We start from the raw sequence: 251317 nt of genomic DNA on the forward strand, positions 1-251317 counted from the left end.
CTATTCATTCCCCTACGAGTAGGGGGGATAAGTCATGCTCCTAGGAAGCACAAAAACTGTGTTGCTTTTCTTTGGAGTAGGTCTCAGATCATTTTGAAGTCTCTTAGTTTAATATCAATGTTCTTTGGGTAGTTGACTGCTGAGAGCCAGTCTCTCAACTAGTATAAATTAGCTTACACCAGCCTAGCATCTATGTAACCAGCTGGCAATACCACCTCTGCAAAGCTGATTATACAGAAGGATTTGGGACAGACAGGCAAATTGGAAGCCACAGAAAAGATCCAAAAACCTCTAGAAGATGTGACATTCCTATTATTGCTAACTATGCTGTATCAGCTCCTTGATCACAAGGAAGCCAAAGCCATAAATGTGAAGTTAAACACATCTCTCTCTCCATAGGCTCCAGTTACTTGCTTACTTAAATTGCTTGTGTAGTTAAATGAGAAATATTGTATAGTGTACTGGTCCTAGGGAGATACACTCTAGCACTGACAGGGAATGAGTTCATACATCATAATATTGAATTAGATGAATTTTTTTGCTTAGATGCCTCAGTATTTTGTCCAGGATGTGCAGAAAATCTTACAAAAATATATTGATAGGAATTTCAAACTAATATGTCAGATATGGAATACTCCTAATTAAATGAGAAATGCAAAAGTTCTGGAGAACAGAAGACAATGGGAAAGAATTATAAATGGCTTGAGGACACTCTGGCAAGAGATGCATAAAAGTGTTTGTTGTGGTTCAACCCAGCAGGCAGCTAAGTACCACACAGCCCTAGTGGAATGAGGGAGAGAACTGGAAAGAAAGTAGAATTTGTGGGCTGAGGTAAAACTATTTACTAAGATAAAAGAGACAAAAGACAATAGAAACAAAAATGTGATTGTATGTATGTATATCTGTACATACAATTACCTACCATCCTCCAACTGACAACCAACTAACAATACCACTGTTCACCAATTGCTAGCAAAGCAGTATCTCTCCGTGCACCAACCAACACCCTTCTAATCCCTCAGCAGAAACCAGCCTCCATGCTTCTCCCCACAGATTCATAGCGTATGATGTCATGTGGAATGCAGTAGCCTCTTGTCTAGTTCAGTCCTGCTGCCCAGTCTCTACCCCACTCCTGTCACTGTGCCATCTTGGCAACACCTCTTCTTCACCCACTGGCCCACTCTGACCTGGAGTGCGAATCCATTATTCAGCAGCACAAACATCAGCCTGCTGTTAACACTGTCTCAGCTGAAACCAGAACAGCATTGTAGTTGGAAATGCTGATATCCGAAAGTTTGAACATTTCTCAAGGAGGAAAATAAGGGAGTGGATCATTTACAGCTACTGATGACTGTAACTAACTATCCGGTGAAGGAGAGTTGTATCTTCATCCACTTAAAGGCTACAGAGTTCAGAAGGACTGTACAGTCCACCTGTATTAATTAGCACCTTCTTCACAAATCCTAGCAGGAGTGTGCACTTTGATCCATCTCAAAAGACCTGAGGTCCTAGCAATCATTAAGGACGAAGACAGGCATACAGCTACAGCAAGAAGTGGGTAACAAGCTCCAGATAACTAGTGAGGTGGTGTATGGTGATCAGAAAATGAAGACCTCTCCTGAAACTTGCTCTGTGAACACAAGCTAGGCACCCAGCTGAAACTACCGATTGTGACTGGTCACATCATTTAACGGTTTTATTCTCATTACTGAAAACCATAACTGGCAAAATATTAGGACTCATTGTACTGCTGTTTTGTAAAAAAACAGCTGAACTAATATGCTGTTCTATGTGTCCTCTAAGCATTTTTGTTCAGGTAAAGTGTCTCAGAGAATCTCTTCTCTACTGCAGTGTTTTTCTTTTCCTTCCCAGTGCTCCTGAGTGCATAAAAACCCAGCAAATTATACATATAAGGATTCAGGTAAATCCTTTTCTTGGGTACTTTCCTGGATAATTATTGATGAATCTTGGCAGTCTGGAGGTAGTGTATCTAAAAAAAAATAAAAAAGAACGAAAGCTTATCACAAGGTGCCTTCTATTTCTTTTACATATGGAAAAAAATATTTATATTTTATTTTGCTTAAATTCAGAAATAGCAAAGAGGAAAAAAGAAAAAAAAAAGCAAGCCTTTCTATCATCCACTCAAAAAGTTTTACCACAGTCCTGTCTTCTCTTATTTTCACACAGTTTATCAGTAATATTTGTTATTGAATGACAAATACTAATTTGCTTTTCAAAAGCCTCATATTAGTTGGTATACATTACTTAAGTCTTGGTAATATTACAGACTGTTGGCGCCACAGCTGGCTGTGCTATTGCTAGCAGTTATGGATTATACTGTCTTTATCTCCTGACCAGATATTAATATAGCTTCCTCAGTAACCCACAAGTGATTAATGAGATGAGAAGATAAAATACTCCACCTGCTGCAGCAGCCATGAAAACTGAATTAATGAGTTGGGAAAAAAAGAAGGAAAAGGAGTTTCAAGACTTCAGTGTACTGTACAAACCACATCAGCCACTTATTTGCCTCAGCTCCTAATGATGCTGTTTGTGAATGAGTTCGTGCTCTCTGAATTAGACTACTGACAGTCAACCCAGGGAAAATAATGTATTACTACTATAATTACTCTATACCATCAAAAAAAAAAAAAAAAAAATCCTCATCTGTTTTTCAGACTGCTATCTTAGGAAAAACCCCATATACTCATTGTGTATGTTTTTTTACTCAAGCATAGAAAATTAGCTATAAAAATACACAGTGGAATAAATTCACTGATGATCCAAAGAATGTGCACTGGACATACCTGTTATGTATTCTTTCTGGCATTTTATTTGTGATATGAAGAGTGGATATTTATTACAGTAAGAAGTGATATTATTGTGGTAACCCTGCATTTGAGTTCAAACCGTGTGATTTTATCTATCAAAACAAGAAAAAAGAAGTCAAATATATTATTAAACTTTACATTTATTTTCAACTATCTGCAAAACTGTCATTTGACAACTTAATATCAGATCCATTAATCTACCTTGTTATGTTACACTTATGCAAGCTTTAGCAATTTAATTCTAAACAAAATCCACAAGAGTTTTATCAACAAACAAGCAACCTTGTGCCCTATTTAAATAGGTAAGCCCTTCAGCAAGCTCTGCAGCTCTTCTGGTCCAAAAGGAAATCCAGACATAGAAGATACTGACTGAAAAAATAGTCGCCAGTCCTGTTGCTTATAAAAGACTTGTCTCAGCAGCCAGGTAGAAATATATAGAAGTTCACATTTTAAAAGCTCTAATTTAAAAACTGGTTTATCAACTTCAACTTCAATCTGCAGTTTCGAAGACATCATTTGCAGCTGATTTTTTAAACCAACACTTGCGGGTTTCAGTGAACAGTCAGGAACTGACATCTGCAAGTGAGTGTTCTCGCACTAAGCTACTGACTGCCAGCAGTCTTTCCACTTTCATTTCCATGGAAACTGGGCAAGGAAAGTTTGTAAAAGTTTACGTTTTTTAAATTTTTATTATATTCACCCCACCACTCCATTCACAAAGATGAAAATAAGGTGAGTTCAATATCCAGGTGAGTTCAAATCTCACTGATGTTTTCAGCAAGGGGGATCTGATGCTGCCACAATTTCTAAAGTTCGTTGACTGGACATCCTTGTAGTAATGCTGTTACCCTTTGTGCTTTTGTTATGTTGTAAGTCTCAAAAGATTTGATGTTTCAGTAGCAGTTTTACACCCTAGAGGATTACTAAACAGAGAAATAATAGAAAGAAATGTATTACTTGTGTAGAGATTCCTATCTGTTCTCTAGACTCCAACTGATGTGCAGCCTACAAATCTGTACATACAGAGATGGTCATTTTTCAGTTCACAGCTTTCTGTTATCAAAATGAGAGCCTGCATTTACACAGGCTCTGAATCTCTTCTTCTGGTTTAAAGCAGAAGTAAAACCACCGAAGACAGAGGTTCTAATCCTGATTTCATTTCTTTTATGTTCAGATTATACAATCAGGCACCTTCAGTGTGCTAAATTAACACATCTTGGATTTACCTTAAAATTAAATCCTGTCCAATTCCATTTAACAAATGCAAATGTCAGTAACTACTTCAGAAACCGTTGTAATGTAATATTTGCTGGTCTCTGCAATAGAGAAGCTGTCCAAGCACAACATTATTACAAGTTCTAAAAATCTTTTTATTATAAACAAATGAATCTCTCTAAATCTACTGAGTCTTGTAAAACAGTGAACAGTGTTCACAATGTTAGAAAAAAAAAATTAAAAAATCAATGTTATCTATTTTCTCTAACAGTCTTTCTAGCAAGCTGGATCTCATTAGTCTACTGATATTAGCAATCTAAGATAGTCAGGGATTCTAGAAATGCCTGGATTAATCAAGTGTCAGTGAATATGTTAAGAGGAATACTGAATAAGGAAACTAAAAACCTAGAGTGTTCCAATGGATGATAACAAAAAGTGCAGAAATTATTCGATATTATTGCTGAATAATTAAAATAATCAGAAATGTATTCAGGGAAAAAAATGCCAAAAGTTGTATTATGAATAATTCATAATGAATAATTCATCCATGCCTGCACTATATAGAAATGTTCTTGCTATTCTCCACATACATTTATACCATTTCTTTAAAGCTTCTTTGCCAGTGGCTTCAGGCAGTGTTAGGCTGCTGAATAAATACAGGACCACAGTAACATGCCCATGTAAACCAGAGGACTGAGTTAACAATGTTTACTTGTGACAACCCAATTCACACTCTCAGTGTTTTAGTTCAATCTGATCAGAGGTACAGAAAAGTAATCAAATGTACACCATTTTCAATAGTTGTTTTTGGAGTTTCTAGAGACAAGTCCCAGCCACAACAGGTCACAAGATTCATTACAACATGTCCTCCTTTTCCCCATCTTTGTCTGTCAGGGCACTTATTTCCCTCCCTGGGAGTCAGATCTCTCCCTCTATTAGGTTGAATTGAAGTTGTCAATGCTGTACACCTCACTCCCTGTGACTCCATAAACTGTCTCTGAATGTTCACAGGCCAGAAGTTGAGAAACGTGTTGCATGTAGACATTGCAATGTTTTTTGTTCACTTCTAAGGCCCTGTACATTGTGAATCAATCATTTACTGGTACCTTAAACAGTGGAAGTCATCCACTAACTGCATCCTTTAAGAAACAAACAAATAACAATGCTCTAGAGTTGACTTACTGTTGTTGTTTCAGCTTTCATAGCTTCCGTTATAGGACAGCTGCAACTTGAATGTCCCCTTGTAACATACATGCAGCTTTAATGCTCTTTGAAATTTATTTACTTCAGCCCCATAGCTTCCACTATCCCTCCCATGAGGCTGACTAGATACAATAGGGTAAAATATCATAAGCCTTTTGCTTACAAGCAAACAGATAATTCTGATCGTGTTGTGCGTATACGAAATATTTCCTATATGCAGATCAGAAAATTACAGAAGCCCACAGATATTTTCCTTCTACACTGATCACAGAATTGTAGGGATTAGAAGGGTCTACTAGAGATTGTCAAGTCCCCAAATGATGTTGATGTTTCAATCTGATAATTCAGTCATTTTGATAGTTATATTTTAAGAAGCAGAAAGACTGTCCATTTCTAATACTTTTTCCAAAACTGTAACCTGCAATGTTGATATTCTGTCAGAGTTCCCTTTTATGTAATTTTATAAGTTTATTGTGATAGAATTCAAAAGGCTGCGCCTGAAAACTTCTATAACATATGGCATATATTTAACATGTCTTGTGAATTAAAAATAACAGCCTACCATCTGCCTTTGTGAGCACATTTTATCTAAATCTAAATGAAAAGCTCAAAGATGTGAATTTTGTCAATTAAAATATGAAACACTTAGGTTCATGACAGGGGAAAAGTGCTCAGGATTACCTTACTTGAACTTGGCTCACTAAGAGCTTAGAAACTGTATTTGGCTAGTCACTAGATAGAGGAACAAAATGTTGTATCGATCCACAAGAACATGTAATGTTTTGAGAAAATATAAGACTCACAAGTCAACTGTTGATTGATCAGATATGAACATGTGATAATATTAATTTTCATTTATTTTAGGTATTTAAATGAACATTTCTGTAAAATGTCATTAAATATTTTCAGTAGCTATTAGCTGATAGTTTTATCTTACTCAAGCACTGCAGTATAACAATACCTTCTCCCAGGCTTCTCTGCTTGAACTGATAGCTACCAATAATTTTCACTGTCTATTGAAGATAGAGCAACTGATAACTGATCATTATTAATTTATTGATAATTGAACGAACCAATCATCAAATTGTCTATCCTTAGAGGTTGCTTTAAATTTAGCTTCATTCTTTTGCCATCCATGGAAACAGTTTTGTTTTGTTTTGTTTTGTTTTGTTTTAAATGAGGTAAATCTCTAAATGAAAATCCATTTTAAAATAGGAATTCAAAGTGTTTCATTTTGTAAATGTCAAAATGAAATGGAGAATTTAAAAAAAAATCTCTCTCTCCATCAGTCTTGCATGTTAGAGGTTGAGGGGGGACTAAAATTACTCACTAACTTCTCAAAAGGTATAATACTATCCTGGCTGACGCTGTCTGACTATGATGTTCTGTATTCTCATGATCTTCTGACTTAATTATTGAAGCTTATTATTGCAGCTTTTTATCTGGAGTACTTTCAGTTGTTATATCAGGACTTGTCAAGAGAGAACAGTGCAGGAGTTTTGTCACCATCACCTGTTTCTTGTTCATTCTAGAATATGACTGAAAATCTGCTTCTTGGTGAAAAAAATCTTCCATAATATTTTATCATCTTAAAAAAAAAGAAAACAAAAAAGTTAATATATAGGCCTCACAACATGCATAACATTCATTTCCACTTGAACAGTGCAATGTGAATAGGAGCAAAATCTCATGATTCTTATAAGTTGAATTGTGGATGTGCTTTCTGTTAAACATCAATCTTCAGAGAATTCAAAGAATGTAATGAAATGAGACTGAAATAAAGTAAATAAAGTATGTAGAAGCAAGACTTTAGTTTTTGTTACACAGAAAAATTTGAGTTATCCCTTCGAGCAGCACCAAGGAAGTAATAAGTTGCAACCAATATATGATCAAGTGACCTGCATTTTATAAAAGTCAAATTAGATTTCATTTAGATTTAAGTGGGGAAATACTGATGGAGATGTTATGAATTCTTTTTACTAAAGAAAAAGACTCACAATCTTGTTTTCTGCAATATGTAAAACCACACACAACTGCAAATGGGAATGATTAGGGAAAAACATAACTTATTTACAAGAAATGAGTTTGTTTTATTTTTATGGAGGTGCACTGGCATGATAAATTTTCCAACAACAAAAAAACCTTTGAACCACTTGGCACAAGACAGGGAGAAGCTATTCTAAAAAAAAGAAGTAACTCAAAATTCTCTCTCAGCATAGAGGAAAAGAAATAGAGGTATGTTTAACTAGGAAAATCTTATATCAGGCATGGCAGAATATTTTTCTGTTTCACACTCATGTAGCTTCCAGAGCTGTGACTCCTTCTTTACATATTCTTTTAGAATACATTTGGATACATACATTGGATCAAATGCATTAAATTTTCCCAGCCCACCAAGTACAGAGCACCCATGACCTCTCAGATACTGTGAATTAGGATGGCCGCAAATATTTAACACTCTCTAGGACATTTTGAACTTTTTAGAGTTTTATGGCTCCTTTGGCCTAGACTTTCCCATTTAACATTATCTTATTTTAGAGTCACAAAATCATCAGGGTTGGAAGAGACTCTGGAGATCATCTATCCCAACCCCCTGCTAAAGTAGTTCCCTACAGTTAGGTTGCAGAGGAAAGTGTCCAGGGAACTACTGAATATCTCCAGAGGAGATTTAACAGCCTCTCAGCAGCTTGTTCCAGTACTCTATCACTCTCAGAGTAAGGAAGTCTTCGTTATGTTCAGATGGAAATTCCTGTGTTCCAGTTTTCGCATGTTGACCCTTGACCTGTTGCTGGGCACCACTGAAAAGAGCCCTTCCACACTCACGGTTTAGATATTAACATCCCCTCTCAGTCTTCTCTAGGTTGAACAATTCCTGATCTCACAGCATTTCTTCACAAGAGTATTAACTCCAGGCTCCTATTCATCTTTGTTGACCTCTGTGGAATCTTTCCTGGATTTCCTTTGCTAACTAATTACATAAACAGGAAAGGACCTGGATCTAGTGTAGCTTTGTATGACTTACTTTGCAACAGTGAAAACAGCAGTTTGAGTCAGGATGGTTTTGTGGTTAAAGCACAGCAATAGGAGTCAGAAAACACAGCCTCCCTTCCTTCAACTGTTGCAAATATCCATTGTTATCACAATGTCTGGATTCTACATGCTCAGATTCAGTATTGATTCATACAGGAAATGGGAATCCTCTGTGATCCTCATAAAAGTCCTTTTAAAAAGGGCTCTGGAAAGAGCAAAATCAATCGTGATGGCACATATATACTTGATTCTTAGAATTTAGATAAAGGACATGAACATAGCCCAGCAAAACATTAATTGAATCTAAAGGCACTGGAGTTAGTATAGAAATTGCATGCTCCTGAGGAATACATGCTTCTGACATTGCTTTTGTAAGCACAAGGCACAGCAAAAGGCAGTGCAAGGTAAAGAGAGGGAAGAGAGAAAAAGAAAGGTGAAAAAGGAAAGAGGGAAAAAAGTGGAAAAAGGGGAAAAAGGAAAAGGCAAGGCAAGGAAAATAAAGGAAAAAGAAAGGAAGGCAAGAGAAGGTGAGGGAAGGCAAGGGAAGGCGAGAAAAGGGGAGGGCAGAGGAGGGAGGCTGTAAACTAGGTATTTTACTTGGAAGTTTTTTTATTCCTTTCTGTATTTCTTCTCATTTCCAGGAGAACTGGATACATATATATTTTTTCTTTCAGGCTTCGTTAGAGGGGTTTGGTGATTCCTTCAGTAGCACATTTTGCAACTTAGCAACATGTTGGACTGGACAGATATATTTAAAAGACTAAGTCAGTTGGAACAGTTCTCCCCACTGTGAGGTCCTTGAACAAGACAGAGGTGGTAACAAGATCTGTAGTAACATTATTGACCTGTATACAGTAAGAAAATTAATTGTGTGCAGCAATAGGTCCTCATCAACAGAAACTGAGAGCAGAACATTTTCTCAGTTAAACCCAAAGGAAAATACAGATATTGCAATATTAGTTTAGGAATGGAGTGAGGAGAAGAATGTCAAAGTTATCATATGTTTGTGTTCTACTTTTTTTCACAGAATCATAGAATCATCTGTGTTGGAAGGGACTGCTGTAGATCACATAGTCCAGTACCCCTGCTAAAATAGGTTCCCTAGAGTAGGTTAAACAGGAAAGCTTCCAGGTGGTTTCAGAATGTTGCCAGAGAAGAAAACTCCACAGTCTTTCTGAGCAGATTGTTTCAGTGTTTTGTTACCCACAAAATAAAGAAATTATTTTTCATATTCAGATGGAACTTCCTAGGTTTCTATCCACGTCTGTTGCCCCTTGACCTGTCTCTGGGCACCACTGAAAAGAGCCTGGCCTCATCCACTTGACACGCATCCATCAGATATCACAGAATGGTTTAAGTAGGAAGGGACCTTTAAGATCATCTATTTCCAACTCCCAGCTATAGGCAGGGACACCTGCCACTGGATCAGACTGCTCAAAGCCCCATCCAGCCTGGCCTTGAATGCTTCCAAGAAGGGTGCATCCACAACCTTGCTAAGCAACTTGTCCCAGTGTCTCACCACCCTCACAGTAAAGAAGTTTCTTCCTAGTATCTAGTCTAAATCTACCCTCTTTCAGTTTAAAACCATTTCCTCTTACCCTGTCACTATATGTCTTTCTAAAAAGATCCTTCCCAGCTTTTCTGTAGGCCCCCTTCAGGTACTGGAAGGCTGCTATGAGGTCTCTCAGCCTGTCCTTGTAGGGCAGGTGCTCCAGCCCTATGATCATCTTCACAGTCCTCCTTTGGACCCTCTCCAACAGCTCAATGTCCTTCATGTGTGGAGGGCCTCAGAACTAAATGCAGTACTCCAGATAGTGTTACGTGAGAGCAGAGTAGAAGGGCAGAATAAATTCTCTCAATCTGCTGGTCACAGTTCTCTTGATGCAACCCAGGATACAATTGGCCTTCTGGGCTGCAAGTGCATATTGCCAGCTCATGCTGAATCTCTCATCAATCAGCACTCCCAAATCCTTCTCCTCAGGGCTGCTCTCAAGATATTCTTGGTTCAACCTATGCTTGGAACTGCTCTGATCCAGGTGCAGGACGTTGCACTTAGACTTGTTGAACTTCATGAAGTTGGTGTAGGCTCATCTCTCAATCCTGTTCAGCTCTTGCTGTATGGAATCCCTTCCCTTTAGACTACCTCTAGGAGATCCCTATCTTCCTTGAACTGAGGAGTTCAGAACTGGACACAGTACTTTAGAAGTCATGTTATTAGAACAGAGTAGAAGGGGATGATCACCTCCCTCAACCTACTAGCCACTCTCTTTTTAATACACCCCAATACAGTTTGACAAGTGATATCCCCCTGGAGTCAGTACTGGGACCAATATTCTTAAACATCTTTATCAGTGACATTGGCATTGGGGTTGAATGTACCCTCAGTCAGAATGCTGATGACATCAAGCTGTGGAATGCGGTTAATGTATCCGAGAAATAGAATCATAGGACAGTAGAATCACAGTATCATAGAATCACAGAATCATAGAGTCATAGAATCATACAATGGGCTGGGTTGAAAAGGACCACAATGACCATCAAGTTTCAGTTCCCCCTGCTATGTGCTGGGTCACCAACCACTAGATAGGCTTCAACAATGGGCCCCGGCAAACTTCAAGAGGTTCCATAGATCTGAGAGCAAGGTTGAGTCCAGGTAACATCAACTTCTACAATTAATACAAGTTGGAGGATGAAAGGACCTGGGGATACTGGTGGATGGCAAGCAAGACATGAGCCAGCAATGTGCCATAGCAGCCCAGAAGTCCAACCATATACTCGGTTGCATCTAAAGAAGCATGGCCAGCAGGGCAAGGAAGATGATCCTGCCCCTCTACTCTGCACTGGTGGGGCATCACCTAAAGTACTGTGTCCGGATGTGGAGCCCTCAGGAGAGACATGGACCTGTTAGAGTGCATCCAGAGGTGGGCCACAAAAATGATCCAAGGAGTGGAACACCTCCCCTGTGGGAACAGGCTGAGAGAGCTGGAGCTATTCAGCCTGGAGAAGAGAAGGCTCCGTGGTGACCTGATAGTGGCCTTTCAATATCAAAAGGGGAGCTACAGGAACAAAGGGACAGATTCTTTAGTAGGGCTTATAGTGATAGGACACGGGGAAATGGTTTCAAATTAAAAAAGAGAGATATAGACTGTACATAAGGAAGAAGTTTTTTACAATGAGGTGGTGATTCACTATAACAGGTTGCCCAGAGGTGTAGTGAATAACCCATCCCTGGAGGCATTCAAGGGCTAGACAAGCCTCTGAGCAAACTGAGCAAACTAAGCTGCAAATGCAACTGTTTTTTGCGGGGGAGTAGGACTATCTGATCTTCCCTTCCAACTCGGATGATGCTATGATTCTACGATTGGCCTCCTTGGCCACAGTGGCATCCTGCTGGTTCATGAATCCTTTCCAATTCAAAGTGCTCCATGAGTCTATGGTTCTTTGATTGCTTTTACTACCAGTAATTTTCATCTTCTTGATTGGAGCAAAATCTTATAAAAGATAATATACAGTGTTTATTACATTGTCCAGAGTTCACCAATAAAAATGCTACTGAAATGCTAATTCATCTGCATATGAGAAATACAAGATTACTTCTGTTTCTCTAAGATCTTAAAGCCAGAAGATCTAATGCTTTAATACACACAGATCTGTGTAGAATTAATGATCTCTCTCTACTTCTTCCTATCTTCAGTCTACTCTTCTTTAAAGAATGGTTTGAATTTTTCTGAGTAAGAGTGTACATTTCATATAACAACAAAAAAACATTATTTGAATTTCTGTTGCAGCTACCTTCTGAAAATTGTGATGCTGGCATTCAGTGATGTAGTGACTAAGTATTCAGTTGAAGAGTGTAAGTTCTTCTCCTGGAAACAGCATAGTGTGGAGATGAATGGAGGCAGAAGAAGGATGGCCTTTTTCCACTTTGGCTTTTCCAAACACAAGTCATCAATTTGACTGCTACTACTATCCCTGGGATAAGACTGGTGACCAGATGTGCCAGACTATAGTGGTTTCACACTAATAACTAACTCAGCATCTCTACTAAGCTGCTCCCTCATTCCCAGTCCTCAAAAGAACAGGTAGAGAAATTATGGTGAAAAAGTTTTATGCATTGAGATAGGGAGCACTTTATTAAAGTAAGAGAAAAATAAAAGCTAAGGATATGCAGAAGCAAAAGAAGAAAACACTTATTCTCTACCTTTTATTAGCAAGAGACACAGGATTTTCACATAAATAGTTAAAAATGCTGGTACCTGCTTATCTCTTCTGTAAATGTTGAGGATGGATATCTGTGAGGTCAGCATGAGAAGCAGCCAAAGGTGGGAGAGTCTTGCAGCAACAGCACAGTTGTCTTTTCAGTTAACAGTGTGGGAATAAGCACAGAACATTTCAGCACAAAGTCCTGAAGGCCACTGTGCCCAGGGTGAGACCTTTTGCTTTATTACACATGAAATTAATATTAAAGTTTACATCCCTCTATATTCTAATGAGCTCTAAGAAGAACATGCTAAACATATATGACAATACTACCCAACTCTTCATCTAAGTCATGTTAAATATCACTCCAGGGAGAGAAATAGATAAAGTTTAGGGAACAAGGGAAAGTATCTTGGTGGGGGAATAGAGCAGAGAAGAGTAAAGCAAACAAGAAGGAAAAGAGACAGGGAAAGGTAGTAAAGAAGAGTGAAGAGAGACAGGAGATATGAGGCTGCACTCCTCTTCTTTCATCAGTATATATGTGCCTTCTTAAAAAGTACTGTGCCTCACCTCTTGGTGAAAGATACCTGGGATAGCATGTATTTTGCTAGCACTATTATCATAGATGAGTACTACTGCGGCTAGTGCATTTACCAACAAATCCCAATCCCAAACCTGTTATGTCTGTCACTTCAGTAAATCATCTTTCTTTTAAAATGTTTGTGAATCTTTCCAGTGAATGCCCTGGGGAAACTCTGGCAGGCAGGCATTTGTGAATCTGTCCAGTGAAACTCCTCAGGGGCTCTGGCAGGCAAAGTCAGAACTATGTTCTTAACGTGACAGATGTTCTACCACATCTGGGGAAGCAGTACCTCAATACACACAGCAATTGCTAAGAAAGACAGATATTTTCATAACAAGAGTTCTCATCCCTCTCTTTCCCCTCCCTCAACTTTTATTGCTGATCATGATGTCATAATCACGGAATACACCTTTGGACCATGCAGTTCAGCTGCCTTAGCTGTATCCACTCTCCACCTCTTTCCCACATCCAGTCTATGGCCTTTAATGGGGTGTTGGGCAGATTCTTGATGCTGTCCCAGGTCTACTCAGATATAGACAAAACATGCATAAGCAGCCATCTCCACTCTCATTCTGTTTCCCTGATAGTTCAGGGGCAGCAGCCTTTGCTTTCCGTGTAACAAAAGTGTATCCAGTCTTGTGTCATCCCCTTTCTTTTGGAGTGAAAGGATTCAGTCTTATCTCCAGAACTGACTAAACCTGACCTCACCATGACTCTTAATCATGAAATACTGACTGAAGTCATTAAAATAAAACTGATTATTTTTGAAATATTATAGTATTGTAAAGAACTATGGAAATATATTCATTTTTATTCTCACTGTGGTGTCATTTTTCTGGAAACCAGTGTTCCCAGTGAAACATTTCACTTTGAAAAATAAATAATTTTTATATTTTTAGGAGAAAACACTGTCAAAAAAAGTCATCAGATTCTACTTATACATAAAAAACCTTTCAGTTAAATAAGGAAATGAACCAGCTAAGTTTAACCTCAGCATATATAAAAGCTGCAAGTTTCCAAAGTGAAAGAAGATTTCTATTAAACATTAGCCTTTTATTATTATTTTGTCTAAGTGGGCTTAGTTTCTGCCACTGCTAATTTTTACTAGCTGTGATGTCTCTACTACTTACGTTTTACTTTTGGTGGGAAACGACAGCAACTCTTTCCATCTTAATTCTATTTACCTTTATGTTGTTAATGAGAGCACTGCTATCTACCCTTGGAGAATGGATCTTCATCTGTGTTTTGAAAAAGAGATCTGCTTTTCATAGTCATAAGTGACCTCTAATTCTTCTGGTAACCTGTATAGGAGACAGAGGACTCCTGGATCCATGTTCCTTCTGGTGTGCTTGATAAGACACACAGTATAGTGCCAGTTGTCCCACCTCTCAGCTTTGCAGTGCTAGCAACCCTGCAATAGTTTGCATTGTAAGGTATGTTCTGCCTGAGGCAAACTTCTGTAACCACACAGAAAACCTAAGGGTAGTTGGATATGACAGCTTGGCAATTCCAAACTGAGAAAAGGAAAGGTTTTAGCTAAAGAGAACTGGCGAGCCAGCACTCTGGTCTCTACTGAAGAGAAGGAAACTCTTTACTGGAAGCCTGGTTTGTTTTTAGATGCAGAGAAGGACTAAAGAAGTTGAACAGTGTGACAGGGATGCAGGCAGGGTTTGGCAGGTAGAACAGCAAAGCTTTCATTTCATCTTTGAATATGCCTTCTGGGATCCTAGCATGTTAGTGAAGTGAACCAAGGCTGCCAGGGACTGCTGACAAAGCAGGGTTTCCAAAAGTGCAGATCCCCATGCAGCAGTACAAGTGCCTGTGCCACAGGCCCTGAGCCACCACTGCCAAGCCATTGATAATCCAGCCTCCAAACAAAGGCAATGAAGAGGCCAGAAATACACAGCTTTAAAACCATGGGCTAAAAGCTGTTGCCAGCACTCCAAGAATTACAATAATAAAACATCTGGAGCTCAAGCCTCGAGACAAACTGCATAAAAAAAGGGGGAGGAAACAAAATAATTCCAACAGTGTGGTAAATCTACACTGGGAGACAAAGATATCAAAAGATGCCAGAACTTCTACAGAGATAGATTAGCTGAAACCACTCTTTCACCTTCCTTTTGATGTCATGTGTCACTGGTTCTAAGGCATGCCTTGGCCTTCTTGTGCCTGTTTTCAGTAGCTTACCTTGGGGAAAGAGGGATTTTTCTTTTTTGGTCTGTGAATGATGATATTGAAAAGGGTCTTCTGAGCAGATTTATACTGTTCTAAAGCCTGTAGCCATTTTGAAACGAATACCTCATGATTAAGAGATCAGTTGCTAGAAACAGAGACAAATGTTGTTGGTGTTTGATTGAATAAATTGTTCTCTCTCTTCAAAGCGAAATTTCCAATAACACACAAATCCAAGTTTATCTTCCCCTAAGGTTTACAGTTTTACATCACTATTAGATTGTATTGTTACCTGCATTTATTTCTCAAAAAAGATCTTTCCAATAAATTGTTTTTTTTTCCTTTGCATCAAATAAAAAGTATATTTTGATCATGAAGGGGATCTCTATGTCTTTGCTATATAATTCAACATACTTCAGCTCTCATTCTTCCCATGGGATTCTATTTCTGCCTCTTCTTTCCTGTGAGTCACTTTGTGCATCTGAGTTTCTACAACAGCAAACTTGGACTACGTTAAGACACAAGGAGAAAAACTGAAGGGAAGAACCAATTTGTTTAATGCAGGAAGTAAATTAGAAAAGCTAAAGCCCAAATGGAATTGAATCTGACCAGGAATGTCAAAGACAACAAGAAGGTTTCCTGCAAGTACACTGATAGCAAAAGTAAGATTTGGAAATATGTGAGCCTGCCGCTGAAGGAATTGTGAAGCTTGGTTACACAGGACAGTGAAAAGGTTGAGGTGCCAAATGCCTTCTTTGCCTCAGTTTTTACTAGCAAGACTGGAATCTCAGACCCCAGAGACCAGAAGCTAAGCCTTGAGCAAGAGAGATGTACTCTCGATGGAAGAGGATCAGATTAGAGAATACCTAACAAACTGAGCGTACTTAAGCCTATGGTCTCAAACATGATGCACTATAAGTGCTGAGGGAGCTGGCAGATGTGATTGTGAGGCTGCTGTCAAAAATCTTTGAATGATCATGGTGACCATGGTAAAATTCCATGGTACTGGAAGGGAGTATGCAGTGAGGACTGAGCCAGGCTCCTTCATATACACAGTGACAGGACAAAAGGCAATGGCTACAAACCACAATACAAGAGCTTCTGACTAAACATCAATCATCAATTCTGTATTGTAGGGGTGACAGAGTATTGGCAAAAATTACCAGAAATATATACTCTCCTTGGAGATCTTCAAAAATTGCCCAAGCATGATCCTGAGCAACCTGCTCTGGTTTTCCTTCTTTAACAATGGGGTTGGACCTGATGGCCTCCAGAGGTCCTTTCCCACCTAAACTATTCTAGGATTACGTTGTTTTGACATTATGAGACCTTGAGATTTTTTATTAAGTACTGTACTATAGAAACTCCTTGTTTTTGTTTCTGTGTTGCAGTGTGCAAGACATATTGGGATTTGCCCTGGGCACTGAAAATTTCTTGACTTGTTACTCAAATACATGTCTGCCATTCAAAGTAAAAGAAATTACTCTTGTCAGCCAGGAGACATGTAAGTTCATTTAACAACAACAACAACAATTTAGCATGTTTATGATGGAGAAAGGAAAGAAATTTTGTTCTTAGATCTCTTCAACTATTCTTGATTAATTAAGTATAAAGTATGCCTCCTTTTTGGAGTACTAAAAACAATTTTTGGTGTTGATGTAACCTACGGCAAGAAATTGTGCAGTAGCTATGTAATGAGAGAAGGCATCAATTCCTGCTTAAGTCACTGTTTTTCTGTACAGGTGACTGTGCACTGCATTTATTTTTTTTCCTTTCCTGTCATTATTGTCTTCAGCTCTTTGTTCTTTTGTGTCTTCCAGCAAGGACCAGAAGATGACCTTTCAGTGTTATCTGCTACATGGAAAATAGAAGGGGAAGTCACATTTATAGCATGTCTGATTTAGTGGAAAATGGATTAAAACAAATATATAATGCAAGACTTTGGAAAGCTACATAGTATAATGTGCATTGCAGAGCAAATTAATAGCATAGAGCTGTTGCAAAAACTATTTTATTTATTTAAAATTCAGCAAGATAATACTGTTCCTTTTAGTTCATCTGCTGATGGAAAGGTTTTAAAGAAATGTCTGCCATGGGTTTTTCTAATTTGACTCAGTAGCATCAGTAAAATAGTATTATGCTCTGTGATTGATATCTTTCTTCAAGTGCCAAAAGAAATGTATAATTGATAGGACAGGCAAATACAGTACATTTCAGCCAAGTCAAAATGGAAGATGGATTTATTACATAACACAGAAACAAAATCAGTTGTTGATGGTCAGATAAGATTCATACAGGACACCTGAGACCTTTGAATTTGTTTTTTCTGCACTGGAGATATGCTGTGTAGATGAAGCAGTAGGTTATGACCTACAAGTGGTTTAAAGAGAGAAAGGAAAGAGGTCATTTTGGGGTTAGCCAAAGTATTTCCCTGGTGTAAGACAGTGAAATACTAACTAAACTAAATAATACTAAAACTTAACTAAAATTAATTAAAAATAAAGTTGAAGGTTGGCTTCCTTGAAACAAACATATAAGCAAATGTGATGCATTGGTATAGGATAAAAACAAAAAAATAGTAAGAGAGAACTTGGCAGGAGGGCTTCTGGCTTTGTACTCACTTTTACCTGATTAGTTCTTGAGGCTAAATATAAAATGGGAATGAAATACACACTGTTTAAACAAGTCAAGCAGCTGCAATGTTCTTTGTATGTCTTGTTGCCAGATAGTTCATCAAAAAGCACTGGATTTGACTTAAAAGAGAGCCATTTGATCCAAACTTGATAACTTCAGTCAGTTGCACAAAGAACCTGTAAAACTGGGGGATGATAGATCCATGGAAAAGCTTGCAATAAAATCTATGAGAGGAATTATACGTAGCCTTAAGAAATTTTTATAAGTCCATCTTTTTAAAGATGAAATTTGCATATATGTATATACTGTATAATCTTCCATTAATCGTAAAAAATGCTGTGCAGGCAAATACAGACTTCCACCTTTGCTCACATGCCAGTGCTTGGTACAGAAAGCTCCAGACAGGAAAGATATCATACTCAGGTGACACTAGAGGGGAAGTTCAGAAATGAAAATATATTTAACTTAAAAAGAATTTCGACAGAATGCTTAATTTAGTTGCTCAGTGTCACAGCATATGAATGGGATTTATATTCTATCAAACTCTGTTTTGTATATCTTTCCTACAGAGAACAAGCAAGCTGATTTCCATTGCACCAGTCAGTATAAATACAGATTGTCAGAAATGTGGGCAAGAAGATCACTTCTCAAGCAGTATATGACATTAATATTTTTCATAGCAATTCCCTAAGCATATTCATTCTAATTCCTTTTTTGTATGTATAAGACCTTAAAAGTGAACTCCTGTTTTGTCTTTTTGCCATGTTTTTCTCTCACTGTATACCATGAGCCATTGATACACTGCCACGGAGTCCACATGGGTCTGGGAAAGGACCAAAGATATCAAACAGGCAAGACAGATTAACCAGGAAGTAAAGAACTTTTAACAAAGAATATTTCTGATTATTCTCCCAGATCTTGTTCAGTGCAGCTGTACAGAGTCCCAGCCCATTAAAAATATTTATTTTCATTATGTATTAAAAGTTACGACTTTTATATGAAGATGAGAGAAATGTCTTGTCCCTTAGACGAATAGTTCCCATCACACACATTCCATTTCAGGGGAGATAGCCTCCAAAGTTCCTCTCATAGTCTGTTAGTCTAAAACTGAGTCAGGATTTGCTCGGTTTGAATCACATCTTTCTTGTGAATTTTAAACTGAAAAAAAAAAAAAAAAAAAGAAAAGAAAGAACTTTCAGATGTTGTGCTCAGACCCAATTCTTTATGTTTTCATTCAGCTTTGGCTGAGAGCAATGCTATTTAAGGGGGAAACACATTTAAGCCTTCAGCATTTTCCATTTGCAAGGCAGTGTACTCCAATTAAGAATTATTCTGACTTTCCTTCTTTTACAAAATTGGAAAGATCAGTCACAGTACAGCAGATAAGGCTGCAGCATTAGGCAATGTAAACTTGGTCTGAGAGGATTCCCTCCGTGGCTTTGGTATCTAATTCCCATGGGAGAAGAATTCACAAGTTATATTTTCGGGTTCTTTTACTTGTACTGCAGTAGAGCTTTGCTGCTTGTGTCCCACTGCTGTTATGGATAGTTGCATACTCTGTTCTTCCTTAGTGTTTTGATTTTGAAAGCATGAATTTATCTTTTACTCATCTTAAAGCGAAAGCTGCATTAGTAAGTATAAAGATACATTTTTATTACCAGATCCATGATTTCTTTGTTAATGACAGTAAATAAGCAAGAAAATTCTTTATTTGCTTATGATTGAAAGCACCCTGGCAGATCTGTATCTCAATAATAAAGAAGCTGGAGGATTTAATTGCCCAGGCTAATCAATGTGTCCTACTCAATATTCTGAAAAGGCAAAAAGGTTGCTGTAATAATCCAGAGTGCCTTGCTTGTTGAGGAAAATTTACCAATGAAAGTAATAGACACTCTGAGAGTCTCGCATTTTCATTCAGATCCAGTTCTGGTCCAACTTGAAAGAATACTTAGAGCAAATACTGATCTTGCAAGAAATGCAGTGTGTGGTCAGGTAATGAATCTCATTTCCTTTATTTTTAACTGTGTCACAGTTTTGTGTTTTTTAGTTTTCAGTATTCCACATCATAGCGTCATGTAGTGCACTGAGAGTTAAAGTGTTAATGCTCCAGTTCCAGGTACCTATCCCTGTACATTACAGAAGTCATGGGATCTGGCCCTTCCAGGTGGGGCGGTCTCTTACTGCCTTGCAGTGGGTGCTGGAGGGTGCTTTCCCAGGCATTCCAAGATTTTCAAGTTTGACTCCATCTCAGGAATTCTCTCTCTCTCCTATCTTATCTGATTTATTAGTCTCAATTTCCAAATTAGATTGTATTATATTGTCTTGTTATCTTGCATTCCGATATCATAGTTAGTAAAATAAGTTTTCCTCCATAGGTCGTAGCCGCTGTTTTTTTTTCCTTCCTAGATCCCATCTCCCATCTCCCTATCCCTTTTCCCTTTCCCTTCCCATTTCATGGGAATGGGGAGGGGCAGGGGCCTACTCCCTGTCACAGGCATAGATTGATCTAGTTAACTCCATGACAAACTGAAATTATTTTCACAAGATAATACATCTAATTTAGGGCTCTTCTGCATTTCTTTTGGAAATTATAGTACTTTGCTTTTTTTCGTCAAAAATTAGCAGTTTCACATGTAGCCTTGTCTCATGCAATCTTCCTGAAAATCTCTTTGATATCTTGTTAGACTAATAAAGGCAAAAGGAAAATGCCAATACTAACAGTGTTCAAAACATTGAAACATTTTTTAATTTTTAAGAGTAATTTTTGATGTTGTGAGAAAGGTTTTTGGTTGCTCTGAAAGAAATGCCTTTTATTTATTTCCATGGAAATTACAACAAATACAAAGAGCACAGTAACACTGTTTGATAAATTCACAGCTACAACACACCCCTTTTTAACATAACCACCACGAGCTATGCATTTTTGCCAGCAGTGAACAAGAGTCTCCATACTGTACTTCTACAAGTCTGCACCAGTGGAGATGAACTACTGCTGAAAAGCATCACTGACCATCTTACTGTGCTCACATCCACAGTTTGGTTTCCTTAAGTATTCAGTTAGCATTGATGAATATCAATAGGTGCAACTTTTTTTCACATGGAAGAGTTTAACGGCACACCTTTGATTCAGGAGCACTTCCACATCAGACTGTGCTGCCACCTGTTGCATGCCTACAAAATGTAATGGAATTTTGTCAGGAAGGTTCAGCCTCTACTTCCATTCCATGACTGTCTCTGACACTGTGGTTAGGAGATATTACTTTTAGAGCAGCCCTCCTAATTCCAATTGAGAAGGATAATACCTTTGTAATACCACCACATGATTTACTGGGGTAAATATATGACCTCTAGTAAGCTGTAGTACACCTTTGAAAAGGCACTTATTTTTCCGATTATATGTTTGCACATGGATCTGGCCGTATAGTTTTTTAAAGCAGAAGTTTGCTCTGTTTTGTTTTCTTATCACTAATTTAAGGCTTTTCTAAATTGTAGCAATTTTAGCACCGCCTTTCCAAACATTTACATTTATGTATAACTGGAAATGCAGAACAGAAATCCAAAAGATTGCAGGGCAAAACGAATTCTACAGAGACTTAAGTTCTCTTCCTTATCAAGGAATTCACTCTTCTGAACTGAAAATCATAGAATCATAGGATGGGTTAGATTGGAAAGGACCTTTAAGATCATCTAGTTCCTAACCACCTGCTATAGGTAGGGCACCTACCACTAAACCAAGTAAGTCAAAGCCCCACCCAGCCTGATCTTGAATGCTTCCACAGAGGGGGCATTCATAACCTCACTGGGCAACCTGTTCCAATATCTCACCACCCCCACAGTAAAGAATTTCTTTCTAATATCTAATCTGAATCCACCCACTTTCAGTTTAGAACTCCCTCATTGCTACATGCCCTTCTAAAAAGGCTTTCAGTGCTAGATTTGATGGGGCTTTGGGCAATCTGACCTAGTAGGTGACAGCCTTGCCCGTGGCAGAGAGTTGGAACTGCATGATCATTAAGATCCCTTCCGACCCAACTAATTCTGTGATTCTATTATTCCATGATTAAGTGACAACAACAGAATATAAATAGGGCATATTTTGTGTACAAAACTGTAGAAAAATCCTTATTTTGTTTTAAGAGAAACACAAAGAAGAGGAGCTCCTCCTGTTCATTTTGATACTGGGGCCATTGGGAGGGTCACATTGTCAAGTTTGCCCTTGGATTCTGAGAAATCTAAGAAAGCTCAGAAAATTGAGCCATTACACATCACTTGTGCTGTTTTTCTGCTAGATCTGGTGACGTACATCATTAGTACAAAAAAGAGATCTTTATTGAAGTCAAGAGCCACAGGCTGTGGTGCTTACAGGAAACAGGGATGGTAAATCAAGTACATTTGTGTTTCTCACAGTGCCAACATTTTAAGACACAGACAAGAAACCTACCAGCAAGAGAAAGAGATCCTTTAGCTCTGGATCTTGCAGTTCTTGAACATTTCCTTCACATAGAATGCCAAAATGCTGTCAAACAACAGCTGGTGAACCTTTGGAATCTTTTGTTTCTTGTTGTGGCTAAAGATCTTCCTCATGTGTACACGTTGTACGTGTTTCCTAGACTTCACTGAAAAGCATTCAAAGCCTACTTTTGCTGCTGAGATGGCAGCATCTGATTCTCTTGCCTTTTTTGTTGCATAAGAAATCTTCCATATCAAAATGAACAGTGGTCCATCTCGCTTACAGTCATAGCAAATTTTCTATTGCTTGGAAGCAAGGCCATGTATGTATGTCAGCAACCTATTTTGTCAGTAAGAATCATACTGGCTACTGTCAAACTCTCCAGAAAATGGCAGTCTTAGTGTTCTGTAACAGAATATTATCTACAAGAGACAAGAAAAATACAAAGCTTTGGCTAAAGTACTTTGTATTACTTACAAAGTGGAAAAACAACCTTTTTCTATCACCCACCCCAAATATGTAATTATGCAACATGTATGATAATGAGAAGGAAAATTAATTGTCTTAGATATTGAATATATCTGATTACTAGGAAATTCAAATAATTTATAAAACTTAAACAGGACACTTTTACTACTTAGACTAAACCATGTAAAGCGATTTTGTATTAGGGCAATAAAAATTAAAATTCAATGTTAAAATAGAAATTTGAATAACAATGTGAGGAAATTATTTATTATTATAAATGTGATCACATAGGTGACCTGAAAGAACTGGTAAGAAGTAAGCAAAAGTTATAACTTTTACTTGTGTAAAGAAAGGGCCCTTCCAAAAGACAAAGAGATATTAATCTTCATAGATGTTTTCAGTCAGGATTGCAACCTAGCTGTTATGTAATTGACTTAGTTTCAGATGTCCCAGCCACAATGGGCACATCAGAAAAGCCATTTATAGGATTTTCATCTCCACCTGTGAAAGTTCAGGAATTTTTAACTGATGGTTTCAATTCCATTTTGAAAAGTTTTCTCAAATGATCCAGATTTTGTCTTATATTATGCTGTTTGGACTGAGCTTTTCTTTTTAATTGGATTCAAGTTATAAAGGCAACAAACCTGGCAAATACTATTGTAAATATTTTAAGAGGATCTAGGGATTTTTTTTTTGTCTTATTTGTTTCTCTTCTTCTTGTACAAGTTGTTAAGTAAATATTTAGCCATGGGTCAAATACTTGAGAAAGCAGTCATCACAATAAATCCGAGTCTGTTAGAAACTTCTCAGATTTATAGCAACCAAAGCAGAACAAATTCAGAGTAGTTTTCTGAGTTTTGACACTTAAACATGGTTCATTTTCTGATCTTCCTATGTATATCCAGGAAAAGGAAACACTTCTCCTATACCAAATTAACCAAAAAAGTGAGCTGATAACTGCTTGAAAATCTTGTTACTTCAACAGAAATGCACACATACACAAACACACATACATGTGCAAAAGGAAAAAAAAAGAAAAAAAATTGCATAAATACTGGCATTCAATTTGATGATGTTACAGTGTGTTCCCACTTTCTAATATCCTCCTTTGGACTGGCTGTTACACACAAGGCCTTGCTCAGGAAGACAGTGTTCTTGAGAGGATGCCAGGTAAACAAAGATGAAATGTTGCATGGAAAATCTTGCAGAAGGTGCATGTGAAATATTGAAGTGAGGGAGTTGGGCTATAGAAGAAAAAAAAAAAAAAAAAAAAAAAAAAAACTTGAGAAAAACATTACTGAAGAAAGTTTTTTCATTAATTATTAGGAAAGGGGTGTTGCATACATATCAGGGTGGGATTATGGATAGCTCAGAGGATAGAAATTGAATGGGAAAATCGGAGATAATTTCTCTTGTTTCCAAATAGATTTAGACCCACTGAAGAGAGCAGGTCCAATGGGCTGCGATGAGGAAATTTTGTTTTTTCAGGACAAAGAAATCAAAGGAGCTAGATAGAAACACAGCTAAGCAATAATAACAAAAGAACAAAATTTTATTCATGAACATAGTGAGAAAAAGCTGTAATGCAACAAATTTTAAAGGGATTTTCTATCCTGGTGGCACATAGTGAATTTTGCTTATAACCTCACCAAAATAAGGTCACAGCTTTTGTTTTAATGGTATGTAATGTTTTAGTATATACCAAATATCCAATCAGTGCACCAGGATTAAATCACAACGAGACTATACTATTGACTGAAGAGTGTGGACCCAACAAAAAGAGGAAAAAAAAAAAAAGACAAACTGTTGATGTTAATGCATGCATTTTGTGGGAACTGCAAGGATTTATTTGTGAGAATTATACTATCACACCCCAAGACATTTGTCTTGACACTGAAAAACATATCTGTCATTTTGACAGATGAAAGACCTGAAATTGTACTTGTGAATATCGGAAAAGGGTAAGTTTGTATGAGTTCTTTTTGTGGTCTTACAGTTGTAGATAACATTGCTGTAGATACAAGTAAAAATTTGTGTTTGTGACTTTACTAAAACCATAAGAAGTGATTTTACAGTTGCAACTTACCAGTTGTAACCAGTTACATCATATCAGTTGTTACAATCTAATTATATATTGAGTCTAGATTTATTACCTACTGACACCGGATTGAATCTTAACATTAGTAAAGAATCTACTACACAATAATTTATGCCAGCTGCTTAGAATACATCCAAAACAATGAGCACAAGCCTCTAGTCACTATTTCTCATGATACAGTAGAGATACGACATGTCCTGGAAAGAGGAAAGTATGGAAAGCAATGCTGGTAGAAAACTCTTCTGGGGTGGTTTCTAACAACAATGGGAGATTTAATTCCATGTTTCACCTGGCTGTGCCTCTGGTAACTCTAATATAAATGTGTTTGTTTCTTCCAATATTGTTATAATAATATCATTTGTGTGCAAAATTTTGGTACATGCCTAAAATAAATAATCCAACTCCAACCATTCAAAACATTTAAATTAGTACAAAATTAATAGCAATTTTTTATGACTAAGCTGTTTGCTTGTTGTGGATAGCAGTATTTCACTTGCTACAAATCTTTAAGCCATAAAGCATGATAGTAATCATCAATATACTTACTATTCGTGTCACAAAGGCAAGAAAATATTAGTATTATCGCTTTGTGAAAGTTAAAGTGAATTGACTATAGTTCCGATGTAGAGTTTGACAAGGTGCTCCCCTTGTCCCCACCAAATTGCTCCTTTGGCCTAGCCATTCTGCACAAAGCCTGACTAAGTTAGACACTGAGCACAGTAGTTATAACACCATCTCACTGAAACCACAAATTTGCCTCAAACTGGCAGGCTGACAGGTAGCAAACACTTGGTTCAGTAGCCAAGAGCCAGTTGAGCTTGCACCAAATACTATAAGTCAATTGTCTTACCCTACAAATAGTGTGCAATCCAAGAGTCCCTTGAGCTCTCCTGCACAACAGCCAGTCAGCCAGCTGCATGACAGAATCTCCTCTCTAGCAGGGACTACCTTTCAAAGTTGCACCTGCTACAGAGGTCCCTTACACTTTGATGTCGAGTGACTCCTTGCTGACCCAAATTCTCAGCAAGTGGCAAATAGTTTGTTAAGCTTTTTTAGCTTTGAAAATATAAATATTATTTTTATTGTGTATATGTAGGTGTTCTATATGTAGGTAGTCCCTTAGACAAAAACCATTGACAAATATGGGACTAGGAGTGGATTCGGTTGCACCTTGTCTCCTTAACTCTGTGTTTTAAGGACATTAGAAAGCAAGGAGCTCTGCTCTGAACTTTATGACTCAATAAAAGGACGTCCTCTATGTTTAGACATAAACCATTGAACAAGCTGCAACTACAACTGGATTCAGCCACAACTAAACTCTTCTGATGAGGCATTTAGACAGCAATGGAGTTCACTCTGAACCTTGTGACTCACTGGAAGGGCATCCTGGGTGGGTGTGTTTACTCTATGCAAATGATCAAGTGTACCTTGCCATCTCAAATCCAGTTAAATTACCATCTTATTAACAATTTAGCATTGTTAAATCACTGTATTATATCAATGAATATACTCCTGCTTCTCTTTCATAAGTGAACTGTAGTTTCCATCCACAAAAGATTACACTGAGATAATATACTGAATAGGTATGTCAACATGTGCATTCCTCACTAGATTAGAGTACAAGACATAATTTTTCAGCACTATCTTGTAACACTGATCTCTTTCTTTAACTGATATGATTATTTGGGAACAAATTCTGAATTTCTTTCCCTGGCACTCATTGTGATGAAACAGAGGTAGTGTGTAGCAGAAAAACAACAACAACAACAACAAAACAAGCTGTATTGCTGAGCTTTGGTTATTGAGTAGGGCATCTCCACACTGATTTAGATCCACTGGCCTGAATTTTTGTTTATCTGTATCAGAAACCTTTTTTCACATTAAGTAAATAATCATTTGACAACAGCACTTTACTACTTTTTATTCAAATATTTTCTCAGAACATAAGACAGTGAAAGAGAGCAGAAGAAATATAAGATGTGCAAATGTATTTAATAAAATTAATGTTTTAAAGTGAAAAATAGGAAAATAACATGACCAGATGATAAAGTGATTAATTAACTCAATCACAGGGGTTAGAAGGGACCTCTGGTGATCATCTTTTCCAACTCCCCTGTTAGACCAGGTTCCCTATAGTAGGTTGTAAAGGAAAACATCTATGCAGATTTTGAATATCTCCAAAGAAGGAGTCCCAACCACTTCTGGGCCTTTGTTACCCTCTTAATACTTTACCCTTGAAGGAAATAATTTTTTTCTCATGTTCAGATGAAACTTCCTGTGTTCTAGTTCATGGCCACTGTCCTTTGTCCTTTGTGTGAAAAGAGCCTGGCCTTATTCACTTGTTGCCCATCCTTAAAATATTTATAAGCAGTAATAAAAGCATCTCTCAGACTTCTCTAGGTTGTACACTCCCAGGTCTCACAGCCTTTTCTCATAAAATGTTTTATTAGTTCATTCACCAAGTAAGTGAGGAAGCCTAGTCTATCTAGACTTTTGTAAAGCATTTCATACTGTCTCCCACAGTGTTCTCCTGGAGAAGCTGGCAGCTCATGGCTTAGACAAGTGTACTCTCCACTGGGTTAAAAACTGGCTGGGTGGCCAGACCCTGAGATTGGTGGTAAATGGAATTAAACGAGTCATGAGTAGGTATTCCAGATGTCAGTACTGAGAACAGTTCTGTTTAATGTCTTTATTGACGACTTGGATGAGAGTTCTGCATGGACCCTCAAAAAGTCTGCAGATGACACCAAGTTTGTGGAAAGCGTTCATATGCCTGAGAGTAGAAAGGCTCTACAGAGGAATATGGATAGGCTGAATCGATGGGCTGAGGCCAGTTATATGAGGTTCAACAGGATCATGTGTCATGTCTGCCACTTTAGTCACAACAACCAATTGTCACAGGCTTGGGGCAGAGTGGCTGGAAAGATTTTTGACAGAAAACAGTCTAAGGGTGCAAGTCAACAGCTGAATGAATACATGCCTGCATTGAGCCTAGGTGGCCAAGAGGGCCAGTAACATCCTGGCTTGTATAAAAAAGTGTTGTCAGCAGGACAAGGGAAGTGATTGTCTCTCTGTACACAGCACTGGTCAGGCCACCCTCAAGTACTGTGCTCAGTTTTGGGCACCTTACTACAAGAAAAATGCTGAAGGACTTGAGCATGTCCAAAGATGGGCAGTGAAGCTTGTGAAGAGTCTGGAGCACAATGAGAAATGTCTGAAGGAATTGGGATTGTATTGTCTGGAGAAGAGGAGGATCAGGGGAGATCTCATTGCTCTCTACAAACTCCTGAAAGGAGATTGTGCCAAGGTGGAGATCAGCCTCTTCTCCCAGGTAACTCGCAGTAGAATGAGAAGTGGTGGTTGAACCAAGAGAGGTTGAGGTCAGATATTTGGAAAAGTTTCTTCTCAGAAAGATTGGTGAAGTATTGAAACTAGCTGCCCAGGGAAGTGTTGAAGTCACTGGTCCTGGAGATGTCTAAGCAGTGTGGAGATGTGGCACTGAGGCACATGGTTTAGTGGACATGGGGATGATGAGCATTAAGTGACCTGAGCTATGTGTCCAAGTGAAGAGTTTTCACAGATTAAGACAAGGAGAAAAATGTTTCACCTCTTGCCATATGTTGGAAGATCTTCAGTAGCATACTTAGACAACGAGGGGTTACTTTTTCCTTGAAAAGCTGCAGAGATCACACTTTCATTCTATAGCAACAGTAGAAATGTCCCTTTTATAGGATGAAACTTAGATCTTTTTCTTTAATTCTGGTTGATCCTTAACAAATAAAAAATTTCCTCCATACTTTTAAGAACATGAATCTGTGAGAAATACTAGGATTGTCTTGTCTGGATACAGAAGATTATAAACAAGCAAACAGGTATTTAAAAACTCAATAGTTTTTCAGAACAGGATTCCTTCATTTCTATTACTTCTGTGCATCAGTAGAATCATAGAATCACCGCAGAATCATTTGAGAGTCACAGTTAAAGGTCATCTAGTCTAACTCCCCTGCAGTGATCAGGGACATATGCAGCTAGATCAGGGTTGATCAGAGCTCCATCCAGCCTGACCTTGAATGACTCCAAAGATATGGCATCCTTCGTATGCGAATTGTTTCAATGCTTTAGTTCCATTACTGTAAAAAAACTTTTTTCTTATAACCAATCAAAAGCTCCATGTCTCCTTGTTTTGTCACAACAGATCCTACTAACGATTCTGTCCACTTCTTAATACCTTGCTTTTAGATACTGAAAAGTGGATATCAAGTCTCCCTGGAGCCTTCTCTTCTCCAGGCTGAACAGCCTCAGCTCTCTCAGTCTCTTCTCATAAGGGATGTGTTTCATCCCTTTGAATCATTTTTGTGACCCTCCTTTTGATGCAATCTTACTTGTCCAGGTCTCTCCTGTACTGACAACTCCACATCTGGACATAGTATTGAAAGTGAGCTCTCACCAGAGCAGAATTAGAGGGGCACTCTTTCTTGTATTTAGAGATTTTCTCTAAATATTTATGGACCTAACATTTATTTTCATATGTAACCAGAAATGTATCCCAAGAATCAGTGCACTTTTTTTTTTTTTTTTTTTGGCATAGCACTGCTAAGGGGAAATATAATCCAAATTATTTCAGAAAGTCTAATTCATAAGGCTGATCTTTTACCTGGTGTTTTATTATGCCTACTTCAGTAGTCCTAATTTACTGGCAGGATGCATGCCATCTTTAAATTTTTATGAAGTAGTACTGGCCTTTATGCCGTGTTGGGTCAACATGGTGATTCTGTGATTCCATTCCCGCAATTTTTTGTCCACTGACTAACTTCAGTTAAACTAGACAGAGCTGTAGAAGTCTGAAATGTACTGCACCTTTTGTGTGTGCATGTGAGCACATAGGGAATCGGTGGTTAGTAGAACAGGTATTAACCCCTGCTTGAAGAAATGTTGCATTTTGATGGAATTCTAGAAAGGGCTGAGGCACTGTGCTAAAAGGTGATTGAAGGGAACACGACGTTTATGTGAAAACTGGCTCACGTATATAGGAGTATTTCCACTTCTGATGCTGATTATAAACAAGGCTATTATAAACTACATCCCACTATTAAAAGTCATTTTCATATCATGTTATATTCTTAAGCACATACAGTTTATATTAAGGAACACAAGTTTAAGCGATAACAAAAATTAAAATGAAATATCTTGAATTTATCATTCCTGAGTTGAAGTGAATGAAGAAAGACTGACAGTAAAACCAGGATGTTGTGGCACCAATGCAAAAAGCTCATATTTATAGCTGATTGGGAGTACCTTGTTTTGCTACTCTTTTTTTTAATTTACTGTACTTCTGACATGTATGGCTGTATCTTAAAATTTCACAGTGTCTGCAGGCCCAAGTACATATCTTTTTATGTAGGTATAAATGTCTGAAGATCATATTTGAAGCATATCTATATTAGCCCTTCTCTTCTGAAGGTACTATGATTGCCCATTTTTATCTCTGAAGGATCTGTATTCTTTTTCCCTTCCTTCAAAAAAGGAAATGACATTATATTTGTAATATCATTAGAAAACCCAGTGCCTAAATGCAAGAGAATTTATAGTCAAGGATATGAGAGTGCAGTTTCTGACATAATAAATAAAGCTGTTTCTTTTATCATATCCAAAGGCATGTGTGTATATTCAATATAAGTAGCTTAATGCTCCAATACATATTTCTTAATTTTAAAGTTCTGTTTTGGTTATCTTGAAGAAGAATGTGTTTCTTGCTTGAAGAAAACTATTTTATGGGTATCATAACAATTAACATCCTTATCAATTGGCAATAAAACTCATTGCTAATGTACTTATTATTGCTGTTCCGTGAGAGTAATGGCACATTCCTGACGTAGTAAAAAAACTATTGAGCACAAGTTTTTAAAATTATATCTGTGTGATTGCACTTAATATTGACCAATATGTGATGTTTATATGACTGATTTCATCTTCATAATCCAGTTCCAGAAGGAATTTATGGAAAGCTTCTAGTTTATTAAATTGTTCTTGAAAATCCAGTATATGTGAGATTTATGAGAACCTTAAAAATGCAGATACAAAGTGGTCACTTCCAGAGGGAGATTGTGCCAAGACAATTCAGTAATACCTTGCTGCAGTTGTTGGCATAACCTAGATTTTCTTGCTGAGAACTGCTATTAATATAGACAACTGCAGAAATTCTTAGTAAAGAAAATAAAACAAGCTTCAAGTGTTGTATTTTTTATTTATTTATTTGGAATGATCTTTTCCAATTGCGGGTTTCTCTATCAAGAGCAATATTCTTTAAACTGTTTGAATTTGGACATCTTAATTTGAAATCATCTATGAATTAGTAAGATATTGTTAAATGAGAACAAGAAACTCCCAGCAATTAAAAACAGTGAAGCTTTGTGAAATAATGTGCCATGAATGGGAATGTGCAATAAAACACATAAAACAGAAGAACAAAATTTATTAGTAGTCTAGAATGAGAAGATAACTGGCAGTAGACCTATACTCCAAAAAGGATTAATAAAATTTCCAAGAAAATGAGAACTAATATAGAAAGTCAAGATCTTGTTGTAAATGTACAACAGCACTAGAGTATTTTCTGGTGGGGATGATGATATGACAATGTTCATATAAATCAATATATGAACATACTATTTCATAAACATAAATATTTCTTGGAAAGCCTATTTATCTTTTATAAAAAATATTGGTAGACAGTAGACAGCAGCTACAAGTTCTTGAGAAAGCTGTATTGTTAGATTTACAGGAAGACAGTTTGACAGGCAGACAAAAAATGGTATTAATTACATTAAAAAGCAGGCTTGAAATAAGTTGTGAATTTGAAATAGCACTTGAAGTACTAAACTTCAAGGCTACGTTTAGTCTCCTGAATTGAACTTTCATGGAAAAAAAAATTGTCTCCACTCTAAAATCATAAATCCTCCAATAATGAGTTGTCCTCCACAGAATAACTTTTTCAGATACCTTATATACAATCATAAGAATTTTCTGTGAACATTCAGAAGTCTTGAAACGTCCTTACTCATTCTTCAATATGAGAAAGAAATGAAGAAAAACATACTCAAGAAGGTAAAGAAAACACTTTCAAAGTTGACTAATAGCTGTAATAGCTATTTTATTATTCAGACTGAGTTATAGAGGATGAAGGAATTTTATGGTTGAATATAAGCAACCATAGAAGAAAATACACCAAAAGGTTTCTCAACATATCTGTGCAGCAGATAAAATAATAAAAGAGATAATAAAAGATCTAAGAATTGTAGGATGAAGGACATCGCAAATATTGCTGTCACAGTGCTATGACTTTGATTGGTAAACATTAGGGCTTTAATTCCTCTAAGTTTCACTGTGGTCACAAACATTTCTTAATTTAGATTTGAAATACAACTTGTGTCTGAAACTCAAGCAACTAAGTCAGCAGTGTAGTTTATAAGATTCAAAGAGCAGAATTAACATTCCTGAAAACCCTTCACAAACCCAGGTGCTTTCAAGGCTTTGCCACACAGTCTCTTAAGAAAGAATGAATATGGTAGATGTTTTTTGCTCTGTGAGACTAGAGGTCACCTTGAAAATACAGACGACATTCATATTATTTGTATACTCTTTGTCTGTAATAGCATAAAGTGAGATGTGTTAACTAAAACCATGCCTGAAATTGGACAATTTCATCCTAAAGTTGGTTAGGATTGAGAAATGGAGGCAGTTTCTTGACTTGTTCCAGTTAGAAACATGAAAAATCTGTTATAACTACAGTATGTAGGTTTACAGGATGCTGGCAGAAATGTGATGGATTTCACATCTGTCCTGACAGAAAATCTGTGCTATCTTCTCTTCCATCTTTTGTATTTCAACCACTGGCAAGTCCTCATTGCTACTTATCAAATCAAGTGACGATCAGCTGCATGTAAATCCTATCTGTGAATGTTTGTCTTCATTTGTTTCAGTATGAATATTTTATTCTATATTCTATTACAGTATGAAATAGAACACACAAAGAATTGCAATTTTTAAAAGTAGATTGAGTAAATGAAAACTATATAAAAATAAGTATCTTTTTGTAATTGGTAATTGTCATGGTTTTATTTCTAGATCTGTGTTTGTGACGGGGAGACAGCAGGCCCACAAGCCCATCTGCCCAAAAAGGGGGAAAAGGGAGAAAGGGAATAAAATGGAAAAAACAAAAACAAAAAATAGCGGCAACATTCTGAGGAGGAAAACAAATTAAGTTTACTAATTAAAATAGCAAAAATACATGTTAATTGTAATTGAAGTTAATAAATCAAATAAATTAGAGCATTTTCTAAAAACTGAGGCTCTTAATCTGATCTGCTAGGGAGTTAAGAGAGAGACTCATGACTCCCAGTCATTTTTTTCTTACCTCTCCCCAGAAAATGAAAATGAAAAAGCAAAGCCTTCTGGTTCATTCTTTTTTTCTGGAGCTGGAGATGCAGCATGAATTCTTTAACTCCCAGTGTACTGCATGATGTTAAATGTGGAATACAAATAATAAATCATGACAATTATGATGATATTTGCTTTGATTTACAGCACAACAGTTGTACTATGGAAATTCAGTTAGCATCCAGTGCAGTTGGACTACTGTACTTCATGTTGAACTTATAGTTCTCTTATTTGAAGGTGTGTTGAGTAAGAATATTTAAAGATTAAAAAAATGGAATATGATGATTGATAGCTGAAGTGAATCAATTTCTCTGAAACTTGAGAAGGTACACTTGCTGACTTGAACAAATTTTGGTCTATTTGCCACAGTATTTCTAAACCTTAGTTTCTATGTAGTTTCAGTTGGAAATAAATCTATCTGTTGCAGCAAGAAATTAAAACTTCGTATTTCCTTAGCATGTATTGTACTTTTGTCCAATATGTGCTTCTATTTAATATGTCATCACAGACTAATGCAAAATATCATCTTTTGCACTGTATTATAGTTCACCATCAATAAGTCTTGTTCTTTAATATGTTGTGTATATTCAATTACCAACTAATGCATTTCCTTTGTGATTTGAGAATATTGCTTTGTTGAGATCTTTGGTGAGAGGACTGAGTTCAATCCCAGTTCTGCAAAGATTACTTAGCTATAAAATTTGTACCCCTGTCTAAGCCTCCACCCTAAGTGCACTCAGTTCAGCTTCTCATCATCAGAATATTATTACAAGTACCTTGTGTATAATAAAGTTTGTACAGCAGTCTAAGTAACTTTTTTTTTTTTAAACTCTAATATCTGATTCACTTACTGCACATGAGGACCTGAACTTTTACCTTAAATGAAAATATTTCTGTGACTTTGAAGCAAGATGGTTCTCAGAAAGATGTGTTCCTAGAATGGGTCTTTTTTTTGTAGACAGATCCCAAAATTTTCTAGAATTCAAAATTGGTGTGGTAATAACTATGCATATCCTTAATTCCACTGTACCACTCAGTCTTTCAGCACAGGTTTGCCAAGTCAAGAGCTTGTGTGACCACAACTTATTCTTACCAGAGAAATTTTATGACAACAATTTTATTTATTTTTACCAGCACTAGTGCTATAATAATTATATTTAGTTTTCTCACTCAGTGAAGGGATTTGGTTGCTTTTTCATTTCTCACAAAATCAGCCTGTGTAGTCTGTTGTTAAACAAGAAACAATCTAGGAAATATATACGTACAAAAAAAAAAAAGCAATGATTTTTTACACATAACTGCACAAACACATATGTTATAGCATTTTTTGGTTCCAGAAATTGTTTGATACAGAAAAAATAGGTTGCTTTTTCTAAACTATTAATTTAACACTGAAAAGAGGATTTGTACAAACATTGCAAAAATATTATCAACAGAGAACTGGAAATGTAATATGCATTTTACAAAATACAGATAAAAATGAACAGATGAAGTTCTTGACTCGATGTGATATATGTGATACGTGTTCCTACAATTGACATTTTCTTAAGACTGGGGAGACCCAAAAGATTACTAAATACAATGATGAGTTATTCAGGATGCTGTTTACTGCCATAGACTCAAAAATTCTCTTCTTCTGAAAAGATACTAAATACTGGATGTTGATAATTTATCAAATTTTTAGTGCTCCTAACATGTATGCAGACAAAAACTCCATTACAGCTTTGTCTCTGCTATAGTTATATTTGTTTCCTACTGAACAGTGCATGATAGAAAGAAATATTCCTTTTTCAGATGATATTCAGCCATATTTCAGTAGAAGTAGGAGGTAAAGCAGTTCTTTCTGTTTCCATCATTTAGGAATAATGTTCATGCACACTTAGCTCACTGCAGTTAATAATACAAACTTCTCAATCCATTAGATAATAGCTGTCAAAATAAGAGTGTTTCAAGAGGAAATCTTGATTGTTACTAAATCATCAGTTAACAAACTCTCAAAGTTTGTAATTTGGACTTCTTATTGAGGAAAGTAAGAAGGCCAAAGTGTAATGAACAATTTCAGGATTTTGTGAGTATATTAGATATTAAAAAAATATTTCAGTCCATAGTTTCTATTACTACTACTAATAACAGCTAATAACAATAACTTGAAGTTAGGGTAGGAAGTGAAAGCATACTTTTATAGCGTATGAGAAAGACGTAAACTCCTTTCAGAGAGATGTCATAATACTAAGATCAGAATTGCAACCCATATGCAGAGATCAGTAAGAAGTTTCCACATCTCTTCTTTTGTAAGGTCATACCATTTCTTGGCTGTTTTTTCCTGATTTTTTCACTTGTCTACTGAATCTATAGCAGGAAATGGTAAAAGGTAGAGAGAAGAGAGTTATCTGTCATTGCATCTTCTTATGCCTCTGGCTAAAGCTCTGATCTGTCTGTATTCACACATTATTAATGAATCTATTCCTATAGCACCCAAAATGGGTTAGATATTATATAAGTTTAAGAGAAGGGTAGTGTTCACATTTCAACTATTCAAAAAAATAATTACTGTCTTATTTGTGCTACAATAATCACTAAATGTCAACTCCAGTGACCAAGCAACATTTTCATCCATATACATAGAAATCTTTAGATGTGCCTTTAGGTATTTTGCTGGAAAATTTCCTTCTGTAATGTAGAAATGCTGATAAAGTTAATGTTTTTGAAAAAAATAAAAATAAAAAAATTCAAAAGGAAATCAAAAAGATCACTTCTGTTTTTCTTGTAAACTATAGAAACTACTCTATTTTTGCAAGCGTATGCTCCCCAGGGCAGTATGGAATGAATTGTTAAGAAGGAAATATTCTTCATTAAATAAGATAATAATTAATGAGCAATTTAAATATACATATATATGTGTGTATATGTATATAATATGTATATACATACAACGAATCTCTGAATTAAAAACATCCCTTCCCTCTTAAGAAATACAAAATGAAACAAAAACACTTGAACACTGAGAAGATGGCTTATTTCTTTCACCATTAGGTGCTAATTTTTCTTCCTATTTTTAAAGGGTTCTGTTTTCAAACCTATAATTAGTCACGTAAGATCTCAAATCAATGACTTAAATCCATTAATTTGCACTTACAATCAATTTTAAATGAAATGTTCTCTATATCAAATCACAGGATAAGCATATTTCCAATCATCTTTTCACATTCTTTTCTAAATAATACCACCCCAAAATCTAATTCTTAATCCTTATTTGATTACAGCTTTCACTTGGATCTGAATTCATTTTTCTCAGAGGTGGGCTTTTTTTTCCTTTTCCTTTTGCATTTTGGGGCAGTAGATAAAGTAGATCTGAAATGAAACTTACATTCCTTGCTGATAACTGGTCTTGCATGGTTTTAAAAAATCATGGCAGTCAATTAATGTCCAAGGTGAGCAGAAAATGTTACGCACATTTTTAAGAAGGGTGGAAATGTTGACTCAGGGAACTGCTAACCTGTCAGCTTCAACTGTGTGTCAGGGAGTATCATGGAACACATCTTCCTGGAAGCTAAAGCATGTGGATGTGGTAAGGCACAGTCTTGCCTGACCAACCTAATGATCTTCCACGATGGTGTAACTACAGCAATGGGCAAGAGGAAAGCCACTAGTGTCATCTGTTTGGATTTCAGTCATGCCTTCAATGTGGTCCCCCAAATTCCTTCAGCAATATTTTCTTGCAGCCCCAGAAGCCAAGCATATCCTGAGCTGCATCTAAAGAAGCAGATTGAGGGAAGTGATCCCGCCCCTCTATGCTGGTGAGACCTCACCTGGAGTATTGCATCCAGATGTGGAGCTCTCTGTACAGGAGAGACACTGACCTACTGGGGCCTGTTCAGAAGAGGGCCACAAAAGTTATCTAAAGTATGGAACACCTTCCCTATGAGAACAGTCTGAGAGAGCTGGGGCTGTTCAGCTTGGAGAAGGACCCAGGGAGACCTGATATCCACCTTTCAGTATCTAAAGTGGAGCTGCAAGAAAGAAGGGAACAAACTCTTTAGTAGTATCTGTTCTTATAAGACAAGGGGAAATGATTTCAAACTGAAATGGGAGTTTTAGACTGACATAATAAAAAAGATTTTTACAGTAAGGATAGTGAACTGGAACAAGTTGCCCAGAGTTGTGGTGGATGCTCCAACCTGGAGACATTCAAGATGAGGCTGAATCAGGCTTTGTGCAAACTCATTAAGATGTAACTGTCCCTGTTCATTACAGGAAAGTTGGACTAGATGATCTTTAAAGATGATCTTCCAACACAGACTATGATTTTATGTGTAATTTCACCACATATATTTGCTGTGATTACTTGGATATCTACAAACCAGGGAACAATAGAACAGTGAGCCCCTACTCTGTACTTGGAAATCATAGAGAAGACCCTCTTGAAAACTGCATTTAAGCATATGCAAGATGAAGAGGTGATCTGAAACAGCCAGCATGGCTTCATCAAGAGCAATTCATAGAATCATGCAATCATAGAATCATTAAGGTTAGAAAGACTATGAAGGTCACCAAATCCAGCAAAAAACTCATCGCTGTCATACCAGCAAGCCACACCACTCAATACAATTCTACCCTTTTCTTGAAAACCTGTAGGAACAGTGACTCCACCACTTCCCTGGGCAGCCTTTTCCAATGCTTGACCACTCTTTCTGAGAAGAAGTTTTCCAAATATTCAACCTGAACCTCCTCTGGCACAACTGAAAACCATTACCTCTCATTCTGTCATTATTTAGCTTGAAAAACCGTCCAACATCCACCTAACCTCAGGCAGCTGTATAGAGCTGTAAGGTCTCTCCTGAGCCTCCTCCAATCCTGACTGAAAAATCCCTGTTCCCTCAACCACCCTTTATAAGATTTGTACTTCAGACCTTTCACAAGCTTCATTGCCTGTCTTTGGACATGCTCCAGAGCCTTGATGTCTCTTTTACAATGAGGGGCCCAAAACTAAAAACACCACTTGAGGTACAAACTCGTCAGGAATGAGTAGAGAGTGACAATCACCTCCCTAGTGCTGCTGGCTACACTATCTCTGGTATTTGATGATGACACTGACGATGTTGGCCACTTGTGCATACTGCTTGCTTGTATTCAGATAGATTTTCACTAACAGCTCCAGACCCTTGTTCTCTGTACATCTTTTCAACCACACTGCCCCAAGCCTGTAGCATTGCATGGAATTTCGTGATCGAAATGCAGGACTTGGCACTTGGTATTTTTATGGCTTATACGGTTCGTTCCAGCCTATCAGTCCAACCCCTTCCTCTGTGGAGCCTTCCTACCTTCAGGAAGATTGAAACTTCTTCCAAGATTGTTGTCATGTGCAAACTTACTAAGAATGTACTCAATTCCCTCATCCAGGTTGTCAATAAGGAAACTGAACAGAGCCAGTTATGTCTGACAAAACTGGCCTTTTATAATGGAGAAGCAGCATCAGTGAATAAAAGAAGAGCAACTAAAGTAATCTACCTGGACTTCTGCAAGTCCTTCGACATGGTTCCACACCGTATTCTCATCTCTAAGATGGAGAGGTATGGATTTGAGGGGTGGACTGTTCAATGAATAAAGAATTGACCACCAAAGGGTTGTGGCCAATGGCTTTGTGTCCAAATTATGGCTAGTGATGAGCGCTATCCCCCATAGCTCTTTTTAATATCTTTATCAACAACAAAATAGACTTGGGATCAAGTGTACCCTCAACGAGTTTACTTAAAACACTCAGCTGAGTGGTTCAGTTGGTATAACTGAAGGGTTGCCATCCAAAGGGACCTGGACTTAAGTGGGCCTACATTAATCTTATGAGGTTCAACAGTGTCAAGTACAAGGTGTCGCACCTGGGTTGGGGCAATCCCAGATATGTGTACTGTCAGGGAGAAGAACTCATTGAGAGCAGCCCTGTGGAGAAAGGCTCGGGGGTTCTGCTGAACAAAACACTTGACATGAGCCAGAAGAATTACCTTGCAGCCCAAAAGGCTAACTGTAACCCAGGCTTGATCAAAAGAGATGTGGCTGCCTGTGTGAGGGACTTGTTTGTTACTTTCCACTCTGCACTCTCCTGTCTCCACCTGTCTACGTCTATGTCATCCATGTCTATGGTGCCCAGTGTAAGAATGATATGAATCTGTTGGAGTGGGTCCAGAGAAGGGGCACAAAGAAGGTCAAAGGTATGGACCACTCCTCACACAAAGAGAAGCTGAGAGAGTGGGGCTTTTTCAGTCCGAAGAATACAGGGTTTCAGGAGGACCTCATTTCAGCCTTACAGACCGTTAAGGGAAGTTGTAAACAGGTGGAAGACTGACTTTTTACACTGTCTAATAGTGATAGGATACTAGTCTATATAGGGGGAATGATTTAAAACTAAAAGAGGGGAGATTTAGATTAGATAATTAAGAGGAAATTCAGAGGGTGGTGAGGCAGTGGAAGAGGTTACTGAGAAAAGTTTACATTCATTCATATTCACACACACATTTATATACACGTGTGAAATTAAGGTTAACTAATTTTTGGTAAGATTTATTGGATGAAATACTAAAGATTATTTAAACAATATTTTCTGGTTATTATGTAAGAATGTTGGTGTAAATACACTGTCTACATTAAAGCTAATAGACAACATGTGAGAAGCTGGCCCATAGACCTTCCATAGAAGTTACCAGATATGACCTGTTCTTCTAACAGATATTAAATGGACTCATGAGCAGTGCCTTAAATAAATACGTTATCTCTATTTGTTGAATACTCTGTGCCACTTAGGGGGAAAAAAAATGCAGTTTTATTTCAAAAACAGAAATGACTGTGTTTCTTTGTCTTAAAATTAAATAGCCAGACTTTTAAGACTGAATACTGTAAATGAGGCTCTAATAGCCCTTTCTTAGCTTCTAGAAAGTGGTTATTTTTCTTTAGGAATATTCTGAGAGAATTTTATGAATTCACAGACCATATGAGCATATACAATAGTAAAGTATTTCCTTCAGATTTAAACAACACAACAGAGATAGTAGCTCTCCAAGATGTTTCTGTAGTGTTTTCCAAACACATAAGTATTTTATTTTTAAAGAGAAACCTGTGAAGAGAATCTGTTTAAGTACATTGCCCACCAAGAATGGAAAACCTGGGAGGTAAAAATGCTCATTTTTTTGTGAAGGAGATGCATGGTGTGATCTCACTGATGTACAATTATTAGTTCCCTCATAATTCAATAATTGTCTTCTGTTTTATCTATAAGAGTGAAATTTATTATTCTATACAAATAGGAAAGGAAATCAGATCTTTGGAAAGTAGGAAGCCTAGTAAAAGCCTAGAGATAGGTGCCTGAAGAGCTGGAACAACTACTAGATACAAAGAGGAGAAAGAACCTGGAATAGTTCATTTACCAGCTTTAGAAGCATCCTAATGAAAAATACGATACTTGAACAAATATCACCAGGAGGTCTGACTATTTACAAATCTCTGGCTGTATCAGGGAGGACCATCCTTACATCCAGAATAGAAGTGATAGAAAAGAAAGGAATTCCATCTTGAAAACCATATCATCTGAAATTAGTTTAAATTTTTTTGATTGAGAAAATCAGAGGCTGTGGTAGGAAAACTTGAATGGATATCCCGTATTAATCTGAGGTACATGACTTGTGGTCAACAAGCGCTTGAAACACACCTCTTCATTCCACAGTCTGTTGCAGATTCATGAAGAATAATTAAGCACTCATTTGAATTTACTCCTTTTACCTATCTTCAGCTAGACTAGCTCTGGTTACCAGTGTGCCCCACACTAGTAGCAGGAGAAGATGCAGTGTGGAACGATCTTTCCACTCAACTATTAACTTTTTCTCAGGAAATGCCTGGAAAACCAAGGGAGAAGTATTTCCACTTTAGAGGAGCTGTGATCCACCTGTGAGCATCCTCTACTATAGAAGAGCTATCATGTGACTAAATATTATACCTAATTCCATATTGGGCATCTGGAAAGTGATCTAGATGCAGTGGACTAAGGGTCTGAGATACTGGAGGTGAATGTTTTAAATGCAACACCAGAATATAAGAGAAGAAGCAGTGATAAATACAGGAATCTAGCAAAATGAAAAAGTAGGAGGATTAGCAAGCACCACTTCATTTCCCCAGATAGTCTCCTATTTGCACATTTGAGTTCCATATTTTAATTTGATTTCTTGCACTACCATAAAAATCCTACCACTTTCATTCACAGAATTTGAAATTTAGATTAAGCCATTATCTAAATAGTCCTAGGTCAAGGAAATGTAGATATAGGAATGAAAATCCTGGTATTAGCCTAAATAATCAGTATTGTCTTTAAGTATCTGCTTAAATCAGATTTTTTGTTTAATTTCATCATGAATTCATACAGTCAATGATTCTATACGCTTTTGGAACTGAAATATAAAAAGCTCTGATTAACTAACTCCTCCAAAACCAAAACAGCACAGAAATATGCTCTAGCCAGTCAAGACTGTGTCTCTGATTATTTAATTGTGATGAATAATGAGAAGGAGACTGTTTGGGTATTCTTTCTTTCTACATTTAGCAGAATGTTATTTTTTCCCCCGAGCCTTTGAAAGAGCTTAAGCTTTAAATCACAATTTTTCTCTGATGAAAAGACTTTATGCCTCCCTCACTGACCTCTGTATTCACTATACAATACATTTATACTTGCTTAGGACCTTTTATTCAGAATGAACAAAGTAAAAGGGTATCTAACTCTTAATTGACTTAGGTGTGATATTTCCAGCCCATTCATCATTCAAGTGGAGAAAGAGGCATTGTTTGGAATGAAAGATACTTATTATAATCCCGCACTTAAGTATTGCTCACTTCTATGGATGTGTTCTCTTTTCTCTCCTCTCAACTTTGCACATCTTTTTCATTTTACCATTCATTCTCTTTTTTGGTAACTCTTCTTAGCATGGTGTCTCTTCAATTTATATGTAATTTATTTTAATGTGCTGAAAACACATGCTGCAGTAGAATACTAGTGCAGTACAGTACAATATGGATTGTTCAAGTGCAGTTTACTTGTATATAGCATATGAGATATTTTCTCAGAGAGGTGTTATACGAGCACCTACAATAGGAAAAAAAAAAAAAAAAAAGGTGGCACTAGAAGCTATTTTCCTTATGGTGTACATTGCAATTAATATCATCAAAGTCATTGGAGTTATTTCAGATTTACTCAGGCCTGTATGAGAACTGAATGTGCCAAGACTTTAATTTAATTAAGATCTTGCATATAATAACAAGAAAGTCTTCATTTCCTTTCTTCTATATTTCAGTCTACTCTGTGTCACAGAGAGCAATAAATCTAATACACTTTGTATGGAATACACAAGACCCAGATGAAAACCAGGAAGAAGCAGACATCACTCTGTCAAACTCAAGTGAACCTGGAGCCTGGGTTTGAAGAGTAGCTTATACAGGTGGAAAGAAAAAAAAACAAAAAAAAAAAGGATCACAATGGATTCAGAATAATAACACAACTCCATTTTGACTCATTCTTCACTTGCTAACTACATTTATAAGTTATGTATACCAACTCAATCCTGCAACGTTACGCAAATATAACTCACTAGAAAATTAGTGGTAGTGATTTTGACAGCGCTCTTACTGATGTGGGAACTTACTCAAGTAAAGTGAAGTTACTCAAGTCCATTCCTAAGTTTGTTGACAGCAACTGAAGCAATAATTTGAATAAGTAATATTTTAATTTTTAGGCGATGAAGTTAATTTTGCTTTATTACTATCTTCTTACAGAATTACAGAATTCCTCCCAAGTTGGAATGGACCCTCAAGGTCAATGAGCCCAACTCCTGCCTCTACAGGATCCTCACAGGATCACACAAAAAGTCAGAACATGCTTCTGAGAGAGTTATCCAAAGACTTCTTGAACTCCAGCAGGCTTGGTGCCTTGAACACTGCCCTGAGGCACCCAAAAACCGTATGTGTTGTACTTGCTGAATAATGTTGCTGTGGATCATATCTTGTTTTTCATATCTTTTATCACAAACTCATTGTAATTACGTGAAAAGAAAATAAGATCTGAAAGGATCTTTGCAAGTTGCTCAGGAACAATAAACAAAAATTATTCTTAACCTAGCATTTTGAAAATCAAAACCTGTGGAAACATAATAAGGTATGTAGAAGAGGCTACTAGTGGCTATTAGGGAATGAAATATGGAAAAGCCCTTAAAATAGTACTTTTCTTATACATAAATTAGCAAATATAACTAACTAACTACTTTTTCTTGAATTAAAAAAAAAAAAAGAAAGGTTATATTGTGAGAGCACTTCTATGTTCATCTCAAAAAAATAAAAAAAGAGGTCACTAATTTGAGTGGTTTTTATAAATATGTCACTTTTGCCTAATGACTAGGCAACTTTTTGCCTGATAACTAAGAATGCTTTATTTTTAAATGATTACCTAAAGTAGTTGTAAAATATAAGCCTGGAGTTTACTAAAAGATTGAGATGCTATTTTTCAGCTGTCAAGGAAAGTAAATAACCCTCAAAATAATGTTCAAAATCGGCAGCCAATTCAGTTGTTTTATTTTGATATGACATATCTAAAGTAATGTTAAGTGTATCTTATACATCATGTTTGTCTGGAAAGAGAAATCATGCTGCCCAGTGTCTTTGAAATAGCAAAATACAATGCGTTGTTCCATGATGAGAAAGCACAAGTGAAATCGACAAACAAAGGTGAAAATAAAATAATGAGGGGTTTTTGTTTATCAATTAAGAATTTCAGGGGTCAAAATTAAACTTACATTCAAAGTATTCATGAATATGCACTGAAATTTCATTCAGAGGAGGAAAATTGTGAGGCAAAAACCTAGAACTCACAACACTATGAATTCTACTAATACCTTTGACTGGTAAAAAAATTTCACTACGTGAGTGAAATCTTGTTTTTGTATATAAAGCTTCCATTAACTTTCACGGTGAAATATGGTAAATGTTGCTGTCCAAGTACAGGCGCATTTTTTGAGCTAGGGCATGGTGAAGAGGTAGCTGTTGCTAATAAACTGTGTTAATAATAACATCCATGGGATGTAGGGAAAATATTGTAATCATAAATATTGTACTTTCCACAAAAGTTTTATTCAGAGAAAAAGAAACAAAGTCTTTTAATCTGTTATATGATAAAATCGTGTCTGTTTATCCGTATGTCCATGTAATATGCATGCCAAAGAGCACTTAGTTATTTTCTTCACAATGTATCTTTTGTGCACAATCTATAATTTCTATTTGTGTATTTGATGTATTTCAACACAAAAATCTTGGAAAAAAAAAGGGAAAATCCATTAGAAGGGACTGTGTAAAAGCAAGGAAATAGTGTTGTGTGTTTTCATGGCATAGGAAAAAGTAAGAAAAATTAAAGGCTGAGACATGAAAGTTTGACTCTTCCTAATGCTAATGTAAATGTCAATATTGGAGACCATCTCATAAGACAGTCTTAAAAAAAATCATGGCTGGTAAGCAGATTAATCATTTTTTTAACTAGCAAATATATACAAAAAACCTTGGTCAATTGCATGGTTCATTGGAATTTATAGCATGATAGTAATTAAATTAATCATAAATAACTGTGAATATTAAATTGGTGTCTCTGAGGCCTTACTTAGTATAAAGTGTGTAATAATTCCATCTTAAAATGGAACTATTCAGACATAGCAATCTTAAAGCACATTTTTTTTGTGTAGTTACCTTTAACAATACTAAATACCATAAATGTTATATGAGTACTTATCAATGATTAAATGAACATTGTAGTGTCATAGTGCCTGGTTTTTTTTATTAAGGCTGAAACTTAGATGGCATTTAAATGATTGGTACATTTTCTAATGCAAATAGCAGAAATTGATCTGTGCTCATTAGTGTTAGCTGTTGAGATGCTGAAAAATTAGCAGATAATATTCCATCATAATCATGTGCATTGAAGTTGTAGTATCTTAAGGAAAGAAATAAGAAGCCTGGTCTTCATTGGGGTCAAAGAATCATAGAATATCACAAGCTGGAAGGGACACCTAGGGATCATCAAGTCCAGCTTGATTGCTGACAGCAGCCCCCCAACAGGAAACCCACTCCTGTTGCAGGCATGGGTGTCCAAATAAGCTTTTTTTCCCCAGTAGCGCTACTGCATTTTCAAAGCATCAATATTTGTATATATGAATGGGAACCTGTCATATTCATGATCCTAAGTAAAAAGTAATCAAGCAAAATCATTATAATAAGAAAAATTTTCTCATGAGAAAGAATTTATACAAGAAAAAGGTAGTAATAAACAGTAATTGGCTGAAAGAATAAGTTGTGTGGAATGCCAGTATAGCTTGCAAGTTAGAGAGAAGATAGGCTTCTTCAGAATCATCTTCCAGACTGTGTTGGCAACTGGAGCTCTTGAAGCAGGCTCATGCTGCCTTATTCCTTGTCTGCAGGAGAACACAGATACATGATGGTACAGCTGTGCGAAAAAGAAGGTTTAGTGCAGGGTTGCAGGTCTCACACCCAATAAGAGTTGGTGGAAAATTGCTGTGGCTGTGTCAGAGAATGATGCTTTTTCCTGCAAAGGCTTGTGATGCTAGGAATGTCCAGGCATCCCATGGGGCATTCAGTAGTACCCCATGCAGTGCTATTTTCTGTAGTTAATCTTTGTGCATCTTTCTCTTCTCTCATGCAAAAGCACATACTAAATTCAGATGCCATGCTGGCTAACATCTTTTCAGTCTTTTGAGAAAAATATATGCTTTAAAGCTCTGTCAGCTTTTTCCCTTTCTTTTTAGTTCTCCATCTTAGCTGAGACTTTTGATTTGCAATCTTGTGGGTTAATAGGCCCGGTTTAGGGTAACATGTTCACTCATATTTTGCATTTAGTTTAATTTGAAACAAAACTATTATCCCAGTATTGATATGCCTATCTTATTTAGATTTTTCATTCATGGAGAATGACAAGATGGATTATATTTATTGCTGTGTGCAGCTACTTGTCATCATTATTATTGCTTTCTTAAAATCTCTCTTTTTCAGCTATAATTACTTGCTTTAAGCATTTGCACAGATATATTTTTCATAAGAAATAATAGAATCATTGTGTCAATTTACAATAGTCATCATTGAAAAAATACACCAAAGTGCTGAAATAATTGCTTTTAAAGTATCTTTCTTGATCCTTTCCTGTTTTCATTTCCCTGTGAATTCCTGTAGCTGTGGCTATCCTGAAGGCAAGGATCTGCTGCTTTTACTGAAGAAGTGGCTGTTATTTTCTGAGTTGTTGTTTCCGTAAGAGACCAACTCACCAACGCTATGGTTTGTTAGTTACTTATAATATCTAGCTCTTCCAAACCAGACTCAGACTTATCCAATACAGGCCTTCCCTGCAAGCTGAGTTCAGCTTTTGAAGAGTAAACAAACATTTCATTAAAATAGTCTCACTAAAGACAAGCGGAGAGATCTGAACTGAACTGTCACCTTGTATTAGTCACACCCATAAATTCTGCCATGTTCTCACTTCACATTCTGCCAGTGCTCACTTGCTGTATCCCAGAGAATTTGGACAGGGCAGTTCTTCAGGTTTCACTCTCTTTGTCTGGGGAGTTTTGTCTGGGGAAAGGTTGTCTCCCTTGGAATGTTCAGTGTGTGTTTATGTGAGTACTGTTGCAAGTACTTTATATAAATATATTCTGACTATGAAAAATATAATTGCTATTAAGCCAAAGCATATAAATATTTTTGTTAGCAAGACTACTTTTTTTCTATCTATCTATGTAGTTTCATGCCTGAGACTCAGCATTTCTTCTCTTGACAGTTTCCTGGTCTTTTGGATTCTCTTTTTCCCAGTAGAAGTGACAGTGAGTTCAGTCCTCACATTTACTCTGACAACCTGACAACTGATATCACCAGGCCACAGCTAGGAGTGGTTTATTACTTTTAGTAGGATTTATTTAATTCAACCTCGCAGCCTAAGGGAGTGGGGGAAGAGATTTAACTCAAAATTAATTTATTCCAGGAGTCGTTTTAGTTCAAGAAAAAGGGACAGAAGGAATATGGAGAGGGAACAACAAAGCAATGGCTGGAAAAGCATTTGTAATGTGAATGTGATTACTGAATGTAATAAATCATGGAACTGGGCTTGATAAAGCATGTACAAAGTAAAGAAAAATGAATAAGTAGTAACAGAATTTGTAACATATATGATGGAATAAGAAATCTCTAAGCTTTTAATGCAGTATTTCCTGGATGTTTTTTTTTTTTCAAATATGGCTTTGAAAAAGAAAATTTAAGCCAATGCCTTGATGAATAATTCTTAATGTTGTCTTTCCAACATCAGTAAAAATCCAATAGAAACAACTTTCAATTAAATAAATTAAAATATTTTTAAAAATATTAAATAAATATTAAATAAATATTTTAAAAAATACTTTGCTTTCCACAACTCAAATACTGAACTATTTTTTAAATAAGTGAGGGGAAAAAACTAGTGATGTTTTGAAAAAACAACCCTTAGGAGCAAAGAAGAATTATGCTGAGTTTTTCATGGATTCATTCTATAAGCCATTGTTAAAGATTGTGTAAACGATGAAACTGAGAGGTGCTTTCTGTGGTCAAGTATTCCAAATTCAGAAACACTTCCCAGCCCCGTCCTCCTGTCTGATGAGGAATTTTCCTTTCTAAACTGGGACACTTAAAAGAAATCATTTTTTCCACACAAGTCCCTGAATCCCAAATGAAGAAGTTCTTTCAGTGAAATTTTTTCACTACTCTTGGTAAAACTAATGGTAACTGTAAAGTATAGAATTATCAAGACTTTTGACCTCTTTCTGCCACCTGTAACTTTCTGACCATGTGATAGGAGACTATTTTTCGACAAGTGATTATCTGCAAAGATAAACTCATCAGCTCATTTAAAGCCAATGTCATGTATTTCTGAGAAGCACTAATAGACTAACACTTGGAAAAACACAGTTGGGGTTGTGGGGGTGAAGGAACATTGTTAGCAATCATAAAATTTTAAGGAAAGATATTTAAACCAGTTCTTAAGTATCTATGTTGGGGTAGCAATGATAACGTAACTACTTAGGATTTGGCCATGTACTTTCATTTCCTTGAACATAGTAAAATCAGTCAAGGGATTGAGATGCTTGACTCAGTATAGTTACTTTATTTTGAAACTTAGTTCTTGTACTTCTCCTGTTTAAATTCAAACAATCCAATTATTATTAAAAAAAAAAACAAAAAAAAAAAACCTTTAACAGTGACTAATAAATACTTCAACCTAAGTCCATTGCTCAGAAAAGAAGAGAGGCGTCACTCTAGAAATGAACACCTGGAGAAGAGGAAGCCTATGTGCAGCAGTGCATCACCTATGATATCGTTGCACAAAGTCAAAACATTTTAACAACAGTTAGATCTGGAGGCTGCAAGAAACCTGAATAAATCAGGATTCTGTCAGAATTCCACTGGGTCTTCACAGAAGTGTTGTCAAGAAATGCAGATTTAGACCCTAAAAATATCCTGAATCTCAGAATATACATATCAAAGAGATATCAGTGATACTGATCCAGAAACCAGCCATTCAGATCTAATAACCTGTACATTAATGTACATTTTGTGCTTTATGTTAGATCTGGAGGGCTCTCTTCAAAACCATGCTCTGACGTAGAAAGTCAAAACAAATCGTCCTCAAGCTTTCTATGCAACCTATGTGTAAAGACAAAGAAACCAGCTCATCTTTAAAATGAAAATAGAAAGTACGACCCATATGCCATATACATTTAAACAAAATAAATCAGCACTTTTAGGGGTTAGCATTCAGGCTTGAAAGTGTAATTCCTACCCTGTTTCCTTCTCTGTTTGCTGTAGCATTATTAGTTTTATTGAAGATATAGAATGTGACTTATCTAGTAAAAAAATAATTTTGGTAGAGGTTAAATGGGTAACTATTGGTTGGTGTAGATCAGTTTAGCTCAAAAGTCTCCATCTACTTTAGCCCAAAATGAGGTACATTAAAGACCACTTGCTCTGCTGTACATAGATTACATTTAATGTAGACATTTTTTAATTTAGTGTATGGGATTTTCTCTGAGCTTGGAAGAAGATTCATGTGGTTATGGTATGCATGTCTGTAAACAACAATAAATTTAAATCCTCTGCTTGTATCAGTCTGGCTTGACAAATAATACTCTGAAGTAATAAAGGATAAAGGATAAATCAATAAATGGGAAAAGGAGAGTGTATGGTCCAAGTGAGGAAAATGTCTACAGCACAAGTTTACGTATTTTTTTGCATATGGAAAGAAGAAAAGGCTTCTTGAATATTCCAGTCACTTATATTTTAACTGAAAATGATATCTGTTTAAAAGCCAAATCAACTCATCACAGCAAAGAAATCCATGTATGTAAGACATAGCTCCAGATCTCAGAGGAGAGCTTGGAATTTTTCATTTATGTAAAATTGACGGGAGATAGTGACATGCCCCACAAAGAGAAAAGAACTTTGAAGCCTATTAAAACTGCGTGCTCCGTGTGTTTTGGAGGGGGGTAAAATTAAAGCACTACTTAAATATTTTCTTGCATTTCTCACAAATGCCTGACAATTTTTTACCACAAAAGTTTATGTTTATAGTGAGTTCCTTAATGAATAATTTTTAATACTACTCTCTAATGCCATATGTACACACATTAATTACTGGATAATTAATTTAAATGCCATAGCCAAAGCTGGGGAACCCTATCTCATAAACCCTACTGACAATTGTGAAAAATCTATTATTTCTGCCAAAATGCTTTGTGCTGATTCACTGTACCCATATCTGTTTCTTTGAAATTTGGAGAAAAACTCCATTAGTTTCAGAGTTGGGTGCACTGAGGTGGAAAAAGGTCCAGGATATGAGAAATATAGGAAAAAAAAAGAAATCCAGAAGTGAAAGAAGGAAGGAAGAAATCTAGTCTGAAAATCTAAAAAATCTGAATCAGAATTTTAAGTATCATCCAGAAATTAATTTATTGCACTGGAATTCAAGAAAACTGAGAAAAAAACTTTGTCTATGACTCACTGTCACCTTGGATGGTCTTCAGTGTGTCACTTAGACCAGCATCAAGAATCACGTAAAGACTCCACAACTACAATGAGGATCTCAGGTGCTTAATTAAAGCTTATGTTTTAGAACATATGACTCATTTGTAGAAGTTTCTGAGATATTAAAGAACATCCATAATATTCCTTTGTCTTCTTCTCTGCTTTCTTAAATATTTATTTTACATTTCCTTCTCAAAACAGACATCAGAGATTATTTTGAATAGCAGAAATACTGAGCTTACTGGTTTTCATGAATTTTTCAGTGTTAGCTGATGTAAATGTAGTCCTTATTCTCAGTTGTTCTCTGTCTTTACCATAGCTTCCTTGTTTGTAGTGATGTTCTGTGGAGAGGCATGCTGACAATCATATAGTGCCACAGGATTTCAGTGGGAGCTCTAAGTGCTCTACTTTTATAGAAATCCAGTCATATGCTCTGCAGTATCCCATAAATCAGAGTGTAACTTTCTGTGAGACACCTTGAAAATCACATCTCCTGGGAACTTGGAAGGTAATGGAGGTAAGAAAGGGGGTTCACTTGTCTGTTAGAGTAATAGACCCACTGAAATTTCCACAGGTTAAAGAATATGTTTGGATGGTAAGCGTTCAGAAACAAGTCAGTACTGTTAGCTCAGGAGTTATAAAAAGCTTTGCTTGAAAGTAAGAAGAACATTGTTAATATACAAATCCAAGTGCAAAGTGCAGTACTTGGGTCAGGACAATCTCAAATATGAGTAGAGACTGGAAAAAGAACTAGTTGAGAGCACTCCTGCCAAGAAAGACTTGAAAGTCCTGGTGGATGAAAATCTGGACATGATCTAGCACGTAGAGAGAAAGGATTGTCTTCTCTACTGGCCCCATCTGGAGTACTGTGTCCAGGGCCTCCAGCAGAGGAAGGATGCAGAGCTCTTGCAATGGGTCTAGAGGAGAGCCACTAAGATGATCAGAATGCTCGAGCACCTCTCCTATGAAGAATGCTTGTTTAATTTGAAGAAGGCTCTAAAGAGATATCATTGCTACCTACTAGTACTTACAGAAAGCTGGAAAGAGCTATCAAGAGGAAATCTGACTTTTTTTTTCTGTCTGAGATTGATAGAACAAGGGGGAATGGTTTCAAGCTGAAAGAAGGGAGATTTAGGTTAATTGTTAGAAACAAATTCTTTACTCAAACAGAGTACTGGAATAGACTGTTCATGAGAGATGTGGACACTCACCTCTGAAGGCACTGAAGGTCAGACTGGGACTTTCCATGAAATGGGCTAGTGGAAGGTGCCCCTGCCCATGCCAGGGAGGTTGAAACTGATTAAGCATTGATCACCTTCCAACTCAAGCCATTCTTTGATGAAGAACTACTTCTACATTTTAATTTCTAATACGTGAGTTTCCACACCGGACATCACCAGTAAGCGAAAGAAAAGCAGGGAGGAATTCTGCTGAGAAAATCATTGGGGATCTGTGGTGTTTGGAAAGTCATTCTTATAGAAAAAGCCTGAATGGATCTATGATATAAAACTAACAATATTAGTGGGTATTCAGAGTCTCACAGGGCTGTGTATGATGTATGTTGCAGAAAGTGAATGGGTCATTATTGCATTGCACTTTGTATTATTTTTAGAGCTCTGAATATATGAATCAGACTCCCCTGAATTACTGATTTTTACAAATAAGATTTAGAATTTTAAAATTAATTTTATTAAAATTTTCTACCACAGTTAGCAATTAAAGATTTAAATTAAAATCTTAAGCCTGATCCATGATAGAAATGACCCCCATGTGTCTTGTTCCCAGTTCCTAAAATCAGTGTGTACTAACATAGTCTCCTAAAATAGAAGGAAGAAGTTAAGTATTCTCTGAGGAGGGAGCAAATGTGAAGTCTAATAAAGACTGATAAAGACCTAAACCATATCCCAAGGAGATGCGAGACATTTTGTCTACTAAGCTGTGCTAAACATTTAATCTGTAAGGTACAGACTTTGATTTCTATGAGGTTTCTAACATCACCAACTAATATGGATTCCCATGAAGATGGTATAAACTTATCTTTTCCAATTGCAAAGAGTTCTACTGTAGTGCAGGGTCATTCAGACTTTCCAAATATATTATCTGTAAAATTTTACATTGAAAAACAAGTATTTTGTTCTCAGAAGTATGTGAACCATTAGCTGAGATTTTTAAAGCACATTCAATCTGGCCATAACAGCAGACTATAAAATTTCCATCTAAAAGTCTTAAGCTTGAGACAGTTTAATACAACTGGAAATTGCATGTCTAGGTAGAAAACATGATGAGGCTAGTTCCTGAAGCATGGAGGTACAACCATTTCTATAATTTCTTTACCATGTTTTTCAATATTTGAGTTCCAGTGAGGACCTCAGCACCTCACAGACTTTGTGGTAGCTTTGTCCTTGATATCTACATGGAACAAACAGGTTAGATCTGTGTACATGATTTTTACTGTCTCTCTTGTGAAGTGATTGTTCCTTTATGAACAGTGAAGAAGATGCTTATTAAGGAATAAACAAGACAACCTTTTGTTTACCCTGTTCACAGAAGGGCCTTTTCCAGATCCCACCAAAGCCTTCTCTGGGGTTTGGAATACTCTGTGAGATGGCTGAATCCCTTCCTGCTAAGATCACAGGCTCTGCTTTGTGACTATTTTGTTTTGGTGATTCCTGGCAGAACCTTGGAAAGCAGTGAATTTAGTAAGCTGTTTGTAAGGCATGATTAAAACTCTGTTGTCTTAGATGATTTACTGACAGTCATTGCTGTCCTGAAAGAGTAAAGAACACAGGTCTCAGATTAAATAATCAAGTTTTATATGGAAGAATATAATGATCCTGAGGTATCCTTTGTCTGAACTTCAGAATAGAACTGGAGATATTTAAAAAGTAAGGGCAGAGAAGTGCAAAGAAATGTTTGTGTTAAAAGGTTTACGGCTTTCACAACATTTTTTAATAGCAAACCTTCATAGTGCTGCCAACAACTTCCACTGTAATTTTCCCATTCAGATGCAAAAATAATGCTTTTATTTGGTCATAACTGTAATTTCTCTTTAGCATTGCTCCTCAAGGACCACAGGAATTTATTTTCAGTGATTTTGGAACAAAGGGCTTAATGAAAGTAAGAAAAATGAAAGAAAAAGAAAAATGAAAAAAAAAATTAAAATGTTGAAAATTCCATAAAATTCTGACTGAATCATCTTTTCCTAACTCTAAAATTTCTTTGCACTTTAAAGAAGTAAAAGATTGCTCTTTTATTAAATTTATCACTGGGCAACTGATGAATGGAAATAACAAGCAAATCAAAGTTAATTAAGTGACCAATCAGATATGAGATATTAAATTTTTTTCCCTATTCACATTCACCATTTTTTCCATTTTTCTCTTGAGTGAAAGAATGAACTGTGGAAAGGAAAAGAAAGCATGGAGAATGAAAACAAAGACAGAAATGGATAATGCTTGAAATGTTTGTTGTGTTTTTCACTTCATCTAGTAGTATTCCTGGATATACAGCTATGAAAATGAATAGGGAAAAGAAGGACATTTTGCCATTCTCCACTGGGTCTTATTCCCCCAGCCTTCTTCTTCTGAGAGGTTAGATCACACCAAAGAAGGTCCCGAGCATTCAGATGGAGTGCTTCACAGGTGCCTCACTCCAGAGCCAGCTCTGCTCCCAAGAAGAGCTCCTCTTCTTGTCTCCTCTTTTCCACTGCTGCTGTTTTTGTAAGGCTAGTTGATAGTCAGTTTACCTGATCCGTCTCACTGTGCAGATGCATCAAAATGACATGCAAGCAAAGGAAGGGGGCAGAAATGCTCCTTTTAGTAGTGACCCAGATTTCTCCATATTACAATGCCTCCTTGCCCACTGCCTTGTGAGCCAGGAGTGCAGATTTGATGCCTTCATGTTTTTCCTTTCCCCCGCCCCCCCCATCTAGTAAACTTGTAAATTACTTAAATGCTATAATATCATTCACAGCTGGAAATGATGAAGGAAGTTAAAAGATAACCTGAGAGATAGCGGCAGGGAGAAAAGTTATTTTAAAGCTCAAAACCGGGAGTGGTTTTCAGATCGCTCTTAATTGGATCAACTATGTTACCTTCAAGAGTTACTATGTTACCTTCATTCTCTCAGCAGCAGGAATTTTACAGCAGATATTTCAAAATGCCATTTAAATAAATGCTCTATGCTACGTCACACCTTTAAATACGCACCCCACAATGAACAAAGAGCTTTTAAACATTACGTAAGGCTATATTTTTTTTCATTAAATGTTGTTTTTAGGGTCTGATGTGTTTGAGCAAATTTCTTTCAAAGAAAATTGTAAATATGAACTCATAATACTGCAGCTTTAGTTTTACTGTGAGTGAGTGTAATAAGATGCACTCCTTTTTGTATTTAAAGTAGACTGTTAAACAAAACATGCAATAATATTGCTAATTAAGATGAATCTTTCTGTCTGTACACTTTTGGTGTTTATCTTTTTTCACATCTTTTTTCTCCTCCTCATTGACATTCTAGACAAAAGCAAATATTCTTTACCTAAGTCTGTGTCCAAGTGTGGGCAATAATCTAACCTTTTCAAGAGGATAATGATAGTCTTATTCACCAAACAAATTCTCCCTAAAGATTACAAAGGTAAACATTAGCACTGAAATCGATTCTGGTAACCTGTACCATCAAAGGCACCTTGTTATTTTTATAAAAAAAAAAAAAAAAAAAAAAAAAAAAAAGTAAAGCATTGTATCTGGCTATCTACACCTGCATCTTACTAACAAGTTTGAAACTTTTAAATTTCTCTTCCATGTGACATATTACGAAATATATATTCTTTTATCTACAGATTAGAATATGTGGATCTATAAGGATCTCTTCATAGTCATTTATTACTAGTCTGAAGTCATGTAAAAATAATGTGAATCGTTTCTAATGTCAAATTGGCAATATCACTCTGCACAGCCTCATTTCCACTATCTTCTTCTCCAATGTCAGCGACATGGGCACTACCTGCAAAAACATGGAATAAAATGTGTGTGTGTCCTTGGAGTAGACCTTCCTACTCTATTTTTTTACTTCTTTCACTTAACAGATGCAAGATCTGTGGGGAAAAAAAAAAAAAAAAAAAAAAAAAGTTTAGATTCATTGTTATCCTGCAATCCTCATCCTAATAATAACAACAATAACAACACATAATAAACTTGTTTACTTTGAAATAAAATAGGAAAAAAAAATCAAGTGGTATAAGGAATTCACTTGAGGCTAACTTTGTTAGTTATGCCAAAGCTAAGCAAGCTCTTTCAGTTACTGTTCCATTGCATTGCTTGTGAGCCTGCACAGTGAACTGGATCAGGGAACCAATCTGGCTGGAAAATAACCATTTAAATCAATACTCCAAATCGTACTGTCTGCCAGAGAGCAGAGGTGATTCAGAGTTTTCCAACTTTCAGAAGAGTGTCCTAACCTATATAGTTACACTAATTCCATGGTTGGAAAAAAAAGAAAACAACAAGAACAAACAAAAAAATTCAGAGACTGTAATTTAATAGCATGAAACAGAACTGAAACAATCAATAAAGCCCCAAAATGTATGTGTGTGCTCACTAGATGTTAAATCTGAGTTACACAACTTATCTAGGCAATCCACAGAATCAAGAGAGGAGACAACTGTAAGTATGAAAATATTTTATTGAAAAATAATGTGAAATTTCTTCTGTTATTCTTGTGTGATTCAAGAGCAGTCTGTGCCTTTATACATACCATACACGAATATTCTGTTGTAGATTAAGGCTCTGTGCCTACTACAGTAGTCTGTGAATAAATCATGTAGATAGACTTTCACAACCTCCCTCTTAAGTATGAGAGAAATCTATTTCTGCAATCTTGTGGTGTAGGTGTGATAAAGCATTTGACCTTTTGTGGGTTTTTTTTTGGTAAAATAATTTCTATATCTTCCTTCTCGTGTAATGTAGACATTTTTCTGAAAATCACATAAATATACTTTAAGTGCTAATAGTTTGTATGATGCTTTACATAAACTACCCTGAATCAATTTTCTCCAGATCTTTTACATATTTCAGATGCTAAAAATATCCTCTCAACCTTGAATGCAAAGCTGTCAGGTTAGATATATTAAGCACTGCTGATTAAAAAAAGTGTTCTGAGTTTGTTTGAAAAGGAACATTGAGACTCATTGTGAGTCAATTTTGGCTCTTTTAAGAATGAAGAGGTAGGTGATGTTAAAAAAAAAAAAAAAAAAAGGAAGATCTTTTTTCAAATGAAAATAAGTGAATGAATGATTTTTACACGCAGTGTAAATCACAGAAGTGTTGCTAACAGTCACAGTCACATTTCACTGTCATGTTCGCATATTGGAGTCACTTGAATTTTTAGTGCTTTAACAGAAAACCACTTCTCATCTTGTAATGAGGCTCATTTCTCATTTCCTTCTTGAGAGTTTAATTCCTGCAACGTAGAAGAAGAATGTGCACTTGTTTAGCAAGTACAAATAACAACAAGGACCTTGCAGCTTCTAGCTCATAGTCACACTGCAATTTGAATAACGTGTGAAGAACATGGCAACATCTCCTTCACCTAATTCAGAAGGAGTGGGGTGCTGTGATGAACGAGAGGTCAGTAGAGATGGGTTTGGTGCAGAAAGCTTAGAACTCTCTTCTCTGGGACAGGGTAGCCCTCCCCCATTATTCGCAATTGCTCTGCAACTACTGAAAAGGTGAAATAGTAGGTAGAAAGAAAACAGCAATAATTCCTATAAAAGATAAACATGAAGCAATTGTTTAAGCAAGGATGCTTGAAATTTAGATATTGATGGTTTCTGCAGTTTTTTTAATACGTTATGGCATCAGCTTGTTCACTAAAACAGGAAAATGTGTTATTCCATTGGGAAATCATATCCCAGTGTAAGCTTTTATTTTTATTATTTTTAATCTCTCCCAGGAGAAAAGCAAATGCTTTACCTTTTAATAAAGGGGTTACAAACAAAAATATCACAAATGGTTTTCAGGAACTTCAATGTTTTCTTTAAACTGTTGGTTTGAAAAATATCTATAGCAATGGAATGCTAAAAAACATTGAAATGAAGGGTGGAGATGATCTTCACTGAAGAGTATTTTCCACTGGGAACTCCACTGGCATTCAGTTGTCTCATTTAATTATCACTTTCCTGATTCAACCATTATTCATGAGCTTCCTTGTGTTCTTAAAAAGCTCTGAGCTGTGCTTGCCAATGTTATGGCACATTATGAAGCACAGTTATGCAGCAAGAGGGAGGGGGTGATAATGCATTGGTCTATACTGCTGGCATGTTTTCTGTTTGAACTGCTCGTCTGCCAGCAGAATGCAGAGCTCTTTATTCAAAACCTACTGCTGTTTTTTAAGCATTGTGCTGGTATTATGACCCTTTGCATTGCTTAGGTAAAATACGGCAGGTTGGATTTGTGCAATACAGAAGCAGTGTGAATCATTTGCGTGAAGTTTACACTAGTTTCCATTTGACTGCATTTCCCTTTTGTAACAGTGTTAAAAGAAATGCGCAGAGAGAAAAGTTCCTAGCAGATGCAGGCAGAATACACCCGGTTAGGTTTCAGATGAATTTTAATTGGCATCAGTTTTATCCATCCATAAAGCAGAAGTATACTCGCTCTTTCTTAATGCCCTCCCTGCCAAATTTAAATGTTTAGATTTTTATCTGAATTATACATTTCTAATTTATAAAGTTTGAATTTCTGCTAAAAATATATGCGTCCAAGGTAGTCAGGATAACGAAAAGGACAGAAAAGCTAAATTAAAAATAGCTGCTCTCCTAAAAGTGCCTCAAATCATGTCATAGTGAATTTAAAGCAGGGGGAGGGAGGGTAGTCAGAATTGTATAACTTCTGTTCTAAACCACTGAATTTAGTTTATAATGGTAATAATCCCAAGGAAATCGGTCATTAATGAAGTTAACAGACAGTTTGCTAGAGTGTTATCTGCCCTTGGCTTTACCTTAGGCCATTAAGTCAAAACTCATCACTTGTTAATAAAGATGGATTATATTTTTTTCCAAAATTATGGCTTAAATACAGAACTGGCACTTTCTAAGCACATTTATAAAGCTCAGAGCACAGTTAGGTGGAATATTTATTTATTGAGAGAAACACTGCTGGTTTTTATTTTTATTTTTTTATTTTCACATGCAGAAAGCAAAAACAGGAATAAAGCCCAGTGGGATTCTCAATTCTTAACTGTCTTGCATCACATATATGTGAGAGCAAAAGCTGATTTTCCCAAATTTATGCTGGGGTGAATGAAATAAAGACCAACACTTTCTCCGCAGCCTTGTTGAAACATTTATTATCTCAAGTTCCTCTTGCAAGCATATAGATTCTTTTGCTTTAAATGAAACTATGAGGCAGTTTGAAATGAGATGCAGCTCCAATAAATTCAGTAGAGTTGCCTTTAACTCAGTTTGAATTTGGCAGCAAATTATGCACTAACTGAATATTTACAAAATTCTGAAGTCTTCACTTAGTCAAACCTTTCATTAATTTCAGTGGGAACAGGAATATTATGTGAGTGGGAGGTTGCTTGAATAAGCATTATTTTCATATATAAATCCATTAACACTAGTATGAGCTATGAATGAATAAAACAGGCCAGCATCTATTCAGAATTACATCAGTGTAACTAAGAACAGAACTTGGCTCAGTATGCTTGGCTGAGGCTGCAGTTGCTAAGACTAGTCTATGAATTGAAAAAGCTGCTGCAACCATCATGTGCCAACTGAACCAGTCTGGAGCTGTTGCACCTTCTTTGCTCCAAGGACTCATGGACAAAGTTCCCTCCACAAACCTCTGTCCCTCTGAATGTGAACCATCAAGACTAATGCCCATGTTGTGCTGACTGTACCTCGTTCTTTAGAGCAGGATATACAGCAAGTTACTCTAAGAAAACAACACAACACTGAAAAGGGTAAGTTTTAAAGACAGAACCCCCGTAGACAGACATGGCAATAGTTTGAAGATGGCAGTTTATATTTTTAGCACTATGAACAAAAGTTGTTAGGACATCTTTAGAAGAGGACAAAGTAAGCAATTCATTAGTGACAAATCTCAGATTAATCTTGGACTTTTAGCTTGAAAAATTATGCTTTAACTCAAATTCCTGTGGAAAACCTGTAGAATTTCTATAACAATTGTTTCTTGCTTTTTACTTTATCTGTACAGTTTTCTATGGATTTTTGCATCATACGTAGTGGAATTTGAGTCCATTCTTTTGTCCTTAATTTTATAAACGGAAAGTTTTGATAATTTCTTGCACTGCATTTTTGCTAGATGTTAACTAGTCAAATGGGGCTGATGCAGATCTTTTTAAATTGCATTATTTTGATTAATACTTTCTGTTAATGTTTAAGTCAGTACTGTTGCAACATTAGGAACAAGGGAGATTTTCTATTTTTTTTTTTCTTTTTTTAACTAAAAAATCATATCCAAAATGACTTGCTACGGTACACAGCTGTTGTTTCCAGTATTCTTTTTTTATAATTTAGGACATGCAGTTGAATATAGCCAGTATATGACCTTGTCTAAATTCAGTTTTGATACGTAGAAGATCTTATCAAGTACATCAACCCGTCACTTTTTCTGTTCTCTACTTTTCCTTGATTGTTCTTCTGAGACAATATGATGTATGGTTGGTGCCTTGTAGATTCATTTGAGCAACAATTTGACAAGTTGAAGTACAATATTAAAACAAGGTTTTACTTCTAGGTTTTATTTAGCAGTCATTCTGCTGGACTGCTCTTGCAGTGAACAGGATTTCCTTCCTAAGCCATTATATTGTAATGATTATTTCTTAGTTTCATCAAAAAATATTTATTTACCTCAGGCCTTAATTGAAAGTTATATCTGTATCAGAGGAAAATCTGGAATTATATTTGAATATGCCCTCAGACTGCAATAAGGTAGAAATAATGATAGTTTTTTTCTCATACCAGTGGTTCACATCTTCCTCTGCTAAGCACCAGTACAACCTTATTATATACCTCACTTGACTGTTTTGTTAGTGCCTGTAATTAGTAGCTTGACCACATAGTACCAATAGTTTTTCCTGCACTCCATCTCATCAAATAACCACTATTTTTCACAGATATCCTCAATGACATCAGAATCTGACCCTTCAAACACAGCATACTACTTTAAAATGACATTTTTACAACACATTTACAGAAAATGGAGAACTGGAACAGGCTGCCCAGGGAGGTCGTGGAGTCTCCTTCTCTGGAGATGTTCAAGACCTGCCTGGATACCTACCTGTGTGACCTGCTGTAGGGAACCTGCTTTGGCAGGGGGTTGGACTCGATGATCTGTGGAGGTCCCTTCCAACCCCTACAATTCTGTGATTCTGTGATTCTGTGAAAACTTCACTTCTAAAATGCAAAATATCAAAACACTAACTGCACACTCAGAAAATTATATTTTTCTTATGATACAGAACTAACAAAAGTATGTAACAAAGCTGTATATTTCAACTGTATGAAGTGTGAGATTTTTTAAAAATGTCATATAGACAAGAAAATAGAAAATATTGAAATATGTAATTAATTGAATACACTTTTCATTGGAAGCAAGTTTTTTTAGGGCCATCTTTGCAATAGAAATGAATTTCAAGTACCAAACAAGCCTCTGAGAAATCTTTATGCCCTCCTTTTTACCCTTTCTGTAAAAAGTTCCATCGTGCCAGAAGAATCTAGATGTCATTCCAGAGCTTTAAGCAGTCTCCCAGATACCTGGGAACCCAACTGTAAAGGGAAGTAAAGAGTCCTTTAGCCTGAAAAAAAACTCTACAGGAAACCACTGGAAGATCTCCTGTTAGTTCTGTTGCTAAGGATATGTGACAGCTTTCTGAGCTTGCTGGAATTTCCTAATCATCAGTGGTTTCACATCCGACTGTAATTCATGGCTTAGTGTACTCACAGGAAGTAAATTTTTTTCTGGAAAAATTGGATGGATTATAATGCACAAAAAGACATGATTTAAAGCATTTTTACTTGATGTTTCTCAGATATGATTGGTTTTGACCATCTCATTTCTTTCTAACCAAGTTGGTGGCCAAAATACAGGACAGGTAGAGCTGAGCTTTGCATGACTGTTGTGACATTTTTATACTTCTTTAGTGGTTTATAGAAATTATGTGTAGAGCTAGGGGAAAATAAAATTGATCCTTGTGGAATTTTATAATTTGAGTGTCAACTGACAGAAGTGTAGTTTTGCAGGCAAGGAACTTGTGATCAATAGTTCTAAAAAATTTTGAAAAATGAGAGTGGATTTAGTGCAATAAGAGTGCAATGTCCAGTAGTAAAATCAAATTTAACATAGTTTATTTATTTTGAGAACTTTTGAACTTTTTCAGAATGAAAGTGAATCCTGGCCTTTGGCTTCCTCTTGGACAGATATATTGAGGAGTGAAAGGTTTGGTTCAGAAGGAGCTCTTCTAGATGTGTCACATGCAGACTGGCTGCCAGAGGGGGAAACATATGCAGGATGGTTAGTTGGTTGGTATAGAGTTGATTTGATTATTGTATATTTAACAAAGAAAACTGGTTTATTTTTTATTTAAATTTTATTCCAATTTCAAATACATAGTTTGTTGGATAAAAGAAGCAAGTTTTATTAGAAATAGTAGCATTTGTGCTATTTTTTAAATTAGTTTTTGAGAAAAAAAAAGAAAAAAAGTGAATCTGTTGCAACTTTGAAAGCTGCCAAGGAACATTTTATGTTATACTTTTGAATGCCTACAATTTTTTTTCTGTTATTTTGAAATGATTTGGTAGTGTGTGATATTATTTTATTTCTTGATATTCTACTCTTTTTTTGTGTGTTATCCTACCAATGAAAAAGAAAAACTGAGTATAGCAGTCCAAAAATTTCTAGTCACACCAGGCATGTGAAGACAATCAACTTTGCCCCATCTGAAAACAGGACAACAACATGTAAGCATTACTTGATCTTACTAATATGATACCAAAATTTTAAAAGATAGTATTCTTTTTCTCCTAAAGATAAAGCTTTTGAAAATTATGTTTACACATACAAACTTGCACAATCATAACCTGAACATTCTAGCAATCTTTAAGGAATACAGAAACTATTACACTGAATCACGAAATAGGCAAAGCCAATGTTTATTCTCCAACAGTTTTAATCATCTTGCATTCCACGTACAAATAAATCTAACCTTCAACCATTTATAGACTTCTTCATGTGCAAAAGCATAAGTTTTAAGATATTTTCCAAAACTTGTTAACCTATCAGCTTAAAAAAAAATCATTAGTACTTCAGATTTTAAGGTCTTCGAGTCTGATCAGCTTTTTATTGTAGAAACAGGTTCCAAAATCTGAGTGATAGATGCCAGTAGAATAGACAGAAAGCAATTGGTTTAATTATTGTTTTGATTAAGTTTTTTCTACCTCTTCATTCTTTGTCTAGTTCCTTTGCTTTTTGAGGGAAAGGTGAAAATAAAATTTTCAGTGCCAAGCTCTTCTATCACTAACTCTTCCCTTTTATATGGAAACAATGGTAGCTTTGTCAGTCTGTTGACATAATGGCTCTCCCAGATCACTAATTTCCATCTTCTTCCTTTGAAAATCTATTTGCAAAAGACTTCTTTTGAACTAACTCATTTTGTCACTGTACCAGTGCAGATTTGAAAGTTTTCTGCAGCTTGCCACAAAACAAAGACTGATTTCTTTTTACTCTTTTCTTACTGGCCAACACCTTCAAAATCTCTAGCAGAATTGTCACAGCTCAAGAGAAAAAGTTCCTATTAACATTTGCAAATTCCTCTGCAATACACTTCTACAGGAACCACAATTTCCTCTGTTTGGAATAATCACAGTAGTTGTAGGGTGCTGAACATACTTATTGAAAAATAACATTGCAGAAAACAACATGTAGTGTTACAGTACATCAGGTAGGGTTTCTGGAGATCATACAGTGCCTGTAGGGTTCTTGTTCTTCCGTAAAAGTATGTTGTTCTTTAATCTGTGTTTTCTGTTTTTTCTTTTCCTATTCTCCTTTGTGTGCTTGTATCTATCGGTATTTATCTTCCTGTTTACCCTCTAATCTCTTGTTCTTGTAAGACAGTCATTTTACCATAAAAGCTTAAGAATTACACATAATATAGAATAATATAATTTTCTGTCCCACTTTAAAGCAATTTTCTATTTAATTTTATGTGACTAAGATGGCAGTGTTTACAAATCACAAACTTTTGGAAAGGTAAAAGGAGTATGAATACTATATTCATTTCATTTTGTTGAGGTAACAACACAGAGATCTTTGTGTATTTCTGTTTCCATACAGATCTCTAATTTTAGTGTACGATCACTCATTTATGAATATGGGACTTTAGCCTATCTTTCCTTTCTTAGTTTTACTGTATGAAAATTGAGTCCTTTTAGTCTGTGTCACTGCTGTTACTTGATGAGCATTATTTAAATGTTTCTGACTGATTCCATATCTTGTCTGTTAATTCAAATAACTATTGTGTTTCCATAGCCTTCATCATTGGGTTTAATACCTCTTCGGACTGTTGTTCCTTGTCCAGCCATCAAGAAACTTAATGTGTTTTTTATGCATGAGCCACTTCACTGACACACAAACCAGATGGGTCTGAGGGCCTGGGATCTTGTTCCTTGTGACTGACATTCACAGCAAAGAGAGATACTCACATTTTTCTGTGCTCTATTAGGAGCAGTCATCTGGAAGCAGTTTGTTTCATTTGAGATTCTTGTAATAATTATATATGTGAGGAGTCTGACTCTTGATTTGTATATTTATAAATAGTGGTCTTCCTTCAGAAATATCTTTTCTATTTCATGTTCAATGAATATTTAATGTATGGAGAAATTATGCATCTTAAAACTGGCCACATTTCTCCTGGGAAAGTTTAGAGGGAGTGAAGTGTTATCACCAGATAATAGAATTAAAAACCATTAAAATAATATGTGTATGTTACAGTACAGTGCAAGTCTAACCCAGCTAGCTGCTTTAGCCAAGTGCCTCCACTGTGTTAGATACATTTGCCTGAGAGGTGTTATGCAAAATGTTATGTTGCAGCCATCTTATAATAGCTGCATGTAGTGCAGGACAGGGTGCTAAACTTGCCCATGCAGCAAAATAAACTTCTTACACAAAGTTAGCTCTCTGCTGTCACAGCTTGACTGTTACCAGTACCCAAAATAATTCATTTAAAGCTAGCTCTGGCATCTTTACGCCACTGTGTCCTAGTGGGCTTTTAAAAAATTTTCCTATTCTCAGGATTTAAGGGTAAAATACCAGCAGAGAATAGTTGCAGTGTGTCAGGTAAAACTTGCCATCCTGGAAACCAGAGATTTAAAGGGGTTTTAGATTCTTGCTCTGTCTTTCACTTATACATCCACAAACTAGTTATGCTGGAGATACTAATATAATACTCACTGGGCTATATAATACTAAAAATACTTTGTGTGATCTTCTTCTCTGCTGGAAAGATATATGATGACATTAACAAGGCATAGTACACATCCCAAGAATTTGACTTTACATCAGAAATTATTATTTTCAAATATCTCATGAGAATTTTCTTTGCACATTATCCACAAATACGAATGGCTCAGTAATTTTATATCTGTATATCTAGGAAAGATATCCTGGACTTAGCAGTAGTTACATCTTATTGCAGTGAATATTTTAAAAAAATGTTAATGAAATTAGGCATTTTTTATTAGTTAATTTACATCTTTTGTAAAGATATTTATACATCATACTTAACTTACATACAAAATTTATAGATAAAATAAAAGGCTCATTCAAAACAATGCCATTTTTTCTTTTAGATCCATCAGTACAGGATAACATCAAAATAAGCATCCTGACACCTATTTGAATTCAGAAAAACATATAATCAGGTTTAATCTGAAGTGTTTGCATTAATACACTGTCAGATCAAGACTTGCTAAATCTGCCTGCCTTGTACAAAGGGTTGAACTGAGGACACTTTTCAATCTCCTGGAACCAGCCTATGAACTGGAAAGAAAAATTAACTGCACAAATTAAAGTGGTGTTAATAGCTTTATAAGAGAACTTTTTTAATAAAAGGAGAGCATGGATATTCACTTTTGCTTTCAGAGACTGTTTTTGTTATCTGACGTAACTATCTTGTTTGCCTTGTGGTGGCCTGTAAATGGATCATGCCAAAAATAGGGGTAAGCAATCTGTAGGCTCTTTTATTCTCTTTAAATATCTGCTTTAACATTTAAAAAAAAAAAAAAAATCTGTTTTTTTAGCACGTGTTTTTTCAAAAGCCTGCATCTATTCTCATCTGCTTCAAAAACTAGGCCAACACTGGGCACTTTGAACCTCTCTGGCCTTACTGTTTTGACAATGAGCATATTTTCACCTATCTGAAAATCAGTGTACGTTAGGATATGAATTTTCTGATTGTTCTGATGATCATGCTGAAAGTAATTTTAGTTTCATCATAAAAATAGAAGTTTACCCTCTGTAGATCTTTAAACCTATGCAAGATCTTTTCTAAATATTTATGTTTTGTAATCATATAATTTTTTTGCATCCACGATTCAAGTTTCAGTCATAATTGGCATGGCAGTGCAAAAAAAGTGCTACACTTTCCCTTAATTCAACCTGCTTTAAAAGAGAAGTTACAAAGAAGCATGCAGGGTTTGAGCCTTCTTAGAATAAAAATTCATTTTAGTACAATTAGGAAAATAGCTGGGTCATCAAAATGGGTGGAACTAAAATGATGGTTTTCTATACAGACATTAGCTACCAACATGAAAAAAAAAAAAAAAACAATATTTTAAAATTCATTTTTTACCTTCAATTTTGAAGTATAAAAAAAAAGCATCAATAGCAAAACTGGGATTTAACCAGAAAAATGAATTAATTTAATGATTAACAAAAAATCTGTATTCTGCCTTTCCAGTGAAAAAAACATTAAAAATAATGTATACTAAAAAAAAGTCCTCAGATTGCTTCCATGATGCAAAAAGTATGTTTAGCTGAGAGATCAGCAAGCATTTAAAGTGGAAATTCTTTGGATGCAATAGATCCTTACTTTTTAATTTACTGTCTGACATTAATCCATATTGAAAAATCACGTTGTTGCCAACCTGTAGTGCCTGGTCCCCCAGAGGCTCCCAGGAGGAAGGTCAGAAGTACTCATCAGTATGTTGGTCTTCTGCCTCCTGCTTCTTTGCTAGTGTGTTTTATTTTGCATTTTTATATTCCTTCCAGCTCTTGTCCCTCTTTCTTCTTTCCTCAAACCCATTCTTGCCCTTGAATTGCCTCAGAATAACTGGGGAACTACCATTTTAAGGATTCAAGCTTAGTGCAACTGGCCAGCAGCAGCACTTTAGAGACTGTTCAGTTACTAGCCATTTTAGCTAAACATCATAAAAACAAAATAGAACATTTTCCCACCTGCTATCCACCCTTGCTCACAGGTGTATTTGACTGAGACATTCCATATAATGGTCCAGTGACTGACACTGCATCTAAAGCTGGTGTAAGTCACTGTGTAACTTCAGCCATTGGGCCAGGGGAGAATATAAGGAAAGAAACGAGTCTTCCATAACTGTACACATTTTAAAATAAAAATCAGATGTTATATGCCACAAAGTATTTACAAGAGTTGACATTCTATCTGTATGGGTAGGGATTGTTTTTCATCTAACAATAATGAGGAAAGAAATGAAGTATGTTTTGTGTCCTTTTTTTCCATTTTGATTTAAAAAAAAAAAAAAAAAAAGCATAATATGGTATGACCTGAACCTCTAAAACTAAACTGGCATAATTAAAAATTTTCGTGTTGCTGAATAATGTTTCTGAATGTGTCAGAATTTTTTTAGGGCTTCTTTTAAAACCACTTTTCTAATTCAGAAAGAAAAAATGCAGTATTTGAATTAAGTAATATTCTGCAGAAAATTTGAAATGTCATAGTGGTTATGAGGACATAAACTCAATGTAGAGTTTGTGCATACTTTCTCTGTCTTTTCCTTTTCTTCAGATTGCAGGCATAATGAAATGGGAAAGAATTTAGAAAGTGAATTAAAAGTGAAGAATCTACGAGAGATGTTCAGATTTGCAAGTCTCAATAATTCCATTCTATTCAACAATTTCTAGTCATAAAATGTAAAATTAGAAACCATGTCTCATGACTTACATACAGTTAGGAATGTCTGGCACTGAAATTATATCTGCTGGAAACAGATGAGACCAGGAAAACTCTGACCAATCTCACTCTGATCACAACTAAGAAACTAGTTATGGCTACAGGGTGGATCTGTCTTTTTTTCATACCAACAGAAATTGGCCACAGATATTCAAGGGAATGGATTTGAACATTGTTTTGACTATTTTGCATTCAGTAAATTTTAGGGAAGAAGCTAAATTAGGCATAGGTTGATACAACTCTAATGAATATGTTGCAAATTGTTAAAATGATAAAACTATGCAGCCATAAATATTGTCTCCAAACAGCCAAGGGAAAGGTGCTAATGCAAGCCAATGTTCTGAAAGGCAATGTTTTAGTAGTTAGTTTCCAGAGGAAGTATGACAGCAATTACATCTTTTTCTACAAAGTAATTGATAACATTTTGAATAAAACAACTTATTTATTATATTTTAACTCTTTATGTCTTGCTTTTCCTAAGCTTCTTCTGTGAAGCACTCATGAAATGAGAACTCCTTTGAGTAGTTCTTTGAAACCGAGGACAACTACCATCTCACAAGAGCAGTGAGCTGTGAGTACCACTCGGTTTATTTTAAACTGCTGGATATAAGAGGTAAGTTTTGAAAAGTACTACAAATTCCCTGCATGAGTTCAGGTTTTGATGCTTTCCTGTATTGTGCCTACCTGCTTGGATACACAATGATTTCAGTAGACCTACATTTTACAGAGCAGTATTCATAACTCACTGGTGCTCACTGATGTCCACGTATGTTTGCTGTATGTATAATTTTATTGCCACCACTAATGTTTGGCAAACAGTATCTCAAGTATTGAGTAAATTGCAAGTGCAAGAACTTGCTCCAGCTGCTGTAGAAGTTAGCTCAGGCACTGACATGTCTGAGCTCAGACATAGACGCTGCTGGATCAGGACAGAGGAACAAACTAAAAGTTTAACTTCTGAAAAAAAAAAAAAAAATCATAAAAATTGCTACTCCATATAGTAGAGGGAAAAGTAAGTGAAATTTAGGGCTGAAATAATCTGAGTTTTGTAGGCTTAAAAAAATATAGATAGGTAAACTAAGGTAAATGAAAATAAAATCAAAACAAAATAAAATAGAGGAGTTTGGGTTTGTCTTGTTTTTCCTCCTTCCTAAAAGCACCCTGTAAATTCCAAATCAGTGCGTATCGGTACTGGCTGCAGCAGCAGAAGGTACTTGAACATGCTGCTTAATAAGCAGACAGCTTGTTTTTTACCTGTCAAAGTTTTCACTGGTGTTAAGATGAAGCTCTACAATAATTAAAAGTCATACTGGCATAGACAATAAAAACAAGACTCAGAATACAAAAGAATAGTCATTGCCTCCTCTTCAAATTCACCTAGACTTTGTTGAGGCTGCTGCATGGGCATCCAGGAGAAATAAAAGTGTCTTGGTTGCAGCATACCAAGCGAGAAGCACGTGGAATATCTCTCGTTCACGGCTGTTTTACTAAACCCTCAGGTACAAGGCAGGAGCTAATTAAAACTTCGCCCAAACTCCGAATTAGATATTAGCTAAATTATACTCAATAGAAAGATTATATATATATTTATATCCCGTGCTTTCTAAACTGCTTTGTAAACTGAAGTACAAGTGTTGTTTTACTGCAATTATCTCAGAAAGTTTTGCTCACCACGGACAGTTTGAGGAGAAGACTGATGAGAAAATCCACTGAAGAGCCTTTCAGTCAGACCCATCTGCAGCCACTCTCGTCTGTCAGGGTCTCCATTACAAAGAAAATACACCAAGTTCCTGTTCTTGTGAAGGGAAAGGATAAAAAACATCTTACAGGTATTGGAAGGTCTGCTGATACAAGCAAATATAAGCAGTTTGTAAGAGTTTGTGAATAAGTTTCTAATTCAATGCCCCAGATGAATGCTAACAAGCAGCTATGAATTGCAGTACATAAATTGCATAAATAAATACAATCAGGTGGTCAAGAATATGAAAAGTATACAATATTTGAGGAAACTTGTGTGCTGGGTTTCTATGATTTTTTAGTGACTCCACCTTCTGCACATTAAATCCAGCTGTAACAAAATTTAACAAGATCAGTTAGATTTGAACAGTTTCAACACTGGCAGAGTTTTCTTCACATTCAGCTTCCTTTCAAACAGGTGTTTGGAGTGAGGCTCCCTGCAAATCAGTCACTTGCTCCCAGGACTGAAGCTTTCCTAGCTTGTACCCACTGAAAGCATCAGAGTGCCACTTTTCTATGCTAATATGTACCTTTCTTTTCAGTGCAAATGTGATGCATTGACTAGCTCTGCTGATTCTCTGATAGAATTTCATCTCATCATTCATGTAGGAAAGAATAAATCCATTTTGTCATTTTCACATTTAACTGAACAGAAACTCTTTTTAAGTGCATCCCATTTTGAATTACGGGGCTTATATGAATAATTTTGCATGGACATACTGGAGTTAAATCTGTTTTGTATTTTTGTTGTTGTTTTTGCTTCTTTTTTTTTTTTTTTTTTTTTTTTTTTTTTTTTTTTTTTCCTCTTTCATTTTATGATTACACTTAGAAAAGGCAATCCGTGGCGTTGGGGACTTGTTTCTAAAACGACCCACTGAGATGACCTGTGCTTGTATTCCATGATTTACCACACAGAAAATAAAAAAAATAAAAATAAAAATAAAAATAAAAATAAAAATAAAAATAAAATAAAGCATTGGGAAGAACCTGTAGTCAATTTTCTCATGGGCAAAACATGAGTTAACTCAGAAGGGGTGATACAACTCAGGAGAAATTTTAATGTCCGCGGAACAGTTCCACTCCTGGCCTCTGTCTATCTGTCCTACAGTGGGAAAGCAAGCTGGTTTGGGCATCCAGACTCGCTCATTCATGAGCATATAACTCATCACCAAACTTTCTCTCTCCTGCCGGGAAAGGGGTAGCAGTTTCCAAGTGCCAATCTCACCGAGGAGAGCGCTTCCCATCCCAAAGCAGCCCCGCCGCTCCACCCTCTCAGCATACAGTAACATTAAGGCACGAGAGGACGTCCTGCGCGGTTACCTCTCTCCGCAGCTCCGGCGGACAACACTCATCTCTGCGCCGCCGCACGCAGCCCCGAGCTGCCGGACAGCACCCGCCGGCAGCAGCAGAAGTTGCCGGGCGCGGGGCGGCGCGGCGCGGAGCCCCCCGCGTGGCCGGGGCCGGGCCGGGGCTGGAGGCGGCGGCGCGGTGCCGCCCGCGGGCGCGGTGCCGGGCGGGCGGCGATTGGCGGCGGCGCTGACAGCGGGCGGGGCCGTGCCGGCGGCGCCGCCCGCCCCCGCTATAAGCCGCTCGGCCGCGTCGTCCCTGGGTCTTTCTCCCGCTCTGCGCTGAGTCCCTGTCGCTGCGCGGTGGAAATCCGCACCGGGGAGCTGCTGAGGGGCGCGGGTGTCATGTGAAAGCGCACATGCTCCGCCAGCCCTGCAGCCCTCCTCGCTTTTCTTCCTCTTCTTTTTCCTGTCTGTCTGTGTTTGTGTGTTTTCCTTTATTTTTAACGTAACTCAGTTCCTTTCCCCCTCCCCTGCCTGTCGCCAGCCAGCCGCGGCCCCGCCGACCCCCGCAGAGCTCCGCGGCGGTCGGGCGGGCGAGGAGCGCGCCCGGCAGCGGGCAGCCCGCGGAGCCGCGCCCCGCGGAGCCGCCTGGGAGGGATGGTTTTCGCGACAGAGCAGAGCCGCGGCGGCTGCCGCCTCCGCGGGTGCTGAGACGGGATTTTCGTGGTGCAGTTCCCGGGCTCCCAGCTTCATGACTGCGCGGAGCGGGGAGTCGCCAACACCATGCGAGGTAAGCGGCCGGCGGAGGGGGAGCGGGTCTGTGCTGGAAGGGGCCGGGGAAGAGGCTCTGTGAGAGGAGGAGGCCCGGGGCAGAAAGTTGGTGGGTCGCTCACCCCCATCGGCGTGGCTGCCGGGGGTGCGCTGGTCGCAGCCGCGGTGTTAGCCCCAAGTTCTCTTCGCGGACACCGCGCGAGAAGAAGCGCGGCGCCGCCCTGGACCGCGGAGGACAGGGAAGAAGGGAAGTGATAGGCGATGTCTGTGCCTCGAAGCCCCCTCTCTCGCCCAAACCGTCCCCGTGATGCCGGCGGGCTCGTTCTCCCGCCGCAGAGTCCGCACCGCTGGGCCCGCCTGCCCGTGGTCTCATTTCGCTGCTCTCAAGGGGAGCTGATCCCCCTCCTCTTCCAAAAAAGTTGTTCTGCGGACTTTTCGTGGCTTTTCGCGGCTCCCCAGGCGGTACCTCTTCGGGGACTGCTGATGGGACGGGGTGGAAGCGCCTCCCGGGATCTCCTCACCATGTCCGCATCTCTCCTCCGTCCCTCCCCGGAGGGCAGCCAGGACCTCGTCCTCTGCACGGGGCAGCGAGAAGCATCCCCACAGCTTGGGTCATACAGGCAAGGGGAGCTCCAGCAGAAGGGCCGCTGGAGTCGGGGGGGCTGCGTGCTGAGTCTCCCACTGCGATTCTTCCGTAGGAGCGTTGTTGTTCCCTCGTGTCTCGGGGACAGGCCCTTCGCGGCCTTTTTTCATGGATCAGACGAGCAGAGGTTGGGATAAGCAGCCCCGCGTACCCGCGGTAGTTGTGCACCTCCTCCGCCTCTGTCCTGCCCAGACGCTCGCCTCGCCCCACGGGCGTTAATGAAGTGAAAAGTGAAAAGGCTTCCTCTGCGTTTGGGACGGACGAGGACCGCTCGCGAGGAGCGGAATGCACTCGCGAGTGACAGCCCCGTAGCATGCGCGTTTCCCGGATCTCCGGTCTGTGTAATGAATGAGGGCGAAAACGCTAGGAGGAACTTTTAGCTAGGATTTCCTCGTACAGGCTATCTCTCCTTCAGAGCTAACAACCACGCGTGTCTGATTTTCCTTTATAGAAACTGTAACTTTGACGTTAGCTCAGGGAAACAAAAATGCTTCTTCTCCCTCTTTCATAAGAAAACAGAGTGTGCACTATGAAGTATCTAGCAAGAACTTGCTAAACAGTATTTCTTTCATGAGAGCACCAGGAAACTAAGAGGGAAAAACACTCAAACCTGTATGCTGAATCCCCCTCTCTCCTCCCCCCCCCAACCCTTGCAGCTTTTTTTTCTTTTTCTTGAATGGAGTAACTCCAGTGCAAGCAGACCCGGTCCGTAGGTCGAGGGTTACTTTCGAAACGTGCTCATCAGTTCTCGGGAGCGGCCTCGCTTCCAGTGCTGCTTCGGCCTCCACCCCGCAGTGCTGTGAGCCGAGCTGTGTCCTCGCTCCTCTGACGCTTTCTTTTGCAAGCAGCAAGGATCGGGACCGCAGCACACCTGGAGGCACCTCCGCGCAGGGCTGTGCTGCGCTGTCCGCAGCGGTCCGTGAAGGAGGGCGATGCTGTAGCTCGAAGCTACGTGCTGTATAGTGTGTTTGCTTGTGCGTTTTGCTTATGCTTGGGAATTCACGGGTGGGGAGAGAAAAATGTATTGTGATGTAGGACAGAGAGAGCAAGCAGTCAACTTTCAGCCTGGTGTAGAAGTCGCTGTTGTGAAACACCTTTTTGATCACGTCTTGAACTGATTACTTCAGCAGTTCTTGCATCAAGATGAGAGCAGTGTTTTACACCCCATCAAATGGACGACAACACTGTATTCTAATAGAATATCTGTTCATCTCATTTGTGGCTTGCCTAATAAATGAATAAATACCACAATTAATAGATTCTGAGCTTCTGTGAATTAACGCTTTTTAGACAGCTATAAACATTCATGCTAAGGGTTTAATGAGTTTAGCTGTTAGATTCACTGTTGGGTTTGGAGAAAGAAGTCTTCTTCTATGTGCGAGCTTTTTTCCCAGGCTTTCCTGGTCAGGCTGAAGCTCCCAGCCCTAGATGCTGGGGGTGTGCAGACATTGCTGTAGTTGCTTACCTGCTCCCCATCAGAGATGGAGGCCGAAGAGCTGCCCGAAAAGATCCACCCTGTGCTACCTGCTGTCTGCTGCATCCCAGGAACTGGGCAGGGGCTGGTGCCATCCCATCCCCTGATAGCACTGCTAATGCAGACACTGCGTTGATTGGGTCATGCCTTATTCAGAATGATGACTCTCTCTCTGCTAACTCTGGCTTAAATTCTTCCAAGGAAGCACGGCCGTGCTGATTTACAGCTAAACAAGTGTCCAGTGCAGGAGGCTGAGCGCTCGATCTGTTGGTGTTGTTGTGATCAGGGCAGGACCATGTGCCTCCCTCTGAACAAGGAATGGAGATGTAGGAAGTTGGTGGCATTCCCTCTATAAAATGTAGATTATAGATAAAAAAAGAGCACTGTTCACAATGGCTTCCCATCTTTCCCACGCCCCTCAAAATATTGTGGGGGGGGGGGGGGGGGGGGGGGTAAAGACTGCAGAAAATCCATGAAAAACATCTTTTTAGTAACAGTCAGTTATTCAATGTTCTGAAATAAACTTGCTGCCTAACTAAAAAGAGAAAAAATGTTTACAGGTTTTATCTTTTAGTCTAATTTTGGTTAAACTTATTTGCATAGTTAAAGCTAGTAAAGTTAGGGAACAATTTACATAATGCAGCTGAGATGCAAACATATAGTTAAAAAGTTGCTAAAAATTATGTCAAATTGCCTAATCTGGGCACTTGTTACCTGTATGCACCCAAAAGCATTATGTGATCACAATTATTTGATCTGTGAAGGTGACATAAAGCAGTTGCATGGAATAGCACTTTTATTGAAGTGGTATTCAAGCTTTCAATTCAGAATCTTGCAAAAGTGTTTTATATTTTAAAGCGGGACTCAAAACCCTCAAAAGAAAATGTTTCGAGAAGTTTTTCTGTGTAGCTTGCTCATATTGGTGTTAGGACTAAGCAGTGATACAGATTACATAATGTTATAGAGTTACTCTGTTTTCCTGACATCCTTGGGTTATTTATAAGCAACTAGGAAAACATGAATCAAACAAAACCTATTTGAGGTACTGTTTAGAGAGGTTATTAAGTAATATGTACTGATAGAATGTATAACTGAGAAATATGCAAGTTCTCCTTAATTTAATAGAGTAGTGCAGGAAATCTTGATATAATCACTAAGGCAAATGAAATCTCTTTCAGAAGGTATTCCAGGCATAAGAAATCCAACTGAATTTGAAATACTTGGCACTGTTATTCTGAAAAAGATGCTAATGAATTTAGAAGGATGCATCGACTATTTAAAACAAATGTGGTAAAATGAAAACAATGCTGATTTCTGATGGACCCTTAGTACCCCACAACACCAAATCCTATTTGTCATCACAGCATGGTGCACCCGACTGATACTTACCTGAATAACATTATTTGACTTCGCTGAGACTCCTTGAAATGTGATGGAAAAGAAGTTTCTGGTGTTAGACCTTTGCAGGTCAATTTTTAATAAGTGTTAGTAAATGCTTATATTACAAGTCAAAATAACAAGTCAGTTATAGGCTGCTACTGCGTTACATGGTAAGAAATACAAACATGTATTTTTCATATAGAGGCACAGATCTGTGTTTGGAATAAATAAGTCTGAAGCATGACAGTCTATTTATACTTCTGTAATATTTGATGTTGAATTACTCTACCTTTATGTTCCAAAAGGGTGTCGTACATTTGTATTTCTTTGTTCATATTTCACTGTTGTATCATGCTAGTGTTTGGTGGGGGAAAGAGAGCATATTGAAGCTTCTTTATTTACAACCATGTATATGTTTCATTATCTTTGGAATTTTTACTTAAAAAAAAAAAAAAGATTTTCTTATGCAAAAATGAGCTTTGATTAGTAGAAATCTGGTGACCTGAAGTATGGTGATAAATTTTAAAACTATAAAGGTATGGTATGCGATAGTTGGAAATAACTTCTCTTTTGTGATACAGAAAATGTTTGACATGCACTATTGGCCTCTAACAAATAAATGCAGTGATCAACAATAACTTGGTATAATTTACCCCTTTAACAATGCAGTTATGTTTACATTAAGAGATTAATTAATTTGTCTTTTGTGACTTAAGATACAGCAATACAGAGAAAAATATATCCCTGTATATCCCCAGAAACAAAAAATAGGTATGTTTCGAGTGAATCGGGTGTCAGAATTTTTGATTAAAATGCAATATATAGTGAAATGCCTTCAGGGTGTTATCATGGATACTGCAATATGTGTATTAAGAAATGTGTGGATGAACTATAACTTCAACAGCGCTGTGTGTTATTAAGCAGTTTGAGGAAGTAGGATCCACAGTGGTATGGACACTGGTCGCCTGACGCAGGAAAACAAAATCAAAGGAGTGAGTGATTCCCAAGCTATCCAGGAAATTGTTTTCCTTCCTCTCCAATAATGTGACAAATTCACAGACAAGGTCTGTGCTATGAAATTGAAGAATGCGTGCTTTGTAGCTGAAGACAAAAGAAGCACACAGGAGTAAATATTGATTGAACTAATCATCAGATGAATAGGAATGAGCTTTACCAGTGCACCATTATAATGGGGTATGTTAACTAGCCCTTTCGTAGTCCATATGCTGCCCTTTCAACCCACGACCCTGTCTATTGGGCACTTAATGAGGGAAGCCACAGGTGTTATAACGACATTTATGGTAAATCAGGCTAAATAGTATAGTTGTGTAAATAACTGTATGTAGATTAAAAAATAAAAATATGTGAAAGTATTCAAGCACTATGCAGAATCAGGAGATAATACTCCATTAGTACTATGCATTGTTTTACACTTTGAGTCCTAAATCTTTTCACATTGAGCTTAGTAATGAACCTGTTAAATTAACTTCAACCGGAGTATAAATTTTATAGAGACTAATACATTTGAATTTAAAATCAGTTTCTTTAAAGAGTAATTTTAACAGCTTTGAGCATTCAGCACAGTTGGGGCTTTCCATAATGACTTTCATAGACAAACTATAGATGTCAAAATGTTGTTCCTTGTGCTTCATGTTTATAAAGTTCAGTGCTGTTTTTCCTTCAGATTATGTTTGCAGTCTGGGCAAAGTCTGTAGAGCAGCTTTGAGAATAAGCCATCATGCAGTATCACTGAGGATGGGAGACAGAAGGTTCATTTTTGTATTGTGCCATTTTCCTGTTTGTTTCTAATATTCCTTTCATAAGTATATTCAAAACTATGTTTATACTCAGGATTGAGAATAAACACAGCTATGATCATGGCCTGATTATCATTTAACTGAGGAATGCTCACTCATTTGAGTGGTCCTGTGGATGGGAACTACAGCCTTCTGTATTTCTGCTCTCTCTGTGTATGCCGGAGCTGTAATTTTTAAAGAAATACTCATGCTTAACTTTGCCAGACACATTTTGCTGGAAATTTATGCAAACAGAATGACAGCTGTTTCTGTCTCTGATACAAGTATATAAGCTAATTCAGTTTGACATAAATGTGGTTATTATGATGTTAATGATGAATTATTTTGATGAATTGGCAATTACAATGCATCTATAGAATTTTTAAGAAAGATCAACGCCTTTACTACGCACAAAAAAGCAGTACATTTTAAAAATCATATGTTTATCTGGAATTTAATCATATACATTTAAAACTAAAACCCACATACTCATTAAAAAGTAAACATCAAGTAATTGTGGTTGCTTGACAGACAAACTCCTTTTGAAAGAATTTTTCTGCTATCATGGCCCTTGCTTATGCAAGTAGTTCAGTAAGACTTGATGGGATCCAATCATATAAATAGGGCAAGCTAAATATGAGGCTGTTTGTTCTGTGTCCCTTTGAAACCCATTGTTTTGTAATTGTTAAAAATAAATAAATAAATCATTAGAAAGGTTTAGTAATTGTTTCCCTGGAATTTCCATAAAATGAACTTCTGCTCTTAACTGCCTTGATCTCCTTGGTGCTCAGATTTAGCCGTTGGCTCGGCTAGAAATCCTTGTTTGCTGGAAAGAGATGTCAGTAAATATGCTACTTGTTCTCTAAGCTAATGCTGAGGTATAAAAAACTATTTGAAAACATCATTTTCTAATCAATTGCCAATAAATCACTTTAATTGCGGTGTTTATTCTGAATACAGCACTGCTGCTGGCTTAAAAAAAAAAAAAAAAAAAAAAAAAAAGCTTAACTGTATAAGAAAATACATACATTCATAATATAGTTAGGCATGAATATGCTATGTGAGATAACAAACATTTTACCATGCCTAGAAAAAGCACTCTGGTATAAGATTAGTTTTTAAGATTATTACAAAGTAAGTCTTTCATGCATATTCTCCTTATAGAAGAGGTAGTATTCCAATTAATTCATTCTGCTTAGTTTTACATGATCACTTGGAAGGTTTCCTGAACAAAACAGGAAAATCTTCACACCAAAATTACTCTTCAAGATTTTTGTCTCTGCTTTGTTAATCCAAGAGTGACTTTCTCAAGATAACACTTCCAAACAAGATGTACTTTATCATTGCATTTAATTTTTACACCCTTTAAAGCAATCCTTTAGATTGTCTTTACTTTTTTACAAATAATATGCTTTATGAGGTTTTTTTTCAGTGTAGATGTTCATGTAGTGGAAGAAAAATTTGATCAAATACGACGAAGTTGTTAAATTGCAGTTCAATGTGCTGTCAAAATAATGAGCTGTCAAGAAGATAGCATACTGTGTTTTGGAGCAGGATAGTTTTGGTCTTAGTTCTTAGTTCTTAGGTCTTAGAATTATTGTTCTCCTAAAATAAATTTAAAGCATAAAAAGTGAAGCCAAGGCTGTTTATAAATACTTAAAACTTAAATTACTATTTAAGGTAAAGGAGGTAAAGTACAATAGGCTTCACCCAATTGGGTATTTAAGGGGAGGGTAGATATTTAGTGTACGTTACACACTGAAGAATGACTGGAAACTACAGACTGAGCCCTTGAGTCAGTGGCATGTTCCTGTTAGCTGCCTGAGTGAAAAGTATGGAACAGATCATTTTCTGAAAGATTTATTGACAAGTAATCTTTCCCAGAGAAGGTCATCAATATATTAATAGATGAACTTAATAGATGAACTGTATATTAAAAAAAAAAACAAAAACAAAAAAAACAAAAAAAAACACAACCAAAAACAAACAAACAAACAAAAAAAACCAGAAGTGTTTGGTGGATATGTTTTTTAAAGAAATTTGTCTGCATTGATTTGTCTGTGTTGTCTTCTCTTTCCTTGTTGACAAATATACTGTTTTACTAGGTAATAAACTGCTTCTTGTGAACTTCTTAATTTAAGAGGCTGCCAGAGGTGTCTTTGGAAAACTGCTTTTTGCCATGCTGCTAACAGCTCTTTCCTTCATCACTTTTGTACTTCAACAGTGCAGCACTGATTTTACTTCTGAAAGCATGATGGAAAAATGAAAGCAAATGTTATATTTCAGATCCCAACTGAGTAGTGAAATGTGCTTTATTGTTTCTTTTCATATTTGTCTGTCTGGAAGAAGAATGAAGCAGCAAAGTGGCTATTAAAATGCACTGCTTACTTCAACATGCATTGTTTGGCGGATTTTCTCAATATTTGCACAAAGATCTAGAGTCAGTATATAATTGGGATTAACTGAAAGAAAGGAGAGACCATGCACAGAAATCGAGTTCAGATATTTATATAGGGTGGAAACACAGAAATGAACAAATGTAGCACAGTCTAGTGGTACAGAGAAGCAATGGCAATAGAGAAGTGAATTAATAAGGCACAGCGCCATTCAGTCATCAAACCTTTGTGAAGAGAAGAAACTTTTATTTTGGAGAAGGTTCCAATGATGATCAAGCAGAGTTTATTTAAGTTTGTTCAGATATTTATACTCAATCTGTCATTTTATTTTTATGTATTTGTAAAAAAAATTTGCAAGAGCATGTTCTTAGCAATCTGACAGCAAACTCCCTTACCCCTCTTATGACACAACCCTTCACTTTATATCAGTACATGTAGCGATGTGTTACAAGAAAGATCAGCTTAGCTGCTCTTCTAATCCTTATTAATCTTTATATTATTATCTTAATAATCTTTATTATATGTATCAACTATAATTGTGGGAAGTTTGCTTTTGAAATTAATTTTATTACATATTGAAAAATTCAAAAGCAGCAGCATTTTTTTTGTTAATTTCATTCAAATGTCTATGTATTCTAAATAACTGAAGACTGCAGCTAGAGTTGTAAGATAGTACCAGCTAAATCCACATACAGAACAGACTTCATTTATTTTATTGGATGCACTCTATTGAAGAGTCATGTTTGTTAATATACACTTCCTAAACATAGCTGATTTTGGAAAATTCTGATCCCATTAATCTGTCAAATGATTAAGCAGGAAGATTAAAACAATGTCAATACATATCAAGAATTGTTCATTAACACCCATTCAAAGTAATTCAAGCTGTGAATTGTTCAATAGCTTAGAGAATGTTAACATCTCTCTGCACTAGTATATGTTTATGAAATTAAATTCTTTATTGTTGTGGATTGAAAATGAAGTCTTTATCAGTGTTTCTGCAGCTGCTGCAATATCAAAGATGAAATGTCAAAAGTAACTGGAAGCTACTATCCGTAAGTTAATTCATAATTAATAAAAAATCTTCTGTAAGACTTCGTGTGGTATATCTACTGAAACATTTTTAAAAGCAGCAATTATCACAAAGATTTCTTCAGAAATTTTTCATATATGTGTTTCAAGGAAATATGCTTTGTGGTGTATACATACATCAGAAGAGTGCAGTCTCTCTGCAGAGTTGAGTTGCAGTTGATCCAAGCTGTGTCTTTAATTTTGAATCGGAATTCCCTATAGACTCAGCTTAAGCATTTTTCTCTAAAACTAATGGTCTAATGTGTTTTATTGGTTATTTACAGTCTAATGACTTAGGGATAGAGCTAAACAATATCACCTTGAGTTCAGAGGATAAGAGGGAAGAGAACTTACACCGTCTTATTTCATGACTCTTTGCAGAAGTTCCTTTCTCTGTTCATTATTTGATTTGAGCTTGCCAAAATTCCGATATTTAATTTTGTGAAAAATCAAATGTTTTTTGTTTTATTATTTATTTATTTATTTATTTTTAAATGAGCATCTGAACCAAGATGTGTTCTAAATCAGCAACTGCTACAATCTCTAGTGTTCCTGTCCTTCACAGCACTCCCACTAAACAAAGCCTTTTGCAGCGTGACATTTTCTGGCTTCAGCAGAATACAGGGGAGAAATACTATGTCAGTTACATTGTAAAACTGAAGGAGAAAAGTTTATGATTTCAAGAGGAAATTTAAACAAGTGCAAGACAAGATGAGAAGGAAAAAGAGAAGAAAAAAAAGACACTTCTAAATTATGCTGTTTCAAAAGAAGGAGAGTGACCTGGAATAAAAATTTTGAAATGTAAAGGAAAAGCATATGAAAAGGAAGGATAAGGAGGGGTTGGTTTGACTTGTCTTGATTTGTGGGGACCTAGGGGCAGTGAGAACAGTCCTATACTTCGAAGTACTGGTCTCTTCAATCTGTACTTGTTGGAGGCTGAGTTAACTACAGTGGGCATAGTTTTAGAGGTAAACAGAGAAGTGGGACTAATAGGAAAAAATGAGTGAAATAACAAAAACTGGAATACACAATATGAATGCATTCCTTGTAACAATCACTTGCTGTTGCATTTATATTTGTTGTAGTAGGGCTTCAATCTATTTGGCATTCAGATAAATGCTAACATTAGAAATCCGCTCCCATTCATTTCACTATGTATATCCAGAGCTCCGATACTCAAAAGTGTTAGAAGTTGGAACATCACATACGCAGTTATGTAAGCTGTCTATAAGAGCTTGGCATTCACTGTGTTTCAGCCAAGTTAGTCATTTGCAAAATTAAAATGTCATTTACAAAATACATCCAAAACTGATCTTTTAAAACTCTGGATCAAAGCAAATGTGTTGGTTTGTTGGTTTTGTGAGGGTTTTTTTTCCCAAGCTTTCAGATATATTTTTCTGTCTCTTATTCTTACTCTACTTTTTCATCTATGATAGTTAAAGAGCAGTACACACAGAGAGCAGCTTGACACTAAGTTTCTTTCATGTGTTGAAAAATGTAGATTTAGTTGATTAGTTCATTAGATCATGATATATCCATGTATTACAGAACATTTTGTCCCTTTCACTCTATTATTATTTTTTTTCCCCTCAAACAAAGGTTTATTTTTGTTTGGGATATGCTGTAGGAAAGAAATAAAGAACCTGTTAAAACTCAGCTTGGGTACATCTCCATCATGTATCTCTATTGCATTTGTGTGCTTGTAGCCTTGGAGATAGAAGAGGTGCTTGAGAGATGAATCTCTATGTCCTTGTGTAGTCTGGTAGCCAGCATCTGCTTTTTCTCTTGAATGGTAAAAGAATTTGCTTGTAGCTTTGCGTTTTGTGTGGTTTTTTTGGAGTTCTTGTGTGTTTGTTGGGGTTTTTTTTTGTTTGTTTGTTTGGGTTTTTCTTGTTTTTATTGGTTGCTGTTTTTTTTGTTTGTTTGTTTGTTTGTTTGTTTTTGAGAAAATATTCCACTACAACTACTTCATATAGTAGGCTTTTTGAGACAATGTAAACACATAATGCTGAAGAAATAATGCCTTGCCTAGTAACAGCAAAACATTTTTAAATTCTATTTAAACAGAAACAATTCCTTTAAATTCGTTCTCCGTAAAGAGAAACAAAGAATGCTGCTATGATACTCTCCATTTTCCCAAGACCAGGATGACTTTTAAGTATCTGCCCCTGATTCTCTTTCCCTTCTGTAACAACCCTGCAGAGTTCATTGCAGAAGGAAATAATCACAGAATTCTCTATGACCAAAACGAAAAGGAAATCTGAATTTTCAGAAAACTACTCTGGTAGCGTAGGTGTTTCATTTACATGAATTCTCTGCTTTCCCACCTCCCCCCTGTAGTTTTCTCTAAGTCCTAAGCATAAAATAGGCAGAGAGCCAAGCTGTCATCCGTTTACATCTATTGCATCTATTCTCAGGATCAGCTGAGCTAAAGGAGGTTATGTGTCTCAGAAAAGTCTTTATGCTCTTATTGAAATGTTTGGAATGCATCAGATTTTGACCCAGTGTTGACCTACATTATCTTTTGGGCAGAAATGAGCAACAGGATGAAATCATTTCAAAAGAGAAAATGCTATTAAATGCATATTGCAATTTTTCATAATGTATCAAAAAAAAAAGCTTCTATTTTACTATTAAGATTAATATAAATTCTTTAGAAATTACTTTTCTTTTAAGTAATGAGGTTATTTCTGTGAAAATACTGACCACTATCTATTTATTTTATTGTATGGACTACTAAACCATCATTAACTTTTTACTTTATTCTAGGAAGATGAGTGGAAAAGTTTTATGCTTTAGATGTGTATATAGATTGATTTCATATTTTATGAGGGAATGTGTGGCATTTTGATATGTTTATGCATAAGATAGTTCAAAAACTCCTTAACAAAAATAATGTTGAAGAATTAAAGAATAAATTCAAATATATTCTTATATATAAAATAAATATTATTTCACCATTTTGTGAATTTCAAAAACACATCAATTTTCACCTGATGTATTCACATATAAGCATACAAATTTACTGTGAATATCTGTGTATTTTTATAGTCTACAGTGAGGAGGAAAGACAGAAAATAAAATATCATTTTTCAGTATTGTCTGTTCTAAGGGACATTTAAATGTGTGATTATGGGTTTTGATTTTCACTGGAGTTGCACTTTTAGGTTTTTAAGTTATATGTGCAGTATTAATATCAATCCTCAACTCCACTGAGTTATTTGCTGCTTTAGTATGTTTCAAATTCTTGTAGTTTTGGTGCTTCACTTCAGGAGCTGCTTGTATCATAAATATTGTTTTAGTGGCAGACTAAATAGAAAATGGCCATTGAATGGGTATAAAGGACAGAACAGATCCTTCTATACTGTGCTGCTTAGAAAGGCAGGTTGAAGACGAGCTTGTATCTGTCCACACAAGAGTTACCTATCATTATGCTTATGAATGAATGGTTTTTGTAGTGATATTTATTAGCTCTGTGTACAAGACAGCCAATATAGGGTGTAATTTTGTGTCATTTGTTTTCTTCCCTACATGACTATTTCTACCTATTTGAAGGTAATAGTTCCCTTTCTGTTGTGGAGACAGTCAGAATCTTTAAAGTAAATAACTTTACTTTTTACAATGAAGTGCAATGGAATTTTGTCAAATCAGTTAAATTGAAGCTTTGGCAAGATTTTTCTATGGCAAGGAGTGCTAGCTATGCCTTCATATGTAATGTATTCTTCACTAGCAAAGGTTTCCAGGAAGATATCTCTTCCATTCCATACGTTGCAAAGATTTAAAACTGTTCTAGAAAGGGTTTTTTTCATTTGAATAGCTGTATGGATGAGGTTACTGATACAACAAAAGTCTTTGTCAGGTTGATCTCGTTAAGTGCAGATGAGATCCCAGGAGCCAAACTGGCCACAGCACTGAGGCAGTTTCTCTCCCATGTCATTTCACTATTATGCCTCTATAATGACCTTGAAAGACCCTTTTCCTGTGGCCGTTATAACCTTGGCCTTGCCACTGACAGTGTCAACAGGGGTGCCAATTAGCACTATGCGGTGGGTTTTGTATTCCTGTTTTATGAACAAAGTCCATTGAGGCCTGTATTGAGACCACCAGCTTATTTCAAGCAGGCCACCAAGTGCCTTGGCATTTTTATTTTGTTCTGCCACTAACCGACCTGGTGTTGAACCTACATCTGTAATCTGTTTGTAGGCTCTGTATCTATCATTAATTCTAAATCATTTCACTTGATAAAAGAAGATGTTTGTTTCTGAAGTACAGTATGTTAACATATATTATATGTAGCAGATACAAAAAATAGTTCAAGTTGCTTCTTGAAAATAGAGTTTTAGTTTGCTTTTACAAACTTCAGAGTTTTTATCAGAACTCTTAAGAATTAGCTGGACACAGAAAGAGAACACAGCAGGAATGAAAGAAGCATTACAATTTTGTATCACGTAAAGAGAATCCCATGTGTTACAATAAACCTTGCAATCTAATATACAAACATGAGGCTCTCTGTGTTATGGGTTTCTCATAAGCTATCATGGTTTATTTTCTAGTTACTGGGGCATTTCCATCAAAAATATTTAAACCTATTCAGACATATTCCAGACTTTTAAGGTTTCAGTGATAGAAAATTGAGCTGAAAAATACAGTTGTGCATAAGCATTGCAGGAAGCCTAGGATTAAATCAGTCGTTCCAAAACACGATTCTGTATTTTTTCTGTCAGCAATAAAGTTAGTTCAAAGGAATCCTTTTTAGATTTATGGCAGCAAGGTTTGTTTTCTCAATGTCCAATCAGAATTATGGCCATAAATCTCCATTTAATCGGTAATAGCAAATTTGAAATAATATATTTGTGCCTATATATTAGGCTTTGCAACTGAATACAGCATTCCTGTTTTTATACTTTCACAGTACATTTAATATTTTAAATCTTTAAAATATATATATTTTGTTAATAGCTGAGCAGAAAATAAATTATACAAATTATTTTGTTGCGGGTATTTTTCATTTGTTTCTTTCCCTATCCTTTAAATTTGTGTTCTCCAATAATGAGACATTATAATTTTGTCTATACCTTTTAATCCTGTGATGTTAAAGTTAAGTAAATGTTAGAATTTTGTTATAAATTACAGTAGACTGGAAATCACGAGGAGAGCAGAATTGGCTTGTTATTAATTCATAATAAGTCTGCAGATTGGACTGTGCACGTATACTCTGAAAACAGCTGTCCTGAAACTGAAAAAAAGTTATTTATTTTATATACATGTATCTCTGCTGTAGCAAGAATCATGAGGGCTGCTCTGAAAGTAACATCGCTTATTTTATTATATTTGCCCACAGTATCTGAGATCAATGCTGGTAGCATGGTAGTAGAGATTGGTCTCCTCTGCCAGTATTCCACTACATCTTGTTGCCATGTGACAGATGGCAGCAGAGGGGCAGTCTGACAAAATTGCATCTGACATGGAAATGCATATTGAAGCAAAAGTGCAGAATTCTCCACAAAAAAATAAAATAAAATAAAATAAAATAAAGTAAAATAAAATGAGACAAAATAAAATAAAAAATGGCACCAATTGACACTCACCATTGCTTGCTGAAAAGCACTGTGGGGCAGTGGGTGGTGTGTTGCAGTAGTGGCAACAGCAACAGTGTGTCACCTCCACTGGTGTGGATTTTTTTTATGGGCATGGCATGCAAGCTCTGTTCATTGCTGAGAAAAATGCATAGTAAATGATGGTGACTATTGAAAAATAGTGTTCTGTAGCTGATATTTTTTTTTTCTGTAAAATAGTGTTATTGTGCTCTTTGTACCCATTGTAGTTTCCATGGAAAAAAATAGCAGGCATTACTTTTGGAGCTACCTACGTAAATGTTGGAACAGCTTAGTGCGTTATGCCAGAAAAGGTTTTTATCCCAATTGAATAAATTCGACTGTCTACACAGAGAATGAGAAGGTCATGTGGAGGAAAGACAAATGCGTGAGTGTGAGGGACTTCATGAAGGGAGGGGGTGAAAATATCTGTGTTAGAGATGAGAGAACTGTAGGATGGAGACACTTTAGTCTCTCCTCTAGGTACATCTCCCTTCTGAGTATATTTACTTCCATTATGATGGACTAGAACGTATCGTTGTTTAGTGGTGCAGTGCCTCTGAGACCTAATTTAGCTTTTGTAGGAAATTCAAAAAGAGACAGAGTGAACAAGAGAGACCAGAACAAAGATATGAGTTTGCGTTGCGTTGTGAATATTGATACTTATGTTGCTTCTGTAAATCCTTTAAAAGTTCTCTTAGAAAATGCTGACTTAGTTTTTCTGCTAGAGGAGGACTGAACTTTAGGAATGAACATTTTTTCATTATTCAGCTTTGATAATGAAGGAATGGTAAAAATGTGTGTTCTTGGGCAGTAGGGTTTTGTTACTTTTAAATAACAGCTAGAAAGCCATTGAGTCAAGCAGAAATGCATCAAAATTTAATTTAAATTTGCTTTTGAAAATGCATCTTTTGATAGAGTCACACTGAAGCATATATTGGATCATATTTGGAGAATATTATAAAAACATTCTCAGAAGTCTCAAAACTTAATGTATGACATTTGTTATTTCTTCATTTGAATGAATTTACTTCCTTTGAGGATTCTGAATGGCTTTGCTTTCTTCTAGCATGTAATTTTGTAAAGGTCATCTTTATCTCCATGAATTTGGAGCCACCATGATGAGTTTGGATGTATTTTCCCTATAATTTACAAGGCTATCTTTTCATCAGGAATGGAGTGGTGTCATGTGCTCACATAACTCCACGAATGTTAGACAGTAGGAACAATTTCTGTGGAGTCTTGACATCAAAGCCCTATTTTACCACACTGCAGATGTGCTTTTTAAGTATTACTTTGTACAAAGTGAAATAAATTCAGATGTTGGCAAGAAGATTTGATGTTAAATCATTAAATTAAGTACCTTAGTTTTGTAAAAGCACTTTGAGTACGTTGAGGATGCAGGAACTCAAAAAAAGCCTCAAAATGGAAACTTTTTGAGGAATGTCTCTTGGTATGTTGAGCTTTTGTTGGAGAAATGGAAGCAGAAATAGCAGAACTTGAGATGCCATCCTTTATTAAATTTTAAGTTAATTTTTTTAGCACCGTTTAGAGCACAGATTGAAGAACCTTTTTTGTAGTCATGTGGCTGTTTTTCCTCAACAAAATATTGGCATGTCATTTTTGCCCACTGAGTTTTTTTAAACATTTATTTCTTGTTTTAAAGTATTTTTCTTGTTTTAGCCCTCAACATTTTATTAACATACACCAAAAGTGGTGCAGAACTTGCTGCTCAGAATTATACTGAATTTAAGTTTCACAGTTGCTGCATTTTCAACTAGTTTCTAATAATAAAGAGGACTGATCTGGTCTTTAGGCTTTATATGGAAAAACACTGCTTAAAGAAGTACTAAGAAAATATAGAGATCAGTACATACTACGGAGTTTTCCACAGCAACCCAGAGAATTGTGTTGCAAGTTTTATTCTGGTATCTGCTCCAGGCACGCAAATCTCTAGTTTCACTTGTCTAAGTGTTACTTCAGAGAATAGTTTTTATTAAGAATTTTGTTTCCTTATTAAGGTGTCTAGGGACTTTTTCACCAAGGTCTATCCTAATACATAACATGTTCCTATGCTTTAGAAAGAAAGAGGCTCATGTTTCCCTTTTTAGATAATCATTTGATTCTTGGACTGTGTCCAATTGTTCATGCCCTCCTAAATAATTCCTGAAGTCTGTTCCACTCTTCCAGTATTTCCAGTTGTCAGAGATGGTCTCTAACGCACAATGAAGCTGGATACTTAATTCATGAGCTCTCAGATCGTCTCTGGCAAAATCCTGATGCCTTCATACAAAAAACTAGTGCTCCATACAGTGCTCCGTGATCTACTTCATAGTGTACCTTCCATGTTGCTTCTGGTCCATATTCATCTCCTGGTGGTTCTTCATCATTTCCTTGGTTGTTCCATGCAGACTTCACAGCAGTTACTGAAGGTCAGTATAGTTTAGTAGCACAGAAGGAGCTTTGCACAGAGGAATATAGACAGGAAGATAAAATATTTGTTAATGTATTCATATAGAAGAGAATGAAAAATTGAAGAGGCTTCTCTGCAGGACACTGAGTCAAGAGACAGAAATTACAGGATACTGTATGCTCTTAACACTCAAGAAGAACTAGCAAAGCTTATTATTGACAAAGACTAGGTACTTTTTTATCCTCATTCGGACAGTAGATAAAGTACAACTCCCTTCTCCTCAAGAAAGCTATACAAGCCATTACTTCTCCTTAATCTTTTCTGATCCTTCCTTCCTTCCTTCCTTCCTTCCTTCCTTCCTTCCTTCCTTCCTTCCTTCCTTCCTTCCTTCCTTCCTTCCTTCCTTCCTTCCTTCCTTCCTTCCTTCCTTCCTTCCTTCCTTCCTTCCTTCCTTCCTTCCTTCCTTCCTTCCTTCCTTCCTTCCTTCCTTCCTTCCTTCCTTCCTTCCTTCCTTCCTTCCTTCCTACCTTCCTTCCTTCCTTCCTTCCTACCTTCCTTCCTTCCTTCCTTCCTTCCTTCCTTCCTTCCTCCCTCCCTCCCTCCCTTCCTCCCTCCCTCCCTCCCTCCCTCCCTCCCTCCCTCCCTCCCTCCCTCCCTCCCTCCCTCCCTCCCTTCCATTTTTCAAAAGCTGTCTAAAACAATGAACAAGGAATCTTTTTTTGGCACACTGTGTAATGACACGAAATTCAGCACTTGTTTAGAAAGCAATCTGAAACTACCAAAATAAAAATAATGGATAGTATAAAAATAAACATCTTCTTCTGTAGCCTTCTACAAGAAGACTTAAATTAACCATATCTTTGTGTCCACTTAACCTTCAGAAAAAAACACTGACAATCATTGAAGATGGATATGCTGCTGTTTTAAATATTAGGGTTTCCTTTCCAGACTGTGAACTTGGATAAAAAAAAGCACTGGATAGTGCCCCAAAATAATGCTTTTCATCTCACATAAACTGTTAGGACTTTGTGACTGTTGCAGTGCTCTGAGCCTGCAGGTATAGCTTGCCTCTAGACTAGGTGTGCTAGGGTAATGTTTATTGAAGGCTATATTGCCATGATTTAAAGAATAACTCTTTCTGGATTAAAAGCATGATGAATTGCAAACTGATTCCAGGAAAGCTGTGGCAGAGATGAATGTGCCTCTGGGGATCACTATGTCTCTGGAGTGCTGTCTCCAGTAAGCATTCCTAAGGTTGCTCCTTGACAGTCTCAGGTAAGATGAATATAAGATGCTTTCAGGTATACCCCAAAGTAAAGATAATATGGATGCTAAGGAATTTTTGTCTCATAGGATAGTGTAGAAATATTATTTTTTGCATCATACTGGCATCTTATATTCGTTAAGTCTACAAACTGAATGGGTCTCGGTAAGAATAGTCACAGATGACTCAGAGTATATCCTATGGTTGACACACATGTTCTGACAAACTAGAGGCAACTAGAGAATAGCAGAAGTGCTGTGTGTCAGAATTGTACTAACAGATACAGATGCTAGTCTTGTGTTGACCTTTCTGAAGCTGGTAATGTTGGTTCTGAGTCTTGTTTTTGTGTGAGCAGAAGATCAATCAAGCATTTCTCAAGTTAAAACAGTAAAACTCATACATAAAAATTAGAATTCATACAAAAGGGAACCACACTGGCAAATGTATTCTATTATATGTTGAACGTCTTCACTATCTGTAACAATTCCCTGAATGTTTTTCATGATTTCAAATTCAAGTTTTTACTCTGGTAACAATCAACTACCATCTCGTGATGTTGCTGTGACAGTTATTCAAACTGGAAAAGGTCAAAACAATATATGTTTCTACTGTTAGTATTTTATATATTTTTACGTATTTTATATGTTCTGGCATCCATCTACTTGTACCAGTATTTTTCCACTGTTTTCCCTTCATTTGACTTTTCTACATTCTTCACTGTTTTCAGTTATTTTTTATTGTTTATTGTCCAAATGTTACATCCTTTCACTGAGCTTGAATCAATAGTACTAACAACTAAAAATAAAAATTTTACTTAGTCATAATTTTTAAGGGTTAAGTGATCTCCTCTAAGCCATTGAATCTCCAGAAGTTATGGACGCAATTTCAGCTTTCTAATAAAATGAAGTTGTCTCTTCTTGATACTTTCCCTTATGAGAGTGTGCAGAATTATTTAGTATTTGTTCTGGGCAATTCATTACCTCTTTTATAAGACAACAGAGTTCATGGTATATCTATGAAAGTTAAAGATATTGTAGAAATTATTGACTTCTCTGTAATGTCTTCACTGATTTTGCAGATAATTTTGTGTCGGTGAAATTACCCTAGCATTTTTCTGATGCTATAAAAACTTAGATCATCACACACCAAATCCTTTCAAATGCAGTTTAATCCCCATGATAGGTGTTTAACTCAAAAATTGTGACTTTCAAAGCTACTCCTTATCTTCAGAACACTTAATCTTCATAAAATGATTTTATTTTTACATTAAAGTTCTTCAGGAATTAGAAGGTCCTATTTTCTTTTTCCCTTTTTTGTATATCCATACTTTCTTATATTGTGAAGGGTGCTTTTCTGCCCATGTTCTTCTGAGGATCAAGTCCATAAACACACATAAGGATATACCTAGCAGAGCAAGTTGTGCAAAAAACAAAAAACAAAACAAAACAAACAACAACAACAAAAAAAACAAATGGAGAATAAGATGATGAAAGCTTTTTTTTTTTTTTGCTTTTTTTTTTTTTAAATTTCTAGGACCCAGGTAGGAGTATTTCATAGCATCACAGAATCATATAATGGCCTGGATTGAAAAGGACCACAATGATCATCTAGTTTCAACCTCCCTGCCAACTGTAGGGTTGCCAACCACCAGACCAGGCTGTCCAGAGCCACATCCAGCCTGGCCTTGAATGCCTCCAGGGATGGGGTATCTACAACCTCCTTGGGCAACCTGTTCCAGTGTGTCAGTGACCTTTCGTGTGTGAAAAACTTCCTCCTAATATCTAACCTAAACCTCCTCTGTCTCACTTTAAAACCATTTCCCCTTGTCCTATCACTGTCCACTCTTGTAAACAGCCATTCCCCCTCCTGTTTATGTGCTCCATTCAGGTATTGGAAGGTCACAATGAAGTCTCCCCAAAGCCTTCTCTTCTCCAAGCTAAACAAGTGCAGACTTTTGTAACTGTGGTCATGCCCCAGCTCAGAGAAATGCCCTACACTGCTGCTGGCAATTTTTATTAAGAAGAGATGTTCCTCCTAGTACTACTGATTTACTGTTTCAGAAACAGTGCGAGCATTATTCATTAGACATATAGAGCAGGACTGACTGTCAAAATTTCCTACTCTGACCTCACGTTTTTCTTCTGAATTTGAAATTGAAAAAAAAAATACTGTTTAATCAGAAATTAGAGCAGAAGCTGCTTCCCCAAAGAATTGTTGACAGTGCTAAAGGGAACACGCTCACTCTCATTTTCCATTTATCAGGATATTCCCCTTACTTCCCTCTGTTTCTAAAGAATGTCCAATATTCAACATCATGAGGGAAGACTTACCACTCCTCATCTAATCTCTGAAAATGAATAATGTGATATCTTTACACCTCTGCATATGAAGACCTTAGTTACTGTACCACTAAGCAATAAAAGCAACTGCTTTGATTTTCAACATGTATTAATTATCACCATTTTGTTGAAAATGCTAAAGCTGTGATAATTTACTCTAGCTTGTCATTTGTATGAATGTATGAGGTGTATCAATGTCTTTAAAAATCATAACTGGAAGCACATTAGGAGATCATTGTCAAAATAAGAAGTCATCATTCACTTTTAATGAAATGATGTTGCTGCCTTTTAAATTAACAATATCTTTTGCCAAATAGTAGTAAACAAGGATTCTGAAGGTTTATTGAAGTCCTGATAAATGTAGCTGTATAAGGATGGTCTGTTTCATTAGGAGTGTTTTTTCCACACTCTGTAATCAAGTAACATATCTTGGCTCCAAGTTATATATTGACTATATGTCCACACTGATGACGAGTTCACAGAGTCAGACTTTTTAAAGGTGGTGAGATAAGCAGGGTGGACCAGCAACAGTCTTAGCACTGGATAGTGCTGTCTTCAGAGTGTCACTGCTACCAGCAGCAGACACAGCTGTGGGTGGCGGTTCGGCTGGAAGAGCAGCAGTATCTCAATCATTTATTGTTCATTTATTAAAATCATTTTAGCATCAGAATATTGTTGAATATAATTGCCAGTCACGTTAACGCACACAAATTTATGGACCACCCTGCACAGCAGATTGTTCTTCAAACAGTCCCCTTGTTTCCACTGGGGATAGAACAGAGTGAGAATTACTGATCTGAGGATGATTTTTAACTCAGGGTATTTGTTATATCTCTCTCTCAACTCCATCCACTTGCACAATAAGAATATTTGTCAGAAATTCAGTGTGGGGGTTGCTTGGAGTTCTCCTAAGCTATTAAATATCCAATTGAATAATTTATTCTTTTGTACAAGCCAAACTTGATCCTCCTGGCTGGAGAAGTAAAATCACTCAATCTTTTTCCACTCACTATTTGTAAGACAAAGACAGGATCTCCAAAGATACAATGATCATTTGAGCTGGTGTAGCTGACTTCAACACAGATAACTGAAGGTGTTTTTTAACAACAGAAAAAAATCCATTTCATTAAAAAATAAAGCCTGGGTTTCTTAAGCATTCACTTATCTTTTTTTTTTTTTTTTTTAATGCTCAGAAGAATACATGCAGAAATGCAGTAAAGTATGGTTCAGTGTAGAATTAGTGTGCATGTATTTTTTATTTTTTCTGCTTTAGTCCTTAATATGTCTCTTTTGCTTGTACCATATTATCATATTGTCTTAGCATGCCTTAATATTTGAGATCCTTTTTCTTTGGCATTCTTCTTGTCTTTTCCACTGTTACTTGATTTTTCTCAAGCTGATTCTGATGTTATACTTTTTTGATGTTTGAAGTAAACTTGAACCAAACCAGTTCTGCTCTGCCAGTGAAACTTCTGTCATATTAGGCATCTTTGCATGTAGAACATGGCCCATATTAATCATGTCTATACTATTACTCAGGGGCTGGTCAAGAGCAAGGTTGCTTTTCATGACTTAACTACTGTTGCTTAGATTATGTACAGCTATCATAGCATTGAGGCAACATACACAAATTGGGCCTTGTATTTTGAGTTGAACTCAAACCTGAAAGGAGGTCTACAGCACTTTTCCACCTATGCAGAGCTCTCCTTGTCAGTGCACCTGAAACTCATAACTATTCTCTAATTTCTTCTCTAATTTCTCTTTCCTCAACAATACAATATACTAAGAACCTTACTCTGTATAACTCTTTAATAACGTGTCCTGTTAACCTTATACTGTTTCCTTTGATCTTTTCTGTAGATTCGCAACCGTGACTATATTTTATCTTCTCTTATTTCAGAAGTGTTTTTATGAAGGACATGTTGGAAACTTCATCCAAATTGTCTTTCTTTTCAGATATGTGTTTAACAAACTTCCTGTATGTTAGCAACATTTACTAATCAAATCACAAGGGATTTCATATTCTCCATCCCTAGAATGGCTCTGCTTTCTGTTAACTTTCAACAGAAAGACCTCTTGAAGAGGTCTGCCTAAACAAATCAAAACAGGGTCAAAGAAAAAAAGTAAAAATACACATTACCCAACTGGATCACAGATGTATAAAACATTTCCCAATTTCTAATGTCATTACATGAAATAATAACATCATGGTGTCTCTGGTAATGTGAAACGTTTGGATAATGACAGGTTTCTGTTCAATTGTCCTTATACTAGCTCCCAAGTACACAAAGCATAAATTTTCTACAGGATTCTGGTAGTTTATCCATCTTCTACTGCCTCTTCATCTTTGCTTTCATTTCTAAATTTTACATTGCCGTTCTGACATCAGTTTAGTTTCCTTCATTCACTTACATTCCTAAATAAACTGCTCTAAGCCATGATAAAGCTATCTCTTCCTACTTCTTTTCTCCACTACAAAAAATTGAATTCCCAGTACTTTTCAATGAATGTGGTCCTCTGTAATATTTTTTGTCATATATTATTTAATATTATTTGATCAAATTATGCTCACTTTTCGAATCAGCTCCTGACACATGATGACAGCTAATGAGTAATAATTCTGAAGTGATCAGGTAACTGGGGTCAAGCTATAAAATGTGAGTCTTCTTCTCACACATTATGAGGAGTAGTATGGCTCACACATTTTTTTGAATCATTAACTCTTCTCCAAAATTCTATTGCAAAACGGTTGGACAGTATGTTCAGATGAGGCACCAGAGTTGGCTTTCTCAACCTCTCTTCCCTGTTATATTTCATCTTTACGAAACTTTATTTCTGCAGTGTAGCACTTACTGTGTTCTACTGGGTCAACAATTGCTACACCCCTGGTACACTTAACAAAATTCTTGTAGGCTCTGTATGTTGTTAATGTCCAAGGCAGAGCATTTTTTTAAGTTCAAGATAGCAATTTTAGGGTATTCAATGGATGAAATTGAATACAGCCACCATTTTTTACCCTACTCCATATTATATGCTATAAAGAGAAGAGGAAAAAGAGAGAGGATAAAAACACCATGCTAAAATTAGCATGGTGGCAATCAGAATTTGCCAGGTGATAAGGCTTTTGGTAAAAACAACAAGCACAAAATACAACGACAACAACAACAAAAAACAATAAAATCATATCCTGTCTCATTGTCTTTACTTGCATAATACTTAACATATTGCATTAAATAAACTGTCTGGACTTTTCTGAGAACTACATCTATAAATACTTGACTCTTAAGATGTAAAAGGACTTCATGTTGGCATATTTCTCTGTATTTTTGTCACATTTGTTCTCTCTGCCTTCAGTAAGGCTCTGGGAAAGACCTATTGCAGGCCATTAGTATTTTAAAGGAGAAATGTGTATGAAGGGTGCTAAAATATTTGGATTTTAACATAATAAATACAATAAATATATAATTATATTATATTAATTAATAGTAATTAATTAATTAATATTAATAAAAACATTATGTTGATTATTTAAGCTTATTTTCATATTAAACTTAGCATACATAATTGCATTAATATTGTAAAGCTAAAAATAAAGTGTTCCATTACACAGACATTCAATCTGTCTATGCTATGCCATAGCTTTTCTTAAGTATTTGTATGTATTTAAGTTATTCTCATAATTTCAGTGGCTTTGAAGTATTTGCCCAGACAGAGAAGCATCTTCACTGTGGTGAATTATACCATCTCAAATAAATAAAGAAACAAAATAAATAAAGTTAAGTGGGCCTCTTTTATGTTTCCTACCATACCTCTTGATATTTGATGTAAGAAAAATGATTTATATAATTTGAGGCTAGAAGCTGATGATTATATTTTTTGCCTTTTTTATCAGAGTTTCATTTGCAGTGATTTTGCTGCTTTGTCCAGAATATGGAAATAAAAGGATATTATAGAATTAATTGACTCTAAAACTTACCTAAACTTGGTTTGTTGTTTTTTGGTTGTTTTTTTTTTTGGAAGCAAATCTTTTAACTTTTCAGCTGATGCTTTTCTTCATAGCATAAGAACGCTGAACATTTTCATTTACTTCTGTAACTGGAATACTAGAGATCATACATTGATGTTTCTTAAATTACAAAATTTGTTAGAAAATTCAAAGTACAATTTTCAAAGCTCTGCTTTGCGAGTTTAGATTCTATCAGAGTTTACTTGAGTCCAAATAGTTGACTAATTTTACAATTTTAACTATGCACATCATAACTATGTGTGCTAAATAATCAAGACATTTATTTTTGTAAATTAAGGAGAAACCTAAGACATGCATAAGGTGGGGATTTTTTTTTTTAATATTGTGTATAATCTTTAAATGAAGAGAATGATGAGCTCAGCTTAACATAATTACAGAATGCATATCATGTTTATCACAAAGTTGGAAAAAATACTGATGGAAATAAGGAATATTTCTGCATTAGTTTCTAGTAATATTATATATTTTAATATATTGTATATATATTTATATATTTATTATTTTATATATATATTAATATTAATATTATATATTATAAACTGAGAGTTTAACAATACAGAAAGCAGACATAAACTAGATGGCATACTGATTTTTTTTAATAAGCTAAGGAGTTTGCTTACAACTTAAAACTTGAGGCTGCAAATAGTAATGGGTCTGAAATTCTTTTAAGAAAACTAGCAGAAAAGAGAACAGCCATCTGCCTTAGTTTGCAATTCTGTGATGCGAGATTTTTTTTCTTCTGATATTAGGAACATGGAGTGGGAAGGTTTTGCTGTTTCTAGATGGATGGTAATTAAATCTACTGAATGCAGGCAAGCTACTCTTTTTCAAGCATATTCTTCGTATGTGTTCTCAAGTGTAAAAAATCATGCTGCTGTTTTCTTCAATTATTAACATTTAGTTGTTGAATTTGACCCCTAAATAAGCTTGAGTACCTATACTGTCCATAAACAATTTGTTGGAAAAATGTGTTGTGTAAAATTCTAAGTATAATCATTCTTTTTGAAAAATATGATGTGAAATATTTTGTATTTTGTAACAAACAAAGGCTATTCTAATAATTATCATTCCAGTGTAAGGACTCAGAAATTCAAGATTCTTTAACATTCTGAAATATTTATTTAATGTATTTTTTTTTTAAATTTAAATTTGTTTACCAAAATATTTACAGCAGGTTTGAAATATACAGAAATAAATTGAAGTTAAATGCATCTCTTCTCTTCTTAAATATATTTTCTAAAAATATTTTTATATATCCACATGGCATAAAAAACTTCTTATCAGCACACTGACAAATAATTTATCTATCTATCTATCTATATACACAAACACCTGTAGATATATATATACACCAATCGACATCTGTATATTGCTCTTCTGTACGAAGTGATGTATTGAGAATGCAGTCATGGGATATGAAAGTTGTTTCTGTGCCCTGCCACTGTGGTACTTGATGTACCGCGGTGATACTTGTGGTACTTGCTCAGAGCTTCTGAGGGGGTCAGCGAGCATCTTTCAGTATTATCTGATGATTTTATAAATTTAGCTTTGGCATAATAACCTCTTGAATAAGTGAATAGTTGTTTCCTTAATTTCTTAATTATGTCTTGAGACACTATCAGATCTTTTCTGGCACCGAAAATGGTAAGCAATACAAGTGACAGGATGAGGGAAATATTTTTAAACTGTAAGACAGTAGATTTAGACAGGGTATTATAAAGAAATTCTTCTCTGTGAGAGTGGTGAGACCTGTAACAGGTTGCCCAGAGATGTTGGGAGCCCTGTCCTTGGAGACATTCAAGACCAGGATGGACAGTGCTCTGAGCAACCTAATCTACCTGTTTGTGTCCCTGTTCATTGCAGAGGAGTTGGACTAGATGACCATTAAAGGTCCTTTCCAGATCAGAAGATTCTATGATTCTATAATTATAACTATGTTGACTATGTATTTGAATTAGTCATACATTCTCATTGCAGTAAGGCCTTTCTTTAAAAAACAAAAGCAAAAAAACAAAAACAAGAAAAAAACAAAAAAATTACACTGCTAGCTTGCTAGCCCCTCAGAAATGTGACAAACTTCTTTTGGAGAAATGTGTGTGCGTATTGTTACTGCCAGTTTTTAATTCATTTCTGACACTTGTATATTCCTGAGAGCATTTTTCTGGTAACTTTATTATATGAATGAGATTATCATTAAAAATTGAACAAATATTGTTTGACTTCCCTTTGAATAAAAGAACAGCTCTTTTGAAACACTTACTGAACTTTACTCCAGGCATTGCAGTTCGTATAACTGGAAATCTGGCAGTTATGAATAAATAAATACTTTTTAAATTATTATTATTTTATTACACGCTGGGGCAAATGAAAAAGCAAAAGGGCCCACTTCTTGCATCCATTTCTGGCCCCATTACCCCAGGTCCCCACCTTACTTACCTATAATAAGAAGCTAGGTTCAAAGTCTGTGCAAAAATGTTTCCATTGTGTAGCTTATTTATATGACTAGAGGCTTTTAATTTACATTGAACCAGCTGCCTAAGATTCCATCAAAAGTGACATTTACATCCCATGCCTACTGCTGGTCTTGGCTGGGTGGGATAAAGGACTTGAATCTTGTGGATCCCCAAATGCCATGTAGAGGAGGAATGAAAACTGAATGAGAAATAAAGCAACATAATGAAATACTGGACCACTAGAGGTCTTAGAGGAAGTTTGCTGGTCATGTGCAGTCACTGATGCAAATCCACGTGTAAGTAAAGTTCCTGTTCTACATGGAACTTATCTCATATATCTTCTGAACACAGGGGAAATTATCAGTGGGATATCAGCTCTCCATGTTGACATTTTTCTTCCCCAACCGAAATCTTATGGATTGCACTCAGCTGCTGAGCAGCTGATGTCAGATGAATTTTAAGAAGAATCTAAATGAAAAAGAGAAACAAAACCTCCAGTGACTTTGCTGACATGTGTTTAAATATCGTTTCCTATTTACGTATTCCACATGGAATGTGTCCTTGGTCTCCAACCTTTCATTAAGGAAAGGAGCTATAAGCTCGTACACTGGGTGTACGCCTATCGTTTCTCAGCTGCTCCTGTTTTCAGAAAAGTACTGTTCTTCAGGTTACTGAGATTACTCTTATCCTATAGCATCTAATGTAATTCAGTAGCTGAACTTGTTTTGGCAAACAAACAAGCAATTTGGTTTTCTCTGGATCTGATTGCACATTGTATTTTGTCCTTCAAAAGTATTCTCAATGAATTCAGTAATCTAGTATAGAATAGAAAATTTACTGTATGTGTAGACCATGTGCAGCGCATATTAAACATTCATAATAAAGTTTATATTCTTGCCCTAATGTTCAGGGATTTTCATATGTAACGCTAGGATGGAAAGTTACAATATCAACGTAAAAAACCTACTTGAAAATTCAAAACATGCCCATTTTCCAAAGTGAATATGATGATATTAAATATTTGTAATTCTGAATATAATGATTTACCTATGCCAATACATTAGCACTGAAAATGCTCAAAACATTTCCAATTTATCATTAAATAAATTAACTGTTTTGTTTTTAAAAAAATATTATTTCATATAACAAAATCTTCCCCATCCTTACTGCAGGGGAAAATATGGAATATTTAAAATGATGCTGTGTAATAATCTCTGACATTATTAATCAGTGAGACTACACTTATTTTGTCATTCTAGTGTGTATTTCATAACTGAATCTGCACTAAAAATGTTGTTCTTGGCATTTAATTCTATAGTAAATTCTTGTGATTTGGCATTTCCATACAAGTAGAACTCAAGTGCAAAGGGTTCAAGATCATATTGAAGTTGGGAGAAGAAGCTGAAAGAAGTATTTTGACAGCTTGACAGTATTTTGACGTCAAGATGCTCTAGGAGGAGTAGAACTGAGAACAGCAAGTGAAGAATTAATGGCAAACTATATGATAAGTACAGTTTGAAAGATGGAAACTGCTGAAAGAAAAAGATCACAGAACAGCAACAAAATAAATGCTTGAGGGAAAGCAGGAAGATTAAGAAATCCTTCTGAAAATATGTGCTGCTCATTGTTATTCATTAAAGTGAGATTATATGACAGAATTACATGATTCTATAATCTGCTCTTAAATACGAACTAGATTCTCATGTTTGCTATAATATTTCATTGATATAAAAATATTTCAGTGAGAAATTAGTAATTATTACTAATTCATGGAAGTAAAGTAAACTGAGATCCAGCAAATTTCTATTTTGCAATCTAACCCAGGAGTTTTTTTTGTGAGATCTATGCTTGTATTACAGGCCTGTACCAAAAGTTTATGCAACTTTTCAGGATGCATTTAAAGTGAACTCTTTGTGGAAATGTTTTCACAGAGCCTTTCTATCAGGACAGCACTTCCAACAATAACAAAAGAGCCTGACTACAGAGGAGCACTGCATAACATGATAAAAGACAAGATGGCTTATTCACACCAATGATTCATCAATAGCACCTATATTTGGTGGCATGGAAAAGGAAAAGGGAGGGATTATATTTATTTGATATTCAAAGCTGAATAAGGTTTTTCTAGCATCAAAAGAAAAATCACAAAACTCCATAAAGATTGTGTTGACTGTGCTGATGGTAAAACCAAATAAAGACTGCCTCTGATTAGCAGATTGCCAGGACACACCTGTTTCCAAATAAGAGTGGCTTACTCTTTTTCTAGAATAATACTGAGATATTTCTAAACTGTTGCACAGACCCTAAATTTCAAATGCACAGCTAACATGTTAAGGCACTTGTGGTTTTGTGTATCTGACACCTTTACATAGAAGAAGATAGATGAGGTACAGAGTTTCAGTGTCTGGGCATATAAATTGATGTTTGAGCTCTCCTCCATCATGCACAAACACATATACACCTTGCAGCTGCAGAACAGAAAACAACATTTGCTTCTATATCAGACTACCAAATGGCAAAGCAATACAGTAACTCATAGGAACTTACAGTAGTAATTATTTTCAGGTCTATTTTAAAAGGTAAACTTTTTTTTTTTTTTTTTTACGCTCTTGTTTTGTTGTTACGCTCTTCGTTTTTGGGGGGTAGGGCTGGGATGTAAACGGTGCTTTAGCCAGATACTGAGGGAGTCCTTGGAAAAATCTATGGGAAGGAGTTTTAGCACATTATTCTCCAGATCTCTTACAATCTTCTATAAACTAAGGGAATTTTCCAGTTCTTAATTGGTAGAGGAATGTGTCAGAATAAAAGTTTTGGCTGAGACGCTACTCACATTATTGTTGTAAATAATTGGATTGTTTCAGCTAGCACATAAGCTATTGTGAATGTGATATGGCTGTTACTAGCTAACACTGAAACATGTATTATAGAATGACAGGCAGGTAGTAAATCAGCGACCAGAAAAAAGAGATTAAAATAAATTTTATTGTATTGTCCAGTGGGAAAAGCATGGCATAAGTCAAAAGAACAAATTTTGCCAATAGGTTTGCAATTACTTCACTCATCTTCAGTAAGCATAAGTGATTCTTTGGTTTTTAAGAAAGAAATGCAGTCAGCTTGCTCATACTGTATAAGGCCCTATTCCTAATTGCCAACAAGAATTGGGATCCGTGGTTCAATGGCATCACAACTTGCTCATCTGCATATGTCTCTGCCTAGAAAGGTTTTAGTTTTTCTCTTACAAATAATATGGTATGAGTGATTACAAGAGTATAGTGCAATTTTTATTTTTTTTTTTTTTACAGTAAGCCTGGTAGTAAACAAGACTTTTCTATATCAAGTAATATATATCTTAAGTTAAGAAAAAAAAAAAAAAAAAAGAAGACAAAATTTAGTCAGATAAGTTTTACATGAATAAATATTAATTAAAAGGATAGTACAGTGTTTCAGCAAAATGTTTATTTTGTATGACATTAGAAACTTTGTAGTGGTGAAATGAGTGGAACTAAAGCTCTCTCATAATAGGCCATGAAGACTCTAAGATTCAACCATTTAAAGAGCAAAACCTTAACATGAATTAGATCAGACATGATGCTGAACCCTCTGCAGGGTGCTGCTACACACAATGGCTATATTGTGAGAAGACTGACTCATAAAGAGTGTCTTACATAAAGCATATTATATAAAGTAGCTCTTCACCCGCTGGCATACATTCAGGACTCCAGAAAGTTCTGAAAATCTCCCAAAGTTTGAATGTGTCACCATGTTCAAGTCTGCCTGTGCATATAAGATGCCACCACTATTACATTTTATAAATATGTACCTAGTGATCCAATGTTCAAGCACAGTTGTGGGGGAACTCAATAAGGAAAGACAAGTTGTGCCTTTGGGAAAATTTGGCAAATGCTTATTTTTTCCTGAAAATGTTACTGCAATTTTAGTGTAAGCACTGAGAAAACAAGAATTAATCCTGTTCATGAAAGATCTCATACAGTGAACTGCCTGAAACTGATTGAGCATATTTCTCTCTATTCTAGTATGAAATAGTTTATTATTCTGTATATTATGATTAATACTTATTATATTTAAATATTGTCAATATGCTGAAATGTACAATTAGGATTATATTTTAACCTAGAAGCAAGTCTTGTTCAGCTCTGGTTTGCTTTATACCTCTCAGTATCTATTAATCACAAGGTGACATTCCTAAGTGGTAAACCTGATGATACGTATTAATATTTATGGTTTTGCTTTACTGTACTCTTCTATTTTGCTATACTGGGAAAGAGCAGTGCTGTCTATCAGTATGAGCTAGCACCTCTTTAAAGCTGTAAACTGACAAGCAGCACGCTGGCATTTTTACTAATTATTTTACCAAGCCGCTGATGACTAATCAAACTTAACTGCCAGGCAGCCTCTCCAGTAGTTGGCACTACTTGTTTTCCTACCTGTTCTGTGGTTTTATCTCTTTCCTTTCTCAGAAACATCTGCTGAATATAACATTCTCCTTGAATGCAGATTGATTCAGGAAAATCTTAAAGGAAAAGCAAAGTATCCAAACAGCCAGCCCAAAATCTTCAAGGTTCCCAACATTCCTTTGTCGAAGGCAAGCTAACATATTCAGTGGAAAATACTGAGTTTTTCAGAAATCAGGCCAAGCATCTATGTATACAGTACTTAAAATGTAACAGTATTATTTGATATAATGTCTACATCAAATAGTATTTTGCTTTCATTTCTGTCCCAGTGTTTTAAAAATAAATCTCTTCAGACATTTTGACATACAGGCCTTAATATTTTTAGTAAATCTTATATTTGGGGAAATAGTCTGATTATCTGTGGCTGTTATAAACATGACCCATTAAAATGACTTTTCACATTAAAACCTAGGAGACTATCTGACCTTTAAAAGCAGCATTTTTTTTTCAACATTATGAGCTCTCTCACTGCCCTCGTATACACAATCCTTGAGGCTCAATCTATGAGTCATAAACACGGATAGAGCCACTTGTGTGGAATACTGCTACTGAAAATATTCTACCTTGAGAACACTGGCTTACCTTATGTTTGGGTTCACGAGTTCAGAGATTTTTGGCAACTCTTAAATTTCTTTAAAGCCAATGATTACATGCAGAAATGTCTGTGATCTTCTTTAGATGAATTGACATATTGCCTCTCCAGCTGATAATAAACTGATCTGGAGTGCTGAAGCCAGATTCCAAGAAGAGTTTTCTGTCAAACTTTCATTTCTATAAGCAGCTCTCCAGATCTTTAGTCTAATCTTTAAAGTATACATATATCAACTTAATACAGTATGTAATAGGACACCTACTGGTATTCTTTTGTGCAAATGGTGAATAGTGAATTATGAATATTCTTCATTACTAATATCACTGTCACATTATGGATGAAATCAACTATCAGATACCAGAAAAGCATATTTGAAATCATCTGTAGTTAGTTTTTTGCATATGTGCATGAGCAAGGGCTGCTCCAAAAGTAATGCCTCCTATTAATTATGTTGACCTACAGTGTCAGAGGTGGATGTTGGTGGTATGGCAGTAGGTGCTAAACCTTCCCACCAATACTCCCTTACAGACAAATGACAGCAGAGGGGTAGTCTGACATGGAAGTGCATATGAAGCAAAAGTGCGTAATTGTGTTCTTCCATGTGGAAAAAATGGCACCAACTGATTTTCATCAATGCTTGCTGAAGGTTGATGGAGACCAAACAGTGGATGTTGGCGCAGTGAAGCAGTGTGCGGTGCATTTTAGCAGTGACAACAGCAACAGCAGGTAACCTCCACTGGTTCAGATTTTTATGAGTGTGACATGCAGGCTTTTCTTCACTGCCAGTGAAAATGCATAGCTAACAATGGTGCTTATGTTGAAAAGTAGTGTTCTATAGCTTTGAATTTCCTCTATCAAACAATGTTATTGTGCTCTAAGTATCTGTTGTAGCTTCCATGGAAATAAATAGGAGATATTGCCTTCACAGTGATCTATATACATATATGTATGTCTTTATGTAATCATGCATTTGTACGTGTGTGTGCACATACACATACACACATACAGATACACTTGTATGCATAGCCACATCTTCTGAAATCATGTTTTGGCCATGTTCCACCACTTTTTTGCTATCTGTTTTAAATATTCATTATGGATTCATTCCAGAATATTGGAACCAGAATTGTCAAAGATTTTAATAATCAAAAATACTAACAACATGATCATGACGTTCCTTGCTATGTTCTATAAGCATATAAGCATAAGCATTTCAGGATTTGTGAAAATCATCGTTTTCCCTATGAGTGTTCATATATATGTTTACATGTTTTTGCTGGACCTATCAGCCTTTTGGCCCAAGAGGCTCTATTTAATAGTGATACTGCATGTCAGCTGAAAAATCTTAGAAAAGTAATTTCTCTGACAGCTGTTTTACATGCAAAATACAGTGTTTTATTCTACAGAAATGAAAAGTAAGGAAAATACTGCAAGAACACCAACTAGGTAACTCCGCCTTCTTTGATACAGTCAACTCTATCTTTTTGATGTACTCATTTCCAGCCACCTTGATTCCTCATCATGCTAGTGAATACACGAAAGGTTACATCTGCACCATGTATGAGTTTTGCCCTCTATGAATCCAGCCATTTTAGCTTTCACAAAGAACAAGCCTGTCTAAAACCTGAGTGGATTTTTAAAGTGTTTACTAAGCTTTACAATCCAGCATAACAGGCACGATTAAATAGACACCAATGACAAACAGTTCTGTAACAAAAAGCACAACACATAACAATAACTGTTCTGCAAGATTACTATTTGTTGCTGCTGCTTTAAGGGGAAGTGAGAATGTGTGCCATATTTTCTTCCAGAATTTGTTGGAGTACCTGAAGAGTTCCCTTTAATGTGTAACTTTTTCATTGCCAATTTATTATAAAACAATGCTACTTTTACATCCAGTGGAACTCTAAATAAAATGACTTTTGCAAACAACATGTTGTTCGTAACAGGATTGTGCTTGAGATATGAAGGCTCTGCTGAAGAAGCAGCTTGTTATTTCATTCTGTGGCAACCGATAGTTGCATTACACCATAATAATGAGTGACTGGTTTGTTTTATTGCCTCCCATTTAGTGAGACCAGACAAACCACAAAGAAAATTAATGACCAGCTAAGTTTACTGTGATGGCAACAAGGTCTCTCTCCTGTAGACTAGGCAGGAAAGTTTGAGCATAGAAAAGCATCCAGAGTATGCTGAATGATAGCTCCTACAGCTATAACACAGTTCTTGGTGTGGATGATATGGTAAGTATCTGTAAGTCAAAGTCAAATTTTGAAAAAGAGTTAACAAATCCTGATACTTTTCTCATTGCCAGCTACTGCATAACAGCAGTTAGCTTAATCTATAGATGTAAACTAATGGAACCACTACTGCTATTACTATTGTTGAGCAGAGTCTTCTGTCCATCAGCAGTAAAGTAGTCTTTAAGCATTATAATTAAATACACTTGATACACTTGATATTATCTCCCTAATTACTACTTTAGTTTAAAAAATAACTGAGAATATAAATCATCACTGCAATCAGCAGCCACGTTAGTACAAAGCTTTCACGGCTCTTGTGCAGGCAGGCATGAATAGGATTGTCTAAAACTCCTAGAGAGAGGACAGACCCTAACCTGTTTGGGCCAGCATTCTTGTGCCGCTTGTGCAGACATAAAAGCTGTAGCTTCTATGATAAGCAGTGACGGGCTGAAAAAAACTTCTGTAAATCTTGTGTACTTGACACCTCACTTTACCTATTTTATACTACTGCTGCTCTCTCAAAATCTAATTGTTAGATGTTTGTCACTTGTGATGTGCTTTTTTTCTGCTAAACTAGTTAAGCTTACTTTTCAGCTTTTAGTTCTAATCTGCCTGTGGTTAAGAGTTCTGACAAAGCATGGTGTGTGAGGGAGAGTGGGACACAGTCTCAGGATTGGTCGCAAAAGAGAGTAGAGGAAGGCAGTGCAGGAAGGAATAGAGCGTAAGCTAGGCAGACAGGCTGGTAGGCACAGTTTATCTTCATGCTCTTTATCCTTTCTTCCATTCCCACATGCTCTCATTGTTGAGTTGGAGTGGATGTTGCAAGTGGCTTTCCGTATGGTGTTACCTCTGTTTCCAATAGAAAAACAGTCATGACCTCTCAGATGGGAGGACAGACTTGCAGAGATAAGGGCACTGCTCCTGGTGGATTTTATCAGCTCTTGCGTGGAGTGGCAGGTATTTGACCAGAGATGATGATTTGCTTCCATTCCATCTCTATCTGAGCTTCAAACTGGGAGAAGCATAACTCCTGTCAGCCCACTGAATTATGTTGGTACATAGCAATCCTACCAGTAAGAAAGCCAGCATGTCATCAAAAAAAATCTGCTGGTATGACTGTGCATTAAAATAACTTGAAGACAGTGACAATTTTGCCTGAGAAATAGACCGCTCAGAGCCTACTTTATTTACAACAAGGGCTCTCCAGTTTTTAAGCAAAAGTAAAATAATTTTTTTTTAAAAAAAAAAAAAAGCAGACCATTTTAAGATACTTTGAATACTGCCTAGGGACTCTCCTTCCTCCTGCAAGCAGAAACTCTCTTTAGGCACTGTGCTACTGTTCTGTGTTTTTTTGATAGTGACACGTTTACTAGATAAAATACTATGTAAAATATCTTTATTATTAGAGCCATAGGAGAAGCAGGTGCCTGTTGCTGCATTGTTCTGTTCTGTACTGCATTCTGAGTGCACTGCAGTGACTGAGGGAAGGTTATGAAATAACTCCAGGACCACTGTAGGTGGCCTGTAAGACAGAATCACAGCACTGCAGTGGTTATAAGATTATTTTTTTCTCCACAGTTATTGCATCCCAAAGTAGTTGTGTCAGGATATCACTACTTCTTTTTCTAATTATTTTTTTGTAAGTACAAAACTAGGCTCAGAATTTGATTTGGCAGCTGCTGAGCCACTGTAATATAACAGCAGACAAATTCAGGCAAAGAACAGATCTATCACCGTATCTGACTGATCTCTCTTCTTATGCATAGTGACAAATTCTCACCCCTCCATATAGATCAGCAGGCTTTGCAGCCACTCAGTCACGCATAAGTTGTGACAACACATCACAAGATTGGCAATTTGGAACTCCAGAGTACAAGGAAAAACATGCAGCTATTTTACATGAAAGTAGGAACCTTTCCCATTCTGATACTTTTTATCCTTCCATCCCTCATGTCCCTTTACAAAAAAACACAATGTTCTTTTCTCCATCTTCCAGCACATAGAAAAGCATACAAAGAAAGGAAGTAATGAAAACAAACATTTCAATATGAATTTTCTGTACAATTTATTGCTTGAATATATTTTCATTCTCTCAGATCAGGAATACTTAAGAAAGAAACTCCCGCCTGGCATGCTACATTTAAAATGTAAAGCTGAAAAGTCTAATCATAAGATAAAAAATTGAGCATATTGTAAAAGTATGTATATATACACATATATTAAGTATATATGTATGTTGTTAAAGAGGTGTTCCTGAAAAAAATATTAAAGATACTCAAAGTACCAGCTGTCTTTGGTGTCAGTGAAAAATAGAAGTATATGACTTGTTTTTGGAGTCTGGTGATATTGATACAGGATATTTTAAAAGTAGGTTTACCCATTTCATTACTTCTCTATAGGATTTGAATTGCTACAGTAGTTTCATGTCAGGCATGTCAGAAAACACATTCCATGGATCCCATTTAAAAATACTGAAATTACTTAGAAATACCATATTTCAAAAATGAGCTGAAGAACGTGAACATTTGTATGTTGAATGATGCCATTAGTAACCACAAATATAGGAAATTGAACTGAAATATAAAACTACAGTTGAAATTAATAAGCAGAAGGGTTAACTGGATTGATTGTCAGGCATTTCTATTATTAATAAAAAATCAGGGACACAATGGAATGTTCTTATTCTCCTTAACAGTGCTGATAACATTGAATAACAGTCGTATCAGCTTTACAGATTCATGTGAAAATGTTAACTAAAAAATGGAGTTTCAAATTCAGAATGCAGAAATAAGACTTGCAGAAAGACAAATTAGTAAATTCGGCTTTTAAAGCATATTTTGTGTGAGACTTGATGTTGTGGGTTCTATTGCATGACATCAGTCTACTAAGGATCTGCCCATTAAAGCATGAGATTTTCTATCAAGTAGGTACTATTCCTGACACTACTTTTAATATGATTATTCTCAAACTTTTTTGTTCATTATAATCAATATATAGTGACTATCCAGTTTTTTTAATCCTTTGCTATTCAACCCATACACTAAACTTTTAATTGAGAACTCATTTTAAGATTATATGAATGAAGCCAAAGTAATAGCTTTGCTGGAGCAGATGCAGGATGCTGAGTGTGGACTCTGAGACCACCCACTAACCTCTAGACCACAGTCTGGAAGCTAATGTTTAATGGGCATATCTGATGGCTTTTAGAGAAAAAAAATGCATATTATTAGCTGGGCTTAGCTTGTTCCCTAGAGTTTTATCCATATTCTGAAATCCACAGTTTCATTGTTGGTGGAGATCACAAACTTGGACATGAAATGGAACGGTCTGCTCAAGGGACAGTCACTTGTTTCTGAAGTGCCAGCATGCAGGAATTCAGAAAACATCATTCCACTGCAGCAGTCTATGCAATAAGAATGACTAATAAAAGGATGTATGGTGAGTTTGGTGACCTTGGTTACTGAGACTGCTGAGAAAGCCTGACAGTCCTTTAGATTAGAAAATTCAGGTGTCAGAATAATCGAAGCTTTGAAACCGTCAATATTTTAATTATGCAGGTTGTATTGTTCTGAATTACTGGTTTCCTGTGCCTGGGCTGTCATTGGTTATAATGATAGTCTGGACTACCATTGTAAAAAGGAGAACATTTACTTGAAGCGGCTTATTTTCTTTTATAAAAGGCAAAGCCTTAAAGCTTTCATTTTTTAATGAGCATAACAGATAGGAATACACAGGTCAGCAAGGTACTTTGGTATATCTATAAATTATAGAATCATCATAGAAGCACAGAAGGGCTTGGGTTGGAAGGCACCTTAAAGATCACATGCAGTTTCAACCCCTTGTTGTCAGCAGAGTTGCCACGCACTAGATCAGGCTGCACAGGGCCTCATCCCACTTGTCCTCCAGCACCTCCAGGGGTGGGGAATCCAGTGCTTCAACGTATTCCTCACTACTCTTTGTGTAAAGAATCTACATCTTTTTAATTTAATCTACATCCCAATTCTTTTCTTTAAAAACCATTTTCACATATCCTATCACTATCAAACCATGTCTAATATTGATCTCACTTTTGCACTCTTTGAGTACCGGAAGGCTCTAAATGTTCTAAATGTTACGTATGTCAGTAGTTTTTAGAATGCATTTGCCATGCAAGGGAGCTGATAAGGGATAACTAAAGACAGTAAAATTTAGGCACTGGAGTTTCCAAAACCCTCTGGGTTCTGCCTTTCCTCCTTAAAAGTTTTAGTTTATACTTTCAACACTTTATCTTCCTTTTAATTGGCTAGATGTTGGTCAATTATTTTCTATTGGGCTTAGAGAACTTCAGGCACATCTATTTCATTCAGTGATGAAAGCAGCAGTTCAAAGTAAATAAACAAATTCCAGCCTTGAGGGGAATAATAAAAAATGCAAATATTTACAGATTAATGCATCCTCTTCTCTTCATGATGATGACCTGCTTTGAGCGGGTGAAGAAATGAGTGCAGAGTAAAGGAAAGGTATTAGAGTTTAAATGCTTTTAGATAAGGTAAATAAATCACTTGTTGTGGAAAAGGGAGCTGGGAGCATCCATTGTTTGTCAGAGCTTACAGAAAATATATTGGGCAGCATGAGAGAGAAAGGGAGGATTATACAGCCACATATATTTTTCACTTCAAACTTAACATACTTCTCATATAATTCAGAAGGAAGACATTTTCTAGAAACAGTTGAATAAGTAGCATTTCTTGATAGCAAAAATCTGTCAAAGGAAGTATTATTTCCAAGACCACGATGCTAATAATATTTGTAATATTAAGATGCTTATCTGACTTCAATTTCCAATCTGATTTCAGTTCTCCAGCTATGTGACACAGAGAGAGAAAGCTAGTCCTTTGGATGTTCTCAATACTAAAACAAGTCACTTTGTTAGATATTTCTCTCTTGACCAGAAATTTGAACGTTCTTTATACACAAAGCTGGTAATATCTAAAAAAAAAAAGTTTAATATCTATTGAAAAAAGGCTTTATTACAAGAGATTAAAATCTCTCCAGTTGATATTTTAAAGTAGATGGATTTCTTTTTTTTTTTTTTTTTTTTTTTTCTTGTGGTTCTCATGAAGTAAAAAGAGTCAATATCGATCTAACAGGACAAAATATAAAATTCTCAAAAGAAAAAAAAAAGCAGTAAAGTAACAATAAGTTTCATTAAGTGACAAATCCTTGTATAAACTAAGTATCCCAGAAGAGTTAAAGGCAAAGAAGCATAGGGGACCTTGAGGCTGCAGAAGAAATGAGGACCTTCACTTTAATCCTACCTGTTAATTCAGAAAGCAGCCTTATCCAAGATGTTAAAACTTACCTTGTCATCACTTGGCCTGCTCAGTAGCATGCAAAAATGAATGATTTGCAAAAATAGGTGTGAATTAAGACTATGTAGTTTGATAGAGAAAATAGTCATGTGCCTCACTGTGAAAACTATCCAATATAAATGTGGTGCAACAAAAATAACATTTAAAATCACAAATCTTACTCAAAAGTACATGCTGTTCTATTAAATCTTGACTCAAAGGAAAATACACAATGCATTTTCTATCTCCAAACTTTTTCTTACAGAAGATGAAAGTAGTGCATCAAATTACATTCTGTTTTCAACAGGCAAGAAGATATTCAAGCTCAGGTGGCTGGAACCTCTTTATAAATAGAAAAAGAGGAAAATGTGGCCACTTCTCTTTTAATTGCTAAAGGAGATTTGAAGTTATTTTATGTTTATGTTTCTACAATGTCACACTTTGTGGTTTTTGCTTCACTTATTGCTGTTGGCTTTTTCTTTTTGTTTTGTTATTTTGTTTGTTGTGGGACTGTTTTGGTTTTTGTTAACTTTTCTGTTGACTGCACGTGCATCTTTTCTCTACCGTACTGAAATCACTATCCTGGTGCTCTCGTTTGCACCAAAGCCCACACAGAAAGCAAGAAAAAGAATTCCTCCAGTACTTTTGAGATTTGTGTTGCTGATGGGTAGTTTAGCATGTGCTCTATATGTAATTCACAGCCACCCAGCCAGTGTGAAGGGAATAGTAACAGTTCTTCCCGGTGCCCATTGGCAGCTGTGCCAAAGGCATCAGGATAAAACAGTGAATGCTCAAGTTCACAGCAATGCTCTGGTCAGTGTCTAACGATCTAAAACAGGAGCAAGAGCTCTGCAACTATCCAAAGACATGCTTTCCAAAGAGATGCCTAAGCAAAATCTGAGCCTTGGACAGTGTGAAATTTTGGGGAAAGAGACAGTATTTCTGTTGCCTGTGATGTATAAACCATTGTGCAAATCTGTGAGAACACTCTCCGAGAAAGATATTCACTACCCTTTATCATTGAAGATAGACAATCAAACAGTCATTGGATATGTGCTAGACACAAAGTAAATTGATTGGTTTATAAAAGGCTTCTTTTTCCATGCAGTGTGCAACATCTATTGTGTTTGTTCCCTTGCTGAAGTATCCATTTCTTGGTAAGCCTTTTCAGAGAACAGAAAACTTTACTTAGGAGAATAGCTTCAGTTCTCTTTCATTTGACTAAGTCATTGAATAATTGGTAATATATATACTTAAGGATAAAAAGAAATCAAGTCAATAGAATACTTAGGAATTACGTGTGTTTTGTACTTTGTCAAAAAAACATTGCTTTGAAAAAATATCTAGAAGAAGAAAAAGAAGAAAAGCCAATTGTCTACATTCTGCTTTTGATTTTAAAGTAAATCCACCAGAATCATAAATTGAAATGGATTTGAAAAATGATGTAACTGAATGCAAGATTTATGTATTGTTTCTAAAAACATGAAATAGGAAACTGAACCTTATCCCAAATATCTTTTCCTAAATTAAGGAAATTAATTTATACTTGCATAAGGTAAGAGTGAATCAAATCTTCCATCTTTATTCTCCTGACATAATTTACTTGCTAAATTAAGTTTTGATGAGCTTTAATGAGATAGGATCTCTCTTTAGCAACTCTGTCCTGCAGATAGGTAATAATCTGGGGAAAAGTTAGGGGGACTGAGACCTTTGGGAACTGTATAGATCCAAAATGCTTGCCAAGAAAAAACAATAAAATACAGGTAGTTGTGTTCAACCAATGAAGTGTTCTGCAGATACTCTTAAGTACATTATATTATGCCAGGAGCAGGAATATGCCTGTAGATACAAACTGGCTTTTTTAGATAAAATGAGAGATCTGCTTAAACCTCTATTAAGATAGTAAAAGTCAACCATTTTGTGTCCAGAAGTATCATCTGTAGCTCGTATTTGTGCTTTACAAAAGATTGTAAAAAATAAAAAAAAGTCATCTTCTGGCATTAACTAATTGCTGCCGGAGTCAGGAAAGCATTGTTCAGTTCCCTGTTCAAGCAGCAGGTTGGACTAGATGACTTCAGTACTCTTTGAATTATTCTGTGATTTTGTGATTGTTCAGCTCTACAGGTAAGCAAGGGTTGAGATCTGTGAAATTCTGTAGACTTTCACATTCTTGGAGTATCTTCTCTAAAACTGTTTGATATATTCTTCTTTGCTAAGTGTAATGCAGCATAATTGCTGCTTGCATAACATATTTTTTAGACAATTCCTTGTAATATAACTTGTAAATGTAGCTTCAAAAAGTGAAGCATTTTTGGTAGACACCCATAATGCAGTTTTATAGAAAGAGGCTTGGATGTGATAGGAAAAAAAAATAGTAACGTATTGTAAAAAGGTGTACTTGTCATTTGCAAGTAAATGATTGCCACTTTCAAGATTTACTCTTTGCACCAATCAATATGCTTGTAATGAGGACAGCCCCAGCATGTAGATGTGCATGAAGAGCTCATGTATTGTAGTAGCTGGATAATGGAGAGAATAGCATGCATAATATTCAAAACAAAATCTGTGTTTAGGATATGAAACCATATGCAGGGTATTTTACTCTGCAATTTGGATTGATGTTTGTCTTTAACATAAATGATTTTAAAACAAACTAACATTTAATTTGCAGGCTGGAAATCAACTATAAATCCTAAACAGTTTAAGCTAAATCTTTTGCTAATCTATGAAAAATATGGTCATACATTAATTAAGTGTGAACAAAAACATCTCAAAAGTTACCATTTCGACTGTATGGAATTTGCCAGTATCAGTTTTGCACTAGAATTCATGCATGTGATCTACATCCATTCAACCCCTGTAAAAGTGATATTTCATTTGAAGATAGCTCTTCATTCTTTTAAGTATAATCCATTCAATCTTTATATCATCCTCACTGCTCCTCTCTGTACCATGAGATGAGTATAGGCTCAGGTTTAGGCTTAGCTGCTGTTGGCTTTTGCTTGTTTTCTCATGTCCTGTATCATATAAAATAGTTTACTTCTCTGAACATTCAGAACAATTGGGAAAGCTTCACACAGGTGGCAAAATTTCATGTCCTCCCTGTCTAGCTCTCCATAGTAAATGCTGTTTAAATGTCTTTAAGAAGTAAAGGTAAGGCCATTATTCCTTTCACAGAATCATTATCTGATTGAAACTTGAAGTCTCTTTTTTTGTTGAAGAATGGATTACTTGCAGATAGTTCCAGAAGAAACATTAGGTGGCTGAAACACTAACCTGGCTGCTATGATGATCCAAAAGCACTTTTAGAAGCCCACACAGATTGAGTGACGTATTCTTCCTTTTCCCCGAGACAGTTTGTGTTAAATGGTGTTACACAAAATCTTTTTGTAGTCTCTCGTTCCTACTATTGTTAAAGTGAATAAATGCCATATGATTGCCCCAGGGAGCAAATAAATGGAAAAAAACCCTGAATCTGGGAATATTATTTATTATGTAGGACCACAACAAAACCAGGTTGAACCTTACTTTCTTTCCCATTTCCCTTCGACTGCTTGATTTCCTGATGTGCTGAAGATATAACATGGTTCTGCCTCTTATGTAAGTCTGAAATCGGAGCTAGCATGTGGTTTCTTTCAGCCCGTCAAACATGCAGAATGCTATATTCTGTTCAACAAGGCTGCTCAATACAGCATATGACTGTAAATCTTCTTTTTACGTACACTACAGTGGAGACCTTTGTCCCTAGTGATTTTCCAAGTTTTATTCATTTGTGAAGGGACTGGTGTTCAAGAGCTGTTTCAGGAGGGGCTGAGAGGGTCCAAAAAATAAAAATTTAAAATTAAAAAAAAAAAAAAAAGATGGAGTTCTTTGGAAAAAAAAAAAGCATAAAGAAACTGAAATTGGACAATGTTTAGATTTTACTTTTGTGTATTTATATATATATATATTCAATATTTAATTAATATTAATATATACTAATATATATTCAGTTTTATTTGGCTTGGAGAAGAGAATGCTCCGGGACACCTCACTGTGGTCTTCCAGTACTTGAAAGGATCTTACAGGCAGGAGGGGAACCAACTTTATATATGATCTAATAGTTTTAGAACAAGGAGGAATGGCTTTAAACTAAAAGAGGAAAGATACAGGTCAGAAGTTAGGAATAAATTTTTTGCTCAGAGGGGTAATGAGGCACTGGCACAGGCTGTCCAGAGAAGCTACAAATGTTTCATCTCTGAAGGTGTTAAAGGCCAAGTTGAATGGGGCCCCAGGCAGCCTGATCTGGTGGGTGGGGGTGGGGTGTGATCCACAACAGGGGGGTGGAACTGGGTGATCCTTAAGGCCCCTTCAACCTAAATGATTCTATCATTCTGTGATTCTATGAAATGTAAATCTGAAAGACCCTGAAGACAAGAAAACAATATTTTTTCTACTATGTATTGTCTTTAAGCTCCCAAAAGTTTTTACTCTTTATACTACTGTATAATCAAGCTAAGGCTTGGACTCATTTTTAGAAGTAGCTGTGAGCAAGAGCTAATAATGCTTCGTTTAGCTGCTTCTGAATGTAGATTTGACATGGCAGTTTGTATATGTCAGAAAGAAAGAAGGAATTAGCATCTGTAAGACCACCAGAAGTTTTCGTAGGAGACATACATCAAGCCAACACTGCTGAGCACACAGTTTAGACACTTCTTAAAAGTATATATTTAAGCCTTAAAGTCCTGTCAGTTACTGTATTTGTATTGCCAAGACTTAACTAGACTCCACAAAAATCATGTATTGTATTGCTATTAAGTGTCAGCTATCTTCTGCTTATATGTCATTTCAACCTAGATTTCAGAATAAAGCATTTTTGGAGATTTAAACCATGGTATTAACCCATTATACGCTGAATTTCTGAGCCATTAAGAAGCTTCACATAAATTAGTTTGAACAAATTGTGCCCAATGATTATCATTGTTAACACTGTCTCTGCAGAGCGATGACTAAACTGGCCAGTGTAATATTTTTCCCTTCTTACAGCTGGTATCACAACAAATTGTAACACCCTGGCAAGAAGTTGCTGATTTGGTATTGATCCGTAACAACCAACAACATGCACAGGCCAGTCTATTGTTCTGCAAACAGCTAGAATAAATACGCTGCTCAGAAAAGATCACATTTAAACTCAAATAGCTTCAATATGAATTTAAATAAGAATTTGCTTGGAAAAAAGATCTTCTTTTGCATAGTGTGAAGAAGTGCCTTGGGATGATTCACAATCTAGCACTATCTGAGATGGCATAAGATCTATGGGAGGCCCACTATCATCCTGAACAAGATGCTCCAGTAAGCAAAAAATGCAAATGTATGTGATGAAAAAAAAAACAGTGAATGAATAAAGAAATAGAAAGGTTTCTCTAGGTTGCATTAATTATCCCACAAGGACACAAAGGAGAAGGATGTATGTGTACTTTCTGTGTAGTTATATATATGTATATGAAATTCAAAGATCTGTGTTTTTCTGATTGGCTGTTCTTTTGTTTTTGGTAGGTTTTTTTATATTACACATAAATATGGTGGGAAAACTGTACTCAGTGGGTGAGAAACTGTGAAAATAGAGAAACAAATTACATGATAGTTGAATTCAATGTTGTTCTATCTATATTGAGAATAAAATATGATCTATTTTATAAATTCCTGAGAGAAGTTTTCACAGGCCTAAACAAAATTGTACATTAGAATACAGCATTTGGAAGATGTGAAAATTCTTATCACATTTTGGGGTTCATTTATTCATACAATCATCTGAAGTGAAATTTCAGACATTCATTTTATTGTAGTTAGTGGGTAAAAATGCTCAGCTCTCTTCTGTCTGTCCATCTTACTGATGTTGGCTTCACAAAAGATGTGAATTACACTCTTACTGGGATGATTGTAGTAAAATTCCCACCATAAATGTGTGAACTGTGTTGCGTACTAGACATTCATGTTACTTTTTGTGGAGGCTAAGGTCAATTTTAAGTTAGTTTAGACTTAAAAATGCATTTACAAATAAATGCCATAGAAGTTTGATGGTCAGCTGTCAGCACTCTCTTAATGTTTCTGTGTTTCTGGCCAGACAGTGTTGCCATAAAGCAGCAGAAATGATGTAACACTGGCAGAAAGCACCACAAAATATTAGATGTTTGCATTGAAATATTACATATAATGTTGTCAAAGAGGCACAGTAGAGAAAAAAAGTAACACAGTTTTAATAGTTTATAATTTTAAACAAAATCTTGTAAGTAACATCAGTGTAATACTATGAAAAAAACTTGCATGTCCAGTTTCAGTTTTTTTAACAGTGACTGAAATTTCTTGCCAGACTTTTTACTTCCTAGGGTATATTACTGTATCAAGGCTGGAAAGAAGAAGTAGATGCCTTTACTTGTGCATGTGTGTACATACGTTAAGGCAGAACAACCCAAGTTATCTGTTTACATGAGGTGTTATCATAATGTTATAAGAAGCATGAGAGTTAGCAGGATTGTTCATATATGTTGGTATGCATAAAAAACTTTCATATAAAATATACTGTAATTTATATGCATGCAGCTTATGAAATAAGATGAAACAGAAAAATAAAAAAAAGATTAATAATACTAGTAGAGTGCTTGAATTTACCTTTCAGCCACTACCTTTTTTCCAAATCCTCTAAAATCTTTAAAAGAGTCCTTGATTATTTGAAATTATTAAATATTTTGTAGGTTCATTAGTTCCATTATAAATATTATGATGTAATGTGTAATGTGTAATCAAATAGAATATAATTAGAATCAAAATGTATAACTTCAGAAATGTTTAGAGCCCTGCAAAAGTCACTGGATTTAATTGAAACAGTTAGAAGGTTAGGAATGATATTTTAAATGACTACTGAGATAGAGAGAGGATTTGAGCTACATTTACACATTTTTATATTTAGCTGAACTGTTCAACTGTAAATGTTTTTGATCAAGGAGAAAAAAAATTATGGGAATGGAAAAGTAAAGAGAGGCAAAAATGCAAGAAAATTTGGAAGCTCTGTCTGCAGATTATTGAAGTTCTTGGTCTTAGATTGCTTAGTGGATTTCATAGGGGTAAAAAGAGTAAAAAATATTTTTTTCAAAGCTGAAAACAAACTTCATCTCATACGTGGTATTTTGAGTCACTATTTTGAACTAAATCAGAATATTTGACAGACATTAGCTTGAAAGCTAATGCTAAAGCTGAGTTATAAATCTCAAATCAGTCTTGATTGCAGGAATGCAGAAATTGATATTACTTCTTGATGAAAGAATAAAAGAAGTTGAGAGGAAATTTTCATTCATTCACTTTCATCATTTTCATTCAGCAAGTTTCTAAACTTTGATTAAGTTCATCCACAGACTTTTAACAATTCAAGAACAATTTTGATAATTTATAGAATGCATAATTTAAAAAGGTACCTTGGACACCAGCCCACAGAACTGTAGTGGAAAGGCTTATGCTTTTGTTTATGTTAAGATGTTTATAGTTGCTGAATGCTGCGAAATCTTCCTTCCCACGTAATGTGATATGAATTATATGCTTTTTTTCTTTTTTTTTTTTCTGGATCAGGTCAGTTCAGCAGGAACTGGCATATGAAATAACCTGAAAGCTAAGGGGGACTGCAAACCATTGAATCATTGGTATTTCTTGTAGAATAGGACCATAATTTGTATTACTGATATATAATTTATATATAATTTATATAGATATATAAATATATAATATATATATTATATAGTATTTAATTTGTATAAAGCAAGGTTTGTAAGCAAAACTGTCTGGTAGGTCTGCTATAGAGGATACTTTATTATGTGCCTGCTATTATAAAGCTTTTAGAAGATTTTGAGCAACTGGTATTTGTTTTGGCTAGTCTAATTTCTGTAACCAGTCTCTACATGGTAAATTAGAAACCAACATAAATATTTCAGTAGCAAAACATGCTAACCTTTTTTCATATATGCCAATAGCCTCCTTTGTCCTCCCTTCTCTATGCACAGAAACATTTATCAAAATTCAGCCTGCAGTTATGATGCTGAATATGTATGACATGGTTGAATACAAAACTGAATACAATTCAGCACTGGACAGCACTTTTGGAAAGATGAGTGAATCAGGTTAAAACTGCTTCATTTCTATGTTTGTCTGCAGCATGTATTTACATTAATTTTCCAAAAATGAAAGTCGATGTGGTGACGATGATGATAAAATTTCCTGTTTCACCTAGTGACACAGGAAAGGGACAGCATGGATGGAGCTATAAACAGAACTATCACTTCTTCTAATTGGTTCTTCTAGAACTAATTAGAACATAACAGATTTCTTCTCATAATAAGACCTGTTATTAAAACCTGTAGTTTTTAATCTTCTGTTCATGACCAAAAAAAACCAACCAAACAAACAAACAAAAGAAGTAAGTTAACAGTGTTCTGACATTTAACATACTGGGACTTTTAAAATACAAAATAGAAATAACTGTCTCTCATCAAGAAAAATAAATATATTGTAACTATTTCTAAGTCTTCTATGTTCTGGAATTCATGCTGTAAATTCAAATGATGAAATTAATTTGCCTCAACGTTGTATATTCATAACTGAAGGAAAAAAAAAAATCTTGTAGGGTTATGTCCTGTTTGAGCATGCAAGAAGTACCTACAATATACTGAACTCTGCAAAGATGCTTTACACTGAATGTTTGAATGGTAGATGGTCAGAATTTAGAAAAATTGTCCTTGCACAGCACTACACTTTGGAAGAGGTATTGTATTAATTAATAATCTACCCTATGAATGCAACTAATAGATGTTTGTAAAAGGTGATTAGATACTCTCATACATGTGTTGGTTTAATAGTGTGATCATAAAGTTGTAAACTCTCTCCAGAAAGCAGCAGCTTGTTTTTGAAACATAAAGAATGAAGTTCATAAGTAACTGATTTAATAGATGCACAGCATTTTGGTAACAACGTCTTCACCAGTGATAAATTACAATTTAATCTTGTAATTCTCAAATTTGACACACCGTAAAGGTAAACTTGGACAGGCTCTCATCTATGGTAAATTACTAGTTCCAACAAAGTCAGAGTAATTACCTGAATTTACAGTAGCTATGAAACTAGGATCTGAAGCTTTACTTGGCATGAATTTCACAGATCAGGTGCCTGTGTTCAGATACACAGGTAGTGAAGGACCTCATTCTCAGAAGCAAGTATACAGAGGTACTGTGTAGGGAATATTTACTACATGTACAACACATATTTCTAAAGACATACTGCTACTTTATTCTTAATACTTACTGCACATACTGAAATCACTTGCAGCTGGACAGCATAACATGCACACATATATATAAATATATAACATATTTATACACACACACACATATATGTATATGTATATACACCTAACCATAAATGAATATATCTGAATTCTCTTACATATAACTCTATGCTTCTTAAATTGCCATAGTCTTTTACTATTACAGTGCAAGTACAGTAAGTATTAAAGGGTTTCTAAAAGAAATTTTCCTGTTGTTTTCTGCCAATGGTGCACTTGTCACTTGAAATTTATTCATTAGTCCAAAAAAAAAAAATGTCACTGAGGTTATGTAGGTAACCAGGTCTTGTAACTGCTGCTTTTGTGGAACTGATCTTCATCCTCAGAGATAATGTCTAATTTTCTGCTTTTATTAATTTGTCCAATATTCAGATAGATTTAGCCTATTCTTAATGATTTATGCAGTTTTGATCAGATATGTAAATTACTGTAAAGAGTTTTAAGCGTTTACATTGAAAACAAGTGAATTGATTTCCTCTGATGGAACGAGAGATTGGCTCCTGCATGCTTCTGTGTAAAATAACACATTTATGCTACTGAAGGAAATAATAGCACATTAGCACCCCCAGACATTTATCAAGCTTCTTATTAATAATAGATGGCCTTTCCTTCCATGGCTTTATCTATCTGCAATAGTAACTGGGGAAAACAACTTGTCAGGTTTTAACTTGGAATCAGGCGGGTTCATAAATGAAATATAAACTGTGGTGGGAGCAGCACAGTAATGGCAAGCTTTAGTCTTATGGCAGCCAATTACCTTTGCTTTATTACAGTTACTACTGTTAATTTCTCTGAAGGAGAAATGCCTGAATTCCCAACTTTACAGATGTATAAGCATCGTGCAACAATACTTGCGAGTGTTTTGATGATTTCTGGGTGCTATACTCTCAAGAAAAAACGCATCCTACAACTTCAGATGTGAAAACCAAGTTAAAAACAAACAAACAAACAAACACTATTTTCCACCAGGAAAAGTCATTCACCCATGAGAGAATGTTTAAAATAGTAGTAATAATAAAGCTTTTACATATGGAAAGACAGAAATTTTAGAAAATTCAGTAATGAACTCGTCCCACTGAACTAACATGCAAAAAAATATATGATATTCAACTTAACTTCCTGCACATTACTTTTATAATTTCAAGGACAGTGTACATAACAATAACTATGACTAACATGTGTTAGACATCATATGACTAACAATAGGCATAGTTCCATACAGCTTGTGTGACAAATCAGTCGTTACCTTAAAATAGATGCATTCTAATCTGTTTAATAGGACACTGTAACTGTTCCTGATCTGCAAAAAAATAATTTTGCCTGAGCTTTATCACTATTAATTTATAAGTAGAGACTGATTTTTCTCTCTCGTAAATTGAAATATAAGAGGGAATAATTTCCCTTGCTTTCATGGAATATTACTAGAGAGGTATGGGGTGATATATTATTTTATCATCATGTTACAATTAAAGAAGGAACATTTGAATGACCCACCCTCTTCTTAAGGACTTTAGTGCATATTAATTAATTACAGGATTAACAGAAATGCTTCTGCCTGAAGAAATCAGAGACATTTCTGAAATAACTGTGATGCATTATTAATTAAGGAGCTGGATGTTCCTGGGCTTGTCTCCAAACTCTGAGAGTGCCCAAGGAAAAAGGTCTAGCTCTGCTGCTGGAATTACCCACCACAGCTGAGTTGTGGTAACTAGAAGAGCCCCTTAACATTTGTAGCAGGAAATAGGGCAAGTAGAAGACTGAAATTTGTGTCCTCCACAGTATATGTATCCAATTTGTGATGTGTAATTTGTGATGCTCGGGTACTACTCTGTTTTTAGAAACTGAGCTAACCAACCTTGAACCATAGGAACCAAAACTTGTTTCTTTCAATGGAAAAACTTATTTATGGAAGAAAATTTTTTATTATGTGATATTATTTAAAGCCTAGACAGAAACAAACAAAAAACAAAACAAAACAAACAAACAAACAAACAAACAAACAAACAAACAAAAAGCGTTAAGGACACAGGGTTAGAAAAAAAGATACTGAGTATTTGTCTTTTCCTTAGGTTTCACTAATTTACTGCAGCTGTTTTTTCAGTTTCATCAAGTTGTAAAATCATAGCTTAGACATGACTGTGCCATTGTGAAATGAAAATGTACATCAGAGTACCAACATGCTTTTTGTTGCTTTCCCTTTGGTTGTTTTTGTTTAAATCTGAAGATGATCAGTATTGAAAATCAGAACTACTCACGAAAGCAGATAGGCCACGTTAGGAGGTAAGAATATTTGGATCAAAAATAAAAGTACTGAGGAGAGAAAGAACAAATTTTTTTTTTTCCCACTACAAACACAGCCTTTTCTAGATGGAAAAAAACAACGATGTGGACTGTTCAAGTTTCTATTGCAAAAAGTATTTCAGTGTTTTTTCAGGGCAGAACCCCCAGAAGACACAACAGGAGGGTAATAAGAAAGATCATCAACGTTACAAGAAGGCATAGGTGAAATCTTTAACTTTCAGAAATGACAGGGAGTTAAATACATCTCAAATCAGAATCAGGTGCTCATATATCTGATTTATCTAGTCTCACGCAATGCTGAAGATGAGATGTCTCTGATGTACTTTTTGTAACATGCCTGTAGTGGACCCTTGAATTTCCTATTTCAGAATGACAAAACCTGTAAAATACCCAAATTTTTCACATGACAATAAAATGCTTTCCCACTGTATCTGAAACAACTTCAGCAGTCCTTTGCAGGATGGTCAGTGAGTTGCAACAGATGAAGCCAGGTAACTGGTTGTGCACGGTTCAGATTGTACTCTTCTGTGGTTTAAGCTGTCAGTTCAGTTGACAGTTTCAAGCTTTGTACATGTTTTTCCTTTTCTGTTCCCCTCTTTAGAACAGATACGTTTATAGTATGCTTTGCCAAATCTGGAGAGATGGAGCCATATGTTTCTATTTACGTTTTTGGGAATTTTTCAATCTGAGCAGGCATTCCTCTAATTCAATCTGTCATTCCAGGCTATTTTCACTGTAACCATCCCTCAAACCTCACAGCTTTTAGCTGTGTGAAAGGCTTTCTGTACTGGACAGAAATTTCCTAACTGTATTGTGAACAGCTGAAAACATAAACAGTTCCACAGATATCTTTTGCTATAAAGTTCTCTATGACAATGCCAGGATTATTTAATTGCAAAATTTGAAGAAGAATAGCCACAGCAATTAAAAATATGCAACTTGTGAAACCATATAAAGCTTCCTTTTGCAGTCTCATTGATATTTCTGCACTACTATATAAGTAACTTTAGATGAAAGTGTTTTCCATGCTGCTATCTGCTCCTTAGTTTTGGATAGAACACATCTTCAGTTACTCCACTGAGTACTATACACTGCACTCTTTCACAAATTTTAACACATCCACCAATATTGTTCCATTAATTAAAATTGCATAAGGTTTTATAGTATTTGTATTTGCTCATATAATACTCACGTAACAGCAATTATATGAGAAATATCCCTTGCAGTTTTAAGAGGAGTAGTTTTATTGTAATTGTGACTTTGTCTTGAGTTGCTGTCACGCATGCTGAAATATCAGAGTCTTATTTGGACAGTGAGTACAATGGCTGTGAAAATGTTTTATGTGCTTTACTTACAAGTTTTCAGCTGTTCTGGTGCTCTGACCATGTAACACAAAATCTTTTCAGGTAAGGCAAGGTAGATAGATTAAATAGTTCCATTAGGGTCTTTTCATTATCTTCATTTTTCTGAGAGTAGTGAAAACTTAGCACACTATTCATCCCCTTTCTGGCTCTTTACAGAATATCTATGTATTTATTGTCAGAAAGAACAAAAGAAAAATAATTTATTCTCCCTCACACTTGTTTGGAAGCCTTTTCTAATGGAAAAATCCAGCCTGTGTGCACTTTTCAGATGTAAATGTAGTAAAAACAGGTAGATTGCTCTGAAAGTGAAGCCTCCTATTTATTTCTCTGGAAATACAACAGATGAAAAGAGCAAAATAATACTGACAGTAAAATCACAGCTACAAAACACAATTTTTCACCATAAGCACTACCACTAGCTATGCATTTTCTCCGGTGAGGAAGAATAGCATGAAGGCCATGCTCATAAAAATCTGAGCCAGTGGAGGTTGCCCACTGTTGCTCTTGTCATTGCTGAAATGCACCACCCACCACCTCATTGTGTTCGCATCCACTGGTCTCAGATTGCCCCTCTGCTGAGGTCTGTCACCTGGCACCAAAATGTAAGGAAGAATTGGTGGGAAGGTTCAAAATTTAGATTTAGTTTAACTTTCCTTTTTCAAAGGAAATTTTAAAAATTGTGGAAATATCAGAAATCACCAGACCAAAATAAGGATAGAAAGCAGCCTTGTTTTCAAACATTACTTTCTCAGTCTTAGCCTTGTTCTTTCTATCATTTAGAAGCCAAGAGATTCTGGCATGCAGCAATTGGGTAGCATTGTCTGATGATAGTGCAAGTAGCACAGGTCTTTGATAACCGAAAGTGCACTGTGGAAGTTCATATTCTTGCTGGTAATTAGCCATATTTACATAAGCATAAAAATGGACTTCTTTTTATACTTCAGTTGGTTGTTGTTAACTGTAATGGCACAAAGTTGCAGAGTTTAGAAATAGATACTAGACAACTGAGACATAGTCTGGTATGTTTCTTTTACATATGGACTAGAATTTTTTACAGAATAGTCTAGACAGTGGCAGAATGCAGTGAGGCAACAGCCCACACATAACTTTCGAACCAAATGCTTAAGAAGGTTTCTGAGCTCTTCTCCCACCCAGTGATTTTGATAAGGAACAGGCTAACATATTCAGAGGAATTTTAGGTCCCTCTGAGTATGGATTATAGAGAAAAGTCTACATATGAGCAGTTCCATTATTCTGAACTTTGATAGTTGGGACACACCTTTGTGGACTAAGGATGGATTACGAAGAACAGAGAAAGAGCTGGCCATTGCTCTCTGAAAGTCAGTCTTGGAGAAGAGGCAGCAGTTTGTCAGGAAAACTCCAGAAGAGAAGAATGCTATCATAGGCATAGGGTAAGGATCAACAGATTTCATGAATGGAAGAGGGAAATGTGTAAAAACAATTAGAAGTGTGGTATTGCCCAGTATTTGATGTCAGTAGTTTGGCAAGGAAGAAATCCAGAATCTGCTCATTTAAAACAAGTCATCAGATTTCTCACTGTTCCACTCAAAGCTTATGGAAAGGGAAAGATTTGAAGACCATCAGAGCACAGATCTTAGGCTGATGAAAAAGTTTAGAAAATTGATAGGATAAAATACTTCTGCAGTAAGTGGAATACATAATAATATTTTGGCATCAACAAATGAAAAAGAAACTTTGGCTAACCCATTGCTTTTGAGCTGCAACAACTCTATGCAAAATGTACAGATCTCTCAAGGGCAGTTTTTCTTTATTTTTCTGCAATGTGAGTACGTTTATGCTCTATGCTCTAGGTGTTTTTAGGCAGAGACATCTTTTCAGTGGTATATGCTTTGATTATCAGAATGATCCTCAGTAGCTTGCAGTGCTGTGCTTATGCCCAAAGTTTTTGAATATGTGAGGCTGCCATTTGCCAATAGTTAAGCAGTCAAAGTGATACGGTGTGTGACACCAACAAACAGTGTAATTTTATGCATGAAACTCAAAAAATACCATGCCTGTGGTGTACGATCAGCCTGTTGTCCTTTTTAAATGCACATAGGATATGTCCATACTGCATATGACAGGGCAGGGTTAGAGCTCCCTGAGAGCTCAACTAAAGACTAGGTAGACACTTGTGTACAGAGGGAGATACATCATTCCCATTTTTCCTCCACATCTTCACAGAAAAATCTCCATAGCCCCAGAAAATATACCCTTAAATGCTTCACTGACATCACTTTAGATTTATTAAATTGTTAAGTATAATTTTGAACACAGGAGAATAAACAAGTTGTTATGAGTGAAAAACTGAGTTAATCTGCAGTTTAAAGTTTTCTGTAATTTGTCTCAGGCTTTTCATATTCAGTGTAAGAGAAAGTAAACGGTACATTACTAGCAGAGATATACAATAATGAACTGAAAAGAAATTTTTTTTCTAGTGGAATTCAAGCATAATTTTTTGTCATTGATGTTGTTTATTATTTCGATTAACAACCATGGCACAATTATTAGGGATGTAATGACTTTAAAAAAATGCTTGGCTTCATTCATCTGGAGAAGGCTTTGGTTCTACTATAGGAAGTGACTGAAATGTATTTTGTGATCTTAGTTGTGGAAAATTGCAAGAAAGATCAACAGAAAGTAGTCACTGTGTAACTATAGATCAGCTTTCTGTATTTTCATAGTTTTTTCTGTTTTTCTTTTTTCTTTTCCTTTTTCTTTCCTTCTTCTTCCTCTCTTTTTCTATTTCCTCTTTTCTTTTCTTTTCTTTTCTTTTCTTTTCTTTTCTTTTCTTTTCTTTTCTTTTCTTTTCTTTTCTTTTCTTTTCTTTTCTTTTCTTTTCTTTTCTTTTCTTTTCTTTTCTTTTCTTTTCTTTTCTTTTCTTTTCTTCTTTTCTTTTCTTTTCTTTTCTTTTCTTTTCTTTTCTTTTCTTTTCTTTTCTTTTCTTTTCTTTTCTTTTCTTTTCTTTTCTTTTCTTTTTTTCTTTTCTTTTCTTTTCTTTTCTTTTTTTCTTTTCTTTTCTTTTCTTTTCTTTTCTTTTCTTTTCTTTTCTTTTCTTTTCTTTTCTTTTCTTTTCTTTTCTTTTCTTTTCTTTTCTTTTCTTTTCTTTTCTTTTCTTTTCTTTTCTTTTCTTTTCTTTTCTTTTCTTTTCTTTTCTTTTCCTTTTTTCTGTTCTTTTTTTCTGTTCTTTTTTTCTGTTCTTTTTCCCCTCTCTTTAACTTCCAGGCATTTTAAAACACATTCTCATTATTGACTGATATCAATAAGGACCACCCCGGCAGGGTTGTGCGCCCCTGCTATCCAGTGTTTATGTCAGTTTCTTTTCATCTAGGAGACAGAAATTACAGCACACTACTGCCAACATAGAATAGAGCAGCCCCTCCATCATTTTTTGGGGTGTAGATTTGTGTCTGTGTGTACCTTTCTGTCTATGTGTGAAGCACTAAAATAAAAAGGAGAAGATAGAGTATCATGAACCCTAGAGTAGAGCTTCCACCTCAGGAGAGAGAAGCACAACTTTATTTAAGTAAACAAATATTAAAAATAAAGAGTGTGTCTCTTCATCTTGATGATGGGCCAAAGAATAAAATCATCTTAGATCTTTAAGTTGTTCTTTATAGTTGTGAATGGCACCTTCTGTTTTTGAATATTTTTCTCCTGGTTTCACTAATGCTAAAATTCTAAACAATAAATGTTCCTGGATGTCTTTGCAGTAGTAGTAGTAGTAGTAGTAGTAATGGTAGTAAGTAAGGTTAGAAAATTTAAAACAAATTTTTGCTGTTCATAATTTTTTATTTGTTCAAACATCCAAACTAAAAAAATCTATCCTGACAGCAAGCTCAGTATATGAAACCCCATAATTCTCAGCCACATACTTTCAATTCATCTTTTACTTTCTCAATTTCATTCTGTTTATTTGAAAGGAGATCTATATTTAGCATATTTGTTCTTTCAAATCTCTATTGGTCTACAGGGCTTTGTGTTTTGAAGAGGATAACTGAGATCAGAATCCTCCCCAAAAAATAAAACAGCCAACAGCAGCATTTATGCATGTCATTTGAACTAATGAATTTCTCCATTAATCTTATATTTTAGATGGCAGCTTTGGCGCTTTTATTTATTTTGCTTAGCAACTGAAATGCAGAGTTCCTGTGAGCCTGATCTGACAACCTTCACCACAAAGGCAGAGCTCCTGTTGTTAGACAACTGGACTTAATGATCACAGCAAGCAGGATTGAAATTTTATTGGTGAGCTTCTGCGTGACTGTGACAGTGTTGACACTAAATCAAATTCAATTAGCAAGGGCTTGCTAATGAGTTATACTGCTTTGCAAAGTAGAAAGGACAAAGCATTTTGCAATCTCTAGCCTGCAGACTAGTTACTCTCTGTGTTAACAGAGCAATAGCTTAAGGAACCACTGCAGGATTTTCTCCTTAGATTAACGTTAAAGAATGCTTTGCTAATGAATCCCTGAACAAATGCGTTGTGTGTTACTGGAGAGGGGGGTAGCGGGAAAGAAAACACAAGTGGCTTTTTTGTCCTCGAGTGCTCTTGAAGTGATTTGTAAGACCAGTGCATAGCACGGAGAGCAGGGGAAGCCGCGTCAGCAGAAAGCAACCTGACCGACATGGGCACTGCGGCAGAAGCACATCCAGCCACCACAGGCAGCGCTCCCACAGGCAGCTCCATGGAGAAGGTGGCCTTCACCAGAAGGGCTCGGCAATTGCCCCGTGTGGCTGAGGTCTCACCCTGACCATCAGGGCAGTCAGATGAGCCTTCAAAGGGCATGGCAGCTTTTCTGATGCTAGCATTCCCGTGGGTAGTGGAAGTTGCATGCAGCCACCTTGCTGTCCTTGTGTGTTTCCCACTTCTTGTTCAGCAAAAGGGCCTGTCTGTGTGGGCAAGGCATTTGCTGTGTTAAGACATGTTGAAATCTATTTCATAATGTGTGAGATGGCTCCCTGTTTAAATTATAGAGTAGCAGTAAAAATAATAGTTTCCTCTTTAAGACAACTGACAAGTCCAGCACTGAATTCTAAGCAAGTTATATGTGTGTCATTCAAACTGAATTGTCTCCTTTATAGTCTTCTATGAATGTGTCAATATTAGCTTACTGTGATGTTTCAATTAAACTTTTTGAAATATTTGAATTGATACTGGATGTGACATCTCCTTAAGTTTGCACATACACTCTTAGCTTTAATGTGTATGTATAAAATCAATGTCACATACTGATGTCATATGATTTCATAATTTGGGCTGATATTTTTCTCCAAAACTGCTTATCTCCCTCTGTATAAATGTTCCTGAAAATTTTAACATTTCATCTACATCCAGAACAAAGGTTTGATGACAGGACTTCATGTTGTCCAAACTGAAAGTATCATCAAAATGAAGCTATGTATTACTGTGTCACTAATTTCTTCAAATTAGCTCTGGAAAACTTTTGAGCATACATGCATATTCTTATCATGTTAAAATATATATATATATATGAGAGAGAAACTATGCATAACACATTGCACCGACAGCAATTTTATGGTAGCTGCAGTGAAATCAGAACAGAGCTGGTTTTTGTCCAAAATTTGTGAACGAGACTGAAGAAGCTGTTACATAACAGCTCAGCCCTTACCATAGTCTGTCTAATGGTTTTGATCCACTGATTTATTATTTCACCTCCACTGATGTTTTTTTATGAGTCAAAGCTGTTCAATAAATTCATGAATCCATGCTGCAGTTCACTGTGTTCTAGTTTTGCACTGCGTGGACCATGAGTTACACCTAGTCATCAGAATCGTCAGGCACGTTGATATAGATGTAAAGACAAGAGTGAGGAAATGTAATACCGATAGCACCAGACTTTGGAGCAAACACTGGTTGTTCGATAGAGGCAGACAGATTCTCAGACCTACATATCCTTCCATTACCATGGAGATTCACCTCAGGGAAAATACATTTCACACATGATCTGGAGAGACACTGCAGCGCTTTGGAGCTATATTTCAAGTAACTGCTATTTATACTGGACATCTGACAGGCTTGTAGTAAGCAGGATATTCCCCATTAAATTATCTGAGTCAAGGACCAGAGCTGGATCTGGAAACCTGTGGTCCTATGAGCCTTCCTGAAATCATTTGCTTCAAATTGTGTTCTTCAGAGATGGGGCAAGTTCACAGATTCTATATGCTTCTTTCGGTAAAGTCTTCCCATTCTTCAGCTGCTGCTCTTTAAAGTTGGCATCTGTATATCTGGGTAAAATAATGTAAAAATAAATATATTAATATTTATGATGTATTTGAATATCAGTGAACATCATAAAAAAAGCCTTCTTAGAAAATTAGGAATTCTGTTTCTAGAGCAGTGTTGTGCATTGTGTACTGTAAATAAGACCCCAGGCCAAACATTGAACAACTAGAAGAGAACAAGTTATTGACTGTTGCTTTTTCAATGAATACCATCTACCCTACTGGTAAATGAGGTAGAGTTCTAGGGAAAAATCAACCCTGAATCTAATAATTAAGGTTTGTATTGTACTGCTTACACACTAGATAGAAGAATTAATTTAGGTATTCCTTAACCTTGAATCTGTTTCCTTAATGAGATTCTGCTAACTTAGATAGTGAGTTATGCATGCTTTGTAGCATGAAGGACAACACTGACCATAAGATGGCTCCGTGCGGTCTAAGCATTCAATCAGAAACAGCATGAAAATACAGTATTGGTTCACCAGTGAATCAGATTATGTTTTACATTTTCCCTTGCAGAAGACCAACGTAAAAGGAGGCTGGAGCTCCAAAGCTTTTATTTCAACTCTGCTATTAAACTGGCAATTGCCTTTGGGCAAATTATTTAATCAGCCTCTGATCTTGGTTATGCTGGTGAGCCTGAAGTAATTCAATCAAAAACAAAGAAATTGAACTGAATTTACATGACCACAACAGATCAAACTCTGTCTTTAGAAGTTCAGTGTAAGATCTGGAGGAGGGTATAATTGTTATTTATTGCTTTATTTCAAACATGAAATTTTTACATAAGTTTTAACCATTATCTATTCTGCAAGTTTCCTATCCCTTCTACATGATGGCAAAACAAATATTTTTGGAAGATAGGAGATTATTTTTTTTCCTATTGTGACAATATTTCAAATATCTTGTCTACCACTGGGAATATTATTTTGGGCAGGTACATGAAATTGATGTACCAGAAACAATTAAATTGTAGCATCTGATCAGTCTAGAGCATGATTCATTGGAACCTAAAAACTGTAAATTATTTCTGTATAGTGATTAGCTCATGATTCACCTTTAGCTGGTGGAAAATCATGAGTAGCATGGAAGTTACGTTTTACTAATGCTTTGCATACTGTGACACATAAAGATTTCAATATAAGAAAAGCTTCAGAGTTTTCCTGAAGGAAGAAATCATATCTTGTTGATAATTAATGCATAAAATGAGAGTTCCAGAGCCAGGAACCGAACCCTTGTTTTTGTTCCTATTTTCCACCTCTAATTACATCACTGCCTCTTGAAGATAAAAAGTCCACAGAATAGTATTAATTGGACTATAAATTATGAGCCTGCTTTCACAGAACCACATAACCACAAGGGTTGAAAGGGACCTCAAGAGGTCATCAAGACCAACCTCCCTGCTAAAACAATAAGTCTCACAGGTAATAATGAGACAATAAGTCTCATAGGTAAGCATCTAGCCATGCCTTGAATATCTCCACAGAAGGAGGCTCCACAACCTCACTGGGCAACCTGTTCCAGTGCTCTGTCATCCTTACCATTAAGAAGTTCTTCTGCATGCTATTATGGAACTTCCTACGTATGAGTTTTAGGTCATTACTACTTGTCCTTTTGCTACACCCCACCAAGAAGAGCCTGCATTTGCCTCCCAGCTCCCTTCAGATATTTATAATCATTTATCTGATCTCTCTCAATATTCTTTTTCCAAGGTGGAACATACCCAGGTTACGTAGCCTTTTCTCATACTGGAAATGCAGCAGGCCCTTTATGATCTGGGCTCCATCAGGAGAGGGGTGGCCAGCAGGGACAGGGACGTGATTGTCCCTCTCTACACGGCTCTTGTAAGGCCCCATCTGGAGTACTGTGTCCAGGTGTGGAGCCCTCAGTACAAGAAGGACGTAGAGATTTTGGAGAGGGTCCAGAGGAGGGCGACTAAGATGATCAAGGGGCTGGAGCACCTCCCCTATGGGGACAGGCTGAGGGAGTTGGGCTTGTTCAGCCTGGAGAAGAGAAGGCTGCGGGGTGACCTCATTGCAGCCTATCAATACCTGAAGGGAACCTACACCCAGGAGGGGAGTAGACTCTTCAAAAGGGCTGACAACAGCAGGACTAGGGGAAATGGTTTTAAGTTGAAGGAGGGAAGATTTAGGTTAGATGTTAGGGGGAAGTTCTTTACTAGGAGAGTGGTTAGGCCCTGGAACGGGCTGCCCAGGGAGGTTGTGGATGCCCCGTCCTTGGACGTGTTTAAGGCCAGGCTGGACGGGGTCCTGGGCAACCTGATCTGAATGTGTATGTTTGGTGGCCCTGCTAGGCAGGGGGGTTGGAACTACATGATCCTTGGGGTCCCTTCCAACCCGGGTGATTCTGTGATTCTGTGATTCTGTGATTCTGTGATCTTTTTGGATCTCCCCTGGATTTCTAAGAGATCCCTGTCTTTTTTGAACTGAGAAGTCCATAAGTGGACATAGTAGTCTAAATATGGCCTTACTTGGGTAGAGGGGGAGGATCACCTCCTGCTGGATATGCTCTTTTCAATTTATTCCAAGATATCACTGGCCTTCTTGACTACAGGGGCACACAGCTAGCACATGGCCAATCTTTTTTCCACCAGGACCCCAGGTCCTTTTCCAATGGAGAAGTTCATCTCCAGCGGGTCATCCCCTAACCTATAGTGATGCACATGCAAGACTCTTGCTCTTGTTAAACCTCATCAGGTTCCTCCTTGCCAAACTCTCCAGTCTTGTGTTTCTTGTTTGTTGTTGTTCCAAGTGTGTAAGCCACTCCTAGCTTTGTATCATCAGCAAACTTGCTAAGAGTGGACTCTTTCCCTTCATCCACGTTATTGATAAAGATATTGAATATTCATATTCAGCACTCACTCTTGGGGAACACCTTTAGTTGCTCTTCACAGCTGATGACAGCCCTCTGATCTCTGCCAGTCAGTCAGTTATCAAGGCAATTAATTGTCCACTCATCTATCTTCCACTTTCTTAGCTTTGTAATGAGGATATTGTGGGAGACAGTATCAAATGCCTTGCTGAAGTCAAGGTTCACAACATCCACTGCTCTCCCCCATCTACCCAGACAATGATGATATCATGGAAAGCTACCAGGTTGGTCAAACATTATTTCCTCTGGGTGAATCTGTGTTGACTACTCCTGATAACCTCCTTCTCTTCCAATTTCTTGGAGAGGGTGTCCAATATAAGTTGTTCCACCACCCTTCCAGGGATACAGGTGAGGCTGACTGGCCTGTAGCCCAGATCCTCCTTCTTGCCCTTTTTGAAGATTCGTGTGACTTTGGCTATCCTCCAGTCTTCAGGCACCTCTCCTATTTTCCGAGACCTTCCAAAGATGATAGAGAGAAGAAGTTTAGCAATCACCTCTGCCAGTTCTCTCAGCACCTGTTGTTGCATGGTGGATATATGTGAAGTTCACTATCCTTTGTAGAACAACTTAATTATAGTATAAAGACATGAGGTTTGAATAAAGTTGTCAATGAGAGAAAAGACATTGATGCAATGGGAAGCAGACCAATGATTCCTTGTTGATTGATCTTATTCATGGAATCATAGAATCATAGAATGACTTAGGTTGGAAGGAACCTTAAAGATCTTCCAGTTCCAACCTTCCTGCTATGGGCAAAGTTGCCAATCACCAGATCAGGATGCTCAGTGCTCCAGAGGGAATAGCCCTGCATTCCTTCAAGGATGGGGTATGGACAGCCTCTCTAGGAAGTCTGATCTATTGTCTCACACTCTATACTGGAGCCATTTATAGAGATGAGATGCTTGCTTGGGAGGGTGTCCAGTACAAGTTGTTCTGTCACCTTTCCAGGGATACAGGTGAGGCTGACTGGCCTGTAGTTTCCTAGATCCTCCTTCTTACCCTTTTTGAAGACTAGTGTGACCTTGGCTATCTCAGGGTAAAATCCTCTCAGTCTGAAGGATTAACTAGCTGCATTTATCCCGATCCTGGGAAGACAGCAGTGTGAGCACCATTAAAAAAAACACTTTTATGTTCCTCATCCAAGACTAAAATGGGTATATGCTCTAGCTGGATGACTAGACAGAAACTTCTTCCTTCTCTGCCTTCATTCATAAGATGTTGGTAATAAGTAGACAGCTGCTGTGAAACAAATTCAAGGTAATAGATTCGCTTAGAATGAGATAGAAGTGCAAAAGTATCTGGAAGAGTGTAATATTCTGTTTAAGAGAAAATGCTTTTGAAATGTGTCTTTATCATGACTAGTCTCTGAGGGATGTCATTGATTCAGCCTTAGTTATAGGCCAAAATGGAATTTTAAATTGCTGACTCCACTGCTAAATATTTTAGAAACTTAATCTGTTCATGTTAGCTACGTTACCTATTCCTCTAAGAAGAGAACACTGTGTTTCCACATGTTTCTATAAGATCAATAAAGTCTTTGATATAAGAACACCATGAAAAGTAAGCTGTGGTGGCATTTTAAATTTATTGGTCAATAAATTTATTTTATCATCACTGCTGATGACAGCTACTCTAACTTTACTTTAAATCATTGCCTCCTTTTAAGCCTACAACAAAGTAAAGGGATGCTTTCCACACCACACTTAGGTCTGGGTACCAGCAGGGCACAGGTTCTGGAAGGAAACTGAAGTAGGAATCCCTCTCAGTGCAATTAAAACTGAAGCAATGAAGTGAGTTGTAGAAAAATAAGGTAGGTAAACAAAATTCAGCCACATTTTTTTAGAGGACAGATACAAGAGCAGATCTTCTGGGCTTGTTAGTGCATGGTGATTGTGTGGACTTGTGCAGTGGGTCATATTAGATCCTATTTCTAATTTATTAGCCTCTGCCATGTGCTTCAAAAGACAACAGGTATCTAGTGTTGGAATGATAGAGAAATTATAGATGCCTTCTCCTCTACTTTTTTTTTTTTATATATATCTAGATATTTTTCTGATATTGGGAATAATAAAATGACTACAGTGACTCTTGGATTTTGAAAGTGTAATACATCAGATTACTGAAAACTCTGAAAAACATTAAAAAGCAATTACAAAGCCACCCAAAAGAGTTTTCAGGCACTACTAGAGCTAGTAATAAAACCAGTGTCCTTTTCTGCCTGTATGTATCTAAAAAAGGTGTTCAGGCAAACCAGCCTTACTCAGTTTTACCAGACTTTTTTTTTTTTTTTTAATTCAGGCAGTTGTTCCTTTAGTTGGAAAAAAAATACAAATAAAAATAAAATAAAAATAAAAAATAAAAAGTAATAAAAAAATTAAGCAGCATCTTGAGGTGCATGGAGAGGGAATCTAAAATTTGGGGAAGCAGAATATGATTAAATCTGGAATGGCAGCTTGACCCCATTTGTCTACTAGAGTAGGCATGACTGAATCCACCCTCTAATAAGTGTTCAGTGATGTTTCTCCAGGAGTTATTAAAATTTATCACCAATAAAATATTAATTGTGCAAATACTATGAAAACTTCAGGTTGCCTTCATCTTAGAAATAAGGCAGTATGTCTCTGTGTATTTATTCTACAGAATAGCAGTAATCCCTGGGTGTTTTGAATCGTTCATAAATTTATCTGTGTTGAGATAATAAAGATATGGCCACATCTCAAAAGTGAGAGGTACGGATTTCTTTTCTTTCTGAAATATAGGCTTTTGAATGTTTTCACTGTAAGAAATTAGTGAGTAGTGCTGTAACATAATATGGAACTGTTTCAGCTCCAGATTTTTTTATTTTATTTTGCTTTACATGTTCCAATATCACGAAGAAATTGAATTATGTTAGATCATTGTCATACTTTTTTTTTTTTTTTTTTTTTTTTTCTGTTTTCTTTGGATGGCTTTTGTTTAGCTCTTTAAATATAGGTCAGACCACATGGAATTTAATTTATTAAAGTGTTAACTAAGATGGACCACTAGGACAGTTCTGAAGAAAGTAGGTTCATTATTTAGGAATTTTATTTTGTTTTTACCGCCTGATAGTAGCTTAGAAAATTTTTAAGATAAATAGATGATACTTTATGTTGTTTGTGAAATCATCCTTTAGAAAGAGAAGTATCTACCGAAGTGTAGGACTTGATGGTCTTGAAGGTCTTTTCCAATTCCAGTAATTCTGTAATTCTATGATTCTATAAGTGGCCAAAGGTTGGGATGGTATCAAGCAGATAAAAATGCTTTTGTATACTGCTATACTTTTATTTGATCTAATTGAAACAAGTCTCCTTTTCATGAGATTTCAATGGTATGACTTCTCATACTGATCTCAAATCAGGACTTAGTCAGTGTACAGCTAATGACTCTATAGCAGTCTACCTAATTTATAAGAATGAATTGGACCTGCTGTGTAATTTTAATCTATATATCTATTCTTCATGCTCAGTGGCATAAATCGAAACTATGCTAATGAATTTTATCAGATCTTAATATGTAGTCACAGTGATTTTCAGACAATTTGGTTTGTATTTAAACCTTCATATTTGAATATATATACTTGTAAGCCAGAGCCTGTGAATACAAGCAGAAATCAAACACACAGGCTTCTTTTTCCATTGTTGATAACCAATGTATCTGACCAGTATATCAGTGAGTAAGTAGCTGCCATTGCTATACATGTCAGACTTCTACAACTTTATAATTACGTTTACTGTTTTTCAATACACCTCTTTGTTCACAGTACACCTAGTTGGTTACAAAAAATAAAGGTCTGTTCGGGAGGTCTGTTCTGATCATAAACCTATGGCATATGGAAAAAAATTATCTATCTAGAGTACAGGATGTATAGAAGAGACTTTTCTGACTGCTGCTGCTGAATTTCACAAGAACTCCTCATTTTATTTCTCAAATGCAAAGCATTTTGGTAATGTGCAGTGGCAAAATAATGGTGATTTTTCAACTGAAGAAATAAATATTCTTCATTGGTTTCATTTTGTTGCTCATTCATGCAGCATGAGCAGAACTACTTTCTAAGTTCCAGCCACATTTCACCAATCTAAGTGAAGGCAGCATGCCACATTAAACAATCAATTATTATACTTTCAATTCAGAGCAGAACAAGAATTCTATTGCTATCAGGATAAATTAGAGCAATATAATGTCGGGCTGATTCAGGGAACTAGAGGATAGATATTTGATCTCTATATGTTGCCTACATAAAAATAATGAATTTCATGTTGGTGGTGGTGGGATAGCTAAGAGATTGTAAGGGAGGACTTCACTGCAGCTTTAAAAGCTCCTGTTTTAAAGCAAGAGTAAGAGATAGAGAAAAAAGAAACCAGTAGGTCTCCGTGACTGAAGGATTTTTTGAGTTTACAAATCTAGCAGTGGCAAATAAGCTCTCTCCTTTAACCAAGTGAATTTAGAATGATGATTCTAAGAAAAGTGCATTTGAAGTGTCACAATGCCATTTTTAAGGAGCTTCTGCAGAAGCAAGCTAAACTTCAGCAAAGTTTTATATATTAACACTGGCAAGAGTAGCCATTGCTACTAAGATTTGTGGTATACAGAAGATTAAGGATGGCAGGAGTTACCCTGAAGGAAGGGAAAGAATGCTGAAGAGTGTCTATAGATTATTTCTTATTACAATTCATGGCACACAAGGCAGCTGTAGCTTTGCACAGAACAATAAATTCTCCATCATATATGCATCTGTCTTGAAATAGATGGACAATACACAATAACAATGGCCATATTTTGATTTCAAAGTGATATGCGTGTGTTGTGAGATCTGCACCAGTCAGCTGAAATACTTTAATAAAGTAATTCAATTATTTCACCAAACTTCAGTTCTCTTAAGTTGATCCACTTAAAAACACTGATGAAAGGTATGAGAAATTTGTAGACATTTATATTTACATTATCATAGCTGATTCTCCCTTACTGCCACACATGAAGGCAGTAATCATTCATGGTATTGAGCAAACACAAACTTTGTGGTTGCTAAGCAGAAATTCTCTGACACAAAGTTTAAAAACAGTTTCAGATTCACACTGTAGTTATAAAGAAAATATTTACATCCTGTGAAGCAGCAGTGATTATTTTCACTGTACAAAAACATACTTAAAATATATTAGAATTCCATTTATCCATGAATGAATAACATAACTGAGAGCTGAGTTCATATCAGAAAAACACTGTAGGCAAGTCTGTCATGTGAGAGCAAAGGAAAATGCTTTATTTGTGAGGCAGGAGAAAAATAGGCTGAAATTTAAAAAGAAAAAAAGTATCTTGTTGAGCAAGTTACAATCTCTAGAAAGAATATATATGTTTTGGGCTTTCTTAAGTACCCCAAAAGTAAATGAGGTGCAGTGATAAATTTTGATGCTTATACAACATTTTGTACTCTTTACCAGAAAAAAAAAAAAAAAAAGAAAAAAAAGATATCTTAGTTATTGAATAGTAGAACAGGATTGAAATTAGTTTTGCTGATATTTTATTACACTCAGCAAAACCAAAATTAATTATCCTCTTCTCCTAAGGAGGAGTCAGAAGAAATCTCATGTTCCCCGCATTTCCTACTTTCAGGGATGTGAGCAGAAAAGAATTTGCTTATTATTATTACCCTCAGAAAACTGTCTTCATATTATTTAATCAATTAGTCAACAGCCTTTTGTGCAGTATTTGTATATAGATATGTGTGTGCTTGTACAATTACATACTTAAAGATACATTTTTCTCATCTTTTTTTTAAATACAACCTGCTTTCAGTTAATTACCTGTAAACCACTCTGTTTGCTTTTGCAGTATGTTCGTACATGATCCAGACAAAGAACAGAATGCATTAAGTGAATTTCATTTGACCCTCTGATATTTCATTGCCTAACAGCGAAGCATTAGATATTTCACTTAGCTGTGGTTCTCTGCCCATTGCTTGTATACATATGTATTTGGGAGCAGTGGGGATTGTCGTCAAGAAAGATCAGGTAAATGCTAAGGACAAGCAGTGTATAAAGCATCATCCTGCTCTCAGCTTCTTTTCTGTTCCTTCTACCAATCTGAAAGCCAGAAATTGAATAATGGATCTGGAATTAACCAGATCAGTCCTCTATATTCCTGTATTATTTGACTTCTTTGTGTGAGGTGTGTGACTTGGGGGATAGGTATGAAGGTACTTTCTCAAGAAGTTCCTCATGGAATTAGGTGTTACTATTATTCTTGCCTAGTACTTATAGTTGCTAAAACATTGTGGAAAATGGCATCTTTGTGTGGTCAGGAAAGATCTTATAAAGGTCGCTTTGAGAGTGAGTGCAGCAGCAGGATATAGTATACACTGTAGATGTTTGAACATCAGTCAACAACAGAGACCACTTGAACAATTCAGTCTTGTATTATTTAAATCTGCCCGACTACCTGGCTGATCAAGAATTTATTCACAGTAGTTATCATTTCTTTCACATTTGCTTTATTTCTTTCCCTGGACTTCTGGCACTTCTAAGAAAATTTTAAAATGCGTAAGATTATTCAGCCAAGCTCACTTATATATTTGACTTCCATCACCACTTTCATTTTGCACTGGGGGAAGCAATCATGGAAAACAGACATGCTTCCAAGTCAAACTGTTGTCAGTGAATAAGATTTTCCTTGTTATTTTTCTTTAAAGATATCCATGCATTTTTAATGTTAAGCAATAAAATACCCCCAGAATGTTGCTGTTGCTCTGAAACAATTCTTTTAAGCCTATGTCCCTTGGGAATAGTGTATGTAGATGTAAGTTTAACTGCTTTTCTCGGCTGCTGAACCTCCGTAATTAAACTCATATAAACTTTTGTCTTAGTTATGTCATTTATCTGCCGTAGTGATCCATTCCCATTATACGAAATACATATTCTAATATAATGTTTCAGTACTTACATTGAAATGCACATTTTTATCTGCTTGAAATATGTTTTCTCCAGCTTCTTGAGAAAGTATCTGTGATGCATTTTTGTTGTTAATGTAATTCTTAGTGGAAATAGGTATATTTGTTCCGACATGGCATCTGAATAGCAACTTGAAGATTCTGTAAAGGACCATTTTTCACAAAGCTCATTTGGACTAAATACGTCAATTGGTATAAATATGTATAGTTTATATCAAACTGAAACTGTTTGAGACTTTTCTCAAAATTTATTTTTTTGAGCCTTTCTTTTTCATCAGAAGAAAGATTCTGCTACAGTGCTATATCTTCACTGGACTGAAATTTCACACACTACAGATATAACTTTTTTTAAAATGTTAGGATAATATTAATTTATTTATGTTCAAATTAAAGGTCATGGTTTCTTTTCTCTTAGATTTCTCTTTTACTATGTTTATTCCCCACTGTGATTTTTGCAGCACTTCTTCATCTATCAGGTTATGCTTCAAAACTTGCATAACTCTTGAGCTCCTTTTCATGAGAGTATTTCAGTATGAAATACAAAAGTAATTCAAAACAAGATACGATAAAAGTTACACAAAACTAATTAACAATTCAGTTCTTCATACAGAATTGCAAAGGAATTTAAAATTGAAAGTTCACTGCTGAGAATCGCATACATTCAACATACCGTTTTAGGATTCCTTGTAAAAGACAGACGAAAAGTTTGTGTAGAGTGTATATGTATCTTCTGCTGTTTGGCTGCTACAAATTTTCAACATTTTAAATAGAGAGACTAGATAGTACTGCAGATGCTCTCCTTGATATTATTCCAGCTATACAGAAAATGAAAAGACTAAATTTACTCACTTCAGTCTATTTGTAATAACACCATATTAACATGCTGTTTCCTATGTAGGGGTCATTATTAACAGAAACCAGACAGTTCTTCTCTGCCCTATAAGATTATTTCATTCAGTGCTGATTTTAATTACTGTTTTTCCCTGTTTGCTCTTGCAGATCAATCACTGTATTTCACTTTGGGCCAAGCTCTTCCAAGGAGTATTTTGGAATCTGTCCAATTGCAGTTCCGTATAAATATGCACTATAAGAATCTTTATTGTAGGCATTGGAGGAGGGAAGAATGTATTTTGGTGTTTTTTTGTTTTGTTTTTGTTTGTGAGGGTTTTTTTCCATAATACTGCCATTATTGCTTTTTGCTGTTCTTGAGTAAAAAGAAAAGGTAAGGAAAGAGGACAACTTTTTGAGTGAGGATGGAAGACAAAATAACTGTATCCACTTACCAATGGTCAGATTTCCCTGGTACTTTTATTCAATCTCATTGGCTCATTACTTCACATGCATTCTCTTGAGCATAATTGCTTCAATCAAGTTTAGGCATTAGTCACTAACTCTGTTAGAAAATATTTTATTTCTAAATTATTGTATTTATTGAGATTTAAAACACTGTAGTATTGTAGGCAAGAACTTGTACACAGTTGACATTTCAGAAAACATTTGTGTTGTATGAAAATGCAGAGTGATTTCATGTCAACTCTCTTTTTAATGGTTACTATATACACAGAACTCTAAAACTTTCTCTTGCTAGCTTAGTGTACCATCAACATTAGTTACACAATCCTGTCTCAGATAAATAGATTTGTTCAAGGTCAGTTTTCCATACTTTCATGTATTTATTCTGTTATGTTCAATTTTCTGTACTGTTCCAAAATTGGCTAGATCCTTGTTAACTTTAGGCACGCAACCCCCATGAAAAACTGTTCATTTACACTTCATCTAAATATTCTTGTTGAACTCCATTTGATTCCTGATTCCAGTTACCAGTAGTATTTTCTTTTGCCTTATTGTTCTTGACATAGAAGTCTCAAATTGTTTAAGCACTTAAATGGAACTGATCCCTCTGTTCTTTTTATTCACTGCTCACTGCCCTGCTTTGTTGTGATATATATATATTATAAAAAATAGTGAATTTTCTGAGACATAATGATCTGTTTGCATGTAATGCTTATGTTTATCACCTGGTAGCAAGCTGTTTGATAAGTCTGCTTCTGGTAAGGAATTGTCCAAATGCACTAATTATATATTTCAAAATCATCACAAAGACCACTCTTACTATTTTTTTTTCCTGGTAGATCTATCTGTAAGAATACAGCTATGGTTGGAGGTATCCTCCTTCAGTTCTTGGCTCAGGAAAGCAGCCCTTAAGCTGTCAACCTGTATCATTTCAATTCATTCCATCGTACTGGACTGATAAAGTGTCAGTCAGCATAGTGGATAGATACGCTAAATAGAAACAAGTTATACCAGTATGATATTGCAAGTTTAAAACAATGTAAACAACTGTGTTCCCACATCATATACGATATATGCTTCACCTCCATTTGTCTTTTTTCATGCATTCTCTGATCACAAACTGCTATGTGTGTTAAGCTTGATGTTTATCTAATTGAGAATTTTATACATAGGATTTCTGAAGCAACGTGAGGTGTGCCCCTTGATGCAGATTTAAAGTGAAATAGAAATGGAAATTTCTTGTGTGCCAAGCTAGCAAGGCATAATGTGTTCAATTTGCATAAGTTACCCAAATTATACATGAGCTGAATTAGCTCTTAAATGCTATCCATATTGCATCTATCATTGATAACAAACTACTCATAGATGTGAATGTAAGTCATCCACTCATTTATCAGTCCAGACTACTTTGTCACAAACTAGGAACACCAAATTTTGTATTCGTGTCTCCAGGTTGGTTGAAAAATGCATACAATCATATGTAAGCAGGCAGCTTCTTATTAGCAATGCATTTGAAGAAATAGACAACGTTATATCTTTGAAGCACACAAAGACAGATATAAGTTTTTGAGAAATTATTAAGCAAATAGAAGAACTGGAATTCATATGCATTGGCATATTAGCTGAGTGATAATAGTAAGAAATTTAAAATAGACCTCCTCTTCTGTCCTCATATTCTGCGGTAGCTTTAGGATCTGAAATTCCAGAAACAGGAGAAGAAATAGTAGTGGAAAACTATCCTGTCACAAGGACTATTCAGCCTTGCAAATCATTTATACCTGATCAGCTAATATCAGCTTTCAATTGTATTGACCAAAGTGATACTGTGTGGACTGTAACAGGGTTGTACTACTCAAGTGCAGCCTCAGGCTGAAATCAAATGCGTGGTTCCGGATCTTAAGCAGATCTTCCCTAAGCAAAAGGGAAAAAAAAAAAAAAAAAAAAAAAAAAAAAACCAATGGAAATAGTTACAGCCACTTGTGATCAAAATAACCACCAATGCTTTACAGTCATTTCAATCAAAACAGTGAGAGAGACATTTAATCTAATTAAAAAAAAAAAAAGGGAAAAAAAGACAGTTGCTATTTGCTACTTCAGAATATTTTATCTAGATCTCTGTGTAGTTGTCTTAAACGAGACTCATTTGTTCTGAGTTTTCCTTTCTCTGCTTCTAATAAATTCTTCACTCAATTTTTTTCCTTAAAATTTCATTAAATTGGAAGCTTTCTAACTCTATTATTCTAACTCTATGGTGTATTCAAATTTTATAATAACTTCAGTCAAAAAGGAATATTATACTTAATGGGATTTAATTCTTTATATTGTTGCTAGATTTGTAAGAATCAGATCAGCTAAGAGAGTGATATGTGCTCTGTTCATTCTGGTGCATCATCATGTGCATCATCAGGCTGATTGTTATGTATCAGATAAACTAGCCACTCAGAATTTTCACTTTCTGTGTCATAGAAGGCAAATGAGAAGACATAGAAAATGAAGGTTATTATTCCAGAAAATATGTATTTTCTGGAAAAGTTACAGAACAAGAAAGAAATATTTAGATTGTCCGATCTCAGGCCAAATTCTCAGAAACTGCAATTAGGAAAAAAAAAAGAAAAAGAAAAAAAAAAAAGTAATAAAAAGTAAATGAATAAGTAAAAATAAAACCTTATTAAAAATTTACTTTTCGGATGCAGTTTATTTTGCATTTTTTCAGATACCCTCATCAATGAATATATGAAATACCATGGGTAAATATTCCCATCATCACAGGACAAATTTTGCTATATTCATCTATTTGAGACATGGCTTCAAACATTACAGGATTTCCAATATTTTGCATTTCCCCTTACATTTCACAAATCTCTTCTATGAAGTTATTCTCTGAAAAAAAAAACAAGTAGAAATTGCAGCAATTGGGGTTAGCTTTTTGTGAGCACCTGTACAACTAACCTGCCACAGTTTTGCAGCAAAAAATAGTATTATTATTCTGCACATCTTACAGACTGATCTAGTCATGGACACCTGGCCAGCAAACAAGGAATACAGCTCACAAGAGCTATAGCAGCTGATAAGCTTACCTGTAAACCAAGAAGCTCAAAGATGCCTAATTTAATGGGGTGGATGTTAAAGTTGAACCCAGGGTTTCATCTGGAATGGAAATGTAATCCAAGGGGAATAAGTAGAAATATGTGTTTTAATAAGACATGTTATTGGGAGATATCTGGGGTGAAGTGCTGTGTAACAGCGCTGTACCAAAATCCTCTCTCTCTACCAACTGCCCTCTTTCTACTCTTTAGGTATTTTATTCCTTTTGTCTTTTTTTCTGAATTCAATATCAAGAAGAACTCAAAATCTCTTCAGATCTCCTAACTTCCTGCTTAATGACGATAGGGGCAATTTGGAGCCTTACAGTTGTTTATTTGCTTGAATCTCTGACAGAACTTGTTCTTTATTGATTTGAAATAGTTAAAATAAACAGTACTTATTTAAGGAAAAAAAAAAAAAAGAAAAAGTCTTTTTCTAAACATCAAAAACTAAGTACTACTGAAAGGAATCTGAATTCAGATGGCAAATTTTTATCTTTTTAAGATAGAGAGAGGAGATAGGAGCAGCTACACATTTTGTATAGATTGGCCTATATGGAAAATGGGATGGTGCCAACAACATTTTGAAAGAACAAGGAAATATCAACTGCTGAAAAAAGAATCTGGGCATTTGGTCAGATTATGAACAACTTAACAATTCCAATTACCCAGACATCAGAACCATGTCTGTGAAGAAACATATTTCATCAACAGACTTCAGCAGAGAAAGGCCATCTCTTGAAATAATCATTTTCAAGTATGAGGAGAGTTAGGAAAAAAATTGTTAAAAGAACTTAGGATGTAGAATTCACTGCTGTTATTCAAAATTTAATTATTTATACACCTTATCCAACTATATTGTTCAGGGCTTCTGATGTTGACAAAGACTATTCTGTTACAAAAATATTTTTTCAACAATAAAAGCTATAAATATACCATATTTAATAGACATCTCATTGATATATATATATTGCAATTAGCATGGACATATAATGCCTTTAGGTAGTTTAGGCAAAATTAAGGCAAATTTTAAAAATAAATAAATAAATAAAAATAAAAAATAAAATTAAAAATAAAAATAAATATAAAAATAAAATAAAAATAAAATAAAAATAAAAATAAAAATAACAATAAAGAATGATACTATACAAAGGATATTCTGTAAAATTAATATGATTATACTTTATCTGACCGTATGTACATTCAACTAATTATGTAAAATTACTTTTTAAAAATGTCTTAGATTCGTATGACAGATCATCTACTGGATGAGTATTAAACCTTATGATTTAATTTCTTTGTTTTCTTTTGATCTGTTTTGTTTTGTTTTTGTGAGTGTTTGAGTGATTTCATTTGGGGAAAAGTATTTCTCACTCACTAGAGATGTTCTCCACATAGCAAACATGTTATAAATTACTTAATATTTCTCACTGTTTTTAACACCTGGGAGAACTGAGTCATAGCAAGGCATTTTCACCTATTTATGAGTCAGGATATTCTTGAATATGTCTGTAACTACCATTTAAATACAATGTAACAGTAGTTCTGTATTAGAGAAAATTTATAGTCGGTTGATTGATTCACAGTTTTTAAGTTTCAGGAAAGAAAAACCTTTATCTAATATATTAACTTTGTAAAAGATATCCTTTATAGTACTTCAGGAAACAAAAACGTAATTAGAAATCACAGTATGATTGTTACTACAAAATCCCCAATTGACTTTTTGTATAAATCTGACGCTTCCTTACAGGTGAAAGGTGAAAATTTTCTTTCACAAGACTTGACGTTTCTGTCATTATTACTCTGTTTGTGTCTTGTTGCTCAGTTTACATATGAGTTTCACCAATAGTTTTTAACTCAAAACAAATGATGCTCAGAGACCACAGGAATTCTCTTATAGTAGGTTGTGTCGTGAGCTTCTCCAATACATTTTGACTACTCAAGTACAACAAGGTCATGCTAATGGCCTTGCAATTCTGACTTCTTCTGATCTGCTATTGTTTTTCTTCTGACTGGTATGCATGCTTTGCAGAGGATTGTTTCTGAGATACTTCCACATTGCAAAAACTAAAAACTGCAGTTACTTGCAAAAAAAAAAAAAACCAAAAAAAAAAACCAAAAAAAAACCAACAAAAAAAAAACACAACAATTTCTATCATTGGGAATTTAAACAAAGAGTGTTAAAGTTTTTGCAGAAAAAAATCCACATGCAACATTACATATTTGCAGTGAATGACCGGTGCATAGGGCAGTTGAGGAAGTATGAGTCATTTGTGCAGTGGTGAATAGGCAGTAGAAATACATGCCAGCTGCAGCAGACAATCACTTTCAAAATTCCATGTTATGTTGAGACAGAGATGGGCACACTGTAACAGAGATGAACACACTGTGAGTGTCCCATTTTATTTGTTTATTTATTTATTTTCCGGCTGCAGGAAAGAAAGAAGGATTTGAAAGAAAGAATTCATACATTCAGTTTCTGTTGGACAGAAAGCATGGGAAGTACGTTTTTATGTATGTCAGTTTTAAATCTGTAAGAACACTGAGAAAAGGAGATAATAAATAGAATGTCAGTGTACAATAAGGAGTTAAAGCATTGGGAGTCTAGCAGAATGGCATCATAAGCTGGCTGTCGGAAAAGGAGACTGAGCAGCAAGCAACAGTACTGAATTCATTTATTATGAAACCAGTAAAGGATAGGAGAAGGAAAAGGAAAAAAGAAGAACTCTAACCCAAACGTTGTCCTCTAACCACCTGTAGGCATAATGACAGAAGAAAAGTTTCAAATTCTCCGTAGCACTACACAGGAAAAACATGCAATCTATACCTTTTTGGAGGAAGCCAAGCTGTCAAAGCTTGTAATCTATTGAGATACTCAGTATCACACAGATATTTAATTGTGTGCACCCTGCTAGGATTAACAATGGAGGTCTATAATAAAAGAAAATCATGATTGTAATAGCTGTTCTGAATTCCAAGCTAGTATTTCCTTCTTCATCTGCTCAGTGTCTGTGATCCTATCAAAAATACAGCTAGGTGCTTCACTTACGCAAAGGATTCTGAGACAACATCTTCACATATCACTGAAACTTCCTCAAGTGACTGTACCAGTTTGGACCAGGCTCATTATCTACTGTTTTCTATGTAGGATGGACAAAAAATGATTGCTGATGATGCAAATATTGCATGTGGGACATATAAAGGTAAATTTTAGTGAAAGCATAATACTCAAGGTTAAGCTAATAAGTAACATTTCCTTGGAAATTTACATTGCAATATGACCTTCTTTCTTAGAAAATTTAGTCAGCAACTAGCACTGAGTTCTGGCTTCCTGTCTGTCCTTGCTCTGTTTTCTAGATGCCTTCTCTGACACTGCATATGTTACATGAAATCCTGCTAAATTGATCTATGTGGTATATGACAAGTGGTGATACAAGCACAAGACACAGGAAACCAAAGTTCTGGATCAATGCAAACCTGAGACATGAGCTCTCTAAAGCTCCCTTCTGTTTGCTTTCAGTGATTTACTTCTGTTTCAGTCATTGAATATTATCTCACTGAGGTTATAAAATTACTTGAGATTTCAGTCTTAAGTTTAGGACAATTTTTAATGTATATCCTGTTTTGTTTTGTTTTACTGAGATAATAGATATTCTTTTTGCAGAGATGATCATTTTGGAAGTTATCCAGTGAGGATTTGTATTCTCATAGCTAGTTACTGACATTTGACAAAAGATAGATAAAATTTTAGACAGTCAGTGGCTACTAGTGTTAGCAGCAGCATTTGAGATACCCCTAAGCAAAGAGCCTGCTGTTACACGTAATGTCCCTAACTTTGTATTGGGAAAAGAGTGCATGAGTCACTGGAAGTAAGAAGATTCATATTTTCTCCTAGACATGTCTTCTCTTTGCATGCTGTTTAAAGACTGAACTATATAAAACAGGATTGACATTATGTAATTACTTGCCTCTTACACTGTGCTAACTCAATTTGCCTTTCATTCCCAGGTATTTAAAAGACCATTATTTTCCCATCAGACTTTACTGTCTGCCAGTTAAAGCTTTAGATCGATGATGTGGAGAGGGAACTTTGTTATAAAAGGTTTCAGGTAGACATATTGAAAACATCTGTTTTGAATTGCTTTTCTTTCCTCTTTTTCTCTCTTCGTTCCTACATTGTTTAGCAGATATGACAGTGTCCCTGACATTTTTAATAAAGTTGCTATTTTTGTTTTTTCTTTTAGTATTGTTTTGCAAAGCAAAACATTTGTGTCTGAATGCCAGATTTGCTTAATAGTAATTGCTAAGAAAGTAAGAGGAAAGGCTTCTAACACTGCAGGACTTTACATTTCTTTTGCCTTTTTTGATCTAAGAGCTCAAAACACACTGAATAGGAGGATGCTAACATGGGCTGCACCTAAGATAGGTATCTGTAGCACATTGTTTTCCCTTTAGCTAGATAATTCTTGGTGGGACTCAGCTTTTTTGAGTCACACGATGAGAAGTCATTGGTGTCCAAGGGAACATGAGGTAGGGCTGGTTAATAATCAAGTGGATAGCCATCTGAGTTGAAAATTCTGGTGCTATCCATAGCTATTCACTGTCATCTTAAGTAATAAACGCCATGTTAGTAAGGTCTCTCTCTTGTACAATAATTTGAATTCGGGTCATTTTCTTTCTGTCTGTGTAGTTATGGAAAAGGCTGCTCTTTTGAGGTGCAGAAAATCACAGTAATTGCATTATACATGAGAACTATGCAAAGGGGCAGATGATGGAAAGTCATACAATTTCCCCCCACAGAAAAAGCATTTGTAGAGAAAAGAAAAATGGATAAAAAGATCATTTTAAGCAGACTTGAGTATACCACCCAATTAAAACATTTTTAATAGCAATGCCATTTTTGACAGCTATAATATGATTACAGTTCAGTATTTAAGAATATGACAGTATCTTCATACTTGACTTTAATAAGTAAAATTGTTCTGCTGTACCTTTCTTTTAGCTTTTTCAAGCAAATTCATTTAAATTTTTCAATCACAGACTCTAGAACAGAAACTCATCTGCCCTCAGACAAGCAGACTTGTCTGGTTTAGACAAGCATCAGATTTAATATTACAGGAAACACATATTTGATTATGATTTTTCAGCCAAATTCTTAGATTTCATCAGGTACCGTATCTCTATAGGAGACAGCAAATTTGCTTCTAATCATTTTATTGTTTTCAATAATATTTCTTTCTTTCTTTGTCTTCAGGAGAAGCATACCCAGCCCTAGGGTCACAGCGTTACGATAGCTAAAAAAATTCCAGCAAGAGACCACTCTTCTACTGGTGATCTCTTTCTCCTTACTCTTCTTTCTTTTGGATTGGCTATACAAAAGGATTCTAAGATGTACTATTTCGTTGGTGTGTCATAAGCTATTTTTGTGATTCATTTGGTATTGCTGTTTCCTTTTATCCTGTAGATGGTGATAGGCTCTGTCAGTTGCTCAAATAGGTGAGGAGCTCTGACTAAGGGTTCTTACTGTGTCTTAAGAACATGCCTGATGCATCAGTTCTAATATGCCATGCATATTTCCCCAATTAAAAAAAATGTCCCCAAAATTCTGTTTGGTAAAGACATTTTACATTTCTCGGTCTTTACTGCTGTTTGAGGCTTAAAAGCTATTGTACCCTTCCTCAAGTGGCACATTTCTGTTGTGGTTGCCATTCACAGATACTAACCATGATGTGTGTATAAACAGATAAACAAGCTGATTCTGTTTCCCTTGTAGTCTTAACAACAAACATTGAACAGTTATGCTGAGAAAGCAATATTCTATTTAGTCCTATTGAAGTTGCAGCTATGTTCTCTATTTTATCAGGAAAAAATATGACATACTTCAGGCAGAGTTTTTCTTAAAAAACATTCAAGAAGTCGCTTGCAACTTGTATCAAATTATTATGCCAGAATAATTCATTCAGTCTTTTACCTTCATTCTGATACCATTCTGTTGATTAATTTTGTTGATTACTCAAAAATTTTCTGTGTGGCTAATCCACAAACACATGGATCCAATAGTAAATCACTGAACTGTCATATTCTGCAGAGGAGCTTTGGCACTTTATACAGGTTTACTGACTTCACCTCAAATTAAAATGCTCTTAGAAGACATGTGCCAAAGCAACAAAATTGTAGGAGTTTCTTCAGTTTCTCTTCATTCCATTTCATGACGTCCTGGAGGACTTCCAAGATTGGTGCCACTACCTTTACCATGTGTTTGGAGATCCTACAGAATACAGCGGTTTAAATAGCAGCATAGTACTGGCTGGTGCATCCTCATCCTCCGTTACATTTTTATTGCCTGCAGCACACATGACACTTAGTTAGTAATTTTTTGTTATTCTTTTTTAAATTGTTGACCTGTGCATCTATTATTCACACGCCACACTTGCTAGCAGAATCCTGTGCTATGGTTTAGTGGAGTGACTTAAAAGCACTCACTCTTTCTGTCAAAAGTACAATCCTCATCTTCAGGAGTGCAAAGGAAAAGTGCTGACAAAGGTATTAAAGCAAAGTTCTGGGCTTGTTGTTTTAGAAAGGTTTGATGTTGTATTGTGTATTATTAATGAGCATGAGATTTGAGATTAGAAACCCAGCAGTGAAGCTTTCTTTGTGGCTGACCTTGTAACATGGCAGGCAATGTTCCCATTTGTAGAAGCTTATCTGAGTTTAATGTAAAGCATAAAATCCCCCTTCTCCCCCCAGCTGGATGTAACACAAATTCATGAAAAGTTCAAGATCCCTACTGAAACAATTCCACTGTGCTTGTCATCTTGCTCCACTGTTTCCACTATTTGGACTAGGCAGACTAAAGGGGCGTGATAAAAGTGCTCTTCAAAGGCAGCATTGCTGGCAACAAAATACCAAAGATACAATGCAGTCATATCTGAGACATTTTATTGTTTCCTTACATTAAAGTAGGTTTACAAAGACCACAGACTGAACAGTGCAACGTTACACAGGCTTCACTAATTTTTTGAAGGTGTGTCACTGGTGGAGAAATATTCTGGTCTTGTTAGAATTCCAACTAGACATTATAGAGTCTAATCCACAGAGCAAATTGTATACTGCATTGTATGGTGTAGTCAGAGTGCTTTATGAGGATAAAATCAAGAGGTTCATACTTTGTTTGAAGTATTGAAGACTAAGGCTTGTAGTGTTTATTACAAACTTTAAAATATTTCAGTTAATACTTTACATAATTACAAAACTTGTTTAAATCATTATGGTTTGGTTTTTATTTTCAAGACCAGTTCAGCAAGCACAGGAAAATGTCTGGTTGCTTCTTCTGCTGGTTTATAAAGAACTGAAGTAATTTGCTCAGGAATGAAAAAAATTCAACCTTGGATGATTTATCTTTGCTTTTCTTGAGAGTCACAGGCATGTTTAAGCTACAGCTCTCATTAACATTTCAGACAGTATGATCTTTGAACAAAACGACGATTCTCTTGCTCCAGAAAGTTCATTTGTATATTTGTTTATTTTCCTTGTAGAGGCACAAAGATTCAGGTGAGTGAATGAGGCTTGTTTAGAGGATGCATGAGGAGACAATCTTCAATTCTTATCAAGCTGTTGAGCCTCAAAAGTAAAGCCGTGCTAAAAGATAAAATGTTTTGTTTTTTTTTTTTTTGCCTCTCTCCATCCCACATTTTGCACAGTAGTTCGACTGATGTGTTTCTTTTGATGCCACTGTGCATGGCCAGTGAGAGTGCACCAGAGTAAGTTTTTTCCCTTGATCCAAACAGAACTCTTCCGTTAACAATAACCACAAGCCCTCAGGATGCTTAAAAATTGAGATCAGACAAAAATATCAATCTAGGGGACGAAGAGATGCATTTAGACAGCTGACAGGATTATTAGAGTAACTATGGCTGTAAAAGAGAGACGATAACATACATAATTAAATATAAAATTATGCAGTATTGCAATAGGTGCAAGTGTTGCACGATTTTCGTACAGCTATCGTAAAAAATTATTTCTGTAATTGGCCAAAACGTGGGATGTATAGTTATTTACCATATGCAGATAGATAAATCTATTTTTTGATAGCTGGACTAGAAAATCCGTACTCACACTATCAAGAAAAAGCTGAATAATTTAGATCAGCATGATTAAATGTCAAAGATTTCCTACTTTTCAGAAAGTGACAAACAAGAGAATACCTATTGGTAGTTCTGATCATAGTAAAACTAACAATACATTGGTGAATCATTTAGGAGTGGGACATAACCTATTGTCTGAATCTATCCAGTGCTTCAAGTCTGTGGCAACCTGTGGATGCAAAGCGCTAGGTCCTTGTCCAGAAGTGCTGCAATTCATTACATGTTAAATGTAGAGTGGAAGAAAATGCTTTACCCAATATGAACTTTGGTGTTTTTTTCTGATGATCTTCAGTCATAGTAGAAGTATGTCTAATTGCTGTGCTTTTACAAAAGAAAGCTGCATTACTACAAAAATTTTAAGCATACATTGCAACAGAATAGCTCTTTTGACTTTTGAGAGTAAGCATGGATCTTGCTTCAGACCTCATCTGAAGGCAATTTAGTCACTCATTGGTAAGCCATTGGTACCAAATCAACTATATTTTGGAAGTTATTTTGATTGCATAGTTCTGAATATAGCATTACAAAGGATCTCAAGGAGTACTGCTGACGGCTTTGATTTCAAAAGAGCTCATTAAGTACATCTTTATGGTACTGATAGTTACAGCCCCACTGGAAATAGTACCACTATGAAAATAGACTTGTAGAAATAATCAATAGTTCCGCAGGTATAATAACTGACCCATATTTTCAGACAATAGTTGGTGGCAAACAATTCACTCCAATGCTAAAATCCAATAGGGAGAGATTGACATGAGATGTAATGTGAGGTTTGAAATCATGAACACCTGGGACTGTTGGTTTGCAAAATCAATAGCTTCCAATAATGATTATTTGATACTCTTACCAGGTAGTTTTGTGAACATCCAAATTGTAAAAGCCTAATATATCTGACTTAATTCTGGGATGTAGCCCTTATTTTCTCTTTATGTGTTCCGAAGAGATGTAGTATTCATTTTACAAAACAGACTTTTTATCAAGAGGAGCATATCACTTCTAGGAAAGTGGAATGAGAAGTGGTGAGACAAAAATTCACTCAGAACAAGTCTCCCATACACTGCAAGTTTTCACACTGCAGTTTAATAATAGACCAGCTGAAAGTCTGAGGTCAGCAATTTCCACTTGGTTCAGAGATACTATTTCCTACATGTCCATGATTTTCTTCAAGTTTTGTATGGATAACCATGTAGTTCTCAGTTCTTAAAACTAATCCAGTGTGTTTCAGAGCTGTTAGAGGTCATTTCAAAAGAGGAAGTCTGTCACTCTAATATTATAAGGTTCTCCAAAGATCCTTCTTTTCTGCACATAAAGGTATAGCCTCTCTTATCATTTCAGAAGTCCTTGAACTTAAAAAGCACTGCATAGTGCACTAATTGACCTTTTCTGGCATGCTCTCTTTTATTCTCTTCACCCATTCTGATGGGGGAACTCTTCACCAGGTCTCTGAAAACAAAACAGAACAAAAAGGAAGAACCAACAGAATAACCTGCTACCTATTCTTTTGCTATGATTCCCCTATATATACAGCAGACCTGATTAAAGCCCCTAGAATCTATATACAATTGTATTGATTTTCTTTAAACCAGGAGGTAGCATCACCATTTTTGTATCGTTAGCTTGCAAGTGGAATAGAACTTGATTCACCTTGTTGAAATGTCCCCAGGGCTGTGGAGACTTAGATTTACAGATCACAAAACTTCAGGATGCAGTAAAGTTATTCTTTCTGTTCTGTATCCACAAGGGAGGAAGGCCAACCTCCAAAAGGACATTTGCAAGGTGGATCAGAGCTTGCATGGCTGAAGAATATACAAAGAAAGAGAGCAAGTGGCATGCTCATCTGATCACATTCCCCAAGGACAATACCTACTTCCTACAATAAAAGAGCAAACGCTTCATCTTTGAAATTGTGCAGGGCCACAAACCAGAAGCAGCTGCTTAGTTTCTTCCAACTTTGGAAGTTAAGACCTGGGGGCTGAATCCTACACAGCCTTCAAGAGGAGAACAGTGCAGTCTATGGCCTCTTTAATAACACTGTCTTCATTCATTTTTTTAACTACAATGTAATGAAGGAATAAATGAGAAAGAGGACCTGACCTGCAGTTAATATAATTTGACTGATTTCTCTGACTTCAGCAGCTCTGCACCAGTTCACACCAAATGAGGTTCTGATCTCATCCAAGCTTGTACATATATATACACTCATGTTTGTCATTCCCTTTGCTCCCCAGAAGCTGGATGCTTCTGTGATTTATTATTATTATTGATAATAATAATAATAATAAAATTTTAAAAAAAAATCTGGAGCAAGAGAAAAATATTTCTGTCTGTGAAGGCATCTTGTGCCTGCTTTTAGCAAGAGTAAAGTGGCCAGGTAGAAGTGAATCCCACTGTACCTGCTTGATAATCCCCATGTTTATTAGTCCCTAAAATGATGGCCAGATTACCCTTGATCTAGCCAAACCATTTTGACCAGGGTTATTACATAGAGCAGATTTTATGTACAGCAGCTGGAGGACTCCATGAACCATCAACATGACTGGGATGGTTCCAGAAAATGGTGTCCTCAAGTGTTCACAGTCCTAAGAAAAACCTGCAATATCTAATAAGTTTCCTTTTTCTGTTTAAATACCTTCATTGTTCAGTAGTATTGTGTTTGTTTCTTTATTTGTTTTTTTACTCTAGTACAATAGTCAGTGTCTGCAACAACTTCTGTAGTTAATTTTCTTTCTAAATCACTTAATCCTGTGATTGTGTGTTACAAGATGCTTGAAACTGCTAAGCAAATTGGATTCATGAAAGAATTAACTGCTAGGATGTTAAGGAATAAGACTGTATTTCATAACATTAATTAGTCTCACATTCTTGCCTTTCTTTATCTTAAAAATATCTCTCCCAAACAATTTAAAAAAAAAAAAAAAGGCAAGTAAGTATGTGTTAGCCTTTTATTCAAATTCTCTCTTAGTTCAGGCCAAGCTCATAAGAAAACTTTCTGGTCAAAATGCAGCTAGAAATGCGTGGAAATCAGAGCTTGCAGGACTCTACCCTATAAATGAGTGGAGTTATCATTCTATATTTGTACAGTTCTTGTAGTTGTATTTCAGAATCACTTTTTCAGATGATAGTCAGTGGAATATATTTCTACCAGTGCAAAGTATTTCAAAGTACGTTTTGTCATTGTATTTTTTGTAAGAGTTTAAATATTGCCATTTTTCTTCTGGAACCAACAACTTCTGAGTCCAAATTCTGGCTTCATAAATACTGATGGAGGCAGAGCACCCCCTGAAAGACAAACAAGACTGCAATTTACTTTTAGGCTGGTACTCAAGTGATAATTCTCAGCTTGAAAAGCAATGTATCTGGAGTTGTTTCTCAGCACTGATTTGATGTTAATTCCTCCATCAGAAAGGTTTGTAATATTTGGCAGGACTCGATTTTTTTGACTCAGGCAGAACTAATTTTCAGTTACACAAATTAGAGAAAGGGATAGAAAGAAAAAAAGAATAAAGCCCCCCCCAAAAAACCTTAAATGTTGTTCATTTCTTTTGGCCATTTCTTTGATCCATGTTTTTTATCTGTAAGTGGTGTGTCTAATAGGGAACTGTAATATATTATGGAACAGTGAGACATAGAAATCTTGTTAGGCAATCACTGCTTGAGCAGAAAGAGATGCTGTTGCAACAGGAGGAAAATTATACACCAATTATTTATCCAGTCGAGAAATATTATGCCCCATAACATCAAAGACTTCCACTTATAAAATAATAGAGAGAAGGCAATTCCTATTTTTTTAGCAAGCCAGAGAATTTTTATTCATCTGAAACACAGCAAGTCAAAAGTTTGGTACCTTGTTTAAGATTATAATCCCACAGCGTCACGTGTATCCTACGTGACTGGTGCTAGGAACAGTCATGAAAAAAAATAGCTCTGTAATGTTTATGTAGATTCAAATGAGTTGTTATAAGTAATTATCTCATCCTGTTTCTTATTATCCTTCAAAGAATTTTTTCCTCATTATTGGAAAAATGTTTTTTCAGGCTGCCTATTCCCAGCTCATGTGTTTGTTTGTTTTCTGTACTTCTCCTAGTCTTTAGTAATCATCCTTATTTTCATAAACTTCGGAACCCTCTCCAAGTTTTTCCCCTTGCATCAGAATCTTTTCTGTGTCTGATTAGAACAAGCACTGAAAGCAAAGTCTGAGATAGTAGCAATTCTGAACATCTTATTTCAGTAGTAGGTAGGAACAATGTGTCAGCCTTGCTGTGTCTTGAAAATGAAGTCCTCTCTGTTTCATCTTTGGCACAAATTCCAAGGGAATGAATATGCAGAGCTAGCAGAACATAACTGCTAAAATCTGAATCATCTCTTATTCCAACAAGTACTTTATGCAAAAGGTTAGGACATGAGAAAATGGTGTAGCAAGGAAAGATCACCTTGAAATGAAATAAACCAGCCTCCTAGCAAAAATGCCTGGGAATGTATAACAGGCAGGTAAGGGAAATTCTTTCTGAGTGCAGAGATCCCACAAAGTCTAATGTGTTAGCTGTCTTGTAAAAGCATTCTCATTTTATGTCTTGCTTTCTTTTGCTTTCTTTTTGACAGAAAGCCTGTGTAAAACTTGTGGTGATTTGTGTTTGTCTACATCAGCCGCTGCATAATAATATGCATGCACATACATATATGTATATATAATGATGTAATCCTAGGCAAAGGTCAACATGGGAAAAGAGCATTGTTCTAGGCTCTGACCAACTGTATTAGAGGCTTCATAATAAAATAAAGTTTTCATGCCCCTAGAACCTCTGACTTACTCCTACATTCCCTAAAGAGGTGCACAAACCAAGGTCAACTAGAATTCATTTGACGTTACTGCAATGCAATGGTTGTCCAAGAGATGAATTTAAGTCAGGTCTGTCACATAGTGTCTAAAAACACTGTGAGCAAATTAATATTTTATGTATGGATACACTTAGGTATGATACATGCATTATGTCACAAGGCGTTTTTTTTAATCAATAATAATTTGCAGTCTTATCTCTGCTATTCTAATTTTGCATTTTTAATATGCAATTGAAATGAAAGCAACTAATAGCAAAGAAAAACTGAGATTTATGTTCTGAATTTCCAGAAAGTAAGTATTATTTTAAAATGACTGGGCTGGAATAAGAAATGTGTTCTATGTGAAGACAGTAGCAGAAGAAAATATTTTACACAGTTCCTCAAGCAGTTTTCCTCCCTTCTTTAATGAAATGGAACAGCCTATGCCTTTAGCACTTCTTCCCTTAATCTTGTTAATGCAGTCTGTTAAGACTCCACTTTTGCAGCAGCACAGGTGTGACCACATAGAGAATACTCTTCTGCACCTAGGTATCTTATTTATTTACTACAAAATGTGTGATGTTCAACACAGAACAAAAACTGAGGCAACTGGTGAGTTCAAATATTTTCCTTCTTACTTTTTTAACAGTCTGAGGTATTCCCGTGAAGAATAAATAGGGAAATATTAATCACACCATACCAAATCTATCCTTGAGAAAACTCCTCTTTTACTAAGATTAATTCTTCCTACTGTGTTAAAAAATGGCAGATTAAACTGGTACGTAGACAGTTGGGAAGTATAACATTTTTCAGGCTGCAACAGATGCAAATCCAGGAATATCTCCAGCTGATTTCATTGCTTTTCAAAAGATAGAGCAAAGATTTAAAGTAAAAATGTGTAAAAGTGAAGATCCATAGTGGTTATAAAAAATATGATAAAATTCAAGAAATTCTAAGCAGAGAACACTTCTGAGTGATTTCAGGCTGAAATCACTTTTATTGTTTGATTGTTGTTGTCTATATGCCTTATCATTGTACCTTGTAGAAGTTATATTGTGCCTAAAGGGTGGGGGAAGGTATTGTAAAGAAAGAGATTCAGAGAAGTGGATGGGAAATTATTCCTTTGACTGTGATGACTATTACGTAAAGTCCCAGGCAGTGTAAGTTAGATCCTCTTTTTACTGCACTTCTGCAATTCCACTCAAGTGTCTTGAATTACCCTAGATTTACTTAGTGCTACTCAGAACCAGAATTTTTACCAGTAGAAACACATTTTGCCATCTGTTCTTCCTCTTTGGCCCCTTCAGCCTGATGATCCTCTATTTGAAAGGAGAAAAAAAATACAGAGAGAAAGTAAAAGCAATTCTCACATTTTTAAGACAACTTTTGCTAGCAAATCATATTCATTAACAGAAGACATAAACTATGCTTATGTATTCTTCTCTCTCAACTTTTCGTTGAGCATTACAGTTAGCTATTTTGGCAAGAAAATTTAAGCTCTGACACACTTCACATAAAAAGCTGAATTAATTAGTAGTTTTTCAGGACTGAAAATTTGCAATATATTTAGCTTACTAAAATTTTTTCAGTTTTAGTTTTAGTTTCTTAAATTGCACCACATCTTGTAGTTCACCTAAGTATTGTTAGTCAAAGTATATGACTGTAATAGTCAAATCAGAATTAATTTTCCTGAAGATACCTTGCTTAAGTCATTCGGAAAGTAACAACTATTTTTAATTGCAATTGATTGATAGATTTTCAGAGATTCTAAGAATGAAAAACTTCTAGAGAAATAGGACTTCTGAAGCTCAAAGAGGAAAAAAAAGGCACAGATGTTGACAAAAATCTCACTTGTCAAGGTGCAAAATAACCTCTTGTGCTTCCCTTCATTCTGATTTGCTATTCTCGCACCTTGGTTTGTGGTCCATACTGTGTCATGATTAATTATATACTTCTTTGCATCTTATTGCTGGACTACCTTATGTGCTGTGCTTAATTTTCAGGATTTGATAAAGGAAAACACCAAAGACTAAATATAAAGAAATTTAATTATTGTGACATTTACTTCCTACAATAAATGATACAACTATAATAATTCATACTGGAGATTGTATATTTGGGGAAATGAATAGTCAGTTACATATTTAAATGATTTTGCCATCATGCATACCCAAAGAAATATAGAGGGGTATTTAGTTAGTTACAATAATGTGGTATAGGCCATCAGCTATGTTAATCAAATAATGTATCAGGCTAATTGATAAAGCATAAGTAATATTTTATTCTATGTTTGGTTTCCACAGCACAATACTTACAATATGATGTATATTCTCATTTTGCATCATTCTTGGATGTGAATATTTTTGTATGTCTTCTCACTAGCTTCATTACATGTAGAAGGAGGGGAAAATGTTGAAATTAAAATTTTCCAGGTATATTAGTAACTACTGAGCATACTTTAAAAATGCTTGTAAGTCATTTTAAGTAACACTTCTTTTTTTGTTGTAAAGTAAAATGCCACGCTTGGGTACAGTGTCTTTGGAGGTATTATTATAGGTAGCTCTAACAATGGTTTATATATAAATACATGTATTTATTTTTTAAAGGTCCGTTCCAAATGTAGACATTATGGAACTTTCTATGTATGCTACAGCATGCAGTTATTTCTGGGCTTTCAGGTGCTTTTTTATCCCTACTAAGGTTGACATTTTAAACATGGCTTTTTTTCCTGTGAAACGTAACATGGCAGTAGTTACCTGCGTGCGTTGTAGCTTTGAAATTCTTTAAATCTCAGCCTCCCTTGTTAACTTTTCCATTATTTTGTTTAGAAAAAGTAGACCATACCTGAGACCTCAGTGAAAGTCAGCATATGTTTGAACATCCAATACTACTGAATGTTCAAAAAATGAAGGAATACTCAGTTGTATAAGTGATGAGCTGCTGTGAAAGGTAAAATACTTTTCTATGTTCTAAGTGTCGTATAGAGATTTTTCTGTTTCTATCATATTTTTAATATACTTCTGGTAGCATTGAACTTAAAAATTTCCAGAAATAATGATGTAGTCACTACTTGATTCTGTTCTGTTATTTTACGTGCTTACAAAGGAAAAATTCTCTATGTTCTCTGAGCATTCCAGAATTTGTAAGAAAATTTTGCATGTGGTAAAATATTAGAAACAGAATATTCAAGAAGTGGGATGATAGAAGACAGTTCTGACCCAGGTGGCAATTTCTCTGAAACTACATGCTTTGTAGGTCCAGAAGCTCTGATCTGTGTGCATCCACAGAGTGAACAACCTTCTTAAATCCTTAATCATATGCACTTCACTATAATATTGCACTTCTATTGCCCATCCCATAGGATGTTGCTGTTTATTTTAGATCTCCAGCCGTGGTGTTGCTGCACGTTTTTCTCCCCTTATCAGCACAAGTGCTTGGGAAGCAGTTCAGAAGATAAGCAGTAGTAGAGGAGGAGTTAAATAAGATTATACTTGAAGCCTCCTGTTATACTGAGGCTGGCTTCAGTCAGTGGTTAGTGGCACTTGAGTCATGAATACTGAAAATGCTGAGGGCCAGTTGTTTCTGCAGCCTGCACTGTACAGTAGTCCTCCTTTCTCTTCATCACCATGTGGTCATGTGAGAAGGATAAGGTTGTGTGATCTCACATCCTTAAAACACAAACCTTTCTGAGCCCGTTCTCTGCAGCACGTCTATGCCTCATGGCTTTATACCTGCATACTGCTGATCTTTGTATATGTAACACGTGTAAAAAATGAGGTGTTGAGCACTACACTAAAATTTCAACCCACTCTCAATGGATGAAATAGACCATCAATATTTCTTATGCCACCTGGGCTTTCACTTGCAAAGTCCATTGATCCATTTATTCAAGTGAAAAGAAAAAAAGAAAAGTGGATTGATGTCTGAAAAAAGTAAACGTAAGTAAGGGAAGAAAAGAATTGTTTCTGCTAAACTGCTGCAATATCGTAAAGCATGTAAGGGAAACACCCACTAATTATGACAAATAAGTTGTCAAAGTTACGTGTGCTTCTGAAAAGAACTGCGCATTCAACGTATTGTCTGTTTAAGCTGCTATTTTTTGAATAAGTGCATATTTGTTCTTTAGAGAATTGCATAGAAAAACATGGTCATCACTGCTCAAATAACCATCCTGACCAGCTTATATAAACACTGTCTAAAGCTGCTAGAGATTATTTGCAGAACATTGGATCTGATGAGCTCAAATTGAAGATAGCTTGGGTAGTATAATATTTGGGATTACCATAATAATCTCTTTAGGGAAAGTGTGCAGTATCAGCAGAACCATTGCTTGAGTCTTTGAGGGAAGTAGAAACTGTACAGTAATAAGTCTGCATTTATTATACACTTAAATCTTTTCCTGAAAATAAGGCAAGTTTCTGAGCTCTCCAGAGGGCCTAGGCTAGGGTTCTGAGTATTTAATTAAATATCTCTGATTTGAACTCACCTAAGAAGTCCAAACTGTTGGCTGGCAATTTGCTTTTTGTTGCATAGTAACTTGTTTCACTGTAACATCATCCTTTGAAGTTACGCATGTAATTTCCATGCAAATGAGTTACTGGGAAAAGAGTTCATAGATTAATATAGAAATGTCCATCAGATTTACAGAGCACAAGGTGAGTTGTCAAAGTTTACCAGTCCTTTGAGCCTTTGTGACCTCGCTGAGCACAGCTACTCAGAGGTCAGGCTTTGAGCTGTAGACTGCAGCAGAGGAGTTAATTTTCATATTTTTGAATTTGGGTACTAGGCTGTACCTGGTCATTGCTTTCCATCACTGCCTTGCACAGTATACAAGGGGTTCTACTTACCTTCTGCTGCCTCTCAGCTTGAGAACCAGACAGCTTCCCACATGCTCCAACCACTCTGTCTTAAAATCATAAATTCTGCACAAAACAAACACAAAAACAAAAAAGCTACAAATAACTGATAATCCATATTACATGTATATCAATTCTACATTGTGTCTGTACTCTTAAAACCCTTATGGTTCTCTTGCTCACAACCATCTTCATTCCTCAGAGAATCATCCAGCATTGCACATCTTGCAGCTTTTCTAGTTGATTAGCATAATGAAATTCTGCTTTTAGCAATTATTCTTAACCTGCCTTGAGCCTGAAGTTTTTTGCTCCTATTTCAGGTGAGATAAAAAGCTAGAGGCCCAAAATCTTTTTTTTTTTTTTTGGTCATCTTTTGGTCTAATAGATAATACATCTGGCTAAAAATCTCCTCAATACACTCAAACCATCACAATATAGCAAACAATTACTATTCATAAATTTTTAAATAATACTGCTAGATCCATTGTAGTTGCGCTTAGGAAAGAAAATAAAGGACATTTGAACAAAAACAAGGTGTTTTTTTTTAATCTGTTGTTAATAAGAAAATGTCTTACTGTATGTTTTTTATTTTCCTTGTAATTTCATCTTCTCAATTAAAGACAATAAGCAGAGACAATTTTTTCCAGGTTTGTTTCAAAATTGGTATGTAGCAAAAAAAAGATACAAAAAGATCAGACAAGCAGTCTGGATATTGCCTTTAGCTCTAAAGCAGCCGTAATCGTGTGAACTCATATTATTTCATCTGCCTATTTCAAAGCATTAGACAATGGTCTGTAAACACTATTATGATCATGGTAGAAACAGATACAAAATGTCATCTGAAATATAGATCCATAGTTTGGTTATAAATATTTTTCTACCACACATGAATCCTGCAAAAAGGCCGATATACGGCAAGTCATTTTCAAACTTAAAAAATATGTCTATATACATTGTAATGATGTCTTCTAAGGTATTATCCTGACTTTTCTGTCTAAAAGAAAATTTAAGTCATGCAATAGGGATACACGTTCTAACTGCATTTTAGTTTTATTCATTGAAAAAAATTTTTTTTTTCTTTAAGTCTTTTTTTTTCTAGTACTCTTTAGAATAGGCATGCATTAAAGGCCTGAGTTGATCTGCAAAATGAACTGAAGTGCAAGTCTGTGCTTTTCTTTTTAGTGAGGTGGGGATTTTGTGTTTGGGGATTTGGAGTGTTTTTTTTTCTTCCTGGTACATCATATGAGAAGAAGAAGAAAAGAAAATGTGTCACAAAGAAACCTTCCCTGTCACACTGATTATCAGCTAAATAAACTTCATCTGAGACTGTGAGACCATGAAAGAAATCAAACATGACAAGTGTGAGGATTTATGGGAAAAACAATTTTTTTAGCAGTAATCTATCACTGTGCTATTTTGAGTGACGATCTATCAGTTTTCTTAATATCCAACAGCCAGGACTACTACTTTTCTTGGAATTCTTGATAAGATCTTACAAACCATGTACAGACCAATTCTACCATGTGTACTCCATGAGACGTACAGCTACATAAGAGTTGCTGCTTTTGGGGTATCTCCATGTTCCATATATGAACAGTAGGACTGGCAGATTTGAAAATCATCAACCTTGCAGTAATGCACTGGGCTGGATGGACCCAGCAGTATTCATAGATGGCATCAAGCCCAGGGTCCAGACTTGTATGTCTCACTGTGTATTAAATGCTTTGATTTTATGAAGCAGAGTGAATTCCATCATGTCTGCTCTAATGGGTCATTTGTGGTATGGTTGACAGCAAACACGAAACTACAGAGATAATTAACATTAGCTCGTATTAATAAGCTTACTTAAATGTTGTTGATATAGCTCTCACTGCATGAAGTACAGCAGAGGCTGGAAAATGTAACTAGTATCCTCAGCTGCACCTGAAGTCTTGCTGTAGCCACAGAATAGGTAATTTTGGTGGCAAAAATACCAAGTTCTACTTGGCAAAATTTCCATGCAGTGAAAGTTTCTATTGGTGGTAATACGGAAGGAAAAAAACTTGTCATAGATGCCAGGATGGAAAAAGAGGGAGAACTAGCAACTAGAAAAGAACAATTAATGTATTTTATTTGAATCATCAGGGATAAAAATATGAAAGACCTCTAAGTCAGTTTGTCCTTATTTTTCAAAGAACTCCCTTTGAGATTTTTGAGAAATCTTAGACTGTGAAGGAGCAAATTTTTTTTAACCACCGGTGCTCTGATTAGCTTTGAGATTTCCACATGTGATTCCTCCTGGATCAACAAATTATGGAGAGGATTTCTTCTTCAAAGTTTGCTCTCAATACATGTTAGCGTGCTTTTTTGATCAGGAACTAAATATTAAAAGCCCAGGTTCTTGCTTTTTTTGTTTTTTCTTTTTTTTTTTTTTTTTTATTCCTTGAAACAAAAGCTACAAGTCTGAGAGATTATAATCCTGTTTCTGCTGAATGAAGTTCCTTATATATTTAACTGAGATCCAAGCTTTGTTTTTTTTCTTGTCTGACCACCTGTACATGTAAACGGTAGTCCACATAATTATACCGTAGACCTATTAGTTGCCCTGTTGAGTTTTTATTTTGTTTCATGAGGGATTCAGCAAATAATTGTGTAACTTCTTGATTTATTCCCAATTTCACCAAAATAACAGTTCTTGAAACTTGGTTATTGCCCTACTTTTAAAAAAATGAATTTTGTGTTAGTGAGTGAATTTTTGCTCATAATGAAGAAAAAAATCTTTAATCCTTTTTCTCTTGGGGCAACGTATGACAGAATAGCAAATGTTTCATATTCAAAGGGTTCATTTTTAAATGTATGAGATTTTGTATTTACTTCCTTAATAGGATTCTGCTCTTCCTGTTGTCCTGTGAGAATGAATTATATTTCAGGTGTAAACACAGTGTGTGTGGATTATTAATACTTGTCATGTAGAATTGAATAATTTTCACTCTGGCTTTGCAATTTGTAGGATATCATATAAACTTACAGGAAGTTCCCAGACTCAGTGAACTTAAACCCTAAGTATAAAGTAGGAGATGAATACCACAGAGAGGAAGGACGATCATGTGGTACTGATGAGCAAAGTTAGAATTGGTGATAAGAAGCAATCACAATGTAGCATGTATCCAAACGTTATTAATGGTTTGGGTGATGGTGGTTTTGCAGACTTTTATTGAGTGATACATCTCAAGACAGGATGAAAACTGAATGTGCTTGCTGAAAAATTGAACAAATGGACACTTGAGAACCCGTGTTATTGCTTGAAAAAGGCAGAAGCTGTTATTCTTACACAAATTATTAAAGTAGAGGGTAAGAAGGCAAGTGGAAAGACTTCAATAGCACAGATAAGTAGTTTTGCTGTTATACTTCCTCATTTTTGGAAGAAAGTAAGTTGTTTCCATATGCTGCTGAAAGTAATCATTATGGCAGCTTCACTATTAGTTAGTTCCCTTTTTACTTCAGTATTCAGGAGTCAGTACTGAATCAATGTATTTTATTCTTACGAGGAATTCAGAAGTGAGCTACTCACCTTATTGCATATATATATGAGAACGATATGAGGTTCCCCAAACTGTTGGCCTGAGAAGAGAAGGAAAGAAGAAAAACAAAGCAGATTTATAGTTGTCTGAACAAAGATACAATGTGAAAATATGTAGTAGTCCCTGACAATCATTAAATCTGCAAAAGAAACCTGGTACAGTGGGTGTTAATTACAGTAATTCAAGATGTTTTGGGGAATACAGTGTCTTCTTTTTCATCCACCCTGTACAACTAATCACTCTAGTTTTCTGTTACAAACCTTTAAATTGTTCTGCTGTCTTATGAACAAAAAGAAATGCCTAGCAGACAACAGCAGTCTACTTTTCCAAACTTCCTCAAATGCTTTCTCTGTACTGAAGATACTGCATTTTCTGTGAGCTTTCTATGGAGCTTTGGTAGCAATTTTCTACAGATCCTGTACTTACTAATTTATAGAATGGTTAATTTTGAATAAGAGTTTGAATTAATTGATGAATCACAAGCCAGAAGTATTTATTTCATATTAATTGAAATACAGAGCCATCATATTTAGTGACCTGATCTAGAAATATTTATCTCTAGTGTAGTGCTTGTAATTGCAAGTCACGTATGGAATTATTGATTGCTCGCAGTAACGAGCACTTTGCTAAATGCAATGTGTGTCACAGGATCAATACTTCTGTCTCTATTCCTATCACTTACAAACAGTACATGCAAGTCACATTAAAAGTACCTTCAAACTGTTTTTATTTTTTTCTTCCCTTGTCATTACTTTTCCTGAAGATCTCCTCATCTTGTCACAATAGTCTCTGCTTCTGACATTGACAAATGTCTTTGAACTTTTCAGCAGTGCCAGATCCCAGAGCCTAGCCATGCAACCTCCATATGACTCTCAAGCAGAGACCTGTGAGCTGTGGCTTCAACTGTCCTCTGAAAAAGCAGTACCTGGGGATGCATGTTGAAATGTTCTAATTACTGCAGTGGGGATAAGGAACAGAAAATTTTAAATGAGATCAGCTTGGCAAAATTACCAAGAAACTGAGGCTATATTCTATGCAGAGTTTCCTTTGTTTTTACATGTTATGCTTGGATGGCTTGTGCATATTAGCTTCTTAAGAAAGAAGTAAATCTACCTCTCTCGGTCTGCAAAAACAAAACAGGATGTAGACACTAATCCAAAACCTGTGGATGACACAGAAAATTGCATTTCTAAATATGAACTTTCTTAAGCTCAAGGGCGGTCAAGATTTTTGCCTGGGTTATCTCCACCCAAAATACATGAACAACAAATTTTGTTTTCCTACAGTAAAATTCATATTATCCATCCTGACTTCTGGGCAGTTGAAAAAACTGGTTTGATTGTCTAAGCTAATATTTATTTTTCTTAGAAACATTGTTGATTAGAGAAAGTATCTCAGGAAAGTGAGCTGACAGTGGGAAACTGAAGTTTCTTAGATCATCCATAAACGACCCTCATTCCTCCTTCCTTTGGTGCATGGTGTTACAGGGGAATAATTACTGACCTATACAGAAGAGACCTATTAATGTTCACCTTTAGTGTTTACCTACTCTAGGTAATTTCTATGGAATGGGGAATGCGGTGTACCTTTCAGTGGAGAATGTGATGACTCTGTAGGATTGTTCTGAAATTTGGTTGTTTGACTTCAAGGTGGTAGGAAGGAACTCCTAGAAAACTGGTCTCCTGAAAGGAGTAATAAATAGTATGGGCAAAATCAAGATTGTACCGTTATAACATCCACAACACAACTATGCTTAGCATATCTTATTTAGTGCTGTCGTTTATAAATAAGTTTTCTCCAGCATTTGTAGACTTTTTGTGTGCCAACACATTTGAAACAGGATGCTTGTTTTAGGATCAATATCTGAATTATTATCTTGTTTCCCTGACTAACAATCTATTTTGGAGTTGAACATACTCAACCGATGGACTAAGGGTTAGCAACTCTTGTCCTCAAGAGGACAAGACTACCCCCATAGGAATCCCCCCCTAGCATGCAAGATCTCAGCAGAGCTGCCCAAGTATTTGATGAGTAACTAATGTTGCAGTGAACTGTGGATACTGCAATCCTGAATATGGAACATATTGTTTTGGTTTTAGTTGGGATTGAGTCAATTTTCTTGATAGCAACTGACGTGATGCATGTTTTCAATTAGTGATGAAAATAATGTTGATAACACACCAATGTTTTGTTTGTTGCTGAAACCTGCTTGCACTGAGCAAAAGAATTCTCTACTTCTCATGATGCCCTACCAGCTAACATGGATAGGTGTCTGCAAGAAAGTGGGAGGAAACATGACCATTACAGCTGACTCCAACCTAGCAAAGTGTCCATGCCATACATATAACATTGTACTTAGCAATAAATGCTGGAGGAAAAGAAGTAGTAGGGGTAGATGTTAGGAGTTTTGTTGTTTACATTCCCAAGCAACCATTACATATAATGAAGAAACGCTTTCTGGAAGTGGATAACATCTGCCTACCAGTGGGAGGTAGTGAATGAATTATTTTTCTTTGCTTGCACATGCAGATTTTGCTTTACATTTTTGCTTTACCTTTATCACAACCCATGAGTTTTCTTGCTTTCTTTCTTTTTATTCCCTCCTTTATCCAGCTAGTGAGCAAGAAGCTCTGTGATGTTTGGCTGTTTACTGGTGTTAAACCACAAGCAACATCTACCAGTAATAGTAAGCAAGCATGATAGCTCCAAGTCATGAAAGAACTGGGGAGAACAAATTACTGGAAAGAAAATAGAGTTTTTTTTCTCTTCAGTGCTTCTTACTAGAATCAGGCAAAGTCCCACTATACAGTGTGTGTGCTCTTACACTTTAGACAATGGAAGCTCAGAAGATTCTAAGTAACTGAAGGAAGAAAATAGCTATGTTAGTAAAAGAAAATATATATTAAAAAATAGCAATTTCCTAATTATTTGGTTTATAAAGGGATCTGAAACACATTCATACACCAACATTTTCAGATAGCACCTGTCTCTCCCATCACACAGCTACTGTGTACTTAGTCTCAGTCTGTGGGTTTTACCTACCTCTGCTCTGATTCTCAAGCAAATAGTTTGAACTGGATGAGAGATTAAGTGGTCATTTACAAGTTCATCTCTGCCAGTGAGACTGTTATATTTGTACGTTTTTAACCCATAATCTGAAGGATATAAAAACTTCATAATGTCTACAGGTCTGAAAAATGCATCAAAACATTCCACATAAAACCACCTCAGCAAAATGAAGAGTAAAGTAATGAATGTTGTAAAAGCATAAGCAAGAAAAATCCAGATAATTATTTAGAATCTCTAATGCTTGTCATTAGCAACAATGATGATGAAATTAACAAGAGTATGAATAAAAACTATCAAAAATCATGAGATAGCTTGAACTGTTGAAGAGTTTTATAGGGAATAGTGGATACATAATGTGAAGCAATTAAAATCTGCCAAATCAAAGCATTCAGGAACACACAGTACAATAGAAAGCAGTTTTATATTTTCAGGGGAGGGGGAAAAGATTGTGCGTGAAGAAAGAAATAAATGAAATAGAATTATATACTCAAAATATTTGTCTTATTTTTCAGCACAAATTGAAGTGATACCATGCAAAATCTGTGGTGATAAGTCCTCTGGAATACATTATGGAGTCATCACATGTGAAGGCTGCAAGGTATGGGATTTTAATACAGCATAGTCATCAGCATCTGCATTAGCCTCAGGCATCTGTGTACGTAATAATACACTCTTACACTCTTTCAAACAAGTAACGCCAAAGGCCACAAAGACTGCTGCTTATATACATGCATTTCATGCCTAATTTTACTGGTTGCTCTTCTTTTCATCAAATAGCCTTTAGAGTTACTTCCTCTTTTGAAACATGAATTAATCACATCTGATGCAGTATAAGTGCTGATAAAGAGGCAGGCAACTTGAAGTCACACATGTTAAATAAGCTTGAGAACTGAGTTTTTTACCTTGTTTCCTATACAGCCTCAGCAGCATTAGAAGTTGATGTGATATCTTAGTTCAACATCTTAAAAGCTTACAGGTGTCAGTTTAGTCCTATTTTATACCCTTTGTATTCTCTGCAGGCCAAATTGTGATCTCCAAAAGAAAAAAAATACCTTACATGATGACATTATGGATAGTGTAAAAGGATCCTTTGCTTTCTTCCTTATAGGCTCAGCATAGTGGAATTGCTTGGAACAGGAGGCTAGGGAAAAAAAATTAAAAAAAAAAAGCATATTAGCATATTATCCCAGACATTGGCTTAAATAACTCTAATCAGACACCAAGCAAACACAAGAAAGGTTTTCATTTACAATGTTAGAAAGACTCTGTGCTTTTTGTTATCTAAAGGGTTATACCATTCCTTATGGAACACCAGAATTTTACACTACACATGTTGGCATTCCAGCTTTGACTGTAACAATGAAGTTGTAAAGATGAAGGGCAGCATCTGTGGTTTCTTCTACACAAAAACTCACAAGCCAGTACTTTCAAAAGTGCACAGATAATTGTAGAGTGAAATGGAAAATCTCTACCTGCTTAATGCTTTATGGTATTTCAGAACAACTAAAAAATCTTACTACAGAACTACTAAAAAAAAAACATTAATAAACTCATCCATAAACTCATTTACAAAACAATGTATTTAAAGTCACTGTGTTAAGAAGCAATATATTCTCAAAGATCTGATTTCTTTCAGAAATTTTAATGATATTAAATGAAAAGCTTACCCTGTCACACTGTCTTATTGTGAGACTGGACTGGAAATAAGCATCTTCTTACAACAATTACATGAAATGGGATTGTACTAATAGATTTAATACTTTAATGTTGGCACAAAAGTGACAGGAGAAAAACATTTTGAGCAGAAAAGGAAAATCTTGATTCTGTATCCAGCCTCCACAAAGCACTGAGGGATATGGTCTCCTGTAGATGTGATCAGGCTTAATGCTAGCCCTTGTGTTTGCCTCAAGACAATATTCTTAGCTCTATGTGGGGACCACTTATTGAGATAAAGAGCTTTTCTTCCACTTAACAGCAGTTTTAAATCTATGGGTTTTGTGCCAGTTTTGCAGCATCACATCAATTAGTCTAATGCTGTTTTGCTTCTTGTGAAAAAAGATGTCAGCTTTCACATCAGGTCCAATGGAGGGCATCTCCTTCTTCAAGGGCTCTTTCTTCACTTAAGTACTGTCTCAGGCAATGCAATGCTGCTCCTCTGCCCAGCAGTTAAATAATAAATATTTGTTCAGCCCATATACTAATAACTGGTCATTTCTAGCTCCCTTTGTCTGAGCCCATTAGAAATCTGAACTAATTAAGAGGAAGAAGGCCAGAAGGTCTTCCACAAGACTGCACGCATTAAAGCAGGCACCAGAGGGCCTCAGCATTTCAGGAAATGGCGTCGGAGAATTGCACTGCCGGTGGCAGTACTACAGACTCCAAGGGACAGGAAATCCTTTCATTCCATGTCTCTGCATTAGTTCTGCCACTGCAAATGCATATCACAAGCACTTAATGGGCACTGCAAATGCTACAGCTGTTTCATGCTGCACATCTGCATAGGCTGAGCAGGTCAACTAAAGAAAATGGTGGCTCTGCCATCAGTCATCAGGGAAAGAGTGAAACTCAAAGACAGGTCTCCACCCCATTGTTTCTGTGACTCCTTCTTTTGAGAGGTTTCTTGTTATCCACAGTACAGCAAGGATCTGAGGACAGTTTGAGAGGCCATTCCCTTCTCAAATTGTCAGTGATGGATAAAGTGGTGGATAAAGTTTAAGATGCAGAAAGACTGTTGTCAATGCTGGGAACACTGGCAAACTTGTCTTTATGTCCTTTAACTCTTCAGGAATGAATTGTGTATTGCTTCCCTAAAAAGATATTATTCCCACTAAATATAACTAATATTATGTAAAGATTTTTCTGTAAGAAAGCATTTAGATCTTTGCTGAAAGAACAGAGTACAAAAATCTCTTTAGAGAAATAAAGTACCTGCTGTAGATTAACTTCATTATGTAACCCTTGATTTTTCCCTAAGAGGGGCAGTGATGGGAAAAAACAAATTCTTGTAGGAAGAGATCGAACTCAGTGGGAAAAATACACAAATAAATTATTGTGAGAAGAGATCAGCCGTAATAAAAACAGTACTACATGATAACACACAGTTGATGCTAGATGGTTGTGTGGGTTATTTTAGCGTAACTTAATTCATTTCTTCTCTCAAATCCATATCACATAAGAACTGCTAAAATCTAAAGCAGAAAGTGTTCCTCATGTCTAAAACAAAATTGGCTGTAGGATTCAACAAGTTGATAAAAAATATCTGCAATTGTCATCCATCTAGCAATAACATTAAGCTCATCTCCACAGCTAAAAGAAGGTCTGGTCAACTAGGATCGGGTAAGTCCACAATGAACTTTTCCTGAGAGTTTCCCTAAGGATATCCATGCAAATCATAACCTTAATTTAACAGCCACTGTATAGTGTAATCACTGATAAAGCCAGCATGGGCCAGATGAAGTAAGCTTTTTTGGACTCATCAGTCTCAGAAACTATGCTGCTGTCTCCTCAGTGGAACATCATGCCTATTGCCCACTGTTACTGACATCTCGTGCCACCCTAATTTGGTTTTCAGGGACTGAAGTGGGACTACAGGCACTACCTGTAGCATGAAAATCGAGTCCTATGACAACATCACCCTGTTGTTTTCCCACTCCTTTTCCCCCAAAACCCACAAGAGTTGTAAATCCCATCCCTTATTAGTATATTCTGTCAGCCTGAATGAAGATAACAATGGTTTTGCCCGATGTGCACAGTCATATCTTCCTTTCTGACTCCACTGAGCACTGTTTACAAACGAACACGGAAAGGCACAAGCACTTTGGTGTCACTTCTCCCAGTGACTACTGTATGCTTTCCCTTCATATCTTCTTGCAGGGCTGTGCCATCCTTCATCTCTTCCACCACACAGCCCTGCAATTACTTTCTTCTAAAGCTGCTAAGATTGCCAATTAATTTCCTTTCTTTGTTTCTCTTTCTCTCCCTCTCTCTCAACTCACTGATCTTCTTGTGCTTTGTTTTACAGGAAAGAAAATAGTATTATAAAATGCTTCCTCCCTAGTTACATTTTTGTTTTCATTTCTGCCACTTCATGTCATTTCTACAGTAACAGTACCTCTCGGTGCTGTTTGTAGCACTTAGGAGCTCATAAGTCATTAAGAATGAGTTCTCACCCTCTGATATTTAGCCAAATAGGCCAGCAACAGGGCAGAAAAACCCTCTAGGATATAAAGTATCTAGCTGTTTTTCATAGATTAAATGGTTAATGTTATATTCCATTGATATGGAAAATATCTTTACTTTCTCATGGTAGTGTCTAATGGTGCTGCTTTCTCCTTTGTGTGTCAGATTTACCTGATACAGCCATTAAATCCTAGTGCTTTTGTAATGTTTGAATTTGAATTACTTTTCACTCCCAAAGTGTACGGTCTTTCCAGATCAGATCAACATTTGTCAGATTCAATTAAACAGCAGACTTCAGTTTCTAATGCTATGTATAGCCAGTGCCGAATGTTAGAAGTTTCTTTCAATAAAGATGGAAAATAGAGTAAGTACTTTAATGTTATCTGTTTACCAATGCTGACAAGTTTTCATCAGTGAGGGGCAAGAACTAGATGATCCATGGTAGTTATTACACAATAGGAATACATTCTGTAACTCTATATTGTTTGTCCTTTAACAAAGTAGTATTATATTCTTTACTGTACAATTACAAATCCTCCTTGTGAGGAGTAAATGCTCTTTAATTTCAGTGTGCAAGGCTAGTGCATCTGCAAAGCCCTAGCAAAAATAACATTATGCTACATGAGAGCTTGCACGGCTCTGTGTCTGTGTGTATGTGTGCGCATATACTCACATGGTAATACTCTGTCTCTCTTCCTCGTTGCCCCTAGGGATTCTTTCGGAGGAGTCAGCAGAACAATGCCTCCTACTCCTGCCCAAGGCAGAGAAACTGTTTAATTGACAGAACCAACAGAAATCGTTGCCAACACTGCCGACTGCAGAAATGTCTTGCCCTGGGAATGTCTAGAGATGGTAAGGAGTCAGATTCCTACTTCATGCCTAAATCCTTTGAAACTCTTCTTCTCTGCTGCCTTACTTAAACTCCCTGTAGATTTCTAGAAAAAGAGAGAGGAGAAGCTCCTTGCTTTGTAATGTACACACTGTGAGACACAGATCTTCAGTTAACAATGGAGACTATTTTCATGAAGAGGGTGGGAAGATAGCAACATGGAAAGCAATATTAGATTCGAAGTGAAAGAGTAGGAAAAGAAGCACATTGTTCTGATCAAAATCACGAAAGTTATCTCTGGAGAGGAGGATTAATATTCCAGTTTATATAACTTTTTATATAGCAGCATTAAATACTGACGTGAGGAAGCATCCCTCTCCTTGAAATCTCTAAAGGTCTGTGAGAGTGAATAGGCGGTTTAAAAAGAAAGGTACACCTTGATAATGTTAAGGTTTTTCACCTGTTTATTTTAGTGATATTTTATTGATTGATGCTCAGCTGAACATGAGCCGACAGTGTGCCCAGGTGGCCAAGAAGGCCAATGGCATCCTGGCTTGCATCAGAAACAGTGTTGCAAGCAGGAGCAGAGAGGTGATTGTTCCCCTATACTCAGCACTAGTGAGGCCGCACCTTGAGTACTGTGTCCAGTTTTGGGCCCCTCACTGCAAGAAAGATATTGAGGCCCTGGAATGTGTTCAAAGGAGGGCAACAAAGCTGGTGAGGGGTCTGGAACACAGGACATATGAGGAGAGGCTGAAGGAGCTGGGAATGTTCAGCCTGGAGAAGAGGAGGCTCAGGGGAGACCTCATTGCTCTCTATAACTTCCTGAAGGAAGGTTGTAGTGAGCTGAGGGTCAGCCTCTTCTCTCATGTCATTACTGATAGGACCAGGGGGAATGGTTTCAAGCTACGGCAGGGGAGATTCAGGCTGGACATTAGGAAGTATTACTTTTCAGAAAGGGTGGTCAGGCACTGGAATGGACTGCCCAGGGAGGTGGTGGAGTCACCAAGCCTGGGGGTGTTCAAGGAAAGGCTGGATGTTGTGTTGAGGGACATGGTTTAGTGGGAGCTATTGGGAATAGGTGAACGGTTGGACTAGATGATCTTTTAGGTCTTTTCCAACCTTGGTGATTCTATGATTCTATGATTCTGTGATTCTATTCAGAACGCTTGACTAAGCATTTTGCCTTGTGAAAAAAAGCATTTCACTGGTGCATTGCCTCCTGTCCATGTCTGGATCACAGGAGAAACATTTCATTGCCAATGCAATGGCTGTCCAGCTCACAGTCATATTTGAAATGGTCAGGGAGTATGAGAAGAGAATATTCTGTCTTTGAAGGCAGGTTACATTTGCTTCAGCAAGGCTATATTAGTTTTGATCACCTGGCAGCATTTGTTCATAAAACTTGTTCTTTGGAATTAACAGGCATTAATGAAGTTACTTAAAGACTTATTACATAAGATAGTTCAGAGTTTATAAGCTTGCTTTACGTCTGTAATAGTTCTTTTCCTACCTCACTGTGTTTCATGTATCACTGAAACAATTTGCTCACCTGTCTCAGCAGACGGAGAGGGGCCCTGCTGTCTCGCCTTCAATTCATGGAGTTCTTTTGGGCCTCCTACAAAGTGTGCTTTGACACCTTAGCTGTTGCTTCTTCCCAGAAAGCACTGTAGTAAAATTTTGGTAATTTAACAGCATGTACTTTCCCAATAAAAGTAATACCTTGCAAGTATTTGAGATATCACAGAGGTATTTAACTCACAGCATTGTCTTCCCAACTTATAATGCAGGGTCTGCTGCATACAAAGAGAGGTTCTTCTGTCAACATCACTTTCTTCTTTGATTGTTGATGTGAGAGTGTTTATACTTAATGATATGGAGAGCTCTTGCAAGTTTAAAATAGCTTGCATGGATTTTTTTTAACAGAAAAATTGAATGTGAATTTTACCTCTCAGCCATGTAACAGATTCATTTTTATCATGCAGAGGCAGGATGCTAATTGACAGCAGCTGGAGAATCCAATTAATGAATATATAATGAGAGTAAACTGTGGGTGTTTGTTTTTATTACTGAGACCCTACGTTTGAAGGAAACACGCAGTTGTATTTCTCAAAATCCAGTCATTACATATTGTCCATAACAGCTTGCAGTGCACTGTGGACTGGTTGCAGAGCAGCCAGTGTATGTACTCACAAACTGTATGGAGGGCTGCAAGTGAGCTGAAGCTGGTAACAAGAAAAACAAATCTCAAAGTAAAGAAATATAAATAAATTGAAAAGCTACCATCTCCTCAATTTTATGCCATTTCCTTCTAATAGAGTTCTTTTCCTGTTTTCTCTGTTTTGTTGTTATTTGGGTATTTTTTGCTCTTAAGTAAATAAATAAATAAATAAATAATTTTATTTTTTTTTAAATGAGAATTTGTAAGCCCAGAATCTTCTGGAGAACTATAACTGAAATGCAACTAAAATGGGAACCAAGCCACTAATAAGTTTGATGATTCTGAACTGATCTCCATTACAAGTGGATGGGAAATAGCATTGGAAAATAGTCCTCATAATACATAAAATAAGTATTTCCAGAGAAATGTCCTCCTATCTGTTCTCTGATAAGTTCTGCTGAATGTATCCTAATTGACAGATCTCATTTGTCTTAAAGCATGATTAATAGCTTAATAGCTACCTCTTCTCTGAGATCTCAAGATCTAGGCCAGTAGAAACCCAGAATTTAAAGAGAGAGAGAAAAAAAAAAAAAAAAGAACAGATAATCATCTGTGACCATCGTATATGTAGGCTATGGATTTACTCCTTGTAGTTCCACAGCAATCAGACTGTCATTTCTGAAAATTTCAATCTCAGTGTAGTGAGCCATATTCCTGGGGACAGTGGTTTGCACTCTTGTTTTCTTGCCCTTCTCATTAGAAGGAATGCATGGATTTTGTGCATGGAGATTATGTAAATTGATTGTGTAAATCCCTGAGACTTTTCTCTGTGAAAAAGATGACATTCATTTGTGCTGTTTACCTTCCAGTCTGCTATTTTCCTCTAGGTTCTAAATCTAACCTGCAAGATTTTTTTAAAAGTGTGAAGATAACACCCCATTGAAAGAATGTGATAATAGGGCTGTAGGGCTTGTTTTCATCCAGAGTACTAATCCTGTTAACACACAGTTTAAAGGTTTGTGGAAAGTTTGTAAAATGCAAGGACTATGAATCTATAGACTGTGTTTTTCATACAGCTCTGGGTTGTTTTTCAGTGAACAGAGAGACAAAAAAAGGATGCATCCACTTTTTAACATTCACAGTAGAAAGTGAGTTGCCTGACTGCGGCCCTCCTGTCAAGTAAGAGTCACTGTCAGCTTGTAAATCCAAGCAGGTGATAGTTTTCCTTTGTGAGATGAATATGACATAAAGTTCTGCATCCTCTCTCTTTCAAAAGAAAAAGATAAGTTTCCACAGCAAAAGTGATGCTAAAAGCAGATATCAGGGGAGCAGTGGTGTTGAGGGGAATTGAGACAAAAGAAAAATGACAATGGCTTGCACTGTGCTTTGCTTTTCAGCTGTGAAATTTGGAAGAATGTCCAAAAAGCAGAGGGATAGCTTGTATGCTGAAGTGCAGAAGCACCAGCAGCGATTGCAGGAACAGCGGCAGCAGCAGAGCGGTGAGGCAGAAGCCCTTGCCAGGGTTTACAGCAACAGCATCAGCAACGGCTTGGGCAATCTGAACAACGAAACGGGCAGCACCTATTCAAATGGGCACGTCATCGACCTGCCAAAGTCTGAGGGTTATTACAACGTGGATTCTGCCCAGCCTTCTCCAGATCAGTCTGGCTTAGACATGACTGGAATCAAACAGATAAAGCAGGAACCTATCTATGACCTCACCTCTGTACCAAACTTGTTTACCTATAGCTCTTTCAACAATGGGCAGTTAGCTCCGGGGATATCCATGACTGAAATAGGTAAGGAAAATTATTATTTCTCAATTGTGATGTGTAAATGTAAACTAGATTATAATATTGTCTTTATTAAAATATTATATAAGCATTCTATATGTAGTCATACAGTAATTAACTGTTCACAGTCATATACATGTGTGCACACATACAGGGACCAAAGGAAAGAAAATCAGTCTGACAGTAATTGACACAACATAGAGTCAGTTCTGTTTTAAATAATCTCTGCATATTATTCCATTTCTTAAACTAAGCAGTTTATGTTCCCATTTATGAAATGGGAGCACCAAAGTAGATGATGAATCAATCAGAACCAAGTGATAATTAGTAGTATGGCACTTGCTTCAAATGAGATCATCACTAGGAAGCTTAAATGATGTCCTCAGATAGCCAGCCATATTCTAGTCAATACTCAGAATCCCCATATCAGCTAATTTATTATCAAAAAGAACCATTTCCCTACTTCTGCTGTGTGGGTGTACATGAACAATCTGTCTAATCTCATGAGGTGCACAAACTCAGCCAGGGTGAAGGTAGTTGTGAGGCTATCTCCACTTCTCTGCTTGAATGCTTTGGAGAAGCATCTGCCCTTCGTTTCTTCTTTGAAAAGATGCAAAGAGACGTTTCTGTTAGATAATACAGTTTGAAAGACTATATGTGATTCTTCTGTAAGAAGGAAAAAAGATGAAAAGGTGTTCAAGAGCACTCATAGCAGAAGAATTAATGTCACACCATAGAGCTCTGACCTGGCCTTACTGCCTCGTGAATGTATGCTAAGATGTTTAAAGGTATACATGTAGTCAGACTTACAATTAGCCCTGGAGATCTGACACATCACTGTGCCCATGTTGTATCCCTGTGGCATGTTCTAGGTCACGTTTGGTTTAGGCTGTCCAATAAAGACCTATACCCACAGAGTAGTAGTACAGAGGATTAGTGGAACATTTTCTTCACCTTCCTTTTTATCTCTTCTGGTTATATGAATAGTACTCAAAAGGGACTTGTACTAGTCTCAGTACTGGAACAGTGGTTAACAGAACAAGGAACCAACTGAGGAACAGTTTCAACACTTAAGGGCAGTGTTCCCAGAGATACCCAAGATGATATCAGAAATACAACCATTCTGATAATCTATGATTTAGTGTTTACACTTATTTATAGAAGCTCAACAAAGAAAATATGGCCTTTGGACTACATCTTTAGTTACCAAAGGATTCCACAGAAGTCAATGGTATCTTCTGACTTATGAAGGTTCAGAGAAGCATTTAACATTTGCTTCTTTCTGGATCACATAGAAACGATGCTTCGCTCTTAAATTTGCACCCAGATTTTTGCTTTCCTAGGTCTAAAACTGACTACTCTGTACCTCAGACCACATTTACCAGCCTTTCATCTTCCAAATCAGCAAAAGCGTTCCACTTCTTAAGCACAGAAAGTGGGGAAAAGCCCTGAGCATAAAGAGTAAAACAGGACAAAGGGTCTGTCTCTGAGCCAACAGCAGAAGTGAGGTGCTGGGATTTACCTCTCAATCATTTAAAAGGGAAAACTGGGCTCCTCTATAGCTAGGATTTTACCAAGTTCTGCTTTTATGTCACTTAAGGTACCTGCAACACAGAGGTAAGGATATTAGTGAGAGATAATGTAGTATAACAGAGAACTGACACAACCAAAAAAAGTGAAGGAAATGTACCATAAAATACTACGATTAATGTGGAGGTGAATTATTTTTTCCAGGTTTAAAAACAAACAGAAAACATCTCTTGACACTAGAGTGGGTTGTGGAAGCACCTGTATAATTCCAGTCTTTCAGTCAAAGCAGGAAAACTCTGAGCAGAATGGTGCATTGATTTCATATTAAAATGAAAAAATTTCACTGTAGCATTATATCTTACTCACTCTAATGAGACTTAGGAATAATCTCAAATCATGTTAAGTAGAAGTTATGGTCTTAACTGGTAGGTGACATCATAGAGAATGTAGGAGTTGGAAAAGCTGTAAAAGCTGTACTGCATTGTCCTGGTACCTGATAGAAATTTCTTATACTACCCTGCCCGGCTTGGACCGATCAGTTGTTTTAAATATCTAGGTCATATTAGTTGTTTTCCTTACTAAAGACTTTCTACAAAAAAATCTTTCCATCCTTGAGCTCCTTAAAGTTTTTGTAAGCTTTCCAAGTTGCACTTTTTCACAGGCAGCCCAGAATCAAAACAGTCTTTGCAGCTTCTACATCATATGTTAACCAATATTCAGTTCATGTTTTACTCCTTTAGTGTTACTGCTTTGTTTCTCACTTACATTCTTAATGTATGGGTCAGATATTAAGACATCTCTGATTGCACTTGAATCTCTGACTAAGCCAGAATTGCTTTTTCTCTTTCTTATTTTTCTGTCATTTTAAATCCTGTTATATTAGATCTCAGTCCCCGTTAATGTTTTGTGACTTCTCTCAATTTAGAACTATCTACTCATGTAATTAACGTGCTGTAAGCCCTCTCTTCCAGATTATTAATGAAAATGTTAAATGCCTGTAATACAAGCTCTAGCAGGGGTCCCTGCTGCACCTGACTAAATAACTTGCTGCAACTGTGTAAATTACCTCAGCATGTGCTTTTTGCTCACTATACAGCAGTAAGATTCTCTCAAAAATCAAATATCAATTCTTCATTTCTCTGTCAAATTGACTTTGTTATAGAAATAATATTTTCTATGATACTTAGTTTCAGAGGGGATAGAATTGTTTTCTTCATAGAGGCTGGTATGAAGCTATGTTTTAGTTCGAGGAGAAAAACAACACTGATAACACACTGAAGTTTATAGATACTGCTAAGCAGTGTTGCACACAGCCAAGGCCATTCTTAGCAAAGGGCCCAAGCAGCAGGGAGGGAACAGAATTAGGACAGCCAACTCAAACTGGTCAAGGGATATCCCATACCATATGACATCAAGTAGAAGGAGTTCTGAAAGAGGTGGGAGTGCATCTGGCTCTCTTCTGCTGCTCAGAGCTTAGCTAGGCATCATGCAGAGGGTGTTGTTCAATTACTTCTGCACCACTTCTCCCATATTTATATATATATATATATTTGTCGTAATTATTATCCTTTTCCATTCCTCTGTGTTACTGAATAATTTCTTCTCAACCCACTAGTTCCCCTTGGCATTTTTCGATTCTCTCCCCCATCGCACTGGGAAGGGGGGAGTGAGTGAACAACTCTGTGGTGCTCAGCCACCTTCTGACTTAAACAACAACAGGTACTCTACCATATGATTTACGTAACACTTTCTTTTTTTTTCATTTTAATTTTAGAATTCTCCCCCAAATAATCAAAATTATCAGACATAGTTTGATCTTTAACTATTATATGCATTCACTTAAATATAAAAGATCCTTGATTTTCAGTAGACTTAGTAGTATAAATGGAAATTGCTCTTAACAACTTTGAGGTTCAAAACTTTCAAGAGATATTTCAACACATAATCAGAATGGCATGGCAAGCAAAATAGAGCTCATCCTCCTTTGAATGCTTACTTACTAAATACAGTACCAATAAATGGGTGTTAGAGAGTGATGTGCCGACTAGTTAAAGTTATATAGGGTTCCATCAGAGATATGTAGATCTATTATATTCCTTCAATCCTGAATATTCCAGGATATAAATGTACATTATTTGTTCACAGGAGAAGATAATGTCTTGTGTAGAAGAGAAGGCTAAATCTAAGAAAAAGCGGTCTTTCATATACAAAAACTGCCAGAGCCTTGATGGAGAAAAAATTGCTAAAACTAAGATGTTTCCCATTAGGTAGAATTATGCTCAGTCCCAGTCAGTATTCCATTTCCTGATAAAAACAGAAACTCAAAACACCAAGAAATCACTCTGATGCTGGTAAATATCCATACAGGCCTAATAATCATACAGTGAATGGTCCTTTTTCTCCCTGGCCAACTGGAGGTCTGGAAGAAGGCAGAAATTTCTCCTGTTGTGGGAGGAGCTCAAACTCTAGCATCAAATCTGCTCGTGTGTTAAAAGCAAGGATTTTTGTTGTACATGGTACAGCTTTCTCCTCACAGAGAGAGCGGCAGAGGTCAGACTCTGCTCAGGAGCTCTTTAAGAGAAAATGGATCTCTGTTTCCTGACCCTGGTAGTCCCACAGAGGAATGGTAATATTTGCTCCCAAGTGTGAATTTAAATTAGCAGGTATTAAAGGCTTATTTTTAGAGTTGGTCAAATTAAAGACCGTCTTGTTTCAATATATGTGCATAACATTATCTGCTACAGAACTGAGCATCGTGTTCTTCTCACAGAATGTGTGGCTCAGTTCTTGGTCTGCAGAAGTTAATGCAAAGGTTTCCCTGCCTTAGCTGTCATTAAGATTACCAGACTACGATTACTTAAAGTTAGAAAAAAATTAGTAGTGAGCACTGCGGATAAAACAGATGGGTTAAGGGTCCATTTATGTTCAAATTGGAGTGTGCCCTATGTCTGTATGTATTCATGTTGCTGATAAGGTGTCAGAGAGTACAGAGGTCATATATTCAGAGGTCCTGTAACTACAGGAAAAAAAGTATTTTTTATTTATATTTTCATAATATTTCCTCAACATCAGCGGTATTTAAAAGTACCCGGTGGCCTCAAGAGCTTAAATATGTACCAAAACTGACATTAAATAGTAATGCACATAGGCTTGAGCTTCATCTTTCCTATTCCTAGCATGACCCTGTCTGTATCTTAACATGGACATTTAGCTCACCATTATATCCCTGTGGTGGGAACTGGAGCCATCACCTGCCCCTTTTGCCAAAACCTATACTACATACAGCTTTCTTGAACCTTACACTAGCTAGTAAAATATGCAACTATTATGGAGGCTGACTCAGAATATATATGTAAAAGAAAAGCCTCCTTAGTAACTGCAAAAACTGCATATGTAAGCCTTAATTTAGTTGGCTTCATACACTCATCTCAGGACATATAGTCCACAACTTTCTATACTGTAGAGTTCATAAATATTTTCCACTGCCACAATAGCATACTAGCATGAGCTTAGCATTTTTATTCAGAGTTCTGCCTTGAAAGATCTTCATGGAAATATTCTCAACTCCTTCGATGGTATAATTGCAAGCTGGTCCCACACAATTATTCTTTATGTAGTAACTTTTCCATTTTCTTAGAAGAAAGTGATTTAATTTTCTGTTCCTACATTGTTAATGGATGCCCATACCAATGTACGTGGCATATGCAATATACAAACCAGCATTAGACTGATCTCTTAAGAAGTGTGCTGTGCCTCGTTGTGGATGGCTGCAAAAGCACTTCCCCAAGAGTGATAGCTGTTGAGTTTTCTTTGTTTTTTGTTGTTGTTGTTTTGTTCTTTCTTTGATTCTTTAACTCCCTTCTCTATATCTCCAGCTCTTGTTTTCTGTGCTAAATCAAATATTAATGGACAGCTTACAGAACATACTTTCATCATTAGATGTTATTTGAAAGGTTATTGTAGGGGTCAGCTGACCCATATTTAAAACCCATACCTAAGGTGACATAAATAACAGCTATGTTGATGTTCCCTTTTGTCTGTAACTTCAAGGCCATGGCTCACCACACAGTAAAACAGAAATGATGCTTGTGTAACCATAGTGCTCTATAATATTTCCTCATCTCTTTTTCTAAGCCACAGTTTAATATCCTCTCTACGAAGCTGACAGTCAAATTTTGCAGGGCAGATGTTCACAGCAAGAATAGAAGCCTTGCAGCTGTGTTTCAGCAGAGCAATGTTGCCATCTAGTGAAGAATTGGAAATGTGTAGCATGTGCTTTTTGCACAGATACCCTTAGGGCACTATTTCTAACCATCATTACCTATTTAAAGGTGACAATTGGAATAAATTAATATTTCAGTTCTGTGTTTCAGTTCATGTATAAAAACTTAGAATCATTATTCTGTTATTTTTATAAATAATTAATTTATTAATTCTCCTTTTTGTACACAAGAGGAAAACTGAGAATTGCAATATTTAAAACTTATTTGACAGTTTAGCTCAGTTAGGAAACATATCCACTTCACCAAAAATGGACAGAAAAGTGGAGGAATAAATTAGAGTATTACAATGCTGAAACAATCCAGCTTGAGCTGATGTTTAAGTGAAGACAGTTTTTTGTAACTGCAGATTGTGATTTTAACCACTTCTTTAGAAATAGATTTAGCTACTAAAATGTCTGTATAGTTTGGCAGAAACATTGCAAAAAAATGTGCAATTTTTGTAACTTTGTATAATTTTCCATTTTTTTTCTCACCTCCAGAATAGTAATCTTTATTTGTAAACGTACATATTTACTGAAAGAAATTTACAGATCAGAACCAGACTAATTACAGGTCTACATACAGGTTTTACTGACTTTACTTTGCCCAACCCAACAGTTTAAATAATCCACATGTTCATAAATACATGATTATGTTGCTATATTTAACTAAATGTGTGCTTTAGCACTTACTGGCTTAAGAAGACTTAGAGAGGGCAGAGTTTGTGTTATAACTCTTGATTTAGATTCAGAAAATAAAGACTGCTTTCTAGAAGTTATTGTATTTAAGCACCAGATTTTCCACCCTGTGATTTTCAAGTGCCTATCCACTGTCTCACAGTATCTACAGTGGACTTTGGATGGTCTCATATTGATTCTGGCAGTTCTCCTCAACTATATTCAATGCAAATTGCAGCAGTCTAATAAGGAAGATGCAGTGTGTCTTCTTAACTATGTCTAGTTAAAATTTATACAATTGAGCAATTCATCTAAAACTATTTGAAGATGCAACAGATACTCTAAAAGAAGAGTGTGTTTCCTATGAGTTGTAAAATTTTCTGGATATTTTTGAACAGAATTTGACTTTTCTTTCAATTACATAAATTCATATGTCAATTGCCAGCCAACTAATAAAACTTCATCAGTTTTATCCAGATTAGTCAATGGAGCTTGATCACACTACAAACTGCAGTATAGATGTTACAGGAAATGTGATTTTAGGTATTGTCCTTTATGCTTAATGTGATAAGTGTTGCAAGTAGGAATGTATTTAGGAGTTCTTTTCACAGAGAGGAAAATAATTCTCTTTTGCATATTATGCATCAAGAAATGGAAAATTTCAACTGACTGTGTTTTTCTGCAGCACCCAGGACAATGTGGTCCATATGGTTATGACTGCTGGAAAAGTATAAATCACTGAATCAAATATTTAATTAGCAAATTTACATGATATCTTTTGTCCAAGGTTGAGCATGGAAAACATTTTCGGATCTTTATTCTATTTATTCTATTCTTGCTTTTGGTCATATTTCTGAAGTGTGATAATATATTTATTTAAAGTGGGAATATTTCAAATATATTAAAGCAAGTACATAGAATTCCTCTTTTTTTTCAGAAGACATATTTTTTTTACATAAGCAAACTTGACAGAGTGTATTCATTTCATTGGAGATCCAAAAGACAGTTAGAAAGCAACCATTTCTAGCAGTCAAAATATGTAAAATACCATATCATGCATCCCATATATTACCATACATCATGATATTCTTTTCAGAAATAGCACTGTACTGTGAATCTGATCATATTATAAACTGTACACAAAGATGAACGTAAAGCCAGTGGTATAATGAGTACTGAGGCAAGCTAGTGCTGTCAGGTGTAGGAATGTCTGTTCAGCACATTCCCTATCGGATGCTTCAACACAGTAATGTCAGTAGCAAAAGAAATTATACCTGCCCTTCTGTGAGAAACTCTCGAAAAGGCAAGAACACAGGTGCCAGTGTACAGAGGGTATGGGGCATGTGACAGACTTTGTCTAACGAGGCTGTGAGGCAGCAAACACAGCACTGCAGATGAGAATCAGCAGGACAAAGCACTGATGATTTAGGAATCACTGCAGTATACAGAAGGAGAATGCTATCTCAAAAACCCATATGTGTTGAATTATTAGTGATGCTTACTGCCTCATCTGAGCAACCTCTTTACCCCAGTCTGAATGCTACCTTCTCCTTAGTGTTTCTGCATGTAGTGTTTTCTTATACTGTCATACTGTCAGTATGAATGCTTACTCTGTGCTTTCTGAGAGCTTAATCTGGGGTTCCATACTGTGTTTCTTTGTCAACCTGTACAATATTTTTCAACTGTTCTCTAACTTTCAGCCACAAGGAAGCCAATAAAAACATGGCTTTAACTTTTTTTTTTCCTGTATCCCAATATGCATGCAGCATCTTAGCTATGACCTCCTATTGCCGTGCTTCTCTTCCGCACACCACGTGCCTTCTGCGCGATAGATTTAATTGCTCACCTCACGTGTTTCACTATTTTCCCTTTTACAGTAAAGAAAGCCTTTTATGTAGTTTATGATTTTGTTCCCAGCTAGGTAGAGAGCAGTGCCTTTTTTTAGTCTATACATTTCTGATATTTCACTTCAAAGAACAACAACAATATTTTTGTACAGGACTGGAAATGTATAGGGAAAAGATTGGAATGAATCATGGGAGGAGAATATGCATGTGTTTGTGGGAAAATACAATGAAAAAAGATTGAAATTCAGACAAAAAATGGACTTGAATATCAGAATAGTTTTTTTATAGTGAAGTACTTCTGCACAGATGAAAATTACATAAAAATTGGAATAGTTAAAGCAATATATTAATGTACGGAGCACTGTCTTGTGTTCCTTTTTGTGACTGAATGAATTTACTTTTTCTTGATCAGTGAAATTACTAGAATTGCTTACAATAACCAGGTAGCTTCACTTTCTTCTTCTATATGGTACACCACTCTGATCCAATGCAAATGTCTTCAGGAAAATAGAATTGCTGTTGAATGTTTTGTCATTACTCTGTAAATTGTTTTTACCTAGATGATATAAAATTCTTATAAAAATCTGAACATATGCATATTTCATTGAGAAAAGTAGTCCAATGATTGCCTAGCCTCTACCAACATTTTGAAGACTATTAAAAAGCAAATTCTCCCAACTCTAATTTCAGAGTCTTAGCATTCAAACAGTTCCATGCATATGTCTAGGTTTTATGGTGACCAATGTCCACTCTAATAGTGTTTGCTCAAATGTAGTAAATGAAACCATATTCTTATCTTTTAACAACTTCAGATTTAATACTATTGTGAAGTGTTCTTGAAGAAGCTAAGAAGCAGTTCATCTCAACAAATTTGTGATAATTGTATGGTGCCTATAGAGCCCATGCCCTGTAATCTCTAGCCATTGCCTTGGTTTGTGCTTTTGCTGCCAGCTAAATGATTTCTAATTAGTTCAAACTATACATTTTACACTAAATTGGCTGCGACCCAGGAAAAGTATTATTAAGTGGAGACCTTTATGCATTTGTAAATCCTTTAGGATTTAACTGAATTCTTAGTCCATCCTCTAGGTTCCTTTCGATTAGGACTTTATTCAATTTTATTATCATGCATTGTAATTGATTAGACTTTTCTTTTCTTTGCTTTTCTTTGCTTTTCTTTGCTTTTCTTTGCTTTTCTTGCTTTTCTTTTCTTTTCTTTTCTTTTCTTTTCTTTTCTTTTCTTTTCTTTTCTTTTCTTTTCTTTTCTTTTCTTTCTTTTCTTTTCTTTTCTTTTCTTTTCTTTTCTTTTCTTTTCTTTTCTTTTCTTTTCTTTTCTTTTCTTTTCTTTTCTTTTCTTTTCTTTTCTTTTCTTTTCTTTTTTCTTTTTTTGAAAAGCAAATAAAACACTGGTTTATTTGAAGAGAGAGAGAGAGGAAATATGGAATTCACACACATAATATTCCCCTAATGTGCAGTCTGTGTCTGATGCTAAGCATCTGAACAGAAGAGAGGTTTACTCCTGAACCACATTCAAGCTCTTTTAGTCTCATACGACAGTTTTAACGTTTCATTTCAACTTCATAGGCTGCGTACTGAGGGTGTTACAAATTTATTAAATAAATGAGAGCCATGGGAATTAATAGACCAACCAGAATGGTTTTTGGAAAGAAATTCCTTTCTTCCTGCATTATTATGATGTTGAGAAAACAGGACAGATGAAATATGGAGGTTGGTTGTTGGTTGTTGTTTTTTTTTTCCCAGGAAAAACTGCGCTTGTTTTCACACACAAAAAAAAAAAAAAAATCAGTCAGACCATCAGACCATTTAAAGAAAAAAGAATTGGGAACCCATTATTCATGACAGTCACTGTAGGACATATTTTTTCTTCATTGCCTGTATTGCTGCCTCTACTACTGTCTAGTAATTTTTTGAGGAATCTGCATAGTGAAATTAGTTCAAAAAACTTCATATTGAGTAGTCATGATTCTCTCTCACTAGAGCACAGGAAACTGTTGATTTAGTACTAGATTAGCATTATTTTGAGTACTGTAAAATAAATTTTATTTAGAATGCATAGTATAGTTTTGATAGTTTTATGAACTGGTATGCATGCTTATAGCAGCCAGGCAAAGCTGTGATGTTTTTGCAGCATTAATTCAAAGTGGATCCCTGTGAGAGCACAACTTAGAATATAAGCTGAGATGAGCTCTTAGCAGCTCAATTGGATCCTAAGGGTAAGTGGCAAATTAAAAATTCATTATTCATTTTAATTGGGGATGATTATCACTGTTTTAGGAGGCATACTTCAAAGTTCTTCAGTTCCCAGTGCACAAGAAGGGAATGGTGAGAAAAACTAGGATCTCTCATGAGAGAAGAGTGGCAAACGAAGGAATTAAGACCCTATAGGAAGCACACACTGCCAAATCCTGTGGATAATTTCCACATAGCAGGCCAAAATCACAGCTGGTGAATGTTGTGTGCAGTGTTTGGAGTTATTACACTCGTACCCACCAGCATTGAACTTGACCCCAAGCTGGAGTTTTTCTTCAGTGTTGCAGTAGAATATAACCAAATATTACAAGGAAATATTGTCTGAAAAAGGCAAGGCTGACTCATCAGCTGATGATAGACCCCTGCAGGTCTGTGCTAGGCTGATTTATATTATCTAGGTTGCAATGTTCAGTTTTCTGTACGTACTCTGGATTTAAGCGGCTCCTAACACACTGGTGCACCGCATATTTGAGCTATCATAACCTTTGCAGAGCACCTTTTGTGAGGCATCTACTAAAATCTAAAATAAAGAATTTCTATATGTAAGGAAAGAAGGAAGAACTCAGCGGAATAGCTAAAAATGGAAATAGAGAAGGTCATTTGCTGTTCTAGAAACTGTAGAGACATCTTTATGCTACATTTATGCTGTACAGTCTGCGCACTGTTGTTCTTCCCTTACCACAGACACTTTTGGTCCATTCTGCTGATAGAATACGCTGTTCAGTCTTGTTATCCGTCTGATCTTTCTGTCAGGAGAGCACAGTACTTTATCTACTGTGCAACTTTGAAAAAAGGAGCTGTCTCAAAAATTTTCTGACAAGTTTTGGTAAAGGGGTTACTCAGCACGTGACAGAGACAGACAAGGATAGGACGGAAGCTATGGCCAGGATCACATCTATCCCAGAAGGCAGCAACCTGCTGGCCTTTGCAGTCTGGTCGCATATACACTCTCGAGGTGCCTGTTATCCAGCAAATCATGAGGAGACGGGAGGCCTGAAGGGGAAATGGCAAGTGACATGTCTGTAAGAATCCAAAGCTTTGTTGCACTAAAGAAGTTAGGGCTTACTGCTCTGTTGCTTGGCCAGCATTGCAGAATCGTGTGCTTTTCTTCTCCCTTTCTTGTATGGGCTTTAACAGCCTAATTTGCATCCAGCAAACTGCAAAACCACGAGCACATCTGTAGACATTTGTTTTGTTACCAGGCCCCCTTGCATGTTGGACAGTCTTTGATTTACTCACAGTATATGTGTACATCTTTCATTCATGTTTTTGTTGCTCCTAGTTACAAGCTCTGAGACCGTCTTCTCTGACCCATTGCATTTCACAAACCATAGAATTACATGCATAAACAAAATATTTCTTTCTGGAAACCCACAATTATTCTCTGAATTGGAACAAATCTTTTTGACAGATAATCCTTCAGCTTTCTGAAGTATGACTTTCAGCTTCTTCTGGACATCTCCTACTATAAATTTGATTATATTTCACAGTGCTGCATTGCGAAGTCCCCATTAATTCATTGTTGAACACTATTTCTGTGTTTCACTGGGTGCTGCTGGTTTCTACGACACACTGGATAGCAGTACTATTCAACCTACAGCTTCTCAGCCTTTCTTTTTAATTTCAGATTTGTTTTCCTTTTTTTTTTTTTTTTTTTTTCTGATTTGTCTCACTTTCTGTTGCCTCCTTACACTTTCTTACTATAATCTTTGGCAAGGCTTTCGGGAGCAAGCTTTGGCAGCAGAGGCGTGTAATGGAGGTATGACATGCAGCAGATCTGTTAAAAAACACAGGCTGTTGTTGTCAAGATCTTGTCACATGAGAAAAATCTGAGGAATAAAAGGGCTGATGTCTTCTTCATAGTAGGAGTCTATCTCCCAGTGAATACCACTGTCTGCCCAATAATTCTACATCTTTTTGGGCTCCATCAGCAGGAGATAACCTCCGCAGCCTTCCCATGCCCTGCAGCTCACTCTGTCGCAGCATAAGCTGCCCCAGACTCACTGGCTGTCCACTTATTTATTTGAGAAATAACCTGCTTTTTCAATTTTTCTCAAGCACATTTTCCTTCTTCTGCGTCACTTTTGTTCACGGCTTAGTTGAGTTCTGGTGGGGACATCTCTCTCTGGGGATTTGAACTGTGTGCTGTAATTAAATTCTGGTCTCTTCTGTTGTGGTGGAGATTTCTGTGAAAGCAGGACACATTAAATCTCCTGTTCTTATCTGTGCTGGGAAACCAGTCCTACTGGCAGACTTTCCTATAATCCAAGGGATGAAACCATAAAATCAGCTTTCTTTAAAGATCATGGATCTTGTAAGGTACCGCTTCTAATATTTATCATTTTTGTGTGTTCAGAACAGATGCTTATCACACAGACTGTTTTGGTGTTTTTACTTTTCTAAGGAAATTCAGAGGCACTATAAACCAACATCTGAGTTTCTTTTTCACCCCTAAGAATGAATGGGACAATACAGCTAGGATAGTGAGTCTGTGCAGAAAACTAGTAAGATATGTACAGGCCAGAAATGAAAAAATGACTGATCACTCCAACATGTAAGTTCTCTGAGTATTTCTGATTTTTCAATGCCTCATATTGTCTAAAGCCATTAACCATTTGCTTGATTGATGTTGTTTCTAGTGTGCCTTTTTCATTTATAATATGCCTCTCTGAAAGCAAATACTTCCTGCTAGAGATATTTTTGGTTTTTTTGGTTTGTTTTTTTTGTTTTGCTGGGTTTTTTTTTTTTGTTTTTTTTTTTTTGTTGTTGTTGTTTTTTTTTTAATGAATTAGAGCATTCGTTTAAAAATAGTCTGTTTTCCACCAAAAATATCAGGGTAACAATAAACAAAATTACATATAAATAAATAAATAGAATCTTCAAACTTAGAACTAAACTATTTAATGGAAATATTACTGCATCACAGTGCATATTGGAGTTCAGCCACTGGTCATGTTTCCCAACTAGAGTCAGTCTGCCAGGATATTCTGTGCCTTTCAGACTCCCCATGATGTTATGCAGTATTATAGCTGATCCCATTGCATACATAACTCTGATATAATAACAAATAACAGACAAAAGCAGAGAAGGAAACACCAAATGTTTACATACTATGGCAGATAAGTTTTAAAATCATGTAGTTTACAGTTGTGATTATTAGATCTGATGGTATGTTTTCACACAGTTTCATTAATTCCTTTTTGTTTAATTAATTTTTACCAAAAACTTGCAGCAGATGCTCCATGTAAAGGAAACTTTACAAAGTTTTATTCTCACTCTTAATAACAACATTTCTTTATTTTGTTTTTTTCATACAGTGAAAGCTGCAAACCCAATGTAACTTTCAGAAGATGGGTATTGACAACATTTCAATGGGAAATACATGAGGTCACAAGACTGATACTGTCTTTCTAGTCCTTTGCAGCCCATTCAAATAGGATTTCTAGCTAGAGATACATCTCTGCAGCTTCCTGGTGTCAAGAGACCTTTGAAATCTCTGGCTTAAGTTGGTGAAATGAAATGAAAATGAAAATGAAAATGATTTTAAGTCAAGACCTGATGTGCAGAATGACTGTAGTGGAATCTTCTAGCCCATTGAACAGGAGAGACACAGCTACTCCCACTGAACTAAGTTACTTTCTTCCCTCACTGTCCCATTCTTTGATTGAACACAGCTGCCAGCAATGCTTCAGAGCTGCTAGGTCTTCCAGAAATGTGTTATATTTTGTATTCAGAACAGTATCAGTTGCATTCCATCAAAATAGATTCAGATTGGATGTCTTCACATTATTCCCAATTGTTTAGGAGCTTCTCTCTGCATGGAATTTGCAGTGATGTGTGTAGTTTCCAACTATGCGAGTGAAAAGAGCATACAAATCTACAAATGGCGTAACGGTAGACTATGCTCCTTGAGAGTTGCAACTCCCTTTGAGAGTTACATTCTTTGTTCTGTCTGCATTGGATCTTTGCTCACTGGACCCTCTGCAAAGCCAAGATAAGCTTTTCCTTTTACTTTTTCCACCATGTCACCACTGCACATCCCATATATGATATATGTGCATCAAGCACCACTGAGGGGCTAAGCTCAGAGTGTAAGAAGGCAGCCTCCTTACACAAAATAACCAGTATCCTTCACCCCTGAGATGCAGTGTACCCTTTCCATCACATACTCAGCCTTGAGCCTATGGCTCAAGATTTGCAAGTTTTTCTAGCATCTGGTTCCTCTTTGGATGTCAGAATTTGGAGATGTTGCTTGCTGGAATTGCCCAAGGTCTTTTCATGTCTAAATGATTTTTATCATCAGCTCAACATAAGCATAAGCACATAAAGAAAAGGTGTATAGAGCTAAAATGCCATCCCTACAAAACCTTGAAGATTCATGAATTCTCACTCACGTGTTTGATCCTAAGTTAAAACTATTAAAACTATTTTAAATATATCAATGTGTGGGTAGAAGTCTGAAATATGTTTACAAAACAGGGCTTGTTAACTAGTATTTATTTAATTAACCTTTATTCATCCTTAAAAAAAAGAGTAGTTTAAAATTTATCATGTCTTTATTCCAACCTACACCTGTATCTTTAATGTTTTAACTACAAAATACAGTATCTTAACATCATGAGGTAAGACTGGCATCCATTCTTCCACGGTAGAATGTTGGGTAGATTTGTGTAATCACTAATACACACTTTTAGTTGTCTTTACTCCTGAGTCAGTTCTTTCACAGGAAACCTAAGAAAACTGTTAACCTGTGAGAAGTACCTGTAAAGACTGAATAGAGAAGGTATTCTCATTTCTACAAATACCTGGAATTCTTTTGTGCTTTCTTCAGAATCCATCCACTCAGTCTCAGTTTATTAACTGTGACATTAGTACAAACATTTTTCCTTTAAATCATACTCCTGTAACAGCGATTGCAGGCAACTTGTATGTTTACATTCATTTTTCAACTTTCATGGTGCTTTCAAATTCAGATAACATTCAGCCAAAGCAAGATTCATATTGTGGAACTCCAAAGAACCAGATCAACCCATTGTAGGAAAACTGTTGAGGATGTGGATGATGACATTCCTAGTTCTTTATATTTCCTGCACTCAGGCTCAGCTAATGCATTACCAGAGTCCTCTCCTCTTTTGAAGAATATGTCTTCCGATATGTATGCATCTGCCATAAGTGCTTCAGTTCAGTTCTGCTGTCCACTTAGACGTATAGGTCTCAAAGCTCCAAGTTAAGAAATCATCATGTTTCAAATTAAGACATTTCAACTTACTTCCAGTGCTAATGAATTGATGTTAGAAATTTTTTTGTGAAAATCTTTAATCCGCTCAAGTGACTTACAGAGAAAATGTCTTTTTTCAGTACTTCCTGGAGAGGTTTACTGTTAGTCTCAAGGGGATCTCCATCCAGCACACAATGCTTGCTTTTCCCCTTGCATTCCACGCTTCTTGTTCTGCAATTGTACGCAAACCTGTGTTTTCAGAATAACTTTAATGTATCTTAATCATGTGCTGTCAAAGAGTATGAGAGCTGTTCCTCTGTCCTCTAAAACCTAGGCTACCTAGCTGCAGCTTTCACACCTTGCCAGCACTGGTCTCTATGCTAGAGATCACTGAAAAGATTGAAAAATTGATCAGCTAAAACCTAACTGGAGAAAAACTGGATCAGTTTCCTGCTTCTTTGATTTAAGTCACACCAAGGTAATGCAAATGCACGTGTCAGGACTGAGCAGCCAGGTGTGGGCATCTGCGCAGTCTTGGAATAGACAAAAGTGTTCAAGTAATCAGGATGACCGAAAGATAATTATTTAAACACATTAAAAATAATTATTATTTATTTTTAAATCACTTCCAGAATGAAAGAATTAAAATAGTTTCTTGAGATTCATTGTTATTTTCATGTACAGATCTATTGTTTGTCAAGCATCACTTGGCTTTGTATTTGATACTGAAACATCTTACAACAGACAATTTCAGAAATATTTGTGAGAGAGAGATAAAAGAGGGAGAGAAGAAGAGAGAGGGAAAACTAGAAGGTTAAAAGAAAATCTTTCCAATTTTAATGTCTTCAGCATTTTGCTATTGCAAATTACTGTTCACCAAAATGTCTCACACGAGCTCATCTTTCTCCTCAGATCGAATTGCACAGAATATCATTAAATCTCACTTGGAGACATGCCAATATACAATGGAGGAGCTACACCAGCTAGCTTGGCAAACCCACACGTATGAAGAAATTAAGGTTTACCAGAGCAAGGTACAATCCTGTAATATACTTGTTCTGCTCCCTATGGTTAGAAATGTTTAACCATGAATTATTTGACAAGGACAAGCTGGTTAAAGTATTCTTTTAAGTATCTTAGAGGACCCTGGTCAGTGAAAGCAAAGGAGGGATATTTCATAACAAAAAGAAATAGCTTTTCAGCATGTTGGGACATTTGTTAATGTCAAAATATGATCACAGAATCCAGTTTCTACACGTTGTTTGTTACCACAGCTATAAACCTTGTACCGAAATTCTGTTGATTTTAGTGTGATGAGAATTGGATCTTTTCTGTTGTAAGGCTTTTCAAAAAATTATAATAAAAAAACCCTTTGTTATTTTATCATTTTGAAATCTGTTAGAAGCACATTCCTTTCCTATGTAACAGATTTTTTCACTGTGAGCAAGCCAAATATCACCCATAAGCAGTAAATAATGATCAATTTAAAGTACTCCTTAAAGTGAGGTTTTTCAAAAGTGCCTGGAAAAATGGTGTCAGTATAATGAATTTTTGTTCTACCTTTGTAATTCTCAGGTCACATTCAGAATATTTCTTATTGACACCTCTTCAGATGTAGCCCAGTCAACAGAAATCAAGATGTGCTCTTGCACTCTTGTGCCTCCATCACTAGCATTGATTGTACAGTCAGACATCTGTTGAGAGATTATCTGATCGTGCAAGAGACTGAAGAGACTCCTGCTTGTTCTAGGAAAGCTAAGTACAAGCAGAAGTGAAAACATACTGCAGCTTGCAGAGTTACTGCAGCTGATCCAAGGCACATGTTTGCATTTGCACACCTGCATGCTCGAAGAAAATAGTTATCAATGAAATAAAAATTTCCTGTAGTCATTATTCAGCAGTAATTATACTTCAAATATTTTTTAAAGTTTCATACAACTAAAATATTCTGTTTGATGACTCAGTAACGCTGTGCCACTTTCTCCCTAGGAGTGCACTGAGTTGTTTGCATTGTTAGTTCTGCTGTCTCTCTCTCATGCGCAAAAGTCAGCACTGAAATCACATTTTAACACTGGTTGATGCATTCTCCCCCTATGAAGAGGTAATGCCACAGTTTGGACCACTGAGGCAATCAACCTGTGAAAACAGCCTTCTCATGAAAGTTGTCAGGCATCTTGAAAAACAGAGATGCCATTGGTTAAGACATGGTGGGGGGTAAGGGAGTGAGTTAGTCAGAGGACTGTGCCTTCCTGCAAGGCTACCTGAAGTGCTTAGCACATGGATGAACTCACTCGCTTATTGTTTTGCTCTTTCCTCTTGTTTTCCCGGAAGACCAGAGAAGCCCTTTGGCAGCAGTGTGCCATTCAGATCACTCATGCTATCCAGTATGTGGTGGAGTTCGCAAAGCGGATAACAGGCTTTATGGAGCTCTGCCAGAATGACCAAATTCTCCTCCTTAAGTCAGGTAGGTAAACACCAAGCGCTTGAGACTGGTTTAGCTCCCAGTGCTGTAGAAACGTGCTCAGATGTCCCATTCTTTGGGTCATTTTTGTTTTGACACAACCTTACTTTTCAGTCTGTTTCGTTAGCTGCATTAACCCTTCCGTAGTTTTCCCCATTAATCATGTTTCTGTTTTCTGATCCCCTTCTCTCCACAGTCACTTGTAGTTATTAAACATACACACAGAGAGTCATTGCAGCAACTGTAGTCCCCAACCTGACATGTAGTGGAAAGACCCTGTGAATTGAGCAGGTCAAATCAGTCATCTGCCACCCTCTAAATCCCCACTTGTCATTAGTGAATGCTTCTGTGGTCATCTCTAATCTTTTTAACGAGACTACAGAGATACCCTCCAGCCAGTGCACAGGAGGGAAAATCCATGCTGGCGCCAGTTGGTTTTGGACTAAATGAGAGCGGATTACAGCAGCGTGCTGCAGCCATGCTCTCTGTGCGTGCCTAGGTGTGCATGTGCATGTTTAAGGGCAAGGTGGAAAAGGGTTTCCTTCCCTGACATGGGACGCAGTAATTTCTGTCCTTTATAGGAAGCATGACAACATTTATTGTGATTATGCAATAATTCTGCTAAACTCAGTAGGGCTAAATGGCATGACCAAGCGAGCCACTGCTGGTAATTGACTGCATTCACCCTGTCATATCAGTTTCTTGCTCTCTCCATGTATAAAAGGTGTGATGCAGTGTGAGGTGACTCATTAAAACATAAGAAGTTCTTCCTGTTTCAAGAGGGAACTGTTCATTTCATTTGAAAGCTGTTGCGTTCCTTGCTCTTGTACACAGTGGTCTGTGGCTTAGAGTGGGACTGAATTGAGGCAGCAGAGCCACAAAGGGCAAGGGATGCAGACAACTCAGGAGTATGTAGGCAGACAGTCACAGGATAACATTTTATTTTATTTTACTATCTGTAAGACTTCTGCAAATGCTGATGCATCCCATACAACTTCCTTTGACTAGCAAAAGTAGCAACACAGTTGCTCCTTAAACAAAAGATATAGTCGTATTTGACTATGCTACTGGACAACTCTGGTTAGCTTCAGCATGTATAAATACTTCTTGTTCTATTTTCTGTTTTGCAGTTCATGCTCAGCAGAAGTTAGAAAATCTGGACTTTTCATTCAGAAATGTATCTGCAAAAGAATTCTCAAAGGCAAAATTTCTCTTATAGAAAATTCAGATTTAGTTAGAGACTGCTTAAAATTATTTTTTCTTCATTTTCCCCAAACAGGAAATTCTGTAAATTCTGTAGGAAAAAATAAAGAAAAAAATTAAAAAATTAAATTAAAAAAAGTAAAATAAAATAAGATCTGTTCCTTTGGATCTTCCTCAACCTGAAAGAAAAATAAGGGAAACAAAAGTTTGCAGAATAAAGTATTTTAAAATAACATAATCTGCCCAGGTCTAAATTCAGATTAAGTCCACAGTATCAATTTGCTGCACTGAAGAAAATAAGCCTAAGGAAAAGTTAGTCTGTCTGGACAAGAAAATAACCATTTTCTCTACTTAAATCAGAGATGCATTGTTTCCCATATTCAGTGACAGATTATCTTGATAGCTCAAGAAAGCCTGGGCCTGTAATAATGTGTGGCACTTTTGCTCTTTTTTCTCTCCTGTAGGCTGCTTGGAAGTGGTTTTGGTGAGAATGTGCCGTGCCTTCAACCCACTCAACAATACTGTTCTGTTTGAAGGAAAGTATGGAGGGATGCAGATGTTCAAAGCCTTGGGTATGTTGGTCTTTTTCTTTTCAATCCTTTCTATAAATGTGGGTCCAAATAATGTACAATTATCCTTCTGTTAAAATGTATCCTTCTGTTTAAATGCACTGATGTTCATTTAAAACCCTCAGTAAATACTGAAACCAAAACTTCCAAATCTCTAAACTGGAAAAGGAAAAGTGGCTCCAGTGGCTGCCAGTAATAATAGGTGTTTTTCTCTTAAAAAAAAAAAAAAAAAAAAAAAAAAAAAAAAAAAAGAGCACTATGAGGATTTTATCAGTTTTTTTATGCTGCCATCTAAAGCTTTGATTAAAACACAGTTTATGGTAGAAGCTAAGTGGTTTATCACCACAGATCAGTTATACTTGACATATCAAATTAGTCCCACTAATTGAGTCCTGCAAAAAGCCATTTCATTCCAGCAAAGAGGGGACTAAAATGATGGACTATGACAAAATATATGAAGGAACTTAGTAAATACACTGTTTAGCCTAAAACTTTTAAACTCATTTGGATTTGTGTGTTGAAACAATAGCTTCATTTCTGAACATGATATGAAGTGCTATCTGAAATGTCAATGGCTAAATGGGTGTCTTTTGGCGATCCATGGATGCAGTACATTATTGGCAAATATAGCATGATGCACGCAGAATCAAATTTAAGGATAGTAATTTACTGCAAAAAATTTACCATTAATATACAAATATATTTTCTTCTTGAATAGGAAAGAATAAACATTACACTACCTTGCATGAATAAAAAGTGTTCTTGTGTATTATTCAATGTATTTTGGGCCTTTTCAAACATTTTCTGGAATATGTGTACTGTTAATTAATAAATTTCATATGTGAAAGTTAATTAGGACTGGTTACTCTTCCTTTTTAGCTATAATACTTATTGATAAATAACATTCATTTTCACATTGGGAAAAGAGAACCCCTTTCTAAATCTCTGTGTGCTTTTCGTACAAGTCATGCCCGTAATTCTTGATAATTTTTGTGTTTCACTGCGTGATCTAGTGATAGATGAAATAGCTGGTCTCTAAAGCAAGTGGAGTTTTAATAGCTGACAGACACATGTTTTAAGAACACATACATTTACTCATTTGTTCTTTTTTTTTTTTTTTTTTTGTACAAAACTGTCCACTTTTCCACTTTTCAAGCCAGGTCAGAGAGCTAATAAATTTCTAATTTTGACTTTGTTCTCTGTGGTCCTTAGGTTCTGATGATCTGGTGAATGAAGCATTTGACTTTGCTAAGAATTTATGTTCCTTACAGCTGACTGAGGAGGAGATTGCCTTGTTTTCATCTGCTGTTCTGATATCACCAGGTACTTGTTCCAATCTACCTACTTAAGTAATGCTTTACACTGGAATAAGCAACGCGCATCTGTGTTAAGAAGTGTGATAAGAAATGGAAGAATACCTGCATTACTCAGAAAAGAGTTTCCAGCTCTTTTATTAGAATTTCAGCAGTTACACGTATTAGAAATAGATCCAAAGTGTGATGATCCCATCACAGAAGTTTACAGATAGGCAAAATATGTAACATGCCAGTTATAGATTAAAAAACAATAATAATATTGTCTACCTGAATTGTATACCTGAACTTAACCTACAGGCATGTTATATTTCCGTCAAGGATCATCTCCTTAGCGTCTGTACACTATTTCATGATGCAAGAGAAAGACAGATTGGAAAATGAGAGAGAAATAAGTGCTGAGAGTGAGGGTAATAGACATGGAGCAGGTTCATGCAGACAAGCAGTGCCTTCTGGCATAGCTTCAAAACACAGAGAAAATACGTTGCTCAAGGTGATGCATGTTCCTACTTGGATCCTCAGTGAGCTCAAACCTCACAGCCCCGAGTGGGTTAGGGTGTCTTCAGCTATGAATGGATACTTCTGTGTCAATAAAAACACGAGCAGTAAAAATCTCCATGAAGTTCTGTTTGAATTTAACTCCATTTAAGAGGTAGTAATTTCAGGGGCAAAATGCTCTTCTTCAAGTATTCACATACCACAGATCCACGTAAGCAACCTTAGAGTTTAGTATGAGATTTTAATCTTGACTCAGGGGAGGTAGGCCTCCAGCTCCCACTAAGAGTAACCTTTTGAAAGGTCTTTACGAAAAATCCCACCATTAATTATTTTTCCAGTCTGTTCCACTAAAGACTTCCTCTAGGTCACTTTGCCCTCTCATACATCTGTGGAGGAGATTACATTAGGCAGAATTAGATTAGCACAGATGGTGTCCACATGTTTGTTCTCATCATTAATGACACCTCCAGAAAGAACTCCACTACTAATTTCCCTCTGAAGTGTTCTTGTGGTCACTTGTTTGGAGGTGAAATGGTCAAGACAATGCCTACATATAGCACGAGATTGGGTGCTCCAGAGGGACCCTCCAGAGTGCTTCCATTGCCACATATGTTCCTCAGCCACAACCCATTTGTGCACAGAAGTGAAAACTGCCTGTGAAACACCTCCCAGGATCCCTGATTTCTCCTGAGACAGGAGACTCACAGTGCCCTGACAGGCCCCTCTCAATCAGCCCTTTTCTACACAGAAAAGACCAAACCATGATGGAGATGTACAGCATCTGTACATGTTTGGCATTAGTGACCCATCTGACTCTGCACAAAGCTAAAGACAACTTGGGAATTCTGGGGCAACCTAGACTGTGAAGTTCTTGAGCAACATGCTAAGAACCAAGCAACAGAGAAGAATGATAGAATCCTTACAAGCAAGATTTATGTTTTTCTTTTTTTAATATCTATTTGTTTCCTGAAGAGAAACAGAAGCAGTTAAATTATTTCAGTGACTTACATGCACTTTATTTCAGATTAAGACATCTCATCTGTAGGGAGAAAGAAAAATATTCAGATATGTGATTTCTAGCCAAGTTAAAAAGAAGCAATATTTCTGTTACCCAGGTAGTCTAGGCAACAAAAAAAAATTATAGCCCAACTTAACAAAATCTGGTCACAGTAATATATTCCATCTCTGAATGTCCTATCCCTTAGACCTGGACAGAGCCTATTCAAATAATGAAAAGTTTCCTATTGATTTTAATGGATTGCTTTAATGGATTTTTGATCAAGTCATTAATGAAGTGCACTTAGTGTCAATGGTTTGCGGGCTGGTTCGGCCCAGTTCTGTGACTGGTGGGGCAGAGGGATTTCGCAAAATCTGTGCCTCCAGAAAAAGGGAACAGGGGACTCCAGAATAATTAAAAACAGTGGCAACGATCTGAAGAGAAATAAACTAATTTACTGAATATAGTATTGGAATGCAAGATAACACGCCATAATACAATATAATTAGAATTGAAGATAATAAATCAAATATAATGAGAAAATGTCCAAAAGGTGGATAGGCCTCATCATAACACTGAGGTGAGATGTGCAGTCTGGTTGAGCAGCAGGGAGATGGGGGGAGAGCCGAAGAAAAAGAGCGGACGAAAAAGAGCATCAGGCGACCTTGCCAGGAGTTCTATCTCCTCTCTGTGACCGCAGAGTCCCCTGGGAAATGTAGCTCCTCTTCTGGACAGGTACTCTAACTTGAGCATTAACAGTTAAACTCTCGGTGCCCCATGTGATGTTATGATGTGGAATACCAAAAACCAAAAATCACAAAACCATGACACTTAGCTACAAGTAGACAATTGATGGAAACTAAAGTTCTGAGCTTTGCAGTTCTTCATGTGTCTTTCAGCAAAGCAGCAAAATCTCTTGCACATCTGCAGCTGTACTAAGTGCTTGAAAAAGCTAGAAAATCAGCACTGGCTTTAAGCCAGCTGTATTGCAAGCATGTGTTGTATAAGCTTCTCCACTAACTCTAGTAATGCATTTCAGTCATGATATACATCAGCCGTGATGCAGCACTTCAAAGATGAGTGTGTCTTGAATAGCAAACTCTGCTAAGATACATAGAAGTGATTCCAAGTTTTTTCACCATTATTTAGGTTGAAAGTTAAAGCTGGTGATACTAGAAGAAATACTTCAATGTCCAATGTCTTTCTTTCATGTCCAAGTTGTTTTTCCCTGCTTGCTAGCAAGAGGACACTGAATATCTCTTATTCCTTTAGCCAAAAACCAAATGTGAAAGTGCTTAATGTATGCTGACTACTTCTTCCTGTAGTCTGCAAGCACGAGTATTGTTGGACATGTGAGAAGCAATAAGACAGAATAGACTGAAGAATCATAACCTTGAAAGAAGGCAACCTATCTTCCTTTAAAAAACTGCCAATTTGTGTCACGCAAATAAACCCCATTTCAGCTGGTCTAAGTCTGTGAATGGCAAGGGAAGGCAGTGCAAATTGTAATGACATTAAAAGCTGTCACTTATTTCCTTTCAAAAATAATAAAGAACTAATATGAAGAAATAATCAGTTTCCCTCTGCACTAGATGTTCTGGTTTCTTCACAGTAAAGTGTTTCATCTTGTGAACATATATAAAGCTGAAAAAAAGAAGCACTGGTTCTGAGAATAAGCTGCATCTGTTCTTCAACTCATTAATTTAGGGACATAGCCACTCTCTTTGGGAAGCACTCGTATTCATGCTTTTCTTCTACAGAAGCCACTGCTCTGAAAGGTGATTATTGTGCTCTTAATGTCAGCATTTACAGGGAACAGAGCAATATCTGCAGGAGTGGGCTGACCTGAACATCTATTAACACAACAGTTTAGGTTCTGAAACCAAGCTTGAGGCCCATTTTCCATCTGACTAATTGCACAAATCCAGATTTTGTACTTTAAGGTTATCAGAGGTGATTCTTTCACTTGATTTCTGATTCTAAGCTTAATGATGTAGAATGGCTCTTCACTTGCATACATGTTGGAAATGGGTAGTAAGACATTAACCCTGCTAGTATCTTTTCTGAAAATCTTGCTGAACACCTTTCCTTATGTCTTTTACCCTCTTCTACACTCTTTTCTTGCCTAGTGGCTAGTGCACTCTGCCAAGATAGAAGAGTCAAAACCTAAAGGAAAATAGTAGATCTGAACCAGTTTTCCAATCCTGTATGGGTAGCCACTGATCTATTGACTTTTTCCTACACTTTCGTGAATATAATCAGAGGTATGTGGAACGTCCAAACAAATTTGCAGATGGTGATCAAGTGGTAGGAACTACATTTTGGGAGACAGACTTAATATTCATAGTAAAAGTTTCACCTAGCCCACACTGTGATTTCAAGAACTCTTGCATTATTTACAGCATACTCCATGACAGCAAGTGATGAAACCTGTGTTCCCATAGCCTCAGTCTATTTTTAAGCTCATCTTTGTGGCAGAAAGATAAATCTTTAAGGACTGCTCTCTGTGATAAATCTTTCTAGCTTCAGCCTGCCACCTATTAGGTATTGATTTAATACTACTGAAACGCATGTTTTTCAAGAACATAAAATTTGACACTTAGCCTGTGAAGCCTAAATATTATTGTGAGCTTATTTGTGCCAATACTGTGTGCGCTCTCAGCTAATTCTGTTTCTGTGGCCACTGTCAGTATAGGATCCATTGATTCTTTAAGCTATGCAAAAATATTGTTTCCTTTGTCTAATTACCTGCTAAGTCTCTGGAGACTTGGGTTTATCTCTTTTCAGAGAAGTTGTTGATGGACATTTTCCATAGAGACATCTCTGCAGTCAGACAAATGGCAGAATCCTGATTCTTCAGCACTGAAATACTCTTCAGTCTCTCAGCTTAAATTATTTCTATGGATAATTTTAGTAACTCGAGGAGGTAGGGAAAAGAGCACTGGAAATGAAAGGGATTTTCCCACAGCTTTCAATGTGTACATTAAGATTCAAGCCCTGTGGCAAAACATAATTTCATATTTCCTTTTGCAAAGCTAAAATCTATGTCCAAGAATCACTCTGACTGTGAGAAACAGGGAAATAAGTTTGCAGAATGGGAACATGGACAGTTTGGCAGTGCTATAAACACTGTTATGTTTTGGAGATTGTCTTGGTGTCTGCTTCTATGCTTCATGTATGATTGTTTTCAGAAGCTGTGACTTGACAGAATATCTTATGAAAGACCTCCTACACTTGGGGTCTGAGCTCAGTATAAGTCCAAACAACTGTATCTAAAATTGTTTATTCTCCCATATTAGCTTCTCTTTTGCACTGATTAAAAAGAGAACATTTTTAAAAAAACAAGAAATTTGCACTTCAAGACATTGCAACTGCTCATAATTCTTTTGAATTATTAAAGAAATTCTTTTGAAGGAAGCCATTTTTTTTTAATACAGAATATAATGTATGGTCTCAAAATGTTAGCCTAGTAAATAATGACAAAATACATTTTGTTTTAATTTTTCAATAATTATACTCTATTGTTTTCAAAGAGATGACTGTTTTGATCAATATGCTCATTATTTATGTATTAAGACACTGAAATGATATATGTTTCTTACCTAGGCAACATGAAGTTAGAGCAGTGAATGTACCAGCAAAATATAATGAAATGCTTGGGCCTTGTTTCATTTCTACTCCCATCTTTCTCTAACGTACTGATTTAAACAGAAATACAGGGCAAATATTTTGTTGTCGTATGCTCAGTGTCTCTTAATTCAACTCTCAGATGATCCTTTAATGGATTAAAATATTTTGCTTCTGAAACCATCTTTTCATTATGATTCCCTTCCCCACAGGAATTACATTTGCTGTAAACACTTGCTAGCGTACCAAGTTCATCCATGAGCATACCCCACACCTGTCCTTAGCTCTTGCCTTCTTTTTTCTTAGATCGAGCCTGGTTAATAGAGCCAAGGAAGGTCCAGAAGCTTCAGGAAAAGATTTACTTTGCACTTCAACATGTGATCCAGAAGAACCACCTCGATGATGAGACTTTGACAAAGGTAAATTGTTAAAAAAGAGCTAACCTAGGCCTTCGTCAGACGTGCATCTTTTTCTAGCCTCTTCTCCACTACTACATTAATGTAAGTTAAATGCATCATATTACTTTCTCCCATTGTATAGAAGTAAGCATTGTTGTACTCTTCTCCTCACTCTTCTTTCCTCTTAAATCATATTTTGTTCAATCCATGAATCCTTTTATGGGGTACCTTAGCAAGAATCAGACTATTTCAGTGAGAAACCCTAGAGGCAGTTCCTTGTTAAATGCAGTTTTGGCACTTGGCTAAAATTTCCAGTAGAATGGTTTTTAGACCATAACAATAAGAACAGTGGACTTATCCAGTGTCAGCATGGATAGATTTGATGGAGTTTGGGGTATTACAGTTTTCCAACAGAATGCTATCTTAATTAATTCTGGAACTTTTACTAAATTTGTTTCCTCCCTCTTCTTTTATATCTCACAGTTAATAGCCAAGATACCAACCATTACTGCACTTTGCAACTTGCACGGAGAGAAACTACAGGTATTTAAACAGTCTCACCCAGATATAGTGAACACACTGTTTCCTCCATTATACAAGGAGCTTTTCAATCCAGACTCAACCACTGGCTGCAAGTGAAGGGGATAATGAAATTTTCACGTAGTCATGGAATGCATCACTGTTAAGACAAAAAGAAATGTTTTCATAATGAACTTATTAAAAATGTCACTACTGCAACACTAGGAATGTTCTGCACTTAATAGAATTATTTTTCACCGCTACAGTTTGAAGAATGTAAATATGCAATTCTGAGTGGGGATGTCTTTTTTCTCTTTTCTTTGTTTACCTTTTTTTTTTTTTCTTATTGAACTGACAATGAATATACAAATATAGGACACTGGGTGTTACCTTTTTTTTTTTATTTTATTTTATTGGGATATGTTTTGGGAGACAACTGTTCATAGAATTTTATTGTAGATATAAATGAGAATAGAGCAGTACTTTGCAGTATTACTCTTGCTGTTTATTGTTCAAATATAATTTAAGAAAATTCCACTTATTAGTCTTGCCTATTTCTATGTTTTTAGATAGTTTAATGCATGTGGAAATTTGTAGCTGTCTTGGAAATTATTGTGCATGTATGAAATACATATATATATGTATATGTTGTGTATACTTATATATGTATGTATGTATTATATGCATACATGCTGTAGCTTAAAAGTCCCATGCCTACTTTTAAAGGATGCTCAGCCAGGCTGTCATGCATTTCTTGCTCTCCAAGTAATATATTAGATTTACTTTGGGCAATCACGATTTGCTTTGCCAGTCAACAGCCAATGCGTAATTACAGGATCACTCCTGAAATGTGTAATGTAGTGCATATATGCAGTCTGTAAGTGAAACATCAGGAATATACCAATGGTGCAAAAGCCTTGTCTGGATGATTTCAGTGGAGAGAGGAAAAGCTTTTTGTCAATATTCTCCCTGCAACAGGGGTACAGCATATGTAAGAGTGAACATTTTAGGACCTGTGTCAGTGAAGTATCTGAAACAGAATAAAAACACAGACTGTCCCAACCACTTCTCTGATTATACAAAAGATTTTATTTAACTGTATGCTTATTTGAAAAATAGTTGCAAGACTTGGCTTGGTTTTTGGTAATTTTTTTTTTTCTCATTTGTTGTTGTTGTTTTAAAGAAATACAGTGAACTCAGTGAACCTTAGGAAGCCTAAAATGTAGCTCTGAAAAGTATCATCAGAGAAAGGGAGGGAGGAGGAAAGTGGAATTGAACAGTAGCCATGGTTATGAAGATGAACATAACACTATTACCAACAAAGCCATCACCTAAACAAGACTGATGGCTTCCATTCCATGTATATATATATGTTAAACACACTTACATATACACAAACATAGGGTTGATTTGATGCTCATTTCAGGAGGCAAGCAAAGGATTGGGGCTTTCTTCTTGTCTGTCTCTAAATTGATTTTATGTGCATTTGCTTGCAAAAACAAAGGTGAATACAGAGAGGAGTGGAAGACTGCCACAGACACAATCTCATAGATTAACTGAATTTAATTGCAGTCATGATTAATGCATTTGGATTCTGCCAGAGATTAAAAAAAAAAAAAAAACTTTTTTCCTGTGGAAGAGCAGGGATTCACTTCTTGCCATGTCTCTGTCCTTTTCATCATATCTATCTGTTGGGAGCTTTTCCAGAAAAGTGTCCTTAGAGAATGCCAGTGGAAGGAGTTGAGCAGAAATAAGTAGAAAAGAAATGAAACAGAGGCAGGGTCACGAGCAGATGCATTTCCTTATTTCAAAGCTCATAGAAGGCAATCTGAACTGAGAGCTGGAGAGGAGTTGAAGGCCCCACTGCCAGGTCATAGGACAGAGCTGTGTCACTGGAAACCCGTGGGGACACGGCCCCAGAGTGGTTGCAGAAGCTTGTGTCAGCGATAGCTTAACACCTCTGGCTTTTACAGAAGACCACATAGGTCCCATCTCATCCTCTATTCCTTTTTCTGCATCAACAGTTAATTCACACCTTATTCTGAGCACTGGTTAAAGTTTCCCCTCACCCACTACCAATCACCTTGTAAATTTACACACACACCTCATGATTCCATAGCTATCTCTTCTCTTATTCTAAACTATCTATCTATTCTCAAATTCTAAACTTGCTGCAAGAGCAGTTACAAATCCTTAGCTAATAAATGTTTCTCTGTTAATCAATTCTGAGTGCAAAATAGATACACAAACGGCACAGCCAAGTTAATTTTTCTCAGAGATTTGTTGTAAAAATGATGCAATCTTCCAAATTTCTTAGTCCTAAAATCTCTAAAATACTCTTTTTGCACCAAATTTCTATCACATATTCCAATGATTATATTAAAATATTTTCAGCTAATGTAGTACAGCACTTCTTTAGATGCTTCTTTAAACCACTTAAGCCCTAAGATTGGCATCCTCTTGTAATCTGATTTTATCTGTTTGCAGCCTGTTTTACATGACAAATCCATGAACAGGACTCCATACTCCACCTACTTCTAATATTAAAAAAAATAATAATAATAATTAACCAGTATTTATGCAAGGTCAATTTGTGTATATTTGAAAAAAAAAAATCAAACTGAATCCTGTAAGAGCTCAATTTTAACTGCAGGGGATTCATGTTTTCCTTGTCTTTTTCAATATGAAAATATATTTACATATATATATATTACACACATCTATATATGCTCATTTGAAATCCATTATAATAATAATCTGTTATTTTCAGTGCATTAAGAGTAACATATTTAGCCAATACACAGAATATAGAGTGTGATAAGTATTACTGCCCTAAAGGTTGATAAATGAAGAAGCTTGTTATGCTTCAGTTATGTATTACATATTGAAAATGTTTTGTTGCTTTCAAATAAGCCAATCAATCTTTAGCAGGTATTATGATTTACATCTTAGTCAAGATGTAATGAAATGAAGATCACATGTGAAAAAGACGTATTATTTAACCATTATTCATAGGGAGTTTCATCCTTAAAGCACTTAAAGACTTCTGAAATCACTGCAATCTCATGATCTCTTCAATCAGCAAGGACTGTTCCCTTTTTTTAAAGATAAAGAAATGAAGGCAAAGAAGTTAAATGACCTACCAGAGACCATAGAACCAGCAGCATCCAGGCTGAAATTAAAAATGGATTCTTTTCATTTGTTCTAAAACCAATAACTATGTTACACAAAATTTTCTGTACAGACTGTACAAACAATTACAAATATTGCCAAATAATTATATTCAAATAATATTATCAATAATTTGTTCAATTTCTTTTCCTATTTTTACAGAATTTGAGCAAGAAACTCATTTATTTTGGTAGCAAAAATTAATTCTCATACAGTATTTACTGGTGTTAAATAGTGCTGATAAAACTTATTTAATTTTCTTTGATTTCAGTCTGGCCATGGAGGTAAATTAGAACTTCAGCCCTTTGTTCATTGTGCATATAACAAGAAATAGCAATGACATGCTACAGGCTGGATTTTTGTTGTCATTCTTAATACAGTTTTGTATACGACATTTTAAATTCTCAATATCGGATTTTATACATTCAAGTAATCCTTAGGTTTTAAACAATGAAATAGTACAAGTTCAATTAAGTAACTGCATAGCCAATCACAACATGCATTTCAGACAACATTACTACTGTGTTTTATTTCTTGGCTTTCATTAATCTGCAGTAGTTTCTGAAGCCTTTCAATTAAACCTCTAGAACTAGAACTGCTCTTTAGTAACTGGCAATATTTGCTGATTTTTTTAGTGATAATTCTTTCAAATGGGACACAATTTTTAATGACTGATTAGCCCCAGAAATTCAACAAAAAAAAATATTTAAAACATATATTAAATCTTGTAGCATTGCTCTCAGATAATTGGACCACATTGATCTAAATTATCCACAGCATCAAGCAGGCAAATGTAGAGTATTTGTTATACTGCCACAGGGACTTAATTTTGGTGTAAATGTCACTCTTGCCAGATCTTTGTATAAAGAATTAATTCCAAGAGTCATATTTTCTTCTAATGGAAAGATTTCTTTATTGATTGCTAGGGGAAAGAAAAAAAAAACAAACTGGATAGTAGAAAGCATTCAGTTGAACCAACTGGTTTTCAAAAACAACATATATTTTAAGACTGATTTGTGACTGGCAGCATTTCGGAATAGATTCTGCATGTTGTCAGGCTCCCACAGCTCTAGGAGGCCACTAGAAATGGAGACATCTCACTACTTCACAGAAGGCGCTCAACCCCTCGTGAAGTCAGAGGCCCTTGATGTTGCCAGGTCCCTTCTGAAGTGAGATGTCATCACTCTTACTTTTTAATTCTTTTAGTTCATGCTTCCTGTTGTTCACTTCAGCTTCATTTCCCAAGGACCAGTTTATTCTCTGCTGTGATGTGCTGTTTATTCTCTGATGCTGTGCACCATCGATGTCTCAACACATGTGCAATGTTAAGGAGCTCTGGTGGAGCAGCTACTGGGCTATCATGGAGATCATCTTGATTGTGTGACTTTCTTTGTTTCTTTCATGGTCACTGCTTGCACTTATGTTCATTTCCCTTTGTGTTAGCTGCTGGGATTTCTGACCTAGCAACTACTACACAAGAAGGGTGCAAAACTACTGTTAAGAATCAGCCCCTCAGCCTCGCACTGCAGGACTGTGGCAGCCCACCAAGGCCACAGCAGTCTGCAAGGCACTCGGGCAGCTTAACTAGAGTTATACACAGCTGATGGCTTCTTTCCACAATGTCTTTCTCACCTCCCGTAAAGCTGTGCTACAAAGCACGGATCAGTCACATCCAAGCTGCCCACATCTTCCTTACTTCTGACTTCTTATTGATTGTGCCCTATCCAGAAGAACCAAGGTCTAGCCTGGAAGTTGGTTCCCTCTTTCAGAGCCATTGTCTATTAGATATCCCAGGAATACAGAACTTGGGCAAAAATTAAGTTATCAAATTAAAACACAGCACAGGTTTTTTTAAGCACATGTGAAATGGAAACCTGGGAACAGCTTTCTTCTCCTGGCAGTAATAGATACTTACACCTACCATCTTATCCCAGCACTTTCTGCCTCTGCTCTGGAGACTTAACTGCTATTTCTGATATCCATTAGAAACAGCATGTTGGAGACTCAGTCCTCTTCTTTCTTTTTTATGTTTCACGCTTTGTAAATGACAATCACTGCTCGATGCAGATATTGCACTGTATGCCACTCAGGGATGTTTCATTATTAAAAATAGCTATATAAATATAATGGTGATGATAAGGAAGAGAATGCTAGAGGCTCTGAAGGGCACTGTTTGAGCTGCCCAGTGAACATGACCCAGACAAGGCTTTCCAGCCAGTGATTAGAGGTAACATTGGTATAAATTGAATTCGTTGACAGAAATTCCTCAGCTTGTTGCAGGACTCACCTCACCTGCTGTTTCCAAGTCAACCTCCGGTCAGTAGGTAAACCGGTCAGTTTATGATATGTCCTTTTTGAAACAAAATGTAAGCAAGCTCTGCATAAGTTACTGAATTTAGACAATCAACAAGAGAAAGTGCAGTTTAAATGTACTGAGTTTAGGTACTACTAATGCGAGATCCTGTTCAGAATTGCTGCAGGCACCTAAGAGGAAAAGCTAAGAGGTGGAATAAATGGTTACATCAGCAGGGATAACAACACTGTTGTTGAGCTACCACATGGAGAAATGCCTATAAAGAGCAAGCAGTATAAAATTAAGTGGCTATGAGCTGCCCTTTTCTCTCAGGGAAAAATGAAACCACAGCTACACCCAGGCCTCTGTAGCAATGTTTCTCCATGGTCTCACCAGTCCTTTTCTCATCTCCAGCAAACATGACCCATTTGTAAACAGTACTGGTGAAAAAGACTCCCATTTCCTGCTAATATGAAATGTGAAATGCACTTCTGCTTATCACTAGTTTTACATTAAGTGTTTTCAATAGGCCTAACATTGCAATGATACATAACCTTAATTTGCAGTTCTTGCAATCTTGCCAGTCATATACTTGATTCGGAGTCTCCAAACAGTATGTTTCCCACACTTCTCATTATGGTCGTTGTCACTATTCTCATAGTGATTTTGTGTAAGTTTTGATTATTTCCATCTTCTGAATTCCCAACATGTAGATGAGTGGATAACCTCATCAAAAGGTGGAAAGGAGAGCACCATATTCCTCAGCATAGAGGCATTCGTAATAGTATTCTTCACCAACTGGCTTATTGTGTTTTGAGTTTAATTTTCAGGTTGTTGGAAACTCTTTATAACTGAAGTTCTTGCTAGCAGGACAGCTACCCATTTAAAACCCTTTTTCTTTTTGCCCAGAGAACCTTATCTCGCTTTCTCTGCTTAATTGTACCTCTTAATGAATGAGGCTTTGGGTGTTAATGTGACTCATCTTTGCTTTTTCCCAAAGATGAAGTTCACTTGCAGTCTAAAAGGAAGGCTGCACCCAGGAGACAGGAAGCAGGCTCATTCCTTCTCTTCACCCTGCCTCCATCTCCTCACTTAGCTGTGTTGTCCCTGCAAGTCAGACTGACTCTATTACAAGTCCAAATCCTAGTAACTTGCCATCCCAGAAAAGGTTTGCAGCAGACCACTCAACTGAAAAAGCCACTTGTTTATGCAGTCTACATTGCAGACAAAAGCCATTGAGAAAAATAAGAGACCTAAAATTTCTCCATTGATAACTCACAGGTCAGTAGCTCACTTAAGAAGGCAGCCCAAATGTTCAGTGGCACTGTGGATGTGTCAGCATCCTCTAAAAAAATCCTTCCTTTTTGCGTGTCCTGATGGAAGAAAGCAATGCATAAAACACACTGGAAAAGGAGGGATATTTCCTGGGCGTTACTGCAGTCAGCGAGGGTAATACTGCTCACAAGGAGTTTGGAAACATAATGTACTACATTTGCTTATTTTCTTCATTGTCACAATTCAAGCACAGCACATAGGGAGAGAAAGAAAACATCACTGGATATAGGAGCAATAAATAAATTATGTGTTTCTTTGTACCTGTACATGCAGAAAATGTTTGCTTTGCACGTGGTCTTCTGTAGAATAACATAAAGAAAAAACTTCATCTAATGTAGATATCACAGTGGTTTTGCATATTTGTTGGACACACTGGATGGAGCTGCTAATTTGTGATCGAAGATACTGCTGTTGGGAAAAAAGCATGTGCTCCAAGAATAGGTTGTGGCCTTTGTTTATGGCGATACATTGGAAACAGTAAAGTGTTTTCTATATAAAACTCTGTCGGGACAGAATGAAAGAATTGTCTCCTAGTTTTCAGTACCATGATCGTGTTGGTCCCATATTATTTGACCAATGAAAAACTGATTGCATGGAAAAACAAGTGGGGCCAGATGGGCAACCACAGAACAGGCTTTACCGTGAAGACTGTTTCAGAGAAAACCAGCTTATTTAAAATAAAATAAAAAATTAAAAAAAATAAAAATAAAAGCACTTATACTTGTCTTGATTAGACACACAGCTTAATAAGTCAGAGTTACTACATTAGGCTGTCAGCTTCTATGGGGATTCAGATTCAGATGCACTACAGTTGTGTTTTTATAACGTGTCGCTTCAGTGTCAGAATCAGGCAAAAAAAAAAGGTGTTTTGTTGTTAATCAGAAATTATAATAATACGTTAGCTTACAAAGTGTGGACTACACATTCTCGTGCAGTAGACAGGGATTTTTTCATGCCCTTATCCTTACGAAGCCACTGAGATCCTAGCAAACAAACTAACTAGCCGCAGCAGTCTTTGCCTCTTGCATGACTGCAGTGTGACCTCTGGCAGGCTGCAGCGCAGCTCTGCGATTGTACTTGTGACCACGAGTAAAGCACAACAGAACTCTGAGTACACTGTTATCAACACCCGGCTAAACTGAAGCATGGGGTATTTTCAGACTTATGCTAATCGCTGTGAGATAATTCCCATGTTAAACTAATTACTCTGGCTGTAATGAATGGATGGTATAAATAAATTAAGAATCAGAATACCAACGAAATCCCTTATTTCACAACTGCACTGTCTGCCTCATCTGATTAACACTAAAGAAAGTTACTTAAAAACTAAACAAACAAAACAAGAAGAAAGAAACCTGAGTACGTATTGTAGAAATGTAGAAGACAAATAAAATATTTTTTCAAATGTAATTACTTTTAATATATGCTTGTGGAAGGTCTAATACTATGTATGCTGTCTCTGTAATTTTTGCTGTACATAACTGGGGACAGCGAATACACTGATTTTTTCTATGTCTCTGTTTAAGCATAAGACTTTGTAATGATTTTTTTTAAAGAGGAAAAACATCAAAGAGCAAATAATGTACTTGCTTCCTATAAGTGTATTGTACTCTTCAGTTTTTATGGAAACTGATTGTAATAGATAAAGCCTTTTGACCAGCCATTGATGTTTAGTGTATACTTCTGTTTGTAATGGGGGGAAAAAAAAAAATGATGGGGCTGTTGTTGAAACCTGCTCCCAGTGAGTCTGTACAGTGAGAATTGTATTAATACCTGCAGACTGCATTTGACTAATATGATTTGAAGAAAGGTTGCTTAAGCTACTAATGTTTCCATACAGTTTACGGCTTTTATGAATAATTCTTCTGGCATGGGTTATACTAGTAGAAACAATTTTTTCTTTCCAAGGAGCAAAATATTTTTGTATGCTTTTAATTGCTTATTAAAATCTGAGGTCGGGTCACTGATTAGCTGTAATCCGAAGCCATAACTGACCTTCACCTGATACCTGTTTTAAAGATCGTAATAGAGAAAGAAATTGTGTCCAGTTCATCAACAGCTATAATAACACAGGCAGGAGCATAAATAACACAAAAACTGTTTGGATGCTTTTCCCGCATCCCATGACTTTAATGGCTAGTATTTTCTGATTACCAATTTGTACAAAAAGAAAAACGTAATTAAAATAGATATTTAGATTTAAAAGAAACTTTCTAATATTTTTTGAAATATCCCTGGAAATGCTTCCTTGCATTTAGGATTATGAGAGAAACTGATTTTTCATATACTTCCCACTTTGAAATATCTAATTTTTTTATTCTATTTCCAGTTCATTTTGTTAGAGTGAAATGAGATGCTAAGACCAGATCTCCAGGCCTCGAGCTGTTTGGTGCCTGGCCGTAGCTATATTGTTCTAAATCAATTTAATGTGAATTGTGGGGAGGCTGCTACTTGCAAACCACTTTCTACTACTGTTGGTAACGCACAAGAGTTGCATTGCCTGTCAAAACAATCAAAGAAAATGCATATAACAAAATGAATTGCTCTGAAAAGCAAAATGAAAATTCATTTCTAAAATCAAATGCCTCGCAGAGTCAACATTTTTTTTTTTTTTCTGAAGCTTAATTGTATAATAACTATAATGTCTCTTAACTGGCTTGTAGATGCAAAAAGCAAAAACCACAAACAAGCAATGGCAAACCGGGTGAAACCCTGGTTCCACTGAAACCAATGGCAAAACTCCCACTGATTTCTGTGAAGACAGGAGTTCACACAGTGTTTTTACACCTGCAGTTTTCTTCTGATCTTTATCCCTTGTTTAATATAACAGACCTAATTTATGTGTATGTGAGTAAAACTACAGCCTGATTCATTTAGAAAGTGACCATTTGAGGGTTTTATTTTTTGTCATAAATTTCCTAGGACCAGCATTCCTGTCAAATGAAAAGTTTCTATATTACTTTAGAATGTAATAGATTTTTGTCTTATTTTATGTCATGTAAATTATTAGTTCAATACTGTTAGCATTCCATAATAATGCACACATGATTTTTGAATGTTTTCTGTAAATGACAATCAATGTTGATGAAGTTCCTTTCTTTAATGCTGAAGAAAATTAAAAAAAAAAAAAAATGCATAAGAAAATAAAATCTGTTTTGTTATTTTTTTTCCCAACTCCCTTTAAATCAGCTGTCAGAATCTGTCAGAAAAAAAAGTACTGTGTATGCATTTTCAAAAGAGAGGAGTAAAAATAAAAGCCTAACATAAGGAGTCTATATTCACTTTCATGATTTTTCTTAGCCTATTAGATTAAGTATTGCATGTTTCTCCACTGATGCACCAAAAGTGGCTCAGTTTTGCAATTTAAATTACAGCTGCAACTTTTGAATATGTAAATAGTTAGATTTCTTCATTTATTTCTCTATTATTTTAAGGAAAGCCTCAGCTAGTAGAAGAGGAAAAAAGACTTAGAGATATTTCCATGAAGGCATACTGAACAACAGTACGACAGGCTATACTATTAAGAAAAAGGTACTGCATTTAGAAGAAATGACAAATACATTGATTATTTTATAAGTTTGTGTATTTCTAATAGTAATTAATAATGAAAGATAAAACAAAGTGCTAGCTGAAGATAGTACATTTTGAATATCACCATTGGCTGTCCACCCCCACAGCACCCACCCATGTTTCAGATATTACTTCCTTTTCCTGTTCCTGATTTGCTGTACCTTCCCCTTCATTCCTGGCCACCTTTTATGCTCGACATTTGACATTATTGCACAGGCCTTTCTTTCTCTGATTAAACAAACTCTAATTGTTCCTGTATTTCCTCTGTTTTGTCAGTAGGAAATTGTTTATTTTTCACTAATGTGTAACATAGAAATTGGGTTTGGCATTCTCCTCTCCTTGCTTCAGGAATGCTGTTTCAAATGTTCCCACATTACTCTTCTGCCAGCAATCACCTGATGCTTTCCAGGACTGTCTTCCATTATCAGTTAGAAAATAACTTTCTTTCTGAGTACTGCATCCCACCTGTAGGGACTGGGTGCAGGTAAGATTCCTGAATTCCCTTGGGATGGCTGGATGTGAAATAACACTCATGGTCCAAACGTAAACATGTACTTTAGTGGGAAATTTAAATAGCACAGCTGTCCTGTAGGCTTTGGTCATCCCACCTGTATATCTACCCAAGCTGGGCAGTTTTATGGGGAATCAAAGCAAGCCTAGAGTTACTTAACTTTTGGAAATCTTGCCATAGCAACTTTAGGAGGAAAGAGGGAAAGGGGGAGGAATGGAGAGAGACTGCCAGTCCTGGATCCAGCGTCTGACCTGCCAGTGCGGTGTCAGGCGTGGAGGGAAAGGGCCCCCCCTAGACTTGTACATGTGCTTACCTATAGGCCCCAGTACCCAGTACTTTTGGAGGCTTCTCTTGTCCCAGTTCCAGGACTGGTTGAGACGCCTATCAAGTCAAGAGAAACTGTCAGCTGGATTGGGCTACTAGGACTGAAGTTTCTCAGGAATGGCAACATAATGGTGAATTATCTTTGACTTTGTGGGCACATGATACGGCTAGGAAGAGAAACAAAAGAGAGATGAACTCAGGACTGAAAAGTGGAGGTGAACATGAATGATATCCACCCTCAGCAAGTTTGCTGATGATACGAAGCTGCGAGGATTGGCTGACACGCCTGAAGGCTGTGCTGCCGTTCAGCGAGACCTGGACAGGCTGGAGAGCTGGGCAGTGAGAAACCGGATGAGGTTCAACAAAAGCAAGTGTGGAGTCTTACACCTAGGGAGGAATAATTGCATGCACCAATGCAGGTTGGGGGATGAGCTGCTGGAGGGGAGCTGTGCAGAGAGGGACCTGGGCGTCCTGGTGGACGACAGGTTGGCCATGAGGCAGCAGTGTGCCCTTGTGGCCAAAAAGGCCAGTGGCATTCCGGGGTGCATTAAAAAGAGCATGGCCAGCAGGTCGAGGGAGGTGATCCTCCCCCTCTACTCTGCCCTGGTGAGGCCTCATCTGGAGTACTGCGTCCAGTTCTGGGCTCCCCAGTACAAAAAAGACAGGGATCTCTTGGAAAGAGTCCAGCGGAGGGCCACAAAGATGGTGAAGGGCCTGGAGCATCTCTGCTATGAAGAAAGGCTGAGTGAACTGGGTCTGTTTAACCCTGAGAAAAGAAGACTGAGAGAGGATCTAATCCAGGTCTATAAATATCTGAGGTGTGGGGGCCATAGTGGTGAGGCCAGTCTCTTTTCAGTGGTGAATGGAGACAGGACAAGGGGACACGGACACAAGCTGCAGCATAGGAAGTTCCGCACAAATGTGGGCAAGAACTTCTTTACGGTGAGGGTGACGGAGCACTGGAACAGGCTGCCCAGGGGGGTTGTGGAGTCTCCTTCTCTGGAGATACTCAAGTCTCGCCTGGACGCCTACCTGTGTGACCTGGTGTAGGGAACCTGCTTTGGCAGGGGGGTTTGTCTCGATGATCTCTGGAGGTCCCTTCCAACCCCTACAGTTCTGTGATTCTGTGATATTGCAGTCTCTCCATGAGCGTGTGCCATGGTGACGTGACTTGTCGCTCACACCGCACAAAAGGTCCAGGAGAAGGCTTTATGGGTGCACAGCCACAGAGGGTGCAGAGAGCACCGGCTCTCGTACGGCACGGTGTGCGTAGGGTGTGTGTGTGAAGGATGAACCTCGGAAAGGACAGACACTGGGAACAGCGCGTGCTTCTGTGTTCTAATCTTTTATTGGAAACGCGTAAGCCCCGCTAGTGGCGACGGGGGCGCCGCCTCTTGCAGGGCGGAGGAGCGCGCTGGGCGCTGCCGGCCCTCCTCTTCGTGGGGCGCCGGGACCCCCGGCCGCGAGCGGAGGGGCCGCGGCTGCGGCTGCGGCGCTGACCAGAGGGACCGGCTTCTTCGGGACCCGGCTCCTCGCCAGGACCTGTGCCGAGGGCCCCGCTGGACGTGCCGGGGAGCTCCTCTGCATCGGGACCCGCGGAGAGGCCGGAGGGCACGGTGCTGCGATCGATGGCATCTTGCGGGGAGGCGGCGGGACCGGACGGGGCCGCGGGGCCGTCCTGCTGCTCCTGGGCAGCGCTGGCATCTTCGACGCCCAGAAGCCTGCGGGCCCCCTGGCCGCACCGGCTCTCGATAGCGGTGATGAGGCCGTCGATGAGCGGTGCGGAGCTGGGTCCCAGGGCGTGCTCTGTGCACTCCACCAGGACGTCCCGGTCCGGCCCCACCTGGCACAGGAATGCCAGGATCATGCCTTTGAGCCAGTTGATTTTCCACCAACGCAGCTCCCCGTTGCGGCGCAATTCTTCCTCCAGCCAGGGCAGCACCGGGTCCAGGATGTCTCTTCGGTCCCTGAAAAGTGCCGCCCACTGCTCCGGCAGGAGGCCGCCCACTCGCTCCTGCTCCTCGGCCGTGGGCTCGGGGGACGGCGGTGGAAGGGGTGGCAGAAGTTCCTCCCCGCCGTCAGGGTCAATGGCAGCGGTGGCGCCGAAGCCGGCGGGCACCGGCAGTGCGGGCGGGGAGACGATGCAGTCCACGAACTGATTGTCTCCCCGCACAGAGACCCGGATGGTCTGCATGGCCGAGCGGCAGAGCGGGCAGCTGTCCCTCAGCCTCGCCCACCGCTGGATGCAGCCAAGGCAGAAAGTGTGATTGCACGGAATCACACAGGCCGTGTCCCGCCGCACGTCGCGGCACACAGGACACGTCCATGCCTCTTCTGCAGCCATGGTCTTCTCGCTGCAGGGGCTGGGAGAACCGAGGATGACCAGCTGTTCTCCCTCAACGCAGCCGCAGAGGTGCTGTCTGCCCTGCAAGAGGAAGGAAGGTCACAGTCACTCGCCGTGCCAGGGTGTGCGAGTCCTCTGCACAAAGCCCTCCCAAGGCCACGACTGGGCCTTCTCGTGCTCCCCGCTGGCACAGGGCCAGGCTCCCCACGGCTGCCCTGAGGGACCCAGGTGTCCCCGCACCACTCACCTCCGCTGCTGCGGGTGCGCTCCGTAGGGGCCCGGCTGCCTGCACGAGGCAGGGCCGGGGAAACAGACGCGATGCTGCGGGGTCAGGCACTGAGATGCTGCGAGCAGCCCCAGGCACGACCCAGCACAGCACAGCCAAAACCTTGCTCGACCTCCAAGCCTCGCAGAGCTGCTCAGCACGGTCCAGGAACGAGCCAGACTGAGCCAGGCGCGGCCGGCACCCCACTATGAGCAGTGAGGGCAAGGCTGTCACAATCCGTCACCCGGCGACGTCACAGCCTGTTGCTCGGTGACATCACAGACTCATCCCCATTGGCAAAGACCTCCAAGATCATCAAGTCCAAACTCTAACCTAGCACTTCCAAATCTACCACTGAACTGTGTCCCTAAAGACCGCATCTCCACGTCCTTCAAGGTTGGGGACTCATTTTCCTACCTGTCCAGGAAGAAGAGACATAGTAAAATACCTTCTCCTGGAAGGCAAGCAAACTGTCATAGGCACGAATTGGCCAACAGCAGTCACCAGCACTGAGAGGAGAAATAAAGAATGTCATTTTGAAACAGACTTACATGGCATGGTCTCCTACTGCATAATGCCAGCTCGATGTCAGTGTCGTCCCACTGTCCAGTCTCACAGCAGCTTTATTCCTGCACATACCAACTGTCTTACACATGCTGCACATTGCAGTTTCTCGAAGGTAGATGATGATACATACTAGTATAAGTGTTCAAGGAGCACAGTGGTGAAACGCTTTACACGATGCAACATCAGATAACAATTGTCAGTTCCAGAAGGATTATACACTGAGAGGCATTCGCTTAATTAGTTACATGTGCATGCATATGTAGCCTTCCGCATCATGCTGTGAGATGGATGCATCTGATGATCACTTATCGTGCACTTTGAGCAACGTGGTCCAAACATAAACATGTACTTTAGTGGGAAATTTAAATAGCACAGCTGTCCTGTAGGCTTTGGTCATCCCACCTGTATATCTACCCAAGCTGGGCAGTTTTATGGGGAATCAAAGCAAGCCTAGAGTTACTTAACTTTTGGAAATCTTGCCATAGCAACTTTAGGAGGAAAGAGGGAAAGGGGGAGGAATGGAGAGAGACTGCCAGTCCTGGATCCAGCGTCTGACCTGCCAGTGCGGTGTCAGGCGTGGAGGGAAAGGGCCCCCCCTAGACTTGTACATGTGCTTACCTATAGGCCCCAGTACCCAGTACTTTTGGAGGCTTCTCTTGTCCCAGTTCCAGGACTGGTTGAGACGCCTATCAAGTCAAGAGAAACTGTCAGCTGGATTGGGCTACTAGGACTGAAGTTTCTCAGGAATGGCAACATAATGGTGAATTATCTTTGACTTTGTGGGCACATGATACGGCTAGGAAGAGAAACAAAAGAGAGATGAACTCAGGACTGAAAAGTGGAGGTGAACATGAATGATATCCACCCTCAGCAAGTTTGCTGATGATACGAAGCTGCGAGGATTGGCTGACACGCCTGAAGGCTGTGCTGCCGTTCAGCGAGACCTGGACAGGCTGGAGAGCTGGGCAGTGAGAAACCGGATGAGGTTCAACAAAAGCAAGTGTGGAGTCTTACACCTAGGGAGGAATAATTGCATGCACCAATGCAGGTTGGGGGATGAGCTGCTGGAGGGGAGCTGTGCAGAGAGGGACCTGGGCGTCCTGGTGGACGACAGGTTGGCCATGAGGCAGCAGTGTGCCCTTGTGGCCAAAAAGGCCAGTGGCATTCCGGGGTGCATTAAAAAGAGCATGGCCAGCAGGTCGAGGGAGGTGATCCTCCCCCTCTACTCTGCCCTGGTGAGGCCTCATCTGGAGTACTGCGTCCAGTTCTGGGCTCCCCAGTACAAAAAAGACAGGGATCTCTTGGAAAGAGTCCAGCGGAGGGCCACAAAGATGGTGAAGGGCCTGGAGCATCTCTGCTATGAAGAAAGGCTGAGTGAACTGGGTCTGTTTAACCCTGAGAAAAGAAGACTGAGAGAGGATCTAATCCAGGTCTATAAATATCTGAGGTGTGGGGGCCATAGTGGTGAGGCCAGTCTCTTTTCAGTGGTGAATGGAGACAGGACAAGGGGACACGGACACAAGCTGCAGCATAGGAAGTTCCGCACAAATGTGGGCAAGAACTTCTTTACGGTGAGGGTGACGGAGCACTGGAACAGGCTGCCCAGGGGGGTTGTGGAGTCTCCTTCTCTGGAGATACTCAAGTCTCGCCTGGACGCCTACCTGTGTGACCTGGTGTAGGGAACCTGCTTTGGCAGGGGGGTTTGTCTCGATGATCTCTGGAGGTCCCTTCCAACCCCTACAGTTCTGTGATTCTGTGATATTGCAGTCTCTCCATGAGCGTGTGCCATGGTGACGTGACTTGTCGCTCACACCGCACAAAAGGTCCAGGAGAAGGCTTTATGGGTGCACAGCCACAGAGGGTGCAGAGAGCACCGGCTCTCGTACGGCACGGTGTGCGTAGGGTGTGTGTGTGAAGGATGAACCTCGGAAAGGACAGACACTGGGAACAGCGCGTGCTTCTGTGTTCTAATCTTTTATTGGAAACGCGTAAGCCCCGCTAGTGGCGACGGGGGCGCCGCCTCTTGCAGGGCGGAGGAGCGCGCTGGGCGCTGCCGGCCCTCCTCTTCGTGGGGCGCCGGGACCCCCGGCCGCGAGCGGAGGGGCCGCGGCTGCGGCTGCGGCGCTGACCAGAGGGACCGGCTTCTTCGGGACCCGGCTCCTCGCCAGGACCTGTGCCGAGGGCCCCGCTGGACGTGCCGGGGAGCTCCTCTGCATCGGGACCCGCGGAGAGGCCGGAGGGCACGGTGCTGCGATCGATGGCATCTTGCGGGGAGGCGGCGGGACCGGACGGGGCCGCGGGGCCGTCCTGCTGCTCCTGGGCAGCGCTGGCATCTTCGACGCCCAGAAGCCTGCGGGCCCCCTGGCCGCACCGGCTCTCGATAGCGGTGATGAGGCCGTCGATGAGCGGTGCGGAGCTGGGTCCCAGGGCGTGCTCTGTGCACTCCACCAGGACGTCCCGGTCCGGCCCCACCTGGCACAGGAATGCCAGGATCATGCCTTTGAGCCAGTTGATTTTCCACCAACGCAGCTCCCCGTTGCGGCGCAATTCTTCCTCCAGCCAGGGCAGCACCGGGTCCAGGATGTCTCTTCGGTCCCTGAAAAGTGCCGCCCACTGCTCCGGCAGGAGGCCGCCCACTCGCTCCTGCTCCTCGGCCGTGGGCTCGGGGGACGGCGGTGGAAGGGGTGGCAGAAGTTCCTCCCCGCCGTCAGGGTCAATGGCAGCGGTGGCGCCGAAGCCGGCGGGCACCGGCAGTGCGGGCGGGGAGACGATGCAGTCCACGAACTGATTGTCTCCCCGCACAGAGACCCGGATGGTCTGCATGGCCGAGCGGCAGAGCGGGCAGCTGTCCCTCAGCCTCGCCCACCGCTGGATGCAGCCAAGGCAGAAAGTGTGATTGCACGGAATCACACAGGCCGTGTCCCGCCGCACGTCGCGGCACACAGGACACGTCCATGCCTCTTCTGCAGCCATGGTCTTCTCGCTGCAGGGGCTGGGAGAACCGAGGATGACCAGCTGTTCTCCCTCAACGCAGCCGCAGAGGTGCTGTCTGCCCTGCAAGAGGAAGGAAGGTCACAGTCACTCGCCGTGCCAGGGTGTGCGAGTCCTCTGCACAAAGCCCTCCCAAGGCCACGACTGGGCCTTCTCGTGCTCCCCGCTGGCACAGGGCCAGGCTCCCCACGGCTGCCCTGAGGGACCCAGGTGTCCCCGCACCACTCACCTCCGCTGCTGCGGGTGCGCTCCGTAGGGGCCCGGCTGCCTGCACGAGGCAGGGCCGGGGAAACAGACGCGATGCTGCGGGGTCAGGCACTGAGATGCTGCGAGCAGCCCCAGGCACGACCCAGCACAGCACAGCCAAAACCTTGCTCGACCTCCAAGCCTCGCAGAGCTGCTCAGCACGGTCCAGGAACGAGCCAGACTGAGCCAGGCGCGGCCGGCACCCCACTATGAGCAGTGAGGGCAAGGCTGTCACAATCCGTCACCCGGCGACGTCACAGCCTGTTGCTCGGTGACATCACAGACTCATCCCCATTGGCAAAGACCTCCAAGATCATCAAGTCCAAACTCTAACCTAGCACTTCCAAATCTACCACTGAACTGTGTCCCTAAAGACCGCATCTCCACGTCCTTCAAGGTTGGGGACTCATTTTCCTACCTGTCCAGGAAGAAGAGACATAGTAAAATACCTTCTCCTGGAAGGCAAGCAAACTGTCATAGGCACGAATTGGCCAACAGCAGTCACCAGCACTGAGAGGAGAAATAAAGAATGTCATTTTGAAACAGACTTACATGGCATGGTCTCCTACTGCATAATGCCAGCTCGATGTCAGTGTCGTCCCACTGTCCAGTCTCACAGCAGCTTTATTCCTGCACATACCAACTGTCTTACACATGCTGCACATTGCAGTTTCTCGAAGGTAGATGATGATACATACTAGTATAAGTGTTCAAGGAGCACAGTGGTGAAACGCTTTACACGATGCAACATCAGATAACAATTGTCAGTTCCAGAAGGATTATACACTGAGAGGCATTCGCTTAATTAGTTACATGTGCATGCATATGTAGCCTTCCGCATCATGCTGTGAGATGGATGCATCTGATGATCACTTATCGTGCACTTTGAGCAACGTGGTCCAAACATAAACATGTACTTTAGTGGGAAATTTAAATAGCACAGCTGTCCTGTAGGCTTTGGTCATCCCACCTGTATATCTACCCAAGCTGGGCAGTTTTATGGGGAATCAAAGCAAGCCTAGAGTTACTTAACTTTTGGAAATCTTGCCATAGCAACTTTAGGAGGAAAGAGGGAAAGGGGGAGGAATGGAGAGAGACTGCCAGTCCTGGATCCAGCGTCTGACCTGCCAGTGGGGTGTCAGGCGTGGAGGGAAAGGGCCCCCCCTAGACTTGTACATGTGCTTACCTATAGGCCCCAGTACCCAGTACTTTTGGAGGCTTCTCTTGTCCCAGTTCCAGGACTGGTTGAGACGCCTATCAAGTCAAGAGAAACTGTCAGCTGGATTGGGCTACTAGGACTGAAGTTTCTCAGGAATGGCAACATAATGGTGAATTATCTTTGACTTTGTGGGCACATGATACGGCTAGGAAGAGAAACAAAAGAGAGATGAACTCAGGACTGAAAAGTGGAGGTGAACATGAATGATATCCACCCTCAGCAAGTTTGCTGATGATACGAAGCTGCGAGGATTGGCTGACACGCCTGAAGGCTGTGCTGCCGTTCAGCGAGACCTGGACAGGCTGGAGAGCTGGGCAGTGAGAAACCGGATGAGGTTCAACAAAAGCAAGTGTGGAGTCTTACACCTAGGGAGGAATAATTGCATGCACCAATGCAGGTTGGGGGATGAGCTGCTGGAGGGGAGCTGTGCAGAGAGGGACCTGGGCGTCCTGGTGGACGACAGGTTGGCCATGAGGCAGCAGTGTGCCCTTGTGGCCAAAAAGGCCAGTGGCATTCCGGGGTGCATTAAAAAGAGCATGGCCAGCAGGTCGAGGGAGGTGATCCTCCCCCTCTACTCTGCCCTGGTGAGGCCTCATCTGGAGTACTGCGTCCAGTTCTGGGCTCCCCAGTACAAAAAAGACAGGGATCTCTTGGAAAGAGTCCAGCGGAGGGCCACAAAGATGGTGAAGGGCCTGGAGCATCTCTCCTATGAAGAAAGGCTGAGTGAACTGGGTCTGTTTAACCCTGAGAAAAGAAGACTGAGAGAGGATCTAATCCAGGTCTATAAATATCTGAGGTGTGGGGGCCATAGTGGTGAGGCCAGTCTCTTTTCAGTGGTGAATGGAGACAGGACAAGGGGACACGGACACAAGCTGCAGCATAGGAAGTTCCGCACAAATGTGGGCAAGAACTTCTTTACGGTGAGGGTGACGGAGCACTGGAACAGGCTGCCCAGGGGGGTTGTGGAGTCTCCTTCTCTGGAGATACTCAAGTCTCGCCTGGACGCCTACCTGTGTGACCTGGTGTAGGGAACCTGCTTTGGCAGGGGGGTTTGTCTCGATGATCTCTGGAGGTCCCTTCCAACCCCTACAGTTCTGTGATTCTGTGATATTGCAGTCTCTCCATGAGCGTGTGCCATGGTGACGTGACTTGTCGCTCACACCGCACAAAAGGTCCAGGAGAAGGCTTTATGGGTGCACAGCCACAGAGGGTGCAGAGAGCACCGGCTCTCGTACGGCACGGTGTGCGTAGGGTGTGTGTGTGAAGGATGAACCTCGGAAAGGACAGACACTGGGAACAGCGCGTGCTTCTGTGTTCTAATCTTTTATTGGAAACGCGTAAGCCCCGCTAGTGGCGACGGGGGCGCCGCCTCTTGCAGGGCGGAGGAGCGCGCTGGGCGCTGCCGGCCCTCCTCTTCGTGGGGCGCCGGGACCCCCGGCCGCGAGCGGAGGGGCCGCGGCTGCGGCTGCGGCGCTGACCAGAGGGACCGGCTTCTTCGGGACCCGGCTCCTCGCCAGGACCTGTGCCGAGGGCCCCGCTGGACGTGCCGGGGAGCTCCTCTGCATCGGGACCCGCGGAGAGGCCGGAGGGCACGGTGCTGCGATCGATGGCATCTTGCGGGGAGGCGGCGGGACCGGACGGGGCCGCGGGGCCGTCCTGCTGCTCCTGGGCAGCGCTGGCATCTTCGACGCCCAGAAGCCTGCGGGCCCCCTGGCCGCACCGGCTCTCGATAGCGGTGATGAGGCCGTCGATGAGCGGCGCGGAGCTGGGTCCCAGGGCGTGCTCTGTGCACTCCACCAGGACGTCCCGGTCCGGCCCCACCTGGCACAGGAATGCCAGGATCATGCCTTTGAGCCAGTTGATTTTCCACCAACGCAGCTCCCCGTTGCGGCGCAATTCTTCCTCCAGCCAGGGCAGCACCGGGTCCAGGATGTCTCTTCGGTCCCTGAAAAGTGCCGCCCACTGCTCCGGCAGGAGGCCGCCCACTCGCTCCTGCTCCTCGGCCGTGGGCTCGGGGGACGGCGGTGGAAGGGGTGGCAGAAGTTCCTCCCCGCCGTCAGGGTCAATGGCAGCGGTGGCGCCGAAGCCGGCGGGCACCGGCAGTGCGGGCGGGGAGACGATGCAGTCCACGAACTGATTGTCTCCCCGCACAGAGACCCGGATGGTCTGCATGGCCGAGCGGCAGAGCGGGCAGCTGTCCCTCAGCCTCGCCCACCGCTGGATGCAGCCAAGGCAGAAAGTGTGATTGCACGGAATCACACAGGCCGTGTCCCGCCGCACGTCGCGGCACACAGGACACGTCCATGCCTCTTCTGCAGCCATGGTCTTCTCGCTGCAGGGGCTGGGAGAACCGAGGATGACCAGCTGTTCTCCCTCAACGCAGCCGCAGAGGTGCTGTCTGCCCTGCAAGAGGAAGGAAGGTCACAGTCACTCGCCGTGCCAGGGTGTGCGAGTCCTCTGCACAAAGCCCTCCCAAGGCCACGACTGGGCCTTCTCGTGCTCCCCGCTGGCACAGGGCCAGGCTCCCCACGGCTGCCCTGAGGGACCCAGGTGTCCCCGCACCACTCACCTCCGCTGCTGCGGGTGCGCTCCGTAGGGGCCCGGCTGCCTGCACGAGGCAGGGCCGGGGAAACAGACGCGATGCTGCGGGGTCAGGCACTGAGATGCTGCGAGCAGCCCCAGGCACGACCCAGCACAGCACAGCCAAAACCTTGCTCGACCTCCAAGCCTCGCAGAGCTGCTCAGCACGGTCCAGGAACGAGCCAGACTGAGCCAGGCGCGGCCGGCACCCCACTATGAGCAGTGAGGGCAAGGCTGTCACAATCCGTCACCCGGCGACGTCACAGCCTGTTGCTCGGTGACATCACAGACTCATCCCCATTGGCAAAGACCTCCAAGATCATCAAGTCCAAACTCTAACCTAGCACTTCCAAATCTACCACTGAACTGTGTCCCTAAAGACCGCATCTCCACGTCCTTCAAGGTTGGGGACTCATTTTCCTACCTGTCCAGGAAGAAGAGACATAGTAAAATACCTTCTCCTGGAAGGCAAGCAAACTGTCATAGGCACGAATTGGCCAACAGCAGTCACCAGCACTGAGAGGAGAAATAAAGAATGTCATTTTGAAACAGACTTACATGGCATGGTCTCCTACTGCATAATGCCAGCTCGATGTCAGTGTCGTCCCACTGTCCAGTCTCACAGCAGCTTTATTCCTGCACATACCAACTGTCTTACACATGCTGCACATTGCAGTTTCTCGAAGGTAGATGATGATACATACTAGTATAAGTGTTCAAGGAGCACAGTGGTGAAACGCTTTACACGATGCAACATCAGATAACAATTGTCAGTTCCAGAAGGATTATACACTGAGAGGCATTCGCTTAATTAGTTACATGTGCATGCATATGTAGCCTTCCGCATCATGCTGTGAGATGGATGCATCTGATGATCACTTATCGTGCACTTTGAGCAACGTGGTCCAAACATAAACATGTACTTTAGTGGGAAATTTAAATAGCACAGCTGTCCTGTAGGCTTTGGTCATCCCACCTGTATATCTACCCAAGCTGGGCAGTTTTATGGGGAATCAAAGCAAGCCTAGAGTTACTTAACTTTTGGAAATCTTGCCATAGCAACTTTAGGAGGAAAGAGGGAAAGGGGGAGGAATGGAGAGAGACTGCCAGTCCTGGATCCAGCGTCTGACCTGCCAGTGGGGTGTCAGGCGTGGAGGGAAAGGGCCCCCCCTAGACTTGTACATGTGCTTACCTATAGGCCCCAGTACCCAGTACTTTTGGAGGCTTCTCTTGTCCCAGTTCCAGGACTGGTTGAGACGCCTATCAAGTCAAGAGAAACTGTCAGCTGGATTGGGCTACTAGGACTGAAGTTTCTCAGGAATGGCAACATAATGGTGAATTATCTTTGACTTTGTGGGCACATGATACGGCTAGGAAGAGAAACAAAAGAGAGATGAACTCAGGACTGAAAAGTGGAGGTGAACATGAATGATATCCACCCTCAGCAAGTTTGCTGATGATACGAAGCTGCGAGGATTGGCTGACACGCCTGAAGGCTGTGCTGCCGTTCAGCGAGACCTGGACAGGCTGGAGAGCTGGGCAGTGAGAAACCGGATGAGGTTCAACAAAAGCAAGTGTGGAGTCTTACACCTAGGGAGGAATAATTGCATGCACCAATGCAGGTTGGGGGATGAGCTGCTGGAGGGGAGCTGTGCAGAGAGGGACCTGGGCGTCCTGGTGGACGACAGGTTGGCCATGAGGCAGCAGTGTGCCCTTGTGGCCAAAAAGGCCAGTGGCATTCCGGGGTGCATTAAAAAGAGCATGGCCAGCAGGTCGAGGGAGGTGATCCTCCCCCTCTACTCTGCCCTGGTGAGGCCTCATCTGGAGTACTGCGTCCAGTTCTGGGCTCCCCAGTACAAAAAAGACAGGGATCTCTTGGAAAGAGTCCAGCGGAGGGCCACAAAGATGGTGAAGGGCCTGGAGCATCTCTGCTATGAAGAAAGGCTGAGTGAACTGGGTCTGTTTAACCCTGAGAAAAGAAGACTGAGAGAGGATCTAATCCAGGTCTATAAATATCTGAGGTGTGGGGGCCATAGTGGTGAGGCCAGTCTCTTTTCAGTGGTGAATGGAGACAGGACAAGGGGACACGGACACAAGCTGCAGCATAGGAAGTTCCGCACAAATGTGGGCAAGAACTTCTTTACGGTGAGGGTGACGGAGCACTGGAACAGGCTGCCCAGGGGGGTTGTGGAGTCTCCTTCTCTGGAGATACTCAAGTCTCGCCTGGACGCCTACCTGTGTGACCTGGTGTAGGGAACCTGCTTTGGCAGGGGGGTTTGTCTCGATGATCTCTGGAGGTCCCTTCCAACCCCTACAGTTCTGTGATTCTGTGATATTGCAGTCTCTCCATGAGCGTGTGCCATGGTGACGTGACTTGTCGCTCACACCGCACAAAAGGTCCAGGAGAAGGCTTTATGGGTGCACAGCCACAGAGGGTGCAGAGAGCACCGGCTCTCGTACGGCACGGTGTGCGTAGGGTGTGTGTGTGAAGGATGAACCTCGGAAAGGACAGACACTGGGAACAGCGCGTGCTTCTGTGTTCTAATCTTTTATTGGAAACGCGTAAGCCCCGCTAGTGGCGACGGGGGCGCCGCCTCTTGCAGGGCGGAGGAGCGCGCTGGGCGCTGCCGGCCCTCCTCTTCGTGGGGCGCCGGGACCCCCGGCCGCGAGCGGAGGGGCCGCGGCTGCGGCTGCGGCGCTGACCAGAGGGACCGGCTTCTTCGGGACCCGGCTCCTCGCCAGGACCTGTGCCGAGGGCCCCGCTGGACGTGCCGGGGAGCTCCTCTGCATCGGGACCCGCGGAGAGGCCGGAGGGCACGGTGCTGCGATCGATGGCATCTTGCGGGGAGGCGGCGGGACCGGATGGGGCCGCGGGGCCGTCCTGCTGCTCCTGGGCAGCGCTGGCATCTTCGACGCCCAGAAGCCTGCGGGCCCCCTGGCCGCACCGGCTCTCGATAGCGGTGATGAGGCCGTCGATGAGCGGCGCGGAGCTGGGTCCCAGGGCGTGCTCTGTGCACTCCACCAGGACGTCCCGGTCCGGCCCCACCTGGCACAGGAATGCCAGGATCATGCCTTTGAGCCAGTTGATTTTCCACCAACGCAGCTCCCCGTTGCGGCGCAATTCTTCCTCCAGCCAGGGCAGCACCGGGTCCAGGATGTCTCTTCGGTCCCTGAAAAGTGCCGCCCACTGCTCCGGCAGGAGGCCGCCCACTCGCTCCTGCTCCTCGGCCGTGGGCTCGGGGGACGGCGGTGGAAGGGGTGGCAGAAGTTCCTCCCCGCCGTCAGGGTCAATGGCAGCGGTGGCGCCGAAGCCGGCGGGCACCGGCAGTGCGGGCGGGGAGACGATGCAGTCCACGAACTGATTGTCTCCCCGCACAGAGACCCGGATGGTCTGCATGGCCGAGCGGCAGAGCGGGCAGCTGTCCCTCAGCCTCGCCCACCGCTGGATGCAGCCAAGGCAGAAAGTGTGATTGCACGGAATCACACAGGCCGTGTCCCGCCGCACGTCGCGGCACACAGGACACGTCCATGCCTCTTCTGCAGCCATGGTCTTCTCGCTGCAGGGGCTGGGAGAACCGAGGATGACCAGCTGTTCTCCCTCAACGCAGCCGCAGAGGTGCTGTCTGCCCTGCAAGAGGAAGGAAGGTCACAGTCACTCGCCGTGCCAGGGTGTGCGAGTCCTCTGCACAAAGCCCTCCCAAGGCCACGACTGGGCCTTCTCGTGCTCCCCGCTGGCACAGGGCCAGGCTCCCCACGGCTGCCCTGAGGGACCCAGGTGTCCCCGCACCACTCACCTCCGCTGCTGCGGGTGCGCTCCGTAGGGGCCCGGCTGCCTGCACGAGGCAGGGCCGGGGAAACAGACGCGATGCTGCGGGGTCAGGCACTGAGATGCTGCGAGCAGCCCCAGGCACGACCCAGCACAGCACAGCCAAAACCTTGCTCGACCTCCAAGCCTCGCAGAGCTGCTCAGCACGGTCCAGGAACGAGCCAGACTGAGCCAGGCGCGGCCGGCACCCCACTATGAGCAGTGAGGGCAAGGCTGTCACAATCCGTCACCCGGCGACGTCACAGCCTGTTGCTCGGTGACATCACAGACTCATCCCCATTGGCAAAGACCTCCAAGATCATCAAGTCCAAACTCTAACCTAGCACTTCCAAATCTACCACTGAACTGTGTCCCTAAAGACCGCATCTCCACGTCCTTCAAGGTTGGGGACTCATTTTCCTACCTGTCCAGGAAGAAGAGACATAGTAAAATACCTTCTCCTGGAAGGCAAGCAAACTGTCATAGGCACGAATTGGCCAACAGCAGTCACCAGCACTGAGAGGAGAAATAAAGAATGTCATTTTGAAACAGACTTACATGGCATGGTCTCCTACTGCATAATGCCAGCTCGATGTCAGTGTCGTCCCACTGTCCAGTCTCACAGCAGCTTTATTCCTGCACATACCAACTGTCTTACACATGCTGCACATTGCAGTTTCTCGAAGGTAGATGATGATACATACTAGTATAAGTGTTCAAGGAGCACAGTGGTGAAACGCTTTACACGATGCAACATCAGATAACAATTGTCAGTTCCAGAAGGATTATACACTGAGAGGCATTCGCTTAATTAGTTACATGTGCATGCATATGTAGCCTTCCGCATCATGCTGTGAGATGGATGCATCTGATGATCACTTATCGTGCACTTTGAGCAACGTGGTCCAAACATAAACATGTACTTTAGTGGGAAATTTAAATAGCACAGCTGTCCTGTAGGCTTTGGTCATCCCACCTGTATATCTACCCAAGCTGGGCAGTTTTATGGGGAATCAAAGCAAGCCTAGAGTTACTTAACTTTTGGAAATCTTGCCATAGCAACTTTAGGAGGAAAGAGGGAAAGGGGGAGGAATGGAGAGAGACTGCCAGTCCTGGATCCAGCGTCTGACCTGCCAGTGGGGTGTCAGGCGTGGAGGGAAAGGGCCCCCCCTAGACTTGTACATGTGCTTACCTATAGGCCCCAGTACCCAGTACTTTTGGAGGCTTCTCTTGTCCCAGTTCCAGGACTGGTTGAGACGCCTATCAAGTCAAGAGAAACTGTCAGCTGGATTGGGCTACTAGGACTGAAGTTTCTCAGGAATGGCAACATAATGGTGAATTATCTTTGACTTTGTGGGCACATGATACGGCTAGGAAGAGAAACAAAAGAGAGATGAACTCAGGACTGAAAAGTGGAGGTGAACATGAATGATATCCACCCTCAGCAAGTTTGCTGATGATACGAAGCTGCGAGGATTGGCTGACACGCCTGAAGGCTGTGCTGCCGTTCAGCGAGACCTGGACAGGCTGGAGAGCTGGGCAGTGAGAAACCGGATGAGGTTCAACAAAAGCAAGTGTGGAGTCTTACACCTAGGGAGGAATAATTGCATGCACCAATGCAGGTTGGGGGATGAGCTGCTGGAGGGGAGCTGTGCAGAGAGGGACCTGGGCGTCCTGGTGGACGACAGGTTGGCCATGAGGCAGCAGTGTGCCCTTGTGGCCAAAAAGGCCAGTGGCATTCCGGGGTGCATTAAAAAGAGCATGGCCAGCAGGTCGAGGGAGGTGATCCTCCCCCTCTACTCTGCCCTGGTGAGGCCTCATCTGGAGTACTGCGTCCAGTTCTGGGCTCCCCAGTACAAAAAAGACAGGGATCTCTTGGAAAGAGTCCAGCGGAGGGCCACAAAGATGGTGAAGGGCCTGGAGCATCTCTGCTATGAAGAAAGGCTGAGTGAACTGGGTCTGTTTAACCCTGAGAAAAGAAGACTGAGAGAGGATCTAATCCAGGTCTATAAATATCTGAGGTGTGGGGGCCATAGTGGTGAGGCCAGTCTCTTTTCAGTGGTGAATGGAGACAGGACAAGGGGACACGGACACAAGCTGCAGCATAGGAAGTTCCGCACAAATGTGGGCAAGAACTTCTTTACGGTGAGGGTGACGGAGCACTGGAACAGGCTGCCCAGGGGGGTTGTGGAGTCTCCTTCTCTGGAGATACTCAAGTCTCGCCTGGACGCCTACCTGTGTGACCTGGTGTAGGGAACCTGCTTTGGCAGGGGGGTTTGTCTCGATGATCTCTGGAGGTCCCTTCCAACCCCTACAGTTCTGTGATTCTGTGATATTGCAGTCTCTCCATGAGCGTGTGCCATGGTGACGTGACTTGTCGCTCACACCGCACAAAAGGTCCAGGAGAAGGCTTTATGGGTGCACAGCCACAGAGGGTGCAGAGAGCACCGGCTCTCGTACGGCACGGTGTGCGTAGGGTGTGTGTGTGAAGGATGAACCTCGGAAAGGACAGACACTGGGAACAGCGCGTGCTTCTGTGTTCTAATCTTTTATTGGAAACGCGTAAGCCCCGCTAGTGGCGACGGGGGCGCCGCCTCTTGCAGGGCGGAGGAGCGCGCTGGGCGCTGCCGGCCCTCCTCTTCGTGGGGCGCCGGGACCCCCGGCCGCGAGCGGAGGGGCCGCGGCTGCGGCTGCGGCGCTGACCAGAGGGACCGGCTTCTTCGGGACCCGGCTCCTCGCCAGGACCTGTGCCGAGGGCCCCGCTGGACGTGCCGGGGAGCTCCTCTGCATCGGGACCCGCGGAGAGGCCGGAGGGCACGGTGCTGCGATCGATGGCATCTTGCGGGGAGGCGGCGGGACCGGACGGGGCCGCGGGGCCGTCCTGCTGCTCCTGGGCAGCGCTGGCATCTTCGACGCCCAGAAGCCTGCGGGCCCCCTGGCCGCACCGGCTCTCGATAGCGGTGATGAGGCCGTCGATGAGCGGCGCGGAGCTGGGTCCCAGGGCGTGCTCTGTGCACTCCACCAGGACGTCCCGGTCCGGCCCCACCTGGCACAGGAATGCCAGGATCATGCCTTTGAGCCAGTTGATTTTCCACCAACGCAGCTCCCCGTTGCGGCGCAATTCTTCCTCCAGCCAGGGCAGCACCGGGTCCAGGATGTCTCTTCGGTCCCTGAAAAGTGCCGCCCACTGCTCCGGCAGGAGGCCGCCCACTCGCTCCTGCTCCTCGGCCGTGGGCTCGGGGGACGGCGGTGGAAGGGGTGGCAGAAGTTCCTCCCCGCCGTCAGGGTCAATGGCAGCGGTGGCGCCGAAGCCGGCGGGCACCGGCAGTGCGGGCGGGGAGACGATGCAGTCCACGAACTGATTGTCTCCCCGCACAGAGACCCGGATGGTCTGCATGGCCGAGCGGCAGAGCGGGCAGCTGTCCCTCAGCCTCGCCCACCGCTGGATGCAGCCAAGGCAGAAAGTGTGATTGCACGGAATCACACAGGCCGTGTCCCGCCGCACGTCGCGGCACACAGGACACGTCCATGCCTCTTCTGCAGCCATGGTCTTCTCGCTGCAGGGGCTGGGAGAACCGAGGATGACCAGCTGTTCTCCCTCAACGCAGCCGCAGAGGTGCTGTCTGCCCTGCAAGAGGAAGGAAGGTCACAGTCACTCGCCGTGCCAGGGTGTGCGAGTCCTCTGCACAAAGCCCTCCCAAGGCCACGACTGGGCCTTCTCGTGCTCCCCGCTGGCACAGGGCCAGGCTCCCCACGGCTGCCCCGAGGGACCCAGGTGTCCCCGCACCACTCACCTCCGCTGCTGCGGGTGCGCTCCGTAGGGTCCCGGCTGCCTGCACGAGGCAGGGCCGGGGAAACAGACGCGATGCTGCGGGGTCAGGCACTGAGATGCTGCGAGCAGCCCCAGGCACGACCCAGCACAGCACAGCCAAAACCTTGCTCGACCTCCAAGCCTCGCAGAGCTGCTCAGCACGGTCCAGGAACGAGCCAGACTGAGCCAGGCGCGGCCGGCACCCCACTATGAGCAGTGAGGGCAAGGCTGTCACAATCCGTCACCCGGCGACGTCACAGCCTGTTGCTCGGTGACATCACAGACTCATCCCCATTGGCAAAGACCTCCAAGATCATCAAGTCCAAACTCTAACCTAGCACTTCCAAATCTACCACTGAACTGTGTCCCTAAAGACCGCATCTCCACGTCCTTCAAGGTTGGGGACTCATTTTCCTACCTGTCCAGGAAGAAGAGACATAGTAAAATACCTTCTCCTGGAAGGCAAGCAAACTGTCATAGGCACGAATTGGCCAACAGCAGTCACCAGCACTGAGAGGAGAAATAAAGAATGTCATTTTGAAACAGACTTACATGGCATGGTCTCCTACTGCATAATGCCAGCTCGATGTCAGTGTCGTCCCACTGTCCAGTCTCACAGCAGCTTTATTCCTGCACATACCAACTGTCTTACACATGCTGCACATTGCAGTTTCTCGAAGGTAGATGATGATACATACTAGTATAAGTGTTCAAGGAGCACAGTGGTGAAACGCTTTACACGATGCAACATCAGATAACAATTGTCAGTTCCAGAAGGATTATACACTGAGAGGCATTCGCTTAATTAGTTACATGTGCATGCATATGTAGCCTTCCGCATCATGCTGTGAGATGGATGCATCTGATGATCACTTATCGTGCACTTTGAGCATCATCTTCATAATGGGAACGATCTCATGAAATGCGATAAACATCCCCAACGTTGTCCAGCAATCAGACTGGGTGAAGCAATGTCTAGCTCAGTAATTTTCTCTGCCTCTTCCCCTTTTCACTCTACACCTCTGCTCCCCATGTCTATCCCAATAGGAATCTTTTGAAAACTGGCTTGAATATTCCTTTGACATGATAGAGACAAATCTGCCCTGTTCCTGATGTAAAGTGCCTGTTTGTCTAATTTTAGTGTTATGGGCCATGCTTCTGGTCCTGGAAAATGGTTGCTTACCTTCCTATATACGCAGTAGTTTCATTGTACCCTCAATGGTCTGTGTATATGAGATAAACAAGACCTGCAGAAGTCTTACTAGGTTCAATTAGATGAAGAGACTCTTCAGAATTCAGAATTCAGGTTTTATCTCAGTTATATTAAACAGACTAATAAAAACTGTCTCCTCCTAAAGACATGCACTAAAACCATGTGTAGCTATGGTTCTCCAAAGATCAGAGCAAATATTTCACGTGGGTGTTCTGCCTGTAAGGGCTCAGTGCAGCAGGCCTGAGAGGTTTGTTGGTCCTGTCCACATTGCAGAAGGGTACCCTGCTTGAAGTCTGCCTGCTGCTCCTCAAGGTCTCAGGTCTCTGATGCATGACTTTTTGGACAACCCAGGGAAACTCCAATGGAAGCAAAATCTGGCATTTAGGCATAGAGAGTGCATAGCAGACATGCTTCATACAAAAGCCTGAAACTCTGCATGAATAAGAGTAAACAGATCAGGCACCATCTGTGATTTAGAAATAATTGTTGTGATTTCCCTTGAAAATCCCCACAAAATAAATGCAGTACTGAGCTTAAGAGATTACTTCCATGATCAGCAGATTCAGCCCAGCCCTAATAAAGCTGATGTGTACATTGCTTCCATTTCAACTAATTAACCAATAGCAATTCTGAGCAAATGCTGAGCTCGTCTGGCATTTCTTTAGATTAATAAAATCCTTTATCAGAGGGCTTTAAAAACTGTGTCCTCTATCCCCCTGTTTTTGTTAAATTTAGAAATAAAAAAATGCATTCAGTTACAATGAAGGAGGCTTGAAAATCACAGCAACAGTTGATTGGCTTTGCAGCGCTTCTCTAAATGACTCCGTGATTAACGAAAGACACGTTTAGGATATTTTTTGTGTCCTTGTGATTGCTGAAGATCAAACACTGTGAAGTTTTTGGCTTTGAAGTATTAACAGACATCTTTTGGCGTTACTTTTTTACCAACAAGAAGTCAGATTTCTTGTTGACTGGGCCCCCACATTTCTGCTGAGGCGCTGCAAAATATTCAGTAGCACTATTAGCATCAAATGTGAGGAAAGAGGATTGCTGGGGACACGACAGTGTTACGAGACATCTTATCTTCATCGTCTTTAAATAGCCATGTTGCCCTAATCCATGGGCGCGTTTTCTCACTACAGTGTTAATGTTTCTGGAGACACTCCCAGCAGAGGTGCAGGCTAATCTCTCTTTTGTTTCTGGGCCTTTGTGTTTGCCTGCTGCAGTTACTCAATTGCCAAGAGTTCGCTGCAGGGTAAATCAATCAGGGAAGTACATTCCAGGGGCACTCTGTCCCTTAGAAGGGTTCTTTACGATTATCCATTTTCTTCTCTCCCTGCCTTATAACAGAGGAGAGGTTGAAGACCGTGTTTTTGAGGAGTCCCAGTAGAGTCTGAGGCATTAGCTTGTGTGCACCCTTTAAGCTCATTCCCTACCCAAAGAAATCAATACCTCTCCAATGAGCTTAGAGCTAGACATATGCTTAAGTAACCGTCTGAATATAGCTATCCAAGCAGCTTCAGGTAGTGCAGAATATTTTACCATCCAAAAGCTCTGCAGAAAAAAAAATGCTACTTTAAGAAATTAATATATTCCTCTTCTCAAACTAAATGATAATAATCGTACAGCTAATTGAGAGGGCTCTTGGAAAATGAACATAGCACCAAGCTTAAAAAAATACTTTTTGGAGAGATTTGTCCTGATTATTTATTATTCCTGTCATTTTAGGCAAGCAGATGATTTGGCATCCGTATATCTATTTATCTATTTCTTGGCAATTTGAAGGTGTAAGCACTGTCTTCATCTTTACTATAAGGTTTCCAGATGTTATCAAATAAGCACAGATTGTCTTGGCAATGTCTGCATCACTCTCTTGCTGCCATCTGGGTTACTAATGAAACCCATTCTGCCTCTCTCTGAGGTGAGTTATTGTTCCAGTGTTTCAGAGTGACTGGTTCAATGCAAGTTAGTCTGAACAGCAATGACATTTCCATCTTTAAAAGAAAATTCTGTAATCCTATCGTACCACTAAAAAAAAACTTCCCTAAGAAGGTGTGGCTGTTTTTAAATCAGGATTCAGTGTAATCACTGTAATCTTCTGTTCTTCATACAGATGTATATACAGTTCCTTGAACTGACCCCATTTACACCTCCAACGAGATGTAAAGTACCAGGCCTTTTACAATAGGTGCCCTCTAAACATCCCTGAACAAAACTAATGGATTTCAAAATCTTTGCATGGAAAGAAAAGCTCTAATTTGTCATTTTTGTTTAAGTTTGAAAATATTCAGTGAGTACAATTAAGTAAATTTTTGTGATTTCAAAAGCGTTGAACCTTCAGCCCATAGAAAGAGATGCTATCCAGCAACAGCTGTTTAAGGTCAATTGCAGCTGATGCTAATAAGCATAAAAATAGAAAATTAAATAGTATCAGATCTGATGTTCTTTTAGAAAAAAAATAATTCTTTTTTTTTTTTTTTTTTTTTTTTTTTAATGTCTCTTTGTATGATATTCCGTGGAAAGATTAGGAATCAGAACAAAAAGCACAGAAGGCAGGATAACAGAAGCTCCATGTAAACTTTTCAGTCGTTTAATGTCTGTGTGCAAACAGTGTGATTTATTAAATATGACCAAGAATGTGAGTGCTTGCAACAACTGCACAGAGAATAACCCTAAATTTTCTATTTTAAATTTACAGACCACAATTTAGTGCAGCTTGAACAGTTGGTCTCCATTAGAAGAGACATTAAAAGCTTTTCTCAGTATCTATTTAGGCTGTTTCCCAAGATAATTTCTTGACAATACTGCGTTGAACTTGGACCTCTGAGCTTCTGTAATGTTCTTTCCTTTTCCTTCGCACGGCAGTGCTGCAACATCTGGAGTCACTGACATACTGCCCTCTATTGGAAAGATCAATTTATTGTAAAAACATTTCATCCACTCTTGCAGAGCGATGCAGGCAGGAGTGCTGATCTGTTTCATTCTTAGATTTCATAGAAATTATGCTTTCACAGTGTGAAGTAGAGAAAATTCTCATCAAATCACTTTTCGAGCGCAACCATTATGTTATTTTTATACAGAGTTTTTAAATTAATAGTCATTTATTTAATGGTCAAAAGAATTCCCTTGTTCAACATTTGTAAGAAAGCATGTGAAACAAGTATTTACTTCTTTAAAAAATCAAATGTTCTCTTTTTGCAGTTTTAACCCATAGTCACTCCCATGAAACCAGCAACATTACTTGACAGTGATGGAACTGAAGGCAGAAAAATCACGATACAAGCAAGAAACTTAGTTAAATACATATATAAACTACATATTTGCAAATGTAAAGTAAAATAATGATAGACCAGCAGTATTTATAGCTGCTAGCAAACACTGGTCATTTTGTATATAAATTCATTCTATTTAAGTTAAAAAAAAATGCCCTACTGAAATATAGATTCCAGACACTGGCTGTGCCAGCCCAATCAGGATACAAATAAACCCCTTTGTCTTACAAAGATTGCTTGCTGAATTTTGATTCTTGTCAGCCTTTGGCCAAACAGCTTGCAGATTGGTACAATGACAAGGAAACATTCAGAGCAGGTGGGAAACTTTTTCATCATCACATGTGCTGGTCCTTTGTCACTGTTCTTAGTTCTTGAGAACTCTAGTTTAAACACAAATTTCCAGCTCATAGGTGACATAATCACAGAACAAAACTTGTTGGAAGGGACTTTGAAAGATGATCAAGTCCAGTATTTCATTTACTGCTTTGTAGCTTCTATCTTCTCCACGTGGCTCCTTGTGAGCATCATATCTGTACTCTTTGTAGTCACTCCTTAAGTACTAAAATGGTGTAATGAGGTGCTCCCATCCCTTCTCTAAGGTGAAAACACCTTACTCCTTTAGTCTTTCTTCACAGAGCAGGCTCTCCAGTTTTCTGTTCATCTTTGTGACACTTTCTTGGACACTCTCCAAACAATCTGTGTCTTTTTTTTTATGTTTTTTTTCAATTGTGTGAATCAAAACCAGATGCAGTAATTCAGGTACAGACGGACAAGCACAGAGTGGGATGATCACATCTCTGTATCTCTGCTAATAATGCCCCTCTGGATGCAGCCCAGGATCTGGTTTGCATGCAGCACTGCTAACTCAAATTCTGTTTCTTGTCTCCCAGGACTTGAGATCCTACTCAGCAGAGCAGCCCCCCAGCCACAGATATTCTAGCCTACATTGAGTTGTTTGATAATGCTGTCCAGGTGAAGGACTTGTCTTTGTTAAGCTTCATGCAATTTTTTCTTGCCTATTCTTCAAGCCTGTCCAGGTCTGTCTGTCTGTAAGATGGCTCTCCCATGTCAGGTCCTTCTCACCACCCAGTTTAGCGTCATTTGCAGACTTAGTGAGAAAACTTTCAATCCCATCATCCAGATCATTTATGAAGATGTTGAACAAAACTGGGCACAGTGTTGTTTCTGGAAGGTTGAATATAATGTGTTCAGTTTCTATGTCTGTGTTGTTGCTGATTATTTGCCCTCACAGCAGTGCTTTTAGGCATAGAATCTGGCTGAAAACAGAAGGCTTTGAAATAGTATTCATTATAGCTAGGTTAAATTTTTCCTCCTGAAATTCAGATGTTGCCATTAAGTAATTATACAGTATCTACTTCTAACAGCAATCTGGGAAACCACTCACCTGTAGCTAAGAGAAAGAAACAATCTCTCCATCAGATCCAGCTGAATACCTCCATCCATGTGCTACAGCCACGGTAGCTAGGAAGTATGGATGAATCTGCATGAAAGCACCTAGGAAGGTTCCAGAATTAACACCTTGGTCATCAAAATAAGAAAACACACGTGCAGCACGTGACAGTCAGGTCTAAGCTTGGTTCATTGATGCCACCGGTGCAACATTCCTAAATTTGAACAGCAGATGGAGTCTGCACTGCAGTTCAGGTGTAAAGGCAGATCAGATACTCTAGAGAAGTCTCTCAGCTTCCCCTTGCTATGAAAGCTGACCTACAGAATCAAATAATCACAGGGATTGGAGGGAACCTTAAGAGACTGTCAAATCTACCTTCCACTAAAACAAGTTCCCTACAACAGATCTCACAAGTGAGCATGCAGACTGGTCTTGAATATCTCCACAGAAGGTGAATCCACAACTTCTCTGGGCAACATGTTGCTGTGCTCCATCACCCTTACCATAAATAAGTTCTTCCACATGTTAGTTTCAGTTTGAATTTGGACCTCCTCAGAACGAGGAGAAGTATGCAGAACAGGAGCAGATGACTGCCACATCTGCTACTATATCCTCATATTCCTTCCCCAACTCCAGCTGCTCTGAGTCTCCTCCTCTGAGTAACTGAGATGCACCTCAGTAGATGCCAAGTGGGAGTAGTTGAGTATTTGAAGATTTGGACTCATTCTAGCATTGTAAAAATTCTTGGAACATTCATTACTGTTCGATAAGAAGCAGTTGGCTTTCGGAAGGTGTTGTTTGTGTACTGCTGGAAAAGAGAGATTGGAGAGATGAACATTTTCCATGGAAATTTCTTTCTCCTTCTCAACAAAAGCCAGTAGCTGCTAGTTGACATACTGCAGCTACTGCTACCACAGTACATTCCTTCGTAAGATAGGACTCCTAAGAAGAGCACATCACAGTGCTTGAGTTGCTCAGCTTCTGGACCTGCAGTGACATTATGGAGCATCACCTCTTGCCCTCCCTCTGATTAGACTCAGCCATCACAAGTATTCCCCAGCATCACCCACTTTCTCAAGTAGGCAAAGATGGTCTGTCTTCTTGGGATCAATTTTTTTCAATCAGGCTATTCATTCTTCTATGAAACAATTTAGTTCCATCTATGGTCTTTGTCTTCTGATGAAGACAGCTGCAGCTATTAAGGTCTCAGTGGTTCCCAGCATCTTCTTTACTCCTTTTGGGGATGTTACTGACAATGGGAATGGTAGCAATGAATGCATACTGGTCTCTACACCATATACTTTGCAAGCTGACATATTAATCAAAGACCCCTTTATCTCTCTCATCTGAAATTTTCTAGCAAGTATTAGTAAAAGCTTCCAAGCTGCAATATGATGAGTCTGAAGAAGACTGAGAAGGGATCTTATAAATGCTTATAAATGTGTAAAGGTTATTTTTATCAGTGCCCAGCAAAAGGACAAAGGGCAACGGGCACAAAGTGGAACACAGAAACTTCTATCTCAACAAAGAACTTCTTTACTGTGAGGATGAAAGAGCAGTGGAACAGGCTGCCCAGAGAGGTTATGGAGCCTCCTTCTCTGCAGATATTCAAGACCTGACTGATTGCCCATCCATTCCCTCTGCTGCAGGGAACCTGCTTTAGCAGGCATTTTGACACAGTGATCACCAGAGGTCCCTTCCAACCACAGCAATTCTGAGATTCTTTAAAAGCTCCTTGTGCATATAGACTTCATGTATAGGCTCTAGAGAGCACACAGATTCACACTCAGTGACCTGGACATAGCTGGAGTCTCTGTTTTCTATGGGTCAAGACAGATGAGTATAACAACCCTTTCTGACCATAGCATATGTGATGGAAGTTGATGCCAAAAGCCTTCTGTCTGAGAAGGGCCAAGTTATAAAGACACAAATTACTCTTCTGTCTTGCATCATTTTCCCGCATAGGTTCTTGTCATGTCAAGAGAGTCAGAATCAGGTAACAACATGAGATACCACAGGAAAATAACTAGGAAAGAAAAATGGCAGCATGTCATATGGAAAGCAGAATACTCCATAGTTTGTCCTGACAGATGTGAACTAGCACGCTTTACTGACCAGACCTTATTTCTTAAACTTGCAGGGACAGGAAAGGAAAACTCCTCTCACAGCACTTTCATCAGAAAGGAACAATAGCCTCCATGTTTAATGCGGCCTAAAAATCAAACCAACCCATCATTGCTCTGCCTGCAGGCAGGGGAGTACAAATTCCTCAGGTTGATATTATTGAGTCATCAGTAGATATTAAAGAATCTCACTAAGGAGGAGCAGAGGGAGGGGGAGAAGGGGAAGAAAAGAAAAAAAATAAAAAGCTACTACCAAGTTTTCTTGGTAATGAACTTACAATTAAAACAAATAAATACATCTAGGCATTTCCTACCTACAAAGGCTTTAGAAGAAAATAAGCTGCATTCAAAGTGGTGTTAATCATACTCAATCTATTTCTCCTCTCACTGCAAATCAGCACAGTTTTCAGCTAACAAGAATGGGTGCCCTACTTGAGCCGACAAACCCTATTCCCCCTGGTAGGAGAGGCACTTAGCATGGCATTACCATCATTACATCCCAAGGTTAAAGGCAATGAAACACCAGGAGTGGCAAAGTCAAATCAGTTCAATTGTCTGATTGTTCATACTCATGAAGTAGTGAGGCTGGCAGGGGTCCAGCATAAAACTTAGGGCTTTCCAGAGGAGCTCCTTTAAGGTAATTCATTGCCCTCTACAGTAGCTTAAATCAGAAGGGCAAGAATGGTCACAGTAAATGTGGCTCCTGACACTTCTTAAGAACAATATTAGCAGATAGCCAGCTGCTAGGCCAGATGTCAAAGGTGCATTAAGAGCACTTGGTTTTGATCTAATCCATTCCCGAGAAGTTGAATGGATTTGGCTTTGAGCAATGCAATAAAAAAGATTGTGATTAATGAAGCAGTACAACTTAGTAACATAAGTTGACTCCCGCTTCCTTCTCTCCAGCATTTTCACTGTCCACAAAGCAGTTCTTTTACTTACCAGAAGGGACATGTAAAATGTTAATCATCAATCTGTGGGCCATTAAAGAAGTTGCTTTTCCTTTCTCGACTTGAAAACCAAGGGAGAAAGATAATAGGTTTGGTTAACAGAGCTGTTCAGATAATGGAGAATTTCAAAGAAAAGCTTTCATGGAGTCAGCATGGGAGCTCAGTGCCTTAATCCATCTCTTTTACTAACCTGAATTCAGCAATTAAATAGAGACTGGAATTAGGATTGCAATGGAGGGGAAGGAATCTTTCTCTTTGCTGTGATGTTCCACTTCAGCACGGCCTAGAACAGTAAGACAGTATGAAAGGATATTGCTCTTCATGCCTTATCTGAGCAGAGGGCACACTGCCAGAAATATCAGTGTCTGCGCTTGTTCACTTTCTACTAGGTAATCAAGAAAACTACAGGCAATTGGATATTCAAGACAGAAAAATAAATAGAGCACCTCACCTAGTAAATGAGATAGATACATTTATAGGAAGAAGTGAGCATAGAGAGCTCTCTGTACTTATTACATTGTTATAGAGATCATCTTGCACAGAAAATATTTTTGGAAAAGTTTGGGCTTGAAAAATTGGAGGGAATGACAACATTTAGAATAGACTTTATGCCAATCTATAAATCATTATGCAACCCATGGATGAAGAGGTGCCTAGTTTTACCAGTCCAAGGAGAAGAGTGGAGCTAATTATTCCAAATACCATGAATTACTGAAAGGCAGCTGCTCAGCAATGACAGTCAGAGGACCCTGGAGACATTAGCAAAACCAGAAGCCTGTCAGAAGCTCAGTCCACCTGGGACCTTGTGCTGGATTCAAGCTACAGGTCTGTCTTTGCAGAGCATTTGAACTTGCCTTACTACTATGTCTGAATCTTTGATTTTATGTGTGCTTTGAGATGTAGGTCCAAAAAAAGAAGAAAAATAGAAGAAAAAAAAAAAAAAAAAAAAAACCTCTCCTAAATACAGGCTACTCTTTATAATCACTTTATTTATCTTCTGTATTATCCATTTGTCATCCAAGCTGTAAGCTTTAGCTGCTCCCAATACAACCCTGTAGCCCCACTCTGAAAGTTGTTGCAATAAATTCATCTGAAAATACAAAAGGAGCTAATATACCTTATACCACAGCTGTAATTAAATCACCACTTCAGAAGACTTTTTGGCACTGAATGAAACAGTAGGCTCACAGAACAAGAAGAGATTGGGTTCAGGTGGGTGTAACTAACTACAAGGCTGTGCTTCCTGGAACTGTTATGCTGAAAATAAAATATCCTTACCTCTTTCCCTCCCATTCATTTTTCTTTCCTATTATTTATTATTTTATTTCCATTTACTTTTGTCTTTTCATGAACTGGATAGTAAACATCAGCAGTTGAAAAAGTACTTTATATTTTGCAATGGTTTTCGTGCTGGGAAGAGCTGGGGAACAAGGTATTGGTTTTGTTTTGTTGTTGTTTGGTTTGGCTTTGTTCTTGTAACACAGACACTTGCTAAAATAAGTGGTAATTTTACAAGATCTGTCAAATGTTAATTGGAAAGCTGGCACCAGCACTGTGTATAATTTCTTCCATGTTGTGGTCCCTGCATGCTGCAATTAGATGTCATTGCTGTACCCTTGATTTCAGTTTTATGAGGAGAAGCAGGGAGGGATCGCTTTGTGAGCCCACATTTCCCTTACCTACAAGCTTAATTGTAAACCCTTGAGCTGCAGACTCCCTTGCTGAGCTCAGGCACTCTGGTGAGCTTATCTGTAAGGAAGGGATTGGTTCCCAAAATCGAATGCCACGAAAAGCAGGTGCAGAACTTGTAATTTATAATGTGATTTACTAACAACAGATGTGAGAGTCTCCAAACCCCACTGTCAGGATTTTATTGTTTCTTTGGTTGATTGGTTGGTTTTTTTTTTATTTATACCATTGAGAATGGCTATTTATAACAAAAGAATAATAAAAAACAAAACTTAATGCTGTTGAAGTAACTGGTTATGTAAACAGTGCTTAGTAGACATGGTGCTGAGGAGCAACTGGGTATAAGCTTTGCAAAACAGGCAATAGAGATTTCTCATTGATCAAGCCATTTTTACAGAAGCATCAGCATTAGGAAGCCAAGTGCAACTGCTGAGCAAAATATGTGCCTGATACTAAACAAGAGGAGGAGAAGTCTTAGTGCCTAAATAAAAACAAATTGGTTTGATAAGGATACAGTAATGGGCTTGTTGTAATGAGAGTATAGCACTTACAGCAAGTATTGACAGGAAGACAGTGATCCCCCTGTGGAACAGATTTAAAAAAAGAAATACCAAGGGAAAGCCCAGAACACACAGTCAGTTGTACTGCCTAGTAAGGGTTCTATTCCTCTGGACATCATGGTGGCCCACCTCTGACTGCCAAACCGTTTGTCTGGCTTTGTAAAACAACAGGCTGTATGTAGCAAGATTAGCTGAAGTGGTATAATAGTGGTCAAAAGTCTCAGTTTGCTTTCCAAAAGAACATGGAAAAAAATGCAATGGTTTGGAGCTCCATGAAAGGGAAGCAAAAAACTTTGCATTTACATTTGACAGCTTGCTCCTGTGATTGTTGTTTTGACAGCTCTCACAGTGGGGCAGAAAATCCCTCCTGCTCCTCTATGTGGTCTGCTCAAAGAAGTGACTGAGGCCGAGAGAAGATACAGGACTGCCATAGCATGGAGGTATTGAGATAGGGAAGGGCCTGAAAACTAGTGGGTAAGTGTTAGGACTAAGTCCATTTTCAGTGAAGCATGAAAGGAAGGAGAGCACAATATGGAAAACATTACTAAGAGAACACCTTCAACTAGACTGAGCCCCAGAGTTACAAGATGATAGTAAGCAGAAGGGGAGAAATGATAGCGTGGACCATGTAAAATGAAGAGTAAGAGTAATACTCTTGTATTGAAGAGTGGTATGAGACTGAAGTGAATATTGGTATTGAATTTTTATGCTTACTAAGGAAGGTTATAGGATTAGATGCTAGAAGATTCCTTTAACTAGGAAATAATGCAAAAACAAGACTCTTCTAAGAAGGTGCAGAGCCCTAAGAAAACTAAGACTTTCTGATGCCCACCTAATAGAAGTCAGTGATGGTAAATAAGAATCTTCACTGGCTCTCTATTAATTAAAATTGTGCTTCCCTGATTTCCAGGGTCTTTCTCCCAGTGGTCAAACATTGTTTTTGGCCAAAAATGCCTAGAAACCTAGAAACACTTCTTGTGTTAGTGTCTTCATTGTTCCTATGCATTTGAACCAACATGGTTATATTTAAAGGATAAAGAAAGCAAAACAATTTAATCTTTATTCACATAAATAATTTTGTTATATTCATTAAATAGAAGCAAGAATGTAGGTAGTAGAGCAATTGTCTGAAATTTGCTGGCACATACAGGGTAAAGAGACAGCTGTCTGACTTGTCTCTTGGGAATCTCAGGGTTTCCAATTAGTGCACATATTCATGCAGAGGAAAAAGACAGCAAATCTATTTTGTGCTCATACTTAGCCTATCCAATTTGTTTCATAATGATCTATTATATACTTAAAAGATAGTAATACAGATGTGTCTACAGAAATTTAATTTAAACATCAGAGCTGTAGCTCTTCAGAAAGTCTATTCATTTTAGATCAATATCCATTCATGTTAGGATTTCACCAAATGAAGAAAGAAGATCTGGTGTTCTTCCAGCCAAACCTCATCGCCTTAGCTCTGTCCGTGCACGAAATATGAGCCCTCTGCCACAAGCCTTACGACTGTCTCCCCTTCACATACTGCCACGTGCACTAATACACAAACACAGGCATATTTGCAATCAACACACGTAGGTCACTCTGAAAGTAATGTCTGTGATTTATTTTCACGGAAATTACATCACATACAAATAGTGCTATTTGATAGAGCAAATTCCCAGGTATAAAATACCTATTTTTCAATGCAGTCACCACAATTACCTATGCATTTTCACCAATGATGAATAGGAGCCTGCATGCCACACTCATAACAATCTACGCCAGCTGAGTTGAACCACTGTCACTGTCATCACTGCTAAAATACATCACCCACTGCCTCACTATGCTCACATTCACAGTTTGGACTCCAGAAATGTTCAGCAAGCATCACTGAATGTCAGTGGGTGCTATTTTTTCTGCATGGAGTTGAGTCATGTTCCTTTGCTTCATACACACTTCCAGGTCAGACACCATTCTGTCAAACTCTCTGCTGCTATCTGTCACATGGCAACAAGATATAATGGAATATTGGTGGGAATCTTCAATCTCTACTGCCATGTCACCAACATCCACCTCTGACTTTATCAGCCAACATAGTTAAACAGGAAGCATTCCTTTCAGAGCAGCCCTCGTCGTTAAAATGAGTTTAGCTGAAATGAACCGCCACTATCACTACCATGGCTGTGTAAGGTCCATGTTTGTTCTCAGTAGATCATTTACAGCCAAACCTGTATACTGACATTCATTTAGAGCTCAGAGATCTGTAAAGATCTATTGCTGCCCAAATTCATTGTGGAAGGACCTTCTCATGTTAATGATACCCAAGAAATACGTGTAGGGATCAAACTGACAATTATTCCCTTATTTATGCATGTAAACATACTGTTAAACACACTTGCCCCAAACTACAACAAGGTGGATATAATTTAACTGTTACTGCAGACTATTGGTCAAGTATAGGAGATTTGTCTAGCTACTACATGTATTGCTCAGGGATTACCTGAGGTAATCTACTAACTACTGAAGCACAATTTTGTACTGTAGGCAGAAGACACAAAGAGAAAAGTTTCATAAAGATACACTCAGGTCAAACACCACCTCAGCTTTCTGCTTGAGGAGATTGTTGCAGATCAAACACTGACATATTATTCTCTAATCTGAAGTTTTCTGAAGTAACAGTTCTCCACACAACTACTACTAAAGGACATTACTGTGAGATGTGTGATGAAACACCAATTTCTGTCAGACAGAGGATCTGGATGTTTAAGTGCTACCATATTTTGTTGATCAGATGTCTTTTGAAGTCAGATAACATCTTTAGTTTGATGCACTGCGCTCCTTTTCAAAAAACAAAACAAAACAAAAAAACACAGAAAAAAAAACATGAAAAACATGTTTTTGTTTGCCTGGGGTCCACAGATCCCAGGCTCAGCTTTGTGTCCTTGGCTTATAGTACCGAAGAAATAGATTAGTTCTGATCAACAGTTTTTCAGGACTTATCCAATTAGAAAGCCCAACGGTCACAAGATTCAAATGGACATGAGATTCTAGTATCTTCCGGGGATCATTTCAGAGTCAACTTTAGAGTGGACGAAACTGATCAGGATCACTGGAGATCAGCACAGCCATTACATCCTACTCAGACATCATCTGAGGTCAATTTGAAGGCTAGATAATCACCATTACATCATCTGAGGTCAACCTAAGGTCCAAGTAAGCTGTCCAGAGGAGTAATCTGACATCATCATCATGAGACAAGATATATGTAAGACATTGTTTGAGGTCAACTGGGTTATCTGTTGAAGTACAAAATCATCTGATGTCAAGTTGACATCGATTGCATGTACAACAGTCATTATTATCAATGCTGTTCTCATTTGAAGGATGGAACAACCATTTAATGTCAACTCGATATCTAATTAGGCTGATGTGGCTCATTTGAGGTCAACAAGAGAACCTGAAATGTTTGGGTTCATCTGAGGCCAGCACAGCATGTTTTTGTATCCAGAGGTCGCTTAAGGTAAAACTGAGATCTAATTAATTGCTTGGGTTGTAATTTGAGGTGCTAATTTGGTGCTCAAAGGTCATTAGAATTCAATCACAGTGCTTGTTTTCTGACTAGATTCATCTGTGGTCAATTTCATATTTAAATCTCACTGCAGAATCATCTGAGCTTGTAGCAAGAGGTCAGTTTAGGCAAAATACGAGCTCTAATTAATAGAAAGTGTAACTTGAAGTCAAACTGACACTTGCTTTATCTTCTAAGTCAACATACCAGCAAGTTAGCTAAAAGAGGTCATCTGAGGACAAAAGATCCATTGAAGGTCAGCTTTACAACCAACGGTCAATATTATTGTCCTTGTTTTTATTTTGTAAGTTGTTTGAAATCAAACTCAAAACCAACTAACCTGCACAAAAATTAGGTCAATCTTAATTCCAGCTAGTTTTATCAGGTGATTTTTTTGTGTTTGGCTTTGCTTTTTTTGTGTCCTCGGAGTCCCCTGAAGTTTATCCAGTCCTGCAGGTCATTTGAGACCAATTTTAAACCCAACCATTAACAAATTAGGTCCAGATAAAAGTTTCTTTTTCTGTTATGGGATCTTTGAAGAATGCCATACACATCCTTCACTCTCCTTGGCCAGTTGCTTGCATTGAGGTCCTCTAAATCTAGCTGCCCCTTTCACAAATCAATGCAGTAGATATCTGAGGTCTGATTTAGGCCTCTTTTCATTATTTTGTAGCTGTATTCTCCCTCTCCACTTTAAGTGTTCTTCAAGGTTAATCCTAGCCCTTCCGTGCTTCTTAGAGATTGAGAGTGATGATAGTAACCTTTTTTCCTGTGTATAATGGCTACTTAACCTCTGTCACAGGCCTAATTTTTAGAAGCTGCCATAAGAAAAAATCATTCACCAGGAGGGTGCAGCTTGATATTCCCTGGAGTCAAATTTTACGTTTCCTTTGTCCAACAGTCAGCAGAATTCAGTCAGATCCAATGCATTCACTTTCCTTAGTTCAGCTAAGGTCAGCCACTCAAACATTTTGGGAACAACCTATACAATTTGAGTATAACTCCAGTGTTTTTATTCTGTGCACCAGCTATCTCAGCCGAAATTCATCTTCTGTGTTGCGGAAAATGGTTATGCAACATTAGCTACAAATCCAGACAGCTACTCAGGATTTATCTGAGACTGAATATTCTTATCTTTTTCTATTCCAGTTATGATCTGAAAATCTGCCACCAGTTTCATTCTCCAGTATACTGTTGGGTTAAGTTCAAAGTTGATTTTATGGAATAGCCCTTGTTTGTATGACACAACACTCTGTTGTTCAGACTTTTTCAGAGGTCTAGTAATACTCCACATTTCATAGTAGGAATTTCATTCTCTTCTCAAGAGAAGAGAATGCTGTCTCTTTTTTTCATGATCAGGTGAGATACTTTCTTATAGATTCTGAAGCATCTGGGATGCATAGTAGACACAGTCTATGTTTTAGTAGAGCCCGACTCACAACCAGATCACAGAAACAGATCATAGAAATAACTGACACTGGCGGTATCTGTGGCATTAAGAGTTCAGTCAGGAAATACAACAGTGGAAAAGTTCAGAAGTCAGACATTCCTCTTCACACTTCAGTCTTCTCCTTTCCTTCTCTTTCTCCTCCTCCTTTACCTCTTCCATTCTGCCAGCTGTGGGAATGTCAGCCTGTGCAGTGTCAAAACGCAAATTATATTCCTACAATAACAGTTTGAGAAATGGCAGGTGTTAGCCTTCTGCCTAGATCCCTGACACAGAGAACACTTCTCACTTTTTTTAGGCAACAAAGTTACTGATTTTCTACATGACTTTGTTCTAATTTCTGTTTAATCTGCAGCATTTCATCATAACTGGACATCAAAATCTGAATGGGTCTTCATTATTTTAAAGCACTGCTTTATTTACTGCATCTCTGTAAATACAAGAAACGCCATACAGGCAAAGGCACAGAGTGCTGCAGTAGCTTACACATTCTGCAGTATCAAATAGAAAAATATCTTTGGTTTTAGTTTAGGGTTTAGTTTTTTTGTAGTAATAGCTACCTAAGGAAGGGGATCAAATTCCCTTCTGAAATCATTAAGATATAACAAAAACAAAGAGAAGCTGAAAAACAATAGCTGATCTCACAAAAGCTCTAGCAACAAGGTAAGGGCTGACAACTCCAGTGTGATCACAGCTGATGTGAAGGGCAGTGTCACTGCAGACAGCCTATGCTTTATTTCTACTTAACTAAAAACATCAGCATCTTAAGAGATATAAAAAGTAGCTGAAAGAACACATTTG

At 38.0% G+C, this 251317-nt stretch overlaps 1 protein-coding gene across 1 annotated transcript; it reads left to right on the forward strand.

Annotated features, from left to right (window-relative positions):
* The first annotated feature begins 71330 nt into the window (after positions 1–71330).
* Positions 71331–209384, forward strand: RORB (RAR related orphan receptor B). The gene is made up of 10 exons (XM_048931948.1): positions 71331–71477; positions 169427–169512; positions 173804–173945; positions 177481–177882; positions 194594–194715; positions 196013–196145; positions 197810–197917; positions 199127–199237; positions 204656–204768; positions 205231–209384. The coding sequence occupies exons 1-10, from the start codon at positions 71471–71473 to the stop codon at positions 205384–205386; spliced, it is 1380 nt and encodes a 459-aa protein (XP_048787905.1). The 5' UTR covers positions 71331–71470; the 3' UTR covers positions 205387–209384.
* The last annotated feature ends 41933 nt before the right edge of the window (positions 209385–251317 follow it).

The sequence above is a fragment of the Lagopus muta genome, chromosome Z (assembly GCF_023343835.1).
Source record: "Lagopus muta isolate bLagMut1 chromosome Z, bLagMut1 primary, whole genome shotgun sequence".
Lineage (NCBI taxonomy): Eukaryota > Metazoa > Chordata > Aves > Galliformes > Phasianidae > Lagopus > Lagopus muta.

Coding starts and splice junctions, on each gene's coding strand:
- RORB (XM_048931948.1), top strand. Junction 177,883..194,593: donor GATATCCATGACTGAAATAG/GTAAGGAAAATT, acceptor CTTTCTCCTCAG/ATCGAATTGCACAGAATATC. Junction 204,769..205,230: donor ATGATGAGACTTTGACAAAG/GTAAATTGTTAA, acceptor TATATCTCACAG/TTAATAGCCAAGATACCAAC.